The sequence below is a fragment of the Rhinatrema bivittatum genome, chromosome 3 (assembly GCF_901001135.1).
Source record: "Rhinatrema bivittatum chromosome 3, aRhiBiv1.1, whole genome shotgun sequence".
NCBI classification, from domain to species: domain Eukaryota; kingdom Metazoa; phylum Chordata; class Amphibia; order Gymnophiona; family Rhinatrematidae; genus Rhinatrema; species Rhinatrema bivittatum.
The window spans coordinates 147,491,863-147,780,220 of NC_042617.1; the positions used below are offsets into that span (position 1 = coordinate 147,491,863).

Here is a 288,358-nt window from a genome sequence, read left to right on the forward strand (position 1 = left end):
TATTTTGAGAAAAAATTTGATTGCACAATTATTAGAAAAAATTTATTTTATATATTTTTTCAACAATCACTCCAATTTTTAATATTAAAATTTCTCAAAATTAGCAAAAGGTGCATTTAACTGGCCATATGCCTATTATATTCCTTATGGCTCCCAATGCTGCTCTAGGAGGATCATTGGAATGCTCCTGCGCCACATTAACTACCCAACACTGTGTTATGATATCGAGGTGTTTGGTGGATTCTCAGGGGCAAAAGTGATGTTATCTTCTACGGGGAGGAGCCCTGTAGGGAGACTGATGCACTGGGCTAGACTCAATAGCACAGACACAGAGAGAGTTTCTTTTATTGTACAGCTAGGATGACAACCAGAGGTGGCAGTAGAGAGCAGGTTAGCTGGTAGCAGTCTGTAATCCTTGGCGAGGGAGACCCGTCCCACAATGGTGGTGTAAGGCCCTGATGCAGATGTCCAATAAGGCACTGTAGGAGAGACAGACTGGCAGATGTTAAACACACTCCCGTAGCTGAGTAGAGAGAATCCCAATGAGCAATAGAGAGGATAGGTGTTAGCAGTCCGTGGTCCTCGGCAGAGGAGACCCGTTCCACAATGGTGGTGTAGGGCCCAATGCAGAGAGGTAGCGAGGAACTGATGAAAGAGTGGTAGAAGTTGTACTCACTCTCTGTAGCTGATAGATGGATTTCCAGCAGGTTGAAGAATGGAGCAGGCACCAGGAAAGGCACACAGGCCCTCGAGGAGCGAGTACCTGTAAGAGGATAGGCACCTGTAAGAACAAAAGAACATAAGAAATCGCCATGCTGGGTCAGACCAAGGGTGCATCAAGCCCAGCATCCCGTTTCCAACAGAGGCCAAACCAGGACACAAGGACCTGGCAATTATCCAAACACTAAGAAGATCCCATGCTACTGATGCAATTAATAGCAGTGGCTATTCCCTAAGTAAACTTGATTAATAGCCATTAATGGACTTCTCCTCCAAGAACTTATCCAAACCTTTTTTGAACCCAGCTACAGTAACTGCACTAACCACATCCTCTGGCAACAAATTCCAGAGCTTTATTGTGCGTTGAGTGAAAAAGAATTTTCTCCGATTAGTCTTAAATGTGCTACTTGCTAACTTCATGGAATGCCCCCTAGTCCTTCTATTATTCGAAAGTGTAAATAACCGAGTCACATCTACTCATTCAAGACCTTTGTAAATAAGCAGAGGGCCCCCGAGGAGCGGGTACCCAGGTTAGAAAACCCCGAAGGGTGAAGATAGCTTCCAGTGGATAAAAGCGGCAGAGTAGCTTCAGACCGGGGCATACCGATCCTTGCTAACTTGGCGAGAGTCAGCAAATGGGTAACCTTAAATATGCGGCAGCAGTGACGTCACTCGAGGGGGATGCCCCCGAGGTTCACACTAACACTGCTACCTAGGTAGGGACGAGCACGCGTGCGCGCCCAGGGAGGCCGCGGGTCAAGATGGCCGAACGCCGCGCCAGAGCCGCTCCGGGGAAGCCGGAGGGTGCGGCAAGGAGTCGCCACAGGCACCATTCTCCTGAGGCTGGTGGAGAAAGCTGAGAGAAAGTTGAGGCATGTCGGGCGAAGTTGTCTGAGCCTGACGGACGCAACACACTGACAATGTTTTGGCACTAGAGTGTGCTTGCATCAGGGGTGCAATATGAATGCTAAAACAAAAGCACAAAAAGAAAATAATTTAGAAAGCAGCCATTACCAAATACATTAAATATATACAATATAATATACCACCAAACGGGACAATGCACATACCTAGCCGCTGGCGGTTCTGCTTAGCTCACTTAAAACTGGCGGTTAGAACCATATATGTCATGATCAAAATCTCCATGAGATAACAGAATCACAAGAATACTGACTAAGCCACTTCTTTATTAAGGCCAGAGGGTTGTACTGTCTGTTATGGAGTCTCAGTTTAGTGGACCCTTGGGCCGACCTGTCAGAGACTGGGAGAAAGTGTTCAGTGTCTCTGGCAATCCACAGGTCGGGAGGCAGATGTCAGGCAGGATGTGGATGGTGCTCTTCACCCTGGAAGCTGGTGCTCCCCTGGGAGGAGCCCGTAGGAGCCCAGCTGCTGGGACTTAGGTGAGGTTTCACTCCTGGAAGCTGAAGCCCCCCTGGGAGGAGCCCATAGGGGCCCAGCCGCTGGGACTTAGACGAGTAGACTGGAGAACTGGACGGGAACTGGAACCAGACAAGAACAGCGAGCAACGCTGTAGCAAGGGACGGAAACTGGAACCAGGCAGGAACTGTAGCAAAAACTCGGGTACTGGAACCAGGTAGGAACTGTAGCAAGCGAGCAGGATCCAGGCAGGTACTGTAGCAAGCAGGCAGGAACCAGACAGGTACTGTAGCAGGCAGGCCGGAACCAGGCAGGTACTGTAGCAAGCAAGCAGGAATCAAGCAGGTATTGTAGCAAGGAGGCAGGAACGGAGCAAGTTCCAAAGCGACCCACTCCGGCGCACGAAGCAACTGGGAACCGGATGGTAACCCCGTTGCAAGGCAAGGACTGAAGGTCCACGGCCGGCTTATCAAGGCCGTGGCGTCTGACGTCAGGAATTGGGCGGAGTCACCATTGGCGGGAAACGGCCTAGATAAGCGCCCAAGTAGCGCGCGCGAGCCTAGAGGCAGGGCATCTACGGGAGGTTTCCCGGCAGCACAGTCCCCGTGGGGACGCCGCCGAACAGGCCGCAAACCACGCCAGAGGAAGCGGGAACAGGTCCAGGAACACGGAGGTAAGGGTCTGGTCGCGCTGCTCGCGGCCAGAACCGTAACACTGTCTGCAGTTTAAAGATCGATTTTTGCTCATGTTGAAGAAGTAATAAATCATGGTCACCATCTGATATATTCACAGGTGGCTGTTTGAGTGCTGAAAAACACAAGTCATCAAAAAGGTGACCTGCATGCAGACAAATCTCTACTAGCGGGGCATCAATTCATTGACAGTTTATAGCATTCCAATGTTCAATCATCCGAGTCCATAAGACTCTCTTGGTCTTCCCAATGTATAATTAGTGAAATGGGCACCAAATAATATTAACAAAAGTTCAGGAAGGGAACCTTGAGCCAAAATAATTAATTGTCCTGGAAGACTGCATTTGTTTTGTGTATTTTAGGCAAATGATAAATAATTGGAGTAATGGAATGAACAACCAGTAAAAAATGGAATTCCCTCTGTGAAATCCACCCATTCTGTAAACCACGATCTAATAAAGAATCAACTCAGTGTTTCAATACTGGTGTTGGGTCTTCAATATGAGGTTAATAGAAAGTTGTATCCATCAGCTGGCATAATTTTATTTCTGAGACTAGATATTATTTTTTCTATGTTAGCCATGACTCTGGCTTTTTCTCCTCCCAGTTCAAGTGCCCCTGTTTTATTGTAACTTTATTCACTTTTCTCTCTTCGCCTATTGTTCACGTTGATGTTTATGTTATTGCACCGCTGTTTATTGTAAACCGATACGATATGATTGGTATCATGAGTGTCGGTATAAAAAAGCCCTACCAGAATCACAACAGCACCACCTTTGTCCATAGCCTTCACTTCAATAGATGAATCTCAGATAAGGTCTTGTAAAGCTGTCATTTCCTCAACACTCATATTAGATGTCATATCATTCTGATGTACTAACCAAATTAGTACAGCTACTTGGGGAAACTGCAAACTAGCAGATTATATCTTAACTATCACTAAAGTCAACTACTTTTTAAGAAAAAAAGACATCAACCAACCAGGAGTGGTATCAGAAATTTGTATAGTGCTTCCAATCTCATGGGCTCTTGCCCTTACAGGGCTGCAGCCCCTCTCCTGTATAAGCACTGTTGGATCACGTCACTTACCAACTCTCTAGTGGCTTGTCTATTAATAAATTTTTATGTTTTTTTAAATTTCTTTAAAGTGCAAAAAACGCATCCCTCAAATTACCCGTATTTTTGTTAAAAATTCACACTTCACCCTTCTATGAATCACAAATTGTACTTATCTCTTAAACTGCGAACAAATCGCATGAATAGTGGCTGATTCGCCTGTATGAATCGCCCGACATTGACAATGTTTCGGTGCGCTCCCCGCGCCTGCTTCAGGGGCTTTCAATCGTATTCAACTGCTTCCAAAAAGGAACATGAATATGATGGAAATGAATGGCCTTGTGATGGAGTGACCATATTTTTCCCCTTTAAACTTGTGCAGGACCAGTCATTTAGCCTGGGCCACCTTAAATCCTACAGAGGACGAGAGCTCTGTGGGTTGAACCCTGCTGGGAGGGGAATAAGTTGGTGAGCCCAGCTGGGATCAGGAGGCCCAACGTCTCCAGCAACAAGGTGCTCCTGACCCTCTCTGAAATTGTGTTGGAAGTATATTGCAAAGGTAGGCAGTTATTGCCAGTGATTTTCTGTTCATGATAATAAAGTTGAGATTGCATTAGAAAAGGCTGAAGTCAGTGTGGTTTTCTGCTCCAGCCCAAAAGTAGGATTTTTATCATATGGTGATAGACGTGGGATTTTTTCTAAGATTGGCATAGAAAAAAAACAGAGGTTGATATTTATTTATTTATTTATTTATTTATTTATTTATAGGTTTTTATATACTGATAGCCGTTTGCACATCGTATCGGTTTACAAATAACTAAAACTTTTTGACAGTGTCATTATACAGAACTTTTGGCACTGCCATTACATAGAACAGTAAACTTTGCATACAAGAGATAAACATCAACAAACAGTAACTGGGTAACTATTTACAGGGAACGAGGGTTCCTCAATTGGGAGCAGATGAGGGAAAATTAACAAGAGCACATAGTGACGGTAGTACATGGAAAGCATTGTAATCAAATCAAGAGGTCATAGGGGAGAAGGTAATTGAGAGAAAAAGTCAGCAGAAGCACATTGTAAAGGGTGATACAGGGAATGCATTATACACAGCTTAGGGGGTCATCAGGAGGATGATTGCTGAGGGAGGGGTAGGCCTGTAAGAATAGCCAGGTTTTTAGGTTTTTTTTGAATTTGGGTGTGGATGTTTCAGTGCACAAGTCTGGTTGATATTCAAAAGGTTGATATTCAAAAGGTTGATATTCAAAAGCCATTTAGACAGTTGAGATTTGTGCCTAAAATTTAGGCACATAAGTTGGAGGTATTCCGGGAGTGGGCAGGAGGCGTTTTGGGGCAGGTCGGAGTTAGCCACATAAGTTATGTGGCTAACTCTGATACCAATGTGGCCAACTCTGGTTGGCCCATAGGGCTGTCCTAAAGTTAACCTGTTTGACATAACCGTCTAACTTTAAGATAGCTAGAGATATTCAGCAGTGTGGCTGCACAGCTGAATATACCAATTAAGTTAGCCAGATAGCTATATCTAGATAACATAACTAGCTGCTCCACGGCTGAATATTGACTTCCCAAAGTCTCCAGGGAGAACTGAGAAAATTTGTTGTGATGCCTGCCATAGAAGAAGTTTGGAAGCAAAGCATTGCTCTTAGAAGTGTGCACAAGAGCACAGAAGTAAAGTATTTATTTTATTTATTTGGAAGTTTTTATATACCGACATACACTCTGAGCATCACATCGGTTTACATGTAACATGAACTTGGCATGGTAGCGCTTTACAGGGAACTGGTCATAAAAAACAGGTAACTCATATAAATAGGTAACTTATACAGATAATAATTGCGAATACATAAAACTTAGCATAAGGCGTTTAACGTGAGCTTGAATTACAATATTTATAGTATATACAGGGAGTATGTATAGAGAACGACTTGGAGGGGCGGGGAGAGGGGGTTAAGGAAGGTTAAGTATGAGGAGAGGGGAAGGAGAAGAGTTGGGGAGGAGTGGGCTAAGGGGGTTCAGAGAGGTATTTAACCGGAGTCAGTGTATGCCAGTTTAAACAGCCAGGCCTTAAGTTTCTGCTTGAATTTCTTTGGGCAAAACTCCTGGCATAGGGTGACTGGCAAAGAGTTCCATAGAGCGGGAGCAGCTAAAGAGAGGGAACGAGCTTTTGTTGAGGCAAGGTTGTAGAGTTTGGGCGAGGGTGTGCTTAGGGTGGCTAGGTATTGTTTTCTGGTCGGTCTTGTGGAGGAGTAGAAGGTTAGTGATTCTTTGAACCACTTCATTTTGGGGTTGTGGAGGGCTTTGTGAATGATGGAGAGGGTTTTGTATTGGATGCGGTATTCGACGGGGAGCCAGTGTAGGCTCTTGAGGATGGGAGATATGTGTTCGTTCTTGCAGGTGTTGGTGAGGATGCGGGCAGTGGCGTTTTGGAGGATTTGGAGTGGGTGGATGGTGTTCTTGGGGAGACCTAGTAGGAGGGAGTTGCAGTAGTCAATTTTTGAGAAGATGGTCACCTGTAGCACTGTACGGAAATCGGAGAGATGAAGGAGCGGTTTAAGTTTTTTCATGGTGTGTAATTTGAAGAAGCAGTCTTTGAGAGTGGAATTGATAAATTTTTTGAAATGGATATGGCTATCTAGGGTGACACCGAGGTCTCTGACATGTTGGTTGAAAGCAATGGTTGTGGGGGGAATGAGGAGGGGGGAGGAATCTGAATTGAGTGATGAGATTAGCATGAGTTCAGTTTTGGCTGTGTTGAGGGCAAGATGTATGTTGGATAGGAGGTTGTTGATTGCAGAGAGAGTAGAGTCCCAAGTGTTAAAAGCTTTGGGTAGGGAGTTGTCAACTGGTATGAGGATCTGCACATCATCTGTATAGATGAAGTGAGGGAGGCTAAGATCAGACAGTAAGCAACAGAGGGGCAGTAGATATGTATTGAAAAGAGTGGAGGAAAGGGAAGAGCCTTGCGGGACACCCTGGTTAAGAGGCATGGCCTTGGATTCATGGTTTCCGATTTTGATTTTGTATTGTCTGTTGCTGAGATATGATGGGATCCAGCTGAGGGCAGCACCGGTTATTCCAATTTCACCGAGTCTCTGGATGAGGATACCATGGTTGATAGTGTCAAAAGCCGAGGAGATGTCTAAAAGGGCCAAGATGTAAGATTTGCCTTTATCAAGGCCTTTAATGAGGTGATCTGCCATGGAGAGTAGTAAGGTTTCAGTGCTGTGAAACTTTCAGAATCCATATTGTGAGGCAGATAGTAGAAGGTGATTTTCGAGGTAGTCTGTGAGTTGGCGGTTAATAACGTTTTCAAGGATTTTTGATATGAAGGGTAAGTTAGAGATTGGACGGTAGTTAGCTGGGTCTGAGGGGTCAAGTTTGGGTTTCTTTAATATGGGCTTAACGATCGCTTGTTTGAGGGGGTTAGGTACTAGGCCAGTGGTGATTGAAATGTTTATGATGTTGGCTATGGGTTGGGTGATTATGTTAGGTATGGAGAGGAGATATTTGGTGGGGATCGAATCAGTGGGGTGAGATGATGGCCTTAGTTTCTTGAGGATGGCTTCAACTTCTGATGTGGCTATGGTTTCAAAAGAGTTTAGTTTCATGGTGTGGTTATTGGGGAGGGTTGTGCTAGGTGGAGTGGTGGAGGGGAAACGTAGTAACAGGGTATTGATTTTATCCTGGAAATAAAGTGCAAGGGCCTCGCATTTGGTACTAGCTTCATCGCCTGGGATGTGGGCATGAGGGGGTTTAGTGAGGGAGGTCACAGATTCAAAGAGGGCATGGGCATTGTACTAGATGTGGTGAATTATGTGGGCATAAAAATCTCTCTTAGTTTTATTTAGCATGTTATGGTAGTTGTGGAGGGAAGCTTTAAATTTAGCGAGAAGTGTAGGAGATGGATCTTTGCGCCAATTTTTTTCAAGCTTTCTAAGCTGGTGTTTCATATGTTTCAAGTTCTGTCTATACCAAGGTTTATGTTTATTAATTTGAGAGGAGCTTATTTCTTTGGATTGCAGTGGGCAAATTTTTTCTGCAACAATATTGGTGAGGTTGTGCCAGGAAGCTATTGCCGAATCAGCATTGGAGAGGTCTAAGCGGTCGAGGGTGCCTGACAGGGAGGTGATAAGGTTTTAGGGTTTGTGGGAGGGAGGGCGTTGTTAAGGGAGCAGGTGATTTTAATGAGAAAGTGGTCGGACCAGGGGATGGGATAGAATGAGGGGGGAGGGGTCCCATGCCAATGTGTGAATTTATGAAGATCAGATCTAGGGTATGTCCAGCTCAGTGGGTGGGGTTGTTGATAATCTGCCTGAAGCCAATAGCCTTTAGTGATTCTAGAATGGTGTCACAGGAATTGGTGCGAGGGGTGGAATCAACATGGAGGTTAAAGTCTCCAAGGATGATGGTGGGGGTGTCTATGTTAATATTCTTAGTGATGTATTCAATGAATGGGGATGGGTCTGAGTCAAGGGTGCCTGGGGGGGGAAGTAAATAAGGCAGATTTGGAGCGATTGGGACTTGAAGAGATCTAACTCCATCTTAGGTGGAGGGACAGTGGGTTGGTATATTAGTTTGAGGTTTTTTTTGTTTGCTAAGAGGATACCTCCACCTTTTCTTTTAGGTCTGGGGATGGATATGATATCATAAACGTCTGTGGGCAATTGATTTAGAAGGACAATATCTGGTTCTTTTATCCAAGTCTCTGTGATGGCACAGATGTCTGGGTTGATGTCTAGTAGGGTGTCATTTAGAATGGGAATTTTTTTGCATATTGATTGCGCATTGAGCAGTATGAGGGAGACGGCAGTCAGACCTAAGATTTGGGCCAAAGGAGGGGTGATCACGGAGGGGACGAGAGTTTTTAAGGTAAGATCTGTGTCTGAGGGGGTTGGGGGGGGGGGAGGGGTTTGTGATTGTGATATTTAAGTGTTGGTATCTTAAGGTTCAGCATGATAGTGAGGGGAGGGGTGTGACAGGGAAGTTAGATTACTAGGAGGTGGAGCTTTTAGTAGAACTTGGTGGGAGGGAATGGGCCAGGAGTGGGGGAGGGAGGGTGTGTTCAACGGGAAGATGTGCAATGGGGTGCTTTTCACAGTGAAGGGTTGTTTATAGTGCCACAGTGGGACTTGTGAGAGGATTTAAGGGTTTAAGTAGTGGAGGAGGAGGGTGTAATAAAAGGGGAGAGGAGGGAGAATTTAGTGCCGGTCAGGAAATATAAATAGAGATGTACTGAAAGGGGGAAGCTAGCAGATGTCTAGAGGGGCTGTGACGGTACAATTTACTTTAATGAATGCCACTTGCAAGGGGCCAGCAATAAGGGGCGCCTGCTGCAGAGCCTTTTAATGGCTTGATCCGGGTCTTGGCTGACGTCGGCAGTCAGTGGGCGGGCTTAGCAGCCGACTCAGGCTGTTCCAGAGAGATCGGGATCGGAGGGGCAGGTTCGGGGTGGCCCCTACATGCGCAGCGATCCGGAGGCCTTCGACCCCGGCGGGTCAGCGCGGGTTGCGCAGGCCGGAGAGGTGACGGCAGGAGGAGGTAAGAGGCAGAGTACCTGCTGCAGAGCCTTTCAATGGCTTGATCCAGGTCTTGGCTGACGTCGGCAGTCAGTGGGCGGGCTTAGCAGCCGACTCAGGCTGTTCCAGAGAGCCGGATCGGAGGGGCAGGTTCGGGGTGGCCCCCACGTGCGCAGCGATCCGGAGGCCTTCGACCTCGGCGGGTCAGCGCCAGTTGCGCAGGCCGGAGAGGCGACGGCAGGAGGAGGTAAGAGTAAAAGTAAAGTAGAAAAGAAAACAAAAGTTTATGTAACCCTGCCTAAGGAAGGGAGCTGGAACAGAAGAAAACTGTTGTTAGCACTGCAAGCACTGAAAGTTGTTGGCTCAAAGAGCACTAAAAACAAAACAAAACTGAAACTGCCTTTAAACAGTGGTCTATGGGACCTGGAAGGAAGTCAGGTTTAGGTTTACAGCAGACAAATGAAGCAAGCTCTTTCTGGAGATTGGGCTTGTACTCAGTGAAGTTAGTACCGGAAAGGCAGGGTTTGTTTGTTTTTTTAACTTTTCCTTATAAGAAAAAAAACCAACTAAAGAATGAGAGAAAAGTAGTGTGCACTGTGGCTGGAACAGGGCATGACCCTGGAAAAAAGTGAAACTGCTAGTGAGTGTGTAGGGTGTAGCTTGCAGATGTAAGCCCAGGTTCTGCACTAAGCACCAAAAGTCAATAAGTGGAAGCATGACTGATAGAAGTATGCAAGCTTTCATTCAGATCTTCTTGGAAGAGTAAAGGCAGTTACAGGAGAGCCTCATAAAGAGCTAGCTGTCCTGGACTAAGGAAGAGAAGAGACAGGAAGCACAGCTTGCTCTCATTGTCTCTTGGACATACCGGTAGTAGAGCTAGTGGTCTGGGAGAAGAGTGAAGCACTGGCAATTACCCAGAGAGAGGCACTGCAGGGAATGCAGAGAGAGACACCTTAAAATAGCCAAAGGAATCCTGCAATGGGGCCCGGTTGGCGCCATTTTGAAAAAGGCACTGACCTGACCTTATCCTAGTCACATGACTAGCTTTGAGATAGTTTAGTACTCCATCTTCTAAAATGAATGCAGAGCTGAAACTTTCCTAGTTTGATATTTATTTTGTGTGATGTAAAACTTTTGTTTTTTTGCTTTAAATTAGTGTTTTATTTTATTTTTATGTATTTTATTTTGAATATGTTTTAATATGCATGTACTTTTGTGAACCACCCCAAACAATTTCTTGTAGGGTGCAGTATATAAAACTTTTAAATAATAAAAAAAAAAAATCCAGAGAGATACCATGAGTAATTTAAGGAATTCAATAGTAAAGGATTGGGAATATGAGTCTGGGACTATCTTATTCTGCCCGGATGTGTACTGATCTCAGAAAAATGTATGCACAAGTAAAAGGAGACTGTTGGGGACAGATGGTATGAGAACTCAGAGAAGCAGAAGCATGTTAGTGTGATTGCTGCAGACAATTTTCACTTTTAGGTACCCTTTCAGAAAGAGGCAATGCCTTTCCTCTCCCTCTGCCATTCTTTTCACCAAGTCTTCCTCTTTCTCTTACTCCCTTTGAGCTGAAATAAAAGCAGCTACACTCCTTACTTATTGAAACAGGAATAAGATTGTCTCAATTAATCTCACAAATTCTGTTCAGGTGAGATTGATAAACATATAATTAGAAAAGGTGAATTTGATTCTCTGACAAACTTAGTTAAGGACACATTTATTTATTTATTTGTTTATTTATTTTTGTTACTAGCTAATTCACAAAACAGTTCAGTATTCCAGCAATTGAGGTATATGCATACCTAGAAATGCCAGAAGGTACTTTGCAAGAGTGGACAGTTTCTCTTCTTTATTTTACAAAGTTAGAATAGTAGGTGTTGTGCTGAGGGTAGACTAGGGACCATGGAAGAGGTTCAAGAAGAAGAAAGCATGCAAACACACTCCAGCATCACTAGCAAAGATTCTTCAGAATCATGAGTTGAATTTGCACACTTGCTGCAAAAACATTAAGGGGCAGATTTTCAAAGGGTTACGTGCGTAAATCCAGGAGGATTTACACGCGTAGGGAGGGTCACGTGCACCGGGCCCGGCAACGTGCGTAAAGCCCCAGGACGCGTATAAGTCCCAGAGCTTGCAAAAAGGGGCGGGGTGGGAGCATGGCCAGAGGCCTCCACACGGCAGCTGTGCCAGGGGATTGCGCACCGGCGTAACTTGTGAGATAAAGGTACGGGGTGGGGTTTTTTTGGGCTGGGAGGTGGGGAAGGTGGGGGGGGGGGGGGGGGAAGGAAAGTTCTCTCTGAGGCCGCTCCGATTTCGGAGCGGCCTCAGAGTGGCTGGTCTCCCCGAGGGCTCAGCATGCGCAAGGTGCACTCCCTTGCGTGCACTGACCCCTGATTTTATAACATGCACGTGGCTGCGCGCGCATGTTATAAAATCGGGCATACATTTGTGCGCCCCGGATAGTGCGCACAAATGTACGCCGCACGCGTACATTTTAAAATCTACCCCAAAGTTTTCTGGCCAGAAATTCACACAGAAAATGCAGCGAAGTATACACTTAAATACATACAGAAATTGGTTTAAGTAATTGTAGCAAGCTACTATAAAACAGGTTCCTTCCCCCATGAGCTTATCATGTGTTGGAACCTTACAATGTGGACCAAGCTACGTTTGGATCTAAGTGATGAGTTTTGGACCTGTTAAAAAGGAGTTTTCAACCCTGCAGAGACTACAAGCTGCCACAGTCAAGATGAAGAATATAAAAATACGTCAAAAACCCCTGTGTGATCTGTGAACGACAAAATGTTCTGCAAGAACCAGCATCCAGCACTCACAGTGTTAAGTTGGGAAAAGGGCTGTACTGTTTAGCCCACTAGAGAACAGCACTACATAGCCAGCAGAGAAGGAATGCTGGGAGAACTTTAAGGTAGAAAAGGCACAATTTGACTGGCTATATCTGTGTGTGCAGGTGGGGATTGCCAAGTGTTGGAGCCAGGACCCAGGAAGAGAGGAGTGCATCTGACAGCTCTGCAATCAATTCTTCTCCTGAAGACCTAATTATCAAGAGGAAAGACAGACGTTTGCGATATGAGGAAATAGAGAGAAAGACAGCTGTTCTTGCTTCATACCCTGTTACGGTTCTGCTTGCGGGCCTAGCCGCGAACAGCTTCTCACCTCCCTGCAGCCCGATGCCGTTCCCATCCTGCGTGGCTGGAGCCGCTATCGGGACCTTCCTTGCGGATGGGAGCCGCTGCCGGCATGGTCCTTCCTCCATGCATGGAACCGCCATCATGCTGCCTCTCCTTTGCGACCTGGAGGCTGCAATCGCCCCCTGCTCTCCCTGCAGCCCGGAGGCCACCATCGTCTCCGCTCTATTCACGGCCTGGGTGCCACCGACGCCATTGCCTTCTTTGCAGCAGGGGGCTGCTTTTGCCCTGCCTGCCACCAAACGCCATTCCTTCCTTTGTGGCAGGATGCCGCCGCTGCTGTTCCTGCAACGGGCTTCTCCCTAGGTACCCAGCCGCACCTCTCTACAATATTTAAAGGGCCTGCGGCAGGAAAAGCCCCGTGGCCCAGTTAGATGATGTCACTCCACATCTCCTCTTCAGCCCTATAAAAGGGCTCTTTGCCAGTCCCTCGTCGCCTTCGCAGGGAACTTGCCTGCTCCTGGATTCTTCATCCCATCTCTTCGTTCCAGGAGGCTCCAAGGTCCAACCTTACTTCTTCAAGGTCCTCTGTTCTTCTTGGGAGCCCCTTTGTCTTCATTCTGTGTTCCTGGTCTCTCGATGGATCCTGCGTCCTTGCCTGTCTCGTTGTCCAGATGTTCCAGTGTCTTCGGTTTCTATCTTTAGATATTCCAGTCTCTTCGGTCCCTGCGTCCAGTTGTTCCTGATTCCCCAGTTCCTGGCTCCGGGAGTTGCAGCCTTGTCTCTTCCTGCCAGATCCAGTCTCTAGATGACCATCCTGTGAGTTAAGCCTAAATCCATATTTGATCCGGTATCCTGTTCCCGGTCATTGGAGCCCTGTTCTGGTTGGATCCTTCTTCAAGCGCTGCCCAGATTCCTCTTTCTTCCTGAGCTTCAGTCCTGTGCTCACCCCGTTCTCCGCATAGTCCATGACCAGCCTCTTCAGGCTGTGTAGGGTGTGCAGTGGGACAGCGTGGTCCGTGACTAGCCCAAGGGGCGCTGTGTAAGGCGCGCTGAGGGGCAGTGCCTTGTCTGACTCTTCAGCCCTTCATCTCGTCCAAGTCTTCAAGAGCCTACGTCTCATCCTAGTTTCAGAGTCATCCTCTGTCCGTCCTGTCGCACCTGCCATTCTCAGGCGGCAGGTCCAAAAAGGCTTTAGAGTGGCCGTTGCTGGGTCTCTTCTGGTGCATTCAGGTTCGGCAGAGGTCAGAGTGCTCCAAGTCTTGTATCCAAGCACAAGCTTGTCCGCTCGTGCTTGGATACACCTCGCCTGTCACGGTGCATGCTCCGAGTTCTCCTCTGGGCTCATGCTGTGGTCCAAGGACACACACTCTGTCCCGAACAAGCGACTGCGCTCTCGCAACATAGCCGAGCTTCATATAAAATCCCAACAAGGGACAGAGGAGCCAGGAACTTAGAGACATAGACTTCCTTTCCAGGCCCAGGAGCATACGGCTGGATCACCCTCCTTAGAGACTGAATTAAATAATCTAAACTTTGCACAGAGAGTATATTAACAGAGGAGGGAGAAGGTTTATTTCTTTGCCTTTTGTAACAAATTCATCTTAATTGTTTCAGCCTTTCATCTGAAGTCAAGCATAAACCCTTGCTGGGAAAGAGAAACTGGTGGACAGTGGTCTTTCTGTAAGAGACAGAAACCAGGACAGCTTTCTGTTTAGTACCAAGTAAACCATTTGGGAATCTCCCCAGGAAAGAGAGACCTTTCACACACTGCAGTACTCATCTATTTGGTTTGTCATTTAGCCCACTATGAAGAGGGACTTCTTCATTTTCTTGATTGTAATGGGTGCACCCTGTCCCAAACACAAAATTGTGTGGGAAAAAAACCAAACTGGTGCCATTGGGGTGGATCTGTTTCCCTCCCCCCCCCCCCCCCACCACCTTTTTTGGGGTGGGGTTCTCAGGGGTAAAGATACTTTTTGAAAGCTGTGTACTTCACTGCTTTTCCCCCCAACCTTTCTCTATTAGCGTTTCTTATTTTTTCTAACTATCCATAGGAGTATGTTGGTTGCCCTGGCCTACAGGCCATACCCAGGGTTATTTTTGCACTGCATGATTTAAAATAATGAAACTGCAAGTTTATATTATACTTCACTACTGTACTTTTCCCATTTAATGTTCTGGTTGGATTTACTGCCTACTTACACAATACTAGTAAAAGGGTTGATTATTGTATTGTTCTGATGTGGTGATTTTATCTGGTTTGTGGTGCCAAAAGTGAGAGGTTGTTTGGGAAGAGCAGAGAATTGTTGGGGTGACTGAGACCTTGTCTCATCCCCCACTCAGGCTACAAACCCGAAGATAGATAAATCATGTTAGTAAATATGATTTCTCATGTGGTACTCCCCACTCCAAGCATAGGGGTAATTCATGGTCTGGACCAAGGAAGGGCCACATAGTGAATTACAGGAAAGTAAGACTGAGAGAAATGTATTGATAATCATAAAGCCAAATTAGATGGTGTCTCTTCTTTACGTTTCCTCCAGTGGAAGTCGCACAAAAAGAAAGTCTCTTTTCTGTATTGTAATTAGTAGTGATACAAATGGTTTCCTTTGAGGTAGGAGAGAAAATAGGTGCCGTATAATTGGTTGTAAATAATAAACAAGAATAAAGGTTTAATCAACTATAATTTACAGTAATAATTACCTTGACTCAATTATGAAATGAAACAGTTTATTTTTAGAAGAACAAAGATTGATGAAACTTCTTTCATTAACCAGTAGAATTTCTTTTTATACTTTCAAGGAATACCATTAACAACATTTTGGAAATAAATCTTCAACAATTAAATATACATTTTTTTCAATATTAACCAATTTCTTTTCCTTTTCCAAGGTTTTCAAAGAACTTCAAATATTAACCTTTTCTATTCCTTGTTCTGCAGTTACAAGGATTTACCAACACAAAATATCAGATTGGTCTCGGTTCAATAATTAAAATAAAACTTTTATCACAGTTTTCCTTAAACCAAAAAACATAGTTCTTTTCTCAAAAGTATTCTCACTTTCCAGATTTCACTCCTTTCCCAGGAAGTACATTTATTAAAATTTATGAATTGCCTAACACTAAAAACAGGTCTAGGTGATGGTCTAGGTTTAGGCGTTAGGTCTAAGTCTAGGTAACTTTAAATTAATACTCAATATGTGAGAAACTAAAGTTCCTCCTTTTCTTTTCTGCTCATGGGGGTTACAACTGTAATACTAAAAGCCCCTACCTCAGTTCTGTGCCTTGCGATGTTGATGCTATACCCCTCTCTCTGTGTCTTGGGAGTAATCATTCCTCTGTTTGTGTGGGTTTGCCCCTTTTTGGTGCTCAGGTTATCCATGTCACTATGATAGGGTCTCTCTGCTGCTGGGGGTATATCACCCCAGGAGCAGTACAGGACTGCAAGGCAGAATTCAGGGCAGGACTAGGGTCGGTCTTCAGCCTAACCAGCTTTCTTCCCTGCAGGTTGAACCCTTGGGTTCTGGGGGCCAATAGGTCTCTGCGGCAGCAGTACATTATGGTGTGTATGACAGGAGGAGCAAGACAGGAGGAAGCCTTTGAGAGACTGGTTAGGCTGGAGCAAGGCTTGGCTTGGCTTGGCTGGAAAGGCTGGAGGCTTTCTATACAGACTGTAGGCAAGGCAATATACCGGGCAGGACCTGGAACTAGACAGATACTGACAGAGACAAGGCAATGACAGGACACAGGTACAGACAATGGCTAGACAAGGCAAGAATACAAGAGATGGACTGGGCAGGGCATGACAAACCCAGACATGGACAGGACCCGGCAAGGACTAGACTAGCCTACACTGAACAAAGAATATAGAAGCCCGAAGGAAACAGTACAGTAGGTCGTAGGCTACTAAACAAGACGCCCGGAGGCTGGTAAACAAGGTATGGCCTGGCTAGGCCATAAGGTAAGGCCCAAGGTACAAGAGGGCTCAGAAGCCTATAGGTGAGGGAAGGTCTGAGTAGGCCACAAGGAGCAAGAAGGCCTGGAAGCCACAAGGCAAGAATCAAGGTAAGCGTGGCCAGGTCAGAGATCGAAGAGTAACTCAATGAAGAGGCAAAGGTGAATGGGAAGGATGATTTACATAGGGCTGGAACTTGGGTGTGGTGCAAGCATTGAGAAGGAACTTGGCAAGACTGAAGATTAAACTCACCGAGGTCCCCTAGTGGAGAGAAGGGTACACCACAAACTGAGTCAGGTGGTCACTGAGTAGCTGTCTCTGGTGGCTGGAAGTAGAGCTCATTAGAGGTCTCTGCTCATGAGGAGGCATCATTGCAGGAGGCAGCAGGGTAGGATGAGGCTGTGTAGCAGGTGGAATACTAACACTTTATTTATTTATTTTTGGGTTTTATATACCGATCTTCTTACATAGTATGCAAATCAAATCGGTTTACAGAGAACAATTAAACTTGCTTGGTAGCATTACATATAACGAAGAACTTTAAGTAACAAAATAAATATAGTAAATAATATACAAGAACAATGATATACATCAGTATATACAATGATGTACAACAATAAATATAGTAAATAACATATAAGAACACTGAGTAACATGGTATTAGAGAAATATTCCTTTTATACAGAAGCCTAGTGAGAGGCTGATGAAACCTTATAATAAATAACTTACATGTGGATGTATCGAACGAAAATTGTGCTAGGGTGCAGGGAGGATAAGCATAGGGAGGAACAAGGTGGTGGAGGGAGGAGAGGGAAAAACAGGGGGTCTAGAGGATGGAGGGTTTAATGGGGAGGGAAAGGGGGTGGAGTTTAAAGGGAAGATTAAAGCTTTAAGGTGGTGGAGTTATACAAATTAGTGCGAAGCAGAACATAATTGTAAGTTGGACGTAGCTTGTGAGTGATCAGGGAAAAGCTTGGCTGAAAAGCCAAGTTTTCAGTTTTTTCTTGAATGACAGATGGCAGGGGTCTTGTCTGAGGTTTGGTGGAAGTGAGTTCCAAAGAGAAGGACTTGCGGTGGAAAAAGCCCTGTCCCTTAGCGGAGTTTTGGCTTGGGGGATGAACAGGGTGCCTTGGTAGGCTTTTCTGATTGGTCTTGTTGATTTAATGGTACGTAGCTGATAGGTAAGATCGATTGGAGCTGAATTTGTGCCACTTTGCCCCTTTCACAATGTTTTGAGCTATTCATGCCACTGTAGATGTTCTTTGATTTTCTTCTGGTGCTGTGGGGTGTTCATGCTACTCTTGGTGTCTTGGGGTGCCATTGCTTCTGCTGCTGATCCCTAGAAGACTCAAAGTTAGAGTAAAAAATAGGATGCATTGACTTTAATGGACACGAATGAGCAGAATGAAACAGAAAGCCAATCAAAAAATCCAAACCAAACCTACATTTATTTCTGTGCACACCCCTATGCAGCTGGATCAAAGCCAGACAAGCACAATTTCTGAAGGTTGTATCCTAGGAGTCTGTTGACCAGCAAAGCTTGGTCTGTTATTCTTATATACCAAAGGTTCCAAAACCTGTCCTGAAGGACCCTTAACCAGTTGGGTATTCAGGATATTCACAATGAGATACATTTGCATGCACTGCTAGCATTCAAATTTATCTCATTGTGGATATTGTGAATACGTGACTGGCTGGGTCCTTCATTCTTGTATACTGTAACCAATCAGGGCTCACCCTTTGCTGGACTAACTGAGCAAGCCTACCTTCCTGACAACTGTAGGGCAAGTCGTTAAGTCAGATTTGATCATGTTGTGATCGCTGTTAGCAATGTACATAGTCATGTAGAAATGTATATACCGTATTTTTCGCTCCATAAGACGCACTTTTTTTCCCCCAAAAGTGGGGGGAAAATGTATGTGTGTCTTATGGAGCGAATATAAAAAAAAAACTAAAATCTAACAAAAACCCCCCCCCCCCCCCCCACCCTCCTGACTCCCTCAAGACCTGCCAAATGTCCCTGGTGGTCCAGCGGGGGTCTAGGAGCGGTCCGGGAGCGATCTCCTGGGCTTGGGCCGTCGGCTGCCAGTAATCAAAATGGCACCGATGGTATTTTGCCCTCTCTATGTCACTGGGACCGACCAATGGCAGCGGTAGTCCCTGTGACATAGTAAGGGCAAAGGGCCGTCGGCTGCCAGTAATCAAAATGGCGCCGACGGCCCTTTGCCCTCACTATGTCACTGGGACCGACCGCTGCTATTGGTCGGTCTCAGTGACATGGAGAGGGCAAAGGGCTGTCGGCGCCATTTTGTTTACACACAGCCGACGGCCGAAGCCGAGGAGACCGTTCCCGGACCGCTCCTGGACCACCAGGGACGTTTGGCAGGTCTTGGGGGGGGTCAGGAGGGTGGGGGTTGTTAATTTGAAAGGGTTGGGATGGGGTTTTTTTGGGGGGGAGGGGTTCCCAGAGAAAGAAAAGTTTTCTGATCTGGGGAGTGGACCGAAATGGCCCTCCCAAGACCCGAAAACAAAATGGGGAGAAAAAAAAAGCTATGCACTCCCCTAATTTGCTCCATAAGACGCCCAGACGCAGAGCCGGTTTAGCACAAATTTTTTTTTTTTTTTTAATTTTCCCCCTCTGAATCCTAGGTGCGTCTTATGGTCAGGTGCGTCTTATGGAGCGAAAAATACGGTACTTATATAGTCTAATATACCTTTAGATATTTGTATATACTGTCAGCCTTGTTCACAGTCCCATTTGTTTTTCTGGGGTGAAGGGAGGGAGATCCCACCCACTAACACCTTCTTCCCCAGGTGGAAGCACCAGGCACAAGAATGTGAGGACCGACAGAGTCTGCCCTAGGGGGGCTCCTGCCTGGTCGGTCCCGGACCCAGCAAGGTAAGCAGTCAAGGGGGCCACTGTGACCCCCAACACTGTTGCCTATCACACCAAATCCTGTCTTCAATTGGGGTTAGATCTGGAATGGCTCCCTCTCTTGCGGGTTCCTGAGCTGGTTGCTCTGTGAGGCAATCTTTTATTCCATCCAGAAATTTTGCCTTGAGTACTGTGTGAAGTTTTGGTCACCGTCTCTCAAAGATATAGCAGAATTAGGAAAGGTATAGAAAAGGGTAACCAAAATGATAAAGGGGATGAAACAATTCCCTTATGAGGAAAGGCTAAAAATGTTAGCACTCTTCAATTTGGAGAAGAGATGGCTGAGGGCCAATATGATAGAGGATTATAAAATGAGTGGAGTGGATCAGGTAAATGCATTTGGTTGTTTACCCTTTCAAAAAGTACAAAGACTAAGGGACATTCAATGAAGTTTCTAGGTGATAAATTTAAGACAAATAAGAGAAAATATTTTTCTACTCAATGCATAATTAAACTCTGGAATTCGATATTGGAGGATGTAGTGCAAACTTAGTGTGTGGCTGGTTTTAAAAAAAGACAAGTTCCTGGAAAAAATGTCTATAATCCATCATTTATTATCTGCCTTAAATCTTAGATCTTTAGTAAGTAATTTAATATGTATTGGAACATTTCATTTTAATTGAGATATGATAATCACTGCTTATGAATACCTACAACGAAAATCATCAAGACTTGTTGATTAATAATTATGAATGTTGTAGTACAGTTGTAATACAGTTCATAACTGCTAATCTTTGCCAATACCAGCTATTGCAATTCTATTTTACTTGGGCTGCCCACCTCTACACTGTCATTTACAGGTTCTACAGAACTCATCGGCAGGACTACTGACAGGGAAAAAGAAAATTGATCACATTACACCTATACCAATATCTCTACATTGGCTTCCAATAAAACAGCACATTGAATTTAAAGTACTTTGTTTACTACATAAGATCGTTAATGATGAGCAAACAGACTGGCTAAATGCAGCAATCGGGCTTCATGTCCCAGGTAGAAATCTTCCTTCTACCGGTCAAGGCCTTTTAACAATTCCCTCGATAAGAAAGGCTCATTTATCAGATGTACAAAACAGAGCTATCTCCATAGCAGGCCCCAAAATCTGGAACTCCTTACCGACTTCCTTAGGCACACAACGGAATCCCAAGTTATTCAGATCTAACTTGAAAACTTGGTTATTCTAAATCATTTGACGATTCTGTTATGGTGAAGCAGTGTTTGGGTGGATTCTTGGGTACTGTGGTAGATGACCACGCCCACGGGGAGGGGCCCCATGGGGAGACACAGTACTGGGCTAGACTCAGGACGCACAAACACAAAATTAGATCTTTTATTGTATAGCTTGATGTATACCACCAGTAGTGAGGTAGTCTGGATGTAGCAGTCTCGGGACCCTCGGCAGAGGGGACCAGTCTCACCCCGTTGGTATAGGGGAATTCCGGTTGTAGGTTTCCCAGCAAGGCAGCGCGGTGGATGAGACAGACTGAGAGTTAGATTACTCACTAGATGGTAGCTGCAAGTATGCAATTCCACCAGGCAGAAGTAGATGGTGCTGGCAGGGAGAGCAGGCCCTCGAGGAGCGAGTACCTGATCCCTGTAAGGCACCTGAAATAAAGCAGAGGGCCCCCGAGGAGCGGGTACCCAGGTTAGTCAATACCCCGAAGGGCAGAGAGAGCTTCCAGCGGCAGCATGGAAGCGGCAGAGTAGCTTAGACCGGACGAATCCAGTCCTTTGCTAGCTCACCGAGTTAGCAATCAAGTACAGGCTATATACCCGGATGGCATGACGTCACTTGAGGGGGATGCCCCCGAGGTTCGTGCCAATGCTGGAATAAAGACTTGGGTGGTGTGCGTGTGCGCGCATACCCTAGTAGGCCCTTGAGAGGAACATGGCGGGAGGCAGCACCATAGCTGTTCCGGGAACGCCGGAGAGGGCGGCTTGCAGATGCGGCAGTAGCCATTATCCCAAGGTAAGCGGGAGGAGCTGTGAACAAGGTGAGGCATATGGGGCGAAGCTGTCTAGGACCGATGGACGCAATAGATTCACAACGAGATATAAAATTTGAAACATACTCCGCCCCTTATGACCTCCCTGACCTTAATGTTTTTTAACACTCTTTTATTCTTAATTTTACTGAGTATTTATTGTATCTTTATTAATATAATAAGCTTTTTATTTATAGTTTATTTACTTGATTGTATTTTTTAATGCTGTGACATCTGTAAACTGTTGTGATGGCTCGACCGAATGACGGTATATAAAAATCAATCAATCAATGTTACTTCTGTAAACCATTGTGATCATTATATGGAACAACGGTATATAAAATGTTTAAATATTAAAGTGGACTGGGGGAAATCCGTTGCTTATACCTGGGATAAGCAGCATGCAGTCCATTAACCTTTTCGAATCCTGCCAGGTACTTGTGACCTGGATTGGCCACTGTTGGAAACAGGATACTAGTTTTGATGAACATTGATCTGACCCAGGATGGCAAATCTTATGTTATGTTAAATTCTTATGTTCTAAGTATCTACTAGCTTCTCCTTGGTTCTGCATCTTCTGTAGCTCCTTTATTGCTTCTTTGCCCCTGAGGGTTGCTAGTTCAAGCCCTGTCAAACCTGAGAGCGAGTCATTGAATGTTGTCCTTGTCTTTACATAGGCCAGGGCTTCCCAACCTTTTGGGGAGTGTGGACCTCTTTTCAACCTCCAAATTTTTCACAGACACCCACATGTATCTATTTAAGTTTTACAGTCAGTTAAATGTCATATGGAAAACTGATTGATTAATGTAATAGAAAATAATAATGGAAGAATTTGTAATGTATAAATTCAATATTAAACAAGGAATAGTTTCTGATATAAACTGTGATCTCCCTCCTGCCCACCCCTTATAGACCCTTCTCTCTCCCATGACCCATTCCCAAGCGTCTTCTCACCCCATGATCCTTTCCTGAATGTCTTACCTCTTGTCCTCTTCCCTGTTCCTCTCCCTCCTTCCCTCTCCTCATTACCCCATCCCATGTTTTTTTAATTTATTTGAATTTATTACTAATGTTTTGAATAAGAAGTTCACTTAAAGCAGGGTGCAACATATTTGAAAGTAATATACAGTGGAGGGAGACTTTATATTTCTAGTTTGAATTAGACTTCAGTAAAGACAAAACTTTATATCCATCAGTAACACTGGTCTACAGCCAAAATGCTTTCGAAATGAATGTAGTCAAATTGTTGTGTCTTCTGACTCCTCTCCTCCTGCTTACCCGGAGCAGATTCAGCTGCGGAGGTTGCTTGGAGTAACACTGGAGTCACGGGAAGCACCATTGTATGCAGAGAGTACAGCTGTGCAGTCCTCCTTGACTGATGGATCATTTGAAGTGAGTCCTAAGGTTTACGCTGTTTCTTCTTTAGCCTCCCTTGAGGGCTCAGGCGATTTTGCTTCTTCTATAAAACCTCCCGAAATAATGCTGGAAAGTTTGTGGACAGTACTGATGTCGGTTAATAAATCCGTTACATCTTTAGTATCTATGACCACTAACTTGCACAATCAATTTCAATCCGAAGAACTTACTTTTTTTCCAGAGACTTCAAATTATCTGAAGGAGAGTCTTCCTTGGCGAAAGTACAAGAAGTTCATATTAAAGATCTTCTACTTCACGTAGAATTGAAAATATCAAAAATTCTTTAAGGTCTTTAAATTTGAGGATTTTTAACTTTCCTCAGATTCCTTTGATGGCACCTGCTGATTTATTTACTATATTATTTAAAGGAAGTTTTATCAAAACCAGAAAATGCATTACTTTCAATGGAGAAAATCTATTTTTTGCCTATTTCTAAAGGTTATGGGGGCAATGCTGTAGTGGTGTTGTGTATGGTGGTTTAGTGTGCCCATAGGCCTCAGCCCGACCCAGACCTTCCGGACTGAGCCAAGGGTTGGCGGTGGCTCCGCGTGGCTGAACAATCGTGCCCTCGGCCAGACCGGCAAGCTCCCTTGGGCAACATCCAAGGATGTTGGAAGGTGAATGGTCCTCCGACCATTCCGGGCCCTTTCGGACCTGCTGCGAGCAGCATGGAGCAGCAGGCCTGGCATGAGGTTGAGGGCAAACAGGCCTTGACATGAAGACATGACTATGGAGTGATGCAATGGCATCCAGGGACGAAGACACATGGCTGATGCAACGGCAACACGAGGTATGGACATTGGCACTGTCTCTCAGGGCGCCCTACTCAGGCCACCCGCGGGACTGAGTCGCGGACCACCCTGTCCGTTACGCGCCCTACACAGCCCCAAGGCTGGTCACGGACCACGACGGGAGCGGGACAGCACAGGAACACACATCTGGGACACGACTGCTCAGGAGCACAGGACGACCGTCCACCAGCAGGCTAGTCCACTCAGGAGTACTGCATCTGAGGGACCCCTGGCCTACCGGACCAGAAGGCTCGAGAGCGTAGAAGGTGAGGCGAAGGAAGGAACATCACGGAAGGCAGGAACACCAGGACGTAGGAGAACGAAGACACCTGGACATGGACCTCAGGCACGAAGACTTGGACATGGAACAGCTGAACGAAACAAGGAGCTCCTAGAAGACTGGAAGACCTCTCATGGACTCTGGCAGGCCGGAGCTTCCAGAGCGAAGATTCGACGATGATGCAAGGCCCTGGAGAACTGACGGAGCAGCCCTATATAGGGCTGAGGCAGGAAATAGTCATCAAGGTGGGGCCCAGACACTTCCTGTATCTGGCCATTTAAATACAGAAGGAAGACGCGGCCGCGCGCCTAGAGGGAGTGCAGGACCGCGGACAGCGGCCTGCACAGACGTACTTGCGTAGGAAGCAGGGCAGGGCCTGAGGAGCAGGCCCTGACTTTGGCAGCGGCTCCAGCTGCTGCGGGGAGCCCCGGGGGCGGCTCTAGCCGCCGGATGGCGCCGGGGCTTGCGGCCTAGCGCCGCGAAGATGGCGATGACGTCGGGGGCACTCCCAGCCCCGAAGGAAGCTGGAAAGTCTGCGGCTCCGGCCGCGGTGAAGACTGGAAGAGACGGGGGCGGCCTCCGGGCCGCATGAAGAACTTTAGGCCGCGGCTCCGGCTGCGTCGGCAGAAGACACAGCAGCATGGGGTGAGTGGCCGGCTCGCGGGGAGACCCGCGGGCAGGTTTCATAACAAGTGGATGTTCCTACCAATTTAACAGATTTCCTGGAAAACTCTGAGGAAGGGAATGTGATCAGTCATTCTACTCTGATGACTCTTGCCTTTATGCAAGATAGGAATAACATTTTTCATCTGTATTTTCATAACAAGGATGCTCTTTTTTTAAAGGTCAAAAAATCTGGATGTTTCCAGACATCTCAAGAGCCACACAGGAACGCAGAAAGAAGTTTTTGGCAACGAGACCTGAAGTCCTAACTCTTGGGGCTATTTGCATAGTGCATTTTCCTTGGACTCCTCACGTTTTTTCCTTTTGACCCACTACAGTTAAGGAATTTTTTGGACTCTAAACGTAATATTGGGACCCCCTCCCCTTCTGCTAATGTGGATTTCTAATGATTAGGTAGTGCACTGCTTGATTGCCTCCATCCTTTCTCTTTAGGAAAAAATGTCTTTGTATTCTTTGCCATACCCCATGGTAGTTAGTTCCCCCCCCCCCCCTTCTTTAATTCGGGGTCTAAATTTGGTACTATACATTCTATTTATTTTTCTTATCTTTAATTTCCTCTTAAATTGAAAATTTGACATGTATACTATTTTTCTTTTCAAATATATTGTTTTGATTATTTGATTAAAACATAGTTAAAAAAAATGTTGATTGGGTTAGTATATACAACCTTTGACTTGGGAATTGTGGAGAATAAGTGAGTTAACAAAGGAATGGATCTCAAATTAATACAGAAATAATTGTAGAATCAAGGAAGATTTTGTTACCACCCTTTCACATCAAGCTGGATCTGATGAAGAACTTTGTGAAGGCCATGGACAAATCTAAAGCAGCCTTCAAGTTCCTCAGTAGTATATTTCCAAGGTTAAGTGAAGCTAAGATAAAGGAAGGTGTTTTTGTTGGTCCTCAGATTCATAAACTTCTTTAAGATGATGCATTTAACTGTGCACTGCTTGACAAGGAAAACACAGCGTAGAAAGCCTTCCAGTTAGCAATAACAAATTTTCTCAGAAACCATAAGGCAGACAACTACAAGTAATTGGTGGAAAACCTCCTCAAGGTATACAAAAGCCTTGGCTGCAACATGTCAATAAAGATACATTTTTTGCACACTCATCGAGATTTTTTTTTCCAACAAACTGCGGAGCTGTGAACGATAATATAATGAGTGATTTCAACAGGACATTGCAGCAAAGGAAAAACAATATCAGGGTAAATGAAGCACATCAGTGCTTGGAGACTACTGCTGGACAGTGACAAGATGTTTCATTTAATGAAAACAAGAGACAAATCAACAAGATCCAAGTAGCCACTGAATAAGGACTAAACTATGTATATATACATAATGGGGTAGATCTTATAAATGTACGCCCGCGCGTACTTTTGTTCGCGCACCAGGCAGCGCGCGCCAAGCCCTGCACGCGCTGCCCGTTCCCTCCGAGGCCGCTCCGAAATCGGAGCGGCCTCGGAGGGAACTTTTCTTCGGCCTCCCCCCCACCTCTATCCTGAAAGTAACGCCTGCTCCAGGCAGGCATAACTCACGCGTGCCGATCGGCTGCCGCCGCGCGATTCCCCGGCCTGGGAGCGATTTTGGAGGCCTCGGCCATGCCCTTGAAACCCCCCCGGGCCGGCACCACGCCCCTCTAGCAAAGCCCTGGAACTTGCGCGCGTCCCGGGGCGTGCGCAGGGGGATTTTGAAAGGGTTACGTGCATAACGTATGCGTGTAACCCTTTTAAAATCTACCCCAATAGTTTTTGGTCTTTTGCTTCATAGTAAATTTTAATTATTTAATCCTTTTCCTGATTTAATTTTTAAAATGTTACATAAACAGGATAGGTGAAATTATTATGCAACCATAAATACATGAAAAGATCTAAGTTTACAACTTGTGATTAAAACTCTACTATCTAGCTCTATCTCCGTAATAGACAAACATAAAATGTAAAAATTGAAATATGCAAACAGTAGCCAATCGGCTGGTTTAATTGCTATATTTGAATTTGGCACATCAACATCAATAATAAATGGTATTTTATTGCTGAAGCAGATGACTTCTAAAAATTTGTATACCAATCTTATAAAAGCTAGTGGTTGCTGAAGGTTCTATTGACTACTGATATCCGAACACAATGGTACAAGTTAGATCATTTTGTTGTCCTTTCCTGCTACAGGAATTCTTCCTCCACCTCCTGTCCACCTTTCCGTTGCTAATCCCTTCCTAGTGACAAAATAAAACAGCTATGGGTGTGGTGGTGGGAAAGGAGGTATTTCATGGTTGCAGCATGTATGTTAACTTTACATTTCTTATATGATAAAAATACAAAAAGGATAACCAATCATATTTTGCATATATAATAAAGGTAGAAAAAAAGAATGAGGGGGATATACTGTCAACAAAAAATAAACATCTGGATCTGGGAAAAAAAAAACATTATAAAAATGATTCAAACAAGCAATACAGCAAGATTTACTTTTAGTAAAGAATTTGCATAGCATTAGCACTGAATAGTCTAACAGACATAATAAAGAAATAACATGCCAAGAGAGAAAAAAGGAGGAAAGACATTGTTTTAGAGTGTTTTCATGTTGTTGGCTTTATTATCTCGGGACACAGGGCTCTGCGACATGGTGAAACAAGGCCACTGCTTCTTGGGCACACAGACTTTCAGCCAGGATTTTTCTGCTTAGCATTTCCCTTTTCATTCATATGTACAAACATTAAACTAGTTTATTAAGGTACGCAAATTATTTGACAGAGAACACTGCCTTTGCAGCATCCCCAGCCCCAGACAACTCTGAGTATGGAAAACGTTGGTGAGGGTGTAATCCGACCTCAAGGTGTGCAGGCCAGTGAGAGGGGCATGAAAACAAAACCAATATAAAATCCTACTGTCATACAGGCCGATTCACTAAAGTCTGCGGGAGAGCAGACTAACGCCCGCTCTCCCGGCGCGCGCACTGGCCTCTTGCCGGTGCGCGCGATGCAGTATTCAAATTAGGTGGTGCAGTCAAAACGGGGAAAAGGAGGCGCTAGGGACACTAGCGCGTCCCTAGCGCCTCCTTTTTGACAGGAGCGGCGGCTGTCAGTGAGTTTGACAGCTGACGCTCAATTTTGCCGGCGTCGGTTCTCAAACCTGCTGACAGCCACGGGCTCGGAAACCGGACACCGGCAAAATTGAGCGTCCGATTTTCGGCCCGAAAGACGCGGGCCAAATTCAAATTTTTTTTTTTTTTACCCTTCGGGACCTCCGACTTAATATCGCCATGATATTAAGTCGGAGGGTGCACAGAAAAGCAGTTTTTACTGCTTTTCTGTGCACTTTCCTGGTGCCGGAAGAAATTAGCGCCGACCTTTGGGCGCTAATTTCTGAAAGTAAAATGTGCGGCTTGGCTGCACATTTTACTTTCTGTATCCCGCACGCATACCTAATAGGGCCATCAACATGCATTTGCGCTATTAGGTGCTGCGGGTTGGACGCGCGTTTTCCTCCCCTTACTGAATAAAACGCGCGTCCAAGAGCAGGCTAACAGTGCGCTCCATCGGCCTGATAGTAAGGAGTAAACAGGGATTCTTGAGAAAGGAGATAAAATTCAGAATTTTCCAGGCCCTTAGTTCCAGTGTTACTCAGTAGCTCCAGCAGAGGCAAAAAGGCAAATTCAGTGCAAACCACCTTTACCAGCCACCTTCATCGCTTCTCCCTTCCAAGAGTGGAAAAACAGAATGTGCCAAAGTTTCAGGTTTAATAGCACAACTTCACTCAGCACCAATAAAATGAATGAACCAAATACAGGGAAGAAAATGGGGGGAGAAGAGCAGAAGAAAAATAAATCAACATTTATTGCAGAATGGCAGTTTTACCATAAATAGCATGGTGAGAATATGTATAAATCAAAATGCAGGCAGTAGTGTTATGTTCAGTAATGCAGTGAAATAACAGCCTTTCCATAGACAACACTTGAACCCCAGCCAGGAATCAAAGTAGAAGCTGGGATGTGAAAATGCTGAGTGGATTATGTAGAAAGGCTTTTCTTTCAGTCAGAGATGAAAAGAAACCAACGCCCAGTCACTGTGGAAATATGCTGAAGGCATAACAGCGTTTAAAAGAGGTCTGGATGAGTTCCAGGAAGAAAAGCCCATAACACATTATTAGTCAGGTAGACTAAGGAAAGCTATTACTATCACTGGAAGTGAGTAACAGGAAATAGATCTACTCTACGAGACCTGCTAGATACTTGCAACCTGAATTGATTACTGTTGGAACCAGGATGCTGGGCTTGATGGACCTTGGTCTGACCCAGCATGGCACTTCTTATGCTTTTAACTATTTTTTCACAGAAAAGGTGATGGATGATTGGAATGCCCACCCAGAAGTGCTGAAGATAAGAATGGTGTTGGAATTCAAAAGAACATGGGATAAAGTCTGCAGATCCCTAGAGGCTAGAGAATGGAAAAGAAGAAATGGAATAACCTATGATAACTTTAGGTGAAACATTTCTGCATGGGAGTAAACTACGCAGCATGGCAGTCACTATCCTTAACAGAAGACATGGCAGTCACTATCCTAAGCAATCTGCTGGGCCAACTGCATGGATCATTTGTGCCTTTCTTTGCTGTTATTTATTATGTTACTACATGACAGTCTTCCCTTGTTGCAAATGGTTTCTATGGCTGGAACAACCTTTAGTAGGAATCTTGGTAACTGCTGTCTGTGACAATCTGTTTATGACTAAAGTGGAGGTTCCTGGTTCTGGAGTTAATGTGGAAAGGTTTTCAACAGAATGGTAGTACGGTGAGCCTGTCCATATGAAGAGTGTGTACAGCAAAACACTACACGAGGGCAGTGTCCAACTCACCCACCCTGAATTTCAGAGGTGCATCTGTGACTTTCAGCTCTCTCAGCATCGAGGTAACTTCTGGGAAGGCGGACCTTCACCCTCTTGAGGGGAAAGGGGGGGACGGTGCTACACCCCAGCCTGCTGAGCTACTAAACCCAAGAGAATCCAGATGAGGTGATTCAGGAACTCTACTTCCTATTAACCCGCTAGAAAAATGCAGAGGCCTTATACTACTGTCACTTCAGTAATCCTCAAAACCGTAACATCATTCTTAGAAACGTATTCCGATTAATAATATAGAAATGTTACAAATACAGTGGAGACCCAGTGTTTGCAAATCTGGTTCATGCATATTCATTAAGGATATCCTGACAACCAGACTGGTTAGATGTGCCTCCAAGAGAGGGTTGGGAAGCACTACTCTGAAGAAATCTCTCTCCAACAGATGAGTATGAGTTTAACTCTCCTCTTCTTAGAGACCTCTTCTTTGGACAATCTCAGGAATCCATTCTTGGACCCCAAGACAAGTTCTCTCTGATCCTTACGGCCTGGGAACCCCAGCTTTGGGTCCATCAGCCACCCTCTCAGGACAGAAAATAACTCACGAAGAACCCAGAGCCAAGTAGGTTCATGAGTTTTGTTTAACCACTCACAGAAGATATCTCTCACTGGGGAGTGTCAAACACACATTTTGCTCCTACTCTCTCTTACTTCATTTTCCAGTGTGTGGAAAACTGAAGACAACAGTAAGGGACCACGTTGGTGATCCCCTTACATACAGATATAACAACACTCCAAATTTACACTTTCCGGGAGATAACTGCTGTATTTTGTCTTTTTAATTTTTTTTAATCATTTTTTTTATTATCAAAGCATACATGATGTAAAAATACAATAGTACCTGTTTAAACAGGGAAAATACAAGTGTAAAGTACAAGTTACAAATTGCAAAGAATCCCTGCAGTGTACATATTAAACATAAACATAGACAAGAGCATCCTGCTGCTTCAATAACTGTTTTACAAACATTGGATGAACAGTGAATGAATTATCCCTTCCCATCCTCCCAACCCCTGTTGACAACAAGGACAAAACTATATAAACGAGACATTCATCAAGGGTGCTAGTAGTGAGAAATAATTAAATAAGAAATAATTAGTGGATACAATAAGTACTGTGAAAATGAGTTTCCTATTTCGTACACAGTTTAATAGTAGAAAACTTAGCTCGTCCCCCCCTGTTCTGCTAGCCAAGCCATGTATGGTGACAAATCCTAATAAAGTTTTGAAGACTATCATGGTGAATTGCTGTAAGACTGGTCATCTGAAACAAGGAGTGGAATTAATGTTGCATCATGGCAAGATTAGGGACTGTACTGTTTTTCCAATGTTGAGCCAGAACTAACCTTGCTGCAATAAAAACTTGTTGGAGAAAATGTTGTGTGTCTTTGTTGAAATCGTCCAAAGGCAGATTCAGGAGTACATGCCAAGGTTCCGCTTTGATGTCAAGTTTAAGAATAGAAGAAATCCAGGTCAGGACTGACAACCAATAGGCCTGCACTTTCGCCCATTGCCACCACATGTGGTAATATGTGCCCACCACTCCACAGCCCTGCCAGCATTGTTCAGATATCTTTGGGGTGAACTTGTGAACCTGGATGGGTGCGTAGTGCCATCTATACAGTAGCTTGTAGCAGTTTTCTTGCAAGCCAGCAGAGATGGAACTACATTTTGTCTTTCAACACTTCCATCACAGCAGGCATCATCTGACTTTTAACACAATGCAAACACGACAACGATATAATCAGAGACCAGAATATGGCAAAAAACATGAATAGTTTGTTGTGCTAGGCACTGCTAGACTGATTGGGAGTTTTTTAATCTCCCCTTGATATATTGCCTGTACATATTACACCTTGGGAGCTTCAAAAGGAACCTCTCTTTGACCCAATGTAAATATTGTATGAAGAGCACCAGTAGTAAAGATGAGATTGTATCCAACACAGTTCTGGGACCAGCATTTTCTATGCCCAGGGAGATATTCAGAATTACACTCCTTCTGTCCTGTGCCCCCCCCCCCCCCCCCCCCCCGACTTACCACGGTTTGTTTTGACACAGCCCTTTCTGCTTTGGTGGGTAAAGGCACAGCGGTCCATCTGATAATGGCATCTCCAGCAGAGCATCTTTCTCTCTCCCCTCCTGCCCAGCATCCCCCTCTATCTTCACCTCCACTCCCTCCCTTGCATCTCTCTCTCTCCCCCAATCCACTTAGTGACCTGCTTCCCCCTCCTTCCCACTCCAATCCATGCTTTACATTCCCCCTCCATCTCTTTTCCCCAACTCCTTTCCCTGTATCCCTCCCCCTGCCCAACTGCTTGCCTGGGGCTCTTTTACTCCCACCTCCACAACTTGTCCTGTATCCTCCTTCCACCCTCACTACTCCTCAACCTGCATACCCTTTGCTTTCTCCCACCTAATGCTTACCTTACACTCTCCTTTTTCTTCCCCATCCACTCCTTGTCCTGCATTCTCCTTTCTCCCCTCCATTCCTTGTCCAGCAGCACCCCATTCTCTATCTCCCATCCCTTGCCTACAGCTTTTCCCTCTCTCCTCCTCACCCCCTGCCAAGTAGCAGACCCCTCCCTCTGCTTAGCAGCAGCCTTCTATTCCCTCTTCCTCCAGCCCTTCCCAGGAGCCTCTTTCTCCCAACAACCTGCTCAGTGGCAGAAGCCCCCTTTCCTCCAACCCTCTGCCCAGCAGCAGTCCCCTCTCCCACAAATCTCCTGCCCAGCAGCAGAAGCAGCCTCCTCTTTTCTACCAACAGCAAAAGCCTCCTCTCCCCCACCAACTCTCTGTCCTTGTTGAGGGAGTGCTAGGGAGCGGTCCCGATTCCGGGGAGATTGGTGTGCCCTTGGACCATGGCGTGACTGCAGAGAGCTCCGTAGAAGCGCCGAGGCAGGCAAGACATGTCCAAGCATGGGCAGACAGGCTGATCACCGGAGCCCTAACCGCTGCTGAACCTGCATGCACCGGGAGAAACCCAGCAACGCAATGCTGGTCTCTGAGGTAGCCCTCCGGCCATTCGATAGCCCTTTCAGACCTGCCACTTGGGAGTGGCAGATGCAACAGGACTGACAGAGGTCGAGGACAGGCAATGGTACTGGAACTCGGAGACTTGGACAAGGCTAGAAGACTTGAGCAAGATGAGGACGCTTGGAACTTGGAACTCAGACGAGACGAGGATGCTTGGAACTCAGTGTTGTGACCGTTGCTGCGCGACGTCTCTACTATGCCCTTCTTACCTCTTTGGCGACTCCCTCTTTGCCTGTTGGAAGTTTGGCTGCCGCGACGTCATCTTGCCGTTCTCCGGCATCCTCGGACCGGCTAGACGCTGCACTCCACCATGTTTCCCAGCAGCCTAAGGGTGCGCGCACAGCGCAGCCCCAACTCAAGTACCAGCAGTGGCGTCCCCCTGAGGTGACGTCATCTTCACCGGATATTTAAGGTCTATGAAATTGCTAACTATTCGAGTTAGCAAGGACTAGGTTTACCAGGCTTTCCTCCCGGTATCGGCGGATGGGATTCGCTCTCTGCATACCTTACTGCTCTGCCTCCTCGGACTTACCAGGGGTCCTCACTCCTCGGGGGCCTCACTTTCTCTTTGTTTTTCAGATCGCAGTCTGGAACTGGTACTCTCTCCTCGAGGGCCCTCGTTCCCAGACTTGGTACTGAATACCACTTCTGCCAGGAAGTTTTCGCTGCCTACAACACCAGTGAGTTAAAATCTTTCTCTCAGAGCGTTCCCTGGAACCAGGTACTCGCTCCTTGAGGGCCTACTTCATTCCAGCTCCTGGGCTGCTTCTAAGATACTATTGTGTGAGTGTTACCATCAAGGTTCTGTTCCTGAACTCTGCATACCCTGCCTAGTCACTATATTCAATTTCTCTACAGCTCAATTATCCAGGATCGCTGTTCCAGTATCTGAGGGACTACAGCCCAGCTGGGCACTTCCAGCTCACCACTGCCACCTCTGGTGGTTCAATATACTGTTTAATAAAAGAAGTAGTGTGTATCTGTCTCCATACTCTGACCCTGACCGGTGGTCCCTCTCGGGATCTTCCCCTGGGGGCATGGTCATCTGCTACCGGCCCAAGGATCCACCCACAACTATCACGAACACTAACACTCAGACGAGACAAAGATGCTTGGAACTTGGATGCAAGATGCTCAGACGTGGATGGAAATATAGGCTGCTCAAACGTGGACTCAGGGAAGTCAGACAAGGACGCCGGATACTCAGACAAGAACGAAGACTCAGGATACTCAGATGAAGACACAGGCTCAGGAAACTCAAATGAGGACAAGGACTCAGGATACTTGGAGACTTAGGCACTGCCCCTCAGGGTGCCCTACGCAGTTGACGAGGGCTGGTCACGGACCACCCTTCCCACTGCGCGCCCTACACAACCTGGAAAGGCTGGTCACGGACCACGTAGAGAGCGGGACATGCGCAGGACTGAGACTCAGGACAAAGGAGGAATCCGGGCAGTGCTAGAGAAGGATCTAACCGGAAGAGGACTCCTGCCACTGGAAATGGACACTGGATTGATATGGATTTACTCCCAGGAAGGTCAGCTGGAGACTAGGTCTGGGGCGAGGCAAAGCTGAACCCGGAGCTAAGAACTAGCAGTTACTTCAGGATCAGAACTGGACAAAGGACATCAGGAACAGGACTCAGCACTTGGAACATCAGGATGAGGACTCAGAACTTGGAAACATCAGGACTGGAATATAGGGCATTGGAAACAACAGGACACCGGTACCTCTGGACACCTAAGGCATTTTGACATCAGGGACCTCTGGAGATGAGGACATCTGGAACATGAAGCATGGAACATCAGGTACTTCTGGACTGGGGATATCAGGACTAGGAACATCCGGAGACTGGACATCAGAGGATGAAGACATCAGAAGACAGGAACATCAGAACATCTAAAGACAAGGACATCTGGAGACGGGATCCGACGAGAGACCAGAACATGGAACGAAGTTGAAGATGAAGGTTCAGGAACCACAGATGAAGACAAAAAATACCAACGAAGAATAGAGTGCCTTGAAGAAGCGAGGAAGGATCATGGAGGTCTCCTGGAATGAAGAGCTGGAATGGAGAATCCAGGAGCAGTCCAGCTCCAGGACTGGCTCCTTGCGAAGGCGAAAACAGACTGAAGGAAGGCGCTCTTTATAGGGCTGAAGAGGAAACGCCTTGGAAACAGCAGCAGGAGCCCAGGAGGACTGCCCCCCGCTGGCCCTTTAAAAGAGGAAGAGAGGCATGGCCACACACCTAGGAGGAGGGCAGGACCTTGGAGAGCAGCATCTATGCCACAAGGAAGAAGCAGGCCCTGCTGTCAGCGGCTCCCTGCAGTGAAGGAAGAAGAGTGGTGGTGGCTCCCTGCCGCAAGAAGAGAAACTTTTGGGTGGCCTCCTTGCCACGGAAGAGGATGTCAGTGGCAGCCTCATGGCTGCGGAAGGAAAGCCACTGGCGGCAGCCTCCAGGCAACACGAGGAGGAGCTTTGGTGGCGGCCCAGCCGCAACGATGGTAGGCAGTGACAGCGGCCTCCAGGCCGCACGAGGAGGAGCTTTGGCAGCGGTCTCTGGACCACTCGGAGCAGTAGACACGGCGCTGAGCTGCAATGGAGGCAGCGAGGATGGCGGCGGCTTCCAGGCTGTGAAATGGACATAGGTGGCGGCTGGCCCATCGCATAGAGGAAGATGGTTGGCGGTCTTCTGACTGCGGCGGATGGCAGGAGCCGGTGGCCTCCAGGCCACATGGAAACCCAGTCAGTGGTGGCAGCGGCTCCAGCTGCAGGAAAGATGAGAGGCTGCTTGTGGGCCTATCCCACAACCAGAATCATAACAGTCCTGCAGCAGCAGACCCTGCCATCCTACGCACATGCTAGCTGAGCGGTAAAGTTCATTTTTATCATGGTATATGCAAAATAAACCCATAGCAACCAGAGGTCCTTCTTACTGTAGGAAAAAAGGTCATTTGCTTGCCATCTTCCATCTCAGTTCTGGCCGCAGCGGTCCAACGTCCTTCTGAAGCTCAATGCCAAGTACAAAGAAGGAGGAGGGCAGAAGATGAAGGGGCATGATAAGGGAACAAGAGTAGAATGATTTAGGATCTATCCACCACTTCATATCGGTAAACTTTCGTTTATGAATCTGAATCGATCTCGATTTGAGCTACCAATGAAAAGGGTGAGAAGTATACAATAAATAAGAAAAATAATTTATCCTCTTCAGCTCAAAAGAATGTACATATATATTTATATATATTCCCATGACTATCCACTTCCAACCAATAAAACATGAGTGAAAAGTAAAAAAAACCCCCCAGTTAACAGCGCATTGCAACGGCCTTGAAGACTGCCGTAAAACTCGGTACCATGCGCTCTAAAGCAGCCGCCGGCTCATAAAGCGCAGTCCCTGTTTTTTGTGTGAGAGCCAAAACGAGGCTGGAAGCACACAGCCCCGCCTGTCCTTTAAAGAAGGCGAGAAAGGTTTTAGCCACGCCCAATCATTTTACTGCTCCGTGCGGAAGCGAGGTTGCTCGCTGACGGTGCGCGAGCTCAGTTTCCACAGCTGTGGGTGGGGAAGCGCGAGCCCGGGTTGGAGAGGGAAGTGAGCGCGCGGCACTCGAGCCACCGACGGAGAGCCGCGCGCCGCTCCGGTCTGCCTCCCCTACTGCTGCAGTCATGGCGGCGCCGTTGGCTCAGTTCGACGAGGACTGGCAGGACTTCTACGAGTTCAAGCCGTCGCCGGCAGCTAGGAGCTGCCTGGACAAAGTGAACTCCAACTCTGAAGGCTCTGTCACCATTCTGTCCCCCTCTCCCGTCGCCGTCGTTCCCTCTCCGGGGGTAGCGAAGGGGCCCTCCGCCGGCACCCTCCCTGGTGCTGGAGGATTTCTCCGAGTTGGATAACGGATTTTCGGGCGAAATGGGCAGCTTTAAGTCCATGGAGGACCTGGTGAACGATTTCGACGAGAAGCTAACCGTCTGCTTCCGCAATTACAACACAGCCACGGAGGGCATCGCGCCTGTGAAGCCCATCACCGAGGATACAGTCATGAAGGATGACGAGTGAGTATGGAGCATGGTGACGCTGCCGCCTCCTTGCAGCCTTTCCCCGTTGCTTGTTTACTCCTGGTGGACATGGCTTAGGGGCGAGCCTCGTACTGGTGACAAGGCGAGGTGACCTGGTCCTGCAGCTCAGCCGCTGTTCCCTGGTTTGCTGAGTGACCCCCCCCCTCCCCCCTCCCCCGGCTCTACGCTCCCTATCTGCGCCGCTGATGCTGGCATCCTCCCTCTGGTGTTGATCCTGCCGCGCTGGCGATGAGAGCTGTAGATCCCAGGCTGCGGTGGTGCTGATGCTGCATAGCTCGCACTGACAGGTGGAGCTGCCTCTGGCTCCGGTGCCCATATGGAAGTGCTTGTCTTGAGATGAATGCTAGTTGCGCCTACTACCGATTTATTAAAGGATTTTGCTCATTTTTATGTCTAGAGGGGGAAATGCTGCTTGGAGCCCTTCAGGTTCTTATTCAAATAGGACTATTTTCCCTATTGAGTACCTATGGAATATTTTTTAAAATTAGTTTTAAGAATAGAAGATCATGAATAGCTCTTTCACCTGCTTTCTGCAGGCAAGTCGACCTCTCTCCATCCCCTCTTCTCATTGTAGTGACAAAGCTGCTTCCAGTTTTTGATGTGATGAATATTTTTGTGCTCTGCTAAGGAATTGATGCAGCATTTGTATGCATTTAGGTTGGAAAGTGTCATCTTTTGATGGAATCATGATGTTGTCCTTCATATCAAGGGCAAGAAGTCTTGGAATGACAGTGTGCTGCTGGGGTGGATAGCATGGTGCTGAAAGCCAGAGAAATACAATAGTTTTCTCACATTTGGAGTGCAGGGGAAGAGGATCTGTGTTTATTAAGGAAATATGTTTACCACGCTCTGTTGTGATAATCAGAGGTTTGTGTGGGGGAGGGTCTAATGTTCCTTGTAAAGATGGAACCAGTTAGGTGCAGTGTATCTTGAGCTTCCATTGTTTAGTGTAAAGACAGTTTGTCCTTGTAGCTTGAAAAACAATTAAAACTGGACAAATACCATTTATTTGTGTTTGAGAGACTACCAGTGGTATCTTTTTCCTTTGACCTTTCCCTTATCATGAGAACCAAAACATTCATGCTTCTGTTTACCTTTAGCCTAGAAAATCTTCAACTTTTTAAATCAAGCAAATATGTCTTATGCATTCTGTTATTATACTGTAGATGTTAGTGTACTGAATTTCTGTGATCAGTATGGTTTGCTTTTGTAGGAAATATTTTAGATTTCTGCACTGTTTAGAGCTAAGGTCAAAGTATAGGCCAACCTGAATTATTTAAGATTCCATGTTGCTGTTATTTAACTTATTTCAGGATATGGATGCTGAATTATTAGTTCCAAAAATGCTAATTCACACTGGAGGTCTTAGATGCAAATTCATAGACAAAATCCTGGAAAAATATCAACTGTTCCACTCTTCTGTATAATGGACTATGATGTCTAATTATGAAAGATTCTTGCTAGATCTGCCTAGTGGAAGAGTGTCCTTAACTGAAAATGCCTGTAAAAGACGTGTATTATGTTTGTGTAAATTCATAGAGCTTTTTAAATAAATTTGTTTTTCATTCAGTGTGCAGTGTTTCAGAAGTTCACATGGCAAAAATAAATCTCCAATACCTGTTCAAAATTACTATTTGTTTTTGTTGGTTTTGAGATTCTTTAACCTACTATCTTGGCACAGTGATGTCTAATTTATGTAGCATGGAACATTTGGATCTATTTATTTTATGGCATTCTTTTAAACATGGCTGCTCTCAAGGGAAAATAGCCAAAGAGCAGCTATAAAGAGACGTGTTCTTTCTGTCCTATGCAGAATTTAAAATGATCCATAATAAGTAATAGTATTCATCTTGTATCATTTCAAAAACTAATTTTCCCCCACTCTCAAACCTTTGAAAGCATCTCTGTTAGAAAAAGATCAGTAAGTTGTATCTCACTGAATCAGACTGGTCTATATTGGCAGTCAGCCCACAAATGACATCAACTTCTCCACATGAACCAGTCCTGGGTCAATGTGAAGTAATTTTGTGACACTGTTCCAAGTATTTTTTTTCTAAAGCTCGAGGGAATTACATGGTAACAGCTTAAATAATTTAAAAACATACTTTAAATTAAGGGATTCCTGGAGACAACTACCTTCTTTTCATGTTTTTATTGCACCAGCAGACTTATTCAAAATTGCTGAATCATTTAAACTTTCAAGATCACACAGGACCTTTCTTCCCTTAAATTATATTTAATATAAGCATTGATTTAACAACTGTGTAGAAAGTATCTTAGACTTCTTTACTGGGCCTGATTTTCCTAAACATTTTGTGCATGCAAATGGGCTTTTGAAAATTGCCCAGGAGGGGTTGTGTGCATAAAAATATACATGTAACTCGCGTGCGTATTTTTACACGCACAAGAAAGAGGCGTTCTGGGGGCAGAGTTGGGGGTGGGAAAATCATTTGCATGCATACTTCTGATTTTTGGAAGTATATGTGTAAATGTACTCGTACATATTTACACCTGCTCTTGAGGAGGTGTAAATCAGTTTGCTTAGGTCTGGCAGGGTTTCCGAAGTCGGCCCTAATTTTCAAAGCGGACTTACGCATGTGAGTCTGCTTTGAAAATTCAAATTAAAGTCAGTGAATACTTTCTATTAGACTTGAGCCCTACACTCTGTTATGAAATTGGGCTAACTTTGTATATTTTGAAATATTGTATGAGGAATAAAACAATATTTTAAAAATACAAGTAAACATTTTCACCCTGCATAAAACTTAAAGGCACTATAACATCATAATAGGAAAACTGTTCCACATGCCAGCTTCTCAGATCACTGCTTTTTAGTGGATTATAAAAATACACAGCTTTTGTGAAATTTAAAATTTGAATAAAACTTCTAAAAATATTCTAGGGTTTTTATTCTTTGTTTTTTCTTAAGAGCAAAGTAAATTTAATTTCTTTTAAATTAAGCTGTTTCTTTCCCACCATATTTGTTTGATTAAATAAAGAAATAATGCATACTTTATATCACAATGCTTCATTGTCATTTGTTCAGTTTGTTTTTAGTTTTCTGCTATAAGCTTCCCAAATTACTACTTTGATATTTGCTATTGCTTTCCTTTAACTGGTTAAGGGGAATGACTGTTAAATCATTTAATGACCTTGTTGATTTTTGTTTTCTATGTGAATGGCTTAGGAGAAGTGTGGGTTTTTTTTTTTTGTTTGTTTAAAACATTTTTCATCGGTTATTAAGAATCCCCTTTTTTTTAATTTGGAACAGTCCGGTTTCTTTGCATGCTTCATATGTGCTCGATAAAAGATCCAAAGGTGAACAACAATTGTATCAAGTCACTAATTTAAGAAACTTTTCTGATCCTGTCTAAGAATGAATCATCTTTTCAAACTCATAATACTGTGCTGCTGCATAGTGTTAATGACTTCCTTGAGACAAAAAAGTCTTTATATCCATATATAATTCACTTCACCTCACCCAACTGTTCACTCTGAACTTTCCAAAGTAAGTAGCAATTGAAAACTGCTTTCACACAGAACACAAGATAGCACATATATTACAATACAAAGCATGCCTCCATTTTAGGAAGACCTAGCATTTTAAATCCTGGATAGATCATTTCAAATGTAATTTAGACTATATGGTTATACTTAGGCAAAGTAGGTGGAGAAGCAAATCACCTATATAGTCACATTCACAAATAATTTGGTAAATTTTTCAAGTCTATGAATTTTATAAGCTGTTCAGAATATATGCTTTATTGGATTAATAGAAACATGGGGAGCCTGAACACTGTTGTTTGAAATGTTTCTATTACACCAATAAAGCATACATTTTGAACAGCTTATAAAGTTTGTGGACTTGAACAATTTACCAAATCATTATTTATCGTACTTATTAACAAGACAGTATTTATTTTTTTTATTTTTTTTAAATGACAGTTGTGCTATTCCTGTTTCCAGTTTAATTAATGGCCTTGCTTTATTAGAACAGAGAGCAGAATATCTAGATACCTGATTCAGGTAGTGCTTTAGGTTTGCTTTCCTCTGCAAGTGGGTACATTTTGATGGGACACTGTTTGACCATAATCTTTTGGAAGAAGCAATAAAAACATTTCTAATCCATTTTTGTGAGTTTGTATTTAAATAGGTTTTAGCTAAATATCTGCTTGAAATATAACATACTTTTCTGTGCTTTTACACTTTGTCAATAATTGATGGTTTGAATGTGTAACAAAGCGGATCACTAACAACAAGCTTCTCTGATAGGTTTAGTGTCTGTTGTCTTAGAATCTATGGGGTAGATATTCAAAACCCATTTAAATGAATAACTTACAAGTTATCCATCTAAATGGGTTATACAGCATATTTAGCCTCTTTTCTGGCTAAATCATAGCCAGATATGTTAACCAGCTATAATTTAGCTGGTTATAAAAAGGGCATTCTGGGGAGGGATCCCGTTATCTAGTTAACTTAGCTGAATATCAGGTATATCTTGCTTCATGTGGCTGTATAACTTTACACCTAACCAGATATATTCAAAAAAGAATATATCTGGTTAATTTAGGTTCTATTTAAAAAAAAAACAAAAAAACCCCCTGTCTCCTGCCTCCCTTCCACCTAAGTTGCAAAGGCTCTACAGGGCCGAACTTGCCATCCCCCTCCAAAATGGCCCATTTAATGTAAATAAAATATTATTGGGGCCAGGAGTCCCTCCAACTTTTCACATCCTGCTCCTACTTCCCTTTATACTTAATTTTTTTTTTTTTTTTTTGTGGGCTCTAGATATGACCACCCCAATCCTTTCCCTTATGACCTGTCCCATTCCTTTATTTGAAGTTAGGCTACCGCAATCCCGGAGACCATCTGGGACTGACACTTCTGCTATTGCTAGGCTAATACTATCATAGTTGATTAACTTTATACATAACCGGCAATATTTAAAAGAATATCAGATTATGTTTAAAGTTACCCTGCTATGGTTAGTCGGATAACTTTAATCGGGGATATTCAGTGAAAACTTTATCCTACTGAATATCCAGGAGAAGTTATCCACCTATCTTTAGCTGGGTAACTTGTCTACTAAACGTCCTACAAAATATGTATCAATATAACTTTTTAAAATTCAGTGCCGAAGCTTAACTTTTGAAAGGTAGTCAAAAACATGTTTAGTTCAAAAAAACAAATGGTATTGTCCAAAATTTGTTGACCTTCTAGAAGGTGAAAGGAAAAGCAACTTTTTTTGGCAATTTTTAAAAATTCTTTGTTATAGAGACCTTCTGATAGTACTGCTTTAACTATATACAATCCTGCTACCTCAAGATTTGTGCATTCAAAGAGTTCTTTCTTGATTAAGATTATAAGCAGAGAAGAATGTATGCAGCCCTTGTTAAGACTTTATAAAACACCTTTGATGGGGAAATTGGGTTTTTCTGTGCAAGCAGCAGCCAGATGATGACATTGGCGTGGACCAATGGGGAACCCAAGCCCTGCCGGCAGGTCCGCTTATATCTGTGGGCAAAAGGGGCAGTAGCCCTGGGCTTTGCATAATAGGGAGTCCATAGGTAAAAATGTCTGGAGTGCAAGGATTACTGATCTTATCACCTATAGAAGGCAAGGTCTGTGCAGCACCAAATTTTGAAAGCACCTAGCCACCCAGAGCCTCAACACACCACACCACCAGCCTTGCCCCAGCTTAATGGAAAGGTCCTTATAATGGTGCACCCATTTCTATGGTGTTAGGCGCCAGTGCAGGCACAGGTAAAATACATCAATGCGCTCTCGCGTCCTGCTTGCCTTTATAAGCTGGGGAAGGATGACTGGAGAAGCGGAGAGCCTGTGGGTGCAGTGCATACATGCACTTACAGTCCGTGCTATTTAGGAGAAAGATGAATGCTGTAATGGTTCCCCCCCCCCTTGACCTGCTGCAGAATTCTGCTACACAACCCTCTCCTGCCCCGTCCTGCTGTGAGTGACTACATTGGAGCTGCACAATGAAGTGAGTTCATATCATCTCTCTCCACTCAGAAGAGTGGTATTAGTCCTTCATAAAAGCCTGAGATCTTCTTAGGCCAGTACTGGCTTTGGGTTATTGCTTAGCAGAGGTGGTTTAGATATGGGCATGTATGCCCTGGTGAGCCAGTCAGTTTGTTCACTTGATAGTCCAATCAGAGGCCATCTGTATCTTTGAATAGACACACCCTGCCATCCCTCCAGCCACATGCACAGTCACATTGCTGCCCCCTCCAGCCATGCACACACTGCACAACACAGCATGCAAACATTTTAAAATAAATCGATTTTTGCCTTATTAAAGTAGATCCATCTTAAATGAACCAAATTTTTAATTCTCACCACATAAATATCAGTAAACATCTATTTTTGTGCCTACTAATAACCTCCAATTACCTGAAAAATGAACCCCTAAATTTGCATTTTATGTACTCCTAGAATCAGAAGCCGTATTTATAACTTATTTAGTCTCTGCATGCTTCATTTTCATTAAGTCAGCAGACATGCCTCTAAGCATTAGTAAGCTTGTAAATTCTGTATGGGTTGTAGCTAAGGGTTTGATACCAATGTTGGTAAAAATACAAAACATCTTCTTGAAGCCTTTGCAAAAACCAGTTTTATTATTTTTAAGGACATCTGGCTTTGTGTAAACCCAGTCTGAATTGTGTGGGCACTAGCCATAGATTAATCCAAAGAAATGATCATAAAAGAAAAAGAACATATCAATTAGTAATAATAAACTAGTTAAAGGCCCAAACTTTAAAAAAAATCTATTTCTTTGCAGCGTTGGAGTATAAGTAAATAATGTAAGTGATAACCACTGTACACGCTCAGAAAATGTGTCCCTTTTGTATTACAGATACATGGTGCATGCATGCACAGATTAATGGTGGCATGCATTTTTAATGAGGATTTCTCAGATGATTGGTTGCAGACGTGTGCAGAATAGCAGATCTTGTGCCGATTCACTGTTAAACCTCCTGCTGATTTCTTAATCAGTTCAACATTCTTGCTGTCGCAAAAAAAGTATGCTGAGCTCAGTCAGAATGGTAATGTTACTGAAAGAATTCTAATCTTTTGCAGAATATTTGGTACAATATTTTAGAAATTCTTTGTTCACATATTTGTTTAATGAAAATATAAAACAATGGCGAGTACAATAAAGGATCCTGAAATGTCATGTTTTTCTTACCACTTTAGATTTGTTTGTGCACATGAAAAATATTATGAAAGAAAAATCTGGCTTGACAACTCAGGGGTTCCTGAATCTGGTCCTTTGGGGCTATAACCCTATCTGGTTTTTGGGATTTCCACAGTATGCATATGAGAGATTTGTATGCTGTGCTTACATTGTATGCAAATATATTTCATATGTATTTATTCTTCATTGCTTATTTATTACCTGCTCTTCCAGGAAATGAGCTCAAAGCAAGTTACAGAAAAACAGGGCTCTGAGGCCAATTTATCAGCTTACATAGAACCAAAGTAGGAATATAAAAGAAAAGGGGAATCAAATCTAAAAATGAAATAAACACATACCTATTAATATGGGACCAATTATCTGTGTTCAAGGGCTAAATACCTCCAGGAACAGCCAGGTTTTTAGTTTTTTCTGGAATGATAGGAGGTTTGGTGCTAGCCTGATGTCCGGTGGTAAGGAGTTCCAGAAGAAAAGGACAGAGTTAGAGAGAATCAGCCTCCTATCCTTGGGGGTGGGTACCTACCAGTTGTATATTGGGCAATGTGCGAAGAGGGCGAGCCAGAGAGTAACAGTTGTTTAAGTAGATAGGAGCCAGGTTCTTGATCACCTTATAGGCCAGGAACAGAAGTTTGAAAGAGATGCCAGAGGCGATAGGGAGTCAATGAAGAGATTTTAGGCGAGGGATAATTTGATCAAATTTGTTGGTGTTGAGCAAGGATCAAGCTGTAGTGTTTTGTACAAGCTGTAGCTGTTCAATCTTTTTTTTTTTTTTTTATGAACCCACATAAAGGGAATTATAGTAGTCCAGGCAGGAGATAACAAAGGCCTGAATGGCTGTCGATTAGGCTGAATTGTCCAAGAGGTGTCTATTTGGACCTTCCAGATTTCCGCACAGTTTTGCAGACTTTAATCATGCCAAGCCTGGATTATTGTAATTTTCTTTACTTAAGTCTTCCCCCAGTATACTATAAAGGCAATTCAAATAATTCAAAACTCGGCTGCTAGAATATTAACAGGCTCTATCACAAATACTCCAATATTATGTTCACTACACTGGCTTCTGTTGGATTATAGGATACAATATAAAATATTGATGATGATCCATAATGCACTAAGCAAAGATGCCACGTAGTGCATTAACTCTCTACTCAAAATTCACCGCCCAGCCAGAAGTCTATGCTCAGAGGTCCAATGCCTTCTTGACATTCCAAACTTCAAATTGGTCAGATTGTCAGAAGTTAGAGGATGTTTTCCATAGGGGGTGCAATGCTATGGAAATCTTCGCAAACAAGGCTGCGGGAAGACCTTTAAAAAAAACAAACCAAAACTAAACTAAAAATGCACCTATTTAAACAGGCATTCAATGTAACTTGACATGTTAACAGTGGCCTGTAAGCATTTTAATTATGCTAATTGTATTTCCAGTTTCTTTGTATTGTTTTGTGATTATGAAAGTTTTTTACTTTTGTAAACCGCTTAGAAAACAAAATTAGTGGAGGAATAGCCTAGTGGTTAGAGCAGCAGGCTACAACCCAGGGTTCAAATCCCGCTGTTGCTACTGTAGTGCGATGCCAAGACTCCGGATTTTGTAACTGAGGGTCAGTGCAGATCTGTTTAGTATTACTCTGGAGCACAGGTGAGAATGGTTTGATTTCCTACCCCCCCCCCCCAATCCACAAAACTTCTGTTTTTTTGGAGGTTGACTTTTAGTTTATTGCAATGAAGCCAATTAGCAATCTTCCTGAGGCACAGGTATAAGTTGGCAATATCTTGGTTGGGATTAATACTTAGGGGAACAGTTGTATGTCATCAGCATATGGGTGGAAAGGGATGTGGTGATTCCTCATAAGTTTGCCAAGTGGAGCCAAATAAATGTTGAACAAAGTAGGAGGTATAATAGAGCTTTGTGATACACTATAAGGGAAGGGTGTGAGGAGGCCTGTTCGAAGGAAATGGTTTGGCTATGGTCCTGTAGGAATGATTTAAATGAATGTAATGCAGTTCCTGACAGACCTAGATCCGCTAGTTGAGAGATAAGGATCTAGTGATCTACTGTGTTGAATGCTATAAACAAATCCAGGAGCACTAGAAGAGCCTATTGCCCCCTATCCCAATACAGACATAAGTCTTCCACCAGGCAGACTAAGGCTGTTTCAGTACTATGAGATGGTTTGAAGCCAGATTGGAAAGGGTCCAGAAAGTTAGTAGCTTGAAGGAGCTTTTTGAGTCTTCTCAGAAATACTGTTTCTATGATTTTATTAAGGAATAGAATGTTTGAGACTGGCTTGCAGTTAAGGTTATTGGGGTCTGATTTTGGTTTCTTTAATGTGGGTTTTACCTCAGCTTTCTTAAGGCAGAGAGGAAGATGCTCCTCTAAGAATCAGTTTATAGTATACTGAAGGCGAGTGAGGACATCAGATCTGGCCTGCTTGATGAACCATTTTGGTCATGGGTCTTTTGGACAAGTTGAGGCTTTGATACCAGACAGAAGGCTGTCTACTTGTTCCAGAGAGGGAGCGGAAGGAGGCAAGGGAATGTGAGGGAGTATTGTGTTTGTGGTAATGAGATTAAATTTTGATCTGATGGTGATCTTATTGGATAAGAATTCAGCAAGCTTATTGCAGTGAATGGCAGTGTCTGTCTAGAGGGGGAGGTAGAGATGCAGAAGCACCTGATAGCTTGGAGATAGTACAAAAGAGGACCTAGGTGAATTTTTAGCTTGAGAAATTGTGGTGGTGAAGTAGTTTTAGCCTACACGATTGATTTATGATAGAATGTCTGTCTTCTGCAGATATTTTATCCACGTAGGATTTAAAGTTTTGTCAGCAGCATTCAAGTCTTCTGGCTTGCTTCAGTACTCAATTCAGAGATATGCCAAGGTGTAGGGATGGAATTTCTTACAGTGGTAATCTTCTATGGAACCAGCTTGTCCAGGGCTTTCTTGAGATCAGAGTTCCACATGTTTAGTAGGATAGAGGAAGAACTAGCAAAATTCAAGTCTGGTTTTGAGGGGCTGAACAGCTCTCTTAGAGTTTCTAAGAAACTCTCAGGGTTTAGGTAGGTGGGAGGTGAGTCTGAACTGTTTAAGGGAGCTTCCTTCATGGATGGGATAATAGGGAATGCCCTGAGCTCCAGGTGGATCAGGAAGTGGTCTGACCAGGAGAATAAGGATGGGGGGTGGGTAATTTTTTTTATTGAAAGCTCTTGTGTGAGTTGGTGGGGCAAGGACTAAATTGAGAGTGTGGTGCACTTGAGTGGGTTCCTTGATTAGCTGAGTGAGACTAAGCGCTTCCAGAGAGGCTCCAGTGTTCGAGGTGCTGGTGGTCATTCAAATGATGTTGAAATTGCCCAGTATGAGCGTCCTGAGGTGTTAAGTGTCATATCAGATATAATCGACAGAAGTTCCTGGAGGCCCTCAGCACTGTGATTAGGTGGGCGGTACACCAAGAAGAGCCCCCATTTGGGATGGGTATTTGATTGGACTAGCAGGGTTTCAATACCATTCACAATCCTAGTGGGGGAGCAGGTTAAGTCAAGGAAGTTTCTGAAAAGTATGGCTGCTACTCTGCTGCATTTAAGTGGGGGGAGTGGATAAAGGCGTAACCATCTAGACAGATTTGGATGAACTGGGGCTTGTCAGTTGTGCATGCCCAAATTTCTTTTAGACACAGAATGTCAGCATTGAGGTCTGTTAGGTCATGTAAGGCAAGGGTGCTCAAACCTGTCCTATGGGAACCCCCAGCCAGTCAGGTTATCAAGATATCCCTAATGAATATGCATGAGAAATATTTGCATACATAGGAGATAGTGCATGCATATAAATCACATGCATATTCATTAGGGATACCCTGCAAACCCAACTGGCTGAGGTTTGAGCACCCCTGATGTAAGACATCTGTGTGTTTGTGGATGATCTGGCGTTAAGTAGGAGAAGACTGGGGTTGTCTGTATGGATCCTTTGTAGTTGAAGGTTCCCTTGGAGGGAGGGTAAGCCTGGAGAGAGGTTCCTTGTAAGTCTGTGGTGTGGGACACAGTTGTGGGGATAATAGAGGGAGGAGTATTTACCCTGATCAGTGGTAATAGGAGTGGGAGCTGGGAGTAAGCACATGGAGATCCTGAAAACCAGACAGGTTTGTGGCCCTCAATGCCTGAGTTTGGGACCTCTGAATTAGTTCGTTTACAGCATTGAGGAAGACCTAATAGATTTTTAAAGAAAATGCAATTCTTAGTATGCAGTAATGACTTGTTTGGCACATCTTGATGCTTTATTAGTATACATTTAGGCATCACTTGTTGCTAGAGTTTTTGGGCAGCTTGAGATCTGAACCTATAGGCCACTAAGCCCCTGGTCTGCAAATTATGGGAGTTGGAATTATTATGAATAATTACATGTGGCAGATGAGTTGCTGGGGATGGAATGCTTCAGGCAATAGAGGACTGAGTAGTCCTTCAGAGGAATGGAAACTGAAATGACTGGTTTAACTTGCAGACCTCAGCTTGGATACAGACTACTACTAGACAATGCATTGTTGGTTTACCTTAAGATATAGAAATTTATATAGAAAATAGAAATATGAAGGTACAAGAAGACCATATGGCCCATCTGGTCTGCCAATCCATCTAATTTATCTATTCCTTACAATTCTCATCACTCCCTTGGAGATTCTCTGCATTTATCCCATACTTTCTTTAATTCAGATACCGTTTTTGCCTCCAACACCTCCACTGGGAGGCCATTCCATGTATCTACTCCCTCTCTGTAAAAAAAAAAAAAAAAAAAAAAAGAAATTCCTAAGATTACTCCTGAGTCTATCCCCTTTCATCCTCATCTCATAACCCCTTGTTCTAGAGCCTCCTTTTCACTGAAAAAGGCTAGCCTCCTGTGCATGGAAACCTTTGAGATATTTGAATGTCTCTGTTATATCTCCTCTATCTTGCCTTTCCTCTAGTATGTCCATGTTTAGATCTTTGAATCTATTCCCATATGCTTTAGAACAAAGACCACTGATCATTTTAGTAACCCCACACAGGACTGATTCCATCCAGTTTTTATCCTTTTGAAGATGCAGACTCCAAAAATGTACACAGTGTTCCAAATGAGGTCTCACCAGGGACCTATATAGGGGCAATATTACTTCCCTTTTTCTGCTGACCATTCCTTTCCCTATGCAGCTAAGCATCTTTTGGGCTTTTGCTTTATCCACGTGTTTAGCCATCTTAAGATCATCAGATACGATCTCCTCCAGATCCCATTCCTCTTTTATGCTTAGAAGAATTTCATCTCCAATATTCTACCTCTCTTGGGTTTTTGCAGCCCAAATACATTTTAGCATTAAATATTAGCTACCAATATATAGACCATTTCTTGAGCTTCACTAGAACTCTCCTCATGTTTTCCATACCTTCTTGGCTGTCTACCCTGTTTCAGGTTTTGGTATCATCAGCAAAAAGACAAAACTTTCCCGACAATCCTTCTGCTTTGTCACACACACAAATGTTGAAAAGGACTGATCTCTGAGGCATGCCACTGGTAGCTGCCGCAGAATAAACTCCATTTATCACTACCCTTTGATGCCTCCCACTTACCAAGTTTCTAACCTAAGCAATCACTCTAGATTCCATAACAAGGGCGTTCAATTTATAAGTCTCTTGTGCAGAACTGTATCAAAGGCCTTGCTGAAGTCCAAGTACACTATGTCTAGCACTTTCTCTTGATCCAACTTCTCTGGTCACCCAATCAAAGAAATTGATCATATTCATCTGACAAGTTTTACCTCTTAGTAAAACCATGCTGCCTTGGATCTTGCAAGCCACTGGATTCCAGAAACTGCATTATCCTCAGTTTTAGAAGTGATTCTATTAATTTGCTCATCATAGAGGTCAGGCTAACCAGTCTATAGTTCCCAGCCTCCTCTTTACTTCCACTTTTATGAATAGAACCACTTCTGTCCCTCTCTAGTCCTCTAACTACTTCCAACTCTAAGGAAACATTGAAAAGATCAGCCAGTGGAGATGGCAGACTTCTCTAAGTTCCCTCAATATCCTCTGATGTATCCCACCTGGCCAAATCACCTTATCTGCGTTTAGTTGGCTCGTCATGAAACACTGTTCTGAAAATCGATTCAAGTTTTACCTCCATTCTAATCTTATTTGAGCCTGTTCCTGGGAAGAACAAGAGGGCTCTGTGCTGCCATTAAAATTGGCACTTGAGGGAAGGGGAAGCCGCAGTCACCAGGACTCAATGGCCCCTCTCCCTTCAACCTGCAACGAGGTGTGAGACCTGCCTCCCTCCTGCCCATGTCAACTGCAGGAGCATTTTATTCCTGGAGGGAGATCTTGGGGAGACTATTTGGGAGACATTTTGAGGATTGATGGGAGAATTTATTGATGTCGTTTGGGGGTGTGGTAGATATAACTTTAGTGAGGGTAATACCGGTAGGAAGAAAAGTAGGGGAGGATATAAAGCAAAGATGTTTAAATTATACTAAGTTTTAAGGACAGCTATTCTATGAGTGGAATTGTTTGGCACATTAAAAACTCTAGGTCAATTCAAAAGAATTGGTTTAATGTTCATGACCTGATATTAAAGACCAAATCTAAATTTAGATCTATTATTGAGACATGGTTATCAGGTAATGGTGGTATTGCTAGGTCCCTTGTTTGTTCTAAGGGATATAGGTTGAATACTTGTGTTAGGAAAACTAAGTGTGGAGGGGGCATAACTATATTATTTTTCTAAGTTCCCTTCCTCTTAGGCAATTGTTTGTGGACCCAGTGTTAAAATGTGAATGTTTGTTAGCAAAATTAGATTTTCCTATCCCTATTCTTTCCCTCCTGGTATTGTTCCAGGTCTTTTGGTACAACAAATAGAGGTATTGGAAATTCTTTTAATCTAGGCTTTAAATATTCCTCTTTTTTTTTTTGGTGACTTTATATACATTCTGCTCAAGAGTCTGGGAATGGATTACAAGATTTTCTGAATACCCTGGGCATAGGAGATTTAGTGCAAATGATTACTGATGTAACACATGAGAGAGGACATATTTTAAATCTGGTATTTGGGTCTCCTTTAACTTGTGAGGAGGGTGGGTTTACTTTTTGGAAGACAAAGTTGCATGGTTAGATCATTTTCTGGTAAAATTAAGTTTTAGATTCTTGAATGAAGTCTGATAACTCAAAGGTAGTCAGTTAAAGAGATGGGGTAAATTGATGCAGATAAAGTCAGAGATAGAGTGGAGTAGCTGTTAGGTCAATTCCAGGTAAAGATGGATAATGAGGATGTGAATGAGATGAGAAATAGTTTAATTTGTTGAACACTGCTATATTGGAAGGAATAGAAATAAATGGGATTATTGTTGGGAAAAGATGTTTCTCACAGGACAAGCAGGATGGTAGTCCTCACAAATGGGTGACATCGAGGATGGAGCCCTGTACGGAAAACTTTTCTGTCAAAGTTTCAACAAGCTTTGACTGACACTGGCACACTGGGTGCACTGAGCATGCCCAGCCTGCAATTATCCCTGTGAGCCACAGGTGTCTCCCTCAGTCTTCTTTTTTCCGCTCTGCAGTCAGCATAGCGGTTGGAGCTCTGTGAGGATTTTTTAACTAATTACCTCATGGAAACACTTAACTTTTCACTTCAAAAAACACTTTTCCCTGCACAGGTCTCCCTCCGCGTACGTTTTTACGACGCTCGGTGAGTACTAATTCTTATTTTTCGGTCGATTTCTGTCACTATCTTAAGGCTGTTAACTGACTGAAGCCTTCCCTTCCCCCATTTTTCAGTTAGCTTTAAACAGCTTGCGAGTATCTCTGTGACACTCTGCTTGCTTATGCTAGTGGGGTAGGGATTTTTTCCTTAACTTTAGGACCTCTGTAGCTTCAAGTCCTTCGTTCCCTGGTACCCTCACGCAGTCGATACCCTATCGCTACACCGGGACCCTCCTAAACCGCCCTGGGCTTTTATATGTCATCAGCGCCCCTCCCCCCACGGTGCCCTGATGCCTTTATCCATGTTTTTTTGCTTTTCAGTGCTACCAGGCTTTTTCCTCCTACGCACTGTTTTTTTCCTTGGGCTTCCTCGGTGCCGTCCCTACCCGGATGCATGCCATTGACGCACACGCTGTTAGTCACTGCCATGCATACTCGGGTCACCGCCACCGCTGCCCGAGACACTTTTTAACGATCCCAGGGTCACTTCATCGATGCCACCCCCCCTTTTGGGGATGCCATCGATGCCCCATCCTCCCCACCGATGTCCAGCCCTTTTCCATCGGTGGGCATCGGTGCCACATCGATTCGTCGGTGGGCATCGGTGCCGGATGGTCCCCATCGGTGGACATCGGTGCCGGATGGTCCCCATCGATGGACATCGGTGCCGGATGGCTTGTCCGTTGATGGCATTGGTGCCGGATGGCCGTCCGTCGATGGCATCGGTGCCAGGTCCTTTTGCATCGATGGACACCGATGCCCAGGTGTTTCATCCATGGGCATCTGTTAGAATGCATCCATCGAGGGCAGTCGATGCCAGGCTGCTCCCATCGGTGAAATTCGATGCCCAGGTGGGTCCCATCGGTGGGTATCCATGCCGGCTCGATTCCGTGGATGGGCGTTGATGCCAATGCCAGCCTTATGGCTGGCATCGATGCCCATGCTGATTCCAGGACTGGCGTTGATGCCGGGATGGAATTCATCGACTGGGAGATCCATGCCATCGATTCCATACGTGTCCATATCGATGCCACCGACACACGTGTCTGGGGCACCGATGCCATGTACACTTGGAAATCTGAGTCTGTCCAAATCGATACCGTCAACGTCTGTGGCCCTATAGTTGATGCCCGTGGCCATGCCACAAACGGCATAAATGCCCGCCTCCATGCATCGATGCCCTCGACACCTCCGTTTTCCTTCGGTGTCCTTGACGCCCTATTGATTCGACTTCGACTCAGTCGATGCCGGTATCTTTTTCAATAACGGCAATGTTTTTCGATTATTCGATTCCACATCGTTTCAAAGATACCTATGCCACTGCTGTCAGTGCCCGTCACTGTCATCATTCTCCTGGCCAGTCATCGACGATTTTTCATACCCATTTTGATGATATCCTCGAAGCCCCTTAGGTTGCCTTCAATATCGTCAATACCGACATAGCACCGCCACATAATACCCTCGCCTCCTCACATTGCTCCACGCTTTGGGTTCTTTTTTAAGCCCCGTATTAGCTTAAGACACTCCATTGTGTCAGGAGCAGAGCAGGCGTGCTGACAGTTCGTCATCGATCGCCTTCCAGGACGACGAGGGCTTCCATCTCGGCGCTGGGGAAAGACCGGGCCGAGCACCGTGGCACCCATCATCGCCGACATCGTGATCGTCCGCCGCTGACGCCATCCAGCACATCGGTGCCATCCTTCTCCAGGCTGGACAACGCTCGGGCAGAGCGACATCACCACTGCCATCAGCACTGTTCCTACAGTTTTGGCAGTCCTTGGTGATCCAGAACTTCCGGATCCAGGTCCGACAGCTTCTGCATTGGCGTCACGACACATCGAGCCGCTGTGACGAGGGAAGGGAACATGAGTTCCGTTAGGGCTCCTCTGTTCCTGGCGTGCCCCACCGTCAAGTGGTGTGGGACTATGGCCATCTGTTACACTTAGCAGTCTAAACGCCACTCACGCCTGGCCTGTCTCCTCTGTACCTGTGCCACCATACCGGGTTTCAGAGCGAGATGGACGGTTACGTCCCCGGCCTTACCCTCGAGGACTCCGGAGACCGTCGGAGTCAACAATCTTCACCGGCTCGTCTTGCGGCGATCCACGTCGGATGGTAAGTACCCGCTTCGGCGGCATTCCCATAGAGTTGTGTTCTCCCATTCGGACCGTGGTTCGAAAAGTTCTGGGTCATGTGCCTTTTAGAACTGTATTAGTGTCACATATCGCTATGTTAGCCACAAAATCAGGAGAACCCCTCTATCTTCTTGGGATTGCAGCAGGGCTTCTTCTCTTGTCAGTAACAAGTCCCTGTGCCGACCAATGCTCTGACTCTTGGTTCCCTCCCAACCAAGGTCCAGCTGCATTGGCTGATCTGCTAAACATGAGATTCAGCAACCATTGCCCCATGTACAAGTCCACCTTGAGGCCTGGCCACAGGTCTCAGTGTCTCCTTGTACAGCATACAGAAATGCGGGTACCACTTACCGCTCACACACCTGCAGGAGCCTACATGATATCCTCCATTGGGACACCTCCTGGTCTCCCATCTGGTCAGATATCAGAGCGGCCACCCCACCTTGTACCAAAGTCCCGGTACACTCCCCCAGGCGCTACGAAGTGCAGAGGGGAGAAGGGAGGGGGGTTGGGGAGTTTTAATTGCACTATTCTTTCTTTTAACAGAAAATAGTTACTCTCCGCACATCCTGGACCTAAGAAAATCCAACTTTCTTTAGACGTCACAGGTACAATGGTATCTTTGGTTACCATCACTCCATACTGCAGTAAGTACATTATTTTAATGTTTCTATGTGCTTTATGGTGAGTCAACATTACAACCCCAAGCTCTGCCGCTGGCACCAGCTTTGGTAAGTGAACTGTCTCTTGCATCACTGTTGGTGAATGCTGTTTTCTCTGCGGAGTGTAACATCATTCACTTTCCTTGCATAGACTACTGCTAACCACTTTCAGTACATGCAAGGAGCTCTCACTTTTTTCAGGACTCACTATACATTTACTAACTGGGATTACTGTCACTGCCATAAATCCCTTCTGTAACACTTCTGGACACCACAGTCTTAAGACCCTCTTGTCCAGCATGCGCACAGACATTCTGATACATTGTTATATGTCCCTGCGCATATTTTCCATAACCTCAGCCTTTCAACTTTTCATGGTTGGGCTATGGGGTTTCTTCCCACTATGCATTTTTCTCATAATTCAAAACTGCTATGGGTTATATTCAGTGACATTCTATACTCAATGGACCTAAGTGGTTTCATTGCTTTCGTCCCTGATTCTTATCCCAGTTCGAACTAGGACCTAGTCTCCTTCGACTCATGCTCGCAATTCCTTAGGGTTATAAAGTTTCTCCTGAAAGCTGTCAACCCATTATGCATCTATTGCACTCCAGCATAGTTTCTCATAAACTTCCTGGACGTTGCACCCATGAGTTATGCCCTTATGCCTTCCAATACTGCTTTTGCAACAATTCTTTGTGCATACAGACAGACAGCATAGGGACAATGTGCTTTCCAACTCATAAGCACGCATTACCTCTTAGCTGCTCTGCTAGACAGCTGCGCAGCTCTACCCTTGGCCCTTGTTCACTTCATGCGTCCTTGGGCCACATATCTAAGAGATTTAATGAACGCTCTATCAGACCTTCTCCACGTAGGTTCTATCCTCTCGAATGGTCTCAATTACATGTGTACAGGGCAAATCTTTTAACGCTGAGTTTAACTAAACTTTCCTCGGCGTCTGCATCATTCCATACGATGCACAGGTTCTGCTCCCTGCACATGTTTCCTATGCATTCCCTTAGATGCCTTTTCTTCCATCAAAGGCCTCTTCAATATATCTCTTCTGCTGCCTCTCGTAGCCAGCATTCTTCTAATGTTGAACTGGGATGGGGTTCAGTATTCTTTTCCCCACTCCCTGACTGAGATCAGTATGCTTTCCCATACTTCTCAATCCATCATATCAGTAACCTTTTATTCTCTCACCAGTCAGTCCCAAATCATAGACTTACTGATGTTCTTAGGTTCTGGTAGCGTCACAAAACCTTCTAAACATAAATCTTGCCGTTTAATATGGCAGGCTTTACCTCCTGACGCTAAAAAAAAAAAAAAAAAGAGGTATTACCCCTTTTACTTTTCCACCATTTTTTCTTACTCCCTCGGATTCTGTTCTCCAGACATCCTCCACATAGATACACCTTTCTCTTAGGAGGTGTATCGTTTTGGGAGTTGGGTTCCCGTTTTCGGTAATCCTCTCTGAGTCGGCTTACCATGGATTATCCACTGATCAAGCCGCCTCTATTTCTCTAATCAAGGAATGAACATATATATATTCTCCTTATAAGTCTCATACATTCTACGTTTGAGCCTTTCCATTCCTCTCTTCCACAGTTTGGCAAGGGAACTTCTTTCCCTCTTAATGTCATTCCTGCCAGCAGGGTCTGTGAGTTATGCACTCTTTCCATACTCACCTGACTCCGTTCCTCTGCCACTGAGTAGTTCTACGCATTCAACTTTCTATCCTTTTCAGGTAGATGTTGTATCTCCTTTCCTCAGGAAATACTCTATTAATTTTTCCTAACCTCTCTCTCTCGCCCTAGGGAGAGACTGGGTTTTCCACATTCCTGGACAGTAATGCTGCGCTTACATTCTATCTACATTGCACTGCATTCCATGTGAATTCCACTTGACTCTTTCCTTCATGCAAGGGTCAAGCTGCTACTTCCAGTGGCCACACAGACCTAATCCTTCTGATTAAGTGGTCTATATTTCCTTTCCTACCAACAAGCAGACATTTCACTACAACACTGTGGGTATCCACATACTGTTGTGTCCGTCTTAGCCTTAACAGCTTCCCTTTGGTTACTGCTGCTTGTACTTTTTTATCAGGTTGCAGCCTGGAGTCCTCTCCATACCTTCGCAGCCTATTATTGCTTACATTTGACTAGCCGGCATGCTCCATGTTTGGCCAGTCCGCCTACTCTTACTTTTTTCAATTCACTACCCAACATCCTTCCACGAACCCATTATGGTGTTGCGGATGCCCTCCGTTCCCATTTCCACCTCAGTCGTTACGCCTTTGCGCATCTGCGGTGTATCTGGTGCATTCCCGGGCATCCTCAGCTCGGTACTCACCCATTTGTGAGGACTACCATCCTGCTTGTCCTGTGAGAAAGCAAATGTTGCTTACCTGATGTAACAGGTGTTCTCACAGGACAGCAGGATGTTAGTCCTCACGAAACCCGCCCGCCACCCCGCGGAGTTGGGTCTGTATACTTTTATTTTAGTTTCGCTTGCGCTTTTTAGCTATAAGACGAGACTGAGGGAGACACCTGTGGCTCACAGGGATAATTGCAGGCTGGGCATGCTCAGTGCACCCAGTGTGCCAGTGTCAGTCAAAGCTTGTTGAAACTTTGACAGAAAAGTTTTCCGTACAGGGCTCCATCCTCGATGTCACCCATTTGTGAGGACTAACATCCTGCTGTCCTGTGAGAACACCTGTTACATCAGGTAAGCAACATTTGCTTTCCCAATGGTTCTCAGTGCAATTGGGAGAAATGAAATGTGAATGTCATAGATTAGAAAGATGTTGGCAACTTTCTGGGTGCAAATGCTATGGTGTGAAAAAAATTCTAAATCCTTTAGACAGTTTTGAAGAATAAACAATATTTTATGGGTTTGATTGAATCTACTTAGAACCCTAAAGTTATTTTTCGGGTTGTGAATTCTGTGTTGGGAGTCAAAGCTAGGAAGTCTCTGCTATATGAAGGTTTACCTGACTTGGAAACCTTGTCTTTATTTTTCTGATAAGATGGAGACATTAGTTAATAGTTTAGAACCTAACCAAGTGGGTACTGAAGAAGGGATAGAGAGATATAACTTCTGTAAATAAGAATTTAGGAGAAAACAGTGAGGGCTCTGTATTGTTTTGGGATAATAGACTGCAAGTTTTCATGAATGAGTTTGAACCTATCTCTTTGGTAGAATTGAAACAATGTTGGTCTCGGATTAAATCTTCTAATAATATGGGCAGCCAGCACTGATGGTCCCCTCCCCTCAGCTCCTTACAGTCTTATGATATAATAACACACAAACAACCGTCTGGAATTCAAACAAGGCCGCAGCTTTATTGATACAATAACCACCAGAGCCAACTTAACCCTCCAAATTCCCATCCCGGGGTCATCTACCGCATCTCGGCACAATGACCCCTCCGCAGGCCACCAAACCTGCACAAACCAGCAGCATCCCGCCGCTAATCGGGCCCCCCACCACAGCCCCCAGCAAGGGGTCCTCAGCATGAGACTGAACCCAGTCACATGCAGCTGAAGCCAGAGACAAAGCCCGACACCTAGCGGGTTCCTTGCTCTGAACCCCACCCCAACTGAGTCCTGGCTCTGGTCACTCCGCATAACCCCCCCCAAGCTGCGACAAACCAGCCCCATAACACATAAAAAACAGGGGAGGGAGGGAGGGGATCAGGCCGGCTGCTCGCATCAAAAAAGGGGCGGTCCCAATGGCTCCGCCCCTTTTATATTCCATTCAAAAAACCCAGTGACACAGCGAGGCCGACCAACCACAGCCCTCAGGTCGGCTGAGCCAGCCCCTCTGCATCACAGGCACATCATAGCAGGGGAGGGGGGGAGGAGAGCAAGGATGTGCATCCTAGCTCTCTCCCTCGCTCCCCGCCCCTCCCCCACCCCTCCCTCCAGCATCTGACCGGAGGAGCCCGGCTGGCGCCCATATTATCATGGGCCCAGCGAGACAGGCTCCCCCAGCCCTTCCATTATCCTTTGGATCCTTGCCCTTCCTGTCTTGTTAAAGGTTATTTTGGCAATGTGTTAACATTTTTGCAACCAGTTGTTAAATGTTCCTTTGAGAATAGAAGGGTACCAGAAATTTGTAAAATGGCTGTGTTGACCCCTTTTCTGAAGAAGATGGGCTTGGACCCTAGATTATGTAACAACTATTGTCTAGTTGCTAATTTACCTTTTCCTGCCAAGGTTTTGAAGAAGTTGGTGATGAGACAAATTTCCACATTTTTAGAAAAGGAGGAAATTCTGGATCCAGCATAGGCAGGTTTCAGAAGATGTAGCACAGAAATCCTGATGGTCTCATTAATGGATGAAATTCTTCCCAGGTTAGATAAAGGGGAAAATTAAGTCTTGATCCTTTTGAATCTTTCTAGCGCCTTTGATATGGTAAATCATTCTTTGTTGCTGCAATTTTGTAAATCTATAGAATTAAGAAGCCGAGTTTTGTCATGGCTAGAAGTTTTTTTTTCTTCATCAAATAGGATGCAGTTAGTGAGTTTCTAGGGTGAAACATTAAGGGTAAAAGATATAAATGGGGGATCCCTCAGGGATTGTCCCTCTCTCCGTTACTATTTAATATTTTTTTGGGACATTTAGGCCAAGCATTTGAGATGTGGGTTTTAAGTCCTTTCATTTATGCTGATGTGCAAATTTTGGCCCCATTCGGTAAGTCTATGGGTGAAGATTATCTGCATATAAATTGTTGCTAACTAACCTTGCCCAATGGTTGGAAAATAGCAATTTGATAGAAAATACCAGTAAGATAGAGGTGCTTTGGCTTGGTATTGGAGAGGTTAAAAAAGGGTTGATGATGAAGTGGAATGGGTGATGAAAAAAGAAGTAATATAGGGTGTTATTTTCTAAATCCTTATTGCGTGCGAAAAGGGTGTTTTCACATGTGATGTGATGCAAATTTGGGGGAGGGGAGGAGTCTGGGAGGGGCGTAGTCGGTGGTGTGTTCGCTGCCGGTGATAATGTTACTAACATTATCATCGGCAGTAGCGTGCCGAATAACTACACCTTTTATGGTGCCGCTATTTGGTGTGAAAGCCGGCGCACTGCAGTGGTGCGAAGGCTGCGGGCTTTCGCAGGCCCGCCCCCCATTTTCGCAGTATTCACCATTCTGCGAAAGAATGGTGAATCCAGGCCATAGTTAGGTTCAGATCTTTGCCTAGAAAAACATACAGCATGTAATCTGTAATGTGTATTTAAAAGTAAAAATAAGATAGCTCAGGCCATTTTTGGATAGGAACTCATTGAAAATTGTAGCTTATGCTCTCATTTTATCCCATTTGGACTACTGTAATGCATTGTTCATGGGATTACCAGTAAATTTGTTACATAGGTTATAGATAATTCAAAATATCACAGTACATATAATAACTGGAAGTACTAGAAGAACTCCTGTTAAACCACTTTTAAATCTTTAATGCTGGCTTTTAAAGCTTTGAAAGGTCTCTGTGCGCCACATCTGAAGGGAAATTAAAATGATATGAGGCTAATAGGAATTTGTGATCAAAAAAAGGTTATTCTCTCGAATTTCTGAGCATTAAAGTTTTCCTTAAGCAATTTCAAAATCATTAATTTGTAACAGGGATCCGAACCTTATGGCACTCCCTTCCATTGGGTTTAAAGGAAGAGAAGGACAGTTTAACATTTTCATAAAAATCTGAAAACCTGGCTCCTGACAGTGGCCTTCAGTGATTGTTATTCATGATGGCTATGATAAGAAGTAGATTGGTAACTGGCTCCCTTCATGAATTTTATGATGTGTATGTGTGTATTTAGTTCAGGATAATTAAGCTCTTCTGGATTATTTGTGTGTAACAAGGAATATGTTTAAATGTTTTATGATAATGTTTTAATTTTGTTTTATTTGTGATTATTTGTTTAAGATGTTGTAAATCACTTTCAGGTCAATACAGTAAAGTGCGGCCGCGGTTACCCTGTTTCTAACCTGCCTTTTACTCACAATTTGACCGCGTTAGCCCAACCTGCGATTCACTAACCCCTTTAACCCATTCTTACCGCCTCTTTAAATCAATGCGTAAACCCTTCCGCCCGCGGCATGTATATGAGATTAAACGATCGGATTAGCTATTCCCCCCCCCCCCCCCCCATTCAGTAACGCGTGCCCCGACTATCGCCTTTTTAACCTGGAGTTTAGCCACGCGTTTAACCTGCTAATTTACGCCTACCCCTACCCCTGCGTTAGAGGCAGGGGTAAGGGTAGACTGCAAACTTTCCCCCAAAAGGAAACCTAAAATCCCCTCCTCCCGAAGCGGCTCGACATGTACTAACTTACCTTTTGTTGTTTTTCAGCCCTTTCAGCCTTCTCTGCCGTCCTCTGGAGGGGGCAGCCAGCGGCGAAAGCAGCTTCCATTGGTCCCTGCGCAGGTCCCGGTTCTCCTGGCTCTCGATGATGTTCCAGCAGGTACTCTGTGGCGCGGTTCGGGCTCTCGGCTCCAATGGCTAGAGCCAGCGAAGCGCCTGACGTAACGGCGCGAGCGAAGCATACTTTCATTGGCTTGAGCGCCCAAATTGACGGGCGCTCAAGCCAATGAAGCACATGGACGGGCGGGTGACGTCACGCCCGCCTGTCCATGTGCTTTCATTGGCTTGAGCACCCAAATTGACGGGCGCTCAAGCCAATGAAAGCACAGGGACGGGCGGGCGTGACGTCACAACGTCTTTTGATTCGCCAGAGTGTCTCCTCCTTCAACCAGGTCCCTTGGGCCATCTGTCCCTGCTAGGGGGCTCCCCAACCATTCAAGCTGGTGTCTGTGGTCAGAAGGATCCAGTATGGACAGTCCGACTCTTCTCCTCTTGTAAAATTAGCTAGTCCAGACTCTCTGCAACTTCCGGGGAAAGCCATAGGTGGTCCCCATACTCAGGCCAGGGACCTTTTTGAAGAGGACACATATGTACTCTTGCACATGGTACAACATCTAAGTTGCTGTTGTAAGTCCTAGCAACTGTAGGTGATCCCATACTTTGGGAGGGTTTAGTGAGAGCAACAGTCTTACTTGCTCCATCAGCTTGGCTACACTTTTGGATGGGAAGGAAGAAAGAGAAAGTCACCCTACTCATGTCAAACAGCACAGGGGTGGCTTGAGGCAATCTGCCGCTTGAGGCCGCCCCACCCTCTGCCCCTCCTCCCTTCAGCTGCCATTGGCCTGACCTCTGGAAGCAGCATTGCATCCCTCCTCCACACCGCTGGTCTGGCCTCTGGAGGGGCATTTTTTGCTGCCTCAAAATTCTGCCGCCTGAAGCTGCCGCCTCACCCTGCCTCATTATAGAACCTCCCCTGAAACAGCACCCCTAAGAACTCTAGGTTCTGTGATGGCTCCAAATTGTTCTTTGCATACTTTACAATCCAAAACAGGTTTTCTCTAGAGCCTGAATACTGTAGCAGATGCCCGTCATGACGTCACGCACGCCCATCCGTCCATGTGCTTTCATTGGCTTGAGCGCCCGTCAATTTGGGCGCTCAAGCCAATGAAAGTATGCTTTGCTTCGCTCGCGCCATTACGTCATGCGCTTCGCTGGCTCTAGCCATACCGCGCCGCAGAGTACCTGCTGGAACATCATCGAGAGCCAGGAGAACCGGGACCTGCGCGGGGACCAATGGAAGCCGCTTTCGCCGCTGGCTGTCCCCTCCGGAGGACGGCAGGGAAGGCTGAAAGGGCTGAAAAACAACAAAAGGTAAGTTGGTACATGTCGAGCTGCTTCGGGAGGAGGGGATTTTAGGTTTTTAGGTTTTCATGGGTTTAAGTTGGGATCCACTTCCTGGTGCCTGTCAGGTACCAGCGCACCCAGGATACTGTATAGGCGCTGAATTAAGCGCCTATACAGTAAAATGGGTTGCGCGGGCCTAACGCTTCACAGACGCTTCTTGGACGCGGCTTGCATTTGCAATCTATTTAAATACAGTATCGAGCGGTAGGTGAGCAGGACTGTGCGTGCGGCAAACGCGGGTGCGCCCGGCACTAACGTAGCTCTTCCTACCGCTCCTTACTGTATCGGCCCGTTTGGAAGATTTGTCTGGAAAGCAATTAATAAATGATTTTAAATAAATATGTGGTCCTGCTGTAGGCCCTTTCACAGAAGTATTTGTTAAACAATTTTGCTTTTTTCTCATCAGCCTCTAGATATTTCTCCTCTTCACTTTTGAGTCTCAGTGCCACTTCTGCACTTCCTTCTATCATTAACATATTAAAAAAAAAAAAGTCGTCCCCCCCTCATTTTACTGTATTTTCCTTTTTAACTTACATTTTAATTTTTGCATTCCTGACTACCAGCTTCTCTTAGTCTGTCTAGATATTGTTGCCTGTCTTCCATTTTCTGTGATCTCTTGCTGTTTATGAATGCTAACCTTTTCTCTCTTAATGGACCACTGTTGTATCTAGGTAATTTAAAAATGCTCTAACACCGTGCCTAAAGAATAATATAATTCTGAAATGCCAGGCCAGTTGATATTTTTATGTTTAATTTGATTTTAAAGTAAAGCATTTGTTAAAAAGAAATGCCTATTGCAGAGAGCTTGGAACACACAATCATTTATCATACAGGATTCCAGTGCATAAAGCACTGTGGAACACTGGTTACTAAATGTGCAGCGCTGTTTAAACTTTGGTTTAAGTCCCTTTCTTGAGCCATGTAACTGTGCTGGATGAGTGGACTGTCCAAATTTCACAACATAGGTCTTGGTTAGTGTGAGCCTGCATCATGAAAAGAAGGTAGTGGAGATAGCCTTTTGTTTACATGGAGCTTTAAACTGAGTGGCACTTAGTACAGGGCACCCATTCTATCCTGTTATCTGCAAGATGAATGTCATCACATACATGGCTGAGATTCAGTAACGTGGCAGTATAAAGATAAAAGCTTTATGCATAGAGTAATTGTGCAGAAAGCAATTCATTTTGGTCTGCTAGACTAGTCCAAAACCAAAAGGAATTCCCCTCAGCCTCTGGAGACAGAGGGCATGCCCTCTTGATGACTTCATACTTGGTCTTAAAAAGGCGGGGGGGGGGGGGGGGGGATCATAGGCCATGCTAGTAGTTCTCTGTCTCCCACAACTGTGAATAAAGGTGACCAACAACTAAACAAACAAAAAAAAAAAGAGTACCTTCTAGAGCTAGGAAGCCCCTGGGGCAACTATCCTTGGGGATAGCACCCTCCTAGGCAATCTTCGCCACCCTCCCCTGGTTGAGGTGTGTAAACTGGAATTTCCCTAGGAAGGTCCCCTTCTCTTTAGGGAGCAGGGGAGGCTCAGAGCCCTAGGCTACTAATTAAGAAAAAAAAAAAAAGAGAAATACAGCCTTTGACGTCTTTCCCTACCTCATTCCTATCTTCCTCTCTCCTGGCTGGCATTCTTTCTTGACTGTGCTCAGTGCAATAAAGTTTAAAAAAAAAAAAGAAGGGCAGGAAAAGAGAGAGATGCTGGAATTCCATTGGGTGAGTATCAGGAACAAGACCCAGGAGGGGGGAGGAGCAGAAGAAAGGCTTTGCAGAGTGTTCATGCCAATCCGGGGAGACACTATGCAAAAAGAGGAGGGAGCAATGTTGTGGGGTTGGGTTCTGGGAGCAGGAAGGTCCCAACGGTAACTGACTCTGTCTGACCAGTAATCTGACCTGCTGGGCTTCCCCTGAAGATCCCCCAGAGGATCCCCAGATGATGGGGGTGGGTGGGGGAAGCACCGCGAGATGGGGCTAGAGTACAGGTTATGGTGCAGGTAGAGGAGGAGCAATTACCCTTGAGACAGCCAGGGCCTGGGCTCCCCCTAGGAAAGGAGGATTCTGGGAAGGGCCTGGCAAGCTGGCCCGGGGCCTGGGGTTGAACAGTCCAGGGATTCCCTAAGGGGTTCTCCCCAGACTTTGTGCTGATGATGCACCAGGCATTCTGTGCTATGCAGATGCCTGGGTCAGCAGCAGACCCCTCCCCCAGGGCTTGAGGAATCAAGGAAGAGGGGCATATATAGGGAGCCAGACACGTCAGGATGGGGACTGTCCTCTGCTTCCACCCCAAGGCTGGACTCTTGTGAGGAGGGATGGTCATGTCTGTGTTTGGAGCCAAGGATGCTCTGTCCTCTCAGGATGAGAAGTAAACCTCATCAAAGGAGGAAAGCTCTGATTATTCAGCTCTTCTGGAAGGACAAGCTTACAGCACTCATCACGGGGGATATAGGGGGCATTAAAGCTCTACCACCAAATTTAGCAAGCCTGTGGGAGGAGACCCCATTTTGAGGAAGCATTCAAAGGCCTTCCCCCCTACATGAAGCTCTAAACAAATTATGTTAACGGAATGGGACTCTGTTAGGGCATGTAAAAGGGAACAAACCTTTGGGAAAACTATATCCCGTCTCTGGAGGAAAAGGAAAAATTGAGGATTCCAAGGATGGATGTGACAGTCTTAGCAATAGCACGCAGAATGACCATCCTTGTGGAGGGGAGATGTGGCTTTAAAGGATCCACAGGATCGGAAAATGGAATCCATGTTTAAACAAGCCTTCAACATGGGAACGATGGCAATTTAGGCATCAATCTGGAGTGTTATGTTGCCCGGGCAGCTCTATGATGGGTCCAACGGGTTCCCCAAAGCCAGGAAACTACTTGCCTGGAATTGGCACTGGGCTTCCTGGCAGATACTCTGTATGATGTAGTTGGGCTATCCTAAAGATCAGTAACTTCAGGAGTAGTGAGTAGGATATTCCTGTGGCTGTGCAGCTGGGCAGTGGACTATATCCAAAGCCCACCTGTACAGACTTCCCTTTAAGGGGAGGCTGCTATTTAAGTCAGAGCTGGAAAAATTGGTGGAGAAGTCAAAACCCCAAAGGCTCCCAGAGGGGATAGGGTGTGATAATCCCCAAGGGCATCTAGGCGCCAGCTTTATAGGTATTGCTGCAAGGCCAAGATGTCTAGAGCATGGGCAGTTTGGAGGTTGAGAAGCAGGTCTCGAACTTTTCGAGGAGCAAAGAGGCCAAGAACAATGATGGTCAAGGGGCCTTGCATAGTAGTTCCAGGGGGCAGACAACTAGCAAGATTTTACATGGAGTGGGCCCAGATTTCAGCAGACTGAGTGCTGGAAATAATTTTAAGGAGCTATGCACCTGAGTGTGTCACTTCAGTCCTGAGCAGATTTATAGTGTCTCCCTGCGAACCGTGAGTCAAAAGGGAAGCAGACAAAGCAATCCACCTGAAGCTTCAAGTTTTAGAAGATATTGTTCTCATTCTGCTCAGGAAAAGGAACAGGGGGCATAGTCAGTTCATTTTGTAGTGCTGAAGAAGGATGGCACTTTTCTGTTGGATTCAAAAGGGGTCAACATATGTCTAACTGTACCCCCTTTCAAGATGGAGACCCTTCAATCGGTCATGACGGCTGATAGGAAGGGAGAATTTTTGACCCTCCTGGATTTAATAGAAGCATACCTCCGCATTCCCTTGAGGTTCAGTTTTCAAAGTTTTTTTTTTTTTTTCTTTTTTGCATTTTGGGTCAACACTTTGTTTCAGGCCCTCCCCTTTGGATTTGTGACAACGCCAAGAACCTATTCCAAGGTCATGGTAGTGGTGGCAACAGTCTTGCACAAGCAGGGAATTTTGAAACATCCCTAGCTAGATGATTGACTTATCAGAGAAATGACTGCATAGGAGAGTTGACGGGCATGTGCTGCAGTATTCAGGCTCTAGGGAAAACCTGTTTTGGATTGTAAAGTATGCAAAGAACAATTTGGAGCCATCACAGAACCTCGAGTTCTTAGGGGTGCTGTTTCAGGGGTGGTTCTATAATGAGGCAGGGTGAGGCAGCAGCTTCAGGCGGCAGAATTTTGAGGCAGCAAAAAATGCCCCTCCAGAGGCCAGACCAGCGGTGTGGAGGAGGGATGCAATGCTGCTTCCAGAGGTCAGGCCAGTGGCAGCTGAAGGGAGGAGGGGAAGGGGGTGGGGCGGCCTCAAGCGGCAGATTGCCTCAAGCCACCCCTGTGCTGTTTGACATGAGTAGGGTGACTTTCTCTTTCTTCCTTCCCATCCAAAAGAGTAGCCAAGCTGATGGAGCAAGTAAGACGGTTGCTCTCACTAAACCCTCCCAAAGTATGGGATCACCTACAGTTGCTAGGACTTACAACGGCAACTTAGATGTTGTACCATGTGCAAGAGCACAAAAAGGTCCCTGGCCTCTGAGTATGGGGACCACCTATGGCTTTCCCCGGAGGTTGCAGAGAGTCTGGACTAGCTAATTTTACAAGAGGAGAAGAGTCGGACTGTCCATACTGGATCCTTCTGACCACAGACACCAGCTTGAATGGTTGGGGAGCCCCCTATAAGGGACAGGTGGCCCAAGGGACCTGGTTGAAGGAGGAGACACTCTGGTGAATCAAAAGACTGGAGTTAAGCGATCAGCCTGGTCCTGCAGGCTTTCTACTGGCTGGTAGATGGAAAAGCAGTCACAATATTTTCAGATAGTGCCATGGCGGTGACTTATGTGAATGGGGGGCACACGCAGTCTGACTGCCAGAGGAAGCGAGTAGGACATGCAGGTGAGCAGAGAGAAACCTCTCCCATGTGGTAGTGGCGTACATTGCAGGGAGAAAATCTACAAGCAGATTTTTTTTCAGTAGCAACAGGCCTAATCTAGAAGAATGGGAGCTTAGCCAGGAAACATTTCACATGATAGTGGAGTGCTGGGATTATCTGGCACTGGATCTAAAGGCGAACAAGCCAATGCCAAGACGAGTTGGTTCTTCAGTCTGTGCAAGGAAAGAGGCTCCCAAGGAATAGATGCCCTGACTAAGGACAGACTATTCATGTTATCACCTTGGCTACTGATGGCAAGATGATAGAGGGTGGAGCAGTACCCCTCCAATGTGAATCTTGTAGCTCTGGATTGGCCAAGGTGGTCTTGGTATCCAGATCTTGGTGGTCTTGGTATCCAGATCTAATCAGGCTTCTAGTGGAAGCTGTCTTGCATTTTCCCAGAGATCTTTGGTTGCTTTGGCAGTGGCCCATACTGATGGAGGACCTGACTCCATTCTTTCTTGTGACCTGGACCTTGAGAGGACATGACTGTGAAGGAGAAGATACTCGCATGTAGCAGTGGCTGAAAACCCAGAAGATTTCAACCTTGGTGCCTTACATTAGGCTCTGGAGGCTGTTTGAGCCTTATTGCCAGGAGAAAGGGATCATCCTGTTGAAGGCTAATATTAGATTTTTTGCAGGTGGGCCTAGACAAAGATCTAGCCCTTAGTTCTCTAAAGGTACATGTGGAATCCATTTTATGGTACAGGGGGGCATATAAAAGGCATCTAGGTGTCTGCCCATTTGTATGTGTTGCATTTCCTTCAAAGGGCATATAATATCTGGCCACCTTTCAGGCTGATCTTCCCCCAATGGGACCTCAACTTGGTCCTGAGGTATTAATGGGCCCTCCATTTGAGCCCCTAAAAGAAGCATTGATTAAGGACCTTTTTGTAGAAAACTGCCTTTCTGGTAGTAATCTGCTCTGCAAGATGTCTTTGAGTTGTAGGTACTTTTGTCTCGTGAGCCCTTCTTAGAGACAATTACTTTTTAAATTAGTACCCTAATTTTTCCTGAAAGTGGTATACTCTTTCCACATGAACTAGGCAGTGAGCCTGCTAGCATTTTGAGAGAGGAATGTAAGGGAAGGACAAGAATTTTTACCTACTTGGACGTATGTTGGGTGATTATATGCTACCTGAAGGATACAAACACATTCAGAAAATCTGACAGGCTAGTTGTGTGCTCTATGGAGTACCCTGGAAAAGGGAAATGGCCTCTAAGGCCATGATAGCAAAGTGGGTTAAGGAAGCTATCCATTCAGCATATATTTCCAGTGGTAAGCAGGCACTAGTGGCACTCCATGAGAGCAGGTGTCATCCTGAGCTGAAATATCTTGGGTCTCCCCAGGGGAAATCTGCAGGGCTGTTACCCAGGTCACCCTGTACTCATTTGCCAAGCATTATAGGTTAGATGGCCAGGTGAAGGAGGAAGTGGCCTTCGGATCAGGAGTTCTCAAAGCAGTTCTGGCTTTCTCCTGCCCTGATTGAGGGATTGCTCTTGTATCTCTCTATCTTTATGGACTAGTCTAGCAGACAAAAAAGGTTAAATTATGCTTACTGGATAATTTTCTTCCTTGAGACTGCTAGACCAGTCCAAGTCCCACCCAGAAAGATGAGGACTAAAGGTGGGTGAGAAAATCCTTGCGTAGGCTCTCTGTGTCTTTCTCTATGGTCTCTGAACCCCCCCCCCAATTGCCTAAAAGGGAGAAGTGACCTTGAAAGACCAATAGTTGGGTAGATATTGCATTAAGACAATATACAAAGGGTACAAAATAGGATTTTTTTTTCTGGTTGCATTGACAGCAGGCTACTGGCATGGCCTATGACTGTCCCCTCTTTTATGAGCAAGAATGAAGTCATCAAGGGGGGTATGCCCTCTGTTTCTGGCAGCTGAGGAGAGGGCAATTCCCTATGGTTATGGATTGCTCTAGCAGTTTCAAGGAAAGAAAATTACCAGGTAAGTGGGGAGCACTGAGAGGAGAGGATTAGCTTGCTGGTAGCTGGTTAGAATCAGTAAGTACTGCTTGGAGACATTTTTAAAACTTAAAAGTATTGGGGAGAACTAAACTATTGGGGTATGTATATTTATTTATTTATTTTATTTTATTTTAACACTTTTCTATACCGTTGTTCAGTGGATACCATCACAACGGTTTACATTAAGGCACATAAAAATTATGCTATGGTATTTTAAGTTAAACAGGTGCCATTAAGGATCGGTAACATAGTTTGTAAATAATATTAATTGGTGAGTGTAATGAGTCATGTCCATTTCTCATTATATCAGATTAGGATATGAGATTAGCTTTCTCATTGTACTTTTAACCTTTATTGATGAACTACAAATGAAACTTGAACTGGTTCACAAATAAAATACACATATTGATTTTGGTTATGTGTTTGTTGTTCCATTGTTTTGTTTGTACCTGCATTCTCCTGGGTGATATTCTCCTTTCTCTTTTTGATAGGCTACTTTAAAGAGCCAGGTTTTTAAATTTTTTTTGAAGGTTGTGTTGTTACTTTGTAATCTTAACTCCAAGGGCATGGTGTCCCATAGTATGGGTCCTGCCAGGGATAGTGCACTTTCTCTCACTTGTGTTAGTCTTGCTGTTTTGATTGATGGGATAGTAAGAAGTGCTTTGTTGGCTGATCTCAGGTTTCTGTTTGGGATGTGTACACGAAGGGCTGTGTTCAGCCATTCTGCATTTTCATTATGTATTAATTTATGTATGGTGCAGAGTGTTTTGTACTGAATTCTTTGTTCAATGGGTTGCCAGTGTAATTCCTTCAGTGTTTCTGTTTGCCGGTCAAGATTCTGGCAGCTGTGTTCTGTAATATTTGAAGTGGTCTTAGTGAAGTGTATGGTAGCCCTAGTAGGAGTGTGTTACAGTAATCAGTGCTTGTAAAGATCAACGCTTGCAGTACTGATCGAAAGTTGGCAGTTGTTAGAAGTGGTTTAAGTCTTCTAAGCACCATGAGTTTAGCATAGCCTTCCTTTACTTTTAGAGAGATATGTTGTTTTAAGCTTAGTTCCGTGTCAATTATTACTCCAAGGTTCCTTACTTTGTCTGCTAACTCAATTTTTTTGTTGTTGTTGAGTATAATTGGGTTCTGAATGATCTCCGTCTTTTTAGTGTGTTCTTGTGTTTTATTTTAAACTAGCCGTTAAGCCTGTAACAATGGGCTACATTAAAACATTTTTTCGGTCCGTTTTCGGACACTGCACCCATCTACACTTCTTCTCCCTCACTCCCCCTTCCCCTTGCTCATTCACCTCAGTCACTCAGCCACCCTTCCCTCTCCTGCCCCCACTCAAACTCCCCTCCCCTCACTCTCACCTCCCCCTCATTCTCCCTCTCCTTCCCTCAGTCACTCCCCTCCCTCTCTCAATCCCATCCCCTCCCAGCTCATCCACACCCCTTTCCCTCTCCCTCTTCTGCTCTTCAGCACGGCCCGCTCACGGAGACGGGAGGTCTCAGGGGATCCCTCCCTGGCAAGCACCTCAACTGCTCCTTCCTGCCGCTGCATTTTCTCCTGATATCGCCACTGCCGCTCCTCCCAGCTATTGTAGCTCGGCCCACCCAACACTCCCATACCGGCGCTGCTACATCCGATATCGCCACCACTCCTGCTCCTCCCAGCGCCATCTTGGCTCCGCTCTGACTGACGTGCTCTCCCGCCCGCGCATGCGCAGTAGAGCTGCTCTCTACTGCGCATTTGCGGCACATCTGTCAAGCTTCATTTATCTAGTAGATAGGTAATCAGAAAGTCAGGCAACAAACAGAACTTTGTGTTTTGTATTTCCCACCCCTAGCTCATTCTTTAATTTATAGGCACGTGTCACTTTCACACTTTAAAATAAAAAAAAAAATCAGTCTTATAACTTAAACTCAGAAATTCCCTATACCTTATTCAAAGTTTGATCATTACCTTGTAGGTTGTTACTAGATTGATTGATTGATTGATTGATTTATTTATTTATTTAGAACTTTTCTATACCGACTTTCCAATAACAGAATTACTGATCAATTCGGTTTACATTTTGAACAATAACAGTGACAAGAAAATGTCTTACAAAAAACAGGTAGAAATAACTTGGAGATAAATATATGGGGTTAAATAACAAAGAAATACAATATACAAAGCCTAATATAGGCTGAGGCAGATAACATCGGTGTGGGGTTGTGTAAAGAGTTTAGGACTGACAATAGGTAGGGAATTACATGTTGGACTTTTGAACTGCCAAGGAGTTGGAGTTGGAAAATTTTTTTTTTATTGGGGAGTTCCTTGAGTTATTCTATGGGGTATTCAATGGGGATTCAAAGACTTTTTTTAAGTTGAACTTGTCTAGATCTTGTATAGTTCTCTTGTAGGTTGTTGAAATTAACTGAAGTTCTTATATAGTTCTCTTATAGTTTGATTGAAAGTGACCTAAAGGGGAGCTTGGCAGAGATTATTGTGCAGTCTGATGTTATGGAAAAGCTTGGTGGAAGAGCCAAGTTTTAAGTCTTTTTTTGAAGATAATGGGGCATTGCACTGATTTGAGTTCTGGCGGGAGCGTATTCCAGAGTTTGGGACCAGCTGTGGAGAATGCTCTTTTGCTTAACGCTGATTTCATTGGTGGTATCTGGAGATTGTTTCGGTAGGCTTGTCTCACTGGTCTAGTAGAGGTGTGGAGTTGGAGAGGGAATTTGAGCTTGAGTGGGGCCAGGTTGTGTAATGCTTTGTGTATTGATGAAAGCACTTTGAAGAGTATTCTGAAATGGACTGGTAGCCAGTGTAGGCTTTTTAAAATGGGTGAGATGTGGTCTCTTTTGTTGGTCTTGGTTAGGATCCTTGCCGAAGCGTTTTGCAACATCTGTAATGGTTTTAAGGCGTTTGCGGGTAGGCCTACTAGAAGAGAGTTGCAGTAATCTATTTTCGTGAGTATGATTGCTTGTAGAACCAATCGAAAGTCTTGAAAATGGAGGAGTGGTCTAAGTCTTTTTAAGACTTGTAATTTGAAGAATCCGTCCTTTACTATATTATTGATGAGAGCTCTGTAATTCATTTGGTTATCAAGTATAACTCCTAGATTTCTGACTTGTGGTGACAGTGTTATTTGGGTGGTGAGGTTGGTGCTGGGAAGTGAGTAGGTTCCATCTTGAGAGATGAGTAGGTATTCTGTTTTGTTTTGATTAAGGATAAGATTTAGGCTTGTGAGTAAGTTATTGATGGCTTGTTGGCATGTGTTCCAGAAATCCAGAGTTTTTTGGAGAGATTCGGTGATTGGGATTAGGATCTGTACATCGTCTGCGTATAAGTAGTGGATGAGATTGAGGTTGAGCAGGAGTTGGCAAAGTGGGAGTAGGTAAATATTGAATAAGGTTGGTGAGAGTGACGAACCCTGTGGGACTCCCCAGTCGCAGGTGATTGGTATATAGTATATAGTAAATGCACTAATACATTTAAGGACCCTAATTGTATGCAGTCCTACACCCATAGCAACCTAAAACTTAACTAGGAACTGAACAAATTTAAGATGAATTCAGCAGTCCAGCAGCAAGAGGGGGAACTCCCAGTCTTTTTCATAGAGTTTTACATGTATGATTTTTTTTTACCTGCCGGTGAAAAGTTGTACATGTGCATGTGATTCAAAGAGCTCCTGTCTTTCAGAGAACGAGTCTGATCTCTGGAGACTAGAGTGGCAGACATGGAGGAGCTGAGGCAGACAGAGACCTTCATGGACATACCTGAATGTAAACCGGTGTGATATCTCAATTGAGATGAATGTCGGTATATAAAAATAATAAATAAATAAATAAATAAATAGTAGCCAAGTCCCAACTCCAGTCTGGCATCCCTGGTGCTGCCTTGGAGGAGGAAGGTCTCATGATCGGAGAGCATCAACCTGGTGCAGCAGGAAATGATCCTGTAGCAAGGACCCTGCTCTCCAGGTTGTGCATCGTCCTCTCACACCGAGGATGTCTCCCAGGGCTTCTGCCAAGGAGGGAAGGGTCAGGTCGGCCGTCATAGTTGGTGATGCGATTATTAGGAATGTAGATAGCTAGATAGCTGGGTAGCTGGTGGGCGTGAGGAACACCTGGTAACTTGCCTACCTGGTGTGAAGGTGGCAGACCTCACGCGTCACCTAGATAGGATTTCAGACAGTGCTGGGGAGGAGCCAGCTGTCGTGGTACATGTGGGCACCAACATAGGAAAATTTGGGAGGGAGGTTCTGGAAGCCAAATTTAGGCTCTTAGGTAGAAAGCTTAAATCCAGAACCTCCAGGGTAGCATTCTCTGAAATGCTCCCTGTTCCACATGCAGGTCCCCAGAGGCTGGCAGAGCTTTGGAGTCTCAATGCGTGGATGAGATGATGGTGCAAGGAAGAGAGGGATTCAGTTTTGTGTGTGTACCTGTATATATGTATGTGAGAGAGGTTAAAGTTTGTGCACTCTCCTCTAATCTACAACAATGTCAGGAGGACTGGAAATCTAAAGTTCCCAGGTATAGAGAGTGGGAGATTTTTTTTTTTATCCTTGTTTTAATTATTTGGATGTGATGTGTGTGCTGTTTTGAAATATTAGCGTTTCATAATATTTTAAACATTTTTGTATTTTTAATTGGCTGAATTTATCACGGGATTTGACATTCATTTTATTGGTTTGTTCAAAGTTTTATATTTCTTGTATTTGCATTGTTTACAGAGTTTGGCTTCTTGTGATTTCCAGTTCAGTTTTTCTCTGCATGTTTCAGTTTATATTTTATAGTCTCTCTTTATTTTGTGTTTGAGAGTTTCTGTGTTGTGCATGTGTGACTGAAGCTTTAGTTATTCTCTTAGCATATAGTTTGTGTAGGGATTTACAACAACCTGGCTTTAATCTGTTTTCCTAATAGGAGGTGTATTGGTGTTGAGGGCCTGATGTAATATTTGTATTATGGCTTTTTCATAGGTTAAATGCTGGCAGTTATGATATGGAAGGTTTACTATATTGGAATTGTAGTTCAATTTATTCCTAGCTTTCTGTGGACCAAGTCCACATCCAGTGCAATTTACCATAGGCCTAATACCATATGGAATCCAGTTAACCCCCTTGATTACTATGAAAAAGATAGTTTATTAAGACTATTAATATTGAAAGTGTCTTTTTTTTTTGCAGTGTATGCAAATATAATATGTTATTGTAAGTGATAGTTTTACTTCAGAAGATTGTACTTTGCATATAGAAAATAGACATTCAATCTGCTTTTTTGGTTGGGGAAGTGTAATACATTTTTAAATGGAAAAGAATGCATAAGTTTTAACTATGTGGGGAGGGGTAGGGAAGGGGAAATGAAAGGCTGTAAAGTTTGTCTAGGGCATCTAATATCCTTACATCGGCCCTAAGAGAGAGTGTGTCTCACACACAGACTCCCACCATTCACCAACCTCTCACTCCCCCAGAGGGCAGATCCTAGAGAAGGGTGGGAGGTAGGGAATGAAGGAGTCCTGTTTCTAGGCCCAGGGGTTGGGGCGGCCAAAGGCCACTTACTCCTATTAAACATTTCTCCGGCGCCCCCTAGTGAGGACGCCAAAGACTGAGAACAAGAAAAAATAGCAGGCCCAAAAACTGAGGCCGTAGCCTAGTGGTTAGAGCAGTGGGCTGCAAACAAGGGAAGCTAATGTTCAAATCCTACTGCCACTCCTTGTGACCTTGGGCAAGTCACTACACCCTCCATTGCCTCCCTCCTGCCATGGCCCTCTTAGTGATTTCCCCTGCACTGCACCATGGGGGAGGGGGGACACCATTTCATCCCTCTCTTCAGGCAGCAGATTGCCTTGAGCTGCTCCTGATCATCGGTCATATTACATTGTGTATCCTTGTTAGTCTTTTTATTTTATTTTTTGTTAGATTTTTTGTTTTGCAGTAAAAAAAAAAAAAAAAGTTGGAACCACAATTGTGTGGCAAAAGCGTGAGCGTCCTAAAATATCGCTGTTTCATACTTTTTTCTTGCACCAGCCTGACACTGCAATGTTTCAGAACAGTATTTCCTTCTTCAGGGTTACATCCACTTACACACTTTGATCTGGATCAGACAGACATTCGAGTTTGGAAAGAAAGTTTATCTGCCTGGATAGCAATCAGTCCTCAAGACAAAGATTCTTTAAGTTGGAAATTATTTATTGTACAGGTAGATTCTACTTACAATTGTTGCATCTCAAACGTAAGTCCCAAGGCAAAGATCTTTGGTAACTGGAAACAGAGTAGCAGGAGGGAGAAGGAAGTATCTTGAGTTGCAGGAGTCCGTTTATGGTAGAGGTAGGGAGCTTGAGGGATATGAGGCTGATTTAGTCTTTAGAAGAAGGCAGTAAAAAAGAAGGCAAAAACTCTATAGTTTCAGGAGCTTTACAGAGCGCTGCTAGCTCTGATGCCCACATGGGCAAGACTGGGCTTTCGTTCGGAGCTGCTAAGGGAAACACCTGCACAAGCTGGGGGCAGGAGGGCAAGGTCCAATGGCAGCAAGCCTAAGAACCATGTGACACAGGGGGAACATGAAGGACAGTCCCTTGAGCCTATAAGGCACCTAGGAAGACTCAAGTTAGATTGAGGGGCATTTGAGAAAGTGGAGGGAGGAGGGAGCTTTTATTAAGGGCAAAGGCTCCTCTTAAAGGCAAGGCTCACAGACTTTTATCATGGGTTACAAAAATTGTTTCAGTATCAAGAATCCTCAGAAGGGAGGGACTGCACTAAACACAGTTAAACTACAGTATATACAGATTCAAACATGTACCCACTGCTGGGGACAGAACACACTTCTCATTTGTAAAAATCCCGGGTTCTAAAAAAATGCACAAAAAAAGTTAATCCAAAATAATACATTTGAGGAAAAAATGAATCGCCCCAAAAAAGAACGTTTCAAGGCACAATGGCTACAGATTTATAATTCAGTTCTTAATTACAATCTTTTTGTCTCATGTGGGGAAAAAAGCCTTAATCCATTCAACTTTCTCAAACCAGAGTTTATTACATAAATGTATGGAGCGCTTGTTATGGCTTCCCACTGCTTTGCACAGATAAATCAATTCTGACCAAGGTCCGTGGCAAACCGCCACCATATTTAAAGGGCAAAAGTGCGCAAATGGCTAATGTCAGTCAAAACATTTGCATATCCAAATTTGAAGAATCTAAGAGGGATGTCAGAGTATGCCATTCTATTCTGTCATTAAGAACCCATTGCTGCACTGTGTTCAATTTAAAAATCCAGAATTTTTCTTGTCTGTTAAGTTAAAGCTTAACATTGCCTCCCCATGGTGAGGGGAGAACCTGCTCCAATATTGTCCATGCAAAATCTTGAAAGGCATACCCGGTTTCAACACAGTGGGTAACCACAGGGGCTCGCACATCTTTAGTGTTAATATCGTTGCAATGTTCAATCAAGTGAACCTTGATCGAGTGTGTTGTCTTGCCTACATAAAGCTTCTGACATAGGGACTGTAGGGGTTAAAAAACATTACTAGATGAAGAATCTGTATTGCGATTTCGTTTTACCACAGTCAGAATTCACATCACGCCATATCACACCTGAGATGGTTATGTCGCAAAAGTCAGTTATAACAAGGGCCATGTCCTGTTATGATTGTCTGGAGAGCAGAATTTCTTGGCATAACAGCTCTTACCAAACATTGTTTAATATTTTGCCCTCCCGTGTATGAGAACGGGGTAAACATCGGAAAACTTGGTGGCAACTTAAAACATTCCAATGTCTTTTGATGATTTTCTTTATCTTGTCAGCCATATTAGTATATTTTAATATACAGATAATTCCATCGACGTATGGTCTAGCCTTGTAATGTAACAATTGATCCCAGACCAACCAATAGGGACAGTAACTTTGAAACAGCTGCGTGGGCCCACATGTACATGTGTATGCCAGCTCGTGCCAAAGGATGCAGCGATATTATATCAAATGCGTGTGTATGCGCGCATGATTTATAAAATAGGCTGTACATGTGCGCACAATTTTATATGGACATGTGGAAATGCTGCCTCTACCATGTAAGTGGGGGGGAGTTTAGTAGACACGCGTGCTGATACAATTACCAGTTTCCTGTGTGCATTCCCAGTTAGGCCAGGTGAAGGATAGGACTTCCAAACCCTGTTAGTTAATTAGTCTCCCTTTTACCCTGTTAGCCCCTACCCTTAAAACCCCACTGACTAGCCTAGTTTTTTGGTTTTTGTTTTTTTTTTGTTCCGGGACTTGCACACCATTCCTAGCAGAAGTAAAGTTATGTGGTAGGGGACTCTGTCACAAGCTTGTGCGCATAAATACTTGCATGTAGATTTCATTGAGAAATCTAGGAAAGCCCATGCTCCACCCAGACCATGCCCTGCCCCTATTTTTAGCAAAACAAAATTTTGTACATGTAACAGGCGATTCGTTCATACTTGCGTGCTTTTTAAAAACTGTGTGGCGTGTTCTGGCCTGATTTCTACGCATATCTTCTGGCTTTGGCGCGCATAGGGCTTTTAAAATACACCCCAAAATGCTCAATGCTAGAAAACCAGACATAGTGATAAAGGAGAAAGGAACACAAATAGTATTAATACTTCTATTAGTAATACTAAGTGACTTCTGTACTGTGTATGGAGAGAGAAGATCAAGTGCCAAGAAATGTAATTGGAGACCAACATAATGTGGTCTAAAGATAATTACAGAAACAGTCCTAATTGTTTGTTTGGGTAACAAAATCCTAATTAAAGAAATTCCAAGTTCACCTCAGTATGTTTGTATATATTATACTGTACAAGCTTCAGAAGGAAGCTGTTTGACACAAGTGTTATGAAGAGTATTAGCATATTTGAGAGATTGAGATCTTACCTAACATAATGTACCCTTGCTTATGAGTGAAATTCCTTCTTGTCATTGTGTATTTAAGAGAAAACTAATATAAATCCTGGACTTCCAATTCTGTAAATATATATTCTGTATACACAGACTCCTTCCCATACCTCCAACAAGGGTATTTCCCTAAACATCTCATCATACAAGAAAAAGAATATTCAAATTCTGGTGTCATCTAAGTAACTGCAACACCAATTCCCTCTACTACCAGCACATTGTGAAATAATAAAAATCCTACAAAAAAAACAAAACACACAGAGGTCTATTTTAATATGAGTGGGTGTGTGCCCATATATGTGTGAATTGGCCAACGAACAAGAATACGCTAGAATTTTTAATCGTGCATTCACTTTTAAAATGCACCAACTGCCCATAAGCATGCTCCTACTTTTAAAAGGTTACTCCAGCAAAGCTAGCGCATGTGTCTTCAATAGGACCATGTCGGCTTTTACGCGCATATGTCTGTGAATTTTAAAACATGCTCATGCGAGACACATTCCTAATTTTCCAATTAGTCCACCAGTTTGTCCAGTTAATAGTGAGGTCTTTTTTTCAAGTTACAAAGATATTGTGTGTATGTACACTGCACTTTCCATTTTTTAAAATTCAGACTTGCACCTGTAAGTCTTGGCCCTGCCCCGGAATGCCCATACTCTGCCCCCTTTCCACCCCCTTATTCCTCAAGCATGCATGAGTAAATATGAACTTATTCTGAAGATTTTTTAAAAATCTGCATTGTGCGTGGCCCACAAATGCACGTATATGGGAATTTTTGCGCGAGCAACACTTTTTTAAAAATCAACCTGTTAGGACATATGTAGCAAACCTGCCATACCATAGCATCACTAATTCACAGGATTCTAATAGCAACATTATGAAAAGGCAACACTACAAATATTACACTGAGATATACAACACCTATACACCTCCTGTTGGGAAAACACAATGAACAAGACTACTACAGATCTCTGAACACTAGCAGAATGCCTCTGTCGCACTTGCTGAACACAAAAAGATCTTCACCAAATGCAGAATAGTTGACCACAAATTATAAATATTACTCTCCCTTCCCTCCACCACCACAGCCAACCAGCTGTCACTTACCAGTCGCCAGCAAGCTAATCCCTTACCCACCTATACTCCTACTTGCTTTGTCTGTGCTTTTTCTCTTTCCTACTAGCAACATGTGTCTTGCATGTCTCATGAGGCAGCAGAACTTCTGGGATGGCCCAAAATTTGGTAGGACCAGCACCCGGGTGGCCCACCTTGTTCAGATGTCTATGCGGAAATCAAAAGCTCCCAGGTATGGAGAGCAGGGGATTTTTGAATACTTATTAGTTTTAATTAGTGGGTGTTTGTGTTTGAAATTTTGTTTTTTTTTTCATATATTTTTAAACATTTGAGTTTTTAATTATTGGATATTTTTATTAGTATGGTTTTATAATCCTTGATTTAAATGTTCTATGAGGAATGGCAACGTTTGTTTTTCCATTATTGCACCTTGTATAGAATCTGGCTTGTTGTGTTATAGTTTTTTTGTGTGCACATTGCTATTTATACTTTACAGTGGTAAAAGCCTGTCCAAGAACAGGGTGAAGTGTAGGAAGGGCCTAATTAAGATGTGTGGTGGGAGAATCACACCCCCATCTTTTTTCCCTTATTCCCCATTTCAAAGCTTCTTTGATCTCCTCACTCTTAACTTTTTTCACTTCCTCCTTCACCCAGATTTATTTCCCCTCCCATCCTGTCCCCTACGGATCCTGTCATGTACTCTGGTTCACTCCTACTGCCATCTCCAGTTCATTCACTCACTTTCCCTGGTTCTAGCACTCTTTCTTTCACTTCTTCCCCTCACTCATCCTAGTTGCCCCATGAACCCCTTGCTCACTATGGTTTACTCCCCGTCCCCTCTCCCCTCCAAACCCTTCACTCACCACGTGGTTCAAAGTGTGCTGTTCAGGCCTCTGCAAGAGAGGAGGGAGGATGTACTTGGAGGTACTGCAAAGCCTTCTTCCTCCTTCTCCTGTTTGATTGATAGGAGCTGATGAGTGAGGGGGTACGGGGGGGGGGGGGGGGAGTGTAGTTTGTGCTGTCCACTGCCAGCAATATGTCTCTTGTGGAGTGGCCTCAAGTTTCTTACACAGAGAGAGAGATGGAGAATACAGGGAGGAAGGGGGTGGAGCAAATTTGCATACTGGCGATGCAGGTGCAGAGCAACGTTTCTTTAATTAGATGGTCTCTGTGTTCTGAATGTGTGACTGAGGTAAGGTACTCTGCTAGTATGTAGCTTTTGTAGAGTTCTATAGCAACCTGGCTTGTTTTGTTTACCTAATATTTTAGATTTTTATATTCCACTTTTCACAGTGGATTACATTCAGGTACTGTAGGTATTTCCCTATCCCCAGAGGGTTTACAATCTAACCCCCTCATTTATCAAACTGCGGTAAGGTGTTTTCGCATGCGTTAAGGGCTTATCGCATGCGAAAAGCCCTGTTTACGCATGCGAAAACGTCTTTAATGCATGTGATCGCACCATATCGTATGGTGCGATGCAAATTCCCAAAAGAGGAGGAGTCAGGGGCGGGGAATGGGCCGAGCATGCCACTGCGCGAAATGCTATCGCACAGACTTAACGTCAATTTTAACTACACCTTTTTGAATAGCATTAAGCCATGCGATAGCCTGAGTTGCTGGGCGGTAAGGTTTCCTCACATGTAGTGATGTCTCCAGAACAGCCTATTTGAGTAGTTTGAGAGAGAGAGACTAGCCATAATGTCCTCTCTCAAGATAGGTATTTGTATCCCTATGACAGGCCCAGCTAGTAACTCTGGGCGAGGGTTAGGTGTTAGTGTAGGAGGTTAAGGGCCGCTTTGACAGTCAATGTGAGACGTACGAACAGAACAGTGGTCTCTTGTGAAGATTGGATGGCCTTCGGAGTGAGGAAACTCACTCCAAGATGAGATTTGGGCAATGTTCACGCCACCTAGCTTGATGGACTCTGTACTTAAGAACATAAGAAAATGCCATACTGGGTCAGACCAAGGGTCCATCAAGCCCAGCATCCTGTTTCCAACAGTGGCCAATCCAGGTCATAAGAACCTGGCAAGTACCCAAAAACTAAGTCTATTCCATGTTACCATTGCTATTGGCAGTGGCTATTCTCTAAGTGAACTTAATAGCAGGTAATAGACTTCTCCTCCAAGAACTTATCCAATCCTTTTTTAAACACAGCTATACTAACTGCACTAACCACATCTTTCCTAGCGTGTAGCCAGATGGACTCAGAACGAATGGGTATAGTATGCTCGTGCTAGCAGTTGGAGACGGATCTGACGTCAGCATGGGTATATATACCCCCACAGGAAGCGTAGCAACTCAGTAATTTCCGTCTCCAAAGCAGTTTGGAGAGCCTGCACGCTCGCTGAGCGTGATTTCCAATACTACTTTCTATTTTTCTACTTTCTTTATTCTACTTACTAAACTTTCTCCAGGAACATCAAGCCCGCACTCCTGCGGTGATACCCTAAGGTCCCTCCCCCAGTTGAGTTTCCCGGGGTGATTTCCGTGATCCCTCTGAGGTCTAGGCCTCGGTCCGGTGGCCGAATCGCGGCAGGGATCTAGCCCCCGAGTGTGAAAGGCTCGGGTCGGGCTGAGAGGCGCCTCGGTCCCGGTGTGGACTTAGCCCTGAGCGAGACGAGTTCGGCGGCTCAGAGGCAGCGGGTGAAAATCCTCAAGCGCGGCGGTGAAGGTACTTACCCTCTCCCCCCGCAGCCGGAGACCGCCCGGGTTACAGCCGGGAAGCACCGAGGATCAGGTAAGGCGTACATCTCTTACTTTTTGGTCTCCGAGGGACGAGGATCGGCGGCGTGGCCTGTAGGCGGCACGCCGTGGAGGGCGCCATTTTGTTGGCCTTGTTCAGGTATTGAGCGCCCATGATAGGCGCCTGTCTATGACTAAGCGCATATTGTATATCATTGTGCATATATTGCTGACCGCATATTAATGAGTGCATATTGGATATCATTGAACGTATATTGCTGCCGCATATTATTGAGCGCCTGTTGTATTAAGCGTATATTGCTGCCGCATATTATTGAGCGCCTGTTGTATTAAGCGTATATTGCTGCCGCATATTATTGAGTGCCTGTTGTATTAAGCGTATATTGCTGCCGCATTTTAAGCGCCTGTTCTCTTAAGCGCCATTTTGCTGCCGCATACTATGGAGCGCCTGTTCTATTAAGCGCAGATTGCTGCCGCATATTGTTGGGCGCATATTGCATTTTCAAGCCACGATGGAACAGAACGCCTCAGCGTCTTCAGCGGCGGCGCCTCCTGATTCCGGCATTAAAGCCCTCTGCCTCTGCTCAGCATGCCAGCTTAGAGCCACGCACAGTGAAGAGCCAGACTCCCTTTGTGCCCAATGTGAGGAGGCCATGGGAGCCTCGGGCCAGGACCAGTCTCAACCGAGGTTTGCTGACAGTTCCCCAGGGGCTACCCCGGATCTAGCGGGCAGTCTCGACCAACCTGGAATCCCGGGGGACCTGGTACCCCGGCGTTTAGAGACCACTTCCATTTCCTGGGTGGATCTCTTTAAGGGAATTCATGCCTTTATGCAGATGCAATCAGCTTCCCGTCCAGGCCCTGCTGCTGCTGCTGTGGCTGCTGCTGCTGTTGCGGCTCCTGTGGATCCTGTCCCTGGACCTTCGCGCCCTTATCGTGGGCAGGACCTTCCGCCTCCCGACAGTCCGGTTCAGACGGACCCTGATGTTTCACCGGACGAGTCCGAACCCCCGGACGAGGGGGAACTTGCCTCAGGGATTGAGCCATACCGAACCATGAGGCGGTTCTTCCCTAAAGAGGATCTCTCCGACCTGGTATCTCAGTGCCTGGCGGAGTTGGCTATTACGGGTCCCAGCGCCACGGTACCCTCTACGCAGAACCCTCTGCTGGAAGGCCTTCGTCCTACAGCCCGCCATTTTCCTTTCTTGCAAGCAGCACAGCAACTGATAGATTTAGAATGGGCTGCGCCTGCGGCCTCATTCAAAGGGGGTCTGGCCCTGATGGGCATGCACCCCCTGGCACCGGCCATCCAGGAGCTACTGGCGTGCCTTCAGGTGGACGCCTTGATCAGCGCTGTGGTCAAGCGCACTACCATTCCAGTTGAGGGGGGGGGGGGGGCGGCCCTCAAGGAGCCTCATGACCGGCGACTAGACGCCATTCTGAAACAGACCTTTGAGGTGGCAGCTCTATCTTTGCGGATCGCAACCTGCTGTACAGTGGTGATGCGCTCCTGTTTGTCGCAGGTCAGGAACAACGCTCCAGCAACAGACGTGGAGTCAGCTCTCTCGTTCCTCACGGATGCTGCTTCAGATCTAGTCCGTACAACAGCCAAGGGGGTCTCATCCTCCGTGGCCGCCAGGAGGCAGCTCTGGATCCGGAATTGGTCAGCCGATGCTCCTTTGAAGACACGCCTCACCAGAATACCCTTTAGGGGTTCTTTCCTGTTTGGCAGCGACCTTGATAAGCTGGCCAGCACATGGGGCACCTCTCCAGTACCTCGACTGCCGGAAGATCGGTTCAGAAGGAACCAGCGCGCCTTTCCAAGGCCTTCCAGAGGTAGAAGCTCCCAGTGCTTCACTCCCTATAGGAGTCGCTACCAGGCGCCTCGTCCTCAGGCCAGGAACCAGTCCTTTCGGTCCAAGCAGCGCAAGAGGGGAGCCGGCTCGGGTTCCGGTCCTGGCCGCGCCTCACAATGAGAATCAGCCGATCCATCCGGGGGACGGAGCCGTAGGGGGCAGGTTAACCCTCTTCTACCCCAGATGGGTCGAGATTATGTCGGACCAGTGGGTCCTCGCCATCATCCGAGAGGGGTATTATCTGGACTTTCATCATCTACCTCCGGACAAGTTTGTAGAATCTTCGTGTCCCATACACAAGAGGGCGGCATTGGAAGCTACCCTGGCGAGGCTCCTGTCCTTGAAAGCCATCATCCCAGTACCTGCCTGGGAATTGAATTCTGGACACTATTCCATTTATTTCATGGTACCCAAGAAAGAGGGCACTTTCTGGCCCGTATTGGACCTCAAGTCAGTCAATCGATACTTAAGGGTCCCGAGGTTTTGCATGGAAACTCTGCGCTCAGTCAAGACCGCAGTACAGCCAGGAGAATTCCTCACGGCCTTAGACTTGTCAGAAGCCTACCTGCATATCCCGATCCATCCGGATCATCAACGCTACCTACACTTCAAGGTTCTGGGATGCCACTTCCAATTCCGGGCTCTTCCCTTTGGGTTAGCCACGGCACCGCGGACCTTCACCAAGGTGGTCGTAGTGGTAGCAGCGGCACTCAGACGGGAAGGAATCCTTGTCCATCCCTACCTAGACGATTGGCTGATCAGGGCGAAATCACGAGAGGAGAGCCATCGGGCAACCGACAGAGTGATCGCTCTTCTGGAAAGCCTGGGATGGGTAGTCAACCTCAACAAGAGTTGCCTACAGCCTTCCCAATCATTGGAATACCTGGGAGTACAGTTCGACACCCAGGCAGACAGAGTCTGTCTCACTACCAAGCGAAGGTTAAAACTTCAGACGCGTCTCCGGTACTTGATGGGAGCCAGTTGGCCCATAGCTTGGGATTATCTGCAGGTTCTCGGCCTTATGGCCTCCACCCTGGAAGTGGTACCTTGGGCAAGGGCCCATATGAGACCTCTACAGCACTCCCTGCTCTCTCGCTGGAGCCCCCGCTTTCGGAACTATTCCACGCACCTACCTCTGCTAGCCAGGGTACGGACCCAGTTACAGTGGTGGTTGCAGTCCAACCACACGAGCAGGGGGTTGAAGATGTCCTCCCCCACGTGGACTCTGCTCACCACAGATGCCAGCCTGAGCGGCTGGGGAGCACACTGCGGAGAACTCACTGCACAAGGGCGGTGGAACAAAGAAGAGTCAGGGTGGAACATCAACCGTCTAGAGGCCCGGGCAGTCCGATTGGCATGCCTACGATTTGCTCACAGACTGAGGAACAGAGCAGTCAGAGTGATGTCTGACAACACCACCACGGTGGCATACATCAACCGTCAGGGCGGAGCCAGAAGCCGACAGGTATCTCTAGAGATAGCCCCGCTGATGGCTTGGGCAGAGGCGAATCTTCAGGACATCTCTGCCGTCCACATTGCCGGGAAGGACAACACCGCGGCAGACTTCCTCAGCAGAGAGAGCCTAAATCCGGGAGAGTGGCAGCTGTCACCCACAGCCTTCCAGATGATTGTGGATCACTGGGGGATTCCGGACATGGACTTACTAGCGGACAAGTCCAATGCTCAAGTACCCAGATACTTCAGCCGCAAGCGAGATCCGTTCTCATACGGAATCGATGCCCTGGTTCAGCCATGGTCTCCAGGGACTCTGCTATACGCTTTTCCTCCGTGGCCTCTGCTGGGCGCCATCATCCATAAGATTCAGAAACACCGGGGCCTAGTTCTTCTAGTGGCACCAGACTGGCCAAGAAGACCCTGGTACGCAGACATGAGAAGACTATTGGCAGGGGAGCCCCTTCCCCTGCCTCCTCTCCGGGATCTTCTACGTCAAGGTCCCATTCTCCCCAAGGATCCGGCTCAATTCTCTCTTACGGTCTGGCCATTGAGAGGGCTAGACTGAAGAGAAGAGGTTACTTGGAGCCCGTGATAGATACACTCCTCCGAGCTCGCAAGTTTTCCACATCCCTCACTTACGTAAGGATCTGGAGAGTATTTGAAGCATGGTGCGACACTCATGGCACCAACCCACATGCGACCACAATTCCGATTGTTTTAGATTTCCTGCAGGATGGGCTTCAGAAGGGTCTCTCCCTCAGCTCCATCAAGGTTCAGGTGGCTGCGCTGTCTTGCTACGGTCCCAGGAGGGACGGCAAGACCATTGCCAAGCACCCAGATGTTTCCTGCTTCCTGAAAGGAGTAAAGCATATTCGTCCGCCACTGAAGTGGCCAGTACCCCTATGGAACCTCAACCTTGTTTTGGATTTCCTCGCGGGATCCACCTTCAGACCCCTTCGGGGCTTGTCTCTCCGTTCTCTAACTTTGAAGATGGTGTTTTTACTGGTGGTGTGTTCAGCACGCCGCATCTCAGAGCTACAAGTGCTGTCCTGCCGTGATCCCTTTCTCAGAATCACTCCAGAGGCTATCCATCTTCGCACGGTTCCCTCCTTTCTACCTAAAGTGGTCTCACAATTTCACCTTAACCAAACCATATCCTTGCCTACCATGGTGGGTTTGAAGAAATCTGAAGAAGGGCGTTTACTACGCCATCTCGACATAGGCAGATTGCTGCCCAGATATCTGGAAATGATACAAGAAGTACGAAAGACGGGACCATCTGTTCGTCCTGCACGGCGGAAAGAAACAAGGTGAAGCGGCCTCTCGGCCCACCATCGCCCGCTGGATTAAAGAAGTTATCCGAGCAGCTTACGTAGAGGCCGGGAAGTCTCCGCCTCTAATTTGCGCTTAATTTGCGGTGAAATGGCGTCGGGTCTGAAAAACTGATGGACCCGCAGCATCGCACAAACTCGCATCGCTGAAGTACACCCCCGTTAAAAGAATCGGAAGGGGAGTGCTGGATCAGGAGAGTTTTGAATTGATGTCTCTAAAGCAGCAGTGTTTGCGAAACGCACACGTCGGACGATTAACCCCGACAGCTACAGAAGGGAAGTTCATTCATTGTTTTAAATATGTACGCTTAAAAAAAACCAAAAAAATTCTTTTGAACATTGAAAATTAATATACTGGATGCTAGCTGATTCGGACCAATGATTAAAAGTGACCAAAATGAAGTGCATGAAATACAAGTTCTAACTTGTGAGCGCATATGGGTGGTATGATGGTCCTTAAATTTATATTCTAAATATATACAAGCATTGTTATATACAGCCTTGTAAGTTAAAAAATCTCTCAGTATCACGTCTCTTATTTATAGTTTGTGCTAATCGTGGGATTATATAGCAAGGGAATTTTTGGATTTGGTAATTGAAATCTCCCATTATTACTGTACTACCAATTTGGTTAGGTTCCCTAATTTCTCTTAGCATTTCACTGTCCGTCTCACCATCTTGACCAGGTGGACGGTAGTATACCCCTATCACTATAGTCTTCCCCGACACACAAGGGATTTCTACCCATAAAGATTCAATTTTGTATTTAGTCTCATGCATGATGTTTATCATGTTGGACTCTATGCCATCCCGGACATAAAGCGCCACACCACCTCCCGAGTGCTCCTCTCTGTCATTGCGATATAATTTGTACCCCGGTATAGCACTGTCCCATTGGTTATCCTCTTTCCACCATGTCTCTGAGATGCCAATTAAGTCTATGTCATCATTCACTGCTATACATTCTAATTCTCCCATCTTACTTCTTAGACTTCTGGCATTAGCATACAAACATTTCAAAGTTTGGTTTTTGTTTGTATTTTCATTCTGCTTTTAGCTCAGGTGAGTTTTTAGTTACAGGCACTTGGACTATTTTTCTAATTATTGGAACCTCACTGTCGGGATGCCCTAATTCTAATGCATCATTAGTATCCTTTGAAGATACCTCTCTCCGAACCATGCGTCTGCTTTCCCAAGCTAGGTTGAGAGATCATTGCCCAAATCTCATCTTGGAGTGAGTTTCCTCACTCCAAAGGCCATCCAATCTTCACAAGAGACCACTGTTGTGTTCGTACGTCTCACATTTGACTGTCAAAGCGGCCCCTAACCCCCTATACTAACACCTAATCCTTGCCCCGAGTTACTAGGTGGGCCTCTCATAGGGATACAAATACCTATCTTGGGAGAGGACATTATGGCTAGTGTGTCTCTACATAGAAACATAGAAATGACGGCAGAAGAAGACCAAACGGCCCATCCAGTCTGCCCAGCAAGCTTCACATTTTTTTCTCATACTTATCTGTTTCTCTTAGCTCTTTGGTTCTATTTCCCTTCCACCCCCACCATTAATGTAGAGAGCAGTGATGGAGCTGCAACCAAGTGAAATATCAAGCTTGATTAGTTATGGGTAGTAGGGGAAGTAGGGGAAGTAACCGCCGCAATAAGCAAGCTACACCCATGCCCATCTGCTTTACCCAGACCGTGCCATTCAGCCCTTATTGGTTGTTTTTCTTCTCCCCTGCCGTTGAAGCAGGGAGCTATGCTGGATATGCTTGTAGTATCAGTTTTTCATCTCCCCTGCCGTTGAAGCAGAGAGCCATGCTGGATATGCGTGAAGTATCAGTTTTTCTTCTCCCCTGCCGTTGAAGCAGGATATGCATTGAAAGTGAAGTATCAGGCTTATTTGGTTTGGGGTAGTAACCGCCGTAACAAGCCAGCTACTCCCCGCTTTGTGAGTGCGAATCCTTTTTTCTTCTCCCCTGCTGTTGAAGCAGAGAGCTATGCTGGATATGCGTGAAGTATCAGTTTTTTCTTCTCCCCTGCCGTTGAAGCAGAGAGCTATGCTGGATATGCGTGAAGTATCAGTTTTTCTTCTCCCCTGCCGTTGAAGCAGAGAGCTATGCTGGATATGCGTGAAGTATCGGTTTTTCTTCTCCCCTGCCGTTGAAGCAGAGAGCTATGCTGGATATGCGTGAAGTATCGGTTTTTCTTCTCCCCTGCCGTTGAAGCAGAGAGCTATGCTGGATATGCGTGAAGTATCAGTTTTTCTTCTCCCCTGCCGTTGAAGCAGAGAGCTATGCTGGATATGCGTGAAGTATCTGTTTTTCTTTTCCCCTGCCGTTGAAGCAGAGAGCTATGCTGGATATGCATTGAAAGTGAAGTATCAGGCTTATTTGGTTTGGGGTAGTAACCGCCGTAACAAGCCAGCTACTCCCCATGCTGGATATGCGTGAAGTATCAGTTTTTCTTCTCCCCTGCTGTTGAAGCAGGGAGCTATGCTGGATATGCGTGAAGTATCAGTTTTTCTTCTCCCCTGCCGTTGAAGCAGAGAGCTATGCTGGATATGCGTGAAGTATCGGTTTTTCTTCTCCCCTGCCGTTGAAGCAGAGAGCTATGCTGGATATGCATTGAAAGTGAAGTATCAGGCTTATTTGGTTTGGGGTAGTAACCGCCGTAACAAGCCAGCTACTCCCCGCTTTGTGAGTGCGAATCCTTTTTTCCACATTTCCTCTTGCTGTTGTAGCTTAGAGTGATGTTGGAGTCACAGTAACCATGTGTATGTTTATTGAATAAGGGTATTGTCTCCAGGCAGTAGCCGTCATTCTGGCTAGCCACCCACTCTTTATTGACGGCCTCTTGATTTTATGGATCCACAGTGTTTATCCCACGCCCCTTTGAAGTCCTTCACAGTTCTGGTCTTCACCACTTCCTTCGGAAGGGCATTCCAGGCATCCACCACCCTCTCCGTGAAGAAATACTTCCTGACATTGGTTCTGAATCTTCCTCCCTGGAGCTTCAAATCGTGACCCCTGGTTCTGCTGATTTTTTCCTATGGAAAAGGTTTGTCGTTGTCTTTGGATCATTAAAACCTTTCAAGTATCTGAAAGTCTGTATCATATCACCTCTGCTCCTCCTTTCCTCCAGGGTGTACATATTTAGATTCTTCAATCTCTCCTCATAAGTCATTTGATGAAGACCTTCCACCTTTTTGGTCACCCTTCTCTGGACCGCCTCCATCTTGTCTCTGTCTCTTCGGAGATACGGTCTCCAGAACTGAACACAATACTCCAGGTGAGGTCTCACCAAGGACCTGTACAAGGGGATAATCACTTCCCTTTTCTTACTCGATATTCCTCTCTCTATGCAGCCCAGCATTCTTCTGGCTTTAGCTATCGCCTTGTCACATTGTTTCGCCGACTTCAGATCATTAGACACCATCACCCCAAGGTCTCTCTCCTGCTCCGTGCACATCAGCCTTTCTCCCCCCATCGAATACAGTTCATTCGGATTTCCACTCCCCATATGCATGACTTTGCACTTCTTGGCATTGAATGTCAGCTGCCATGTCTTTGACCACTCTTCCATCTTCCTTAAATCCAGTCTCATTCTCTCCACTCCTTCTGGCGTGTCCACTCTGTTGCAGATCTTAGTGTCATCCGCAAAAAGACATACCTTACCTTCTATCCCTTCTGCAATGTCGCTCACAAAGATATTGAAAAGGACCGGTCCCAACACCGATCCCTGCGGTACACCGCTTAAAACCGCTCTCTCTTCAGAGAGAGTTCCATTTACCAACACACATTGTCTTCTGTCCGTCAACCAGTTTGCAATCCAGGCCACCACCTCGGCACTCACTCCTAAGCTTCTCATTTTATTCACCAGTCTCCTGTGCGGGACAGTGTCAAAAGCTTTGCTGAAATCCAAGTAGATGACATCGAGTGCTCTTCCTCGATCCAATTCCTTGGTTACCCAGTCAAAAAAGTCAATCAGATTTGTCTGACAGGATCTTCCAATGGTGAATCCATGCTGCCTATGGTCCAGCAATTCTCCCGACTGTAGATAGTTCACTATTCTCTCTTTCAACAGTGACTCCATTACTTTTCCCACCACCGAAGTGAGGCTAACCGGTCTGTAGTTACCAGCCTCTTCTCTGTTCCCACTCTTGTGAAGCGGGACCACCACCGCTCTCCTCCAATCATTCGGCACCACTCCCGTTTCTAGGGATCTATTGAATAAGTCACACAGCGGACCCGCCAGCACATCTCTGAGCTCCCTCAGTATTCTGGGATGAACTTCATCAGGCCCCATGGCTTTGTCCACTTTCAGTTTCACCAGCTCTTCCCATACATTTTCTACTGTAAATGGAGTTACATCTACTCCATTCCCCTCCAGTTTCTTGTTAACTAGTGTCGGTCCTTCTCCAGGGTCCTCTTTAGTGAACACAGAACTGAAGTATTCATTTAATATTTCTGCCATTTCTTCATCTCTCTCCACACATTGATCCTTTCCACCTTTCAATTTCACTATACCACTTTGAACTTTTCTCTTTTCACTGATGTATCTGAAAAATGTTTTGTTACCACTCTTTACCTCTTTGGCAATCTTCTCTTCCGCTTGACTTTTTGCCATCTTGATTAATTTCTTCGTCTCCCTCAGTTCTACCAGATATTCTTCTTTGTGTTCCTGCTTTTGGGATCTTTTATATTTCTTGAACGCTGTTCTTTTAGCCTTTATTTTGTCAGCCACCTCCTTTGAGAACCAGATAGGTTTCATTTTTCTTTTGCTTTTCTTTACTTTTCTAACATATAGATTAGTTGCCTTGGTGATTGCTCCTTTTAGATTGGTCCACTGTTGATCCACGTCTCTCTCGTTTTCCCAGCCTTTTATTTCTTCCTCCAGGTACTTCCCCATTTCATCAAAGTCTGTGTTTTTGAACATCAAAACTTCGGTTTTTGTGCTTCTTTTCCGTGTCCTTTTTGTGATATTAAACCATACCGTTTGATGGTCACTGGTGCTGAGGTGGGCACCCACCTGGACGTCTGAGACATTATCTCCATTAGTGAGCACTAAGTCGAGTATAGCTCCTTCTCTCGTGGGTTCCATTACCATTTGTTTGAACAAAGCTAATTGCAGGGCATCTACTATTTCTCTACTATTATTAGATTCTGCAGATGGGATTCTCCAGTCTACATCTGGCATATTAAAGTCTCCAACGATCACCACTTCTCCTTTCTTTGCTATCCTGTGGATGTCTTCAATCAGATCTCTGTCCAGCTCTTCCTTTTGGTTTGGAGGCCTGTAAACCACTCCAATAAAATGGATGCCCCATCTTTTTTTAAGTCTGCCCATAGTGCTTCTTCTTTGCCCCATCTTCCTTGCAGCTCAGATGCTTGGATATTGTTTCTGACATATAGAGCCACTCCTCCCCCTTTCCTATCCTCTCTGTCCTTCCTTAACAAGTTATAGCCTGGTATTGCCGTATCCCAGTCATGATATTCCGTAAACCATGTTTCTGTGACAGCAACAACGTCCAAGTCTGCCTCCACCATTAGGGCTTGCAGCTCTGGGATTTTATTACCCAAACTACGAGCATTTGTGCTCATAGCTTTCCAGCTTTCTTTGCTCAGGTTACTGCTGTTCCTGGACTCCTTTTGTGACCTATTTAGTTGAGTTTTGTTATCCACTTTTTTCTTTGCATTTGTGCAAGGGAAGATATTAATGCCTCTGATGACAGAGTCATCCATCACTGTGAGCTTTTTCCTTTGGTTTCTGATTTGGAATTTCTGTATGCATTGGGTTTTTTCTCTCTTTTCCGATAACATTTCAATCTTTTTCTCAAGGACTTCTTCAGAATTTAATACAGAGAAGGCATTTTGTACTTGTTGCACTTGATACAGTGTGTGTCTACGGAACACAGGTCTTATTCTACCAGAGCCCACTGTAATACTTTTTAAGTTCCTTAATGGCCTGTGTGAGTGGTGGGATAGAGTTGTGGGTTGCACAGCTTTCAATAATGGGTGTCTGTGGGTTACAGGTCTTATCCTACCTGAGCCCACGGTAAATCTCTTTTTTCTTGAGTTTTGGTTATTCAGTGATAAGTGGAAATTATTTCCTGAATAATGTACCGTGGCTGAGACTCTCTTTATTGAAGCTAATTCAGCTTTAAAGTCATCCAGCTCCTTTTCCAAGGTAGAGAGTTTTGAACAAAAGGGGCAAGCCTTAAGTTTCCATATGATTACCCTCAATATAAAGGCTCCACAGCAGTTGCATTGAATAGTACTCATTTAGGTAAGTTATTTGATTGGTGCACCTAAGGAATAATCAATTTACCAATTTATCTGGTTGCCTATTATGAAGTTAGGATGACTACATTAGAAATACAAACCTAGGGGTGGGTGGGCAGAGGGGTAGGGTGGGAGGGAGTTAAACAGTTTATACCTAGGTCAAGCTGGGTAGGGCAAGACACTTTCTTGTCCTTTAGCTAGTAAAAGATCCCACAGCACTTATATCCCAATTTGGAACAGATTATATGACAGCTATACAATTAGAGGGATACTGGGAATCTTTTTCTTTTTTTTTGTGGCTTTTTTGAATCTTACAACAATCTAATATCAAGAAACCAAACAGATTAGTATACAATATAATCAAGAAACCAAACTGATTAGTATACAACAAATATCAAGGAACCACAGATTATAATACTAGAATAAAAAGGGATTATGAAACACAGAGCAGTATTTCCAAAAACTAGTATCTTATCTGCACTGGAACAGTTGGCTCCTCTCCTGGGCTGTGCACAGTCTGTATTGTTTCTGCTGGCTCACAAGTTAGCTACCTCTAGCCACTGAGAGAGCCACACCCAAACTGGCTATACCTGGACTCTTCTGGATCTGGTCCTCTAGCTAGTAAATGTAAAGATCCTGGAACTGGTCCTCTAGCTAGTAAATGTATAGGATCCCACAGCACTTATAATCCCAAAATGAAACAGTTTATACCTAGGTCAAGCTGGGTAGGGCAAGACACTTTCTTGTCCTTTAGCTAGTAAAAGATCCCACAGCACTTATATCCCAATCACTCTCTCTCCCTCCCCCCGTGGTTACATGCAGGAAATACAATAGTCTGGCACGTATTGCTATTTGCGCTCACTTAGCTCTTCGCATAGGTAGGTAGCGCAAAGTGCGATAAATTGTATATTAGCATAAAACACGCCCCTTTTGCTATCGCATGCGATATGTACCGCATTTTGCTAAATCCAGGCCTAAGTTTGTACCTGAGGTAATGGAGGGTAAAGTGACTTGCCCAACGTCACAAGGAGTGACAGTGGGACTCAAACCCTGGTCTTCTGGTTCTTAGTCTGCTGCTCTAACCAATAGGCAGCTACTCTACTCAATATAAGTTGTACTGGTGTTTTTAGGGCCTAGTATAATATATATAAGATTACCTTTTCATAGGTAGGTTTGTTAACATAGTAACGTAGTGAATGTTGGCAGATAAAGACCAAAATGATTCATCTAGTCTGCCTATCAAGAAGTTTTTTTTTTCAGGGTAGTAGTAACTACTGCTCCGGGCAAGCTGCCTTGCAGTTTGAATGCTGGCAGTTCATGCTGTTTTGGTATGCACGGTTTACTATATTGCAGAGGTTCCCAACCCTGTCCTGTCTCCAGCTAGTCAGGTTTATAGGCTATCCATAATAAATATGTATGAGATAAAGTTTGCATGCTGTGGAGGTAATGCATACAAATTTCTCATGCATATTCATTGTGGCTATCCTGAAAACCTGACTGGCTGGGGGTCCTCCAGGACATGGTTGGGAACCACTGCTATTTTGTAATTTATAATTCTGTTTTCTTGTGGCTCTCTGTGGTAATCTGATACTTTTGGGAGTCTAGTATAGTCCACTATTCTCACTGAGCCTAGTGATGGGCTCTGGAGTGACCAATCTATTAAAGTGATCATTATAGGCCAGTTCTTGGACTTGCAACTTGTTTTTCTGACTCCTGATATCTTAGCATTTGAGGGTAAAAATAAGTACAAATTTTTTTTTTTTTTTTTAAATAAAATGTAGTTAGTGATGTCCATTGGATGGAATGGTAAATATGTCCACTGACTGGGATTGCATTGTTTTTTTGTTCTTGTTTTTGTCTGCTTTATCCATTTACTTCTAAGGACAAATTCTGCCAGAAACACATTTCATATAAAAATATTCCATCTTTAAAAAATATACTAGATTGTTTGTACACAAGTTTATTATCATTATCATTAAAAAAAGCAAATTATAAGTTCTAAATGGATACCAGATGCAATGTTCCTGTAATAATAATGTTCAACATATTTAAACGGTCTGAATTAACATGATGATTTTACATTGCCAGAAAATTGTCAAAGCACTGAAAACATTGTTCACTGTGCTAACAATAATCTGCCCTCCTCCACAAGTTTCAGGGGATTTTTTTTAAATTGAATTGCTACACAGAGTGATACTCCAAATATTCTGCAAGTGGCGCAGATGATTCCAAACCAATGTCATCTCACACACAAAAAACTGACACACAGGAAGGAATCAAGAATGAATAAAATGGTTCTCTTAACGGGCCGATACAGAAAAATCTGCAGGAGAGCCGGCGAGCACCCACTCTCCTGGCGCGTGCCCAGACCACTCTCCTGGGCGCGCGATACAGAAAAAAAAAAATTTAAATAAGGGCCCGCTGTAAAAGGAGGCGCTAGGGACACTAGCGTGTCCCTAGCGTCTCCTTTTTAACAGAAGCGGCAGCTGTCAGCGGGTTTAACAGCCGATGCTCAATTTCACCGGCATCAGTTCTCAAACCTACTGACAGCCGCGGGTTCGGAAGACGGACGCCGGCATAATTGAGCGTCCATCTTCCAGGCCACGGGCACATTCCATTTCCTATTACTACCGGCAATTGGAAACCACTTACAAGGGCTTGTCCCTGGAGGCTGTGAGACTTAAATGGCAATTGGAGCTTGCGCAACCCATAATGATCGCAGAGTTCAAATCTGCCTTCAGCTTGACGACCAGGATTACTAGTAATATGCTCTTGCGAGAGACCCGCTACAAAGTAATCTACAGGGTGTTCATTTCCCAATGACAAGCAAATCTGGCGGGGATCGCAACGTCGGATGCCTATCTAAAATGTGGTGTGGGGGGAGCACATCTGGGACATTCTCTGTGGGGTTGCCAAGTAATACAATCTTTCTGGAAGAAAGTTTTTCGTTCCGCAAATGGAATTCTTGGTGTTAAGATACCCTATTCACCACTGGTGAATAGGGTATCTTCGGGATCTTTCCTTGATCCTTTATGGGGAAAAAAGGACACATCCTCTGGATCACAAAAATTTGTTTATTAGCCTGTAAAGCTATTCTCACAGTATGGCGGAAGCCAGAGGGGGCCATCTGACGCACTGGCGCTCCTCCATAATACAATTGTTAACAAAGGAAACCTTTTCCTGCCAGCACTTACCGATACGGACTAGGAGAGCTATTAACGCAGTCTGGTTACCATTCATCCTAACTCTACCACCTGATTCTAAAAGTCTATTCCTTAATCGTATAGATGTCTGATATGTTGCATTCATGGTGATCCAGAAGGACCTTACACTTTTGGTCTGTTATTGGGAGTTTTTATTGGCCCCTTTCAGTGCACGGGGGGGGGGAGGATGGATTGTTAAGGGGGGATTAGGGCTAGTTATGGGTTCTGGGGGTGAAACTTACATTCATAGAAGTTTACTGTTGTATGGTATGTAACAGACCACATTATGTATCATATGTCAAGTTTTGCTGTTGTGTTCGATGCTTTTTCAAAAATAAAAACAGATTTCACATAAAAAAAAAAGTTTGCCAAATCTATCACTGAAAACCATTTACATCGATCTTGAATCTTTTGTACCCATTCTATAATATTAGCTACTACTGGCGCCATTTGAAGAGTACCTTTATTTACTCTCCTGTAATCAACTGTCATTCTCCAATTAATTCCATCATCTTTTCTAACAGGCCAAATAGGTGAATTAAATGGTGAATTTTTTCTCCTAATTACCCCTTGTGCTAATAAGTCATCAATTTCTTTTAGACCTTTATGAGCTTCCGAGGGATAACCATATTGTTTTTGTGGTGGCAGAAAATCTCCTACAATTTTTAATACAAGCTTCAATTTTACCACAATTTATTTTGCCAATATTCCCTCTCTTCCTGACACATAATTCCACATACTTCAGTAATATCAATCCCTTCATCTACATCTTTAATTGGAAACCATGCATCTCTCTGACTATCCTGCCAGAGAACACGATTGGGAAGATCTACCATGCGTTGATGTTTCTTAAGCCAATCTATCCCTAGTATCATATCATATATCCTACATATCAGGGTTCTGAACCATAGGACCAACTAATTGTTTTCCTGCAATATTCACTGGTACTTTTCCCCATAAAATACCCTGTGAATATGGCACTGAAAACTCTGTAAATGTACTGATCTAACTCTAATTCCTTCCTCTGCCTTACTACGAATTAATGTAATAGCTGCACCAGTATCTAGTAAAGCATTTATTTCTTTAGTTCCATGCCTGAGAGTCACTCTTGGTCTACCTCCAGGATCCCACTGTAACTGGCACAACTGTATCCACTTACAACATCTTGTGCTATCATGACCCTCAGGCGCCTCATTTCAATCTTCTTTCAAAAATTTTCCATACTCCACAGAATTAGAAAAATCCACAGCAGCATTTGGAACTTGTTTACAATTAAGTTGGAGAGCTCGAGCAATGATACTGGAAGTGGGTTTCCTATTCCAATAATCACGATTCTCCCCATGCTGCATCAGAATTTTCCTGTGTAGCATTTTCATACACTTTATCCTGCCACTGACTGAGAGAAGGATATAAACCTCCTCTGCCTCTTCCCACCACACCTCTATTTCTAACTCGACTTCTGCCTCTTGACTGTGATCTCCATCCACCCTCATTACTATATGTAATATCTGTAGTCCCTACTGAGGCTACACCTTGTTTCTTACACCCTTGTGGTAAGCTATAGTACATCTGAATCTGATGTACCTTTTCTCTCACTTATTTCATTGTAGCTGGATGATTATCCTCCCTTACAGAAAATCTATTACTATAGTGGGGATGCAAACTAGCTACACAGTCTCTTAAGGCAGAAAAGCCATAAGCTACTTCATCTAAATTCTCTGCAGGAACATTTCCTCCACCATTCCTGACTGGACGAGTATTCCCTGCCATAACTTGTAAAAGACCCCACTTGGTGATAAAAGTATCTGGGTCTTCCTCTGATCCCTGAACTAGAGTAGCTTCTTTAACTTTAAAATCTTTCTGACCCATTGAACATCCCAATTGTCATTAGTTGTAACAGTGGTTGCCCAGGGACTGCAGCAATTCTCTCCACTATGCCCCTTATAGAATCATCCGCACATGCTAACATCAAATGTTGAACTTCCCTACTATCCAAATTCTCCCTAAAAACAGTTCCCATAAATTTGATTAACCAATCTGACCATGTGCGAATTGTAAGGGGTCCTAGTTCTTTCCCTAGGGCTTGCATATCTACAGGTGACAAACTCTGAGTGGTTGTTGTAATGGTGGTAGGGGCATCATTATCCCCATCTCCACCTGGAGTAGTGGCAATGGAAGTGCGGGTGACCACTGCAACAGGGTGGTATGCACCATATGGATCCCAGCTCCGGATATCACCATTCCATTTGTCTGAAAAATCACCATCACATTTGCCATCCTCACAAGAGATAGCAGCTATTTGGGCTCTATGCATATTCACTGCTTGAGTCAATTTCTTAAGATGAAACTCTCAGCGCTCATGATCTACAGGATTACGTCACTGTTCTAAAGATAACTTCTTTACAAGACGCTGCAATAGTTTTCCTGATCCCCTGTCTTTTGCTCTAAATTTAAAATCTGAGCTTATGCATCTCTGTATGCTATTTTTAAATGTTCTACTTTTGCTTGAGAAGAATGAGCAAGGAATTTCCAGTGTTCCTGCTTTTTTTTTTTTTTTTTTTAATTTTTTATTTATGCATTTTAGATATATTACATCATATATCAACAAGGAAATAAGAAATCCAAACATTTTAAATCAATAGAAAAAAAAAAGACTTATACATACACTATTCCAAATAGGATCTCTTACTATCAGGAAATGGTGGACCAAGATAGGAATTTATGGAGCTCTTCAATATATCATATAAACAAACAGGAATTTTACCAAACACATAGGAAATCCCCTAGTCATTACAGCAATTTTCAGATCTTACCATCTAGATAATTCCTTAATTGTTCTGGCTCTAGAAAAATATATTTAGCCTCTTGATATTTCAACAGGCATTTACAAGGGTATCTTAGTATCATACTAGCACCCCTATTAATCACTTCTTCTCTCATATGGATGAATTTCCTCCTTCGTTCTTGTGTACTACGGATCACATCCGGGTATATCCATGTTTTGTCCATAGAATTGTACAGTTCTATTTCAAAAAAAGAATTTTAAGACCATATTTCTATCCTGTTCAAAGGCAAATGATACCAGCAATGTCCCTCTTGACTTTACTTCGGTATGCATAGATAACTCTAACAATTCCGACAGATTCATAGAGGGTTGTTCAGGTACTTCTTCAGATTCAGAAGGCAATATTTTTTTGGAAACAAAGAATACTTTAGTAATTACTGGGGTGATATCTTTTGGAATTTTTAAACAAGCTTCCATATATTCTTTGAACATCTCCAATGGTAGAATTTTCTTTACTACAGGAAAATTAACAATTCCGAGGTTTAAATATCGTAATGAATTTTCAACATTTTCAAGTCTCCTTTCTGAAATAGTCGCCGATTTTATCAGGTTACCCTGGACCTTTTCAATTATTTCAATTTTTTCTTCTAATTTTCCTATTTTCTCATGATTTTCTTTTGCCACTTTTTCTACCTGCAACCCTCTTTTGTTAAGATCCAAAAAAGCTTGAGTCAATGTTGTTACTGCAGACTCGATTGAGGTCATTGCATTCCACAAAGACTCTAAAGTGACTACGGGTAGTTTCTGCAATGGTGTTCCTGCTTATCTTTTAAATCTTTTGTCTCATGTGCTAAAGCTGTTACCTGCTCCTTTAATGTTGCATTTTCTTTAAATTTACTAGCAGAATTCCATAATAACCACAAACTAGAAATCTGTTTCTGACTATTCTTCACTGAATAGAGATTGCAATATGCTTCAAGCTGTGATTCCAAATCAAATACTGAATTGATTACGTCTGTACAGGAATAATTCCAAAGGCAAGGACCTGAATTTTGTATTATCTGCCTCAGGAAGAAGGGGCTATCCACTCCTGGATATTTATTCTTTAACTTTTGCTCCTGTTTTGTCATATTCTTACGCTTAAACATGGTTAGTTAACAATTTTAACTCAAACAGAACACCAAACAGACACATGTCCTCCTTTATCCTTAAGGGAGCTCCTTATATTTAGAACATAGGTGGGGTTCTTATTTATTCTTTCTTACTTTCATATAAACTCCCCCTTCCTACTGTAACCTTTACAGAACTTATCCAGAGCCTTCCTTGAGTAATTAAAGAGCAACAAGCCCCAACCATTTCAAGGTGTTACTAGTATTATTTAGACAAATTCCTTTGTCTAAATAATTTCCAAAATATTTAATGGTGCACCACACAACACAAACATACAAATATACAACCTATCAGAGAGAATTATTTAAAACTCTGTTTTTATTCCTATCCCCCTTGCATTCTCCACCAATTTGTTACTATTTTAGTTTGATAAGGAATAATTCACAGACACCAATTTAATAACAATTTTTAATAAGCAGATTGGTAAAATTTAATTTGCTATATCTTTTTAATGTTTCTTTAAGAATACACTTAGAATATACAATAAAGTATATAATTTCTTATCCTATTATCTCTCCCTCTGGATCTTTTAAGAGAAATAAAGAATAAATGCAGAGTACATTTCCCAGATTCCTATACTTAATTAATATTGTATCAAGTACTTACAATGTAAGTTTTTTAGCTGGCCAGGCTATTGATACTCACAGTGGGGAGGGTAACACTGTGATGTCTTCTGGGTGTGTGTCTCTCTCTCTGCCTCCAAATTGACGATACTGTTGCACCCTGTTTTATAGTTTCCCAAGGGCAATCAAGGACAAATGTTCTTTTCTGATTGGTCATAGATTGAAGCTCTTTTCCTCAAATATGGTTTTGTCCCAGAATAAATAAATAACAAAAGGTATCACCAAAAATATCTCCAAAGAAAGCTCTTCACCATCAGCCGAACAATTTTTATAAGGAACGGGACCGCATCAGCAAGCCTTAGACGATGTGTTCAGTACCACAATCAAGCCGTCCGGTCTTCTTGATCATTTGCGGCCTGTGACCAAATTATTTTGCAAAGTCCATCATCCGGTGTTACCAAAATGTATTGTTTATATTGCCCTTTAAATGAAACTTATGATAGTTGTAAAAAATTCATTGTGAATGACTCTTGTGAATTCAAAACAAACGACTCGACAGTGGCCGTGTTTCGCAGCCACTAGGCTGCTTCATCAGGAGAGTCTATGGAAAAAGCAGAACAGAAAAAATATTTTATAATACGACATAATAAACTATGTAAAATGACCATACTTAGCTTCAGATGGTGTAGCGACCTGTTCAGACAGGACACCAAGTCTCCATAAGTCTTTTTGAAAACGCCAGGCTAGAGACCGCTTCAGACTAGTAACAGAGATTAAATAGCCCGCTCTTTTCGTGGGCGTCATGACGACATCAGACGTCTACTATCTCCTTGTAACTAGATGCTCTCTCAAAAAATCAGTGATACAGTCAGCTGCTCAGATAGAACCATTAGCGAAACAGTTAATGTGTTCCTGTAAAAATACTTGCACTTTAAGTTCCAACGTGGTATTTAAGTCTGCCGGTGTATAGTGTCCAGGGAGTGAATCCATCGTTCTTCTGCCTTCAGTAGAATTCTATCAAAATCGCCACCTCGCCATGATGGAGAAAATTGTTCTAAGACACACATAGTAATAAAATATTTCAAAACTACAAACATCAAATAGCATGCAATAAACAAAATAAATAAGGATAAAAAAAATCACCTGTTCCTCCATACCTGGGAATGTTTGATTTCCAGTCATCCTGAGATTGTTACAGATTAATGAAGGGAGTGGGAGGGAGGCATGCACACTTTCTCCTGACATACATTAACACACTCATCTACTCACACATGCTCACACACATTCTCTCGCCCATATTCTCTTTCACAGATACATACACACAAAAACAGTTCTTTCTCCTATATGTTCTCTCATACTCGCTCTCATATGCTGTTTTTCTCACACGTACAAACATGCTTTCTCTCTCTCCCTCTAACATAGAGGCAGCAGTAACTTCATCCTTGGGCCTGCGCAGCATCTCTCACACATGTATGCTGTCGCTCTGTCACACATGTATACATATATTCTCTCTTTCCCTCTCTGGAATATGCAGGCAGCAGCAGCCTCCTCTTTGGGCTCACCACGCACACATGCATGCTTTCGCTATCACACACAGGCTCTTCACCTGCTCTCTCCTTGGAACGTGTAGGCAGCAGCTGCAGCCTCCTTGGGCCCACACATCATCACTCACTTATACACTCAAGCTCTCATGCATGCTATTTCTCACACTCACACATAGACTAGCTCTCAAATGCTCACGCTCACACATGCTCTTGCTCACAGACAGACACACAAGCTGTTATACATGCTATTGTTCACACACATATACAAGCTTTCATACATGCTGTTGCTCACACTTACACTTTTGCTCACTTACATATAAGCTCTCATACACACAACGCATCATGCTCTCACACTCTCTCTATCTCTGGAATGTGCACAGTACAGGCAGCAGTAGTTGTCCTCTTCAGCCGTGCAGCCCAGCCCGATGCAGCAGCTTTCTTCCTTAGGCAGTGGGCCCAGACTGAAGTGGCAGCCTCCTCTCACACGCGGAGTCGAGCTGACACCAGTCTTTCTCATTCACCAGATAGCGTCCTCTGCTGGTGGCAGCCCAGTGGGGCCCCTTCTGGCTGCAGGAGAAATGTTGGCATCGCTGCTGAATCTTCCTATTGCTGGCGGAGAGTGGGAACCCCACCAGCACATCATTTTGCAGCACCGTGGATTTTCCTGCAAGCAGGGTATGGGAACCCTGCAGGCTTTAAAAATCAAAAGATTATGAGCTCACTGAAAGAAGACAGTATGAACCTGAATATTAAAAATTTTCAATAGATTCTTCACACAGTGTACACAGTATACAAAAATTTTGCTTTCTTGTATTCATAAGGAATTGCAAAAGTTGATTACAGATGTATTGATTGGTGGTTTGTGGAATAGGTGGTCTGAAGAGATCTGGGAACTTTACTTGCTTGTTTTAGAAATTTGAAAAAAATCTCCTCCAATATGTACCTTAGAGAGATGCAATTTAAATTTTTACACAAGGCATATGTTTCTCCTACTGCTGCTTTTAAGGCACATATTTCTCAATCAGAAACCTGTTTAAATTGTTTAAAGGAGAAAGGTACTCTAACTCGTGCTTTTTGGTTATGTCCTGTGATCTTGAGGTTTTGGAAGAAGATCTTGAATTATGTAGGAACCCTTTTGGACTGTTCCATCCCCCCTAGGCTGGAAGTGATACTTTTATAGAATAGAACTGTTCAATTATTTGGGAAAATGAGATGATAGACATTTGGTTAAAAAAACTGCTGATACAGGGGAAAAGGTTGATTTTTATTGGTGTGGAGAGAGGTCTGTTTACCCTCCTTTTGGCAGTGTATAACGCTATACATGATATGTTTATGGAATCATGGACAGCCCATACATCCTTCAAATTTAAGAAAAGTTTCCTAGACATTTGGGATAAATATCTTCAGAGCCTTTCAGGCAGGTTTTGAAGTTTGATATTGAATACTTTGTAACTCCTTGTAAACATATACCTTGAGACTGATAACATAGAGTTGCTGAATCCTTGAATATTTTGGCTAAACATTTGTAGGGAGGGTGGGTTAGGATCGGGGGGGGGGGGGGAGATAATAGAGGCAGATAACAATTGAGATCTGGATGCACCAGAACAAAGGCATCTAGGTCTGTTACTTATGTTTTTTTAAGAGAGATAGATTTGGAGTGTTTTAAAGGGGGAAAACTTGGGAAGCCATCTGATTATAAGTGAGGAACAGTGCTTGTTTAAAATCAGTGAAGCGTGTCTTTACAATGGCTATAATATATGATGATTTATATTGTTTTCATTTCTGACTTTTTTCGAAGCATTTTGTTCTTGTGTTTTCTTAATAAAGATATTGAATACTATAAATGAAATGCATAGAGAGACGGCCACTGCAACGGTTTTTTGTTTTGGGGGGAGATACTTGCTACTCCCAAAATTTAGCCTCCTGAGCAGTGGCGTAGCCACGGGTGGGCCTGGGTGGGCAGCTGCCCACCCAATTTAGACCCAGGCCCACCCAACTGACACCAGAACTGCAAGGCTGTCGCGGGATCCCATCCCCGCGACAGTGAAGAGGAGAACCCATGCTTGGCACGCCATCACGGCACACGTGGGGAAGCGGTCCTACAACCATATGGCCGACCGATCTTCCTGTTTGCGGGGGGAGGGGGGGAGCGGAAGCGCTGTGCACAGCTTCCACTTCCTCCCCCCAGAGCAGGAAGATCAGCTGGCCTCTCCTGCTGCCACTGGCCTCCTGCGTACAGCCAACCGATCTTCCTGCTGGGGGGGGGGAAGAAGAGCGGAAGCGCGCCGCTCTTCTTCCCCCCCCCCCCAGCAGGAAGATCGGTCGGCTGTACGCAGGAGGCCAGTGGCAGCAGGAGAGGCCAGCTGATCTTCCTGCTCTGGGGGGAGGAAGCGGAAACTGTGCGCGGCGCTTCCGCTCTCCTCCCCCCCCCCCCCAACAGGAAGATCGGTCGGCCATACGGCCCGAAGATAGCAGGAGGCCAGTGGCAGCAGGAGAGGCCAGCTGATCTTCCTGCTCTGGGGGGGAGGAAGCGGAAACTGTGCACAGGCTTGAATGTGTATGTGAGGATGAGAATGGGAGCCTTGTGTGTGTGTGGGTGAAAATCGGACCCTGGGTGTGTATGGGAGTGAGAATGGAGTCTTGAATGTGTGTGGGTGATAATGGAAGCTTGAATATGTGGGTGAGGTTGGAAGCTTGAATGTGTGTATATATGGGTGAGGATGGAAGCTTGAATGTGTGTATATATGGGTGAGAATGGGAGCCTGGGTTTGTGTGTGTGGGTGAGAATGGAAGCTTGAATATGTGGGTGAGAATGGGTGCTTGAAAGTGTATGTGTGGGTGAGAATGGGACCTTAAATGTGTGTATGTGTGGGTGAGAATGGGAGAATGGGTTTGTGTGTGTGGATGAGAATGGGTGCCTGGATGTGCGTCTGTGTGTGCATAAGAATATAAGCCTGGGGAGGGGTGAGAAAGTGAGAGCTTGTATGTGTGTCTGCAGAGAATGTGAGCTGGGGGGGGGGGAGCATATGAGAGTGAGAGCCTGAGTGTGTGAGGGAGTCTGTGAGAGAAAGCATTTATGTATATATGTGTGTGTGTGTGGAAGGGAAGAAGACAGTAGTAGAAAAGACACTGAAGAGGAATTAGGAAATGAGCGACAAGGGAAAAAATGGGAAAGAGAGACCAGGACTAACTGATTAGAAAAATACAAAGATCAGACAACAAAGGTAAAAAAAAAGAGAGAGAGAGATGTTAGCAATTTAAATATGTCATCTTTGGGAATGTGCATTCTTATATTTTTGTATTTTGCTCTTTCTTAAGTATTCCACTGTTCAGACATTTTAGTTTCTCAGGCTTTCTATTTTGGCTTTATCTACATGTTTCTGTTTCTAATTTATAGTCTCTTATTTCTATATTAGGTAAGGGTCGGTCTCAGTTTTGCCTGTTTGTGACAGAAATGCAGTATTTCTAGCATATAGTTTCTCTGTAGTAGTAGTCCAGCCTGTTCTGTTATTCCCGTAGGTGATGTATTAATGTTCTAGGGCCTGGTGTAGTATTTGCATTGCTGCTTTTTCATAAGGTTGCTGTTATTTGAATCCTGAGAGTCAGTGCTGTGATTGTTTGGCAAAGTTCCAGATGCCTCTTTCTTTGCAAGAGTTTGTTACTTCACAAAATAGCAGTGGAGGGTTATTTTTTGCTGAGATGACACCAGAATTTGAATTTTTTTTTTCATGTTACTTGTAATGTGAATTGCCCTAGCTCTGCGCTGCACCTGTTCTGATGATTAATTATATTTTATTGTATTTATGAAGATTTCTGGGTTTCTGCAAAGATGGTTCATGAAAGAATACATTAATTTTTGTTTTATTATATGATTGGATTTGATTGTTTTCTATACTTGAAATAATTGAAGTAAATTATTTTAAAGTTTCATACATGACACATAATGGCTGTTGCAAACTACTTAGAAAGCCATTCTAGGGTGCAGTATATATGGCATTATTTATCAGTAAGAAAACAACTAGTAGACCTGCATGCCTTGTGCCCACCTATGTTAACCTTGTGCCCACCCAAAAAATCAATTCTGGCTACGCCACTGCTCCTGAGGCAGCCACCTTACTCTGACTCATAGAACCAAGAAGCTGAAAAAAAACATGTGATGGGAGCGATGGGCCCACTGGGGGGAAACCCGATCCCCCAATAGGCCAATCCGCCCCTGGATGCCTAATACACTTGCACTGGCCCTGTGTGCTGACAACCTGCACAATCAAGATGTCTTTCTACATTTGTAACTATTATGCCCGTGTGTGCAACGTATGAACTCACTATTAACTTTCATTGGGGCCTTTTAGCAGATGATCCCCTTGTCCTCCAAAGACTGGTTGCGATCCTGATGAGATTAATGGGTCCCATAGTAAGGCTCTCTCAGTCCCTCTTGACCATGTCACTCAGGCTTCCCTTGGTTACTCATGTGCTCCCTATGCTTGAAGCTTTGATTGGTGCTACTTCTCACAAATTTCAAAGTTGTGCTAAGTCTACCTCTTTATCGGTTACCATGTGTCAAGTATATGTGCATGCACTTTTCTATGTCTGTATTAAGTCTTTTAGCTTACATTTCTGCTCCTAAAATTGAGGCAACATGTGATAATACTTTGGTACTGCTGTCATGGTGTTTGCATTTTTTCCCATTAATTTCTGTGGAGTTGGCAGTGAATAAATGTTTCAGGGCTTATGTAGATGTGGTGGCATGGAGACTGAAATATGGACAGTTACTTTTTTAGTTTCTTGCTGATATGTCTATGGCTTGTTGTGATTTCCCCAATTGTTTCTGTGGGGAGCCATCATCTAATCAACTTTGTATGTTAGAAATGGGGTATGAAGTTCTTGCATATTGTATTGAGACTGCTAATGCATTTCATGACTTGTGATCTTATGGGCTAAACTTCTTTATATGCTCATAATTGCCCAGTTTGCTTCTATTCAACCTCCTGAGCAGCCTCTACTTAACCTTTAAATAGTGCTTTTAAAAAGAGGTTACTAGGCTTCCCCTGTAGCTATTAGCCTTGGCCTCCTTTCTGGCTTCAGACTGGATCAGTTGAACTTCTGGAAAACAAGATTGGAAAGATGCTTGCTATTGAATAAACAATTTCCAAAGGTGTTTTTATATTAAACCTGTATGTTGAAAGAGAGAAAAAGATAAGAGATCTGTGCCAGTGAGAGTATGTGAAGGGATCTACACTGGGATAATTGTGTGTTGCTCAATTCCCAGTTCTTATTTTTTTTCTCTCATCCCCCCCCCCCCCCAGTCCTTTCTCCTTCCTCTACTCAATCCTTAGTCTTTTCTCTTCTCCCTACTTGCCCCAAGTAAACCCCACATCAAGCCTTGGTCATCCCCTGCAGTGCCACCACCCGACCAGTTAGCCTTCTTTAAGCCTTGAATTCCCTGCCTCAGCCATTTTTTTTTTTAAACTCACATGCATAACTTTGTTGATAAATTATAAAGCTGCTCTTGGTCATGCACATAAGCCATTCCACAGTAAAGAATGTCTAATAAAATAAAGACAGAAAATGTATATTTGTACAGCATTTAATAATATTTAATGCACATAAACTCCTCTTTATAAAACTTGTGTGGAAATCTGAGAATCTTAACCAATTATCTCATTGTTTAGTCTTTCTGATGTAGAGTCTATCAAAGGAGCAGATTGTTCATGCTAACTGTAATCATTTTTTTGAGTATAGCAAGCCAATTTGAATAAAAACAATAAAAAAAAATTGCATTTAGTAATTTGTTACTGATGGCAGAACCTGGAGACAGTTGTCTCACTGAAAATGAATTGATTGAGGCTTTTGGAAGAGGGTCGAATGACCAAGTATCTTTTATCCAAAGTTCTGTGTTGGTTTTGTTTAATTTTGTGTAGCATAGACATCAACAAATTGTTTCTAGGGATTAATCCCGAGGAAGACACACCAAGAGTCCAACAGTTTCTACTCTGAGCTCCTCAGTTTAAAGCACCATAAAACAAATATCAAATTTAATTTTCTTTTGAACGCTGAGCCACATATTGCTAATTTTCTTCTCTTTTAAATGCAAGGTTGGCAATTTTTGTTCTGCTGTTACTTAGTCTGTTTCTTAGCTTTTTGCTTTTTCTTTGCAGGATATGGAATGCCTTGACTGATAATTATGGTAATATTATGCCAGTTGACTGGAAATCATCCCACACCAGAGCCTTACACTTACCAACGCTGAACCTTTCAGAAAAAGGGGTATGTTCTGTGCTAGACTTCTTAAGAACAGCAATAACTTGATTAGCTAGTTTTATGCCTGAGTAATTAGTAACAAAAAAAAAAAGTTTTAAATCTATAAAAATACATACATGCTGAACCAGCAGCTTATATTTATCCTTTGTATCAGTCTCTCACTTCTAATGATGACTCACTGTGTGTTCTGATATGAACAAAATTTACCATAGATAGATAAATATATCTGTTATCAATTTCTTTCTCTACCAGCAGAGTCAGTGATATAGTGGTCATGATGAAAGAGGGAAATCAAAATCAGCAGATGTCAACTTGATCTATATCATGAATATTGGGCCTAATGGTTTTTCACAGTGAAAGTAACTCCCATAGGATATTTCCTTATGAAATAAGCTCATTGGACTGTAAAATCTTTATGGAGCCAAACCACTCAATATCTTATATATCTATCCATATCATGGAAGAGCTTAGAGCCTTGTCTTGATGGCTGTTCCATTCCAATTTGATTCTTCTTCTACCACAGATGCATCCAACCTGTGCCGTGGAGCTGACAAAGGCTTCACACTTGGTCATGGTCCCTACAGGAAAAATCACTACACACCTGGAGCTGAGGACTTATCTGAATGCTCTAAAAGCTTTTAGAGATCAGGTGGCCAACAAAATTATCCTAGTTTAGAGAGACAATCAGGTAGTTATATTTGGCATAAGCAGTTAGGGAGGTACAGGTTCTCTCCTGTTTTGGGAAGCAGTCAATGTGCTGAACTGGACCATTTTTTCATGGAGTGGACTTGAAAGTCACATACACTTGGTAAGGAAGTATAATGTTTTGGGAAACATTTTTTCTGATGGGGACACTCCCAAAGTGGATCTGTTTGCAATAGTCATGAATATAAAGGTACAGAGAAAAATGCAAGAAAACAATTGAAGATTAAAAGTTAAAATAATGGGGTAATTAACTTAACAAATTGTATAGTCTGAATATATAACTATGTATAATTAAAAACTACTAAACGATTGGAAAACCTTTACTATAACACAAAATATCAAAATGTTCTAGAGTAAATAATATATCAAATCATATATTGAATAATAAAAATATGCGAACCAGTTCTCAAAAACACAATAAAGTTCCCAAAACCTTCTCAAGGGCAAAGGTATCCTGTAATTTTGAAAGCTGATAATTCTAGAAGAGTATAAAATGCAATGGTATGACTTAAGTATAAAATCATATATTGATTTTCCTTTTTAGGAATGACTGTGGTTACCAGAACAATTTCAGCACAACATCTTTCAGTGTATATTTATGCCAATGTTGGTTCTGTCATAAGAATATAAGAAATTGCCATGCTGGGTCAGACCAAGGGTCCATCAAGCCCAGCATCCTGTTTCCAACAGAGGCCAAACCAGGCTGCAAGAACCTGCAAGTACCCAAACACCAAGAAGATCCCATGCTACTGATGCAATTAATAGCAGTGGCTATTCCCTCAGTAAACTTGATTAATAGCAGTTATTGGACTCCTCCTCCAAGAACTTATCCAAACCGTTTTTGAACCCAGCTACACTAACTGCACTAACCACATCCTCTGGCAACAAATTCCAGAGCTTAATTGTGTGTTGAGTGAAAAAGAATTTTCTCCAATTAGTCTTAAATGTGCTACTTACTTCATGGAGTGCCCCCTAGGCCTTCTATTATCCGAAAGTGTAAATAACTGATTCACAAGACCTCTCATGATTTTAAAGACCTCTATCATATCCCCCCTCTGCCATCTCTTCTCCAAGCTGTACAGCCCTAACCTCTTCAGCTTTTCCTCATAGGGGAGCTGTTCCATCCCCTTTATCATTTTTGTCGCCCTTCTCTGTACCTTCTCCATCGCAACTATATTGTTTTTGAGATGTGGCGACCAGAATTGTACACAGAATTCAAGGTCTCACCATGGAGCGATACAAAGGCATTATGACATTTTCCATTTTATTAATCATTCCCTTCCTTTAAACCATTCCCTTCCTTTAAAATCATGAGAAGTCTAGAATGGATAAATGTGAATTGGTTATTTTAAGGATAATAGAAGGACTACGGGGCACTCCATGAAGTTAGCATGTAGCACATTTAAAACTAATCAGAAAATTCTTTTTCACTCAACGCACAATTAAACTCTGGAATTTGTTTCCAGCGGATGTGGTTAGTGCAGTTAGTGTATGTAGCTGGGTTTAAAAAAAAGTGTTAGATATGTTCTTGGAGGAGAGTCCATTACCTGCTATTAATCAAGTTGACTTAGAAAAAAGCCTCTGCTATTACTAGCATCAGTAGTGTGAGATATTCTTAGTTTTTGGGTAGTTGCCAGGTACTTGTAGCCTGGATTGGCCACTGTTGGAAACAGGATGCTGGGCTTGATGGACCCTTGGTCTGACCCAGTATGGCAATTTCTTATGTTCTTATGTTGACATTTTTAAAAATGAAATAAAATTTATATTTTACAATAGAAAAGTCCAGTTGATCTGCATAGAAATGTGTTGTACAGATGATGCTTAAATTTACAATATGTAATTCCTAGTGTTCAGACAAATGTGTGCTTTGAAGACTGTTTTATTTATCTAAGTTTATACTTGTTTTATCAGTTTCTCTTGTTCCTTTTAGGTAAATGACAATTTGAACCTTGACCTCTCAGATGATGAAGAACTGAGGGAACAGCTGGATATGCATTCTATCATTGTCTCCTGCATTAATGATGAACCATTATTCACAGCTGAACAGGTAGAGAATGAGGCACAGAACTTAAGAAAGTGTGCAGTAATGTATGATATTTTTGTGTGAAAAAAATGCAATCATTGCTATATTCCAGGACGTTCTTAGGAGCCCATTGGTAAATTATTAAAAAAAATAAATAAATAATAGAGGCCAATATTCAGTAGCGACTTACCTGGTTAAGAAAGCTGGATAAGTGCAGATATCTGGATTTATCTGGTAAAGTTAGACCTGAAGGCAATACAATTACAGTAATGTGAGACGTACCTAACGGACCGATACAGTAAAATGGCGGGAGAGCGGGCGCACAGGCCACTCTCCTGTGCGCGCAATACAGTATTTTAATTCATTTAAATTAGGCCCAGCGGTAAAATGAGGCGCTAGGGACACTACCGTGTCCCTAGCGCCTCTTTTTTGATGGAAGTGGCGGCTGTCAGCGGGTTTGACAACCGATGCTCAATTTTGCCGGCGTTGGTTCTTGAGCCTGCTGACAGCCACGGGTTTGGAAACCGGACGCCGGTAAAATTGAGCATCCGGTTTTCGACCCGCCAGCTGCGGGCCCATTTTAATTTTTTTTTAGTTTTTTAAACTTTTAAATATCGCCATGATATTAAGTCGGAGGGTGCCCGGAGAAATTAGCGCCTACCTTTGGGTAGGCGCTAATTTCTGAAAGTAAAATGTGCGGCTTGGCAGCACATTTTGCTTTCTGAATTGCGCGGGGAATACCTAATAGGGCCATCAACATGCATTTGCATTTTGCGGGCGTTATTAGATTCGGGGTTGGTTAGATGCGCTTTTTGGAGGTGCTATTACCCCTTACTGTATAAGGGGTAAAGCTAGCGTGTCCAAAACGCGCGTCCAAATGCCGGCTAACAGTGCCCTCTGTCGGAGCGCACTGTACTGTATCGGCCCGTAAGTAAGAAGATGCTATAGACCAGGGGTGGCCAACTCTGGTCCTTAAGAGCCAAAAATAGGCCTGGTTTTCAGGATATCAACAGTGAATTATGCATGTGATACATTTGCATGCACTGCCTCTCTTGTATGCAAATATATCTCATGCATATTCCTTGAGGTTTCCTGAAAACCAGGCTTTTTTGTGGCTCTTTAGGACCAGAATTGCCCACCTCTGCTATAGACTGTGGCCATTGAGAGGACTCGTCTGAAGAAGAACGGATATTCTAAGGCAGCGATTGACACCTTGCTCCGAGCATGCAAGTTTTCAACGTCTCTTACTTACATACGAATATGGAGAATATTCGAAGCCTGGTGTGAGGTCTGTGACATCTTTCCGCGGACAGTCAAAATCCCCATGATCCTGGAATTTCTGCAGGACGGACTGAAGAAGGGATTGTCTCTCAACTCCCTCAAGGTTCAGGTGGCCGCACTGGCCTGCTTCAGAGCCAAAGTGGACGGCATCAGTCTATCATCCCATCCAGACGTCTCCCGCTTCCTGAGAGGGGTCAAGCAAATCCGACCATCTCTAAAGTGGCTGGTGCCCCTTTGGAATCTTAGTCTAGCACTAGATTTCCTAGCGGGAACTTCCTTCAGACCAACTCGCAGTCTGTCGCTACGGCTCCTGACTTTGAAGACTGTATTCCTAGTGGCAATATGTTCAGCCCGTCGCATCTCCGAGCTTCAAGCACTCTCCTGTTGGGAACCGTTCCTCAGATTCACACCAGAATCCATACAACTTCGCACTTTCCCCTCCTTCGTCCGAAGGTGGTTTCTCATTTCCATCTAAACCAAACCATCTCGCTGCCATCTCCAGACGAATATAAGGACTCTGAAGACTCACGCTTTCTTCGCCATCTTAACGTGAGCAGACTCCTAGTCTGATACCTGGAAAGATGGGAATCTGTACGAAAGACGGACCACCTATTCGTCCTTCACAGCGGGAAGAAACAAGGGGAAGCGGCCTCACGGGCAACCATAGCCCCACTGGATCAAAGAAGTAATCAAGGCGGCCTACGTAGAGACAGGGAAGCCTCCACCTCTACAAGTCAAGGCACATTCTCCAAGGGCCCAGGCAATGTCCTGGGCAGAAACTAAGATGCTGTCACCCGCCGAGATCTGTCGGGCAGCGACGTGGTCCTCCATACACACCTTCTCGAGGTTCTACCGCCTGGATGTCCAGGCCCGGGAGGACACATCATTTGCAAGGACAGTACTAAGTGGGCCATGGGCAGCCTCCCACCCGGTTCGGGAGTAACTTTTGTACATCCCATTGGTCCTGAGTCCATCTGCCACACGCTAGGAAATGGAGAAATTACTTACCTGATAATTTCGTTTTCCTTAGTGTAGACAAATAGACTCAGCATCCCGCCCACGGCTGCTCCAAAATCTGGAAACCTCGGGTGACAATCCCCGAGAGCAAAACAAGCACGGTAAGCCAAGTTTTACCCCTAGTTCAAGAAACCCATAGTTGCTGGGTGTTGGCGTTTTTCAGTTGAGTGCACTGGTGGTCTCAATTGGGAAATCATTTAACAGTCCAAGTTAATCAAGTTAACCAAGTTATTAAAACACACATATATCCACAATTGCTTTTCAAGGAGAATACTGAAGAGCTAAGCTTCCTGCACGGGTATATGTAGGCTGATGTCAGATTGAAATCTGACTCCGTGTCCCAACTGCTCTCAGGAGTACACTATACCCATTGGTCCTGAGTCCATCTGTCTACACTAAGGAAAACAAAATGATCAGGTAAGTAATTTCTCCAATGCATTTCTACCAGCAGATGGAGCAAACTGACGTCACAGTATTTATACCCCTGCAGTGACATCAGCCTGCAAGTATTCTCAGTCTCTAGCAGATGGTGGACATCTCCCTATTGGGGATTGCTTTGATTAAAAAAAAAAAGAAAAAAAAAAGGATAAATAAGGAAAATAAATTTGCCCCGCTTTCCATCTGTGATGCCAAAAGGTCCCTCCCCCAGTTGAGAATTCCTGAGGTGATTTCCGTAGGCCCTGAGATGAGTGCCTTGGTCTGGTAGCTGGTTTTTCAGCCGGTGTGGACTTAGCTGTTAAGCAGCTAAAAGGCAGTGGGTGCAGGAAGCAGAGTGCAGTGGTGACGGCAAATGCTTCTCTCCCTGCAGCCGGAGCCCATCTCTATACTCTGCCAGTTAAGGCTGAGCTCAGGTAAGCTTGAAAAAAAAAAAGATAGACAGAGGAGGAGGGGTGTTTTGCTGTAGGGCTTCCTCCTTCCCCTTGTCTCCTTGCTCGGCATGCCATTCCGATACTTCATGGTAGGTCGAGGGATGTAGGCAGCCTGGCGAGTTGAGCAACCTCTGTACGCTAGGTTCCACTCTTGAGCTTTTTTTTTTGCTGCGTGCCACGTGGTGGGCCTCAGCGGCGTTTCATATGCTGTCTACAGAATTGTCAGTTCAGTGTATGCATCTAGGTGTCCATCCAAGTTGTATGTCCAGTTTTTGATGCTTAGGCAGGTCTAGTAGTCTGTGCATCCAAGTTAAGTGGTGCCTTAAGTGGCCGTCCGCTTATCTATGTGCACAAGTTGAGCGTTTGTGTTCTTTTACTATATCTATCCTAGGGACGCCTAAGTCTTGGGTGCCTAGGCATTGGGATGCCTATGTGTGAGACAACTAAGTGTTGAACTTCTAAATTTTTGGATGCCTAGGTTGGATGCCTAGAATTTTTGGATGCCCCCCCCCCCCCCAAAAAAAAAAAGTTAGACTCGCACTTTCAGCTGTGATCAACACGTTGCCAGTTTAATGGCGTCTATATCTAAGAAACCTAAGTGCCTTTGCCTTTGTACTGCCTGTCATATTCTGGCATCTCAACCAGGAGTGGCCGCTGACTTGTTCCAGCTCTGTTTGGAGGCTCAGGGAGAATTATCTTCCTCTGATTTCACTAAGCCTGGTTCTTCCCAGCCAGATGTAGGTCTGGATAAAGACTTTTCAGGTGGGGCACTTGATTTTGGAACTCCCCTAACTGGCTCTTCAGCAGGGGAAAGCAGTTCAGTGAGTACGCCTCAGTTACCTCCTGGTCTGGATAGTTCTACGTTTTCATGGGTAGAATTTTTCCAGGGATTGCAATCCTTTCTTCATGCACAGTCCTCAGCCCCGTCCAGTGCTCCCAGGTCAGAGTCACAGGTGCAAACCTTGCCTGGACCTACTGGTAAGCGCCGGAGTACTCCTAGAACGGCAGCGGGACTACCCAGTAGAGATCCAGATGGCATCGATGATGACACCGATCTAGACTCTCTTGAGGATAGTAAAATTCCTCCAGGATTAGATCTGAATAGGATCATGCTACAGTTCTTCCATAGAGATGAATTGCCGGCCCTGATTTCCCAGACCTTGCAAATGCTGGAGGTCCCTGGGGCAGGTTCCATGTCTGAGCCATATAAAAAAAAATCCCATTTTGGTTTCTCTGCATAAATCCTCTTGTTTTTTTCCCTGTGATGGAGGCCATTCAAGAATTGATTGATCTTGAGTGAGGTGCCCCAGAAGCTAATTTCAAAGGAGGTTGGGTTTGGAAAGCCTGTACCCTTTGGATCTAGTGGTGAGAGAGCGTTTGTTTTCTGAAGGTGGATGCACTTGTATGTGCAGTCTCCAAGCAGATGACTATCCCCCGTGGAGGGAGGAGCGACCTTGAAGGATGTATATGATAGAAGGATTGAAACTATCCTTAAGCAGGCATTTGAAGCAGTGGCAATGACTTTGTAAATAGCTTCTTGTTGTTCCCTGGTGCCTCGCGCTTGTTTACTTCTCTGTCAACAGGTTGATGACTCTGGGGTGAATTCCAGGGCAGTTATGGAGCCAGCGGCCGCCACCTTGGCAGATGAAGGCTGCGATTTGATCCGCACTTTGACCAGAGGAGTAACTTTGGTAATAGCAGCCAGGCATCAGTTATGGCTGAGAAATTGGTTGGCCGATGCAACCTCCACGGCTAACCTCATGAAATTATCCTTTAAAGGCTCGCTTTTGTTTGGGAGTGAGTTGGAGAAACTGGCCAGTAAGTGGGGCGAATCACCGGTTCCTCGATTACCGGAGGATATGAAGCTATTGCCATGCTCCTTTAGCATGAGAAGTCATGCTAGGGGATCCAAGCGGTTTCCAACCCTTAGACGCCGATCTTTCAGAAGACTTGACCTTTTGATAGATCTCAGTCCTTTCATCCTAGACAGCCCAGAAGGGGCCTGGGTAGTGGATCCTCCTGAGCTTCCCAGTGAAGGTTTGCTGACCCAGCCTCAGGAGCAGGAGATAGGGGGACACCTCTCTCTCTCTCCTATCAAAGCTGGGTCGAGATCACAACAGATCAGTGGGTCCTGGAGGTGATACAAGAAGGATATGTGCTGGAGTTTCGCAGTATTCCTCGCGATGTGTTCATAGTCTCTCCCTGCTATTCCCCGCAAAAGAAGCAGGCAGTGAAGGATACATTGGCAAGGCTCCTCAGTCTGAGGGCTGTGATTCCGGTGCTCATGTCTCAAGAAAATAAGGGGTGATAGTCAATTTATTTCATTGTGCCCAAGAAAGAGGGATCATTTCGTCCCATCCTGGATCTCAGGGATATCAACAGTCACTTGCAGGTGATGCATTTTTGCATGGAGACCTTGCGCTCTGTTATAATGGCCGTACAGTCGGGGGAATTTCTGACCTCTCTGGACCTGTCTGAAACGTATCTTCACATTCCCATTTGATTAGAGCAGTGGTTCCCAACCCTGTTTTGGGGACCACCCAGCCAGTCAGGTTTTCAGGATATACATAATGAACATGCATGAGAAAATTTGCATGCACTGTCTCCATAACATGCAAATTTTCTTTCATGCATATTCATTGTGGATATCCTGAAAATCTGACTGGCTGGGGGTCCCCAGGAAAGGGTTGGGAACCACTGGATTAAAGCATCAACACGTTTTGCAGTTCACAGGTCTTGGACATTATAAGTTTTGGGCATTGCCTTTTAGTCTGGCCACCACTCCCGGGACCTTTTCCAAGGTAATGATAGTTGCGGAAGAATTGAGAGAGGATGGGATCCTAGTACACCCGTACTTGGACAGTTGGCTGATTCAAGCCAAGTCGTTGGAGGAGAGCTGCCTGGTTACCTGCAAGTGATCTCCCTGTTGCAGGAGCTTGGCTAGGTTGTGAACCTGATCTTTAGCCTGCTCAGTCATTGGAATACCTTGGGGTTTGGTTTGACACGAGGGCAAAGTTTTCTTGCCGGAAGCTCTTATTCAGAAGTTGATGGCACAGCTACATCTATTGATGAACACTCTGCACCCGACTGAATGTTCCTACTTGCAGGTACTTGGTTTAATGGTGGCAACCCTGGAAGTAGTACTGTGGGTGAGAGAGCATGTGTGTCCTCTTCAGTGCTCCCTGTTGTCTCAGTGGAACCCACAGTCCGGACTGGCTAGTACTGACAACGAATGCAAGCCTTCATTGAGGAGCTCACTGTTAGGAACTGACAGTGCAAGGGTGCTAGGATGCAGAAGAGTCTCTCTGGAAAATAGATCATTTGGAAGCCAGGGCTTCCAAATGATCGATTGCATGTTTGCAGTTCGGCAACAGACTGCAGGGTTGAGTGGTTTGGATAATGTCAGACAATGCAATGACTTATGTTTACATAAATTGGCAGGGTGGGACCAAGTGCTAACAAGTGTCGCAGGAGATAGATCAACTTATGTAATAAGCCAAACTACATCTCCAGATGACCTCAGCCTCCAAATGTAAAAGTTATACCAAGGACACAACAAACAGCAGAGACTGTGGATCCATAAAATCTAGAGGATGTGAATGAAGAGAAGAGGCATGGGGGTGGATTGCGGGAATGACAGCTAAACCGACATGATACGAACTCCGTGAATGCCGGTATAGAAAAAACTCAAATAAATAAATAAATAAATAATACCCTTATTCAATAAACATACACACGGTTAATGCGACTCCAACATTGCTCTGTGCTTCAACAGCAGGAGGAAATGTGGAAAAAAGGATTTGCATTCACAAAAAAGCAGGGGAGTAGCTTGCTTGTTGCGGCGGTTACTACCCCAAACCAAATAAGCCTGATACTTCACTTTCAATGCATATCCAGCATAGCTCTCTGCTTCAACGGCAGGGGGGAATGAAGAAAAGAGGATTTATATTCAGACAACAACCAACAAGGACTGAATTGCATAGTCTGGGTAAACAAATAAGTGTGGGAGTAGCTTGCTTATTGCGGCGGTTACTACCCCTAACCAATTAAGCTTGATACTTCACTTAGCAGTGCTGGAGCTGCATCTATCTACATCAATGGCAGGGGTGGAAGGTAACTAGAATCAAAAAGTTACTAATAAGGGCCAAGAGTAACAGATAAGTATGAGAAAAAATAAGTGTGAAAGCTTGCTGGGCAGACTGGATGGGCCGTTTGGTCGTATTCTGCTGTCATTTCTATGTTTCTATGACTATGTTCCTCACAAGTAACAGTCTTTATTCTTATGCTCATAAGGAAGTCTGCTCTTAAAGTTGCAGAGTCCGACTTGCTTAAGTATCCAATTAACTTCGCTTAAATACACTTTCTTCCAGGATGTTACTATAAACACGTCTCTGATTTAAGATTGCAAGGTGAAAATATTTGCAAACATTAGCATTCTTAACTGGCCTGGGAATTCTAACCTAACCTTGAAGACATACATTTTACAACCCTCCCAGTGATCTCTAGAGCTACAAAGAAATACATTTGTCTCTTGTTATCTAGTGTGAGACAGTTTCCAGTCTCAGCAATTTCTCCTGGGCCACATTGGTATTTTTCCATTGAAAAGATGCCTCTAATAAATTTTATTATCTCAGTCCCTCTTTGAGGTCTATGAGCACTGCCTAAAGCATTTCCAACATATACAATCACTCATAGCACATAACCTGTGGAATTCTTCATCTGAAGGGACATTCTGAGGTACCACAAGTGTAGCTGAAAACATGATCTTAGCTATGCTTCTCTTACATAACATTAAAATACATTGAACTGATACACAGAAAACAAGAAGAAATACTGTTACTGTTACATGTATCATTAGTAACCTTTGACCCCCAAATCCCTAGCATTTTCCCCAAACCCATGATGTCCCAAAACGGATTTTCTGTGTCAGAAAAGTGAGTGAGGGGTGATAATAGTGTCTATGGCCTGCATGTTCATTGTAAAGGCTATGCCTATTTTATACTTTTGTTATAAGTTATATGTAAACCGATGCGATGTGCAAACGGATGTCGGTATATAAAATCATTAAAATAAATAAATAAGTGTAATTTCTAATACTCCCATCATTATTAATATAAGAACAGCAAGAAGAATTATTGAATTGGCAAACCCCTCCTTTGTCAGCAAGCAACATATCCAATGCCATGCGATTATCTAAGACTATTTCTTTAAGAGATTTAATTTCTTGTTGCATCAGTCCCATAATTTTCATTGTCTTTCATCATGACTTCCACAATGGCAGAAAGATTCTTTAAAGTATTTTCAAGTTCAAAAACTCCTAAACCAGGAAAAACGGTCCTTAAGACACAATGGATGGGATCATTGTCCAACTGGAGATCAAATAGTGATCTATGTCTCCTCCTGGAGGTAAACCAGTTCTGGTGATGCTTATTTAGAGAAAATAATGGTACAATGTATCCAAAGGAAAACTGAGCAATAGTGTTAAAGGAAATAGTCTTTACTGCTCCCCACGGTAAAAGAACCATAGTAATGAAGTATTATAAATGGATAGTCTGCTGTCATTTACTCTTACCTCAGAGGTGGCAAAGTGGACCTTTGAAATGTTTCCTCCAGTGACAACAGGAAGGCTTAACACTGAGCAGCTTTGTGCCTCAATGTAAGCCTTGGCAAGCAGGAACATGGGGGAAGGGGGTATACTCACCATGAGTGTAATTTCCAGTACACTTGAGGTTGTGCCCATAACCGGTAGAAAAGGTCTCTTGGATGATATTCCCAGCTTCCATAGGGTACAATTGACGAACGACATGTACTGACCTACTTCTTCTGCTATAGTCACAACGAGGCAGAGTCCTGTTGAAGCATGGGGGACAGGTGGGACACTTATGTTTATAGTCCCCACAATACGAGGGATATGCTCCAGGGAGGGCTACCACTTTTGTTGTTAGCCTCGTACAGATGAACAGTCATACTTAGTTCATGGTCAAAACATTCATGTAGAAACTTCCATCATGAGGGCAAACGGTATTTTTAGGTTACGGTCATAGTATCAGTAGAGTTTGCCCAAGGCATGGCATTGTCAGGCTGGAAACACCATCCTGCCTGTTTGGTGCGCAGGGCTAGGGCATACGGATTAGTTGTGGGTAAGAGAGACAGCAGTGGGTCAGGATGGAGGATTCATTGAAAGGTACAGGAACAAATCCAGAGCCATCTGGCTTCAGGTGGTAACATAGCCAACAATCTGAAAGATTCAAAGATTTCTGTAACATTTTGGTATAGGCCAAAATGTCCCAAATTATGGCCATGCTGTTGTGGAATGTAGACAAACCAGAAGAGAAAGCAGGATCATGTTGCTGTAGCACAGAGTCAGTAAGCCCAGAGAGACAGTTCAATGTTCAGGTGCTTCCTGCTCTATCAGCACTGCAGGCTTTCTTACAGTGGGAAAGATGCACCCAGGTAGGGTGTCCTTCTATTCCCTGTACATACAGGATCATTCCAGACGGTGGGTTATGTCCCCCGTCCAGCAGATGGAGTCAGAACAAAAAACTCTCAGGGGAGGACCTATATAGCCACGCCTCCCCTACCTCAATCCTCAGTATAGTTCTGAATCCAGCAGATGTGAGCGGGGGACACGGTGGTCCCCAGCACTTCTTTAGGCCTATTTTTTTCTGAGGGATCAATTTAAAAAAAAAAAAAAAATTAAATTATTATTAATAGGGAGATTGAGTTCCTCAATTAGAGAGTTTAGTTAGAAGGGAGCCAAGTCCTGTGAGCTCCGCTGACAGAACAGGTCCATTCAGCGAGGGACACTGGCCCTTGACAGGAGCTTGCTGACAGGCTGTGCTTTTCCTGTCACTCTCTCTCTCTCTCTCTCTCTCTTCCTCTCCCTGCTGTGTTGCGGTAAGTTTTGTTATTTTTTCATTTTTCAGCCGCCGGTAGGGACAGGATTTTGTAAAGGGTGAAAGTCGGTGGGGCCGACCGCTCCCCCCTAGCCCCGGAGTTTTTCCCCCCCTCCCTCTCGGGGAGTGAACGGAGTCCCGACCTGCAGCCCTGCGAAGACCCATTCCCCGGGGCTGCCGACCGTCGGGAAGGTACATTCCCCGACGGTCTCTTCGGGTCGGTGAGGGGTCCGGAGGCCGTTTGCCTGTGCGCTCCTGTGCCGAAGGTTTCACCGCGCACCGCAGCCGCCCTTCCCCCTCTCCCCTGCCGCGATGCAGAGATCGCCACCCAGCTCAGGCGGCCGGCAAGGGGGTCAGCAGCCCGCGGAGGGGCATTCTTCGAGCTTCCCTGAGGGGGAGTACAGCTCACCTTGTGGGCAGGTCGGAGGGGAGTCGGACCGCGCCGGCAGAAAGCGGCAGGCCCTGTTCCCCCTCAGCGCGGGAAACGGCGGCCATTTTGTTTGCCGATTCGGAGGCAGGTCTCTCAGAGGAAGATATGGACGTGCTGGTCTCGATTTCTCCTCATGGATTGGGGCCTTTGAGCGCAGCGGAACCTGGCAGACAGGGGGAGGATCCCTCGGGGGCCCCCCCTTGGGAGCCCCAGCTTTTTCTCCCAAATTCGTCGTGTTGATGCATAGGGCCTTCTTGCAGAGCAGGGACTCGGGCTTGGAGACCCCCTCCCCCCAAACTGGCCTGCTCGGTCCACCGCCCGGGGGGAGACCCTCCTCTGGGGAGATCTCCATTACCCGCAGGGGGATCGGTTCCATCTCGTGCTCCCTCCGAGACCCCAGCGCCACTGCAGATCCAAACTGCGGGGGATCCGTCGCAGGATCCGGATGCGGACGATCCCACCCTGGCGGCCCAAGTGGAAGGTGACAACCCGAGAGTCCTCCGCATCTTCCAGGCGGCGGAGTTGGATGACCTCATCCCTCACATTCTGCAGGAAATGGACATCGACCCCCCTCCAGATCCGGTGGCACCTGACCCGAAGCTCAAAAGGGGGGATGCTCTTCTAGCGGGCCTACGACCCCTAGCTAAAGCTTTTCCCACTCATCATAACATCTTGCAATTGATCTCAAGGGAGTGGGATACTCCTGAGGCCAACCTTCGGGTCAGGAGAGCCATGGAAAAGTTGTACCCTCTTCCCGCTGACTTCCTGGAGATTCTCAAGGTTCCTGCGGTTGATTCGGCGGTATCCGCTGTTACGAAACATACCACCATCCCTGTTACCGGTGGGACGGCGTTGAAGGATGTTCAAGATCGCAAGCTGGAGGTGTACCTCAAGCGTATCTTCAAGGTCTCAGCGTTGGGGATGAGGGCTGCTATCTGTAGTTCACTGGCGCAGCGCGCGGCTCTTCGTTGGGTACAACAGCTCCTCACATCACAAGCCTTGCCAGATGTAGAGGCTCTACAGGCGGATAGACTGGAAGCTGTGGTCGCCTATGGGGCTGATGCTCTGTATGATCTGTTACGGGTTCTAGCCCGGTCCATGGTGGCGGCGGTGTCCGCTCGCCGACTATTGTGGCTGCGCAACTGGTCGGCCGATGCTTCGTCCAAGACACGCCTAGGTTCCCTTCCATTTAAAGGTAGGTATCTATTTGGAGAGGATTTGGACCAAATTATCAAGTCCCTTAATGAAAATGCCGTACATAAGCTACCAGAAGATCGGCCACGTTCTTTGAGATCTTTTTATTCCTCCAGGAACCGATACCGAAATCAACGGAGGACGCGTCCCGCGAGACAGCAGACACCCCGTGCGCCATCTGCACGATCACACACCTGGAACCGGTCCTTTCATGGGCGCCGCCACGGTAAGGAAGCACAGGGATCAGGTTCCTCCTCAAAAGCTTCACAATGATGCCAGATGGACCCGCGAGATTCCTCATCTGGGGGGTCGCCTTGCTCTCTTCTACGAAGAGTGGGTCCAAATCACGTCGGATCAATGGGTGCTGGATATCTTAAGACACGGCTACGCCTTGGATTTTGTACACGCGCCCCGAGACCGTTTTCTGTTTTCCCCTTGCGGTTCCCGACTCAAGCAAGGAGCCGTTCGGCAGACCCTCGATCGCCTACTGCAGCTGGGCGCAATAGTGGCGGTTGCGGCCTCCGAACTGGGTCGAGGTCATTATTCGGTCTACTTCGTGGTTCCCAAGAAGGAGGGCACTTTTCGGCCTATCCTGGATCTCAAGACGATCAACAAGTCACTCAGAGTTCCTCGGTTTCGCATGGAGACGCTCCGTTCGGTGTTGGCGGCTGTGCACCCGGGGGAATTCTTAGCCTCATTGGATCTTACAGAAGCGTACCTGCACATCCCGATCCATCGCAACCATCAGCGCTACCTACGTTTCAAGATCTTGGGCCAACACTTCCAGTTTCGCGCTCTCCCTTTTGGCCTGGCCACGGCTCCGCGGGTTTTCACCAAGATCATGGTGGTTGTGGCGGCGGCGTTGCGCAGGGAAGGTATTCTAGTACACCCCTACCTGGACGATTGGCTCATTCGGGCAAAATCGCGGGCGCAGGGCCACCGTGCAGTCGACAGAGTGGTTCAGCTCCTCCAATCCCTGGGATGGATCATCAACTTCACAAAGAGCAAGCTGGTGCCGTCCCAATCACTGGATTTCCTGGGGGCCCACTTCGACACGAGACGGGCCAAAGTGTTCCTGCACCCGGAGAGAGCACAGGCTCTGCGTGCTCAGGTCACAGGTTTCATGGCACTCAACGCTCCCACTGCGTGGGACTATCTACAGGTTCTAGGAACCATGGCTTCAACCATCGATCTGGTCCTGTGGGCCTTCTCTCATCTGAGACCTCTCCAGAGGTCCCTGCTTACGCGGTGGAACCCAGTGTCGAGAGATTTCCAGGCGGTTCTTCCCATTCTGAGAGTAGCCTTACTCAGCCTCCAATGGTGGCTGGACCCCCATCGCTTGGCTCAGGGAGTGTCTCTGGAGAACCCGGATTGGGTGGTCGTCACCACGGATGCCAGTCTCGCCGGCTGGGGAGCGGTCTGTCGGGACAGTTCACTACAAGGCCGGTGGACGGAGGAGCAGTCGAGGTGGCCCATCAACTGGTTGGAGACCAGGGCAGTCCGACTAGCTTTACAGGGGTTCTACCCAATGGTACACCGTCGAGCGGTCAGAATCCTCTCGGACAATTCGACCACGGTGGCGTACATCAATTGCCAGGGAGGCACGAGAAGCCATCTAGTTTCGTTGGAAACCAACAAGCTGCTGGAGTGGGCAGAGCTACACTTACAGCGACTAGCGGCTTCACACATAGCGGGTGTGGACTACGTGCAGGCGGACTTTCTCAGCCGAAATCTGGATCCTGGAGAGTGGGAACTCTCAGGTAGCAGTAGGTAGGCAGTGAATAAACAAGTTAGACTGTATTTTTAGTCAGTCAATAAGGTAGCAGTAGATAGTAGGGATGTGAATCGTTTTTCAACGATTAAAATTATCGTCCGATAATGTTAATATCGTCTTAAATCGTTATAGAACACGATACAATAGAAATTCTAACGATTTATCGTTAAAAATCGTTAAATCGTGTTAGTGCGCACTAAATCGAGTTAGTGCGCACTAACTCCCCGTTAGTGCGCACTAACTCGATTTAGTGCGCACTAACTGAAAATGATACAAATAAACACTTTCCAGGTCACTGAAGGTCAGTTAGGAATGAATATGTGTTCCTATTGGCTGGCTGCCCTCTTATCTATTGATGTTACCAAGGTTACCACTGAGGTGATGGTTGGGGGGATGGGAAATGGAACTGGAAACTAACGAACACCAACAGAAAATGAAACAAAGTGTTCACACTTCCCAGGTCAGTAAAGGTCACTTAGGAATGAATATGTATGTATGTATTCCTATTGGCTGGCTGTGCTCTTATCTATTGATGTTACCAAGGCTAACACTGAGGTAATGGTTGGGGGGATGTGAAATGGAAATAGTTGGAAGCTTGACAAAAAAAGTAATGTAATGATCAGCACTCACGTGACTAGAACTTGTTTGTTTATTATTTTTGTTAGCAGGCACCTGAAATGCTAGTGCATGTTGAATTTGCCAATCACTGTGCATTTTAGAAAGGTGGTCCTGGCTGGAACTGTACACAGTTCAAATATATGTAATTGATTGTTGGTAAGTGTATTTTTTAAGTAGCCACACTGGCACAAGTATGTTTACTTTTCCTCCTACTTAACTCACTAGCTCAGCTTTGTAAGAAGGGCTTCTCTGCTTGTGTGTTGTTTTTGTTTGGTGTGAGGAGAGCAGAAACATCAGATCTTTATTCAATCTACTACAGTCATCTCTTACAGTGCCCTATCCCTATTAATACCAGGAGTGTTGTGATCTTCCTGCACACAGTGCCCTAACCCTGATACCAGTCTGAGACAGCTCCCTCCCTGCATTACTAGTGAGAGGCTGGCTTCACAGACAGGGGGGAGCTGCCTGACCCTCACTCCTGACTTCCCCCATGTCCCAGCTAGTGAATGGTGTGTGGGTGAGGGGGGGTGGGGGGGAGGATGGTGAAGTCTGAGACAGCTCCCTCCCTGCATTACTAGTGAGAGGCTGGCTTCTCAGACAGGGGGGAGCTGCCTGACCCTCACTCCTGACTTCCCCCATGTCCCAGCTAGTGAATGGTGTGTGGGTGAGGGGGGGGGGGGGAGGAGGATGGTGAAGTCTGAGACAGCTCCCTCCCTGCATTACTAGTGAGAGGCTGGCTTCACAGACAGGGGGGAGCTGCCTGACCCTCACTCCTGACTTCCCCCATGTCCCAGCTAGTGAATGGTGTGTGGGTGAGGGGGGGGGGGGGGAGGAGGATGGTGAAGTCTGAGACAGCTCCCTCCCTGCATTACTAGTGAGAGGCTGGCTTCACAGACAGGGGGGAGCTGCCTGACCCTCACTCCTGACTTCCCCCATGTCCCAGCTAGTGAATGGTGTGTGGGTGAGGGGGGGGGGGGAGGATGGTGAAGTCTGAGACAGCTCCCTCCCTGCATTACTAGTGAGAGGCTGGCTTCACAGACAGGGGGGAGCTGCCTGACCCTAACTCCTGACTTCCCCCATGTCCCAGCTAGTGAATGGTGTGTGGGTGAGGGGGGGGGGAGGATGGTGAAGTCTGAGACAGCTCCCTCCCTGCATTACTAGTGAGAGGCTGACTTCACAGACAGGGGGGAGCTGGCTGACCCTCACTCCTGACTTCCCCCATGTCCCAGCTAGTGAATGGTGTGTGGGTGAGGGGGGGGCGGGGAGGAGGATGGTGAAGTCTGAGACAGCTCCCTCCCTGCATTACTAGTGAGAGGCTGGCTTCACAGACAGGGGGGAGCTGCCTGACCCTCACTCCTGACTTCCCCCATGTCCCAGCTAGTAAATGGTGTGTGGGTGAGGGGGGGGGGGGGGGGGGAGGATGGTGAAGTCTGAGACAGCTCCCTCCCTGCATTACTAGTGAGAGGCTGGCTTCACAGACAGGGGGGAGCTGCCTGACCCTCACTCCTGACTTCCCCCATGTCCCAGCTAGTGAATGGTGTGTGGGTGAGGGGGGGGGGAGGATGGTGAAGTCTGAGACAGCTCCCTCCCTGCATTACTAGTGAGAGGCTGGCTTCACAGACAGGGGGGAGCTGCCTGACCCTCACTCCTGACTTCCCCCATGTCCCAGCTAGTGAATGGTGTGTGGGTGAGGGGGGGGGGGAGGAGGATGGTGAAGTCTGAGACAGCTCCCTCCCTGCATTACTAGTGAGAGGCTGGCTTCACAGACAGGGGGGAGCTGCCTGACCCTCACTCCTGACTTCCCCCATGTCCCAGCCAGTGAATGGTGTGTGGGTGAGGGGGGGGGAGGATGGTGAAGGCTGAGACAGCTCCCTCCCTGCATTACTAGTGAGAGGCTGGCTTCACAGACAGGGGGGAGCTGCCTGACCCTCACTCCTGACTTCCCCCATGTCCCAGCTAGTGAATGGTGTGTGGGTGAAGGGGGGGGAAGGATGGTGAAGTCTGAGACAGCTCCCTCCCTGCATTACTAGTGAGAGGCTGGCTTCACAGACAGGGGGGAGCTGCCTGACCCTCACTCCTGACTTCCCCCATGTCCCAGCTAGTGAATGGCGTGTGGGTGAGGGGGGGGGGGGAGGAGGATGGTGAAGTCTGAGACAGCTCCCTCCCTGCATTACTAGTGAGAGGCTGGCTTCACAGACAGGGGGGAGCTGCCTGACCCTCACTCCTGACTTCCCCCATGTCCCAGCTAGTGAATGGTGTGTGGGTGAGGGGGGGGGGGGAGGATGGTGAAGTCTGAGACAGCTCCCTCCCTGCATTACTAGTGAGAGGCTGGCTTCACAGACAGGGGGGAGCTGCCTGACCCTCACTCCTGACTTCCCCCATGTCCCAGCTAGTGAATGGTGTGTGGGTGAGGGGGGGGGGGGAGGATGGTGAAGTCTGAGACAGCTCCCTCCCTGCATTACTAGTGAGAGGCTGGCTTCACAGACAGGGGGGAGCTGCCTGACCCTCACTCAAGCAGAGAAGCCCTTCTTACAAAGCTGAGCTAGTGAGTTAAGTAGGAGGAAAAGTAAACATACTTGTGCCAGTGTGGCTACTTAAAAAATACACTTACCAACAATCAATTACATATATTTGAACTGTGTACAGTTCCAGCCAGGACCACCTTTCTAAAATGCACAGTGATTGGCAAATTCAACATGCACGTGTCTGCTAACAAAAATAATAAACAAAGAAGTTCTAGTCACGTGAGTGCTGATCATCACATTACTTTTTTTGTCAAGCTTCCAACTGTTTCCATTTCACATCCCCCCAACCATTACCTCAGTGGTAACCTTGGTAACATCAATAGATAAGAGCACAGCCAGCCAATAGGAATACATATTCATTCCTAAGTGACCTTTACTGACCTGGGAAGTGTGAACACTTTGTTTCATTTTCTGTTGGTGTTCATGATTTTCCAGTTCCATTTCCCATCCCCCCAACCATCACCTCAGTGGTAACCTTGGTAACATCAATAGATAAGAGGGCTGCCAGCCAATAGGAACACATATTCATTCCTAACTGACCTTCAGTGACCTGGAAAGTGTCTATTTGTATCATTTTGAGTTAGTGCGCACTAACTCGAGTTAGTGCGCACCATAGCCTGTCTCGAGTTAGTGCGCACTAATCGGAAAAAACGATTTTTAACGATTTTTCAACGAAATAATCGTGCCAAACACGATTTTCTTCTCCTGCCACACGATTTCTATCGTTAAGACGATATGGAAAACGATTCACATCTCTAGTAGATAGTGTGTTTATTTTTAAAAGTCTGCAGAACTGAGTGTTCTCCAGACTTTTAAAGAGCTGACTTTGTTTTTAATACTAACTGAGTGCATTGTATTGAAAAAAAAAAAAAAAAAACCCCGCCACAAAAAAGTAGCCAGAAGCTAGAAATAAGCTAGGAGCAGTATATACCAAAGTAAAAAAGTTGAATAAGTTCAGCTCAGTTACTCACCTTGGAAAGGTGTTGAGGTAGTGTGATTGGGTTTGAATAGGGACCAACATTTGTTAATCAAGGGAGCAGTGAGTCACTCAGGCTGACTAACTGAAGTTAGACTGTCACGGAGCTCTTGAGAAGGGAAGAAATCCGCTACAGATGGTTGTTCCCCTTTGGGATGTCTTTTTCAGTGAAAGGAGAATCGCACCGCGTGAAAACTCCTGCGGAGGCCTCGCAGGTTTTAATGGAGACAGGCTATGGTGCGATTGCGGAGCTTCACGCGGCCCCTAAGCCTCCCACCTGTAAAGAAGACCCACCGAGGTGGCAAAGGGTTATTCGTGGGGACAAGAGGCTGAGGAGGAATCCGGATAAAGACCCTCAGGGCTGAGACTTTCCCGGCGGGCTGGCCTGTTGCCATTTTATGTTCTGCAGGGGCAGAAGAAAAATTTATTGGCGCTGCGTTTGAAAGGCGCTGTGTATCTCTGACCTAACCATATTTGCTGTGTTGCAGGTTCATCAGGACTGTTCTCCTTAATTTTTATTTAGTTATACACAGTTTAATATCTTTGAATCAATGATAATAGCCGGTCAGGATTGCATTTGTTTATATCTTACAAATAGGAGTGTTTGTATGTTTACTTTTGCGAAATATATTAGGTTACTTGCTGTTGGAGGGGGAAGGCTACTGCTGGAATGATTTTGTCCTCCCACATACATATGGTATGGGCCTTTGCGGAGGAACATACTATTAGGGGGGTGGGGGCGCGGGGAAGGGGAATAGAGGTGGGTTTACAATACTTTTTATTCTATGCAAGGGGGAATGCAAGATATTTTTCTCAATGGCAGGCTTGGAGTTTGTCATTGTTCTGCTACCAGTCAGTCACTGTTAGGCTTCTTACTACCTTACCATGACGACCATACATATACAGTCTCTAAATGTTAAGGGGCTAAATACTCCCTTAAAGCGACAGTCCTTTTTTTCTGATTTGGCCCAGCAACATACTATGATAGCGCTTCTACAAGAAACGCATTTAAAAAAAAGATATGAACGCTTGCTCCGAAATGGCAATTATCCGGGGCAATATTGGGCTGCACGGCCGCTAGCTCACAAATATTTAGGGGTGGGTATTCTCATCCATAAGGACTTGCATTATGAACTTCTCGCATGTTACCCGGACGCAGAGGGAAGGTATGTTTTAGTAATTGTGGCCATTGCTGGTGTAAAATACTCTTTCCTTAGCGTTTATGCTCCCAATGTTGCCCAGGATACTTTTTTGGCTCGCTTGTCTCAGTTTATTGATCAGAGTGCAGAGGGTCACCTCATAATTGGGGGGGACTTCAATTTAACCACAAATCCTAGGCTGGACAATTCTAATGGATGCACTCAAAATAAGCGGAGGGAGCGTCAGAGCTTCCATAGCTTCTTACGCCGTTATAGCTTAGTTGATACTTGGAGGGTATGGCACCCAAAACAGAGAAATTATACCTTTTATTCTAGAGCTCATAAGACATACTCCAGAATCGACTATCTTTTGGTCGATAAAGGTTGCTCTAACCAGGTCACCCAATTTGCCATTGGGGCTATTACATGGTCGGACCATGGTCCGGTGTCCTTACAACTGGCTGTTTCGGCATACGACACCGGACAGAGATACTGGAAGATAAACGATAGCCTGCTAGAAGATGATGGTTTTTGTGCTTTTTTGTATTCAGATATTCAGGAATATTTATTAATTAGTGATACTCCAGATATTGCTCCGACCACGCTATGGGACTCTCTCAAGGCAGTACTCTGGGGTAAACTCATAGCTAAAGGGGCCTTCCTTAAGAAACAAAAGCAGAAGGACAAAATGGAGACTATTCAGCAATTGCAAAGGCTGGAGCTTATACACTCCAGTACAGGGGATGCTCGCACCTTGTTGCAGATGGATCAACTACATATGCATTTGGTGGAAATAGAGGCGGCACAGGTAGCCTATCAATTAGAACGGGCAAAACAGCTTTTTATGAAGGTGGGAATAAGGCGGGGAGAAATTTGGCACGCAAGTTGAGGGCTAGGCAAGCCCAACTTAATATAGTTAAGGTGAAAGGGGGGAAATTCTTACTTCCAATACGGACATAAGGCAACGATTTACACGATTTTATTCAGAATTGTACGCCTCTAATTCTCATATTAGCCCGGAAGCAATAGATGAATATCTACAATCTATTCTGCTTCCACAGGTTTCGATGGATGACCAAAAATTCTTAACCCGTGATATTACGGCTGCAGAGGTTTTGTGGGCGATTCAATCACTAAAAGTGGGCAAGTCTCCAGGTCTGGACGGGTTTAATGCAGTTTTTTATAAAAAATTTGCTAATATATTAGTGGCCCCCTTGGTAAAATTATTTAACTCGCTGCAAGACCAATGTTCCCTGTCTAGAGAGGCCAATTTGGCTGGAGTGACCCTGATAGGCAAGCCAGGGCGTGATCCCACGGTATGTGGTTCTTACCGCCCCATCTCCTTGATAAATCTGGACATGAAACTCTTAGCGAAAATACTAGCTCATTGGCTTAACACCTTTCTCCCTGCTTTGGTCAATTCAGAACAGGCTGATTTTATACCAGGGCGGATGGCATCCGATAACGTACGCAAGGCCGTCGACGCTATCTGGTGGGCGAGATCCCAGAACATACCCATGACTATGTTAGCCATTGATGCCGAAAAGGCCTTTGATTATGTACACTGGCCTTTTCTATTCCACACTTTGCGAAAGTTCAATTTAGGGGATAAATTTCTACGGTGGATCCAAAAATTATATGAGGAGCCGACAGCCTGCTTAAAAATCAATGGAGGTTATTCCCCCCCATTTGCTGTTCAAAGGGGGACTCGGCAAGGTTGTCCCCTATCCCCCCTTCTATTTGCCCTTTTCTTGGAACCCTTTACGTTTAGAATCAGGAATAACAACAGCATCTCGGGGATACGGGTTGGTGAGTTCTCCTCCAAACTGTCCCTTTTTGCGGACGACTTACTGTTTACTCTTATAGACCCCTTGACATCTCTGCGGTCCATTACCAAGGAACTTCAGGCTTTTAGTGCTGTTTCAGGTTTTTCTATTAATTGGGAAAAATCTGAACTTTTAAATATATCATTAGACCCTGGGATGGTAACTCAGATTACACAACACTTTCCATTTCGATGGGCTAAGAAACAGTTAAAATACCTGGGGGTAAATTTAGGGTTGGGCACCGACCTGTTTCAATTAAATTACCTGCCCTTAATGGCTAAAATATATAAAGATCTTGAGGAATGGGACCGTTATCATATATCCTGGTTGGGGAGACTGGTGGTCCTAAAAATGAATATTTTACCTAGATTGTTGTATTTGTTTCAAACCTTACCTTAAGTAATCCCTACTAAACTATTGGATAAATGGCAAAAGTGGCTGAATAAATATCTATGGAGGGGTAAGAAGTCCAGGATCGCCAAGGAGACTTTATATCTCCCATGATTACAGGGCGGCTTGGGAATGCCCAATCTCGCTAGGTATCTAGGGGCTGCTCAGCTTAAAGCGGCAGTTGACTGGCATAGTGCCCAGCGCTGTAAGCCTTGGGTACAAATGGAGCAGGCGATGATTGGGTCTCTGCCTATAGGTGCCTTACTGTGGCAAAAGCGGGCCTCTTGGCTGCCTGTGGTACAATTGCCTGAGACTGTAGAGGCTACCCTTTCCATTTGGAATCAGTGGAAAAAAGCCTTGGTGGGAGCGCAAACTTTCTTTCACAGTACATATTTATTTCATAATAAAGAATTTCGGCCAGCGGGGCACCCAAGGGCCTTTTCACATTGGATTGCACAGGGTATAACCCAATTTGCACATATTTGGGCTCCAGGGGGGATGATCCCATTTTCTTCACTCAGAGATCGGTTCCAATTACCTATGGGGGATCAGTTTAAATACCTACAAGTCAGACATTACTTCCAAAGACATTAGGTAGAAGGTGAATTGACAAAGGGTATACCTTCCTTTGAAAATATGTGTCGCCATGCTGACAAAGTTGACAAACATATTTCCAACATATATGGTTTATTAAGTGGTAGATTTAACATGTCAGCACCCCATATCAAAGCCTGGCAATCCGATTTGCAATGTGACTGGACGGTGGAGGACTGGTTATGGGTGCTTCAGGGGTTGCGGAAAGGTTTAATATCAGCCACGCATATCAAGAATGGATATAAACTGTTCTTCAGGTGGTACATTACCCCTACTCATCTACAACATATTGTGCCAGGCTCTAATGGTTTATGCTGGAAGCGATGTGGGGAAAAGGGAACTTTTTTCCATCTTTGGTGGGCGTGCCCCGAAATACACCAGCTGTGGTCTTTGGTTTCTGCATGGATTACAACAATATTGAACATTAAATTTCAGTTGACCCCGTCGCAAGCGTTGCTGAATGAAGACAGGAAAGATGGCTACAAATTTCACGACTACTTTATTAAATATGTGGTTACAGCAGCGAGATGTCTCATAGCCCAATTTTGGAAGGACCCAAGAGTCCCAACATTGCAGATGGTACAAGTTTCAGTCCGGAATATGCACAGCTTGGGGCAAATAACAGCCTACAAGAACAAGTCGCTACATACCTTTTATAAGACTTGGGGATTATATGAATGATGGCAGCAAGTTTATTCTGGTTGAACGATGACTTGACAGGCTTGGACATTGTAAAACACATGGTATAGCAAACTTGTGGATCTCAGTGCACTCTGGGACTCTGGAGGTCTGATGGCCTTATTCTTTGAATGGCGTGTCGAGATCTGCATTTATACTGTCAATTGAGCATATTTCACCCATTATCTTTGCATTGCTCTTTGTATTTTGAAATTGGTTGTACACCTCTATGGGGGGAGGGAGGGGAATCTAGGGTCTTATTCTTATAATGGCATTTACTGATTCTGTGGTATGTACACAATACTTGAGCATGCTTTCTCACTGTTTTGATTTTAGAGGATTGTGTATAGGTTTTCCTATTATTGCCAATAAAAGATTTAAATATAAAAAAAAAGAAGTGCAGTGCCAGAGATGCCGATGTCAGTGAGGCGGGCAATGAGGAGGTCGTGGCTTATCATGTCGAAGGCGGCGGATATGTCGAGGAAGGCAATGAGAAAGTTTATATATATTTATAAATGATCTGGAAAGAAATACGACGAGTGAGATAATCAAATTTGCAGATGACACAAAATTGTTCAGAGTAGTTAAATCACAAGCAGGTTGTGATAAATTGCAGGAAGACCTTGTGAGACTGGAAAATTGGGCATCCAAATGGCAGATGAAATTTAATGTGGATAAGTGCAAGGTAATGCATATAGGGAAAAATAACCCATGCTATAATTACACAATGTTGGGTTCCATATTAGGTGCTACAACCCAAGAAAGAGATCTAGGTGTCATAGTGGATAACACATTGTTCTCACAGGACAAGCAGGATGGTTGTCCTCACAAATGGGTGACATCGAGGATGGAGCCCACCACGGAAAACTTCTGTCAAAGTTTAAACAGAACTTTGACTGGCCCCTACTGGGCATGCCCAGCAAGGCACTGACCCTGCAGCCAGCAGGGGTCTCCCTTCAGTCTTCTTTTTTCCGCGCAGCAGTTGCCACGCGGTGAAAGGAGCTCTCTAACCACGTTCCTGACAGGAATTTGGAAATTGATTTCCTAAGAAAATTTGCCCCTCAGGGGTCTCCCTTCGACAAATTTTTTAGTCATCTTTCGGAACCCGGTAAGTTTTTTGCCTTCTTCCATCGACTGCCGTCGATTTTGGCCCTTGAGGCCTGTTGGCACTTACCGATCCCCAGCCTAAATTTTGGCTTCCAGCCATGGCAACGGGGTTCCGCCGTTGTCCGGATTGTACCCGGACTATGTCCATCACAGACCCCCATAGGGTTTGTGTAATGTGTTTGGGTAGTGAGCATGATGTCCTGACTTGCACCAAATGTGCCTTAATGACACCCAAGGGTCGCAAAGCCAGGATGGAGAAGATGGGGCTCCTCTTCCATGCACCCACCCCAACACCATCGATAGCATCGACGTCATCGGAACCGGCACCGTCGAAGTTGTACCATCATCGCCAACCCTCCGGTGACCGTCCGCCATCGATCGCTTCTCGGCCATCGACTCCCGTTCCTTCCCCGGATGGGCGAGGGGACCGGACAGAAAAGCATCGCCATCGACGGCACAAGTCTCGGCCTGTCGAGGATCCACAGCCATCGACCTCTGTTCAAGCCGAGCCACCGACAAAGAAGCCGCGAACAGACCGGACATCCTCCACGTCTTGTTCGTTGGCATCGAGGAAACCCTCACCCTCCCGGGGTGCGGGGGCCGTGATCCCACCGGTTACGGTGGTACTTCCGGCCCTGCCTCAGCCTCCCTCTCCCGTCGAGCCGGGTATGGTTACCCCTGGTCTCCGGGCAGAACTGGACCGGCTGGTCCAGGAGGCCATCGAGAAAGCGATGAAGAAATTACAACCTCCATCGGCACCGTCTCCGGCACCGGTTCCAGTGCCGCCCCCAGCACCGACACCGGCACCGGCTTCGCCACCGAGGAGGGAACCGACCACCGAGCCGTTGATACAAGCGTTAGCACCGCTACTCAGCCGTATGGAGGCGCTCATGATGGCCCTTCCATCGGTGATTCCAGTGCCATCGACAACACCACCGTCTCCGACTGGATTCTCATCGGCAGGAGAAACACCGTTTCGGATTCCCCCTTCCGGGGTGGTTCCATCGGTACCTCCTGGCATATCTCCACCGATATATCCTTCGGCTCCATCGATTCCGCGCCAGACACCGATTCCATCGGCAGCACCGAAGCCATCGATGCCATTTCTGATTCCACCTACGGCACCGATTCCACCTCGGTTTCCATCGGTGCCCTCAGAACCTCAGCCAGGTCCATCAGGGCTACAAGCCCCACATGATCCCTACGATACCTGGGGTGATGATGATGATACGTCTTCTGACACAGATTTGCCGTCGCCGCCATCTCCTACAGAGAGTAGAAAAAGATCTCCTCCTGAGGATCTCTCTTTTATTAATTTTGTAAAAGAGATGTCAGAAGTTGTACCTTTTCAGTTACAATCTGAAGCCGATGATAGACACCAAATGATGGAACTCCTTCAATTTCTGGATGCGCCAAAAATCATCGCTTCCATTCCTATACACCAGGTGTTTTTGGATCTGCTCAAGAAAAACTGGGAATCTCCTTCATCGGTGTCTCCAGTTAATAAGAAAGCTGACTCCACATACCTTGTCCAGTCAGCACCAGGTTTCCAAAAGCCTCAACTGGATCATCGCTCTGTTGTAGTTGAGTCTGCACAGAAGAAGGCCAAGCGTCTTAAGCCGTACTCTTCTACCCCACCTACCAGGGACAACAAATTCCTGGATAGTGTGGGACGAAAAGTGTACCATGGAGCTATGTTGATTTCACGCATAGCTTCATATCAACTCTATATGACTCAATACAACAGAGCTATCCTTAAGCAGATGCAAGACTACGCTGACACGTTGCCGGACCAGTACCAACCGCAACTTCAAGCCCTTCTTCACAAGGGATTTGAGGCAGGGAAGCACGAGATTAGGACTGCCTACGATATATTCGATGCTTCCACGAAGGTTTCAGCCACAGCCATCTCAGCTAGACGTTGGGCTTGGTTAAAGTCATCCAACCTTCGCCCAGAGGTCCAAGATCGTCTTGCTGATTTACCCTGCTTAGGCGACAATTTGTTTGGAGAACAAATTCAACAGATTGTGGCAGAGTTAAAAGACCACCATGAGACGTTGAAACAACTCTCGTCTATCCCACCTGAGGTGATCTCCAAGCAACCGCAAAAGAAGGACTCTAAAAAGTCGTTCTTTCGACCACGCCGCTACTACCCTCCGTCAACTAGGGCTCGTCCTGCACGGTCCTCTAACAGGCCTCAGACTCGTCAGCCGAGAAAGCAAAGGCCTACTGTAGCCCCACCTCCTGGGCCTGCGGCGGGCCTTTGACTTCCCTGTATTGAGCACAAGCCAACTCCCTCTTCCACACATCCCTGTGGGAGGTCGTCTGTACCACTTCTTACACCATTGGAAACAGATCACCTCAGATCAGTGGGTGCTAGCAATTATCACACAGGGTTACCACCTCAACTTTATAACACTTCCGCCAGACTCCCCGCCCCTTCAGGCATGGAGTCTAACCAGCCATTTGACTCAATTACAACAAGAAGTATTCCTTCTTCTACAATCAAATGCTATAGAACCCGTCCCTCCTTGTCAACAAGGGAAAGGATTCTATTCCAGGTACTTCCTAATACCAAAGAAATCAGGGGGGCTTCGTCCAATTCTGGACCTTCGGGCCCTCAACAAGTATCTGCAAAAAGAAAAGTTCAAGATGGTAACCCTGGGCGCCTTGCTCCCTCTGTTGCAAAAGGGGGATTGGCTGTGCTCTCTCGACCTCAAGGACGCTTATACCCATATTCCGATAACACAATCTCATCGCAAGTATCTGCGTTTTCTGATAGGCCACGACCATTATCAATACCGGGTACTACCTTTCGGTCTGGCATCTGCTCCACGAGTCTTACCAAGTGTCTCATAGTAGTAGCAGCATTTCTCAGGAAGGAAGGTGTCCACGTCTACCCCTATCTGGACGATTGGCTCATCAGGGCCTCTACCCCTCAGTTTGCTCAATCCTCCCTAAAATTAACAATTCACACACTCCTTTCCTTAGGGTTTCTTGTCAATTACGAGAAATCCTGCTTGGTCCCATCTCAGACCTTATCCTTCATTGGGGCAGACTTGGACACCTTACAGGCAAAAGCCTACCTTCCAATTCAACGAGTCCACACTCTCATGTCCTTAGCTCGCCAGCTCCAGTCGCAACACACTGCCACGGCTCGCCAGTTCCTCATTCTCCTAGGACACATGGCATCCTCGGTTCAAGTCACTCCCATGACCCGACTAGCCATGAGAGTAACACAATGGACTCTACGACACCAATGGATTCAAGCTTTTCAGCCTCTGTCCTCCATTATCACAGTCACACAGGCGCTACGCCTATCCTTAACCTGGTGGACGACTCAGGTCAACCTCCTTCAGGGCTTACCCTTTCTTCCACCGGATCCGCAAGTAATCCTAACCACCGACGCTTCTCACATCGGTTGGGGAGCCCATGTGGACGACTTCCAAACCCAAGGCTTATGGTCCAAAGAGGAAGCCGAACACCAGATAAATTTCCTGGAACTTCGAGCAATCCGCTATGCGCTCCGAACTTTCAAAGATCATCTATTCCATCAGATAATCTTAATCCAGACGGACAACCAAGTGGCCATGTGGTACATAAACAAGCAGGGAGGCACAGGCTCCTTCCTTCTGTGTCAGGAAGCTGCGCAGATCTGGGCGGAAGCCCTCTCCCACTCCATGTACCTCAGGGCCACTTACCTGCCGGGAGTAGACAATGTATTGGCAGACCAGCTGAGCCGTGTCTTCCAACCACACGAGTGGTCACTCGATCCTCTGGTAGCGACCACTCTGTTTCACAAGTGGGGTTCTCCCCGCATAGACCTCTTTGCGTCCCCTCAGAACCACAAAGTGGACAATTACTGCTCTCTCATTCGGAGCCAACACTCTCGGCCGAGGGATGCATTCTCCCTCAAGTGGACAACCGGTCTGCTCTATGCATTCCCTCCACTTCCTCTTGTGTCAAAGACTCTCGTGAAGCTACGCCAGGACGGAGGAACCATGATCCTGATAGCACCTTACTGGCCACGCCAAGTATGGTTTCCAATACTCCAGGATCTCTCCATCCGCAGGCACATTCCTCTGGGAATGGACCCGCATCTTCTCACTCAAAACGACGGATGCCTCCTCCATCCCAACCTCCAAGCCTTGTCCCTGACGGCATGGATGTTGAAAGGTTAGTCCTTCAACCATTTAACCTTTCAGATTCAGTTTCTCGGGTCCTGATAGCTTCACGAAAGCCTTCCACAAGAAAGTCTTACTCATACAAATGGAAAAGGTACACATCATGGTGCACTTCTCAGTCCCTTGATCCCCTTTCCTGTCCAATCTCTAAGTTCTTGGACTATTTATGGCACCTATCAGAATCCGGTCTAAAGACCTCTTCCATTAGGATGCATGTCAGTGCGGTAGCCGCCTTCCATAAAGGTATAGAGGGTGTCCCTATTTCAGTACAACCCCTGGTGACACGCTTTCTTAAAGGCTTACTCCATCTGAAGCCACCCTTACGTCCTCCGGCCCCATCTTGGGACCTTAATCTGGTTCTTGGTCGTCTTATGAAACCTCCTTTCGAACCTCTGCACTCCTGTGAATTGAAGTATCTCACATGGAAAGTATTATTCCTGTTGGCTATTACTTCAGCTCGCAGGGTTAGTGAGTTACAGGCCTTAGTCACCTATCCGCCTTACACTAAACTCCTGCAGGACAGGGCGGTACTCCGCACTCACCCTAAATTTTTACCCAAGGTAGTTTCTGAATTTCATATCAATCAATCCATCATACTACCTATCTTTTTTCCCAGGCCCCATTCCAACTCTGGGGAACAGACTCTGCATACCCTAGACTGTAAACGAGCTCTAGCGTTTTATCTAGACCGTACAGTTGCTCACAGAAAGAGTACTCAATTGTTTGTCTCCTTCCATCCTAACAAGTTAGGACAACCTGTGGGTAAGCAGGCTCTTTCCTCCTGGTTGGCGGACTGCATTTCCTTCTGTTATCAGCAAGCTGGCATTCCTTTCCAAGACCGTGTCAAAGCACACTCTGTGAGGGCCATGGCGACTTCAGTAGCACACCTTCGATCGGTGCCGCTTCCTGACATCTGTAAGGCTGCAACCTGGAGTTCTCTCCATACCTTTGCAGCCCACTATTGTTTGGACAAGGCTGGAAGACAGGACTCCATCTTCGGCCAGTCCGTCTTGCGTAACCTTTTTCCAACCTGATGTACCAACACCCTTCCACCTACCCGGTTGGGTGCGGATGCCCTTTCCCAAATTTCTCCTCACTTATTGTGCCTGCTGCACACCGTTGGGTACATTTGGTGCAAGTCGGGACATCCTCAGCTCGGTACTCACCCATTTGTGAGGACAACCATCCTGCTTGTCCTGTGAGAAAGCAAATGTTGCTTACCTGATGTAACAGGTGTTCTCACAGGACAGCAGGATGTTAGTCCTCACGAAACCCGCCCGCCACCCCGCGGTGTTGGGTTCGTTTTATTTTTACTTTTTAGGCACTGCCTGTAGCTTTGAAAATCAGACTGAAGGGAGACCCCTGCTGGCTGCAGGGTCAGTGCCTTGCTGGGCATGCCCAGTAGGGGCCAGTCAAAGTTCTGTTTAAACTTTGACAGAAGTTTTCCGTGGTGGGCTCCATCCTCGATGTCACCCATTTGTGAGGACTAACATCCTGCTGTCCTGTGAGAACACCTGTTACATCAGGTAAGCAACATTTGCTAAATCGTTGGTTCAGTGTGCTGCAGCAGTCAAAAAATCAAACAGAATGTTGGGAATTATTAGAAAGGGAATGGTGAATAAAACGGAAAATGTCATAATGCCTCTGTATCGCTCCATGGTGAGACCGCACCTTGAATACTGTGTACAATTCTGGTCGCCGCATCTCAAAAAAGATATAATTGCGATGGAGAAGGTACAGAGAAGGACTACCAAAATAAGGGGAATGGAACAACTCCCCTATGAGGAAAGACTAAAGAGGTTAGGGCTTTTCAGCTTGGAGAAGAGACGACTGAGGGGGGATATGATAGAGGTGTTTAAAATCATGAGAGGTCTAGAACGGGTAGATGTGAATCGGTTATTTACTCTTTCGGATAGTAGAAAGACTAGGGGGCACTCCATGAAGTTAGCATGGGGCACATTTAAAACTAATCTGAGAGAGTTCTTTTTTACTCAACGCACAATTAAACTCTGGAATTTGTTGCCAGAGGATGTGGTTAGTGCAGTTAGTAAAGCTGTGTTTACAAAAGGATTGGATAAGTTCTTGGAGGAGAAGTCCATTACCTGCTATTAAGTTCACTTAGAGAATAGCCACTGCCATTAGCAATGGTAACATGGAATAGACTTAGTTTTTGGGTACTTGCCAGGTTCTTATGGCCTGGATTGGCCACTGTTGGAAACAGGATGCTGGGCTTGATGGACCCTTGGTCTCACCCAGTATGGCATTTTCTTATGTTCTTATTGTTTGGTTCTTTCGCTGGACTACTTTTGAATTACGACAAATCTGAAGCCTTGCCTCTTGATGCTTCTTTGCCTCATAGGTGGAGCGACCCCTTTCCACTAAGTTGGGCCCCTTCCTACCTACATTATTTTGGAATTCGGCTAGATACTAGAAATAATAAGTTGTATGATGCAAATATTACCCCTGTAGTTGAAAAATCAAGGCTTCAGCTTCATCAATGGAAAGACCTCCCTTTATCTTTTCTGGGGAGATTTGTTTCTGTTAAGATGGTAATCCTTCCAAGGTTTCTGTACTGCCTTCAAATGCTCCCTATCTGGCTAAAGAAGAAAGATATCAGAGCTTTTAGATCAATGATCAGATCATTCATATGGGGAAGGGGGGGAAGTGGGCCAGGGTCAAATTTGACGTGCTTCAGTTGGACAAGGGATTGGTTGGGGTAGCATCACCTGATTTATGCCTCTATAACATTGCTTGCCTTATGTGTCAAATACATGATTGGGCTGCGGGACATACTAAATTTGATGCTGACGGTTTGTTTCAAGACTAGGTTGCTCCTTTCTCCCCTCTTAACCTCCTACATTTTGCCTTCTACCGGTATGGCTTCTGTGCTTCCCATACCTTTCTGGTTATAAGCTTATGGCAAGGCATGGCGATGGTGGCGCCAGTCTATTGGGCGCAGTAGTCTCATATCCCCCTTCCTGTCTCTTGTAGGCAATAATGATTTTTTGCCCAGTTGGGAGAGTGGTGTCTTCAAAACATGGGCCAGCAAAGGTTTCTGCATTCTCTCCCAGTGGATAGATGAGTAGTGTTTTTACTCTTTTCAGTAGCTACAAACACTCTGGGAGATCCCTCAAAAGCAAATTTTTGCATATTTGCAAAGTCGCCATTATAGCTTCCAAATCTGCAAGGGTGAATTGAGTTCATTAGTTATGACTGACGTGGAAGACTCCTTCGATACTTCTCCAAAGTTTAATAAAATTGCAGTCTGGATCATGTAATAAAAGCTCTCCATGACCCACATCTCATTCACCTGGCTGACGGGTGGAAGACTGATCTGGAAGAACATGTTTCAGTCAAAATATTAGAGAGCTTTCTTGGGAATTTGGTGGCACATGCCATCAGCAACTATATGAGAGATCCAATTTAAATTATTACACAGTCTATTTGTCTAGCATGCAGGATGTTAAAATGCAACTTTGGGACTTTGATCACTGTCTTAAATGCAATGTTCATGCAGGGACCCTTTGCTATATGTTACTGGCTGCCCCAAGTTGAATAGTTACTGGACCCAAATCCAGGGACTTGTGGAAAAAGTACTACTTGGACCAGCTTCCTGGTCGGGGGCCCTATTTACACCTGCCCAGCAATCGATGGTGCTGCCCTCCCTAGAGGGGGTGGACAATTCCTTTCTATTGCATTTTTGGCTAAGAAACACGTTCTACTTCAGTGGAATTCAGATTCTTTGCCTTTGGTCTAGGACTGGCGAATGTAAGTACAACAACAAGCCCAGCTGGAATTGCTACGGCAAAAGTCAATATGACACTCTAAGTGCCTGCTACTGTTGAAGGACTACTTTCGCTTGTGGAAGAAATTTGCCATCTTATTCTAAGATGTTATATTATCTCAGCCCAGAGTGAATGAGTGTGTGAATGGTGTGCGCGGCAAGGGGGGGGGGGGGGGTGCAAACTAATTTCTCATTAGAAAATGAAACCCAAGAGACGATTGTCATTTGTATACTAAGGCATGTCTTTAATAGTGACTTCTATGCTTATCATGTTTATCACATGCCATTGTTTAATGTTCAGTATTCTCTCTTGTTTCAATAAAAGAGATTAAAAAAAAAAAAACCCCACAACCTCCTCCTGAGAAAATATGAGAGCAGTCGAGGGTTTTGGTATTGGGTCAATAGCCAATGGCCGACCAGTGACTATCTCAAATGTAGTAAGTCCTGTCTTGGAATGAGGAGATGCCCGCAAGGCCATTAGTTCTAAAGGGAGAGCCTGTATCAAGTTAATTTTGCTGTGGCCATTATAATATCCAGCTTAGTTTTCAATCTCCCATTGAAATTCTCTATAGGAGCAGAGGCTTGTGGCCTGTAGGGGGTATGGAACCTGAGAGAGATACCTAGTGCCTTACTTAATGACACTACTATGTCATTTACAAAATGTGTCCCTTCCTCACTATCAATTGACTCTGGAATTCCGTATCTTGGGATAAATTCTCTCAATAGAATCTTAGCTACAGAGATTGCATCTGCCGTTACCACTGGGAAAGCCTCTCCCCATCCTGAGAAACAGCATACCATCATTAATACATACTTATATTTTTGACAGAAAGGTAATTTGATAAAATAATTTTGGATTTGCAAAAAGGGGCCTAGGGGGTGCTTCAAATGTGCAGGTGTGATAACCAATCCTTTGGATGCCTTGTACAAATTGCACTGCATACAGTGAGAACATATGGTAATGGCCAGAGCCTTGACTATTGGGACCATCCCCCACCAGTGTTGAAAAAAACATGACAATTAATGCTACATGAAATGTCCAATGTATTGCGAGTAAGATGTGGGGCTGTATATGTTGGGGGGGCCACTACCTCACCATTCGGGCCAAACCACAATTTATCCTGTCCCTGAACTTTTACAGTAGCCCCTCCTTTAGCCCACAGCTTCCAATAATCCTTACCCTGTGCTTACCACTGAACCAAATTGTCAAAATTAAAGTCTTCATTTTTTCTGATTGGTGTTTGCATCATCAGGTGGCATCCAGCAACCCCCACAGTATAGCTGGTCAGAGCTGCATGCTTAGTTGCCTGATCTGCCAGGTTGTTTCTCCTGGCCACATTTGAATCTTCCTTGTTGTGCCTAGCACATTTAACTACCGTCAGTTCAGGAGAAGGCAGCTGAATTGCTTCCTGCAAATCTTTAACAAAGGATCCATTTTTAATCATTTCCCCATTAGCAGTTAAGAACCCCCTCATTCTCCATAGTGCCCCATAATCATGAACCACCCCAAAAGCATAATGAGAATATGTGTAAACAGTGAGGCGTAATCCTTTTCCCCTAAAACAAGCCCTGGTAAGGGCTACCAAATCTGCCGTTTGTGCTGATCGAGCATGGGTGAGAGGTCCAGCTTCCACCACTTCCCACTGGGTACACACAGCATATCCAACCTTCAGTGAACCTGATCATGGAGAGTGGAGCCATATACAAAATAAACTGCATCAGCTTTAGAAAGAGGGACATTCTTTAAGCCTTCCCTGGGATGCAATTCATATTCCATCACCACTGTGCATTCATGATCATGGGTTTCTAAGTTAATTATTTCTGGCAATAAAGTAGCAGGAGTGAGGGCAGAACAGTGGTGAAAGATAATATTCCCTGACTGTAAGAGAAGTTCATATTTTGTCATGAGTTCCAAGGTAATTACCTGGGTCCTTGCATTGTTTAAAACTGTGAATAAAGCATGTGGTAAACAGAGATGCAGAGGGTGATACAGAATTAATGATTGGGATTGTTCTACCATCGGGGCTGCCGCAGCAACAGCTCTTAGGCAGGCAGGAAAGGCAGATGCCACTGAATCTAACTGGGCTGAGTAACATCCAGTAGGTTTCTTTTTACCTCCATGATCTTGAGTGACCACTCCAGCTGCAACCTCGTGACATGTTAAATAGAAATCCTTCTTATAATCTGGGAGCCCTAATGCTGGGGCATTAGATAAGGTGGCTTACAGAGACTGGAATGACTGTTCTGCCTCACCAATCCACTCTGAAACATGTATATATCCCTGTGATCTATCTCTGCCTCTGAGTACTTGGGTACGGAGGTTTAGCCAGGGAGGTAAAATCAGGAATACACATTGTACAAAATTTCACCATTCCAAGGAATGCTTATAACTTTCTCAATGTCGTGGGGACCTGTATCTTTGACAGCTTCAATTCTCTCAGTAGTCATTTGTTTCTCTCCTCTGGATAGTAAAAAAAACCCAACTAAATATTTCACTTGTAATTGACACGGCTGAAGTTTTCTTTTTGATACCTTAAGACTTAATGGGCCAGATTTTCAAATGGATGTTAGAATAGGATGTTACTGAAGTATTTTAGTTCCTGGAGACGATTGTGGCATATTTTTCAAACATTCTTGGAATATCTGGGAAAAGATACTGGGTGAATGAATGAATGAACCCTTGGGGCAGTCTAGTCCAGGTGTACCGAGCATTGTCAAACGTGAATGAAAAAAGCATTTGACTTTCCTCTGAGAAGGGAATGGAAAAAAAGCACTGCACAGATCGATTACTGTGAAATAGCTAGCCTCAGAGGTATTTGGCCCAATATTGTTGAAGGATCAGAGACAGTGGAAACACTGGCACAAACTAATTTGTTAATGGCGCACAAATCCTACACTAGCCTGTACTTGCCTGACTCTTTCTTAATGGGCAGGATGGGAATGTTAGAGTGCGAGCTGGGCTGGAGCAACCTTCCTAAGGACCCTTGTTTTATTAGATCGTTAATGACTGGCCAAATTCCCTCCTTGGCATCAGTCTTTAAATCAAAGTGAGCCTTATCTATTTTCTCTGTCTTACTGCGGAGGGGAATGCGTATTGGTTCGACGTGCAATGTGCCCACATCATTGTTTTCCAGGGACCATAGTGACTCCGGTACCCTGATTAACATTTCCTGTATTTCCCCTGCCCATTCATAGTCTCCCTGATGAGAGTTAAAACTTTTTTCACTGCTTCCCTGTTTCCTTCCTCTAATTCCTGTATTAAGCACTGCAGTTTCGGATACCTATATATGCATGCCTTCTGGCATGCAGTAAAGAGTACAACCTAATTTACAAAGTAAATCCCATCCTAACAGGTTAACTGGGACTGTGGGGGATGCCAAGAAAGTGTGCCATAGTTCCTTGACCTGAGATTAACTCTTAAGGGTCTGGTACATGCCAAAACTTGGAGTGTTTCCTACTCTGACTACAGTCACTTCCTTGGCTGAGAGGGGTAGTTGGGGGATAGTTTGGGACCTTAGGGTAGAATAAGTGGCTCCAGTATCTACAAGAAAACAAAGAGGTAGGTGATCTATGATAGCTGTAAGGATAAACACAAACAATAGATGCCTGATCTTTTTCCAAATGTTTATTAAGCAGAGACGTGTTCAAAAATCGCCCGACTCAGGCCGAGTTTCGCGGTTCAAAAACCGCTGCCTCAGGGGCTACAAACAAACCAAACATAAATTAACAATAATATCTAAAAACAACACTCAAATTAGCAACATCTTTAAGATCTTATAAATATTAAAAAGTCATTATCACAAAATAAAAACTTTTTTAATCCTTAATTAAGATCTCAGATATTGATAAAAAATATTGATTATTTAAAATTAAATTAATAAATTCTTAAAATGATGACAAAAATCCAACAGTATATCAAACATACCCACAAGAATACTTTATCAATTCCTGTTTAAGAATTAAATATTTAACAATATATATACTTCTCAGCAGGTTTAAAGATAAATTTACCTTCAACACTCCACAGTTATGAAAAAATCTCAGTAGTGTATTTTCCATCCGATGTACAGTCAATTACTGTCAGCAATGCTTAAGATAACCAGAGAAAATGTGTGACAAACTTAAAAACTAAAATCTCATCATAGTACATATTAGTCATTCTGAATCATTTCCTGATGGTAAAATGGCAGAGAAACAAATAAAAACAATGCTACATAAAAATCCAGTATCTACAAGACAGGGTACTCTTGTAGCTCCTACTTGAATTTCTATCATGGGCTCAGCCTGAGGGTGGGAGGATACCAGCAGGAGGGCTAATTGCTATTTATCCTTTTGATCTGGTGGAAGGAAGGGAGCTGCCTTATGATTCCACTCTGTCCACTCTCCAGTGTCCCTGCCTCTTCCACTTTCTGGCAGTCCCCATGGACAGTCTCTTTTAAAATGTCCGGGCTGGTGACACTTAAAACACAGAATTTCATTTCTGTTATTCTTATTTCCCCGACTTATTTCCCCATCCCCTTTAGTGGCTGGTGCCCCGGCCCCTGTTTCTAAAGTTACCCCTTGTTGCGACCGTCGCTGCCAGACGTCTTCACTTCGCCCTCCTTACCTCTTTGGTGACTTCCTCCTGGGTTGATGGAAGTTTGGCTGCCGCGGCGTCATCTTGCCGACCTCCGACGACATTCCCGGACCGGCTAGATGCTGCCTTCCGCCATGCTACCTTTATTTTATTTTAATTTTAATTAATAATTTGTTTTTAGCTAGTTATCATCTAGCTATTTAGTCAAATTTATGTATTTAAGTTTATTTTAGTTATATTTTATTTTTATTTTTATTTTTAACATGTTGTAAACCGTTTTGATAAAATTTTATTTTAAAAAACGGTATATAAATACCTTTAAATAAATAAAATAAATAAATGTTCTCCTGAGGCCTAAGGGCGTGCGTGCGGTGCGGCCCCGACTCAAGTACCAGCAGTGGCGCAAACTTCAGGGGCATCCCCCTGAGATGACGTCATCATCTTTGGATATTTAAAGGTCTTTCATTTCGCTAACTAATCGAGTTAGCAAAGGGTTTCCTCCCTAGCTGCCTCCAGGTATCACTGCGGATGGAGCATATCTTGCTACTCTGCCTCCTCGGACTTTACCAGGGGTACCCCCTCCTCGGGGGCCTCGCTCTCTCTCTTACTTTTCAGGTCACAGTCTGGAACTGGTACTCGCTCCTCGAGGGCCCACGTTCCCGGACCTGCTACTGAATATAATTTCTGCCAGGAAGTCACCGCTGCCTGCAACACCCAGTGAGTTACCATCTCTCTCTCAGAGCTTTCCCTGGAACCAGGTACTCGCTCCTCGAGGGCCTACTTCATTCCAGCTCCTGGGCTATTCTAAGAGACTACAGTGTGAGTGTTACCATCAAGGTTCTGTTCCTGAACTCTGCATACTCTGCCTACTCACTATCTCAGTTTCTCTACAGCTCAGCCTTCCTGGGGTTGCTGTTCCAGTGCCTGAGGAACTACAGCCCAGCCAGGCTCTTCCAGCTCACTACTGCCACCTCTGGTGGTTCTCAAAAACTGTTTAATAAAAGAACTTGTGTGTCTGTCTCCCAACTCTGAGCCTAACCGGTGGTCCCTCTCGGGATCTTCCCCCAAGGGCGTGGTCAGCTGTCACCGGCCCAAGGATCCACCCACAACTATCATAAATAACACCCCTCATCTCCTGTAAACCTTGTAACTGTAAAGCTAAAAGCTTAGCTTGCTGGGATTTTATAATTCCTTGTTCATTTTCCTACAATTGCTGAACCATATCAGCTATTATAACTAACTAGGTCCTTAGATCTCCAATTGATGTCAACAATATTTTGTCCCTTAATTTGCTAGGTAATCCATCTACAAATATGGCTGTCAGCATTGGACCGCCATCTCATTCAGGGTTAGTCATTCCACTATGAGCATTAAAAACTGGGGTTAGTTTCCCTAGGTAACCTAAAGGAGAATCCTCTCTCTTTCGCACTCCCCTTATTTTGTTCCAGTCTGCCCTTGGGTACACTGTTTACATGCAGCTTTGTAGTCTGTCATAGATTCCCTCAGTGACCTGGTTACTGGGAAGCTGCTCTTCCTCTGTAATTACCCATGCAGGGAGTGCTATATACTCTAATGCCCTTCACTTTTGTTCAAAAGGAAGAAGTATATGCAAAAGGTGTTTGATGTCTGAGTAAGTGGATGTGTAAGCATCAAGGATAGCCCCATCTCAATATCCCACCTTTTTGGATAGAGGCAGGGATCAGGGAATTCTTTTACTATAGCTTCAAGCTATTTTTTGTCCATGGTACCAGGACTGCCTGGGTCCCTCCAGTGCCATATGGAACTATCCTCATGAGGTTTATTCCCTCTTTGACTGAACTGGGCTTTCCTTGACCTTCCCTTGACCAATTACTCCGGATCAGAGGACCATCTTTCCCTTTTCCCTTGAGGATTCTGAACTGGAGCTGCTAGCCCCCGCAAGATTACCCTTTTCACCCCCAGGGGGTTGGTTATGATGGGTAGAGTATAAGTTAGCTTGGTATGCGGTATCATCTAAGATTTCTTGAATCATTATAGGAGCCGAGATCTGAACACTACCATATTCAGGCAGACCCTGGTGCTCCAACTTTAATTCCTTAACTTGAGCAAGCTCCATACACTGCTGTGTCGTCTTTTCTAATTCCTCGTGAAGGGAAGTTTTAACAGATTGTAACTTTCTCTTATCTGCTTCATTGAACCAATCTACCATAGCGGAGATCATATGGGAACCTTTTTTGTTTAAAGCTAAAAATTCTTGTAACTACCGTAACTTTTCTAGATTAAAAGTACCTTTGGCTAGAAATATCCCCTTAGTAGCATTCAAACATATACAAGACCATTTCTGGTCCATAATTTTTCCACATGTAATGAGCAGGGGTTTTTAATTGAGGGTCTGGAATTTCCTAGCTAGGTAGATCTCCCATGCTTGACAACAGCCCCTTTCGGATCACAGACACTCTATGCATTCAAGCAAGGATGGGATCAGAAGTTCCCTTAATATTATTCATTTATTTTTCTCTTTCCTCTTTTTCTCTTTTTTTTTTTTTTTAATGACATAAGCAGGGGTGCACTTCCCATACTTATCCCAGTCTAATTACCTAGACTGTCCCAGCCTATTTACCTAGGCTATATTCCAAGGGATTTCACTTCCTTGTAATCCACCGTGCCCGGTATTTTCCCGGGAGTCCAACTCCCAAAATTCCTTTACTGGAGCCCTGCTCCCTGAATTCATCCGCCAGCTATATCAGGCCTTAATCTTTCAACTAAATTACTAGTCTCATATAATAGTGCAAACATAATAAATTAAGCAATACCTCCCTTGAAGGTCTCAATGTTAGTGCAATACAAATGGCATGGCACAAAAGAAGAAGGAGAAAAAGGATGAATACCTACAGGGATCCTGTGTCCTGTATTCCTTTTGAATTGAGAGAAGGGCTCTCTGCCAGTGGAGCTGTCAGTTGTGCTGTGCTGTTCTGTTTCAGGTCAGCTGGCATCCTCTGTTCTTCGTTTCCCGGCCAATGCACCATCTGAAATGTAAAAGTTAAACCAAGGACACAACAAACAGCAGAGACTGTATGTTCCTAACATAGAAATGATGGCAGAAAAAGACTATCCCATCTAGTCTGCCCAGCAAGCTCCCACACTTATTTCCCCATACTTATCTGTTTCATCAACCACCAAGTTCAGGGCCCTTGTTGGTAACTGTTTGATTCAAATTTCCTGCCATCCCCTGTCATTGATACAGAGAGTAATGCTGGAGTTGCATCAAAGATGAGCAAAAGGCTTAATGATTAAAGGCAGTAACCACCAGATCAAGCAAGTTACCCCGATGCTTGTTTACCCAGACTGCACAGATCAATGCCTTGTTGGATGTTGTATGAATGTAAATCCTGTTTTCCACATTTCCCCTTGCCATTGAAGCAGAGAAGCAACACTGTATATGCATTCAAAGTGATGTATCAGGCTTAATTGGTTTAAGGTAGTAACTGCCATAATAAGCAAGCTACCCCCACTCTTATTTGTTTACCCAGATTGTGAAGTTCAGTCCTTGTTGGTTGTTATCTGAATGCAAATCCTCCTTTCCACATTTCTCCTTGCCGTTGAAGCAGAGAGCAATATTGGAGTTGCATTAACTGTGCGAAGGCTTATTGAGTAAGGGTAGTAATCACCAGGTAGTAGCCTCCACTCCAGTAGTCCACCCTCATGGCTCTTCTCTTCATTCCCATCCTCTAGCCTTTATGGATCCACAGTGTTTATCCCATGCCCCTTTGAAATCCTTCACAGTTTTAGTCTTCACCACTTCCTCTGGAAGGGCATTCCAGGCATCCACCACGGTCTCCGTGAAGAAATACTTCCTGTCATTGGTTCTGAGTCTTCCTCCCTGGAGTTTCAAATCGTGACCCCTAGTTCTACTGATTTTTTTCAAACGTAAAAGGTTTGTTGTTGACCATGGATCATTAAAACCTTTTAAGTATCTGAAAGTCTGTATCATATCACCCCTGCTCCTCCTCTCCTCCAGGGTGTACATATTTAGGTTCTTCAATCTCTCCTCATAAGTCATTTTATGAAGACCATCCACCTTTTTGGTCGCCCTTCTCTGGACTGCCTCCATCCTGTCTCTGTCCCTTTGGAGATTCGGTCTCCAGAACTGAACACAGTACGCCAGGTGAGGCCTCAGCAAGGCCCTGTACAATGGGATCATCACTTCCTTTCTCTTTCTAGATATTCCTCTCTCTATGCAGCCCAGCATTCTTCTGGTTTTAACTATCGCCTTGTCACATTGTTTTGCCGACTTTAGATCGTTACACTATCACCCCAAGGTCTTTCCCCTGTTCCGTGCACATCAGCCCTTCACCCCCCATCAAATACAGTTCTTTCGGATTTCTACATCCCATATGCATGACTCTGCACTTCTTGGCATTGAATCTTTGACCACTCTTCCAGCTTCCTTAAATCCCATCTCATTCTCTCTACTCCTTCCGGCGTGTCCACTCTGTTGCAGATCTTAGTATCATCTGCAAAAAGACAAACCTTACCTTGTATCCTGTCCACAATGTTGCTCACAAAGATACTGAACAGGACCGGTCCTTACACCGATCCTTGCGGCACTCCGCTTAACACAGCTTTCTCTTCAGAGTAAGTTCCATTTATCCTCACACATTGTTTTCTATCCGTCAACCAGTTTGCAATCCAGGCCACCACCTTGGCATTCACTCCTAAGCTGCTCATTTTATTCACAAGCCTCCTGTGCAGGACCATATCAAAAGCTTTGCTGAAATCCAAGTAGATGACATTGAGCGCTCTTCCTTGATCTAATTCCCTAGTCACCCAATCAAAAAAGTCAATCAGATTTGTCTGACAGGACCTTTCCCTGGTGAATCCATGCTGCCTCTGGTCCAGCAATTCTTCTGACTGTAGATAGTTCACTATTCTTTCTTTCAGCAGCAGCTCCATTACTTTTCCCGCCACCGAGGTGAGGCTAACCAGCTCTTGTGAAGCGGGACCACCACCGCTCTTCTCCAATCACTCGGCACCACTCCCGTTTCTAGGGATCTATTGGAACAGGTCACACAGTGGACCCGCCAGCACATCTCTGAGCTCCCTCAGTATCTTGGGATGAACCTCATCAGGCCCCATGGCTTTGTCCACTTTTAGTTTTCCTAGCTCTTCCCATACATTCTCTTCTGTAAATGGATTTACATCTACTCCACACCCCTCCAGTTTCTTATTAACTAGCGACAGTCCTTCTCCAGGGTCCTCTTTAGTGAACACAGAACTGAAGTATTTAATATTTCTGCTATTTCTTCGTCTCTCTCCACACATTGATCCTTTTCTCCTTTCAATTTCACTATACCACTGAACTTTTCTCCTTTCTCTGATGTATCTGAAAAATATTTTGTCACCTTGCTTTACCTCTTTGGCAATCCTTTCTTCTGCTTGATTTTTTGCTGTCTTGATTACTTTTTTTCTCCCTCAGTTCCTCCAGATATTCTTCCTTGAGCTCCTCCCTGTTGTGTTTGAGGCATTGTGGACCCTTGGTCGCAATGGAGATGACTCTGCCCATGGGGAGGAGCCCCGTGGGGAACCACTGCGATAGGCTGACACAGATAGCAGACACAGAATGGATAGTGTCTTTATTGTACTGCTGTAATTAGATGGTGAAGCAGGAAGGTAAGGCACTGGTCCACAAAGTGCCAATACATTCAACAGGCTCAGAAGTGTAGTCTCACCCGGATGTTCACGATAGGCAGGAGCCCGCAGTGCGGGTAACGCCGCAGCTGGTGGATGGAGTTGGAGCGCCGGATCGTAGAGGTTCTCACAGGATGAAGGCATCTTCCTGATGGTAGAATGGTGGGACCGAAGGTCCGTGGTGCAGGATATGAAGTAGATAGGCCCTCGAGGAGTGAGTACCCAATGGTCCAATATCCTGAAAATGAATAAAGAGAAAAGACCCCCGAGGAGCGGTTGTCTAGAGCTTCTGCTGGAGCGAGGCCCTTAGCATAAAAGTGGTATCTAAGTGTGCAGCTTAGAGCAGGCACAGTAGCGAAGCAAAGTCTTTGCTAACTCAAAGTGTTAGCAGAAGTGGAGGCTAGATATACCCAGAGGTACTGACGTCATGCGGTGAGGCCGCCCCTGAGGTTCCCGCCATGATGTGTATTTGAGTGTCGGAGATGTGCGCGCTCGCACCCTAGAAGGCCACAGGAGTGAGCATGGCAGATGGGGACGCCCATGCTGGTCTGGAAACGCCGAGGCACTCTGCACTGGAGACAGCCATCTTGCCCAAAGAGAGAGAGAGAGAGGGGAGGAAAAGAGGTAAGGCAGAGCGATCGCAGCCGTCTACGACCGATGGACGCAACACTCCCTTTGGGATCCTTTATATTTCTTGAACACTATTCTTTTAGCTTTTATTTTGTCAGCCACCTCCTTTGAGAACCAGATAGGTTTCATTTTTCTTTTGCTTTTCTTTACTTTTCTAACATATAGATTAGTTGCTTTGGTAATTGCTCCTTTTAGTTTGGTCCATTGTTGTTCTACATCTCTCTTGTTCTCCCAGCCTTCTAGTTCTTCTTCCAGGTACTTCCCCTTTTCATCAAAGTCCGTGCTTTTGAACTGCAAAAAGCTGTTAGTCTACTGCTTGTGGTCCGAAAAAAGATACTGTTTCAATAGTCACTTTTCATATGTGTCTCATAAAAATCTCAATTTCTTATCCTTTTCCTCCACATCCATTAGTATTTTTTTTTTACCACAAGCAAGTAGACAGCAGTAGACATTGACATCTTTATGCAAATGTGAAAGATATATACATTTGTGTAATCTGGATGACCTAGCCCCTAATGCAGCCGAAAAGTTGAAACTCGGCCAAAGTCGGGCATGTTCACTTTTAGTTTGGATCAATTAGAATAAATATTGTACCTTCCAAGGCATCAGTCTAGTTTTGTTTCTTTTCACATAAGTAAAGCATGTCAAGCAGCCCTGACTGATACATGGGGGTAACCTGCATGGTGAGGCAGATACTACAATGGGAAGCTTGCTGGGCAGATTGGATGGACCATTGGTCCTTTTTTGCTGTCATTTCTGTTTCTATGACTACCTAGCTTAAGTTAAGCTCTACAATGGACTGAAGGGCTCACATGGCAGCATATGCACGGTAATGCCACATATGCTCAGTAATAAATCTTTACTGAGCTAGAGAGATGGTACTGTTGGATGACATCACCCTACATGTGATAGCTAAATGATCCTGCTATCCTCAGAGAACTGTGTTTACAGTAAGCAAACTTATATGCTCGCTCTCTTTCTCTTTGTTTTTTCTGTATTTCGCTCACTTTTTGTGGATAGCCTGTTTGTCATTAGAGAAAGCAAAGTTACCTGTAACAGGTCGTCTCTGAGAACAGTAAAATATTTATTCCATACATACCCATACACCACCCCTTGAAGTTGACATTTGTGTGATCTTAAATATTAAACTGGAGAGGGCCATGCCAAATGTTAAGCACACAAACAGCAATTTATATATGCTCTGCAAGTGTGTTGTGTGTAGCTGCAATTCTGCACTGCACATGAAACCAAGGCTTCATTTCTCTGATATAGAAGCAAGAGAGGAAGACTCAGGTTGTTGTTTGGTTAATATAAGAATATAAATATCTTTGATATCTGTGATCTCCTAGCTGTGATATGAGGAAGTCCATAAAAGTTTGAACACTGAAGGTGTGTTGGAAGTATGAGAGAATATTTTTGCATCTCTTCCTCCTGATGAAGCCAAGCATTGGCAAAACCAAGGTCCTTTGTTTTGACAACGGGACACTAGATGTAACAGCTAGAATGGATGGAAGGTCTAACACTACACATTTGCAGTGCACGTATACATTTCTTTTTGTGTGCTTAGCATTTGGCTCAGGGACAGTATCCTCCACAGAGTGCTGGAGACATCTATAAATTATATTTAACAATAGTTCAATTGATTTTAGGACATTTTTATATCTATTAAGTGGCTTGTGATGATATTTGAGCGCTTAATATACAATATGAACAAAATCAATGTTTTTTTTTTAATGTAAAAAAAATTGTTTAATAAAGAAGTGTAATTGTATAAAGTGGGGTATTCTGTTAAAAAGATACATATTAGTGTTCTCGATAATTGCATAGTTACTTGGTATAGTTATGTGTATGTATATATATATATTTGTGTGTATATATGTGTATTTGTGTTTTACTAAAACATTATATAAATAATCTTTTAGTGAAAAAAATAGGTTCACTTCAAAACAAATTCATAATTTGAACTAAAAGATTATTTATCTATATAATTTGTTTACTTTAAGGAGTCTGCCCCTTGAATGCCCCCTTGAACCTGAACATCTCAGATTGCTTGTGGAAAAACAGACCTCTTATTTGACCTTCTTATACTCTTGTTTCCAAAGATGGGGCTAGGTTCCGTAAAGCATCTTCCCCAAACAAGCCTGGGAATCTGAGTCTCTAGGCTGTGGACATTTCCTTGTTGCTCCCTTGTTTAAAGATAGGACCATATATATATAGAGCTGTCCTGTGGGACATGGGCAGACTTTGCTATGACTGATAAGAGCAAGTATTCCCAAAGATGGAATTGCTGTGGTGTTTAACTATTCTTCATAATTCCAAAGCTGAATCCTGAAATTAAATTCCATATATTTAACTTAACCATCTTTTAAAGGTTATTGAAGAAATAGAAGAAATGATGCAGGAATCTCCTGACCCAGATGATGAAACACCCACACAGTCAGACCGGCTTTCCATACTCTCCCAGGAAATTCAGACACTCAAGCGGTCTGCTGCAAACAGCAGTTATGAAGAACGTAAGGATCATTATATTTTTGTTTGGTTTCCAAATCATTACATGAAATTAATTTGTTTATAAATATGTAAATTTGTCACATAATTGCCACAGAATCTTAAAATATTTACCATAGAATTTTCAAACTTGTCAAAGAAAAATCTGCCATAGGAAACCAGGTGCTCTGCTCATAAGTAGACACACTATCATGCTCTTTTTAAAATGAAAATTAAATACTGACTACATCAAGCTGCATAATTAATCAAATTATAAGTAAACCATTACTTATACAGGAAAATCTTGAAACAAAAACATTTTCCCTGTACGTACCCGGATCAGTCCAGACACCTGGGTTGTGACTCCGCGCCAGCAGATGGAGACAGAGCAAGACCCGTCGGGCTCCCCTACATATAGTAAGGCGCCACCCACAGCCCCTCAGTCTTACTCTGTCTCCAGCAGATGGGGCAGGTTCACCCACAGTCTCTGGGATCCTGGGTAGCTTGGTAGTTAGTCAGGAATCTGGTTTTTTCTTTGGTTGGTTAAGAAGTTTAAAAAAAAATAAATAATAATAATAATTATACAAGACAGGAGAGGAAAAGAAGGTCAGAAGACTCCCTCGCCCTGGGAACCTCCCAGGGGGGTTGGAAGGTTCTGAGGGGACCATCCCCCCCTGGTTGAGGCCGCTGCTAAGGGTCGAGGACCCGGCCTTCCTCTGGTAGCAGCATCGGGGGTGACACCGGGGAGCCCGGTTCACTCACCCCCGCTGGAGCAGGAGGCTCAGGACCAGGGACAGCGGCGGCAAGTTTAAAAAAAAAAAAAAAAAAGAAGTGGTGTTTTTTCTTCTGCTTGGCCACGCTGACTCTCCGTACTTCGTTCGCCGTTCGAGGCATTTAATTAAATTTTAATTAATTTTGATTAGTTTTAATCCGGCTCTGTTGACGTTTCGCGGATGCCGAGGGGATCTTCTTGCCGCGCGCATCTGCTCCAGTTGTGTTTCGGGCGGCGAGGGGCCGTCCGAGACCGGTCGGGGGGGGGGGGGGCCGGTCTCGGCTGGCGATAGCGTTGCCGCACGCCGAGCAGAACGGGGAAGGCAGTGCTGAGCCGTTCCCGCTTAGCACGGGAACGGTGGCCATTTTGAGTGCAGTTCGGGAGGCCACGCGGAAGGCTGCCGATAATGGCGGCATGCCTCCCGCGCTTTCCCCACAGCAGCGGCCCCTCGTGGGGGGCTGCATCGCCCGTGGAAGTTAGTTTAGAGGAGGCTTCTTCGGGTTCGGAGGCTTCCTTTTCTTCCGATTTCGCGCTTCTTTTACGCAAGGTTCTGAAATATAAGCGATCCAAATGGAAGGCGAGTAGGGCGTTCGCCACGGGGGGGCTCGGATGGACAGTCGGGGTCCTTTTCAAGATCGTGTTAAAGCACACTCTGTGAGGGCCATGGCGACTTCAGTAGCACACCTTCGCTCGGTGCCGCTTCCTGATATCTGCAGGGCTGCCACCTGGAGTTCTCTCCATACATTTGCAGCCCACTACTGCCTGGACACAGCCGGAAGACAGCATTCCATCTTCGGCCAATCTGTCCTGCGTAACCTTTTTCCAACATGACGTACCAACACCTTTCTGCCTACCCGGTGGGGTGCGGATGTCCTTCCCAAATTCCACCCCAGTTGTTGTGCCTGTTGCACGCCATTGGGTACATTTGGTGCACGTTCAGACATCCTCAGCTCGGTACTCACCCATTTGTGAGGACTACCATCCTGCTTGTCCTGTGAGAAAGCAAATGTTGCTTACCTGATGTAACAGGTGTTCTCACAGGACAGCAGGATGTTAGTCCTCACGAAACCCGCCCACCACCCCGCGGTGTTGGGTTAGTTTTCTTATTTTATTTTTTGGCACTGCCTGTAGCTTTGAAACAAGACTGAAGGGGGACCCCTGCTGGCTGCAGGGTTGGTGCCATGCTGGGCATGCCCAGTAGGGGCCAGTCAAAGTTCTGGAAACTTTGACAGAAGTTTTCCGTGATTGGGCTCCATCCTGATGATGTCACCCATTTGTGAGGACTAACATCCTGCTGTCCTGTGAGAACACCTGTTACATCAGGTAAGCAACATTTGCTAACTCTCAGAGCACAAAAAGAAATCCAATTTGCTGTAGGAGTTATGCCTTGCAAGTGAAAAGTGAAAGTCCTGTTGTGTGGGTATCTAATAAGCCAAGCCTCAAGAAAACCACTCTCCTGGAAAATGTGGGACTTACAGTGTTCACTGCAATCAGCCTGTCTGGTGGATCTATCCCATGGCTCGTCTGGCCATGAGAGTCACACAATGGACTCTACGATCACAATGGACCCAAGCTATTCAGCCTCTATCCTCCATTGTTCGCGTCACGAACATGCTCCGTCTATCTCTTGCCTGGTGGGCGAATCAGTGCAACCTCCTACAGGGCTTGCCCTTTCTTCCACCAAATCCCCAATTAATCCTCACCACCGACGCTTCCAACATCGGTTGGGGAGCCTATGTAAACACTCTACAAACTCAAGGACTCTGGTCACTAGAGGAAGCCAAACACCAGATCAATTTCCTGGAGCTGCAAGCCATTCGCTATGCTCTCAGGACTTTTCAAACTTGCCTGTCAAACCATGCAATTTTAATTCAGACAGACAACCAGGTGGCCATGTGGCACATAAACAAGCAGGGAGGCACAGGCTCCTTCCTGTTGTGTCAGGAAGCTGCGCAAATTTGGGCAGAAGCCCTCTCCCACTCCATGTACCTCAGGGCCACCTACCTGCCGGGAGTAGACAATGTATTGGCAGACCAGCTAAGCCGTGTCTTCCACCCACACGAGTGGTCACTCGATCCTCTGGTAGCGACCTCTCTGTTCCACAAGTGGGGTTCTCCCCACATAGACCTCTTTGCGTCCCCTTAGAACCACAAAGTGGACAATTATTGCTCTCTCATTCGGAGCCAGCACTCTCGACCGAGAGATGCATTCTCCCTCAAGTGGACAACCGGTCTGCTCTATGCATTCCCTCCACTTCCTCTTGTGTCAAAGACTCTCGTGAAGCTGCGTCAGGACAAGAGAATTATGATCCTGATAGCACCGCACTGGCCCCGCCAAGTGTGGTTTCCCATACTCCAGGATCTCTCCATCCGCAGGCACATTCCTCTGGGAAAGGACCCGCATCTGCTCACTCAAAACGACGGATGCCTCCTCCGTCCCAACGTCCAAGCCTTGTCCCTGACGGCATGGATGTTGAAAGGTTAGTCCTTCAGCCATTTAACCTTTCAGATTCAGTTTCTCGTGTCCTGATAGCTTCACGAAAGCCTTCCACAAGAAGATCATACTCCTACAAATGGAAAAGGTACACATCATGGTGCGCTTCTCAGGCCCTTGATCCCCTTTCCTGTCCAATCTCTAGATTCTTGGACTATTTATGGCATCTATCGGAATCAGGCCTAAAGACCTCTTCCATAAGAATGCATGTCAGTGCGGTTGCCGCCTTCCATAAAGGTATAGGGGGTGTTCCTATATCGGTACAGCCCCTTGTAACACGCTTTCTTAAAGGCTTGCTCCATTTGAAGCCACCTTTACGTCCTCCAGCCCCATCTTGGGACCTTAATCTGGTTCTTGGTCGCCTTATGAAGCCACCTTTCGAACCTCTCCACTCCTGTGACCTAAAATATCTCACATGGAAAGTGTTATTCCTTTTGGCTATCACTTCAGCTTGCAGGGTTAGTGAATTACAGGCCCTAGTCACCTATCCGCCTTACACTAAACTCCTGCAGGACCGGGCGGTACTCCGCACTCACCCTAAATTTTTACCTAAGGTAGTCTCGGAGTTTCACATCAATCAATCCATCATACTACCTATCTTTTTTCCCAGGCCCCACTCCAACTCCGGGGAACAGACTCTGCATACCCTAGACTGTAAACGGGCTCTAGCCTTTTACCTAGACCGTACAGTTTCTCACAGGAAGAGCACTCAATTATTTGTCTCTTTCCATCCTATCAAGTTGGGACAACCTGTGGGTAAGCAGGCTCTTTCCTCCTGGTTGGCGGACTGCATTTCCTTTTGCTATGAGCAAGCTGGCATTCCTTTCCAAGACCGTGTCAAAGCACACTCTGTGAGGGCCATGGCGACTTCAGTAGCACACCTTCGATCGGTGCCGCTTCCTGACATCTGCAAGGCTGCCACCTGGAGTTCACTCCATACATTTGCAGCCCACTATTGTTTGGACAAAGCTGGAAGACAGGATTCCATCTTCGGCCAATCTGTCTTGCGTAACCTTTTTCCAACATGATGTACCAACACCCTTCCACCTTCCCGGTAGGGTGCGGATGCCCTTCCCCAAATTCCACCCCACTTGTTGTGCCTGTTGCACGCCGTTGGGTACATTTGGTGTAATTCAGGATATCCTCAGCTCGGCACTCACCCATTTGTGAGGACAACCATCCTGCTTGTCCTGTGAGAAAGCAAATGTTGCTTACCTGATGTAACAGGTGTTCTCACAGGACAGCAGGATGTTAGTCCTCACGAAACCTGCCCGCCGCCCCGCGGTGTTGGGTTCGTTTTTATTTTATTTTTCTGCACTGCCTGTAGCTTTGAAACAAGACTGAAGGGAGACCCCTGCTGGCTGCAGGGTTAGTGCCGTGCTGGGCATGCCCAGTAGGGGCCAGTCAAAGTTCCTGAAACTTTGACAGAAGTTTTCCGTGGTTGGGCTCCATCCTCGATGTCACCCATTTGTGATGACTAACATCCTGCTGTCCTGTGAGAACACCTGTTACATCAGGTAAGCAACATTTGCTATACCAAGAAACAGGGTTAAAAACCAAAATTGAGCAGTCATCGCTGACATCCTCAGAACACGTCCATTTTGTTTTTATTTTGCAACCAAACCCCACCCAAATACAGGTTCCTATTCCCTCCTAACCCCCCAAAATGTAAACAGCATAGAAAAGATGAACAGTGCAAAAAGCCCCATATACTACCCTTAATATTTTTTCCACAGGCATCATGAATAGAAAACAAAAGCGAACCCAGCATGCTACCTTTCCAGGACAACCCTTGGAGCATAGATTCTGCTACAGCAAACTCACATAACCATTTCAACCAATTTAATCAAATTTTCTCCCTCTTCAAGCTCCCCATCCCTCCCTTGCTTCACTCTCTGCATAAACAATAAAGAGAAAAATGAAGTAAAAGAGCTGTAAGCTGCCTGAAAAAGATTGTGCACAAGTCCATATACTCCATGTGAGATCGCACCCTCCTAAGCCAGAGATACAATAACAAAGGGACAAGAAATACCAGCTCAATGAGAAAATAAAGCAGCACAGTCAATAACAATTAAGACCTCGGATGGAAATGCTTGATACTGGCCAGGAAACAGCACAGCTCTAGTCTCACGGCAATGGCTAACTTAGGATACACATACTTCCCAGCTGCTGTGCAATGGTGCTGTAAATATCAGGGACTCTGCAAAGATCTTCGTGCATGGGAAGAAATATAGGTGGAACAAAAAATAGCTCAAACGCACAAACATGTTTCCACAAAAACCTCACTCAAACCAATTCCCACCCTTTCTCCTTCCATCCCGTGCCCCACTCCAGTCCACTCCCCAAACCCAAAACCAAAATAAGAAAAAAAACAAGATAAAGTCCAAATCCAGCTAAGAAAAAACCCATGTTTGGAATCATGTAGTAGTTGTGACTGAATGATATAGGCCGCATGAAGTGCTCCTTGGTCCCCGACGAGAAAGGAACAGACCCTGAAAAAGTGCTATTAAAACCACAGTCTTAATTCTTCTGGCAGGGCTTCATCTTAGAGTAGCAAGCCTCTTTTTCTTAGCAACTGATGCCTTTCCTGCTTGTTCAAGGAAACGCTGAACTTCTGCCAGCATTTAAAAAATGCAGTACTTGTCCAGGATCTTTAATCATGTTGGATAGAGTAGGGCATATGAGAAACCCCTTTTATGAGAAACTGCTTTGTTGTAAAGATTTCTTCACTTGCACATAGCTGCTTTTTTTTTTTGTAAAGCAATTGAAAAATCTTGGAAGAAAATTTTCTGTCTTTTGTATCTTATCTCTCCCTTGGTATAGGCCTTGTCAAGTACATGCATCACGTCCTAAAAAGTATACAGTTGCATAATATCAGTCCTGTGTCGGCCTCTGGGGCACGGGGAGTGTGGGGGGAAGTGCCAAAGCACGATGTGCCTTTTCTATTTTCAGGCGAGACAGATCCGTGGCTTCTGGTATTCATCATGCAAAGGGGTCTGCACCCTCCTCTCCCTCTGGAAAGCTAACCAGTCTCAAATTCTTCCTGCGCCTCCGGTTTTCAAAGTCATTCATCTTATCAGACCATCTCAGTTAGTCCTCTGTTCCATATAAGAACATAAGAAATTGCCATACTGGGTCAGACCAAGGGTCCATCAAGCCCAGCATCCTGTTTCGAACAGTGGCCAATCCAGGCTTACAGGTACCTGGCAAGTACTCAAAACCTAAGTATATCCCATGCTACTGATACTAGAAATAGCAATGCTATTGATACTAGAAATAGCAATAGCTATTTTCTAAGTCAATTTGATTAATAGCAAGTAATGGACTTCTCCTCCAAGAACTTATCCAAACCTATTTTTAAACCCAGCTACACTAACTGCACTAACCATATCCCATGGCAATAAATTCCACAGTTTAATTGTACGTTGAGTGAAAGAATTTTCTCCAATTAGTTTTAAATGTGCTACATGCTAACTTCATGGAGTGCCTCCTAGTCCTTCTATTATCCGAAAGAGTAAATAACAGATTCACATTTACCTGTTCTAGACCTCTCATGATTTTAAAGACCTCTATCGTATCCTCCCTCAGCCGTCTCGTCTCCAAGCTGAACAGCCCTAACCTCTTTAGTCTTTCCTCATAAGGGAGCAAAATGTCTTTTTGCACATGTGTACTTGGATCGTGATCAGATTGTAGTGCATCCATAAGCATATGAACATGTGAATCACAGTGGTGGCAATTAAACTCCATGGTAGTGTGCATTGAGTTGAACTCTGTTAGATGTAGTGTCTATCTCATGGACAGGCTGCATTGACTCAGCATCTGTTATTTCTCTTGGCTGCAGTCGTGAGAGTTAGTGACCTAAAGGCAAGCACTAGGACATAGGATCCTCTTCAGCATAATAGAAATTATGAGAGAACCTGATCAGTCTGGTTCTCCCCATTTTCCTGTTCCACATCGGCTTCAAGGCTCTTAGCTTGGGCTTCTGTAGTAGCTGCTTTTCTCTCTTGATGTAGCATTTCTAGCTCAACATCTAACAGCCTTACTGCATACAAGCTTTTGCTGTGGTAACCATAGTAACAGTTGCAGCTTTCAGTTCTTCAGTTCTAGCACTGGCTAACTTTTCAGCAGCTTCTTGTTTACTAAAGGAAGCATGTGCCTTGCAACTTCCACTTCTGCACGTGCCTTGGCAACAGCCACACTCACTGAGGACAGGTTTGAGCCCACTGATTTCAGGGACCTTGAAGTGCTTGTGGAGCATTTAGAAAGGTTGGAATACTGGAATGCAGTTTCCTTTGTTCTCAAATTTTTTTACCTTGCTTGTGCAGTAGTACCCTGCACCAAATTGTTCTAAATCAATGTCCCTGTATTATCTCAGGTATTGGTTCAGGTTAGAAATGCAATATATTTTACTGGAGTTGACTTATGGCTTGCTGAATTTCTTCTATAACAGTGGTGCTAGCAAGGTTATATCTGAGATTCTGTTTCTTCCCATAACTTTTTAACACCAGATAACCAGCCTTTTCAGATTTATGATTCTCTTTGGCTGTCAAAACATGTTTCCTGTGACTGTGAAAATGCAAATGAGACTGCACTCCCAGAGTACTGCGTTTACTAAAGGAGTATTTTCTGCCATTCTTTGAAACTATGATAACCACCCAGTGAGACTCCGGAACAAGTGTCGTGACTGCCAAACCCAGATGGGATCTCGGCCCGAGCCACCACAAAGCAAGCCCCCACCGGAACCCATCTGCCAGAGGGGATCTCGGCCTGGCTGCCACAAAGCAAGCCCTGCCGGAACCCCTCCCCATATATCCAGCCATCTGGATGTCTGAGCCCAGGCCCAACATTGATCATCCGTGGCAAGCAATTGATGGTCCTTAGACCTCTATCAAACATACTGGTACCTCCCAGCTTCCTTCTATTGCCTCTGCATTTACAAATGCTTTCCTGGTCTCTGTCCCCGCCGCCACAGGAGCCTGGCCTGTTTGAGCATGGAAGTACCCTTCCACCCACGTGTGACGGGCACCCCCAAACATCAGCTATAGCTCCTGCATCAGATCGATGAATAGCTCTACATAGCTTGCAGGAGAGATCATGTCCCAAGTTCAACAAGTGTACTCCTTCTAGGCATGTAATTGTGCACAATGTCCGTCAACCCATTCATCCACCCAGGTGTTGTATGGCTTTGTATTACCTGCTGACTGAACTTGGCACAGTACCTTCCTCCTCATCCAGTGCACATCATGCTATGTTGAGGTATGATTTTGGGCCAGCAGATTTTGAGGATGGCCACAATGAAGCAAGGACTGACCAGATGAGGCAAGGCAGCTCAAGTCTACAGTGATCATGTTCAGCAGAGCGATGCTGACGTCATTGCCTAAATCATTGCTACCAAGGTATATGATAAGGTCAGGCGGTGTTGGGCTCGCTCTTCCGGACTGCAGCATGGGCCAGAGCTGGTGCCAAGCCATTTTATTATCCATCCTTTTCTGACAACCCAAGTGCCCAGGGGTGGCTCCCCTATGATCGCCTTCACCAGAGGGGTCCTGGGCAGCCCTCCACGCAGCAGGAATCCCCACGGCCCCTCACAGATGTGTCCAGCTGTTTATCTGTCAAGACCTAATCCCCGGGCCTGACATTAGCACCCATGGCCCAAGCTCCAAGACGTGGCCCCAAGGCCATGTGCCCCTTGAACAGGGTCTCACTCCCCACAAGCCCCCCTTATGAGTGCCTTTACCAGAGGGGTCCTGGGCAGTCAGCCCACCAACCTTGTCAGATTGATGAGCATGATGAGTATACTGCATGCACAGTGATCAGTCCTGGACTGTTTGTGACACTGACATCCTCCGCCGCAAGCCTCACAGCTATAATGAGTTCTGCGGAGGCTCTGTAATTCGCTGACACGTGAAGCTCCAAGGACTACAAGTGCACAGGCAATCTGGAGGAACGTAAGCTCGCACTTGCCCGCTGCTGCCCCAGGCAGAACACTCTGAAGCAGCAACCAGAGGTCATGAGACATTGGTCTTAGCACGTCGGGCTGAGAGGAGGCGCCAAGGCGGTAATGGGAGGTCATGCGTCAGCGGTTTCTGGTTTCCACGTGTAATGCCGCGGCAAGAGGGTTCCATGGCAAGGCCCTGCAATACCCCCTTGACAGCAAAATACTGATCTGCGTGGGCTGTTCTCAGCTTCGAGTAGCAAGGTGTAAACGTACCATGTTATAAGATGGTCCCTAATGTTTAGCATGCACTATGCAGCTAATAAAGAGACCCCTTTGGAACCCGGTATCGCATTGAAGAACCTCCCATCTCATGCCCTCTGGTTCCAAAGGACCATAGCTGCCTGAGTATCTCTCTGATGCTCAGCTCCGCTCATGCAGCTAGAGAATCTGCATTCTCACCGCACATTCCAAGAACAAGTCTTGCTTGAGCCACAATGTTCATGCACATGCAACACCACACAACATGAAGTCCCACTGCAACTCTGATGCCAGGGCTCCTGGAAGCCTGCTCGTTCATGCTGACTGGACAGTCAATGCATTGCCATGCCAAAAAGACCCCCATCGACAACTAAGCACATTGTCCTAGATGTGCGTGCCAACTACAGTGGGAAGATGGCTGTGAAGTTCCTGGTTGGTCGACCCGCTGTCCAGTGTCTAGTGGTCTGGCTGGTGGGGTGCGCACCAAGCTTCTTTGACATAACATTAAACCACTGCCTCCTGACGCATCAGAGTATACTTGAATATTATCGATGCAACCGGTCTAGGGTAGGGACTTAGACCATAGGCCAGGTCTTCCCTAATTGGCCTGCTGTTGGACTCGCTCTTCATGACTGCATCAAGGGCCAGAGTTGGTGACATTGCGTGTCTCCTTAAATGAGGCATTTGATAATCCAGCTCAAATTTCCCATTGCTAGTCATTTTTCGGGCATGTGTGATTGATGAGTAGCCAACTATTCACCCCGAATGACATCTGACGACAGCAGTGAATGGAAAGAGAAGCTAATCTTCACTTGCGCCAGACACTCTCCACGCAGGGGAAATGTGCTGGAGTGTTAACCTTAGGTATAAGGTGTTCTCGCTTTAAGCCACTTAGCTGTGATGCATTACGCAATGGAGCTGTAAACTCGCTAATGCGCCAGGCTTCGAAAAATGCCAGTGTGCATGCAACCCAGAAGAGCGTAGCGTCACATTCGCCTGCTAACAAGGCAAGACGCACTAAAGCCATAAACGTAGGTCATGGGTGAGTGGTCTCTGTGTGACTCTCCGAGGTAGAGAGGGCTACCTAGCCCCACCTAGAATTTCACTTTTTTTTTTTTATAGAGAAGTACTGCCTCGCGCAGCCTGTTTCAGAGCAATCTGAAACGCAAACAAACTTACGACCTTACAAACATGTTTGCATGAGCATGTTCACATTGCAATTTGATGCAGGCAGTGTTAAATCTATTCTGAAGCGTTGTATCTTACGTAGATCACTGTCACACAAACAACCAAACATTGTATTCTTAGTTGCAATTAAGAAGGGTAGGGGGAAATACGATTTTCCTAAGTGAATAATTTTTTCTTCACCTGAAAATATCAATTACGTATCAGTAAAATTTCTGTAGCTATCGCAGCTCCCTCTTATCTCAGAGAAAGTTCTGAAACATTTCTCACTCATGGCCAAGTAATCTTAAGATGAATGAAACAGAAAACGTTCCACTGTAAGTTTTCTCTGCTTTGCCACAGATTTAGGAGGAATCTGATTTAACAGCATAAGATATGCCATACTGGGTCAGACCAAGGGTCCATCAAGCCCAGTATCCTGTTTCCAACAGTGGCCAATCCAAGTAACAAGTACCTGGCAAGTACCCAAGCATTAGATAAATCACAATCTACTATTGCTTATTAATTATCATAACAGCGGTTTATGGATTTTTCTTGTAGGAACTTATCCAAACCTTTTAAAACCCAGTTACACTAACTACTGTAACCACATCATCTGGCAGTGAATTCCAAAGCTAAAAAGAATTTTCTTCGATTTGTTTTAAATGGGCTTCTTGCTAACTTCATGGTCCTTCTATTATCTGAGAGAGTAAATAACAGATTTAAATTAACTTTCTCCTTTCATTATTTTGTGGACTTCTATCATATTCCCCCCCCCCCCCCCCAAGTCGTCTCTTCTCCAAACTGAACAGACCTAACTTCTTTAGCCTTTTCTCATAGGGCAGCCGTTCCATGCCCCTTATCATTTTGGTTGCCCTTCTCTGCACTTTCTCTAGTGCATCTATATCCTTTTTGAGATGTGCTGACCAGAATTGCATACAGTATTCAAGGTGTGATCTCACCATAGGGTGATAGAGGCATTATGACATCCTCTGTTTTGTCATTCCCTTCCTAATAATGCCTAACATTCTGTTTGCTTTTTTGATCTCCACAGCACACTGAGCAGACTATTTCAATGTATTATCCACTATGACGCCTAGATCTTTCTTGGGTGGTAACTCCTAGGATAAAATCTAACATTTGTGTAACTACAGCAAAGGTTATTTTTCCGTATATGCATCACTTTGCACGTGTCCACTTTAAATTTTATCCGCTATTTGGAAGCCCAGTCTTTGTCTTGCAAGGTCCTCCTGCAATTCATCACAATCTGCATGAGATTTAACCACTCTGCATAATTTTGTGTCATCCACAAATTTGATCACCTCACTCGTTGTACCCCTTTCCAGATCATTTATAAATATATTAAAAAGCACCGGTTTGTATACCTAGATGTATTGATTTCCACTGCCAATAATAATAACTTTCTGGGAGCAGAATGTCACTTTCCCCTTAACAAGTACTGATTTGTGCAGCCCATTTCTCGCTTCGAGAGAACTAGCAGATAGGTATGAACGAACCATGTTCCTGGGCAATCCCTGCTGTTTGGCATGCAATATGTAATTAATCAAGAGGTCCTCCAAAACCTGGTGACGGAGCAATGGTTAGCAATGAGAAATGCCTTCACTTTGTTGTAGTTGCGAATGCAGGCGCTCAATGTGGATGAGGCCAAGGATCAGCCCAGCTGCTGTCCTCTTCCCGCCCCTTGTCACACAATTACCAGATGGGAGTAAAGGAAAAGCCACCTAATAATGACCAGCAGTACCAGGCCATGTGGGACAGATATCGCGCTCCTCCTACTCTACCCAGGAAAAGAATGCCGAACTGTACCCTGTAACACCAGATGCATGTGAACAACAAACATGGTGAGAAATCCCGGTATGGGTATGGTGGATATCTACATGCAGTGGGGAATAGCAAGACTATTTTTTCTCGTCTGGGCTGGGGATCGACAACGAAAGGCCTGTATCCCAAATGATACATGAAAGTGTCCGAAGGTGGGCCACCGGTATGGCCTGTACCATGGACCAGGACTGGAATGGAAAAGCTCAGATGGTGAGCGGAAGACTGGCCAGGATGGGGATCTGTATTATATCTCATCACTTGAGCTACAGGAGTTCCTGACCCTAGGGTAGATTTTAAAAAATTGCGCACTTTTGTTTGCGCACCAGGCGCAAACAAAAGTACGCTGGATTTTATAAGATACGCGCATATCTTATAAAATCCGGGGTCGGCGCGCGCAAGGGGGTGCACATTTGTGCAACCTGCGCGCGCTGAGCCCAGCGCGCGCTGCCTGTTCCCTCCGAGGCTGCTCCGATTTCGGAGCGGCCTCGGAGGGAACTTTCCTTCGCCCTCCCCCCACCTTCCCCTCCCTTCCCCTACCTAACCCACCCCTCCGGCCCTATCTAAACCCCCCCTTACCTTTATTCCACGATTTACGCCTGCGAAAAGCTGACTTAAATCTGCGCGCGCCGGCCGGCTGCCCCGCTCCGTGTTCCGGTCCCGGGGGGCTGGTCCGGAGGCCTCGGCCACGCCCCCGGAACGCCCCCGGGCCGAAACCACGCCCGCACCGCCGCCCCCAAAATGCCACGTCACGCCCCTGAAATGCCGCGTCATTCTACCACGCCCCCTCGACACGCCCCCTCCCGCCCCTTTTAAAAAACCCTGGGACTTACGCGTATATCCGGAAGGATTTACGCGCGCAGGCCTTTTAAAATCCGCCCCCCTGTTTCCTGACCCTGGGATTTTGAAAAGATGCTGAGGCATGTTCTGCGCGGCCCACTGGACTTTGCGCACCTGCATCAGGTACCACATTAGGGGAGGATAGGCGGGATGGCTTGCGTCTGGATAACCACCTTATCCATAATTTCTTCGGGGGCGAACTGTCATTTCAGTGCTGAGAACAGACACCACTGCTGCTACCCTCAGACACTTTTCCTCCTTGGCCCCTTTGTATTGCTGAATTAGCCGAAATACGCTTTTGTTTTGAGTCTTTCTGACCTTTTCCCTGCGCTTCACAGTTCCCTTTTAACCACTTTTGCTCCTTGAGGTGGCCCAGGTGCCCTACCTCCTCCTCGTCAGCTTCTAGCCCCCTGCAGTCAGAAACACCAGTGGGCAGGAGGGGGCCATGGAGTCAGGACCAGAGGGTTCCAGACCTTTGGGCATTTCCCGGATGGGGGTGCCTAAAACCACCATAGTGCACTGCCCAGGGGCCTGGAAAGCTACAGCCGCCTTACAGTAAACACAACCCAGACCAATGTTCCCTCTAAGGTTTGGTGGCATGTGGTCAAAAATTGAAACTAATGTGCAAAACTTTCACATGTCAATTTTATTGTGCAAAATTTCTCAACATATGATCCTTGCAGAAAGCTGAAAGAGAAAACATTACATTACATCAACCATAGAAGTATTTCGTCGTCCTTTGCAGTTCTTCCAAAATGAATACACATCATCCAAATTAACTGCTTGTCCTGAAATTAAATATAGTTTTATCCTAATGAGGTTGTCCAGATGGTTGACTTCTAGCCGATTTCTGGTCTTTGTTTTAATCTGATTCATGAGACTGAAACCTCTCTCACAATCTGCGCTAGACGCCTGGAAAGTTCCACAAATGTCAAGCAATTGGCCTAAGTCAGAAAACCCATCCTGCTGCCTAATATAAACAATCATGTCGTCAAAATTCTTCAGTGCACCTTGTGCCAATTTTTCACTCATGATGAATTTAAAGTCCACATACTGAGCAACCAAATTCTTCTTAAGAACAACTTCTGGCTTGTTTAGCAAGGTGCAGTATCTAGCTGCCAGTATTTCAATTTTGTCAGAACCAAATAAAAAATTCTTAACATTTTCAACAGATGCAAAGGAATCTTTATCAAAGACTGACCATTCGCCAAGTTCATCTTCAGGAAATCTACTGCTAAAGTGATCATAGACACAATCTATGAAATGGATGACAGCAGTGGTGTTGACAGAAGAATACGTTGCTATAACATTACGAACTTCCCCTGAGAAATGAATGGTGTCACCAAGATACTGTGATCGAAGTTTCATTATTTTGGCTTTTGTCATCTGGAACGCCTCAACAGTTGTAGATTGCTCCTCTGAAGACGTCTACACAACTCTGCCAACTCTCCTAATACATCATGTAAAGTAAAGATGGTAACATGATACTCAGGTTTTGTCAACTTGTCTAAGCAGTATTTGTGTATTGGGTCATCGTCTTCTGTCCGTTCTCTGCAATATTGAATCAGCATATCGTAGTTCTTGACTAAGGCATTCACAGCAAAATGTCGAGACAACCACCTGACTTCATTAAGGGGCCTGAATGCAACTGCATCATGTTCTGATGCCTGACAAAGTTCCTCAAACCTGGATTTCTTCACAGACGACCGACTAAAAATCGTGTAAACTGTTCGAGTTAGAGTTTCTATATCTTTCAACACAGCGTCATGCTTCCAAGCATCATCAAGTCTTAAATCCTCTCTGTGTGCCACGCAATGTTGCTCAAGCAAATGTTTGTTAGATCGTCGAAGTATTGCAGCAACATCATTATATTTCCCGAGCATCACAGAAGCCCCGTGAGACGTGAACATTACCATTTTGCTCAAGTCAAGATTGTTCTGTTGGTAGAAATTGGTAATGGCTGTCACAATACCTGCACTGTTACATTCTGTCAGCTTCAGAATTCCAGCAAAATAAGTACAGTAAGCAGCTTCATCTTCTTTTCAAAATTTTACATAAAGAATTAACATTTTTGTCACGGTAATGTCTGTACTCTCATCAATTATGAGAGTGTGGAATGACGACTGGCGCCAATCATTTATCATATCTCTTTGTATTACTGAGTTTATGCACTCTAGAAATTCAAACGCATAATTTTTACTTCTCCAAGATTCCGGTATTTTTACATATTTTCCAATGTGATTGTGAATTTCCTGAACAGATAGCATCGAAGAATTCAATTTTATGGCAAGGAGGACATTATCAATTAGAATTTTTACCTCCTCTCTGGAAGCAGACTTTCTTTCAGAAATTTCAGTTTTTGTCTTCTTTTCTTCAGTAGTTTCTTTCAGCAATGCCCGAAGTGTTCCCCGACGCTGACTTCTTAGCAAATAGACAGACTGAACATGAGCTTTCTGGAGTAAATGTCACTTTAAATAATCCAGTTTCCATTCGTCCCACTGTTTTCCTTGGGCGAAAGCACAATGGGCATTCGCCAGTTTGCAGATGTCACAGACAACAGAGTTCTCAGAGTTGAAATTAAAAATATTTCCAAGAATCGTTCGCTGTTTGCCGACGCACTCCGGCATATTGGCTTCTACAAATTCTTTGAGCCATTCGACCTTAAAGTTCAATCTCGCTTTCTTAGTCAAACTTTTATCGTTTCTTCCGTCTTTGAAGTCACGTTTCGACATAATTTTCCGCTATCTTCTGTCTGCCAGTGCCTATACCCTTTCTCGTGAACGCCGTTCGCCACACCACACAATCAACAGGAAACGGAAAACAGGAAACGGAAATCAACGAAAGTATGACTAATGCGCTGTCGATAAGAAAATATAAATTTTTGTAGCACCATACTAACACGTCTATTATTACTGAAACTCGTTACAATTTTGCCATTGAAATCCGTAAATTTATACTTTTTTTTTTGCGCAGCAGATAAAAACATGTGCGCGGCAGGAATTTAACTTATGTGCGGCCGCGCAATTGCGCAGCTTAGAGGGAACATTGACCCAGACACGTATTGGCCGAATGAGAATAAAATAGAAAGCAGAATGTAAATTATTATTATTTTTTTTTTTAATGAGCGTGGCCACGGAACCTGAGCGAGTGCACAGCGGGATGAGCTGTGAAAGCAGCGGGCAGCTGTAATATTAGAGCCTGCTGAACCGATGAACCAAAAGTCCTGCAAAAAATCCTCCACAGAAAACTAAGAGCTTAATTTTCTTTTAATTAACACTTCTTTTAAGCCGCTTTTTTTTTTTTTTTAAACGGGAGTGCAGCAAGCACTACTCAACAGCAGTCATCAGCGCTGAAACAAAAACTGCAATATACTGGATGTGAACCTGATTGCTAGGGGTAAAGCTTCGCTGCTTTAAATTCACCCAAAGGAAAAGGAATTTTTATTTATTTATTTATTTTTTAATTCAAAAGAGTGGGAGTGCTGGTTCAGCACTACTCACCACTTCGGGCTGAGGTTTCAAGACCTGCTGATGGAGCCGGCGTGATCACGGCTTGTTTCTTTGAAACAATGATAAACACTGGCAATATCCAGATACAGCTCTCTGCAGCTGAACAAGTGGCAATATTGATTGCAAGCTTCTTCAGGTTGTTAAGCAATTGCAGTCTGGTGAGGGTAACGGCAGGATTTGAAAACTTCTCCCTGGCAGAGTTTAAACAGCAGAAAGATGCAAGCAGTAAACCACAGTCTATTTTAATTTGGCAGAGGGGAATTTTCTAAATTTACTCTAGACAAGTCTATACAGCTAGACCTCCAGTGCATACTTGATTATCTCCTTTAATTCTTCATATGCTCTTTCACTGTACTGTGCTCACAAATAATTTGTCTTTGCTTGGATAGCTAAACAGTCAGTTAAACCTTTTTTCCCAGCTTCCCAAGAACTCAGCTCTTGAATTCCAAACAATATTTATTAGAATTAAGAAACAGTTCCACACTCACTGACTTGAAAGGCGACAAGTATAGTCTTACGGGCTGCAGCCTGGATAGGCTGTTATGATTCTCTGGAAGTTCAGTAATCAGATGAAGCGAACTACAGTTGAAGTAGAAGTTGTAACCACTAGTGAATTGTAGAGAATAGTAACAGATGGGCAATAAGGTGAAAGATACTTCTAGGAGCTTGTATTATAGAAGATATAGAAGAACTGTTAACTTGCCAAGAGCTTTTTTTCCAACTGAAAATAACACAGGAAATGAGTCGGTCCTAGGCTGCTTTTGGTCAAGGGACCAATAGGAAGAGAGAGGGAACAAGAACATAAGAAAATGCCATACTGGGTCAGACCAAGGGTCCATCAAGCCCAGTATCCTGTTTCCAACAGTGGCCAATCCAGGCCATAAGAACCTGGCAAGGTTCTTATGGCCTGGATTGGCCTAAAAACTAAGGGGCAGATTTAAAAAAAAAATACGCGCGCGTGTACTTTTGTTCGCGCAACCGGCGCGAACAAAAGTATGCCAGATTTTAAAAGATACGCGCATAGCCGTGCATATCTTTTAATATCCGGGGTCGGCACGCGTAAGGCTGCGCAAATTCAGCAGCCTGCGTGCGCTGAGCCGTGCAGCCTGCCTCCATTCCCTCCGAGGCTGCTTTGAAATCGGAGCGGCCTCGGAGGGAACTTTTTTTTTTTTGGCGTCCCCCCCCCCCCTCCCCTGCGCGCCGGCTGGCCAGGCCCCAACACAGGCCACTGTGTCGGGGCACTCGGCCATGCCCCCGGACCGCAGACACGCCCCCCGGACCGCCCGTTTTAGCAAGCCCCGGGGCTTTGCGCGCGCTGGCAACCTATGCAAAATAGGTACGCCGGTGCACGAGTGCCCTGCACGCATAAATCCAGCAGGATTTACGCGCATAGGGCTTTTAAAATCTACCCCTAAGTCTATTCCATGTTACTGTTGCTAGTAATAGCAGTGGCTATTTTCTAAGTCAACTCAATATCAGGTAATGGACTTCTCCTCCAAGAACTTATCCAATTCTTTTTTAAACACAGCTATACTAACTGCACTAACCACATCCTCTGGCAACAAATTCCAGAGTTTAATTGTGTGTTGAGTGAAAAAGAACTTTCTCCGTTTAGTTTTAAATGTGCCACACGCTAACTTCATGGAGTGCCCCCTAGTCTTTCTATTATCCGAAAGAGTAAATAACCGATTCCCATCTACCCGTTCTAGACCTCTCTTGATTTTAAACACCTCTATCATATCCCCCCTCAGCCGTCTCTTCTCCAAGCTGAAAAGTACTAACCTCTTTAGTCTTTACTCATAGATCCAGTATAGAGCTCCTCATAGATCCAGTGTAGAGCTCAGAATCATTCAAATAACAGCCAGCCAGGAAAAAGAGCTCTTAAACCCTGCAGAGACTCTAAGCTAAGCAGTATTATAGGGTAACAAAGAAACATATACATACATTGCAGAGGCAGAACACTGAGCTGATTACAAAGGAAGCTTTGTGTATTTTTTTTTCATCCTAGTTTCCTAAAGAAATCTGGTCTATTAAAATCATGTGTTGATAATACTTGAAATAATTGAGTTAAAATATTTTGAAGTGTCACTCATGATGCATGATGGCTGCCATAGGCTACTTAAATTGTCAGGTGCACTCTAAAGCATTATTTATAAAACTTGTGGTGTTCAGACTTGTATATCTACTGCCCACCCATGTTAACCTTGGGGCCCCCCCCCCCAAAAAAAAAAAATTTGGTTCTGTCTAAGCCACTGCAGCAGAAACACATAAATTGCATCATATTCATTAGAGCTGATTGGTCTGTATTGCTGTGTTGTCATACATGCCATCATAATCCAAATGAACCAGTCAAATATTATTACACGAGTTAATTTGTGACAATGTTCCAAGCATGGATGTTCTCGGAGTTTCAGGAAAAGAGCTAAAGAATTTTACAAATGATGAGTACAGTATAATTTGTTAATGTATTGAGTCATAGTAATGTAGTAGACAGTTGAAGAAGATGAGCATGCAAGGTGTGCTCTTGGTTCCCTTTTGCACACACTTTTCTTGTGTCTAACCACAAAACTCTAATAATCTAAATAGCCAGCAATATTAGCATGGTCATTACTGAAACATCCAGCCCTCCTATGTCCCCTGCATAACCTGCCAGACAGACCCTGCTGCTAGTTTGATTCTATTACCACAGCCTGATCTAAACAACTACCATTATTAATGATCCTCTTAGGTTCCCTGCATAGCCTATCAGACAGACCCAGCTATGCGAGCACCTGTATTCTCACTAGAACTAATAATTATTACAGTTACTTGCAGTCTGCCAGACAGAGTTGCTAGTTGCTCTTCATAAACAAGCATGGCTGAATTAGCCATGATATGCGGGTGACTATCCAATGACACTGAAAAGACCCATCTCTCAAAACTTAAAAGTCTTGCTGAGCATGTGTGATGGTTCCTGCACATATGTTACCTCGGGAGCCCCTCAGTCTGACTATGGATGTGTGACCCTTTCTTTAGACATTTTGCACTGAATGTTTCTTTGCCTCGCTGAAAATCAGAACTTTTTCTCTGCTTCTTTGGCAGCACCTCATCCTAGCATGGAGTACCTAAGAGCCTAAACTTTCCATAGAATCAAGTATATCAGCTCACTGAGTTGGTGAAGAAGTTCTTTGCCTCCTTTACTCCTAAAGACAGGGGAGGAGCCTTGGAACATCTCCTGACTAAAATGGTATTCCTGAAGGCTGAAGCTCCACCTAGTTCCACACCAGTGCATAGCCCACTACAAGAGTTGCCGGCCATAGGAGTTAGTCCTCAACAATTGGGAAAGCCTTCTCCTGTGATTTGTGAGTTCTGTCATGAGTTGGTGGATGAGGGGGGAGCTTCTGTTAAAACAGCTTCTCTCCTAGAAGGTAGGTCTCTGCCTCAGTTGCCATCTTCATTATTGGGCTCATAGATCAGTATTCCCTCACTTTTGGAATCTGAGGAACGTCAATGGGAATTCCATCTGACCCCTTATCTGACTTACCACAGCACTCCTCTTCTCCTGAGGACCTCTGCTATTCCAGATTTCTGGATAAACTAGTAAATGTACTCGGCATCTTCTCTTTATATTTGGTGAAAGAACACTAATTTTCATTTATCCCTTGGTATCCACATTTATGAAGAGATTGTGGCATTCTAAATCTGTCACTAAATTTCAGGTGCCTTGGGATCATATTAGCTCAGCTTATGAAGCCTTCATTTGAACCTCTGGAGTCTGCTACTTTAATGTTCCTCACATGGAAAGTGCTGTTTTTGGTAGCAGTCATGTGTGCTTGACAAGTCAGTGAATTAAAAGTACTGATTTTTTATTCATCATACCTCTAGTTTTTCCACAACAAGGTGTCTTGCAAACTTGCCCCAAACTTCTTCCAAAGATGGTGTCAGGTACTGTTTGTCCAAGGCAGGTATTGTTCTTCCAAAATGAAAAGGTTCTTCATTCTTTGAACTATAAGAGAGCCCCGTCTGGTATTTGAGAAGGGCTCAGCCTTATCAAGCTTCTCAACTGTTGTATCTTTTGATCTCAGTAGACTTATAACATACCACTGACCATGGGGTGCTGTACTGCAGTGGGTATCCTGTACTGCATGGTCCCGGATGATCTGCTGGGGCCTCCAGGCATGGCTCCCAGTGTACTGTTCCTCTGCTGCATCGTGCTGTTCTGAGTAAGGGCCCATAGCAACTCGCCAACTTTATAGGATGTCCTGTGGCATGGACTGGGACCTGACCTTCCTTTCGTCAGCTTCTTGCCCTGCTCATGGTTGGTTTCCTGTTTCTAAATGGACTCCACTTCCCTCAACCTTGCTGCCTAACCTCTGTATTCAGTTTCTGTACAGTGCCTTGGTCATGTGTGTCAGTGCTTCCGGAGTCCACTCTTCCAAGCTCATGACAAGACTGGGAGTAGCAGTTGCCAAGAGAATGCTGTCAAACAGACTAGTGGATAGTATTGCACACTGTAATGTGCTTAATTTAGCTTACAGATTACAAACTTTCAAGGCTGCAAAACCGTGACTTTGGGTCATCTGCACACTTTCACATCCCACTACTTTCTGGACAGTAAGGTCAAGAGATGATAGTTTCAGACAGATTTTCATAGCCTGTTCACCCAGTCTACTCTCCACTGGTAGGGCCGAGTTGGTAATTCAATAAGTGCTTTGCTGTGCAACCCTCAGCTTGGCTTGACTCTCATGTCATGGCTAATTCAGCGCTGGTTGTCGACAGAGGAAGCAAGTTTGCTTACCTGTAAACAAGGTTCTCTGTGGACAACAGGATGAATTAGTCATGCTTATTATCCTGCCTCCCTGGAGAATTGACTACCTCGCTTAAAGCATAAGAGATCAATATTCAACGCAACTTAGCCAGATAAGTTTGGATTTATCCGTCTAAGTGGCACTATTTGAATATTCAGCCACATTCAGCACCTACCACTTAGGCAAATATCTATCCTGCTCAATAGTTGTTCAGCTAAGTGGTGGGTGGGACAAGGCGTTCCGGGGCAATGTTACTTATCTGGCTAAAATAGTCAGTTAAGTACCAATATTCAGTCTTCTCCAGCTAAGTTAGCCGGATAAGTTAGACCTGCCTAAGTTAACCAGAAAAACTTATCTGGCTAACTTTGATAAATGTGTGTGGTTTTGGTTTGCATTTAACTTTTAGATAACCAGGTATATTCAGCGGTACAGCTGTACCACTGAATATCCCAGCGAAATTAGCTATATATGTTTATTCAACTAACTTTCTCAGCCAGATAGTGGCTGACTATCTACTTCTAAGCTCGAAAATAGACTGAGGGACTTATGAGTCGGTGTGGGTATGGGAACCACCAAACATGCTCAATAAGTCTTTACTGAGCTTTGAGAGAAGGGTTCATTTAGCACCATCAGATGACATCACCCATGTTGTCAATGGCTCACGCAGCCTGTCTATGGGGAGCCCCGTTTTCAGGTAACTAAATCTGCTTTCCGCAACCCGTATAAGTTTGTCCACATTTGTAGTGGTGGTGTTCCAGACTGAGGTTAGGTTGGGAGAAAAAAACTACATGTGTAGTTTTGATCAGAAAAAGTATCTGTATAAAAGCAGGTTCAAATCTCTGTGGGCACTTTTTCTCTAAGCAATTTTCAAAGTAAAATTATGTATGTACACAATTAGGGGTAGATTTTAAAACCCTAATGCGCGTAAATCCCAGGCCTTACGCGCGCCGGGCCAGTTTTCAAACAGGCCCAGCCACGCGCAAAACCCCAGGATGCGTGTAAGTGCCAGGGCTTTAAAATGGGGTGGTCTGGGGTACAGGGCTAGAGGCGCCCGGTACAGCGGCCATTTGCTGTTGTGCCAGCGTGCGCAACTTGCTCCTGCTCCTTTGCAGGAGCAAAAGGTAAATCAAAAATATTGTGATAGTTAGGATAGGTAGGGGGTTGGGAAGTTCCTTCCCAGTCCACTCCTTAATTGGAGTGGACAGGGAGGGAAGTGGGGGAAGGCCCCAATGCGTCGCCACATGTATTTGCAAAATTATCCCCCCCTTTGCGTGTGCTGATCTTAAATTTTATAACATGCATGCACCAGCACTCTAAAATCGTGTGTCCATGTGTACGCGTGTAGATTTGAAAATCTACCCCTTTGTGCAAAGACTGGGCAAAATGTTCCCAAGGACTTTGCCACTGTACAGGTAGTTATGAAAGTTCTTATATAGTGATTTGGCTTTTGTAACTTTTCCTTATATATATTTTCTTTTTGTTTAAGGGGTGAAAAGGCTGTCAGTTGCTGAATTAAATGAATTGCTTGAAGAGATTGAGACTGCAATAAAGGATTACTCGGAGGAGTTGGTACAACAGTTGGCGCTGCGGGATGAGCTGGAATTTGAGAAAGAAGTGAAAAACAGCTTCATTTCTGTCCTCATTGAAGTGCAGAATAAACAAAAGGAACATAAGGAAACTGCAAAAAAGAAAAAGAAGTTGAAAAATGGAAGTCCACAGAATGGAAAACAAGAGAGAAGTCACATGCCTGGAACGGTAAGATATCTTCAGCTGTTTGTGCACAGATTCACAGAATATTACTTTGGTTTATACTTGTATCTTATTCATGTTTACTTAGAAGCTATTAATGATTCTGGCCTCTGGGGCTATAATAATCCAGTACTGCAGACTATGTCCAAACCCATAATATATGTTATATTTTGTGTTTCATATGTAGTTCTTTAATTTAAAAAAACAGTAAGTTCCAAAGTTTGTGAATACTCCCTATTCATGGTGATTTGTGTGCAGGATTTGGATTTTAGATTAACTTTCCGAATCTGAGCAGAAGGCAAGTTACAATAAGGTACAGTAAATAGTTCCCCGCCCAAGAAGGCTTCATTTCCTATCCCATTCTGCATGGGAAAACAGTATAGTAAATCTGGCCTTAAGTTTGTACCTGAGGCAATGGAGAGTTAAACAATTTGCTCAAGCTGTCGATGAGGAAAAGGATAGTCTTTGCTTGTTTTCTCCATAGACCTGCTGGATTAATCCTGCCATACAAGTGGGGTGATGTTATCAGACAATGTTGATGTGGAGCATTTCTTGAACAACCTAGAATGTTTGGGTGGTCACATGTGAAACTTCCTGTCACACTAGAACCCTTTAGCTCTGTTTGCAAATTTTATTGGACATACTTTTCTTTCATTGTTTATGGGAAAAAGATTTTCTGTTATGATTGGCCCCTCTTGGTTATCTCTTGCCTCATTTACTCATCAGTTTGTCAGTCTTTAAGTTTACTTTCTTTTTCAACAACAGGTGTTAAGCCTTGTAGTTTTTTCTTCCAAGCAATGCTTATTTATCTACCTCAGTCGACTTTCACAGTTTGACACTTTTATGTCTTTTGATTTCTCTGCATGTTTTCTTCACAATGGCAGAGAATAAAGCCAAATTGTGTTGAACCTGGAATAGGAAGAGGTCCAAAACTGACTACCACAGGGACTGCACTCACTGTCTGAGTTGAGAGTATAATATCCCTAAATGTGACATCTGCTGAAAGATGACCATGATTGGGAGTAGACAATCCAGACCTCTCAATCATTCATCCCAATAAAGTGTAGATGCTAACAATATGAATTTTTTCGTTTTTAACTTGGCATATAAAACAGGGAAAATTTGTAGGCTTGAAACTGTGTCCCTAATGCAGGCCAGGTATTAAATGAAAACACTGACATCCGCTGATATTTCGGTGAATTCCTGCATTGGGGGGAAAGGGTTAAAATATTAACTTATCTGAAAACTCTGCTTCTAGTCTGACGCACTTGTCTCATCCTGCTCTCAATAAAAGCCCAATGTTTTAAAAGCTGAAAGGATGTCATGCCACAACACCGTATCCGTAAAGAAACTTCTGATCACGTCATCCAGTATCTAAAATGAACTTTATTAATCAAAATGAAGCTAACATGTGGAAAGCCATAAATGTCATACAGCTCCTGATGAAAACATATAAAAAAAAAAAGACAGATCCAATTCAGTATTTAAATGACGGAACTGTTGCTGTTCTTTCTGTAATAAAAATTTAGTTAACGTTTCACTAACCAGAGGGGGAATGTTCAATGACACAAAAACATAAATCATTGAAACCTTTCCCCAATGATACAGGAGTTCACCAAAACATCAGCTGATGGAGTTTTCATTTAATACTTGGCATGTATTAGGTACATAGGTTAAAGCCTACAAATGTTTGGTATTTTATTTGCAAATTAAAAACTAAAAAATTCATATTTTTGACATTAGGCATGTCAGAGCTGCCTCGAGTGGTGGCCCTGGGGTGAGCAGGGAGTCAGCTTTAACCCCCTCCCCACACACATTTTTTTGTTTTTTGAGTTGCGTTTTTGTTTTCATTTTGCATTGCCCTTTAAATCTAATGTGGGAGCCTTGAGATTCGCATTAGGGTCCTGAGGCTTCTGTGGTAGATTACCATTTTCTTAGGACGGGTGTTTAACTTAATGCAATGGACAACTTTCTAAGTCAGCTGCGTTAAGTTATTAACATCAGATTGTATATTAATGAGCTGCTTTGCATGGATTTGCAAAATTCATGCATGCAAATTGCATGCAAAGCAGCTCATTGTAATTGGGAGGACATCTGGGCAGAGCTATGGAGAATCGAACAGGGTGGTTGCCAGGTTAGTTTATCGTGAGCAGGCAGGCTTCATTCCGGGTAGAATGGCCGCTGATAATGTGTGTAAAATTGTTAATCTCATCTGGTAGGTTAAAGAGGAGGAGATTCCTACTGTTTTGCGCTCCATGGATGACGAAAAGGCATTTGCTTATGGTTCACTGGCCTTTTTTGTTTCACATTATGGAGAGAATGAATTTTGGGTCTTTTTTTCTGTGATGGCTACATCAACTTTATAATAATCCTCAAGCCTGTGTAAGTCAATGGGGGTTATTCTGATCCGGTTTTGATATGGTGTGGAACGAGGCAGGGCTGCCTGCTTTCCCTACTGTGACTTGTTCTTTTTCTAGAACCTTTGGTGATTAAGATCTGCAATTCAGTTAATATACATTGTGTCATAGTGGGTAATAATAGTTATAAATTGTCATTGTTTGCAGATGTCATACTGTTTATCTTAGAGAATTCCTCTTCTTTGGCTGAAAGTTTGTGAAATAAATCAGTTTAGTAGAGTCTCTGGATTTAAACTAAATTTTGATAAGTTGGAGCTCCTAAATCTTGCTGTCCTGGAGGGTCGACTTATCCAACTGAAGAAAGATTTTCCCTTCAAGTGGACTAACAAGATCAAATATTTGGGTATTCATATTAGTAGTAGGTTAGAGCTCCATGAGTTGAATTATTCACCACTTATACAAACTATCTTTTGTGATATGGACAGTTGGATGGGATGTGATCTATCTTGGATGGGTAGGATAGCGACCACAAAAATGAACGAGCTTCCCAGGATAGATTGTTTTCCAGACACACTCGATACACATCCTTACCCCTATGCACAAGAAGTGGCAACTGTGACTCTTTGCTTTCATTTGGAAATATAGGCCTCCCAGAGTGGCCAAAAATATGTCCCATCCTAAACTTAGGAGTGGTTTAGGGGTTCCTTATCTTAGCTGGTGCTTTGTGGCTGCTCAGCTCCGTGCTATCTTAGAATGGAATAGGGTAGGTGAACAGAAGCAGTGGGTGAAGGTAGAACAAGCATTGGTTGGGGGATTTGCCATTACGGGCAATGACATGGCAACCTCGGTCAACTTGGAAACAGCTCAGATCATTACCCCCCAACAATGAGTTCCACTTTAAGGGTTTGGAAACAATGGCATAAGAATTTAGTTGGCAAGAGAAGGTATTTTTTCAGCTCCCACATAAATTATAATATTGATTTCCCAGCTGGATTAAATCTACATTTCTTTAGGGATTGGTTAGATAGGAGTATTGTTAAAGTGGGGAAACTCTGAGAAGAGGGAAGTTGCCACTCCTTTCAGGTATTAACTGAATGATACAATCTTGGGAATAATGACATTTTCCGATATATTTACAAGTCAGACATTTTATGAGGGCTGAGCGGATAGGTGAAGATCTACTTTTGGGTAAACACAATTTGAGCATCGGTGTGATCATGCTGATAAAATGAGAAGGGTGATAACCAACATCTATGGTTTTTCCAATAAAGACCCAATGGTTAAACCAGTTTTCATGAGAGCTTGGAAAAAGGATTTAGGTCATGAATTATCTGAGACGGAATGGGAATTGGTTTTTGTTAACACTAACAGGAGTTTGATTTCTGTGATGCTCTCTGAAAATAGCTATAAAATGCTATTGAGGTGGTACTTGACCTCTGATTATCTACATAAAGCTTATCCTCAAAGAGCAGACTCATGCTGGATGGGTTGTAGTGTTATGGGGCCTTTTCATATGTGGTGGGAATGCTCATGTATTGTTTTATTTTGGGGGGGGGGGGGGGGGCTTTATACTTAAGAAAACTTGCATATCAACGGAACCATTACCTGAAAGTGCGTTATTAAATTTGCCTTCAAATTTGGAGACTGACATTGAGTGGTTGTTAGCACAAGAAATCCTAATAGCGGCAAAGTGTGAGATAGCTTCTCAGTGGAAATTGGTAGAGGCACTAAGAGTATGTGCAGAGGCTGGAGAAGATTTGTGAATTGAATGAACTGACAGTACTGCAAACTCATACTTTACCAAGGTTGCACTGGATATAGTTGCACTGGAGAAAGTGCAGAGAAGGGTGATGAAAATAAGTGGCATGAACGGCTGTCCTGTGAGGAAAGGCTAAGGAAATTAGGGCTGTTCAGTTTGGAGAAGAGAAGACTGGGGGGAATATGATAGAGGTCTGCAAAATCATGGTTAATCTAGATCATTTTTTTACTCTCTCAGATAATAGAAGGACCAGGATGTTAGTAAGTAGCTCATTTAAAACAAATCGAAGAAAATTCTTTTTCACTCAGCACATAGTTAAGCTCTGGAATTTATTGCCAGAGGATGTGGTTACAGCAGTTAGTGTAACTGGATTTAAAAAAGGTTTGGTTAAGTTCCTAGAGGAAAAATCCATAAAATTATATTAATTAATAAGCAATAGTAGCTTGAGATTTATTTCATGTTTGGGTACTTGCCAGATACTTGTGACTTGGATTGGCCACTGTTGGAAACAGGATACTGGGTCTGACCCAGTATGGCATATCTTATGTTCTTATGTTAAGGTTTAAACGTATATGGGATCTTTTTATAAGTTGGATCTTCTTATGTGTAGATTCTTTATCTAGACTTGATATTGTGTAATTCTTTCTAATTTTGTTATAAGGAGATGGCCATGTATTTATTTATAGGTACTTTTATTTAATTATGATATTTGTTGGGTCTTTGAGTTTACAGTGACAACTTTTAAATGTACATCACAGCTTTGCTTTTATTATGACATGCTCTCTCGATATTTCAGTTCTTAATCTGACAAATGGGGGAGGGTCTGCGGGGATATTGGGGGTTTATAGGGGGTTTGAATGTGTTATGCTTTCTTATATATTTCATTTTACTTTTATGTAATGAAAAATGTTTGCTATAAATATGTAAGCTTGGTTTTGCATTCTTGCAATGTTTTTTTCTGGTCGATGTTGTGGCATTAAATAAAATTTGAAAAAAAAAAAGAAAATGGTTAGACCATTGGAAATTACATTTGCGGATTGTAGTGCAAGCAAAATGGATTACTGTAATTCTGTATACTCTGGCTTAACAAAGAAGTCACTGATAGCATTAGACTTGGTGCAAAATGTCCCTGCCAGGCTAATTACTAGAGCAGGATATAGGGACCATATTCGTCCACTTGCAACAGTTATATTTGCTCCTTATTCAAAAATGAATTATTTTTTGTTTTATTTTTAAGCTGGCTGTTTATAACTTCTTTTGGCATACAAAAAGAAACATACAGGTGATATTGCTTCCTTGATGTCGAGGTACATTACAATGCACAGACACATAATTTACTAAACATAGGCATTGCTTCATCAGCCACAAAAGGTGCACTTGAACATCTTCCACTCTAGCCGGTTTTGTAAAGGTCTTGAAACACACCCCATATGTTTTGAAAAATGAAGATTTCAAGTACAATAAGATATCTTAACCTTTCAGTGTCTGCAATGGCAAGAACCTGATCTCGCCAATGGTCCATCCCAGGGTTATATTTCCAAAAGATGTCTATCGTAAATCTAGCCGCCAGCAAAAGCTGTCTAACCAGAGGCCTGTACTTCCATGGAATTGACAAACCAACCCACCTTTTAAGGAGAGCAATAGTTGGTGTTATACCCATGGGGAAGCCTAAGATATCAGCAATCTCCTGAGTTACTTGTCCCCAGAATTGACTTACTCCTTGACAATTTCACACATATATGTAAGTTTGTGCCCAGTTTAACGCATCCCTTCCAATAAACTGGGTCAACAGTTAGATGTGTATTATGATTTAAAAAAACAGGTGTACAGTTCTGTGCTGTAATCAAATCATTATTTAAACCACTTAGTACAGATAGAGCTATGATGTTCATTAACCCATATACTTTTCCACACTTTATGATCATATGTAGTGCCTAAATCTAATTCAATATCTCTATCAGGTTTGATGATGTCTCAGGCCAGAATACCCTAATAGATAGCTGTAATTCTTTTAAAAGAGGCCACTTGATCACTAAGATTTCTCCATTCCATGCAGAGATCGCAATGGCGTCAAAATTTAACGCAATGGCATTAAAAAGTCCTGCTGACGCCTCTCGCAACTGGTTTAAAAAATTCTGGATAGACTCCACATTAGCTGGTGCTGAGTCTATATATAGATGAGAGAAGACGTGTACAGATGTCATCCCAATTTCCTCTGAGTCTACTGTATTATCACCATTTGACTTTTTAATGATCAAAATGTGAGATCTCCTAGCCGTCTTCTTAACTGCCTTTGCTAAAAAGACTCCCGCTTTGTCTCCATGTTGGTAGAACTAAAGAGTAATGTATTTGAGGGACCTTTCAACCTTCTCATTTCCAAAGACTGCAATTCTTTCCTACAAGCAAGAAGTTCTTATATGTTTTAGCCAAACGGTCTTTTATGCTGAGCCTCTAGCATTTTAATATGAGCTATAAGTTCTTATACTTTAAGTTGATATTCTTTTTTGAGAAAACTCATATAAGCTAATCATCTCACCCCGCAGGCATGCTTTAAAAGTCTATTAAGAATTTGCCCAACTCAAGGCCTGAGTTTCGCCCTTTTATAATAGGGCTGCCTCAGGGGCTATTAAAAAATAAAAATATACATTAGTATATAGAACCTAAAATGGGTAGATTTTAAGACATGTGCGCGCACTACCTGACGCACGCAATTGTGCACCTTGCGCGCGCCGAGCCGCACTACCTTCCCCCATTCCCTTTCCCCTAGCCTGACCTTCCCACCCCTTCCCCTATCTTTTCCCCCTAGCCCTACTCTAACTCCCCTGACTTTTATTTTACCTTTTGCGCACGCCGGCAGCCTGCCGGCACTTGATCCTCAGACACAGTGGTAATGGCCGCTGTCAGAGGCCTCTGGCCCCGCCCCCAGACCGCCCCTTTAGTAAAGCCTCGGCACTTACGCGCATCCCAGGGCTTTACGTGCATCGCCGGGCCTTTTGAAAATAGGCCTGGCATGAGTAACCTTTTGAAAATCCGACCCTGTGTTTTACAAATATAATACAATTATAAAACATAAATATTATGGTAGACAATAAAAAAAAATATAAAAATGTCTATTATTTACATTTTTATATTTTTTATTGTCTACCATAATATTTATGTTTTATAGTCGTACCTATAAGGGAGCTGGGACCAACGTGCCGCAAATGCGCAGTAGAGCCAACAGGCTGCACATGCTCGGAAGAGAGAGCTCTACCCGACTTGCAGATTTGACGCCCAGAACACCAGAGAAAGACGGCGCAGTTCTCGCGCACACTGTAGCACAGGCGCTCCCACTTCCCAACTCATAGCCTGAGCCCATCCCTTCGCCACCGGTGACGGGGGGAGGGAGTACAGGCCCTCCCACGATGTGCCGGTCTGACCGATGGAATCTCGCCTGTTTGAACGGGCCTAACGGCTAGTTGTATTATATTTGTAACACATATGTTTTAGGTTCTATATACTAATGTATATTTTTATTTTTTAATAGCCCCTGAAGCAGCCCTATTATAAAAGGGCGAAACTCAGGCCTTGAATCAGGCAAATTCTTAATAAATATTTTAAAGGACATTCGGTGTTATCCCTTTTTTTGTTTCCTCAACGGTTTCGATAAACTATCTTCCTTATTTTTTTTGGGACCATGCTTTAAAAGTCTCCCACCTCAGAATAGGTGTATAATCTATCTCAGTGTTGTATGCATTAAAATCAGAAGTTGCCTCCTTATGCAAATTTGGGAACTGTTTGAGGCCCAACAAGGATGTATTCATTAGCGGCGCTCAGATATAGAGAGATTTCCATGGGGGAATGATTGGCTATTGTATTAGCTAAAATTTGACTATCTTTGATTCTGGATACAAAATGTAGCATGCAGAGGAAATAATCCAATCTACTATACATGTTGTGCCTTGGAAAGTAGAAGGTATAATCTTTATCTTTAGGGTGTTGAATACGCCATATATCAATAAGTGCAAAGGTATCCATTAGATCTTTAGTGCTAGACACTACAGATGCCCCTGCTTTTGGTATGGACATTTTACCCATAGAAGAGTCAGGGCATACATTACAATCACCCCGAGACATAGTTGTTAAAATCCAAACACAGCTATTGTATCCATTAGGGCAGGGGTCAGGAACCTTTTTGGCTGAGAGAGCCATAAACGCCACATATTTTAAAATGTAATTCCATGAGAGCCATACAATATGTTTAAAACTAAATACAAGTAAATGTGTGCATTTTATGTAAGATCACACTTTTAAAGTACAATAAGTCTCTGAAAATATTACACCAGGCCTTAAGACACCAATACATCTCCTATTAGGAAAACGGACCAAGTCAGGCTGCTATAGAGTCCTACACAGAAACTACACGCCAGCAGAAAACCTCACCTGAATCACGTGCTGTCCCTCACCTAACATAGAATAAAGAGACCAAAACGCATAACAAGAAGCATGCAGAAAAAACTGAATTGGAAACTGCAACAAGCCAGAGTCTCTGTATGCAGTGTAACAAAGGAAAAAAGAAACATCACCCATCCTTATAAAACAAATCAAGAAATATAAAATCATCAGCAGTAAAACTGTACTAACAAAAAGAACATATTTTGAAACAGCTGATGAGTGGAATATCCAATAATTAAAAACTCATATAAAACATTTCCAGATACCAACAAAATATTTCAAAATAGCAGACACAAAGACCCAGTAATGAAAAATAATAAGGATACAAAAATTTTTTTGCTCTGCATACCTGGGAACGTTTGATATCCAGGTGTCCTGAGATTGTTCTGAATTTGCAGGAGGTGGGGTGGTTTGCTTGGAACTTTTTCCTCTCTGTCACATACCAGCGCTCTCTCTCACACTGGCTCTCAATGACACACCTATACACACATGCTCTCAGTACTCACATACACACATGTTTTTTCTCTCTCACTTATATAGGCTCTTAATTACACATTTACACACATGCTGTCTATCTTTTCACGCTTACACACACACACAGGCTTTCAATCACATAAATACATGCTGTCTTTTTCTCTCACATGCTTACAAACATGTCCTCTCTTTCTCTCATTTACACACAGGCTCTCAATCACATACTCACATGCTCCCTCACCTAAATCAGCCCTCAATCACACACAGACACACATGGTCTCTCTCTTACTTATACACACAGGCTCTTAATCATACATACACATGATTTCTCTCACACACAAAGGATCTCAATCATACACACATACTCTTTCACACAAACAGGTTTTCAATCACAAACTTACACATACAGGTTCCCAATGGTAAACTTACATTCATGCTCTCTCTCTCACAGGCAGGCTCTCAATCACAGACATACTCTCTTTCACATGTACAGGCTCTCAATCATTCACATACATGCAATCTCTCACTCTCTCACACACACACACACACGCCCCCCCCCCCCCCCCGCGGCCCGGAAGAGAAAGTGGAGAGTATCGGGTGCCTGCGCGGCAAGAAGAGGCCACGCTAGTGCGCTCGGCATCGGCCCGAAGAAAAGAAGACTGCAGCGCGGCTCAGAGGAAAATGAAGAGCTTCAACCGCGGCCGATGGGACTCCGCCTCCGCGAGGGCTGAAAATGAAGAGGTTAGCGTTGGGAGGAGGCTGCTGCCGCGAGTTCCCGGGGTGGGGGTGAGGGAGAGAGAGAGTGGCTCGCTCATTCACTCTCTCTCTCCCCCACCCCGGGAACTCGCGGCAGCAGCAGCCTCCTCCCAACGCTAACCTCTTCATTTTCAGCCCTCGCGGAGGCGGAGTCCCATCTGCCACGGTTGAAGCTCTTCATTTTCCTCCGAGCCGCGCTGCAGTCTTCTTTTCTTTGGGCCGATGCCGAGCGCACTAGCGTGGCCTCTTCTTGCCGCGCAGGCACCCGATACTCTCCACTTCCTCTTCCGGGCCGCGGGGGGGGGGGGGTGGGGCGGGAAGAAGAGAGCACGCCGGTGCCGCTGACTCCAGCTGTCCTGCTGCGTTCCGCCCGGGCTGACAGCATTTTAAGCCCGGGCGGAGGAGGACCGGGGAGCAGCTGGTCAGCGGGAAAGTGTGGCGACACTTGTCTGCGAGCCAGATGCAGCCCTCAAAAGAGCCATACCTGGCTCGCGAGCCATGGGTTCCCGACCCCTGCATTAGGGCCTTGTAAAACTGTTTGATCATAATTTGGACCATATATATTTACCAGAGTAAAATTAGTAGAAAAAAGCATACATTCCAATATTACATATCACCCCTTCATGTCAGCTTGATAAGTGTACAGTTAAGGAAATTGTTTTGTCCACCAAGACGCACACCCCTGTACTTCTTGAGTTATATGAAGAATAAAAAATGTCCCACCTATCCCTGTTTTGGTTTATCATGCTCCCAGTTCATCAGATGTGTTTCCTGAAGCATTAAAATCTGAATTTTATTTCTGTGCACAGGTTGCAAAATATACTTCTGTTTAATAGGAGAGGATATCCCCCTAACTTTAAAGAAACACCACATCTGTCATTACTTAGCATTTACTTCTGTAACCAGCAGAATAATTAGTACATAGACAAAGATAAAACAATACCAGAGGTTCTGACCCAACTCCATAGGACCTGTGAAACTCTTAATCTCAATGTACCACCATATACATGCCATGCGTTGTATAACCCTTGGAAGCAAGAAAGTCTGTAGTAATAAATTGTCTTTTAATCTCCCCTTTTCCTAATTCTCCTAACAAGCCCCATCTAACTCCCCAATCGCTTACCTAAAATAACCTCTTAACATAACTATGAGAGCATGATTGGCGGCTTTTGATATCGTTGACCATGCTATTTTACTTTCCCATCTAAAAGAAATCAGAATAAATTATATCATCCTAAATTGGTCCATATCCTTCCTTAACAACCGTTTTTTCCAAGTCAAGATAAAATAATTGAATATCTAACAAGATACCTCTTGAAACTGGAGTACCACAGGGATCCACACTTTTGGCCACACTTTTAACATACCGGTATATCTTCTGCCAGTTTGCCATTTTCTCTCTGGTTTAGGATTACATTTTTTACATTTATGCTGATGACTTAGTTTCTTGTACCCATTGATATTTCAATAGAGCAGTCTTTTAAAACTATAGTAGTTTACTTAAATGCTATTAAACAATTGTTAAAACACATGAAACTAGTCTTAAACACAGAGAAAACAGAGATACTGCTGTTAGAATGAAAGTGCATGAATAATGATATTCCCCCTCTATCTTTCGACAACAATATTAAGATAAAACCATCACTATTTGCAAGGGATTTGGGAGTTACACTTGACACCAAGCTAGGTTTAAAAAAACATATCACCTCAAAATTGAAGGACGGCTGCTTTAAACTCCTAACTCTGAGAAGACTGAAACCTTTATTGGAACCCAAAGACTAGTTCTACAGTTCCTGATATTCTCAAATATCGACTACTGTAATGCCCTGTTACTTGGTCTGCCACATAGTACAACAAGACCTCTTCAAGTACTACAGAATGCCACTGCAAGGGTCCTGACCGGGGTCAGAAAATGTGACCATATTTCCCCCCTCTTAGTCTCATTACACTGGCTCCCTATAAACTACTGCATACAATACAAAATTGCCTGCATTCTACATAATATAATTCATGGAACTAAGACTGAATAGCTTAACGCGGCAATTCGGTTGCATATCCCACAAAAAAATCTCAGGTCTGCCAACAAAGGTCTATTAACGATACCCACAATAAAGACAGCAAGGCTTAACAAAGTATGAGAGGGCAATCTCAATTGCAGGTCCAAAGTTTTGGAACACGCTGACCACACAAATACAGCTGCAAACAGACACACAGAATTTTAAATCCAACCTCAAAAAGTGGCTATTTACATGTGCTTATGTAGAGAATGGTTAACCAACACTATGCCTTTATTTTGAAACTATAATTTAGTCTATTTATTTATTGTATTTTAGCTGTGCTTCCACAATTTTTAGTATTATGAATATGCATCCTATCTTATTATATAGTACTTTTAGTCTTAATTTTTAACAGCTATTGACAATGTTTTATTTCCTTCTTTGATATTTTAGCTATTATTACTCTTTTATACTATTATTGTATTTCCTTGATTTTTAAACGATTGTACATCGTTGTGAAGGGTTTTACTGGTGTGACGGTATAAAAAACCAAATAAACCATAAACCACCCACCCACAACTCCCATCCAAACTCCTTCCCACCCCTCACACAGACCAGTGATCTCTCCGGTGGGATATCCATTGGTACCGGATGAGGCTTGCACATCCCCCCACACAATCCCCTTTGTCACTGGAACTGCAATTCACCACAACTCCCTCTCAGACTACCCCCACCAATTATGGAATATAAAAAATATATAGTCATTTGAAATATATATTCCTAAGAAGTCTGATTAGAGGATGATAAAAATAAATAAATCCTCAGATACCACACCCAAAGACCATGTCAGCACATTCCAAACACCAGTTTATGCATATATCCACACGCTCCTCCAGGCCGAGCAAGGCACCAATACTCTGCCCTTCATCATGCATAAACTCATACAAAAGTGAAGAATTCCATGCAGCCAAGTTGTAGGACAAAAAGCTAGAGTCTTAGTGAAGCCATAACTCCCTGCCAATCCCAAGGAGGGTACCCCCTGAGGAATCTTAATGCTGCCCCCCCCCACGACTGTAAAGATGGTTTTGGTGCCTTTTACTCATGTGCTGAAGAGGTCCTAATAGGTTCGTGGGACCTTCAAAATATGCCCCCTTTTAAGCAAAAATAAAAAAAATACACTGTATATACAATTACTTGTGGGTAGGTTTTCCGCCAGAGGCCATAGTAAACCAAGCAGTCAGCGATTTGAAATTAGAGAATTAGAGAGGCTTGCAAGTCCTCCTGTTTAATTCCAGAGCTAGACTTCCAGAACAACTAAAACATTGTCCATGCTTCAGGATCAGAGCAGATTTTGTACTCTTATGTTTCTCTGCTGCTGCAATCATGTTGAAAAGTAAAGGTTTCGTACCCGCAAACACCTTCAACTTAGTGGGGTACAATATTGCATATATGAGATTCAAATGCTGCAAATCTTTCTTCACTCCAAGAAACACTTGATGCTTCTTCTGCAACTCTGTAGAAAAATTGGGAAGATCATGATTTTACTTCCTTGGAAGTTGAGAGAATCTGCTTCTCTGGGAGGCCAATCACTCATATAGTGCAGCATCGGGACCGATTTTTCAAATCATTGATCTTAACTACCAGAGCTGTATTTAAAGGCTCCATTTGCTCTACCTAAGCAGTGACAGAGGTAAGTGACATCTCTAAGTCGATGATCCTGGATTCAGCCTCATCAATTTTATTTGTAGTCTCCTGTACCCTTTGTACTAAGCTAACTTTGTAAACTATTATGCTCAGCCAAGAATTCAGCTTTTTGGAGAGCCTATCAGCTAAACTCTCCATTAATTGCTTAATATAAGGAGTTCAGTCACTGACCTCATTTTCCTGCATTCCTTCTTTGACATCTGAAGCTGAGTCTTCCGCATCATGGCACAGATGCAACTTGGACTAAATGGCTCAATTTCTTTTCTCTTTTTAGATGCCTCTTCAGCCCATATGGAAGGTATTGACCAGCTGCCCTGATCTTTATATTGTGTCAAGTTGCATTAATATTTTCCAGTTATCTCAATGATCTTTGAAAAGTACGCTCATAGTTTCTCTTTGAGTACTGTGTACAGTTCTGGTCACCGCATCTCAAAAAAGATATAGTTGCACTGGAGAAGGTACAGAGAAGGGCGACCAAAATGATAAAGGGGATGGAACAGCTTCCCTATGAGGAAAGGCTAAAGAGGTTAGGGCTGTTCAGCTTGGAGAAGACACGGCTGAGGGGGAATATGACAGTGGTCTTTAAAATCATGAGAGGTCTAGAACGGGTAGATATAAATCGGTTATTTACACTTTCAGATAATAGGACTAAGGGGCAATCCATGAAGTTAGCAAGTAGCACATTTAAAACTAATAGGAGAAAATTATTTTTCACTCAATGCACAATTAAGCTCTAGAATTTGTTGCCAGAGGATGTGGTTAGTTCAGTTAATATAGCTGGGTTTAAAAAAGGTTTGGATAAGTTCTTGGAGGAGAAGTCCATTAACTGCTATTAATCAAGTTGACTTGGGTAATGGCCTCTGCTATTACTGGCATCAGTAGCATGGGATCTTCTTAGTGTTTGGGTACTTGTCAGGTTCTTATAGCCTGATTTGGCCACTGTTGGAAACAGATTGCTGGACTTGATGGACCTTTGGTCTGACGCAGTATGGTAATTTCTTATGTTCTGCGGTTCCACATTTTAATGATTATCAATTACAAATGACCAGAAATAAGTTGGGTTTTTTTGTTTTGTTTTGTTTTTTAATAGGTCAGCAGCTGTGAAACTCAGTCTGATATCTTAAAGGAAGAATGGGGTTATTTGACATTTAAAAAGAAATTGAAAACACTTCTTTTCAAACAAGGGTGTGGATAGGTATTAGTTATATTGTATTCTGTTTGATTTTTTTTTTTTTATGTAGTTTGTTTTAAAATGATGAAAGTGTATTTTATAATCCAGATTTGGACAAGGTATCTTTGGGAAGCACAGAATATAAGTTGTTTAAAAAATAAATGAGGGGGAAAGGAAGTTGGGAGAGAAGGGAGCCAAGTGGCAGGAGATTGACGGGGCAGTCCAGTGAGGGGGAGATGGAGGATGAGGGGAGAATTGGAGACATGAAGTGTTGGGATAGGGAGAACTAGAGGATAGATGAGAAGGAGAGATGAGATCCAGTTGTGAGAGTAGAGAAGGTGAAGTAATGGTGATGTGAGGGAGAGATATAAAGACAGAGAAAAGAGGAGTTAAGGAAAATTAGATGAAAGAGAATTATAGACATCATGGGAGGGGAGGAAGTGATGAAGACATGGAAAGGAGACCTTGGAAAAGGAGTTATGAGAAGACAGACAAGAGGAAATCAGGAAAAAAGAAAATAAGATTAATGCAAGAAAATCCCCACCCATATAACAAAAGTAAAAAAAACAAATTGTTTAGTGACTGGAATATGTAACACAGTGATCTAGTAGCTGTATGGCTCCTAGAGTAAACTGGAATTTTTTCTTGCTATGATGGCTTTTATTGGATCAATGCAAGTATCATCCAAAAATGTTGTACATGAATTATCAAGACCACATAGATCCCCTCTTCAGATGTGAATAATGCCTCTAATGTGACATCTAAAGAAGAACCTCTGTGGCTTCAAAAGCTCATGTACAATATTTTTAGATAATTTGTACTCTGCAGTAAAAGGTTTCAGCCACTCTATACTGGATGCTTGTGGCATGAAACATGCTGTGTAGTTTCTGCAGATTTTCCAAGACCTATATCTGTAAGGTGCATCCTATCTGCCCAAAAATGATCCTTGTATGCCCCCATCAGCTTGTTCTGCCTTATTTCCTCCTCATTCAGAATTCTAACATAGTTGCTCATTTCCCCATTCACTTTTTTCCTGCTCCTCTCGATTCCCTTTGTTTCTTATTCCCATCAAAACTAGCCTTGGAATGATGAGACTAGATTGAAATTGCCCTTGACCACTGCATTTTTTATCAGTCTTACATTTATTTTTATTTTAATGGTCAGAGTGATACCTTAAGGAACACCCATCATCTCTTAAAAGGATTGTGAGATGGGGAAGTGACGTCACCCTCTCGGGATAGTCGTTTGAGTGCTATGCTCCGTTTTAGACTTTGCAGCAATTTTTAGACCTGCATTATAACACTCAGATTGCCAGTCTGTGCTTGAAGAGAGGAACTATGGCTTTGAGAAAAAAATGGATGGACTTGAAACAGTTTTCTTTTGAAAAGAGCGGTACCCGTTTTGGGGCCTTGTGCGACTTGACAGAGTCTGCAAATGCAGAGAGCATGTCTGGCCTGAACACCGTCTTGAATATTGCAACCAGGAGTAAGGTAGAAGAGCCTTCTAAAGAGGATTTTCAAATATGGTTTAAGGAAAGACTGTCCAATATTAAACCTCTGAAAAGGATATTAGGGAGGCTGTATCTGAGATGAAATCAGATTTGGTGGAGTTTGGCAAGTGTGTGGAAAAGGTAGAAAATACTGTAGAAGATCAATTGGCTGTGGTGACGCAGTTAAAATGAGAAATGGTGGGTCTACAATCTAAAAAGCACATGGCAAGGAGTAAATGTATTCCATCTGTGTTTGCTGTAGATGCAGAAAAAGCATTTGACAGAGACAATGTAAGAACATAAGTTGCCATACTGTGTCAGACCAAGGGTCCATCAAGACTATCATCCTGTTTCCAACAGTGACCAATCCAGGTTGCAAGAACCCAAACATTAAGTAGATCCCATGCTATTAATGCCAATAATAGCAGTGGCTGTTCCCTAAGTCAGCTTGATTAGTAGTTTATCCAAACCTTTTTTAAAACCAGCTACACCAACTACACTAACCACCTCCCCTGGCAACAAATTCCAGAGCTTACTTGTGCATCGAGGGCCGGATTTTAAAAGGGTTATGAGCGTAACCCTCTTAAAAGGCCCCTGCGCGCGCCGAGTCTATTTTGCATAGGCTTGGCGGCGCGCGCAAGCCCCGGGGCTTCGCAAAGGGGGCGTGTTGGGGGCGTATTGGGTGGGCGGCGCGAATATCTGGGCAGGGCGGGAGGCATGTCGGGGTGTGAGGCTGGCCCAGGGGCGTGGTCGAGGCCTCTGGACCAGCCCCTGGGTCGGGTGATGGTGCGCCATAATATTTTTGGAGATGTGGCGACCAGAACGGCATACAGTACTCAAGGTGCGCTCTCACCATGGAGTGATAGAGGCACTATGACATTTTCCGTTTTATTGACCATTCCCTTCCTAATAATTCCTAATATTGGGGTAGATTTTCAAAAACGGCGCGTTCGTGTACTTTTGCTGGCGCATCAGGCGCAAGCAAAAGTACGCAGGATTTTAGTAGATACGCGCGTAGCTGCTAAAATCCTGGATCGGCGCACGCAAGGCTATCGATTACGTATAGCTGGCGCGCGCCGAGCCGCGCAGCCTACCCCCGTTCCCTCCGAGGCCGCTCCGATTTCGGAGCGGCCTCGGAGGAAACTTTCTTTTGCCCTCCCTTCCCCTACCTAACCCACCCGCCCGGCCCTGTCTAAACCCCATCCTTACCTTTGTCGGGGGATTTACGCCTCCCGGAGGGAGACGAAAATCCCCGCGTGCCAGCGGGCCACTAGCGCGCCGGGACGCAACCTGGGGGCGGGTACGGAGGGCGCGGCCACGCCCCCGGACCCGCCCCCAAAACGCTGCCGCCGCGCCGACCGGGCCCGCCCCCGACACGCCCCCCTCGCCAAACCCCGGGACTTACGCGAGTTCCGGGGCTCTGTGCGTGCCGGTGGGCCTATGTAAAATAGGCCCACCGGCGAGCAGGGCTCTTAAAATCCGCCCCATTCTGTTTGCTTTTTTGACTGCCGCAGCACAATGAGTCCACAATTTCAATGTATTATCCATTATGATGCCTAGATCTTTTTCCTGGGTGATAGCTTCTAATATGGAACCTAACATCGTGTAAATACAGCATGGGTTATTTTTCTCTATATGCATCACCTTGCACTTGTCCACATTAAATTTCATCTTCCATTTGAATGCCCAGTCTTCCAGTCTCGCAAGATCCTCCTGCAATTTATCTCAATCCACTTGTGATTTAATTAGTCTGAATAACTTTGTATTATGTGCAAATTTGATTACCTCTCTCTCTGGAAAGGAATAATATATTATTCCTTTCCAGATCATTTATAAATATATTGAAAAGCACCGGTGCAAGTACAGATTCCTGAGGCACACCACTGTTAACCCTTTTCCACTGAGAAAATTGATCATTTAAACCTACTCTCTGTTTCCTGTCCTTTAACCAGTTTGTAATCCACGAAAGGACATTGCCTCCTATCCCATGGCTTTTTAGTTTTCTTAGAATCCTCTCATGAGGGACTTTGTAAAACACCTTTTGAAAATCCAAATATACTACATCTACCAATGCACCTCTCTCCACATGTTTATTAACCCCTTTAAAAAAAAAAAAATGAAGCAAATTGTTGAGGCAAGACTTCCCTTGGATAAATCCATGCTGACTGAGTTCCATTAAGCTATGTCTTTTTATTTGATTTTGATCTTTGCAATAATTTCCACTATTTTTCCTGGCACTGCAGTCAGGCTCACCAATCTATAGTTTCCTGAATCATCACTGGAGCCCTTATTAAATATTGGGGTTACATTGGCCACCCTCCAGTCTTCAGGTACAATGGATGATTTTAATGATAGATTACAAATTTTAAATAGATCTGAAATTTCATTTTTTAGTTCCTTCAGAACACTGGGGTGCATACCATCCAATCCAGATGATTTAAGAACATAAGAAATTGCATGCTGGGTCAGACCAAGGGTCCATCAAGCCCAGTATCCTGTTTCCAACAGAGGCCAAACCAGGCCACAAGAACCTGGCAATCACCCAACCACTAAGAAGATCCCATGCTACTGATGCAATTAATAGCAGTGGCTACTGGCTATTCCCTAAGTAAACTTGATTAATAGCCGTTAATGGACTTCTCCTCCAAGAACTTATCCAAACCTTTTTTTTGAACCCAGCTATACTGACTGCACTAACTACATCCTCTGGCAACAAATTCCAGAGTTTCATTGTGCGTTGAGTGAAAAAGAATTTTCTCCGATTAGTCTTTGCTACTCTTTAGTTTATCATTCTGGCCTACTGCATCTTCTAGGTTCATAGTGATTTGGTTCAGTTATCTGACTCATCACCTTTGAAAACCATCTCCGGAACTGGTATCTCCCCAACCTCCTCATTAGTAAACACAGAAGCAAATAATTCATTTAGTCTTTCTTTAATGTCCTTATCTTTCCTAAGAGCCCCTTTAACCTCTCAGTCACCTAATGGTCCAACTAACTCTCTCACAGGTTTCTTGCTTCTGATATATTTTAAAAAGTTTAGGGGGGGGGGTTTTGGGGGTTTTTTTAGTTTTTGCCTCTATGGCCAACTTCAATTCAAATTCTTTCTTAGCCTGTCTTATCAATGTTTACATTTAACTTGACAATGCTTATGCTTTTTCCTATTTTCTTCAGATGGATCCTTCTTCCAATTTTTGAAGGATTTTTTTTGGCTAAAATAGCCTCTTTCACCTTACCTTTTAACCATGCTGGTTATAGTTTTGCCTTCTTTCCACCTTTTTTAATGCGTGGTGTACGTCTTGACTGCATCAAAGATGGCATTTTTAAACAATATCCATACCTGTTATACACTTTTAACCTTTGCAGCTTTAGCTTTCAGTTTTTGTCTGTTTTCCTCATTTTTATCAGTTTCCCTATTGAAATTTGTGTTAGAGCTCTAGATTTACATATTGTCCCACTTTCAGTCATTAGTGTGATGATGATCACTATTGCCAAGTGGCTCCACCAGCGTTACCTCACCAAATCCTGCTTTCCACTAAGAATTAAATCTAAAATAGTTCCCTCCCTCGTTTGTTCCTTAACAAATTGCTCTATGAAGTAGTCTTTTATTCCATCCAGGAGCTTTACATCTCTAGCATGTCCTGATGTTATATTTGCCCAGTCAATATTGGGGTAATTGAAATCTAACTCGAAAAAATAGTCAATAGTAGACCACAATGACCAAATATACACACAAAAATGTGGAACCCAAAGCAATATTGAAATATTATTAGCCTAAGAAGGTGTTAGCAAGCCTGACGTTGTGTGACTTCAAACAAGAGACCAACCAGTCTTCTAATCATTCACCTTCTTCATACTTTAATGCTTCAAAAAATATTTTTTTTTGTATAATTTTTAATTTTTTTAAAAATAGTCCTCCATCCTAAAAACGATGTTAATGGATAGACTCTTTAAATTCAAGTATAATATGGCCCAACACAGCCAGTGTTTCACTTAAAAAAGCTTCTTCAGGGGCATACGGAAATCGTGGACACAGTCTTTATCCATTTAAAGAAGACCGTACGTCTCAAATATCACAGCATGGAACCTGAGGAGGAACTGAAGCCGAGGCTCGTGTCTCTTTAAATTCTCAACTCCCACATGATGTCATCAAATACGTAACATAGCATGGAACTCGTCTTTCTAACTTTCTTTTACCAAATGAAACGTTGAAGACTCTTCTCCTCGTCCATCCTTTGCGTGGATGGGCGAGGATGCAAAGGATGGACGAGGAGAAGGATGCACGCAAAGGATGGACGAGGAGAAGAGTCTTCAATGTTTCATTTGGTAAACGAAAGTTAGAAAGACAAGTTCCATGCTATGTTACGTATTTGATGACATCATGTGGGAGTTGAGAATTTAAAGAGACACGAGCCTCGGCTTCAGTTCCTCCTCAGGTTCCATGCTGTGATATTTGAGACGTACAGTCCTCTTTAAATGGATAAAGACTGTGTCCACGATTTCCGTATGCCCCTGAAGAAGCTTTTTTAAGCAAAACACTGGCCATGTTGGGCCATATTATACTTGAATTTGAAGAGTCTATCCGTTAACATCGTTTTTAGGATGGAGGACTATTTTAAGAAAATATAAAAATTATATAAAAAAATATATTTTTTGAAGCATTAAAGTATGATGAAGGTGAATGATTAGAAGACCGGTTGGTGTCTTGTTTGAAGTCACACAACGGTAATTGAAATATCCCATTATTACTGCATTGCCAAATTGGTTAGCTTCCTGATTTCTCTTAGCATTTCATCATCTGATTATTTTGGCTGGGTGGACGGCAGTAAACTCCTATCACTATACTCTTACCCAACACATGGGATTTCAACCCATATAGATTCTACTGAGCATTTAATCTCTTGTATGATCTTTATCCTGTTGGACTCTATGCCCTCCTGGACATAAAGTGCCACACCCCCACCAAGTTGAGCCTCCCTATCATTGCGATATAATTTGTACCCTGATATAGCACTGTCCAATTGGTTATCCTCCTTTAAACCAGGTCTCTGAGATGCCAATTATTCTATCTCATCATTCACTGCTATACATTCCAATTCTCTCATCTTACTACTTAGACATCTGACATTGACATACAGACATTTCAAAAGTGTGTTTTTTGTTTGTATTGACAACCTACTTTTCAATTGATAGGGATAATTTGGAATCCTTTAGCTCAGGTGATTCTTTACTTATAGGCACATGGACTACTTTTGCTTTTATTGGAATCTCTCTGTTGGCACTTTTTAATTAAATTAATGGAAAAAGTAGGGGTGGGAGGATTCTTTTTTACCCAGTTTTCTTACCCGAGTTTATCGGCGTCCGTTTTCATTACTGGCAGATGGCCAGTTATGAAAACCGATGCCGAGTTTACCAGCGTCGGTCTTCATAACTCGGCGGTCTGCCGAGGGTTTTTTTTATTTGTTTTTTACTGAAGGAAGTACAGAAAAGCAGTATTTTCTGCTTTTCTGTACTTCTTTTACATGCGCTCAGCTATTAACGCCTGCTCCAGGCAGGTGAAAATATCTGAGTGATAAGACGCACATTTATTTTTTTTTAATGCGGAGTGAATGAGTAATAGCCTCATTCTCATGCATTTGCATGTGATGAGCGCTATCTCATTCACTCCGCAGACGCGCGTTAAATAGGCGATAATCCCCCTATTGCATTAGGGGGTGGATTAGCACCTATTTAACCCGTGTCTGACAGCAGGTTAAACAGTGCACTCGTGTGAGCGCACTGTATTGCATCCGGCCCCTTATGTTGGAGAAATTGTGGGTGCACTGGAGATTTTTTTCAACTTTGGCGGACTTGCTTGGTGATACAACTATTTTGAGAAAATGTAAGTTTTTGAATACTATGATGGACAAACAGATTCCCTTGGCTCCTTGATTGTTCCTACTTAATATGCCTGTTGATGTTATGCCTCCTTGCAAAACAAATTAGCATCTGTTGGCTACTGCAGCAAGCTTCTGGTGGACTCTTGGTGGAGGAAGAGTGGGCTACCACTTTTCCCTACTTATGACCAAGTTTAAACGGACACAATATCTGGAGAAGCTCACTGCTTTATGAAGGGATACATTTTCCAAGCATTTAGAGTTGTGAAGCCATTTTCAAAGAGTGCTATATGGGAGCCATTCCCTACCTTCTTTTTGAATGAGACCCTGTGTTTTGAATAGGATCCAGTGTTTTGAGCTTTTTTTTTTTTTCTTTTCCATTACATGGCTTATGACATGCATCATCTGGCTGGATGAGTTAGTTTAGAATGGGCATTACTTTTCTTTCAGTGTGTGGGGGGTATAGGGGGGTGGTTAATTTTGTTGAGGAGGATATATACACATGTAAGCAATATAATATACATTTGTAGTACATAATTTATGTATTCTTATGGGAAAAGATTTGGAAACACCAGTATGGATAACCATTGTATATGTTTGAGTTTGCATGTGGTTTCTGAATAAAATATAAATTTATATTAAAAAAAAAAAATTGTGAAAATATTCAGCATGGGTTGTTCCCTTGCCTTCTGCCAGTATGTGGCTATCAGCAGGTTCCACTTCATTCCCATTACTGCTTTCTCAAGTAATGAGTTCAGTTTCTTGTTTTTATTTGCTTTTGCCCTCTTTCAGGCCTAGAATAAAAACAAATGACCCATGATCCAAATATTTTATACTGGTGTACACAAGCATAAGGCTAGATAAAAAAAAAAATCATTAATGGAACCATCTTCTGGGTAGAACAGGTGGTTATATCGACCTGCCCTCGTATGCTTCTTTCTTGGGGACCTCTCCTAAATGGTGAAATCCTCTAAGTTTGTATAGTTCTTTTTAAGAAAGGGCCAACTCCTCTACCAAATTGTAACTTCTTATTTGATTTATTTTTAACTAATTCATGTTCTCTTGCAGACTTAAAGTTCCTTCAGGGTAAATGTAAAGTAATGTAAAACTGTTCAGCAACCAATGTGCAGACAGGTTTGTTAATACCTCAGTTTCTCCTGCAGTCTTACTTGGCTTGATTATAATCTTGTAAAAGCTTATTTCTGCTACCCATGCTGATATGCTACTGAGCCCCAGACTGTTTCATAAGCTGGTCCCTTATTTCCTCCTACCAATTTTTTGTAGGGACTTTCACCCCTTGTGTATGTGTATTGATGCCATACTCATATTCCCTACTTTGACTGCCAGTATCCTGTCTTTGTTCCGCCACCCTTGCAGCTATTGCAGGAGGTGTCTCGGTGTGTAGTCTGACAATGAGGCCCTGCAGCCTGCCATGAACTACTGCTGCCCTCACCTGGTTCGCTATAATCTTGTCTGCCCGCTTGATGTCTCTTTGTAGCCATGTTGCCCATTGTGCTCATTACATAATAAGCAGGTGATTAATTTTAAGACATTGGGAGGAGGAACAGTCATGTGCTCACAACTGGCCTAGACAGTGCTGCAAACAAGCCTAAGAATGGCAGTATGGGGTGGGGATAGAGGCAATGCCAATATGGGGGAAGGGGGATGAGAGGAGAAAAATCCTGTAAAAGAGAGGGAAGCAGGAGGAGAGAGCTGTGTAAAAATGGAGGGAGGGAATCAGGAGGCTTAAGACCTTTGAAGGGGAGAGATGATGTGAGGTGAGAGCTCTGAAAAGGTGGGGATGGAAGGAAGAACAATCTGAAGTGTTGGGAGAAAAGAAATCTGAAAGGAAAGTGGGGAGAAAGGAGAAGAAATTTGAAATGGTTTGTGGAGAAAGGTAGGAGAGCCAGGAAGGTAGAAGGCGAAGGAAGAGAATGGAACAGGATAGAAGAAAGAAGGAAACATTGAAGTATGTGCAAGGAGTCAAAAAGATTACACACAGATGTGATTCCCTGACACCTGCACCCTATTCCTATATTAGTATTACTGACGGGGCATAGAAAAAGGGATCAAAAGATTGTGGATGAGCAAAGGGAACAAGAAGATTGCAATGCAAGGATTGAAGAGAAAAAAGCAGCAAGAAAAGTCATGGAAGGGAGAGAGAGAAGAAAAGGGAATATTTATTTATTTATTTATTTATTTATTTATTGTTTTTGTTATACCGAGTTTCATGATAGGCATCACATCAACCCGGTTTACAAATAACAAGGAGTGTAAAGCATAACGTAACGTAAAAAACAATATTTTCAATAAGAACCTTGAACTTTAAATACAGTGAATCAGAAAATTCATAATATGGGTTATGAATAGAGGTATAAGATTATAGAAGAGCAAAAATGAATTGTAAGATTCCTTATGGGTGGCAAGAAGGCTCGGCTACACTTCTCAGTTAATGGCAAAAATGCTAAGATGCAACCTTTTCCAGGCTAACATCCAAGCAATCTTAGTATAGAGTGTAATTGTAATGGCAAGAAAGGATGATTAGAGCTAGAGTAATTGAAGCAGATGCAACTGGGCAGACTGAGAGCCAAATAGGCCTTATCTGCTGACACATACTATGGTATAATGTTTAGACATTTTAGTAGTTTTCAATCATATCCTGGAAAAAAATAAATACAAATTAAAAACTATGTATCAGAAGTAACTAAGAATTGTGTCTTGTTTCATCTAGTTTCAGATTCTATGAGTAGGAAATGTTTTCAGTTAGCGAGTTCGAATACATAGCTTTAGGACTTAGGATCAAACGCAGGCTGTGATGGAGCCAAGAGCAAAATGCTTGTATTATATTATTACTAACAAGATAGGTACAGAGTGAAGCAGACTTTGTGGACATATTTAAATTGGTGGTGGGCAGGAAATTGATACAAGTCTCTTTCAACACATACATGTTGAAGGAAAAGATATAAAACATTTCTTTCCTAGGCAATATAGGATTGTTTCTAATAGATACCCTGTGGGACCTAAACCAGAGATGATGAAAGTGTTTGTGTGGCAATAGAGGCTTCAGGCTGAATAAAAGATGAGCAAAAATTAATAAAATGTGACTTGACATATACAGCAGATGAGTCTGTACTATCAATCTTTAGATATTATGTACTTCTTCCTCAAACAGCCATAATATACTATGCCTCTTCCTGACTTTTTTTTTTTTAAACTACAAGCAGATTTGTTCAAAATTCAAATGTGAAAAGTTTAACATAATCTGTTCTGTATTCCTTTTACACATTACTAACACCGTTTTCTTGGTAAGTGCTTACTAATAGCCTTTGCATTTCTTTCTCTATTCCTTGTGATTTTATTGCTGCTTTTAGCGCTTCAGCATGGAAGGAATCTCAAATGTCATTCAGAATGGTTTCCGCCACACGTTTGGGAACTCAGGTGGAGAGAAACAGGTGCTTGGTTTTTCCTTTCTCCTTTTCCTTTTCTCTGTGTCTGTAGTTTCTGTGTCACTGTTTCCCAACTCCAGTCCTCAGGTATGATATTTCTAGATATTCCAGTTTGTGCTCAGTTTAGTTTGCCTGGTAATTGGATAGTGTAAGCTCATCTTCTTTGCCTCATCCAAACACTAGGATTGAAAAGTCTTCCTTTATCCTGTAAAATATATCTTTTCCAACCGGGAGCTTCTCCTAACCAGGCAGTTTACCTTTTGAATATTTTATATCCAAGATGGTCTATCTGATTTTTGTTTAATTTCATCAAATACACAGGATTAATTTTCAGAAAAATTTCAAGGGGTGCCGTGTTTAAAAAAAACAACAACCCAAAAACCTAAGTTAAAGCATGACATCTTCAGAAATGTAACATTAACACTGTACTGCAAACCAAAATGAAATATTTTCCTAACCTTTGTCCTGTTTTAAATGTTCAGTTTCTCACTATTTACCTGTTTCTTTGCTTTATCTAGTCTCTCCTTTCTCTTTCTTAAAATATTGAAGTTGTCATGTTAGTCCACTTGAATGCACAGAAATCAACAAACCAACAAAAAATATAAAGATAATAAGTTAGTTATTTGTTAACCTTTATTTCTGTGTTTTCTTGTTTATTAAAATCTTATATTATCCCAGGACAAGCAGGATGCTAGTCCTCACATATGGGTGACGTCATTCACGGAGCCCTTAAGCGGGAAAAACTTCTGGCAAGTTTCTAGAAGCTTTTAACTGGCTGCCTGAGGCTACTGAGCATGCCCAGCATGCCATGATATTCCCTGCCACAGGGGTCTCACTCCAGTCTTCTTTTTTTCCACGCTGCTGACTGCATCGCGGTTCATAGGAGCCCTGTGAGTTACCTCACTACTAAAAAAGTTTTATAACTAATTTCGCCCTTTACGGGTCTCACTCGATTTGTCACCGGCTGGTGACAAACACCATACGTTTTTTTGCCAAAAAGAAAGACCGGATTCATCGACGGATGTCGACTGAAAAAACTTCGGGCTTCAAAAAATGTCCGGCCTGCAACCGGACTATGTCGATTACGGACCCACATGTCGAGTGCGTTCGCTGTCTTGGTGGAGACCATGACATCGCGGCTTGCGCCCAATGCCAAGAAATGACGGTGAAAGGTAGGAAGCTTCGTCATGAGAAGATGGCTCAAATTTTTCAAATTCAGACAGCGCCATCGCCGACGACTTCCACGAAATCCTCACCGGTTGGCATAACAAAAAAGATATTAATAAAGAAAAGGATTCCAGAGGGTTCGGGGGATGCCTCCTCGCCAACACCCTCCGCGTCATCGACAAAGTCGGTATCTGATGTTCGTCCAAAACACAAACACCGACGGCACCATTCAATTCCTCTATTACCACCGCCTGAGGAACCGGTACCTAAAAGACAAAAAATATCATCGACCTCCGTAACATCCGGACAGGAATCGATGCCATCGACATCGGTTACAGACTTAACCGCATTGATTAAGCAGATAGTCACCGATGCCCTGAAGGAGAAGATACCGGCGTCATCGCCGATGCCGACCCCTGTGTCGATGCCGACCACCGGGTCGATGCCGACTGTCCAGTCGATGCCGACATCGATTTCGATGCCGATACCGACTACAGCGCCTATGGAAACAGCCCTGTCGATGCGGGCGGACTTGCCGAGCTTTTCAACAGCGATGCCGACTACTCAGCCGATACCATCGTCACAGATATACGCAGTGACTTCCTCGATGCCATACTCTACCTCTGCGATGCCAGTACCATTCACGATGCCGGAGCCATTGATGGCATCGATTATTTCACAAACCTCGATGTCCACAATGGCTTCTAGGCCCATTTCATCTATGGTTCCTATTTCCATGTTTTCATTCCTGACTTCATCGATTCCAACTACTTCCCAGTCGATGCCTCAATACACTCTAGCTCCAACTAGAGCCCCTGTACAAGGAAAAATTCCTTCATCAAAGAAGGCATCAGGAAAATATAAACATACTTCCATGCCAGCTCCAGAAGCCTCTTCTGAGAGAAGATTACATGCAATACTCACTAAAAGGTATCAAGACCTTTTAGCATCTTTACCTACAGAACCTGAAGAAGAAGAAATGGAAGGTGAAGGCAGTGATGGTTCACCAGATATTCAAGATCCCTTGCAAGGACCATCTGGAGTTTCCCCATCTAAAAGGCTGGAACCTCATCAGTACCAACCTACATCAGACACATGGTCAGACACACAATCCGAGCATTCCTCAGAAGATTTTTTATCTGAGAATACTCCGCCTCAGGCTAAGAAGCAGTCCCCTCCAGAGGACCTGTCATTTTCCTCTTTTATTCAGGAGTTGTCAGAATCCATCCCATTTCAGCTCCAAGCCGAAAAGGATGAACGACAACAGACGTTGGAGATACTACAATTTGTAGATCCTCCAAAACATAATTTGGCCATCCCAGTGCATGAAGTACTGTTACAACTTCAGCAAAGAATTTGGGAACACCCTTGCACAACCCCTGGAGTAAACAGGAGAATAGATTCTACGTATCTGGTGCAAGCAGCCCCAGGTTTTGAAAAACCTCAACTCCCGCACAACTCCCTAGTTGTAGAATCTGCTCAAAAGAAGTCACGCAGATCCAGAACACATGCCTCTATCCCTCCTGGGAAGGATAACAGATTTTTAGACCTCATGGGAAGGAAAATTTACCAGGGAGCTATGCTGAACTCTAAGATTGCTGCATATCAGCTTTATATTTCTCTGGAAACAAATAGAAGAATTTCTCCCATCCCTGCCTCAGCAACAACAAGAGGCAGCACAGCAAATTGTACAGAAAGGCCTAGATACTGGAAAGCACGAGGTAAGAGCAGCGTATGATGCTTTCGAAACCTCATCAAGAACTGCGGCATCTAGCAGCGTATGATGCTTTCGAAACCTCATCAAGAACTGCGGCATCTGGCATCAGTGCAAGAAGATGGGCCTGGCTGAAGGCTTCGGATTTACGTCCTGAAGTCCAGGACAAATTGGTGGACTTACCGTGCCAAGGTGATAATTTGTTTGGCACAAAGGTGCAAGATGCTGTGGCACAGCTTCGAGAACACTCAGAAACCTTGAAGCAGCTCTCCACTTTGTCACATGACACTACAACTCATCCAACCCGCAGGCCGCCACGTAGGGACACAAAGCGTCCTTTCTACAGACCAAGGAGATATTATCCTCAGGCCTCTAGATCACGGCCTCCAAGGACTCAACAACGTCCACAGCAAAGACAACAACGAGCTCCAAGGCCACAGCCTCCGCCTCAAACGGCTTCTACTTCGGGGTTTTGAAAGTCATCCCAGAGTACAGAGCCAACTACCCAATCCTTATCCCGAATTGCCAGTTGGAGGGAGAATTTCCCAATTTTACACAGAATGGGCAAACATTACAACAGATCACTGGGTCTTGTCCATCGTTCACTAAGGTTACCGCCTAGACTTCACATCTCTCCCTCAGGAGTTTCCACCAGAAAACTCCTATCTCCAACACATTCCTCAATTACAAACAGAATTATCTGCTCTTCTGAAAGCAAAAGCTGTGGAACACGTACCACACACTCAGAAGGGAAGAGGATTCTATTCCCGGTATTTCCTCATTCCAAAGAAAACCGGAGGCCTACGTCCCATTCTAGATCTCAGAAATCTCAACAAATTTCTAAGAAAAGAAAAGTTCAGGATGGTGTCCTTAGGCACCATGCTTCCACTCATACAAAAAGGGGATTGGCTTTGTTCTCTGGATCTTCAAGATGCATACACTCACATTCCAATATTCCCACCTCATCGCAAGTACCTCAGATTCAAGGTAGGACATCAGCATTTCCAATACAGAGTCTTGCCATTCGGCCTAGCCTCAGCTCCAAGAGTATTCACCAAATGCCTAGCAGTGATAGCAGGACATTTGCGCAAACAAGGTGTTCATGTGTTTCCTTATCTCGACGATTGGCTAATAAAAAGTCAGTCACAACAAGGAGCACTAACTTCTCTACATTACACAATACAGTTACTTCACAAACTGGGATTTCTCATAAATTATCAAAAATCCCACCTGCACCCGTCTCATGTACTCCAATATATAGGGGCAGAATTAAACACAAACCTTGCACAAGCTTTTCTTCCAGAAGACCGTGCACAAACGCTGTCCCAGTTGGCGTACTCCGTGTCCATACAACCACAAGTGACAGCTCATCAGTTTCTAATCTTACTAGGCCACATGGCTTCAACGGTTCATGTCACTCCTATGGCACGACTTGCCATGCGACTAACCCAATGGACTCTTCGATCACAGTGGATCCAAGCCATACAACCACTACATTATCAAATCCAAGTAACCCACCAACTACGCTCCTCGCTACAATGGTGGACAATCAAGAACAATTTGCGCAAGGGCCTACCCTTCCAGAAACCGATCCCTCAGATAACATTAACCACAGATGCATCCACCTTGGGATGGGGAGCTCATGTAAACGCTCTTCAAACCCAAGGAACTTGGACAAAACTCGAAGCCACATATCAAATCAATTTTCTGGAACTTCGAGCTATACGTTATGCGCTGCATGCGTTCAAAGACTGCCTTTCACACAAGACTGTGCTAATCCAGACAGACAGTACTGTAGCCATGTGGTACATCAACAAACAGGGAGGTACGGGCTCGTATCTCCTCTGTCAGGAAGCGGCACAAATTTGGGACTGGGCCTTGAACCACTCAATGTTCCTACAGGCCACTTATCTAGCAGGGATTCAAAATGAACTAGCAGACCGGCTCAGTCGCCAGTTCCAACCACACGAATGGTCTCTAAATCCTTCCATTGCGACCAAAATATTCCAACGTTGGGGACAACCAACAACAGACCTCTTTGCGTTGCATCAGAACCACAAGGTGGACACCTGTTCTCTGCACAAACAGAAGAACCAACCAGCCAAGGACGCCTTTGCTCGCCCTTGGAACTCAGGCCTACTATATGCATATCCTCCAATACCGCTTATCACCAAGATGTTGGTGAAGCTACAACAGGACAAGGGGTCCATCATACTCATAGCCCCATATTGGCCTCGACAAGTATGGTTTCCCACACTGCTAGACCTGTCATTCAAGGATCCAATACACCTGGGAGTAGCTCCCAATCTCATCACTCAGGATCAGGGTCGGTTGCGCCACCCCAACCTTCAATCCCTATCCCTGACTGCATGGATGTTGAAAGCTTAATCCTACAATCTCTTAATCTCTCAACTAATGTTTCTCAAGTGCTTATAGCTTCACGCAAACCTTCCACACGAAGGAATTACTCTTTCAAGTGGAAACGGTTTACTTTCTGGTGCAAGCAAAACAATATTGATCCTTTCACTTGCCCCACTACTTCTCTTCTAGACTATTTGTACCATCTTTCAGACTCTGGTCTTCAGACATCGTCAATCAGAGTGCATTTGAGCGCAATCTCCGCTTATCATCACAAGATAGGAGATGCACCTATATCCACACAACCTCTCATCAGTAGATTTATGAGAGGTCTAACTCACCTTAAACCACCAATTCGGCCTCCAGCTACACAATGGGACCTGAATCTGGTTTTAACGGGATTAATGCGTTCTCCTTTCAAACCCATAGATTCCTGTGAACTTAAATTTCTCACATGGAAAACTATTTTCCTCATAGCCATCACATCAGCTAGAAGGGTTAGTGAGTTACAAGCACTTGTCACATATGAACCTTATACAGTTTCTCCATGACAGAGTGGTTCTCCAAACACACCCAAAATTCCTTCCTAAGGTAGTTACGGAATTCCACTTAAACAATAGTTTTACCCACATTCTTTCCAAGGCCTCACTCTCACCAAGTTGAAAGAGCTCTACACACTTTGGACTGTAAACGTGCGTTGTCTTTTATTTAAATCGCACTACGTCCCTCAGAAAATCCAATCAGCTTTTTGTCTCTTATGACCCAAATAAGCCAGTTAAAGCAGTGGGAAAACATACTCTATCCAATTGGTTAGCAGATTGCATACAATTTTGCTATGAAAAAGCAGGCCTTCCTCTCCAAGGGCGAGTAAAGGCACATTTAGTAAGAGCAATGTCAACCTCAGTAGCACATTTTCGTTCAGTGCCAATCAGTGACATTTGTAAAGCAGCAACATGGAGTTCCCTTCACACCTTTGCAGCTCATTACTGTTTGGACAAGGAAGGACGACAGGATTCAGCCTACGGACAATCTGTCTTAAAGAACTTGTTTCCAGTTTAATCCCAACTCCTTCTACATCCAATCTGCTGTGATCTTCGGCTGACTCATTTCTTCAACAAGGCATTCCGGTTACCTGCATGGACAATGACTCAGCCTCTAGCTTGCTAATCACCCATATGTGAGGACTAGCATCCTGCTTGTCCTGGGATAAAGCAAAATTGCTTACCTTGTAATAGGTGTTATCCCAGGACAGCAGGATGTAGTCCTCACGGAACCCACCCGCCACCCCGCGGAGTTGGGCCTCGGACTTTATTATTTTACATTTGCTAACGCTTATTGCTACATACAAGTCTGGAGTGAGACCCCTGTGGCAGGGAATATCATGGCATGCCGGGCATGCTCAGTAGCCTCAGGCAGCCAGTTAAAAGCTTCTAGAAACTTGCCAGAAGTTTTTCCCGCTTAAGGGCTCCGTGAATGACGTCACCCATATGTGAGGACTACATCCTGCTGTCCTGGGATAACACCTATTACAAGGTAAGCAATTTTGCTTTCTGCATTTTCCTTGCACATAAGCATTCAGAGCGGATCACATAATAAAAACAAAGAACATGAATACAATAAAATCTCATATCTCAAAACACACATATTGCAGACATACAGAACTAACAAAGGGGGTCATTTATCAAAGTGCTATATGGCGTTTTCGCATGCGTTAAGGCGTTCTCGCATGCGAAAACACCATGACACATGGTGCAATGCAAATTAGGAAAAGGGGAGGAGATTGGGGCGGAATTTCTGGCCAAGTGGGCTGGCTTCGCAATTTGCGAAGTCATATCGCACGGTTTTAACGTGCGATATGACTTTTTCATTTGCATTAAGCCGTGCGATACGGCTTTATCGTACTTTGCGATGTCTTCGTAAATAGCGTTTTCAGTATTTTAAGCTGCTAGGGCATTTTCAGAGAGAGAGAGAGAATATGAACCTAGCTTTAATGCCCTCATACTAGGTGGTATTTATACCTCTATAGGAGGCCCACCTAGCTAGTCAAGGAGAGGTTTAGGTATTAGTGTAGGGTTTAGGGACCACTTTGACATGCAGCATGTGACGTACGAACAGAACAGTGCACTCTTGTGAAGATTTGATGACCTTCAGAGTGTGGAAACTCACCCAAAAATGAGATTTGTGCAGTGTTCTCTCAACCTAGCTTGATGTTACCCAGGTAGAGTGTCCACCAAGCTAGGTTGAGACAACATTGCACAAATCTCATCTTTGGGTGAGTTTCCTCACTCTGAAGGTCATCAAATCTTCACAAGAGTGTACTGTTCTGTTCGTATGTCGCACTCTGCATGTCAAAGTGGCCCCTAACCCCTACACTAATACCTAAACCTCACCTCGAGTAGCTAGGTGGGCCTCCTATAGAGGTATAAATACCTACCTAGTATGAGGCCCTTATAGCTAGTCCGTCCGTCTCTCTCTCTCTCTCTCTCCCTCTCTCTCTCAGGTAGGAGTTACACCAATTGTGGTACTTACAGCAAAGTGCAAAAAAGTTATCAGTCTGCGGTATTACCTATGTGAACCGCCAAGATAGTGCACTTTGCGATTAAAAGCCTATTACCATGAAACACACCCCTTTTCCTATCGCTTGCGATATTTAATGCATTTTGATAAATCCAGGCCAAAGTTGGTTAAACAATTAAATAGGTTCATCTCTTCATCCTAATGTTTCCTTGAACAAAATTGGCTTAACCCCCTTTCTGAATGCCTTAATATCCCTCTCCTCCCATAGCTGCAATGGAACTCATTCCATAATGGCGAAATAAAAGAAAATGGCCTTGCACGTGCAAACTGATGCTTAAAAACACAATTAGAGGGCACTTGTAACAACCTTTTTCCCTCAGAACGTAATAAATGTGCTGGTATATAGCACTGAATCTTTTCTTTAAGAACACGATTTGTATTTGTATTTGATCGGTAGCCAGTGCAGTTCACTTACTAATGGCCTTATGTGATCATATTTTGACAAATCCATGAGTATCTGTGCAAGCCGCATGTTAGACCAATGCATATTCTTACAGTGTCCAGTTTCTCAAATTTTTTTTTTTAGCTTTGTCTCTGTTCTCTCAATTTCATGCATTTCTTCCTCTTATCCCTTTCTCTGTATGATCCTGCCTCTCTGCCATCTTTTCCCCATATCTTTCTTCAACTTTCCTTAGCTTGCTGCCCTCAGGTACCTTGCATTCACACGATTTCACAGTATGCTCTGTATATCAGCATCACCATGAGAATGGCATAGTTATTGGGACTCTTCAAGCGGGGAAAGTAAGCTATATCATTATGTGGACCCCATGGTTGCCTTGGAGATACTAATCCTGTGACATGCAGGAGACTCACTGCCAAATTTCCACGGACTTGTGTGACACTCTGAATATGAATTAACTGCTTTAATTTGAGATGACTACATTTACTCTGAGAGGCTTGATGTTCATATAACATTGATATAATTTATTTGTTCTTGATTACCAGTTTTTCCCTTGAAATACCAGAGCGGACAGTCAAATGTCCGTAATGCATTACAAAATAAACATAGAACAAATCAATATATATATATGTAGCATACAAATACAATCTATAATAATGTTTTTGTTAGCATCCTTCTGATATCAATGCAATACATAAGCGAATCATAGATGTCACAAGTGTGGCAGAATAAAGATTAAAAAGAAAATAATTCTCACATTTTTATAGAAATATAGCCTATTCTTTTCCATGTAGCTATATTCTATTGATGAACCTGATACCTTGGTTATAGCAGGAAACTAGTGACCCAGAGGTTCCCCATCTAATTGATAGTGAGATCATAATGCCCAAAACTCACATAGCAAGTACCATTTCCCTTTGGTTGTTACTTTTAGAACCTAATGGGCCATGGAATATCAATATCAAAAAAATCCAGGCTTTAGCAGCAGTCTACAATATGCATACATTTCCTAAAAGCTTAGAATTATCTGTAGGTTTGCATAGTTTGTGTGTATGTATACACTATAGGGCAGATTTTCAAAAAGCCACACGCGCGCCGAGCCTGTTTTCAGAAAGGCCTGACCACCAGTGTAAAGGCCGGAATGTGCATAAACGCGGGGCAGGTTGAGGGGTCGTTTTTGGAGTGGGGAGGGGCTAGAGGTGCCCAGTACAGCGGCCATTTGCCGCTGTGCTAGGGGATCATGCGCCAGCAGGGTGCCGGTGCACGCAAATTGCTCCTGCTCCTTTGCAGGAGCAAAAGTTAAAATATAAAAAATTGGGGTAGCTAGGATAAGGGATAGGGGGGAGGGCAGGATAGGGGAAAGGGAAGGGAGGTTAGTTAGGGTAGGGGGTTGGGCAGTTCCCTCCCAGTCTGCTCCTTAATTGAAGTGGACTGGGAGGGAACTGGGGAAGGCCCCGATGCATCACCTTGCATATGTGCAAAATTATACCCCTCTTGCGTGCGCTGACCTGGAATTTTATAACATGCGCGCGCCAGCGCACCCGCATGTTATAAAATCGTACGTCCATGTATGCGCACATACTTTTTGAAAATCTACCCCTATGTGTATGTTGGTATCTGTGTTCATAATATGGAAAGAGAATATATATTCACTAATGCAGCTTCCAATTTTTGACTGCAGACTCCATAGCAGCTTCTCTCTGGTGGTGCATGAGGAGAGTGGTTGGGTTGGGGAGGCAGATGATTTGCAAACTTTTGACACCTTGTAACTTCAGCTAGGCCCTGTTAGGGACACAGATTACAGAATTTGTAAGTCCCTCCAAATTGCGCTCTACAAAGGCCTTCAGCTCTTTTCACCAGGACCTAGTGTGATTAGAAATCTCTGCCTCTTGCTAATTCAAGCAGTCAAATTTGTCCCATTGCAGAAAATAGGTTGATGGACTTTTATTTGCAGCCTGAGGTGGAGTATGCAGAAAATTGTTACTGTTTAAAACTGAGCCTTTGTTAGAGGTGCCATGCTTGTGGTGGTTTGTTATTGAGCAAACCTCTGATAGACTATTTTTGCAGTATAAACATGTTAATAGTTTTTATTAACTGTGAGGATTTATGGCAATTATGATATCTTCTGTCTTGGCCTGCTGCACGGTATACTTTTTGGATATTATAAATCGAGATGTGTTTAATGACACCGAGCTATTCTTTTTTATGATTGCTTTTTAACTTTAATGTTCTGGTGTTTGCAACAATATGGTATTGCTGCAATATCTACACTATACATAGGGTATATTTATGATGGTACTGTACCGCTGTGAACATTGGCACATTCTGCTTATGTTGCAACTTCGTGGACCATTTTCCATGAAAAATATTAATTTTTAATATTAAAATATGCTATGTACTTTTTATAGTACAATTAATTTTATAAATAAGAGTCCACAGTATTAAGTGCTGCAGTAAAATAGGGCATAGAAAATTTGTGTATACATATGAAATGAACAGTAGTGTGTGATTGGTCTACATAGCTTGTACTTTACAATGTGGTTGATTGGAGTGCTTGCTATTTTACAGTATTTAACAACAGTTATTCCTTATGAGAGAAAAAATGGGCCACCATCTGTTGAAGATCTTCAAATATTAACTAAAAGTGAGTAAAGAAATTATGAAATTAATATTACTGAAATATATATTGTTTTCTGTATTTCATAAGTTCATCTAGATGTTCATGTGATTGGTTTAATAGAACTGAAAGTTAAAGCAATACTTCATATTTAACTCAAAAGTTGACCATGTTGAAATACTTTTGTATGAGTCTATAGCAGTCCAGCAGTCATGATAATATGAAAAGTAACTTTATTTGGATTATATCTTTTCATATGAATTTGAAGCTAATATAAATCACAAATATAGTTATTTCCTTAACCTCTGGAGAGGTTCATGAAGGTAACAATATTAGTCTCTGTTCCTTGGTAAGGTCCAGCAGAGATTAGCTAGGAGTTTAGTACTTGTAAATAAACTCTAATTATTATGAAAAATAATTTATTGATTATGTGCTGCTTTCAAAGAAAAATAGAAAGAAGGAACAACTGCATTCATTCAATAGATAGGTCTTATTTTCTACTTTTGTTGATGTCGCAGGAGCGCAAAGATATAGCTGCTGAGTCATTTAGGACCTATGCAGTATTGTATAAACCATTTTTAGCTTGCACTCCCAATAAAATGCAATGGGCAGGTTAAAAAGCCACTTAACTATTCATGTAAAAATATTTAGCATGTTATCCCAGGACAAGCAGGATGCTAGTCCTCACATATGGGTGACGTCACTGACTGAGCCCTATTGCGGGAAAACTTTCTGTCAAAGTTTCTAGAAACTTTTGACTGGCCCTGTGAGGCCACTGAGCATGCCCAGCATGCCATGATATTCTCTGCCACAGGGGTCTCTCTTCAGTCTTCGTTTTTCCGCGCTGCTATAGGCATTGCGGATTAGGAGCCTTTGTGAGTTTACTCACAAGTTTCTCTGACTAAAAGTCATTATTTCTCTCAGTATTTTTTCTCCCACACGGGATCTCTCTGATTTTCCACCGGCTGGTGAGTAAATCTGTGTCTCGTTTACTCTCTGACTAAAACAAATTTTTCTCTCACGATTTCTCTTTTTGTCATTGATGGCTGTCGATACAAAATGGCTACGGGTTTTAAAAAATGTCCCGTTTGCAATCGCACAATGTCCATTACGGACCCACCCCTCGAGTGTGTGATGTGTTTGGGGGAGAAACACGTCAATACCTGCCCTAAATGTGCAGAGATGACTGTGAAGGGAAGAAAGGCCCGCCAAGAGAAGATGGAGCATTTATTCCATCTGCAGTTTCTGCCATCTCCCTCTACATCGACGAAATCGTCTCTGGCCAGAGTCTCCAAATGTGTACTTTTCAAAAAATGTTGTCTGGAAGGATCGGGAGACCATCCATCGCCTACGTCTTCGATAGAATCGGTACAGTCAGTGGTCGAACACCGCTCAAAACATCGTCATCGACACCGACATCCACAGACATCAGAATCGCCTTCTCCCCGGGGGAATCGAGCGCAAAGCGGCCAAGGACCCAGGAAACGCCGGTTCCTTCGACGCCGGGGCCTTCACCCCAAGAACACACACAGATCGTTGAACCTCCACAGGGCTCTGTGGGGGACAAATTAACACAGCCTCTGCCACCGCGTACAACTGCTCTGAATACACCAGTTGTTACGCAGGAATTGTCTGATTTTATAAGACAAGCGGTACTTCAGGCCCTTAAAGAACAGGTGTCGACTCCGGCACCTTCGCCGATGCCGGTGCCTTCAACACTGATGCCGGTGTCCGCACCGATGCCTACGATTCCGTCGATGCCAGTACAGACGCCAACGCCACTACCTGAACCGAGGCTGGGGCGACCATCGATGCAAACACCGATTCCATCACCGATGATAACCCCTATGCCATCGATGCCGATGCCACCTGGGGACCCAGGACATCCAGAAATGGCACTCTTCCAACTTCTTATGAAGAGACTTGATGAGGTAGTCGGTGCACTTCCACCTAAACCATCAGAGGACATTCCTACAAGAATTCCCTTCGATGATCCACAACCAGGTCCTTCGGGCCTCCATCATCCACCAAGATCCTCCCCGCTATCTCCATATCAGGATGATCCAGATGACACTTGGGACGATAAACACACAGATACTTCATCTGAAGAGTTTGTCAGAACCTTCTCCTCCAGATCAAAAGAAAAAATCTCCACCAGAGGATTTATCCTTTACAGATTTCATTCAGGACATGGCAGACACCATACCCTTCACACTGGTGATGGAGGAAGATACTAGACAGCAGACATTGGAGGTCCTCCAATTTGTGGACCCTCCAAAGCAGGTATTGGCCATACCTATTCATGAGGTTGTCCTAGATCTACAACATCGACTCTGGGAGCACCCATGCTCAGTGCCTGCTGTTAATAAACGAATGGACACTACTTAGTACGGTCTGTTCCTGGCTACCAAAAGTCACAGCTTTCTCATCAATAAGTGGTTGTGGAATCTGCGCAAAAGAAATCGAAAAGAATACGACCACATTCTTCAACTCCCCCAGGAAAAGATCATAGAATTTTAGATTCCCTGGGCAGAAAGGTATATCAAGGAGCCATGCTAAATTCCAGAATTTCCTCTTACCAACTATATATGACTCAGTATCAGAGGAATCTGTGGAAGCCGATGCAGGAATTCACTACATCTTTACCACAGCAAAATGAGGAAGCAGCCCAGGCGATCATAAAGGGCTTGAAGCTGGCAAGCATGAAGTCAGGGCTGCTTACAATGACTTCAGAACAGCTTCTAGAATAGCGGCCTCTGGGATTAGTGCTAGGCGTTGGGCATGGCTTAAGGCCTCAGACCTTAGGCCTGAGGTCCAAGACAAATTAGTGGATTTGCCATGTGTTGGTGACAACCTGTTCGGTTCAAAAGTCCAAGATGCTGTCGCACAATTCAAAGAACATACAGAAAACCTGCGCCAACTATCACTAGTTCCACAGGACTCTGCTGCACAACCATCTCGCCGTCCTCCACGATGTGAATCCAGACATCCATTCTACCGGCAAAGACGATACTACCCTCCAGCACAGAGAGAGGTAGATCCACTAGGCCGCAACACCGACCTCAGCCTAGACAGCCGAGAACTGCTCGACCTCAGGCCCCGCCACAAACGGGGCCTGCTGCAAGCTTTTGAGGCCAACACCAGGGAACAAAACCATCTCTTCAACCCTCGAGCAGATCTACCAGTAGGAGGCAGAGTAATCTACTTTTACAACCATTGGATTCCAATAACAGACCAATGGGTACTTTCCATAGTCTCTCGAGGTTACAAACTCAATTTCCTCACAATCCCAACAGATTCTCCACCGAGACATTATCCACTGGACGAATCTCACATAATTCCTCTACAAGTAGAATTATCCACCCTTCTGAGAGCCAGAGCTATACAACCGGTGCCCCGGACTCAGCAGGGAAGAGGATTCTACTCTGACTCCATCTCCAGCACCATCAACTTCTGGAACAATTGTCTACAGTCCATAAACTCACTCCTATCTAGCCTTAACCTAGTACTTAATACGTCAAAAACAGAACTTTTGCTTATCACTCCAGATGAGAACCTTCAGCCTACCAACAACCTAACCTCACCACCAATGATCAATTCCACTCAAGTAAGAGACCTTGGGGTCACCTTAGACAAAAGGCTGAACCTCAAAGAATTCGTCAAGAACACAACGAAAGAATGCTATTATAAACTACATATTCTGAAAAAGCTGAAACCTCTCCTGCATTTTCAGGACTTCAGAACAGTCCTCCAAACAATACTATTTTCCAAAATCGATTACTGCAACTCTCTGCTTATAGACCTTCCAACCATTACCACAAAACCTCTACAAATGTTGCAGAACTCCGCCGCAAGGATTCTTAATAACACCAGCAGAAGTGAACACATAACACCCATACTAAAACACTTACACTGGCTCCCCATCAGATCCAGAATCATTTTCAAAGTGCTAACTATAACACACAAGAACATCCATTCACAAACGTCGCTAGATCTAAGCCTTCCACTTCGCCTACACGAGTCTTCAAGACCAATCAGAAACAGATACTTAGGCACCTTACACGTACCTTCAGCCAAGTCCTCACTCAAGAAACGTGCATTCTCGACTGCCAGCCCCCTTCATTGGAATGCCCTCCCCACGGACATTCACCTTGAAACGTGTACTCGAACATTCAAAAAGAAACTCAAGACCTGGCTCTTTACAAAAGCCTACACTTAAAGGTCTAGCTCAGAACCACGTCCCAGAACTTGAATCATTCTCGCTTTTATAATCATATCAAACAACTCCTAATTTTTATCCTTGGTCTCACAATTCCAAATCATTAAATATTTGAGCATGCTACACCAATACCTCTTAATCCAGATGTAACCTCAGTTTTTGAAGTCTTCACTCCTATAGAAATAACCGCCAGTTCTTATTTATTTAACCCTATTCTGTAGACGTAAACTTTTCATGAAGACTGTAATCTGTAAGCACCTGTATTTATTATAAGAATTTGTATTTACTATTTATATTTATTATTTAGCTATTAACATTGTTCTGTTACCACTTGGTACTATTTCTCTCCTTTACCTCAAACTCTAAGTTCCTACTAAGTTAGCCATGTTATTTATACCCAATCGTTGGATGTAATTGTATATTTGTTTAATTGTTCAATCTGTTTGATGTAATTTTCTGTTCCTTGTTCTGTGTAAACCGAAGTGGTATGCACTAGTGCATGAACTCCGGTATATAAAAGCCTTTAAATAAATAAATAAATAAATAAATACTCCCGTTATTTCCTCATTCCAAAGAAAACAGGAGGCCTACGTCCCATCCTAGACCTCAGAAATCTCAACAAATTTCTGAAAAAAGAAAAGTTCAGTATGGTTTCTCTAGGCACCATGCTTCCACTTCTTCAAACAGGAGATTAGCTTTGTTCTCTGGATCTTCAAGACACTTATGCTCACATTCCAATATTCCCTCCTCATCGCAAGTATCTGAGCTTCAAGGTAGCTCATCAGCATTTCCAGTACAGAGTATTGCCATTCGGACTTGCCTCTGCTCCCAGAGTATTCACCAAATGTCTGGCAGTAATTGCAGCACACTTGCACAAGGAGAGTGTACATGTCTTCCCATATCTGGATGACTAGCTAATCAGAAGTCAGTCTCAACAAGGAGCTCTAGCTTCCCTCAGTCGAACAATTACTCTACTTCACTCCATGGGTTTTCTCATCAATTATCAAAAGTCCCATCTCATTCCATCTCACCTGATTTAATTAATCGGCGCAGAATTGAACATCATACTCTCAAAGGCGTTTCTACCCGAGGATCGAGCAGAAACACTTTCCCTACTGGCAAACTCGATTCACTCAAAGAAACAAGCAACAGCTCATCAGTTTCTAATCTTACTAGGCCACATGGCATCCACAGTTCATGTTACTCCCATGGCAAGGCTCGCCATGAGGGTAACCCAATGGACACTAAGATCTCAATGGATCCAATCCATTCAACCACTGTATTCTCCAATTCAAGTAACCCACCAGCTACGTTCATCTCTACTTTGGGCAAACAAGGACAATTTGCGCAAGGGCCTACCCTTCCAACAACCAGTCCCACAGATAACTTTAACTACAGATGCATCCACCTTGGGTTGGGGAGCTCACATAAACAATCTCCAAACCCAGGGTACTTGGACAACACTCGAAGCAACATTTCAAATCAATTTCCTGGAACTTCGAGCTATACGTTATGTGCTGCTTGCGTTCAAGGACTGCCTTTCACACAAGACTGTTCTGATCCAAATGGACTACACAGTAGCCATGTGGTACATCAGCAAGCAGGGAGGTACGGGCTTGTATCTCCTTTGCCAAGAAACTGCACAGATTTGGGACTGGGCCCTGACACACTCAATGTTTCTAGGGGCCACTTATCTGGCAGGCATTCACAACGTAGTGGCAGATCGACTCAGTCGCCAGTTCCAACCACAGGAGTGGTCCCTGGATCCCTTAGTAGCGACCAGGATATTTCAACGTTGGGGACAGCCAACAATAGACCTCTTTGCATCACACCTGAATCACAAAGTGGACAGCTTCTGTCCTCTACACAAACAGAAAAACCAGCCAGCCAAGGACGCCTTTGCTCACCCTTGGAACTCAGGCCTTCTATATGCGTATCCTCCGATACCGCTCATAACCAAAACTCTAGTGAAGCTACAACAGGACAAGGGGTCCATGATACTCATAGCCCCAAATTGGCCTCAACAAGTATGGTTTCCCACACTTCTAGACCTCTCAAGCAGGGATCCCATTCACCTGGGTGTAGCTCCCACTCTCATAACTCAGGATCAGGGTTGGTTGCGCCATCCCAACCTTCAATCCCTTACAGCATGGATGTTGAAAGCTTGATTTTACAACCACTCAATCTTTCAACCAATGTATTTCAAGTGCTTATAGCTTCAAGTAAACCTTCCACACGAAAGAATTATTCTTCAAAATGGAAAAGGTTCGCCTTGTGGTGCACACAAGAGTATTGATCCTTTCTCCTGCCCCACAACTTTTCTATTGGACTATTTATGCCATCTTTCAGATTCTGGTCTCCAGACTTCATCTGTAAGAGTACATTTAAGTGCAATCTCAGCTTACCATAACAAGATGGGAGATGCACCAATATCCATACAACCTCTTGTCAGCAGATTTATGAGAGGTTTAACTCAACTTAAACCACCAATTTGGCCACCAGTCAAAGAATGGGACCTGAATCTGGTTTTAACAAGACTCATGCGTTCTCCTTTTGAACCCATGAATTCCTGTGATCTTAAATTTCTCACATGGAAGACTATCTTCCTCATAGCCATTACATCAGCAAGAAGGGTTAGTGAGTTGCAAGCACTTGTCACGTACTCACCCTATACAAAATTCGTACATGACAGAGTGGTTCTCCGTACACATCAAAAATTCCTTCCCAAAGAAGTTATGGAATTCCACTTGAACCAATCCATAGTTTTACCCACATTCTTTCCAAGGCCTCACTCTTACCAAGGAGAACGAGCCTTACATACATACCTTGGACTGTAAGCATGCACTAGCATTTTACTTAGACCACACTGCAGTCCACAGAAAATCCACTCAACTCTTTGTATCTTATGATCCAAACAAACCGGGTAAAGCAGTAAGTAAACATACTCTATCCAATTGGGTAGCAGATTGCATACAGTTTTGCTATGAAAAAGCAGGCCTTCCTCTCCAAGGGCGAGTAAAGGCACATTCAGTAAGGGCAATGTCAACCTCAGTAGCACACTATCGTTCAGTGCCAGTTCTTGACATATGTAAAGCAGCAACATGGAGTTCACTTCACACCTTTGCAGCTCCTTACTGTTTGGACAAACAGGGACGACAAGATTCAGCCTATGAACAATCTGTCTTAAAAAAAACTTATTTCCAGTTTAATCCCAACTCCTTCTACATCCAACCTGCTGTGATCTTCGGCTGCTTCATTTCACCAACAATACTTCACTGTTGCCACTACGAAATGACTCAGCCTCTAGCTTGCTAATCACCCTTATGTGAGGATTAGCATCCTGCTTGTCCTGGGATAAAGCAAAATTGCTTACCTTGTAATAGGTGTTATCCCAGGACAGCAGGATGTAGTCCTCACGAAACCTACCCGCCACCCCGCGGAGTTGGGTCTGATATGTTTTATTATTTTATTTTTTGCTAAAGCTTATTGCTACATACGAGACTGAAGAGAGACCCCTGTGGCAGAGAATATCATGGCATGCTGGGCATGCTCAGTGGCCTCACAGGGCCAGTCAAAAGTTTCTAGAAACTTTGACAAAGTTTTCCCGTAGTAGGGCTCCGTCAGTGATGTCCACCCATATGTGAGGACTACATCCTGCTGTCCTGGGATAACACCTATTGCAAGGTAAGCAATTTTGCTTTCATGATAATAAATATTAGAAATAGCATGGTCACACTATTCTCATGCACAGAAACCTGAAAATGCATTGGGTAAATAGCATGAGCAAGCTACTTACCAAGAGAATGCTAAATAGTGTAAGTATGCTGAACTGAATAAGTTCAGTTCTTTTTTTGAACTCTTCATTTTGCTGGTTTCCAAGGCATAGGGGTTTGCTTGTCAATGCACAAGGAAATGTGGGAGAGCTATTACACTCCAAGTGAGGTGGTTAAACGAGAGTGGTGAGCTCAAGGAATGCAGAAAATGACATTGCATGTTTAGAACCATCTGTCATAGATATCAGTAAGGATCTTTAAAAAGCAGTGTAAAAGGATATGGTTACGGACAGAAGGGAGCATGAAATGGGGAGATCTAGGAAGGACTCTGGCTACCCTGACTCAGAAGGGCATTGGCATCTAACCATTCCACCTTCTATGACTACTCTATAGCGCATGCACCTCAGTGGCTATACTATACTGCCTCAGAGTTCACAGACGTGAGCTTTGTACGCAAACCAAAAAAACTGATTAGCTTAAAAAAATGTTGAGGCTCAGATTGCACTTCAGCTTGAAGTATCTGAATGTCTATTGTATTCTTTGGCTACACTTGATCTTTATCCTCTGGGAACCTATTATTTGGAAATATATTTGCATATAAATAAATATATTTGTGTGTAAAGAAAGGTGGATTTATTTTTGAAATGCTCAAATGTGTGTCAGTGTCTCTACTATCATCACCTCTCTGTCATTCTGTCCCTCTTCTCTGTCTCCTCTGTTCTTGTGCTCTGTGAAAGATTTCATTTTTCAAAGTGACTAGTTAACCATGTGAGAACTAGGGAGAGAGCCCACTGGCTAGTTACATGGCTAACTAGTCACCTTGGAAGATGGTTTGCTTTTGAGACTAGCTAGAGGGTGGGACAGACCTCTCCCCCAAAAGAAAAACTGTCATAGACAGCAGTTTTTAGTGGCCAGAATAACTACAGCAATGATCCTGATAATTATGCCAATATCTTGAAGCTAGTGTGAAACTACTGAGCCTTATACATTGTGAGGTGTGGAGTGGAGTGGTGCTTGGTGTCTCTGATTTGTCACTGCTTTGTTTAAGAAAGCCTAATTGTAGTATGAATATATCTGTGTGTAAGAATTTGTACTAGAAGTATGTTTGGCAAAGAGAAATATGATCAAATGTATTCACCCCTAAGGGGACTTATGAGTATGGTTGTATAAGATTATCTCCTATCCATAGCCTTTATTTTTCAGGTCTTTTGTTTCTCAAGAGCATACTCAGTTTAGCATGATCACTCTATTTAGCTTGCCTTTCATAAGTAGGATGCTTACATTAGTAAGTTAATACCATGTCCTAACTGGTATTAAATAGCATCCACTTAGTCATCTTTCACTAAATTGCATGGAGGATGCACATACCACACTATTTACTTGACCTTGGTGAGGTATGATGGTCTTTCATTTACATACATGGACATGTAAATTTTACCATGCTCAAACTAACAACCTTAGACTGCAGTCTTCAGCTCATTGTTTTTAATGTACTAAAGAGGGCCTTACACAGAAAAGTTTATTGAATAGGCCCCTTTAATTTGGTGCAAATAAATGTTTTAACTGGAACTAATGTAGTGATCTAAAATTGTCATTTGTCCTAAGTTTTTTTGCACAGTTCTAGCTGGCCCAAAAGTCTGTAATTTTAATTTTGTGGTTTGGAACGTATTATCTTGTAATGTATCATGCAAAGAATAATGATCTGATCTTTTTTTAATCTTTTCATTCTAGTCCTTCATGCTATGAAAGAAGACAGTGAGAAAGTGCCAACTTTGTTAACAGACTACATTTTAAAGGGTGAGTTGCAGTGTTATCCTATGTATATAAAGCAAGTGAGATCTTTACATTTTTAAACAGCGGTGCCACAGAGACATATCCAAGCAGTTTTCTTTTTTGGTCAATCCTGCTAGGGTCTGAGACTGCTAGGTTTGATCCCAGTGCAAATGCAATATCCACAGACCTTATTTCCTCATACTTTCTGATCAGCCAACAGGAGCTCAAATTTCATCATAGAATGACTTCAAACTGTAAAAATCTCAGATTTGTACTGGCAATCATATTTAAACTGGCTCCACAAAATATTTTTGAGACATTTTAGCATTAAAAAAGTGGCTGGATTCCTTAGTAAGAAGCATAGATTGTCAAATAAAACAGAATATTTATCTACTCTGATTAGTCTGTAATGTTTGCAGTCTATAAGATTAATGCAGAAAACTAAAATATTTTTGGATAATTAGAATAATTTATTTCTCTGAAGATAGTTCATCTTGGTCACACAAGTGGGTCATGTGACTGCACTCACCACGGAATGAGCAATTTTCTAGCATATGCATTCATTTGAAATGAAATAGGAAACATCAATGATGTTTCCTGTTTAGTTTCATTATGTTTTCAAATGGAATGAAAGAAAAACCAACAAAATTTTGTTTATTTTCAAAATGAAACTAAAAGAAAACTAACACTAAGAAGAAATATCTGCTGCGGTTTTGTGGCCTCCAACCCCCAATCCAAATCAAAATAAATGCTAGGGCCTCTTCAACCTCCCCTCTCAAAAAAAAATAAAAAATACTAGTTGTGGGAACCAGCTCTTCCCCCCACTTACCTTATCTGTGGAGTCTTGGTCAGTAAAAGGAGCAGGAGGGATGCCCACTCACTCCTGCTCTTCAGTTATCCCTTCCAAATGGTGCCAGCGGGGCCTGATACCAGTGTCATAGTGAATTCAAAATAGTGCTGATCTTAGGGCCAGCCAGCGCCACTTTGTTGTACGACTGTACAAGCATATGGCCATGCAACTAAATGGCATCTAACACCATTTTGAAGTCACTGTAGTGCCAGGGCCGGCTGATGCCATTTGAAGGAAGCAAGTGGGCATCCTTCATACCCCTTTAATTTATTTAAAAATTCTTATTGGCTGTTTTCCTGATTCTACAAAACATCCACAGTGGTGTAAAATTAAAACGATAACAAAAGAGCAAAGTAATCCCAAAAAAGAAAACCAACGAGCAAAAGGAAAACCAGTTGCTAGTTTAGAACAATTGCTCACTTTGTGTTTTTTTGGTTTTTTACAGTTTTTAAATTTTTAACTATTTTTCATAAAACATTTTTAGGAGAAAGTGAACTGCATCAGCAAGCCAGTCAGCGTCTCTCCTTAAACCTGGAGAGCGCTCGGTCTTCTCAATCACTTACAGTCACTTAGATATACAATTATTGTTATCAACACTTCTGAGTAGTATAACTCAAAAAAAGTCCTTATTGTACGCCAAGTAAGGCGGTTAAATTGCCTCAATGTGAAAACTACAAATTTCATGTAAATTGGACGGTATTGACAGCTTTTTATTTCAGGCTCAACTACGGCCGAAGTTTCGCTGACAGCAGCTTCATCAGGAGCCAGGATAGACTGTATTAACACGATGGAATTCAGTAGACAATTCCGTCTCTTATATGAAACAGTGTTACAGCCTGTTGACATTATCTTCTATTTACAGTGTTCACATCATTCCTTTTGCTTTCTGTCACTTCTAAAAATAGCATAGAAACAGACACTAATATTAGAAACAGTATGATTTACTTATCTTATCCGAAGGAGCAGAGTATAGAATCCTTACTTGGGACCAGGAGGTCTCCTACTTGAATTCAAAATGGACAGAAACCACATAACGTACAACAAACATTGTTTAAATCAAGCAGACCTGATTCTTGCGCAACCAATGAGAAACGAATGACATCATCACGTACTGATTTTGGAGTCAGTCACAGAAACACCTGTAGATCCAAACTTTGGTTCAACCCCTTAGGTTGCACTGTGTCAAGCCGGTGTATCCAACGCTGTTCAGCATTGGATACACCGGCTTGAGACAGCGTTGGATACACTGGCTTGACACAGTGCAACCTAAGGGGTTGAACCCAAGTTTGGATCTACAGGTGTTTCTGTGACTGATTAAAAAATCAGTACGTGATGTCATTCGTTTCTCATTGGTTGCGCAAGAATCAGGTCTGCTTGATTTAAACAATGTTTGTTGTAGTTATGTGGTTTCTGTCTATTTTGAATTCAAGTAGGAGACCTCCGGGTCCCAAGTAAGGATTCTATACTCTGCTCCTTCGGATAAGATAAGTAAATCATACTGTTTCTAATATTAGTGTCTGTTTCTATGCTATTTTTAGAAGTGACAGAAAGCAAAAGGAATGATGTGAACACTGTAAAAAGAAGATAATGTCAACAGGCTGTAAGACTTTGTTTCACATAAGAGACGGAATTGTCTACTGAATTCCATCGTGTTAATACTGTCTATCCTGGCTCCTGATGAAGCTGCTGTCAGCGAAACTTCGGCCGTAGTTGAGCCTGAAATAAAAAGCTGTCAATACCGTCCAATTTATATGAAATTTGTAGTTTTCACATTGAGGCAATTTAACCGCCTTACTTGGTGAACAATAAGGACTTTTTTTTGAGTTATACTACTCAGAAGTGTTGATAACAATAATTGTATATCTAAGTGACTGCAAGTGATTGAGAAGACCGAGCGCTCTCCAGGTTTAAGGAGAGACGCTGACTGGCTTGCTGATGCAGTTCACTTTCTCCTTAAAAATTTTTTATGAAAAATAGTTAATTTAAAAATTTAAAAACTGTAAAAAACAAAAAAACACAAAGTGAGCAATTGTTCTAAACTAGCAACTGGTTTTCCCTTTTGCTCGTTGGTAAAATTAAAACATGCATAAATAACCCCCCATGTATTAGGTACGTGGGGGCCAGTGTAGAGGGGAGCTGTATTGGGGGGCCCATGTAGGCCCCATTTTGTTATTTTTAATGTTTATTTTGGTTTGGCAAAAGAACCAAAACAAAATAAATATTAAATGACATGATACCTGGGGGAAAAACACAAAATATTTATGGGCTGCACATCTCTACAATTTTCTAGAGCTGTCTGGAAAAATAAGTCTTTCACTATTCATGCACAGTAGTTCCTGTGCTGCATTGGCCCTCACAGCTTCCCTCTGTTCTAGTTTGCTCATATCATTGGATATATTCTCTAGTGCTGTGGCCCACAGAACTTGCAAAGAGATTTTCTTTCTTTCTTTCAGCTCTACCCTTGGCCCTTGCTCACTCCATGCATCCTCGGGCCACTTATCTAAGAGACTTACTGAACACACTAGCAGACTTTCTCCATATAGGTTTCCATCCTCTCGAATGGTCTCGGACTACATATGTAGCAAGAAAAATCTTCTAGCGCTGAGGTCAACCAAACTTGCCCTCTGTGTCCGAATCTAACCATATGGTGCACAGATTCTACTCCCTACCCATGTTTCCAATGCGTTCCCATAGAGGCCTTTCTTCCATCAAGGGCCTCTTAAATGTGTCTCTTCTGCTGCCTCTCATAGCCAGCACTCTTGTAATGCTGAACCGGGACGGGGTTCACTGTTCCTCAGAGCCACGTCCTGGCCGAGACCAGTATGCTTCCCATACTTCTCAATCTATCACACCAGTAACCAATTCGCCTTCTCACAAGTCAGTCTCAAATCGTAGACTCACTGATGTTCTCAGATACTGGTAGCGTCACAAAACCTTCCACACACAAATCCTACCATTCAAAATGGCATGATTTACCACATGACGCATACAAAAGGGTATTACCCTTTTTCTTTTTTCTACATCACTCTTTTCTCTTGCTCCCTCGGATTCTGCTTCCCAGACATCCTCCACATAGGTACACCTCTGTTCCAATTGGTGTATTGTTTGGGAGTGGGGATACCCGATTAATGGTAAACCCCTTCTGAGTCAGCTTATCATGGATTATCCACTGATCAAGCCATCTCTATTTTCATTAGTCACGGAATGGAACCTATATTTCGTGCTTATAAGTCTCATACGTTCTCCATTTGAGCCTTTCCATTCCTCTCATTTCACAGTTTGGCATGGGAAATTCTTTCCCTCATAAAAGTCACTTCTGCCAACAGGGTCAGTGAGTTACACACCTTGTTTCATACTCATCCGACCCTGCGTTCCTCCATGACCAAGTGGTTTTATGTATTCAACTTCATATCCTCCTTAAGGTAGACGTTGCATCTCATCTTACTCAGAATATACTCTGCCCATTTTTCCACCCCTTGGACAGTAGTAGTGCACTTGCATTCTATCTAGATCGCACTACACTCCATAGGAATTCCACCTAACTCTTTCCTTCTGTGGCAAGAGTAAAGCTGCGAGTTCCAGTGGGCAAACAGACCTATTCCTCCTAATTGACGGTCTGTATCTCTTCTCCTACCAACAAGCAGGCATTTCACTGCAACACTGTGTGTAACCACACTCTGTTGCGTCCCTCCCAGTCTCAATAGCTTCCCTTTGGCCGGTGCTGCTTGTACATATTTATCAGGCTGCAACCTGGAGCTCTCTCCATACCTTCACAGCCATTATTGCTTAGATATGACTAGCCGGCATGCTCCATGTTTGGCCAGTCCGTCTACTATTCTTTTCGGTTTAACTACCCAACATCCTTCCACCAACCCGTTAAGGGTTTCAAGATGCCCTCCGTTCCAAATTCCAACCCCGTCATTGCGCCTTTTGCACGTCTTGGGTGCATTTGGGGCACTCTCTGGCATCCTCAGCTCGGTACTCACCCATATGTGAGGACTACCATCCTGCTTGTCCTGTGAGAAAGCAAATGTTGCTTACCTGTAACAGGTGTTCTCACAGGGCAGCAGGATGTTAGTCCTCATGAAACCCACCCGCCACCCCGCGGAGTTGGCTTTGTATACGTTTTCACTTTTATTTTAGTTTCGCTTGCGCTTTTTGCTGTAAGATGAGACTGAGGGAGACACCTGTGGTCACAGGGATAATTGCAGACTAAGCATGCTCGGTGCACTCAGTGTGCCAGTGTCAGTCAAAGCTTTGTAGAAACTTTGACAGAAAAGTTTTCTGTTCAGGGCTCCATCCTGTGATGTCACCCATATGTGAGGACTAACATCCTGCTGTCCTGTGAGAACACCTGTTATAGGTAAGCACCATTTGCTATCTCCCTCACTTGCTTAAAACTGAACTGGGAACAGGGGGGATTGGCCTTACCAGACCTTGTAGAATACAATTTAATAAGTTTACTGCAAATAATACGGGACTGGGTGTATAATAAGTCCGATTGTATCAATATAGAGGGCGACAAATTCTGGTAACACCTTTATTTTATTTATTTAACGCTTTTATATACCGACATTTGTTTGACATATCACATTGGTTTAAAGTAAACATGTGAAGGATGAAAGGGAAATTACATCATAACAAATTGAGTAACTGTTTCCTATCAATAATAATGACAACTATATAGTTCGAAGGGCAAAAAGGAAGTGACTTGCGGTTTGTCCTTCATGCCCAACCCAAGTCACTTCCCACTGGTGTAACTAACAATGTTTTAATATCCCTCTTGAGATGGGCATGGAGATGCTTATTGCAACGCTACAATCACTCCTCCACTTTTTCACAATTGCTACTTATACAAGGGAACTTGAACTTTATTCCAGGTAGCCAATTGAGGGACTTTAAGAACTGGTCCACTCGTGGAATCACTCAACTGCAACAGGTTTTGTCCGAGGTGGGGAAACTGCATACCTTTGCCACCTTGAAAGAGTCATATGTTCTTATGGACTCAAGCTATTTCTCCTATCTTCAGCTGAAAAGCTATGTGGCCTCCCTGCCCATTCAGGAACTAAACAATGTCTTAGACTCCCTGGATAACCTCTTTTGCCCAGATTTAGATAAATGCTCGGTGGCTATTCTGCGGCGGAAACTATGAAAAAAACTCTTCTCAGCCTGATCACACAGCAGCAGTTGCCCATTGGTCACAGGATGGAGATCTACAAATCACAGAAGCCATGGTTGCTTACAGTTTTCTTCACTTGAAAGACCTTTCAGGGAATATAGCTCTATGAGAACTCCATCAAAAATTCTTGCAAAGAGCCTACGTTTCACAAGTGCAAGCATTTCGGGCTGGCATTGCACAGTCACCACTCTGCCCGCAATGCCTGGGGTAACCAGGTACATTAACTTATGCCTTCTGGTCCTGCTCTAAATCTCAACAATTTTGGTCAGAAATCATGACATGTCTCTCCAAGATCTTATCTTATTCCATACCACTGAATTACGATGCTATTCTTTTTGATCATCTATCTCCAATATGCCTTAAATTTTGAGGAGAGGCCTTACTTTTTTGAAAAGCATCCTTACTGGGCATAAAAGCCATCCTGCTGAACTGGAAAGAAGCTGTAGGCCTCTCCTTTTGGACCTGGCGCAATCTGTTCCACAATAGACTTACATAGAAACATAGAAACATAGAAATGATGGCAGAAGAAGACCAAACGGCCCATCCAGTCTGCCCAGCAAGCTATGTACTTTTTTTTTTTTTTCACATACTTGTTACTCTTGGCTTTTAATACCTTTTAGTTCTATTTCCCTTCCACCCCACCATTAATGCAGAGAGCATTGCTGGAACTGCATCCAAGTGAATATCTAGCTTAATTAGGGGTAGTAACCGCCGCAATAAGCAAGCTACACCCATGCCTCTGTCCACCCAGACTATGCAATTCGGATCTTGTTCGTTGTTGTCCATATACAGATCCTCTTTCCCTGCCGTTGTATCAGAGAGCTATGCGTTGACAAAGAAGTGTTAGACTTTCTCCCCTGCCGTTGAAGCAGAGTGCTATACTGGATATGTATTGAAAGCAAAGTATCGACTTATTTGGTTTTGGGGAAGTAACCGCCGTAACAAGCAAGCTACATCTCGCTTTTTTGTGAATGCAAAACCTTTTTTTCTTTTTTTTTTTCTTCCACATTTCCTCTTGCTGTTGAAGCCCAGAGCAACATTGGAGTCTCACCAACCGTGTGCATGTACATCGAAAAGAAAATTATTCCTTACCTGCTAATTTTCGTTCCTGTAGTACCATGGATCAGTCCAGACAGTAGGTTATATCCCCCGACCAGCAGATGGACTATAAAGCTTCGCACCAGACCTTTAGGAAACAGACCTTTAAGAGGACTTAGTTCGGCTACTTATACGCTCTCTCTTTCCAAAAGCCAGAAGTTTAGTCTTGAACAGTGTTATGACTCTCTCTCTATGCATACAAGGTTTTTCTTTCCCTTCCTTTCTTTTTAAGTGCCAAAATTTTCTGTGTGTTTTTCTGACTATTCAGGGGATGAGGGTGAGGGGGAGTTGGGTTAATAATTCTATCACCGTTAGTATCAATGTTATTTTGATCTGTGTTTATGGGGTATGTATGTAACCAACATGCTCCATTTCATGCTATGTTTGTCAGTTATACTATTTTCAATAAAAAACAGATTAACCATAGACAGAGGATAGGATTGTGGCAGGGATTTCCAAACAATAAGAGGACAGGATAGATTATCATGAATACTCCCAAATTGACAACCGAAAATCATGTAAATTCGAGCAGAAAAATGAGATGGGACAATGCACCCGTTTCAAGCTTACAAGACCAACAAAAGGTATCCCCACCCAATTTATTTCCCCATTTGGATTGGGGTCCACAATGCCAGTGAGCAATAAAAAGTAAAGACCGGGAAATAGAGGCAGACTGAGAGATCCTTAAGGATTTATCCCAAAATAAAGACCACTAACTTTCATCAAAATCCAAGTAACATTCTAACTTCCATACTATTTCAATACCCAGGCATCTGCAGCTAGATTTTATCTTCAGCAACTTATAAAAAGATGCCGCCTGCTTCCCAGGCACCCAGATAGATCTACAGAACTGAGACATTTTTTATTCATTTTCCAGCCTGACAAAACCACACCACTAGACTGCATTCAGTGTGACAACTGCAACCTTCTGAAACACTGTTGAGTTGGACATGAAAAAAAAAACCATTGAAGGGGTTGGAAAGGTAAAAGCGTGCCCCCTCAATCACTTATCCCAAATACCAGAGCCCTGTTTCTTGCCACCAAATCCAATTAAGAACAGTCCCATTTAACTTAGAGAGATCATTAAACCACAAGGGCAGCCTTTGAGACACATTAGGAAGAAATCCTAATTTCCTGCCTTTGGTATGGAAGGCTGCCACAGTAGCATGCAACTCAAAGCCACCCTTCAGAGCTTTTGGCAAGGCTGTATCTGGACAAGATGATATAGGAATAGGAGCAACTAATGCTTCTTCAAAAGATAACCAGATCAGTAAAACATCTGTCCCACATCATACATCCAGCTAGTACCCTGTTATAAGAGAAAAGCCAAACAGTACAATTCTAGATCTGAGAAGTTTATACCAATCAAATCCTTTTGTCATGGGGTGCCAGGCTGGAGATGGGATACACCCCCATAGGTGCAGTGCAAGGCTGAGCAAAGGCCAGTATTCTGCCTAGCCAGCCCCCTCCCTGGCAGCTTGAACCTTTAGGGGCCGATAGGCTGCATTGGCAGTACATCATCCTGGAAGCTGGACTGATGCTGATCTTGGCAGGATCTGGATTAGCTGAATAAGACTGGCTAGGCTGGATGTGACTGAACCTAATGACTGGATGCTGGAGCAGGAGTTTAGTGAGATACTGAGCAAGGGCTGGGAAAGGATACTGAACAGGGAATTGGAATGGATACAGATAGGGGCAAGACAAGGCAAAGCAGGGAATGGATTCTAGGGACTGGACTGGGCAGGATAGAAAAAGCCCAGATGACAGGACCAGACAAGGACAACAGAGAACACAAAGGCCCCAAGGCAGCAGTACAGAAGGCCCGTAGACCGCTTAAGCATAAGACCTGGAGGCCACAAGGTAAAGCCTAGATAGGCCACAAGACAAGGTTCAAGATAACAGAAGGCCCAGAGGACCCAAGACCGGGAGAGGCCTAGATAGGCTGCAAGACAAAGTACAAGGTAAGAGAAGGCCAAGAGGCCACAAGACATGGAGGGGCCAGGTCAGAGAACCAAGGGTGACGCCATGAAGAGGCTCTAAGGTTCTGGCAAGGCAGGGGTTAAATGTGACTGGAGCTTGGCTGTAATGCGAGCAATGAGGAAAAGCTTGGCAAGGCAGAAGGTGAGATTCTCTGAGGACCCCTGGTGGAGGGAAGGATGTACAACAGGCTAAATCAGGGCACAGAGCCTGTGAAACTGGCAAAACCATGACACCTTTGGTAGTTTGTGTATGAAGCGCTCTTCCATAAAGAGGCAGTTAGAGCTCTTTAAATTCACTTATGCACTTGACCCTTCCAAGGGCATAGGGAGTCTGCTGAATACATAAATTAATTTAGGAACGATCATCATTTTGATGGCAAGGGAATTTGTTTGCCCATTCCTGGAAGACCTAATTAAGGACAGCACACAAGAATAAGCATTGCTTTCTCTACACAAGATGTCAGTCTTCTACAAAATGTGGGCTTTTCTGTTCAGATTCAAGAAGTCAAATTTAGTACCTACTCAAAGGGTAAAATCCATTGGAGCATGGATAGGCTTGATGCAGGAGAGAGCATTTCTGGTGTGGGATTGAATCTATACCATAATATCACTCATACACAAACTACTGACCTTCCAACACATGACAACCAGAGCAGTTCTCATTGTATCAGGTCATATGGTGCTGGCTATTGCACATGGTTCCACTGACCTGACTTCATACCTTTATCTACACTGAGGTCTACTCTGACAGTGGGATCAGCTAACCCAACCATTATCAACGCCAGTCCACATTTCTAAGTTGAGAGTTACACTGGTGGTAAAAACCCCCACCTGTTTTAGGATGGAGTGTGGCTTCGTGCTCTTCCTCATAAAATTTTGCTAGCGATGGACACTTCCTTGAAAGGAGGGGGTGCTCACATGGGATCATTCTGATCCCATGGCTTCTCTGCAAGGAAGCATTAAAGATTTGGGAGTGTGCAACCAGATATTGCCCTGACCTACATGCCTATCTTACAGCAATATCCATCATGCTGGCAGATTGCCTCAGCAAAGTATTCCTACTGCACGAATGGTTCTTGCGATACTCAACAGATAATGAATTATTTGACTTAGGGGTCAGCTATTGATTTGACCTGTTGGCATCAGAGCAGAATAGAAAACTAGATATAATTTTCCATACTTCTACCCACCAATCTCAGACTAGCTCAGGACACTTTCCTCTTCGATCAGGGGACAAGTTTTATATGCGCTTTTCTACCCATACCACTTATTGCTAGAACAGTGCAAAAGCTGCCGCAAAATGGTGCTTGCTTGAGTCTTATAGCTCCATTTTTGCCCTGAGACGCATGCTTTGCATATCTTGACTACTTTTCAGCAGTCTCCCCATATGACTGGGGACAATGGTGTTCTCTCAGGATAAACGAACATTCTATAATCCAAACCTTCCATGCCTCAATCTAAAGGCTTGGCTATTGAACACTCAGTAATTGCTCTTCTCACGTTGCCTTAAGTGGTTAAATACATTTAAGTTCCAGATAGAAAGCCATCCATCAGAAAAAGCTCTGCCTTCAAATGGATTGGATATTACAATTGTTGCCAACACAAAATCTTGGGCCTACTTTCTTGTGAGCCCAAACGCTTGATAATGTACTTGCTGCTACAATCTGTCCCAGACCTCACCACTTCATCAATAAATGTACATCTTAGTACCTTAGTAGCTTACTGCGTTCAACTACATGTTAAACCCATCTCTACTCATCCCTGATATGAAAACATCTGCTTTCATGGGCCTTGCATGTTATCCTTTCTCAGCTCATGAAGCAGTCTTTCAGTTCTCTACAGATGGTTTTTCTTAAGGAAAATAGCTTTCTTCATTGCAGTTACCTCACCTACAAGAGTCATCAAACTCCAAGATTGTGTCTGCTGTATATCATACTTGTGATTCATCCATGATTGTGTAGTACTTCCCGCTCACCCAAAATTTCTACTATATCAATTTCTACTATATCAATCACTCTGCTATATCAATCACTCCATCGTACTATCTACTTTCTTTCCGAGACCACATGTCCATAAAGGAGAAAGATAACCTTCATACCTTAGATCAGTGGTTCTCAACCTTTTTTCGGTTGGGACACATCTGACCGATAGTTTTCACATGCATGACACACTGAACGCATGACTGTCACAGGGCTAAAGGCAAACACATACTCTTCATCCATGGGAGCCCCCCTGACCCCCAACAATGGGTGCAGAGCAGAACTAGAACATTCCCTCTACAACTTGTTATACAAAAAAGATATTCTGGTATCATTTCAATAACAGCAACACAAACTCCCTCTACTACCAGGCACAATAGCCCTACTTACGAAAAGACAGCAGTTTATTACCAATACATATCCTAATGAGAAAACACAACAAATAAGACTGATACAAATGCCTACGTGCTAGTAAAATGCCTCACCTTGATCACACACTCAAAAAACAACCTTCACCAAATACAGAAAGACCACAATTACAAATAGGGGGACAGAAACTGGAATGGAAACCCAAAAAAGCTACTCTGCATGCAGTGCAAACCTGGAGAAAATGGAAGCAGAAATATAGCATTTAACACACTCCCAGGATCTGCAATAATGCACACAAACTAATCAAAAAAGTTACACCTGTATTTAGGAACACAATCAAACAGTAACAACCCAACCTATGAAATGTCAATACTACAAATATTAAACCAGGCCCTAAACACCAAAACACCTCCTATTAGAAAAACAGAACAAGCCAAACTGCTATAGATCCCTTCATAGAAACTACAAGCTTTCAGAACACCCTTACCTGGGTCACACATGCAGAACGCAGACAGGACCTGACCAAATACAGAATAAAGAGACCATAAAGCTAATGCTTTTTTGTTTTTCCATTATTTTACTGCATACAGTTTGGCTTCTTGCTGTTTCTGCATCACTTTTTCTCTGCACATTTCTATTTACACATTCCTTAATAAATATAAAATAATAATTGTAAAACTATACTAATAAAGAGAATGTTTCAAACATCTGATAGATTAACATCCAATAATTTAAAACTCATAAAAATTATTAAAAATTCTCCATATACCAATAAAATATTTCAAACAGCAGACATCACATAATACCCAATAATTAAAATGAGTCAATCAAGAAAAATGAACTTAAAAGCCACCTTAACTTACCCTCTCCAGCAACTCTCCTACTCCTTTTCCTTACAGGCCAGTAGCACACACCGGAAGCAGTAGTGGCTGCTGAACCTCTGTCCTCATGTACCTTTTCCTTAGGACTCACGACCAGTCTCTCTGTCTCTTACACAAACTCACACACACACACACACACACACACACACACACACACACCAGTTTCTATCTCTCACAAACCAGTCACCTCCCTGACCTGTCAGTCTCTCACTCATCAGTCACCTCCATAACCAGTCTTTGTCACATACATGTTCTCTCACTTACACACACACACTCAATCACACACATGATCTCTCACATGCAAGCTCTGTCACATACACTCTCTCTTTCACTCTCTTACTTACACACATGCCGGCTCACTCTCAATTTCACTTCCTGCCATCACCCCCCCTCCCCCTGAGCACAAATGGGAGCTGCAGCAGCTTCATCCTCCAGCCCCTGCAGTCTAAAAAAAAAAAAAAAAAAAATCCCAGCAGCCGCAGGGACTAAAGCTGCACTCTCCCATTGCGGATTGTCAGCTGATGCTCTTTTTTTCTCCAAACCCGCGCTGCCACTACTTTTGAATGCAGCATGGCCCTTTCTTCTTCCCACATCCCACTATACATCACTTCCTCTTCTGGGCAGTGGGGGCGGGGGGAAGAAGAATAAAAGGCCATGGTGCAGTTGCCAACTGCTACTGACACTGATGGTGCTGGTGGCTTGAGTGTGCTGACAGCCCGGGCAGCAATGTCAGCAATAGAAGGATGTCTGTCTCTCTTGCTGGAGTGAAAGGAGAATGAGAGAAGAGCAGCTGGGCCAGCGGGAGTGCACGACACACCTGCCGGTGCTTGGGGACACATTGGTGTGTCACGATTAAATAGCCATGGAATACCTGCCCACCTCCCTGAAGAGTCAACTACCTAGCTAGATTTAGCTATGATATAGACTGAGGATGCTCATGAAGCAACACCTGCATGGGAACTCTCACACATGCTCAGTAAAGCTCAAAGCTCTATTAGCTGGGAGAGAGGAGTCCATTTGCTCACAACTCACCAGTTGAGAATCTCTGCCTTAGATTGTAAAAGAGTCTTTCCTAGTATAAGAGAAAAACTCAACTACATTACCAGGCTTTGTATGTATTTGTTGCATAGGACCCTAACAGATTTGGCATCACAGTCATTAAACATACATGTCTTCCTGGATAGCAGAATATATTCAGTGCTGCTATACCTTAACAAGACTGCAGATTCCAGATTCCATTGAAGCTCATCAGATTAGAGCTATTGCTTCAACTGTTGCTCAGCTTAGAGAAGTACCCCTCAAGGACCATGTGCAAAACTGCAGCTTGCTAATCAGTTCACACCTTTCTTTCATTGCTGTCTGGACAACCTCTCAAAGACTGACAGTAAATTCGACAAGCAGTTCTGTGTAACCTTTTCTCGCAGTAGTCTATTGACCATGGTGTGATCCGGGTTGCTTGATCAGTAATTGCTCCACTGCAACCCTCAGTTTGGGACTCCACACATGTAATGGCTAATTCAGCCTGCTTATTGACAGAAAATGCAAGTTTTCTCACCCTATATGGTGTTTTCTGTAAATAACAGGATTAAATAGCCATGGAATACCTACCCACCTCCCTGAACAGTCAACTACCTAGCTAGATTTAGCTATGATATAGACTGAGGAGGCTCATGAAGCAACACCTGCATGGGAACTCACACATGCTCAGTAAAGCTCAAAGCTCTATTAGCTGGGAGAGAGGAGTCCATTTGGTGCTCCCAGATGTCACCCACATATTAATGGCTAATTCATCCTGCTATGTATGGAAAACACCGTTTACAATGAGCAAACTTGCGTTTTCAAAACTGTAAAAATCAAATGAAGGGGCACTTTATCTTTTTTTCACTTCTTCCAAGTTTTTTGTGTTTGTACTTTTGCATCTGATGTCTGTATTTGCTTTTATGTTGTGCCAGCATTGGTGTGAAAACTGGATTAATCAGGTTTGTGTTTTCTAGATGTGACATAGGAATGAGAACTCGTGAAGAACATGTCTTTGTTAATTCAGTTGGATCTTCCTCCCACTATATAGCAATAGAATAGTGTGTAGAGAGATGTCAAAAATTGAGCTTTTCCTGGAAACAGGAGAGAAATGCAGGCTCTTCAGTCAGTTGTAGAGGCTTTATTGTCAGGCTTAATTTGGCCATCCCCTGGCTGTTCTTTCTAACCTGAAAAACCCCATTGCATGGGTGATAAACAACAAATAAAAGTATAGAATCTGGGTTAGTAGTTTGAGCCAATGAGTACAACAATATAGAAACAGCCTACTTAAGATTATCCACCCATATATTTAGTTCTGCATAGTGCTTTACACATAAATAAACCACCTTTTGTGGCAACAGATTACTGTTCAGATGGGTTTGCACAAACAAATCATCATGCATCTGTGGTACTTAGATATAATAGTATAGATAAAATTTGAACAGAAGAATCCCATACACTACACTGAGAAATATAAAAATTCAGTTCTTCTATACAGCCAGCCAAAACAAATGTGTGTTTTTATAGTAAATAGCTAGTTTCAATTTAATTACTTTTACTGTTCAAAATGGAAAGAAAATTAAGACATGCCCTTCAGCCAAATTATGTCTGTGTAGTTTTAGTCAATGTAGTAAGTTTATCGTTAAGTCATTTCTTTCATTTTCTAATTTGTTTCTATTACTGATATGGTACAGTTTTGCTTTTGGGAGTTTTTAGTGTTGTCTGTATTAGGGGATTTAATACATTTATTTGTAGCAGTTTTTACTTTAATATATATTCTCTCAAAGTTCATTCTGATATTTGTGACCTTTACAGGGTTTTTTTTGTTTTCTTTTCTTGCAGTTCTCTGTCCTACTTAAAGCCGCTTTATTCCAAGAACTACATCATATCAAGCATTGAGATGACCTTGCATTGATCCTTTGACAAAAACTCAATTTCCATGGATAGTTTGAGTTCTCTTTCCATTGGCACTGTAACTCAAGCTCTTTCACTTTCCATCAGTATTCAGAGCCTAAAACCTAGGAATTTTCAGCATGGTGATAGAATTTATCCATTTTCCCCTAGTGGTATTCTGTGATAGCATATACTTCCGTTACTGTCATGTACTTGAGTGTAGAACAAATGGAAACATTGTACAGTTTTAACCACAAGTATTGTTTTAATTGTTAAAATCTATTTTTACAGTAAAAAGTTGGCATTTTCCTACCTCTTCATAGTGGGGGGAAAAAGTAACTTTAAATAATGTAAATACTAACCCTACAGTTTTAACTAGCGTATAGTTACTGCCTGAATTTATTCCTATCTTAAATATGTAAAAGGGATCAAACACTAAACTGCACTGAAGAATTCTTTTCATATTCAAGACAGTTCATATTAAGTGTCTTCAGAACAGAGGGTAATAGTCACTAACATTGATAGCCTAGAAAAGAACTCTGAATAGAACTACAGGAATAATGCAATGGACCTTGCACTGCTGACGGGGAAGAAGAATGGAAAGACATGAGCTTTTTGTTCAAAACAGTCAAAATTAGAAGATTAGGGCCTGATTTTCAAAAGTATTTACACACTTAAAACTGGGTTTTACATGTGTAAATGCACTTTACCCGAGTAAGTGGGCTTTTGAAAATTGCTATAGTATATGCCATTGAATTGTCAATAGGTTTTTCCTACATAGTGCACTTAATGTGGGCAATGGCTTTTGAAAATTACTTAAATAGTATGTTACATTTACATATGTAACTCCTTTGAAAACTCACCTGCAAGCCTGTTTAAAATGATTTGTTAAAGAGCTTATTGTACCTTTAAAATATGAGTGTGTAGAAGAGCATGGAAAAGCTTAAATGACAAAAGCCAAGCTTTGTTGAATTGTGCATAGTTGCTCATTATGCCCAGTGTAATAGACTTTCTGCATTCAGAGTCAGTAGAAAATAGCTTGTGAATACCTAAGCATAGTTGCAAAGCCATAGGTTTCTTTTTTCATGCTAGCTTTCCATTTCTGCCATGTTGATCTCCTGGAAAAACACAGGGGCTGGAATCAGGCACTTTTTTTGACAGCATAGCTGCCTTTCTGTACAAAGGATCAGTAACAAATTTAGGACTTGATTTACTAAGTTTTTTCTTCCCATAGACACAAAATGGGAAAAATTCTTAGTAAATCAAGCCCCAAATTTGAATGTGAGAGTGCCATTGGGTTACAGCCTCCTTTTCTCTCTATTATTTGATTTTCCACACTGTGTGACTATTTTACATAAAGGAGAAGGGTCACCTTTTAAAGAGTTTTTTATTTTATTTTATTTTTTTACAGTATTTGCTTTCATCAGGTAATTGGGCAAAATAACAGGCAAAGTTATTTTTCCACTACTCCATTGAAAGGGGGAGAAACTAAGGAACTGCAGAAAGATACTTTTAGGAGAAATTTATTAAATTTATATTTTGTTTGCTTTCTGCTTTGATCACTAACAAGTAATTAGCATTCATTGAAACACCCTATCACTTCTTCTGTCATAACATTTTATTATGCATGTTAAAACAGCTATAGCAGGTAGATTATTCAAAATATGGTTGCTTCATCTTTGGGTCTTACTCACAAATTTTAATTTTTTCATAATATATTTTATTTAACAAATAGATTTTCCATGCTTTGTTTCAAAGCTATGCATCTAGTGTTCATGCCCCCTTTTTGCATTAATCTCATACATTGATCCATTCTTCAAGTGCTTATGCCGTATTCATATGTATTTATGTGATACTGTGTAAGAACATAAGAAATTGCCATGCTGGGTCAGACCAAGGGTCCATCAAGCCCTGCATCCTGTTTCCAACAGTGGCCAATCCAAGCCACAAGAACCTGGCAACTACCCAAACACTAAGAAGATCCCATGCTACTGATGCAATTAATAGCAGTGGCTATTCCCTAAGTAAACTTGATTAATAGCAGTTAATGGACTTCGACAACATATCCAAACCTTTTTTGAACCCAGCTACACTAACTGCACTAACCACATCATCTGGCAACAAATTTCAGAGCTTTATTGCGCGTTGAGTGAAAAAGAATTTTCTCCGATTAGTCTTAAATGTGTACAGCTATGTGATACCTCATTAGGATTTGTAAAGGATAAACACACTAATTTATAAAAGCAGTAAAGTAATATTATTGTAAAATACTTGTTTTGAGTTGGCTAGCAAGAGTTCTAAAAGGCATAACATAATAATAAAGATGGGAACTGCTTGTATATAAACTTTAAACTTTTCACACTCACCCACAGCCGCCGCAAGCACAGACCACGAGGCAACCCTCCCTCGCCATCCGCCCATGACTTCACGGATTCGGGCCTCTTCCTCTTCTCACTGGCAGCCAATCCGGAAAGCCGACACTGAACAGCCAATCGGGGGACAGCCCCAGCTGGCCTTTAAATCAGCACAGCAGCTAGGCAGAGCCCCTTTCCTTCACGGCGAATGGATTGAACGGAGTGAAAGCAAGGCCTGCGTGTTCGGTGCCAGAGACCCACCGGGGTAAGACCTTTAAACTTTTCACACTCACCCACTGCCGCCGCCAGCGCCGACCACGAAGCAGCCCAGCCTCGCCATCCACCCGTGACTTCACGGTTCGGGCCTCTTCCTCATCTCACTGGCAGCCAATCCGGAAAGCCGACGCTGAACATCCAATCGGGGGACACCCCCTGCTGGCCTTTAAATGAGCGCTGCAGCTAGGCAGAGCCCCTTTCCTTCGCAGTGAACGGAGCGAACGGAGTGAAAGCAAGGCCTGCGCGTACGGCGCCGGAGACCCGCCGAGGTAAGACCTTTACATTTTTCACACTCACCCACAGCCACCGCCAGCACCGACCACGAGGCAGCCATCCCTCGCCATCCGCCCGTAACTTCATGGACTCGGGCCTCTTCTCATCGGCAGCCAATCCAGAAAGCCGACGCTGAACAGCCAATCGAGGGACACCCCCTGCTGGCCTTTAAATGAGCGCTGCAGCTAGGCAGAGCCCCTTTCCTTCGCGGCGAACGGAGCAAACTGAGTGAAAGCAAGGCCTGCGCATTAGGCGCCGGAGACCCACTGGGGTAAGACCTTTAAACTTTTCACCCTCACCCACAGCCGCCGCCAGCATCGACTACGAGGCAGCTCTCCCTCGCCATCCGCCCGTAACTTCATGGTTTCGGGCCTCGTCCTCTTCTCATCGGCAGCCAATCGGGGGACACCCCCTGCTGGCCTTTAAATCAGCGCTACAGCTAGGCAGAGCCCCTTTCCTTCAGGGCGAACGGACCGAACGGAGTGAAAGCAAGGCCTGTGCGTTCGGCGCCAGAGACCCGCCGGGGTAAGACCTTTAAACTTTTTACACTCACCCACAGCCGCCGCCAGCGCCGACCACGAGGCAGCCCTCCCTCGCCATCCACCCGTAACTTCACGGATTTGGGCCTCTTCCTCTTGTCACCGGCAGCCAATCCGGAAAGCGGACGCTGAACAGCCAATCGGGGGACACCCCCTGCTGGCCTTTAAATCAGCGCTGCAGCTAGGCAGAGCCCCTTTCCTTAACGGCGAACAGAGTGAAAGCAAGGCCTGCGTGTTCGGTGCCAGGGACCCACCGGGGTAAGACCTTTACATTTTTCACACTCACCCACAGCCGCCGCCAGCACCGACCACGAGGCAGCCCTCCCTCGCCATCCGCCTGTGACTTCACGGATTTGGGCCTCTTCCTCTTCTCACTGGCAGCCAATCCGGAAAGCCGACGCTGAACAGCCAATCGGGGGACAGCCTCGGCTGGCCTTTATATCAGTGCTGCAGCTAGGCAGAGCCCCTTTCCTTCGCAGCGAACGGAGTGAAAGCAAGGCCTGTGCGTTCGGCGCCGGAGACCCGCCAGGGTAAGACCTTTACATTTTTCACACTCACCCACAGCCGCCGCCAGCACCGACCATGAGGCAGCCCTCCCTCGCCATCCGCCCGTAACTTCATGGATTCGGGCCTCGTCCTCTTCTCATCGGCAGCCAATCGGGGGACCGCCCCGGCTGGCCTTTAAATCAGCGCTACAGCTAGGCAGAGCCCCTTTCCTTCGCACCGAACGGACCGAACGGAGTGAAAGCAAGGCCTGCGCGTTCGGTGCCAGACACCTGCCGGGGTAAGACCTTTACATTTTTCACACTCACCCACAGCCGCCGCCAGCGCCGACCACGAGGCAGCCCTCCCTCGCCATCCGCCCGTGACTTCACGGATTCGGGCCTCTTCTCACTGGCAGCCAATCCGGAAAGCCGACGCTGAACATCCAATCGGGGGACCGCCCCCGCTGGCCTTTATATCAGCGCGGCAGCTAGGCAGAGCCCCTTTCCTTCGCACCGAACGGACCGAACGGAGTGAAAGCAAGGCCTGCGCGTTCGGTGCCGGAGACCCGCCGGGGTAAGACCTTTACATTTTTCACACTCACCCACAGCCGCCGCCAGCACCGACCACGAGGCAGCCCTCCCTCGCCATCCGTCCGTAACTTCATGGATTCGGGCCTCGTCCTCTTCTCATCGGCAGCCAATCCGGAAAGCCGACGCTGAACAGCCAATCGGGGGACCGCCCCCGCTGGCCTTTATATCAGCGCGGCAGCTAGGCAGAGCCCCTTTCCTTCGCAGCGATCGGAGTGAAAGCAAGGCCTGCGCGTTCGGCGCCGGAGAACCGCCGGGGTAAGACCTTTACATTTTTCACACTCACCCACAGCCGCCGCCAGCGCCGACCTCGAGGCAGCCCTCCCTCGCCATCCGCCCGTGACTTCACGGATTCGGGCCTCTTCTCACTGGCAGCCAATCCGGAAAGCCGACGCTGAACATCCAATCGGGGGACCGCCCCCGCTGGCCTTTATATCAGCGCGGCAGCTAGGCAGAGCCCCTTTCCTTCGCACCGAACGGACCGAACGGAGTGAAAGCAAGGCCTGCGCGTTCGGCGCCGGAGACCCGCCGGGGTAAGACCTTTACATTTTTCACACTCACCCACAGCCGCCGCCAGCACCGACCACGAGGCAGCCCTCCCTTGCCATCCGCCCGTAACTTCATGGATTCGGGCCTCTTCCTCTTCTCACTAGCAGCCAATCCGGAAAGCTGACGCTGAACAGCCAATCGGGGGACAGCCTCGGCTGGCCTTTATATCAGCGCGGCAGCTAGGCAGAGCCCCTTTCCTTCATGGCGAACGGACCGAACGGAGTGAAAGCAAGGCCTGCGTGTTCGGTGCCAGAGACCCGCCGGGGTAAGACCTTTACATTTTTCACACTCACCCACAGCTGCCGCCAGCACCAACCACGAGGCAGCCCTCCCTCGCCATCCGCCCGTAACTTCATGGATTCGGGCCTCGTCCTCTTCTCATCGGCAGCCAATCCAGAAAGCCGATGCTGAACAGCCAATCGGGGGACCGCCCTGGCTGGCCTTTAAATCAGCCCTACAGCTAGGCAGAGCCCCTTTCCTTCGCAGCGAACGGAGTGAAAGCAAGGCCTGCGCGTTCGGCGCCGGAGACCCGCCGGGGTAAGACCTTTACATTTTTCACACTCACCCACAGCCGCCGCCAGCACCGACCACGAGGCAGCCCTCCCTCCCCATCCGTCCGTAACTTCATGGATTCGGGCCTCGTCCTCTTCTCATCGGCAGCCAATCTAGAAAGCCGACGCTGAACAGCCAATCGGGGGACCGCCCCGCTGGCCTTTAAATCAGCGCTGCAGCTAGGTAGAGCCCCTTTCCTTCGCGGCGAACAGAGTGAAAGCAAGGCCTGCGTGTTCGGTGCCAGGGACCCACCGGGGTAAGACCTTTAAACTTTTCACACTCACCCACAGCCGCCGCCAGCGCCGACCACGAGGCAGCCCTCCCTCGCCATCCACCCGTCACTTCACGGATTTGGGCCTCTTCCTCTTGTCACCGGCAGCCAATCCAGAAAGCCGACGCTGAACAGCCAATCGGGGGACCGCCCCGCTGGCCTTTATATCAGCGCGGCAGCTAGGCAGAGCCCCTTCGCAGCGAACGGAGTGAAAGCAAGGCCTGCGCGTTCGGCGCCGGAGACCCGCCGGGGTAAGACCTTTACATTTTTCACACTCACCCACAGCCGCCGCCAGCTCCGACCACGAGGCAGCACACCCTCGCCATCCACCCGTGACTTCACGGTTCGGGCCTCTTCCTCTTCTCACCGGCAGCGAATCCGGAAAGCCGAAGCTGAACAGCCAATCGGGGGACAGCCTCGGCTGGCGTTTATATCAGCGCTGCAGCTAGGTAGAGCCCCTTTCCTTCGCGGCGAACAGAGTGAAAGCAAGGCCTGCGTGTTCGGTGCCAGAGACCCACCGGGGTAAGACCTTTAAACTTTTCACACTCACCCACAGCCGCCGCCAGCGCTGACCTCGAGGCAGCCCTCCCTCGCCATCCGCCCGTGACTTCACGGATTCGGGCCTCTTCTCACTGGCAGCGAATCCGGAAAGCCGACGCTGAACAGCCAATCGGGGGACAGCCCCGGCTGGCCTTCAAATCAGTGCTGCAGCTAGGCAGAGCCCCTTTCCTTCGCACCGAACGGAGCGAACGGAGTGAAAGTAAGGCCTGCGTGTTCGGCGCCGGAGACCCGCCGGGGTAACACCTTTACATTTTTCACACTCACCCACAGCCGCCGCCAGCTCCGACAACGAGGCAGCCCACCCTCGCCATCCACCCGTGACTTCACGGTTCGGGCCTCTTCCTCTTCTCACCGGCAGCGAATCCGGAAAGCCGACGCCGAACAGCCAATCGGGGGACAGCCTCGGCTGGCCTTTATATCAGCGCTGCAGCTAGGTAGAGCCCCTTTCCTTCGCGGCGAACAGAGTGAAAGCAAGGCCTGCGTGTTCGGTGCCAGGGACCCGCCGGGGTAAGACCTTTACATTTTTCACACTCACCCACAGCCACCGCCAGCACCGACCACGAGGCAGCCCTCCCTCGCCATCTGCCCGTAACTTCATGGACTCGGGCCTCGTCCTCTTCTCATCGGCAGCCAATCCAGAAAGCCGACGCTGAACAGCCAATCGGGGGACCGCCCCGGCTGGCCTTTAAATCAGCCTTGCAACTAGGCAGAGCCCCTTTCCTTCGCACCGAACGGAGCGAACGGAGTGAAAGCAAGGCCTGTGCGTTCGGCGCCGGAGACCCGCCGGGGTAAAACCTTTACATTTTTCACACTCACCCACAGCCGCCGCCAGCTCCGACCACGAGGCAGCCCACCCTCGCCATCCACCCGTGACTTCACGGTTCGGGCCTCTTCCTCTTCTCACCGGCAGCGAATCCGGAAAGCCGAAGCTGAACAGCCAATCGGGGGACAGCCTCGGCTGGCGTTTATATCAGCGCTGCAGCTAGGTAGAGCCCCTTTCCTTCGCGGCGAACAGAGTGAAAGCAAGGCCTGCGTGTTAGGTGCCAGGGACCCACCGGGGTAAGACCTTTAAACTTTTCACACTCACCCACAGCCGCCGCCAGCGCCGACCACGGGGCAGCCCTCCCTCGCCATCCGCCTGTGACTTAACGGATTCAGGCCTCTTCCTCTTCTCATCGCCAGCCAATCCAGAAAGCCGACGCTGAACAGCCAATCGGGGGACCGCCCCGGCTGGCCTTTAAATCAGCACTACAGCTAGGCAGAGCCCCTTTGCTTCACGGCGAATGGACCGAACGGAGTGAAAGCAAGGCCTGTGCGTTCGGTGCCAGAGACCCACCGGGGTAAGACCTTTACATTTTTCACACTCACCCACAGACGCCGCCAGCGCCGACCACGAGGCAACCCTCCCTCGCCATCCGCCCGTGACTTCACGGTTCGGGCCTCTTCCTCTTCTCACTGGCAGCCAATCCGGAAAGCCGACAATGAACAGCCAATCGGGGGACAGCCCCGGCTGGCCTTTAAATCAGCGCTGCAGCTAGGCAGAGCCCCTTTCCTTCGCGGCGAATGGAGTGAAAGCAAGGCCTGCAGATTAGGCGCTGGAGACCTGCCGGGGTAAGACCTTTAAACTTTTCACACTCACCCACAGCCGCTGCCAGCGCCGACCACGAGGCAGCCCTCCCTCGCCATCCGCCCGTACTTCACGGATTCGGCCCTCTTTTTCTTCTCACCGGCAGCCAATCCGGAAAGCCGACGCTGAACATCCAATCGGGGGACACCCCCTGCTGGCCTTTTAAATGAGCGATGCAGCTAGGTAGAGCCCCTTTCCTTCGTGGCGAACAGAGTGAAAGCAAGGCCTGCGTGTTCGGTGCCAGGGACCCACCGGGGTAAGACCTTTAAACTTTTCACACTCACCCACAGCCGCCGCCAGTGCCGACCACGAGGCAGCCCTCCCTCTCCATCCGCCCGTCACTTCACGGATTCGGGCCTCTTCCTCTTCTCACTGGTAGCCTATCCGGAAAGCCGACAATGAACAGCGAATCTGGGAACAGCCCCGGCTGGCCTTTAAATCAGCGCTGCAGCTAGGCAGAGCCCCTTTCCTTCGCAGCGAACGGAGTGAAAGCAAGGCCTGTGCGTTCGGCGCCGGAGACCCGCCGGGGTAAGACCTTTACATTTTTCACACTCACCCACAGCCGCCGCCAGCACCGACCACGAGGCAGCCCTCCCTCGCCATCCGCCCGTAACTTCATGGATTCGGGCCTCTTCCTCTTCTCACTAGCAGCCAATCCGGAAAGCTGACGCTGAACAGCCAATCGGGGGACAGCCTCGGCTGGCCTTTATATCAGCGCGGCAGCTAGGCAGAGCCCCTTTCCTTCGCAGCGAACGGAGTGAAAGCAAGGCCTGCGCGTTCGGCGCCGGAGACCCGCCGGGGTAAGACCTTTAAACTTTTCACACTCACCCACAGCCGCCGCCAGCGCCGACCACGGGGCAGCCCTCCCTCGCCATCCGCCTGTGACTTAACGGATTCAGGCCTCTTCCTCTTCTCATCGCCAGCCAATCCGGAAAGCCGACGCTGAACAGGCAATCGGGGAATAGCCCCGGCTGGCTTTTATCAGCGCGGCAGCTAGGCAGAGCCCCTTTCCTTCGCAGCGAACGGAGTGAAAGCAAGGCCTGCGCGTTCGGTGCCGGAGACCCGCCAGGGTAAGACCTTTACATTTTTCACACTCACCCACAGCCGCCGCCAGCACCGACCACGAGGCAGCCCTCCCTCCCCATCCGTCCGTAACTTCATGGATTCGGGCCTCGTCCTCTTCTCATCGGCAGCCAATCTAGAAAGCCGACGCTGAACAGCCAATCGGGGGACCGCCCCGCTGGCCTTTAAATCAGCGCTACAGCTAGGCAGAACCCCTTTCCTTCACGGCGAACGGACCGAACGGAGTGAAAGAAAGGCCTGCGCGTTCGGCGCCGGAGACCCGCCGGGGTAAGACCTTTACATTTTTCACACTCACCCACAGCCACCGCCAGCACCAACCACGAGGCAGCCCTCCCTCGCCATCCACCCGTCACTTCACGGATTTGGGCCTCTTCCTCTTCTCACTGGCAGCCAATCCGGAAAGCCGACACTGAACAGCCAATCGTGGGACTGCCCCACTGGCCTTGAAATCAGCGCTGCAGCTAGGTAGAGCCCCTTTCCTTCGCGGCGAACAGAGTGAAAGCAAGGCCTGCGTGTTAGGTGCCAGGGACCCACCGGGGTAAGACCTTTACATTTTTCACACTCACCCACAGCCGCCGCCAGCGCCGACCACGAGGCAGCCCTCCCTTGCCATCCGCCCGTCACTTCATGGATTCGGGCCTCTTCCTCTTCTCACTGGCAGCCAATCCGGAAAGCTGACGCTGAACAGCCAATCGGGGGACAGCCTCGGCAGGCGTTTATATCAGCGCTGCAGCTAGGTAGAGCCCCTTTCCTTCGCGGCGAACAGAGTGAAAGCAAGGCCTGCGTGTTCGGTGCCAGAGACCCACCGGGGTAAGACCTTTAAACTTTTCACACTCACCCACAGCCGCCGCCAGCGCTGACCTCGAGGCAGCCCTCCCTCGCCATCCGCCCGTGACTTCACGGATTCGGGCCTCTTCTCACTGGCAGCGAATCCGGAAAGCCGACGCTGAACAGCCAATCGGGGGACAGCCCCGGCTGGCCTTCAGATCAGTGCTGCAGCTAGGCAGAGCCCCTTTCCTTCGCACCGAACGGAGCGAACGGAGTGAAAGCAAGGCCTGTGCGTTCGGTGCCAGAGACCCGCCGGGGTAAGACCTTTACATTTTTCACACTCACCCACAGACGCCGCCAGCGCCGACCACGAGGCAACCCTCCCTCGCCATCCGCCCGTGACTTCACGGTTCGGGCCTCTTCCTCTTCTCACTGGCAGCCAATCCGGAAAGCCGACAATGAACAGCCAATCGGGGGACAGCCCCGGCTGGCCTTTAAATCAGCGCTGCAGCTAGGCAGAGCCCCTTTCCTTCGCGGCGAATGGAGTGAAAGCAAGGCCTGCAGATTAGGCGCTGGATACCTGCCGGGGTAAGACCTTTAAACTTTTCACACTCACCCACAGCCGCTGCCAGCGCCGACCACGAGGCAGCCCTCCCTCGCCATCCGCCCGTACTTCACGGATTCGGCCCTCTTTTTCTTCTCACCGGCAGCCAATCCGGAAAGCCGACGCTGAACATCCAATCGGGGGACACCCCCTGCTGGCCTTTTAAATGAGCGATGCAGCTAGGTAGAGCCCCTTTCCTTCGTGGCGAACAGAGTGAAAGCAAGGCCTCCGTGTTCGGTGCCAGGGACCCACCGGGGTAAGACCTTTAAACTTTTCACACTCACCCACAGCCGCCGCCAGTGCCGACCACGAGGCAGCCCTCCCTCGCCATCCGCCCTGTCACTTCACGATTCGGGCCTCTTCCTCTTCTCACCGGCAGCCTATCCGGAAAGCCGACGCTGAACAGCTAATCGGGGGACAGCCCTCGACTGGCCTTATAATCAGCGCTGCAGCTAGGCAGAGCCCCTTTCCTTCGCAGGCGAACAGAGTGAAAGCAAGGCCTGCGTGTTCGGCTGCCAGGAGTACCCACCGGGGTAAGACCTTTACACTTTTCACACTCACCCACAGCCGCCGCCAGCAGCTGACCACGAGGCAGCCCTCCCTCGCCATCCGCTCGTGACTTCACGGATTCGGGCCTCTTCCTCTTCTCACTAGGCAGCCAATCCGGAAAGCCTGACGCTGAACAGCGAATCGGGGGACAGCCTCGGACTGGCCATTATATCAGCGCTGCAGCTAGGTAGAGCCCCTTTCCTTCGTCGGCAATCGGAGTGAAAGCAAGGCCTGCGCATTCGGTGCCAGAGACCCGCCGGGGTAAGACCTTTACATTTTTCACACTCACCCACAGCCGCCGCCAGCACCGACCACGAGGCAGCCCTCCCTCGCCATCCGCCCGTAACTTCATGGATTCGGGCCTCGTCCTCTTCTCATCGGCAGCCAATCCAGAAAGGCGGCACTGAACAGCCAATCGGGGGACCGCCCTGCTGGCCTTGAAATCAGCGCTGCAGCTAGGCAGAGCCCCTTTGCTTCAAGGCGAACGGACCGAACGGAGTGAAAGGAAGGCCTGTGTGTTCGGTGCCAGGGACCCTCCGGGGTAAGACCTTTACATTTTTCACACTCACCCACAGCCGCCGCCAGCACCGACCACGAGGCAGCCCTCCCTCGCCATCCGCCCGTAACTTCATGGATTCGGGCCTCGTCCTCTTCTCATCGGCAGCCAATCCAGAAAGGCGGCACTGAACAGCCAATCGGGGGACCGCCCTGCTGGCCTTGAAATCAGCGCTGCAGCTAGGTAGAGCCCCTTTCCTTCGCGGCGAACAGAGTGAAAGCAAGGCCTGCGTGTTCGGTGCCAGGGACCCTCCGGGGTAAGACCTTTACATTTTTCACACTCACCCACAGCCGCCGCCAGCACCGACCACGAGGCAGCCCTCCCTCGCCATCCGCCCGTAACTTCATCAATTCGGGCCTCGTCCTCTTCTCATCGGCAGCCAATCCAGAAAGCCGGCGCTGAACAGCCAATCGGGGGACAGCCTCGGCTGGCCTTTAAATCAGCGTTGCAACTAGGCAGAGCCCCTTCCCTTCTCGACAGAGTGAAAGCAAGGCCTGCGTGTTCGGTGCCAGAGACCCACCGGGGTAAGACCTTTACATTTTTCACACTCACCCACAGCCGCCGCCAGCACCGACCACGAGGCAGCCCTCCCTCGCCATCTGCCCGTAACTTCATGGATTCGGGCCTCGTCCTCTTCTCATCGGCAGCCAATCGGGGGACCGCCCCGGCTGGCCTTTAAATCAGCGCTACAGCTAGGCAGAGCCCCTTTCCTTCACGGCGAACGGACCGAACGGAGTGAAAGCAAGGCCTGCGCGTTCGGTGCCAGAGACCCACCGGGGTAAGTCCTTTACATTTTTCACACTCACCCACAGCCGCCGCCAGCACCAACCACGAGGCCGCCCTCCCTCGCCATCCGCCCGTCACTTCATGGATTCGGGCCTCTTCCTCTTCTCACTGGCAGCCAATCCGGAAAGCCGACACTGAACAGCCAATCGGGGGACCGCCCCGCTGGCCTTGAAATCAGCGCTGCAGCTAGGTAGAGCCCCTTTCCTTCGCGGCGAACGGAGTGAAACAAAGGCCTGTGCGTTAGGTGCCAGAGACCCGCCGGGGTAAGACCTTTAAACTTTTCACACTCACCCACAGCCGCCGCCAGCGCCGACCTCGAGGCAGCCCTCCCTCGCCATCCGCCCGTGACTTCACGGATTCGGGCCTCTTCTCACTGGCAGCGAATCCGGAAAGCTGACGCTGAACAGCCAATCGGGGGACAGCCCCGGCTGGCCTTTAAATCAGTGCTGCAGCTAGGTAGAGCCCCTTTCCTTCGCAGCGAACGGAGCGAACGGAGTGAAAGCAAGGCCTGCGCGTTCAGCGCTGGAGACCCGCCGGGGTAAGACCTTTACATTTTTCACACTCACCCACAGCCGCCACCAGCTCCGACAACGAGGCAGCCCACCCTCACCATCCACCCGTGACTTCACGGTTCGGGCCTCTTCCTCTTCTCACCGGCAGCAAATCCGGAAAGCCGACGCCGAACAGCCAATCGGGGGACAGCCTCGGCTGGCCTTTATATCAGCGCTGCAGCTAGGTAGAGCCCCTTTCCTTCGCGGCGAACAGAGTGAAAGCAAGGCCTGCGTGTTCGGTGCCAGGGACCCGCCGGGGTAAGACCTTTACATTTTTCACTGTCACCCACAGCCACCGCCAGCACCGACCACGAGGCAGCCCTCCCTCGCCATCTGCCCGTAACTTCATGGACTCGGGCCTCGTCCTCTTCTCATCGGCAGCCAATCCAGAAAGCCGACGCTGAACAGCCAATCGGGGGACCGCCCTTGCTGGCCTTTAAATCAGCGTTGCAACTAGGCAGAGCCCCTTCCCTTCGCGACAGAGTGAAAGCAAGGCCTGCGTGTTCGGTGCCAGAGACCCACCGGGGTAAGACCTTTACATTTTTCACACTCACCCACAGCCGCCGCCAGCACCGACCACGAGGCAGCCCTCCCTCGCCATCCGCCCGTAACTTCATGGATTCGGGCCTCGTCCTCTTCTCATCGGCAGCCAATCGGGGGACCGCCCTGGCTGGCCTTTAAATCAGCGCTACAACTAGGCAGAGCCCCTTTGCTTCATGGCAAACGGACCGAACGGAGTGAAATCAAGGCCTGCGCGTTCGGTGCCAGAGACCCACCGGGGTAAGACCTTTAAACTTTTCACACTCACCCACAGCCGCCGCCAGCGCCGAGCACGAGGCAGCCCTCCCTCGCCATCCGCCCGTAACTTCATGTATTCGGGGCTCGTCCTCTTCTCATCGGCAGCCAATCCAGAAAGCCGACACTGAACAGCCAATCAGGGGACAGCCCCGGCTGGCCTTTAAATCAGCGCTGCAGCTAGGCAGAGCCCCTTTCCTTCACGGCGAACAGAGTGAAAGCAAGGCCTGCGTGTTCGGTGCCAGGGACCCGCCGGGGTAAGACCTTTACATTTTTCACACTCACCCACAGCCGCCGCCAGCTCCGACCACGAGGCAGCCCACCCTCGCCATCCACCCGTGACTTCACGGTTCGGGCCTCTTCCTCTTCTCACCGGCAGCGAATCCGGAAACCCGACGCTGAACAGCCAATCGGGGGACAGCCTCGGCTGGCGTTTATATCAGCGCTGCAGCTAGGTAGAGCCCCTTTCCTTCGCGGCGAACAGAGTGAAAGCAAGGCCTGCGTGTTCGGTGCCAGGGACCCACCGGGGTAAGACCTTTAAACTTTTCACACTCACCCACGGCCGACGCCAGCGCCGACCACGGGGCAGCCCTCCCTCGCCATCCGTCCGTAACTTCATGGATTCGGGCCTCGTCCTCTTCTCATCGGCAGCCAATCCAGAAAGCCGACGCTGAACAGCCAATCTCCGGACCGCCCCGCTGGCCTTTAAATCAGCGCTGCAGCTAGATAGAGCCCCTTTCCTTCACGGCGAACAGAGTGAAAGCAAGGCCTGCGCGTTCGGCGCCGGAGACCCGCCGGGGTAAGACCTTTACATTTTTCACACTCACCCACAGCCGCCGCCAGCGCCGACCACGAGGCAGCCCTCCCTCGCCAACCGCCCGTCACTTCACGGATTCGAGCCTCTTCCTTATCTCACTGGCAGCCAATCCGGAAAGCCACGCTGAACATCCAATCGGGGGACACCCCCTGCTGGCCTTAAAATGAGCGCTACAGCTAGGTAGAGACCCTTTCCTTCGCGGCGAACAGAGTGAAAGCAAGGCCTGCGCGTTCGGCGCCGGAGACCCGCCGGGGTAAGACCTTTACATTTTTCACACTCACCCACAGCCGCCGCCAGCTCCGACCACGAGGCAGCCCACCCTCGCCATCCACCCGTGACTTCACGGTTCGGGCCTCTTCCTCTTCTCACCGGCAGCGAATCCGGAAAGCCGACGCTGAACAGCCAATCGGGGGACAGCCTCGGCTGGTGTTTATATCAGCGCTGCAGCTAGGCAGAGCCCCTTTCCTTCGCAGCGATCGGAGTGAAAGCAAGGCCTGCGTGTTCGGCGCCGGAGACCCGCCGGGGTAAGACCTTTACATTTTTCACACTCACCCACAGCCGCCGCCAGCACCGACCACGAGGCAGCCCTCCCTCGCCATCCGCCCGTAACTTCATGGATTCGGGCCTCGTCCTCTTCTCATCGGCACCCAATCGGGGGACCGCCCCGGCTGGCCTTTAAATCAGCGCTACAGCTAGGCAGAGCCCCTTTCCTTCACGGCGAACAGACCTAACGGAGTGAAAGCAAGGCCTGTGCGTTCGGCGCCGGAGACCCGCCGGGGTAAGACCTTTACATTTTTCACACTCACCCACAGCCGCCGCCAGCTCCGACAACGAGGCAGCCCACCCTCGCCACCCACCCGTGACTTCAGGCTTCGGGCCTCTTCCTCTTCTCACCGGCAGCGAATCCGGAAAGCCGACGCTGAACATCCAATCGGGGGACACCCCCTGCTGGCCTTTAAATGAGCGCTGCAGCTAGGTAGAGCCCCTTTCCTTCGCGGCGAACAGAGTGAAAGGAAGGCCCGCGTGTTCGGTGTCAGGGACCCGCCGGGGTAAGACCTTTACATTTTTCACACTCACCCACAGCCACCGCCAGCACCGACCACGAGGCAGCCCTCCCTCGCCATCTGCCCGTAACTTCATGGACTCGGGCCTCGTCCTCTTCTCATCGGCAGCCAATCCAGAAAGCCGACGCTGAACAGCCAATCGGGGGACCGCCCTGGCTGGCCTTTAAATCAGCATTGCAACTAGGCAGAGCCCCTTCCCTTCGCTACAGAGTGAAACAAGGCCTGCGTGTTCGGTGCCAGAGACCCACCTGGGTAAGACCTTCACATTTTTCACACTCACCCACAGCCGCCGTCACCGCCGACCACGAGGCAGCCCTCCCTCGCCATCCGCCCGTAACTTCATGGACTCGGGCCTCGTCCTCTTCTCATCGGCAGCCAATCCAGAAAGCTGACGCTGAACAGCCAATCGGGGGACCGCCCCGGCTTGCCTTTAAATCAGCGCTACAGCTAGGCAGAGCCCCTTTCCTTCACGGCGAACGGACCTAACGGAGTGAAAGGAAGGCCTATGTGTTCGGCGCCGGAGACCCGCCAGGGTAAGACCTTTACATTTTTAACGCTCAACCACAGCCGCCGCCAGCTCCGACCACGAGGCAGCCCACCCTCGCCATCCACCCGTGACTTCACGCTTCGGGCCTCTTCCTCTTCTCACCGGCAGCGAATCCGGAAAGCCGACGCTGAACAGCTAATCGGGGGACTGCCTTGGCTGGCCTTTATATCAGCGCTGCAGCTAGGTAGAGCCCCTTTCCTTCGCAGCGAATGGAGCGAACGGAGTGAAAGCAAGGCCTGCGTGTTCGGTGCCAGGGACCCACCCGGGTAAGACCTTTAAACTTTTCACACTCACCCACAGCCGCCGCCAGCGCCGACGACGGGGCAGCCCTCCCTCGCCATCCGCCTGTGACTTAACGGATTCAGGCCTCTTCCTCTTCTCATCGCCAGCCAATCCGGAAAGCCGACGCTGAACAGGCAATCGGGGAATAGCCCCGGCTGGCTTTTATCAGTGCGGCAGCTAGGCAGAGCCCCTTTCCTTCGCAGCGAACGGAGTGAAAGCAAGGCCTGCGCGTTCGGTGCCGGAGACCCGCCAGGGTAAGACCTTAAAATTTTTCACACTCACCCACAGCCGCCGCCAGCACCGACGACGAGGCAGCCCTCCCTCCCCATCCGTCCGTAACTTCATGGATTCGGGCCTCGTCCTCTTCTCACCGGCAGCCAATCTAGAAAGCCGACGCTGAACAGCCAATCGGGGGACCGCCCCGCTGGCCTTTAAATGAGCGCTGCAGCTAGGTAGAGCCCCTTTCCTTCGCGGCGAACAGAGTGAAAGCAAGGCCTGCGTGTTCGGTGCCAGGGACCCACCGGGGTAAGACCTTTAAACTTTTCACACTCACCCACAGCCGCCGCCAGCGCCGACCACGAGGCAGCCCTCCCTCGCCATCCACCCGTCACTTCACGGATTTGGGCCTCTTCCTCTTGTCACCGGCAGCCAATCCAGAAAGCCGACGCTGAACAGCCAATCGGGGGACCGCCCCGCTGGCCTTTATATCAGCGCGGCAGCTAGGCAGAGCCCCTTTCCTTCGCAGCGAACGGAGTGAAAGCAAGGCCTGCGCGTTCGGCACCGGAGACCCGCCGGGGTAAGACCTTTACATTTTTCACACTCACCCACAGCCGCCGCCAGCACCGACCACGAGGCAGCCCTCCCTCGCCATCCGCCCGTAACTTCATGGATTCGGGCCTCGTCCTCTTCTCATCGGCAGCCAATCCAGAAAGCCGACGCTGAACAGCCAATCGGGGGACCGCCCCGGCTGGCCTTTAAATCAGCGCTACAGCTAGGCAGAGCCCCTTTCCTTCACGGCGAACGGACCGAACGGAGTGAAAGCAAGGCCTGCGTGTTCGGTGCCAGAGACCCGCCGGGGTAAGACCTTTACATTTTTCACACTCACCCACAGCTGCCGCCAGCACCGACCACGAGGCAGCCCTCCCTCGCCATCCGCCCGTAACTTCATGGATTCGGGCCTCGTCCTCTTCTCATCGGCAGCCAATCCAGAAAGCCGACGCTGAACAGCCAATCGGGGGACCGCCCTGGCTGGCCTTTAAATCAGCACTACAGCTAGGCAGAGCCCCTTTGCCTTCACGGCGAACGGAACGAACGGAGTGAAAGCAAGGCCTGTGCGTGTTCGGTGCCAGGAGACCCGCCGGGGTAAGACCTTTACATTTTTCACACTCACCCACAGCCGCCGTCACAGCTCCGACAACGAGGCAGCCCACCCTCGCCATCCGCCCGTGACTTCAGGCTTCGGGCCTCTTCCTCTTCTCACTGGCAGCGAATCCGGAAAGCCGACGCTGAACATCCAATCGGGGGACACCCCCTGCTGGCCTTTAAATGAGCGCTGCAGCTAGGTAGAGCCCCTTTCCTTCGCGGCGAACAGAGTGAAAGGAAGGCCCGCGTGTTCGGTGTCAGGGACCCGCCGGGGTAAGACCTTTACATTTTTCACACTCACCCACAGCCACCGCCAGCACCGACCACGAGGCAGCCCTCCCTCGCCATCTGCCCGTAACTTCATGGACTCGGGCCTCGTCCTCTTCTCATCGGCAGCCAATCCAGAAAGCCGACGCTGAACAGCCAATCGGGGGACCGCCCTGGCTGGCCTTTAAATCAGCATTGCAACTAGGCAGAGCCCCTTCCCTTCGCTACAGAGTGAAACAAGGCCTGCGTGTTCGGTGCCAGAGACCCACCGGGGTAAGACCTTTACATTTTTCACACTCACCCACAGCTGCCGCCAGCGCCGACCACGAGGCAGCCCTCCCTCGCCATCCGCCCGTAACTTCATGGATTCGGGCCTCGTCCTCTTCTCACCGGCAGCCAATCCAGAAAGCCGACGCTGAACAGCCAATCGGGGACCGCCCCGCTGGCCTTTATATCAGCGCGGCAGCTAGGCAGAGCCCCTTTCCTTCGCAGCGAACGGAGTGAAAGCAAGGCCTGCGCTTCAGCGCCGGAGACCCGCCAAGGTAAGACCTTTACATTTTTCACACTCACCCACAGCCGCCGCCAGCACCAACCACGAGGCAGCCCTCCCTCGCCATCCGCCCGTAACTTCATGGATTCGGGCCTCGTCCTCTTCTCATCGGCAGCCAATCCAGAAAGCCGACGCTGAACAGCCAATCGGGGGACCGCCCCGGCTGGCCTTTAAATCAGCACTACAGCTAGGCAGAGCCCCTTTGCTTCACGGCGAACGGACCGAACGGAGTGAAAGCAAGGCCTGCGCGTTCGGTGCCAGAGACCCGCCGGGGTAAGACCTTTACATTTTTCACACTCACCCACAGCCGCCGCCAGCACCGACCACGAGGCAGCCCTCCCTCGCCATCCGCCCGTAACTTCATGGATTCGGGCCTCGTCCTCTTCTCATCGGCAGCCAATCCAGAAAGCCGACGCTGAACAGCCAATCGGGGGACCGCCCCGGCTGGCCTTTAAATCAGCGCTACAGCTAGGCAGAGCCCCTTTCCTTCACGGCGAACGGACCGAACGGAGTGAAAGCAAGGCCTGCGTGTTCGGTGCCAGAGACCCACCGGGGTAAGACCTTTAAAATTTTCACACTCACCCACAGCCGCCGCCAGTGCCGACCACGAGGCAGCCCTTCCTCGCCATCCGCCCGTAACTTCATGGACTCGGGCCTCGTCCTCTTCTCATCGGCAGCCAATCCAGAAAGCCGATGCTGAACAGCCAATCTGGGGACCGCCCCGGCTGGCCTTTAAGTCAGGGCTGCAGCTAGGCAGAGCCCCTTTCCTTCGGAGCGAACGGAGTGAAAGCAAGGCCTGCGCGTTCGGTGCCTGAGACCCGCCGGGGGAAAACCTTTAAACTTTTCACACTCGCCCACAGTCGCTGTGAGCGCCGACCACGAGGCAGCCCTCCCTCGCCATCCGCCCGTGACTTCACGGATTCGGGCCTCTTCCTCTTCTCACTGGCAGCCAATCCGGAAAGCCTACACTGAACAGCCAATCGGGGGACATCCCCGGCTGGCCTTTAAATCAGCACTGCAGCTAGGCGCCGTTCGCTGAAGGAGCACGACAAAGGGGCAGGCCCCTTTGTGCGCCCTTTCGTGCAGCACCGTAGTGCTGCCGCAGCCCCTATCTCGCTACAGTCACAATTTCTCACAAGGCATTTGCTTCAGACCTCCTCAGACCAACTACTATCTTTTCAGTCTGCACTGCCGGCAGTTCAACCAACCAACCCCAGCTTTAGCTCATTTTTGCTTTTATCTACCTTCTTCGAGCACTCATATACACCAAATAATTCAAACCGGTTCCAGTATTCATCCTGCAGTCTATCTGATCCAATATTCATCCTGCATTCAACTTGACCCAGCACTCATCCTGCACTCATCTTGCATTCATCCTGCATTCAACAGAACTTAAATTCTGGCATGGGTATTCCGTTTTAACTGAGCAATCACAGGTTCACTTACTTGCTGATCATGATGTTCTACTGCATTTATGCATCGTAGTGGGACAGTTTCTCATATATTGTCTTCGTGCAGCCCCTTAGTGCAACCTTGAACTCTGTTCTTCAATTTGGGGCTGATCATTCAGGCACAGTCCGGCTCGACACCTGCCCTCACTGGCCATCGCCTGCTCCGCCCCCTCTCCTTACCAGCTCCTCTTGCCCGATCTTCACCTCTCTCTTTTTCCAGGATGCACTCCTTCGCTATCCCCATAATCTGCAATCACTTGACTGGTCAGCCTAAATCCTTTGACCTTCCTTCCAGTCGACAACAGAGGCTTTTTCCCATCATCTCACCGGTCACACAAATACTCTGCCTCTCACTTTTCTTACTATCTCTATTCAACGCCCAATCCATCACCAAGAAAACTCACATACTTAACGACTACCAGTTAGAAACCAAACCAGACATCTGTGCAATCACAGAAACCTGGTTGAAACCCACAGACACAGTGTTAATAAATCAGCTCCCCACTCAAACATACGACCTTTTCTCAATTCCCAGACTCAAAAAAAGAGGAGGAGGGCTGCTCTTAGCTGCAAAAAAAGGGCTAGGCCTAACCCTGCATCTCTCAAATGCTACAACCAATCTGTAATTAGCCTTCTTTAAGTCAAAGTTTCTTCAAATTGGTTTAATTTACACACCTCCAGGAATACTAGAATCCGACCCTTCTCCTGTTATCGAATTCATCGCGAAACACTTCAGTGCGGACAAACCAGCCATCCTGATGGGAGACTTTAACTTGCACGTGGACACCCCGCCATATCCCTCGAACTGCGAAACTCTAGTTGCCGCACTCAGCTATATGGGATTCAGACAAATTAACAGTCCGACCCACAAAGCGGGCCACACTTAGACCTCATTTTTATAAACAAGGGCATCTCGCTATCTGCCAACCCAACATGCTCTCCATTCTTCTGATCGGACCACCAGATCATCTCCACTGTCCTAGAGATTAAGGAACACCCTCCCCATGCCTTCCCTAAAACCCTGTTCCATAGAACTCCTTAACACGCAGCTCTCCAGTGAAATAGTTCAACTCGACCTCTCTGACGCCAACACAGCAAACTCATCCTGGATCAACATCACCAGCAAAGTAGCCAAACGAACCTGTCCAACGATTACTAAAACACTACATCCTGCTCGGGACAACAGGAAATCATGGTTCATGCCTGAATTGAAGTCCCTCAAGCAAGACCTAAGAAGTAAAGAACATAGATGGCGTAAAAACCCCTCCACCACAACCCTAGCTGCCTACAAATCCCTCTTAAATGCCTACAGGAACACCATCCACAGAACAAAGAAAGATTTCTTCTCAAAAAAGATCCATCACTTCATTTTTTTACTCCAAAGCTCTGTTCTCCTACATATCAGCCCTCACCAAACCGTCCACACCTCTCATTCCAGATGACCAAGCCACCAGTAAAGCCATGGAATTGGCCGACTACTTTGAGAAAAAAATTGCCATCCTTATCGCGCCCCTCACAGTGCCCATTCCTCAGCCCCCTCCCACACTCACCACCTGTCCTCAACAAAATGCATCACTAGTGTCCTTTGAGTCTGTCTTCACTAGAAATAGAAAACATCCTCAAGAAACTTAAACCCTCTTCACATCCGTCAGACCACAAACCATCCAACCTACTCTTCACCATTCCGAATATCATTGCTAAGCCCATAGCAGACGTCATAAACTGCTCCCTTGCTCAAGGGCTTGTTCCAGACCAACTAAAGCTTGCAATGCTTAAACCTCTATTAAAAAAAACCCCAACCTATCACCATCGGACCCAGCCAACTTCCGCCCCATAGCGAATTTGCCGATTATCGCCAAACTCATGGAAAAAATTGTAAACAAACAACTTTCTGAATACCTGGAAGAAAATGATATTCTCGCCCCAACACAGTTTGGCTTCCGCAAGTCGCTAAACACGGAATCACTACTAACTTCTCTCTCAGACACCATCCTGCTAAATTTGGAAAAAGGAGAACCATATTTACTCGCTCTTCTCGATCTATCCGCGGCCTTCGACACCGTGAACCACACCATCTTATTACAGCGACTTGCAGACATTGGCATCAAGGGAACAGCACTCAATTGGTTTAAATCCTTACTTGAAAACAGGTTCTACAAGGTGAGGATCAACAATAAAGAATCGCACCCAGTCAGATCCCACATGGGAGTCCCCCAGGGATCATCTCTCTCACCCACTCTATTCAACATCTTACCTCCTCCCGCTCTGCCATTTACTCTCTAACCTAAAGTTAACTCACTACCTCTATGCGGACGACATCCAGATTCTCATCCCTATCACAGAGTCTCTTCACAAAACTTGGTCCCATTGGAATAGCTGCCTTCAATCAATTAACCTACTTCTTACCAGCCTCAACCTCGTCCTCAATACCAACAAGACAGAGATCCTTCTAATAACTCATGACAATATCAACGTTCTTCTCAACACCCCAAGTTCTTCCCAACTAGCCAAAACATCATTTAATCACTCACCACATGTGAGAGACCTAGGTGTTCTGCTTGACAGCCAGCTCAACCTAAAAAAATTCTTAACACCACCAAAGAATGCTTTTTCAAACTGCAGGTACTAAGAAAACTGAAACCACTCCTACACCTCCGAGACTTCCGCTTGGTGCTCCAATCCATCATCCTGTCTAAAATTGATTACTGCAACTCCCTTCTTCTGGGTCTACCTGCTAACACCACCAAACCTTTACAGATGGTCCAGAACGCGACCGCCAGGATTCTCACCAACGCCAATAAAAGAGAACACATCACCCCCATCCTTCAGAACCTTCACTGGTTACCAATCAAGTACAGGATTCTCTTTAAAGCTCTCATGATGATCCACAAGGCCTTGCATAATATCTCCCTCCTCAAGCTAACCTTCCAACTACGGCCGCACATCTCGAACAGAACTATCAGAAGAGCATACAGAGACACTCTGTATACCCCACCTGCCAAAACCTCACTAAGGAAGCGTGCCCTTTCCACAGCTGGTCCTCCCCTTTGGAACTCGCTCCCTCTGGACCTCCGCCAAGAACCCTGCCCTCTGGTTTTCAAAAAGAAACTGAAAACATGGCTCTTCAGCCAGGCCTTTTCTGAAAGATAATCTCTCACTGAGGCCCCCTGGCCATGTCCAACTACAGACTAGCTTATTGACTCTGTGAGCCCTCTTAACTAAACCTGCATTCCAGATATCCCCTAGCTCTTTAACCACCCAGTGAGCCAGAGACTACACTAATTCCGTAAGCTAGCTGCTGCTCAACACTCAGCTAGAAGTCACTTAGTCTCTTAATGAACTTGTAAGTTAGACGTTCTTCATGCACTATTTTTTCTTTCCCTTTAACTTGCCTGCTAGTTTGTGTTAGCTCTACCCATTATCCATCACATCGGTATATAAAAGTTAAAAATAAATAAATATAGTGTAAAAAATATACATCCTTTAAGTATTGTCATCGAAACAAATTCCACATTCATCAATTCAACTAATGAAAATGAGTTACATTTTTATAATTATTTTCTTATTTTCTCTCCCTGTTCAAGTTAAACTACTTAAAGTACAATGTGGCAGAATTAATTTGTCTACCAGTTTTCAGTAATCAAATGACCATTATTCTTCAGAGGGATCTGTTACAGCACTTAAAGAATGCTCACTATGTTGACAGTGATAGGAGCTAGAAGAATTTCAGTGAACTTGAACATATAGTTATGACATAAGTCAGGAATAGGTTAACTTTTTTCAACTGGAGCCACATCCCTAACTCTTGGCTGCGCTGAAAGGACGGGGGGGGGGGGGGAAGATCTCCATTGAGTTGTGGGGGGGGGGGAGAGGGGGGAGAAGGTCCACCCTTGGAGCTTCTATGTCAGAGTTCTCTCTCTCTCTCTCTCTCCTTTCCCACTCTACTCATCTCTGCTACTCTTTTCCCCTCTCCCTCATCTCCCACTTCTTTCTTGTTCCACTCCCACTCACTCCTTCTTTCCACTCCCTCTCTTTCCACTCCCACTCTTCCTCTCACTCCCTCCACTCCCACTCACTCTCCCTCTATTTCTTTCCCTCTTCTGTTAAGAACATAAGAAAATGCCATACTGGGTCAGACCAAGGGTCCATCAAGCCCAGCATCCTGTTTCCAACAGTGGCCAATCCAGGTCATAAGAACCTGGCAAGTACCCAAAAACTAAGTCTACTCCATGTTACCATTGCTAATGTCAGTGGCTATTCTCTAAGTGAACTTAATAGCAGGTAATGGACGTCTCCTCCAAGAACTTATCCAATCCTTTTTTAAACACAGCTATACTAACTGCACTGACCACATCCTCTGGTAACAAATTCCAGAGTTTAATTGTGCGTTGAGTAAAAAAGAACTTTCTCCGATTAGTTTTAAATGTGCCCCATGCTAACTTCATGGAGTGCCCCCTAGTCTTTCTACTATCTGAAAGAGTAAATAACCGATTCACATCTACCCATTCTAGACCTCTCATGATTTTAAACACCTCTATCATATCCCCCCTCAGTCGTCTCTTCTCCAAGCTGAAAAGTCCTAACCTCTTTAGTCTTTCCTCATAGGGAAGTTGTTCCATTCCCCTTATCATTTTGGTAGCCCTTCTCTGTACCTTCTCCATCGCAATTATATCTTTTTTGAGATGCAAATTCCAGGCTTAAAGTCCTGCCCGCCTCAAGGTTGACCTCTCTTACTTTCTACTGATTTTCTTCTATTTATTGGTCTGGAATGCATGCACTGACAGACCAGTCTTAGCTTAGTTTGGAGAGTAAGATGACACTTGTTCAAACACTCTTGTTTACAAATATATTCAGTAGGCCCACAAACCTTTCAACAACCAACACTAGGCGAAAAAAGTGAAGCCCAGCATCTAATACCAGACCAGAGTCTTCTGAGGAAAGAGTATGCACACCCTGGAGCCAGTCCCAATAGAAGTTCCACCCCCACAGCCTGACTAGTCTCTCGCCTGAAGGATTTCCCCAGTGCTCTTTGCATGGTGAAGGTGGAAGGCAAGGCAGTGTGTTGCTTGTTATGGATACTCTATGCAAGCCCCCCCCCCCCCACACTTATGCCTCAGCTGCAAGTGTCCCATTCCTGGTTGGGACTTCTCTGGCTCACATCTCGGACCAGGTTGTGCCCTGACTGAAAGTGCTGCCCACCAATCTAAGAGAGTGCAGGGAGGGAACTGTATAAGAGAACCAACAGGAACCCAAGGAACTTCCCTGTGAATGAGACTGGTCAAGTCAGGGGGAATGCCTAAAGCAGAAAACATCAAATGTGTGCCTATCATTGATTTACGTGGTGTTCTGGGGGAGGGATGGAGCACATGCTGCGAAACAGATTTTTTTTCAAACTGGGACAGCTGGCTGGATCGTATGGCGAAAGTGTGGGAGGAGGGCAGGCTGGAGGGATGGGGGTGATGAGCCTGTTCTGGTAGTTTGCCCACCTCTGGCATAAATGACTTATTCTGAGTGCTATGGTGGTTAACAGAAAATTTCCATGACATCAATTTTTGATAGAAATAGCCATTGTAGTTTAAAAAATATGCTTTGGCAAACAGTTTCTTCATTTTAGCTACTGAATGTAAAAATGCTGACATTTTTGTAGCAATTTTTAAAGCTTCAAATATGAATACATGTGTGAATTGCATCACAGTCAAAACAGCTACCATATAATTAATATATTCTGAGGAGCAGACTCCTGAATGACCTAATTCCTCATTCCTTTTCTTTCTGCTATACCAGTCCAGATTTATTGGGTTTAGTCCCTCATCCAGCTGATGGAGGCAGAGAACATTCTATTTTTTAAAAATCTGACATCACTACTACATTCACTGAGCACAGACTGGATTGAGCCAGTATTCTCTGCCTCCAGATGGAAGAACTACTGATGGAACAGTATTTCTCTTACTGGTCTGGCATATGATTTGGAATTAAGTAAAAAATAAAACAGAAATATAAAGGAAATGTTTGGGCCACGAATCCTTAAATTTTACAGAATTGTTATGCTCCTATTCTCATTAGAGGGTTCTTGATTGAGCCAATTTAGAGAGATGTCTAAGACATTCAATTTGTTTGGGGCCTGTAAGTTTTACAGAGTAGCAGGCCAACATTTGGTTATGATCCCATTTCCATTAGAGGGTTATTGGTGAATCTATTCCAGTGGCAAGCAGTGACATTTATAGCAGGGGATTCAGTCTCATTCCTTCAATCCCCTCTCCCCTCTCACATGTGCCACCTGCCCATCCGCCCCCGATCTACAGCAGTCTTGCTACCTAAACCCACTCTCCCTCGAGATAAGACACATGGAACCCATATGGCATTGGGCCTTTTGTAACATGTAATGGCTGTGGGCTTGGCCCCCAGAAAGCCATGAATAAACAATTACAATATAGTAAACTTCCCATACCAAAAACAGTACTAACTGCCAGCACTCAAACTACAACCCTACCTACGAAAAGGCAACCCTACAAATATTGTAACAAGCTCTAAAACACCAATATACCTCCTATTTAGAAAACAAAACAAGCCAAGCTGCCTAAAATACCAGTGAAATAAGAAAAAAAATACATGTACCTAAAATTATTGTACAAAAGTTTTAAAAACTATACAAATCCCTTCTTTAGAGACATTCACATCTAACGACAGGTCCTACATTGTCTCAATAACTCACATACAGTATTTTTGAATAATAGCTTTTATTGTTGCTATTAAGTATCACAGCCCACCAAGAATACAGATTACCCCAAGAAACAAGTCTACCATATCAAAATACTAACTCCCAAGTCTCAAAGAGCAACAGCAATCACACATACACACAAGCTCTCACCCACGCTCCCCACACACACACAGGCCCTCAACCACCTACCACACACACATGCACACACATATATAGTTTCTCACTCATACATACCCAGGCTCTCACCCGCCCAGGCAGTCAGACATAAAGCTTAACCACTCTCCCAGACCTCACAGTCCCAGCAGTCTATTTCCCAGCCTCCTCTCAGACGATGAGAATTCCTGCAGCTCAAACTAGTGTTTGCCTTATTGACCTGGCAGCCCCGGCCCCTACCCCCTCTGTTGTGCATGTAGGGAACGTGAGGCATGCAGTCTGCAAGCAGCCATAGGCTGCTGTTCCTATAGACCATATCCTCTCCTTCAGCCTCCACACAGACCAGCAGCTCCACAGATGAAGAAAAAATAGATTGAGGGCCAGAGATTCACCGAATCCCTTTAAGGCCCTGACTGCATACCACTGGCCTATTCAGAGCAGATATAAATATAAATAGATATAGATAAATATATAGATAAAAGGAGAAAGAGGATCTTCTAGGAGACTTTTAAATCTTCACTACCTTTCTTTTCTCACTGATTAAAAAAAAAAAAAGAAACAAAGAATCCTTGAATGTCCTCATGTCTAGCCTTCATCTCGGAAGCCCTGCTTAAGTCAAATCATTATTGCTGTAGTGCTCCCTGCAGAGGCAACAGAACAGATGCAGCAGACAGTTTGCACTGTATGAAATTGTGGCACATAAACGAGGAGGCTGTATTTAAAAAAAACAAACCCTAGGGCCTTGAATAAGCTCTAAAGTTAAAATAAAAGTTACTTGTTTACCTTGAGTCATTTGAATCAACAATTTCATCCATTGAATTTTGAGTGTCCGCCATGTTGCATATGGCTTAAGCAAAGCACTGCACATCCACAAATAAAAATCACAACCTACTGGTTTTGAATCCATAGAAATGATGGCAGAAAATAACCAAATGATACATCCAGTCTGGCCAGCAAGCCTATGCTAGTATCTGCTGCATCAGCAATTTATCCCCATGCTTATTTGTTCCTCTAGCCTTAAAAGTTAGGACCCTTGGTTGCTGTTTGAATCCAATTTCCCTTTACCCTTGCCGTGGAAGCAGAGAGCAATGTTAAAGTTTATTGGTTAAGGATAGTAAAAGCTGCATCAGCAAGTTACTCCCATGCTTATTTATTCCCGAAACCATTAAGTCGGAGCCCTCAGTTGCTGTCTGAATCCAATTCCCCTTTTCCCCACTGCCATTTAAGCAGAGAGCAATAATGGAGTTTCATCAACAGTATCAAGGCTTATTTGTTAAGGGTAGTAATCACCACACCAGAAAGTTACCCCTATGCACTCTTTTCATTTCCATCCTCTAGCCTTTATTTATTTTATTTTATTTTATTTATTTAAGGTTTTTATATACCGGCAATCATGAGCACATATCTTGCTGGTTTACATGAAACGGGAGTGCAAATTTAGAGATGGTTTACATGAAACGGGAGTGCAAATTTAGAGATCCAGAGTGTTTATCCCATGCCCCATTTAATTCTTTCACTGTTTTCATCTTCACCACCTCCTCCAGAAGAGCATTGCAGGCATTCACCACCCTCTCCTTGAAAAAGTATTTCTTGATTTTAGTTCTGAGTCGTCCTTCCTGGAGCTTCATTTCATGTCCCCTAGTTCTACTGATTTTTTTCTGGTGAAAAAGGCTTGACGATTGTGCATCATTAAAACCTTTCAGGTATCTGAAGATTTGTTTCATATCTCCCCTGCGCCTCCTCTTTTCTAGGGTATACATATTCAGATCCTTCAGCCACTCCTCATAAGTCTTCCAATACTAACTCCACACCATTTTGGTCAACGTTCTCTGGACTGCCTCCAGCCTATCTATCCTTTGAGATACGGTTTCCAGAACTGAACACAGTACTCCAGGTGAGACCTGTACAAGGGCATTATCACTTCCTTTTTCATACCGGTTATTCCTCTTCATGCAGGTCAGCATTCTTCTAGCTTTAGCCATCGCCTTGTCACACCAAGGCCCCTCTCCCAGTCTGTGCACATTTGAATCCCAGCTATGAAATCCTCAACCAGTCTTCAAGCTTTCTTAAAACACTTTTTGTTTTCTCTACTCCTTCAGGCATGTCCACTTTGTTGCAGATCTTAGTATCATCCACAAATAGACAAACTTTACCTTCTATCCCTTCCACAATGTCATGCACAAAGATATTGAACAGAATCTGTCCCAAAACTGATCCCTGTAGCACTGCACTTAACACCATTCTTTTTTCAAAGTAGGTTCCATTTACCATTACATGCTATCTCCTGTCAGTCAACCAGTTTGCAATCCACTCCACTACCTTGGCACCTACTCCCAAGCTTCTCATTTTGTTCATGAGTTTCCTATGTAGGACTGTATCAAAAGCTTTACTAAAATACAAGTAAATCACATCGAGTGCTCCTCCCTGATCCAATTTTCTAGTCACCGAATCAAAAAAATCAATTGTCTAACAGAACCTTCCCCTGGTGAATCCATGCTGCTGCAGGTCTAGCAACCCACCGGATTGTAGATAGTTCACTATCCTTTTCTTCAGCAGAGTCTCCATTAATTATCTCATCACCGAGGTGAGGCTAACTGGCCTGTAGTTTTCAGCCTCCTCTTTGCCCCCCACCCTTGTGAAGCGGGACCACCACCACTCTTCTTCAATCTTGTGGCACCATTCTTGTTTCCAGGGATCTATTGAACAGGTCTGTCATTGAACCTGCCAGCACATCTCTGAGCTCCCTCAGCATCCCAGGATGTATATCATCCGGCCCCATAGTCTTGTCCACTTTCAGTTTTCCTAGCTCTTCCCATACATTCTCTTCTGTAAAGAGTTTCATCTACTCCACCCCCATCCACAGTCTTGTCAACCAACAATAGTCCTCCTCCAGGTTCTTCTTTAGTGAACACTGAACTGAAGTATTTGTTTAATATTTCCACCATTTCTTTGGCTCTCTCCACACATTGATCTATGTCACCTTTCAATTTCACTACACCACTTTGGATCTTTCTCCTTGCTCTGATATATCTGAAAAATGTTTTGTCACCTCACTTTACCTCTTTGGCAATCCTTTCTTCTGTCTTTTTCCTTTCTTGATTTCTTTCCTAGTCTCCCTCACTTTCACCAGATATACTTCCCTGTGTTCTGCTTTTTGGGATCCTTTATATACCTTGATTGCTGTTCTTTTTACCTTTATTTTTTCAGCTACCTCTTGAGAACCAGATTTGTTTCTTATGCCTCTTACTTTTGTTTATTTTTCTAACATCTAGATTTCTTGCTTTGGTAATTGCTCCTTTTAGTTTGGCCCACTGTTGTTCCACCTCTCTCATTTTCTCCCAGCCTTCTAGTTCTACCTCCAGGTATGTCCCCATTTTGACAAAGTCTGTATTTTTGAAATTCAAAGCTTGGGTCTTCATGTGACCGCTCTTTATCCTTATCCCTTTTGAGCACTAGGTAGAGTATCACTCCCTCCCTTGTGGGTTCCATTACGATTTGTTTGAACAGAGCCCCTTGCAGGGCATCCATTATCTCTCTACTTCTGGTAGATTCTGTCGAAGAGATTCTCCAGCCTACACCCAGCAGATTAAAATCTTCAACAAGTAACACTTGTCCCTTCTTTCCCACCTTTTGGATGTCTTTGACCAGATCTCTGTCTAGTTCCTCTATTTGAGTTAGAGGCCTGTAGACCATTCCAGTACAAATGGATGCACCATCATTTTTTTTTTTTTTTAGGACAGCCCATTATGCTGCTTCTCTATCCCACTTTCCTCGCAGTTCAGTTGCTTGGATATTGCTTTTGACATAAAGAGCTACTCCTTCCTCTTTTCTGTCCTCTCTGTCCTTCCTTTAGTCTGGTATAGCTGTATCCCAGTCATGAGAATCTGTGAACTCTAACAGCAACAATGTCCAAGTATGCCTCCATCATTAGGGCCTGCAGGTCTAGGATTTTATTGCCAAAACTGTGAGATTTGTGGTCATAGCTTTCCAGTTTTTCTCCCTTGATTTGTTCCTCTTCCTAGTCATCTTTTCTGCTTTTTTGAGCTGATTGATTTTATTTTCTCCTCCCACTTCCTGTATTGCTTGGGGTTCACATGCCAATTTCATTGGCCATTTCCTGCCACCCCAGTCTTTAGTTTAAATGTCTGATAATATATGATCTGAATTTCTCACTGAGCATCCTCCTTCCTGCTACAGACAAATGTAAGCTATCCTTACCATATAGCCTTTTATTGCTCGACCCCAACCTCCAATGTATCCAAAACTACTTTCTGTACACCGGGTTTTGAGCTAGGAATTTAAATTATCTATATAGCATGGCCTTTCTTTTCCCTTTCCATGAACAGGTAATACTTTGAAAAAGGCAATAGTCTTCGCCATGTGTCTTATCTTCTTCCCTAGATTTCGGAAATCTTTCTTCATGGATACCATTTCTATTGAGTACAGAAAGATTTCCTGGTCCTTATATTAAAATGGGATCAGTCATGTTAGATACGAATGTTTATTTAAAAGTTTTCATATTAAATAATTAATATTCTGTGCTTTGAAACAGTATGAAGGTTAAGATGCTTTATCTTCGGCAATATAGATTTTTCAGGGGCATTTAGCATTATATCTATGTAAAATCTGAAAAGGAATTTATTTAAAAAAATACTCCTTAAGCAGTAGATCTTTCTATTGCAGGGATGGAAGTTAAATTTGGGGAGAACAGTTTAGATTCCCTGGTAGAAATGGGAAATTTTTCATAAGAGTAAAGAAGTTTTTACTTCTCTTCCATAGAGAAATAATTACAGCATTATTGGAATAGGATCATGCTTCCCCAAAGTTGGCTGCCACAGCCGCATGGGCCAATTTGTAGATACCCCAAGCAGGGGGCAGCTGAAGTTAGGAGCAGGCATCAGATGTGTGGTCTTCTACAGGGGTCAAGAGCAGGCACGATCAGAGTAGATCTTCTGCCTGGCCAGCCACCTTCCCTTTGGGTTGAGCCTTTCAGTGCTGGTAGCTGGTGGGTCTTCTGGAGGGCAGTGCACTGGGTCAGGAATAGGGTACTCAAGGAACAAGGAGTGCACCATCTAGCCAGGGTGGGCAAGGAAAAAAAGACAGGAAAAGAACAAAACAGGGTGCAGGGCAAGGATACATAGATGAGTTAGACCTCCAGAAGACCTAGAGAGGACACAGAAGGGGCCACAGGGAGACCTACAGAAGATGGGAGGGCTACTGAGGCCGACTGAGAACAGGAGGGCCACTGGAAGACCCACAGGAACAGGAGGGCCTCTAGCAGGGCCAGATAGAATAGGAGCACAACTAGGAAACACACAAACGCAAGGTTACAGGAAGGCCTAGACAACAGGACAAGTCACGGAATACACACAGGCAAGATAGTCTCAAAACAAGGCAAGGACAAGACAAGGAGCACAGGCAAAGAGATAAGAAAAAGGCAGGGCAGACAGGCCAGAAAGGTCTAAACAGAGTAGGACCTAGGCACAGAACAAGGGCAAGGATATATAGGCAAGAATACGCCAAAGGCAGAGAGGAGACTCCATACTGAGGCTTGGAGTATCCTGTGAGGATCTTATAGGGCTGGCCTTACTGCATCATGCAGCCTTGAAGGCAGAGGCTAGAGCAGGATTGAGTGTGACCCACTGAGGGCACCTGCGGGGGAAGGGGGGGACTGTCTATCAGCCAGATTCATTACATTAGCAAAATAGAAATGAGAAGATAACCCTATATTTTTAGCAGCATCGCAAACAGTTGGGTATATGTCTCTCTCCATTATGTCACTACAAAATACTTAAGGGTAGATTTTAAAATGCACGCACACATGGACATGCCGTTTTTATAACATGCATGCATGTTATAAAATATGTGGGTAGTGCGCACATACGTGTCGGATCTTATAATCCGCGTGTGTATGTGCTGGCAAAATTTAGCAAATTCGCGCGGCGACGAGATTGGGGTTTCCCCAGTTCCCTCCCAGTCTGCTCCAATTTAGGAGCGGACTGGAAGGGAACTTTCCTACTCCCTACCCTAACCTCCCTTTCCCTTCCCCTCTCCTTTCCACTCTCTCTAAAACCCTTTTTTTTTTTTTTACTTTTTCTTCAGCAAGTTACTTCAGGGCCCGACCTGAATGGTGTTGTCCCGGCCCACCCACTTGTCAGAGCCTGGCACTTTTGCATGTATAGCCACTTACGCAAGTGGCTGGGCCCTTTTTAAAATGTGTGCAGCGCGCGGCCACGCGAGTAAGTGGCCATTTCTATGCGTGTAGCTGATTTAAAATCCGGCTGTTAATTTTATAGTTTCTTTTTAAATTTAATAAATTCTAAGTAATTTAATTTGGTAAACAATTTAGTCCAGATTCAGGAAAAGAATAAGTACTGTATCACAGAAAGAGAATTTGTCTAAAAAAGCTAAAGCAATTTTATTCTGTAAAACCTGTAACCAAAACATCGTGTATTTGTGCCCAACTTGATCTGCAGAAAACTGATTGGATTAGTAAAAAAAAAAAAAAAAGACACTAAGTTGTACAACTGAAAGAGCCAAAGTGGCAATGGAGCTTAAAGTGAGACTTACGAATAGAACAGTGCTCTCTTGTGAAGATTTGATGACCCTCGGAGTGAGGAAACTCACTCAAAGATGATATTTGTGCAATGTTCTCTCAACCTAGCTTGATGTTACCCAGGTAAAGAGTCCATCAAGCTAGGTTGAGAGAACATTGCACAAATATCATTTTTGAGTGAGTTTCCTCACTCTGGGGGCCATCAAATCTTCACAAGAGAGCACTGTTCTGTTCGTACGTCTCACATTGAATGTCAAAGTGGCCCCTAACCCCTACACTAATACCTAAACCTCACCTTGAGTTACTAGGTGGACCTCCCATAGAGTATTATGGCTAGTCTGTCTCTCTCTCTCTCTCTCTCAATTGATAAATGACCCCAGGTGATGCAGATTTGGCATAGGCAACTGCATAATTCATCCTTTGGGATATCATTTCTATAATTAAAAATTATAAAAAAGAAATCAGGGGAACTATTCCCATGGATTCTAAATTTGTTTGTGAGGGCTTTATTAATGGCACATCTTTGATCCTATTTAAAACACAACAGTTAAAGATCTTTATCTTAAAAATGGTATTTCTAATGACAAATACTTTAGAAAGGTATATTATGATCATTCAGATATTATCATGTAGAGTTCAAATTTTAAATTAATCTGCCAATACAGATACAATTATTCAGTTCCTTATTAGACAGAAGTGATCTCTGCTTTTCATTCAGACAAAAGCTCTGTTTGCATTTTTAAAGTAGAGTGTATGGAGTTCTTAAGGTTGTGAATTTTACTGAGATATTTAGAAGTCACTTTCTTTTTCAAGAAAGTTGGATAAATTCATTTTATTTGGAGGTGCATAACAGATATAGGTGACATCCAAACCAACCATAGCAGGTTGGACAAAAGAGAAAATAAGAATAGCACATATATTGCAAGAAAATCAGGCTTTTAAAAAATCCCAGCTTATCCATCTAGATTGCAATAATTTTCTTGGGAGTAATATATGCATCATGCAAAAATTTGTAAAGTGGTCCACAATATATTCATTTTCAAATCATTACAGATTGAATGTTTTTATGAAAAAGAACACTGCTTATAAAGCAAGCATTCTGAAAGCAGGTTTAATATCCTCTCACCCAGAATACTGTGGTACTTCCCAATCTTTCTGAACTGATGTAGCAGAAAAATAAATGGAAGGAAAAATATATATTTACCTGATAATTTCCTTTCCTTTATTTCTGCTATACCAGTTCAGAAACCCACCTGGGAAGAGAAACTTTACAAAAAAAAAAAGTTTAGTCTTCAAAAATTTGAAAGCAGATCTACCTCTTCCATTTCTTAGAAAAGAAAAAGTTGTTTCTGTTTAGAATACATGGACTCTTGTGTAGTTTTCAGTGTGCTTTGACAGAGGGATACTGGCTTAATCTGGTCTGTGCTCAACATATGTAGTATTGATGTCACAGATTAAAAAAGAAAGAGAATGTTCTCTACTTCTCTCAGCTGAATGGGGGACTAAACCCAATTACTATGGACTGGTATAGCAGAAATAAAGGAAAGGAAATTATCAGATAAGAATAATTTCTCCTTATAAACTAGTGAATATCTGACAGAATCAATTGGTAAAGAATTTTACATAATTTTGCTGTGATATACTTTTCATAAAATGTTATTAAAAAGAAAGCAATTTATTTAAATAATGTAAAGTAAAGCATTTCTAGCAAAGGTGATATGGAATTCTTCATGATAAACTTTCCGCAGCTAATAATTTGCCACACATTCCATGTCAGTCTATTAGTTTTCCTAATTTGTTAAAAGATGAGTAAATAAAATCATTACCTTTCTTTTTACCATTCTAAAGTCAGCACTGATTCTAAAATATAACGATAAAGGCCTCTATAGTACACAAATATTAAGTAAATAGCTATTCTTCCAGTTAAAATCATTTGAATTGTAACGAGGGCCCCAGGTTTCTTGCATTTCTATGGCCACAGAATCTTGACTTTGTAAAGGAATCGCATAAAATGGTTCAAACACACCTGTCTGTCTGTCTTGTTAGCCTGATTCTTCCTCTTGGGATTTGGTCTCTGTACTGAGCTCAGCAAATAGTGGCAACAACTCTGTGTTTCCTGATCATGCTCAGCATTCTGGTAAACTATGAAACTTCTTGTTACTGCTGACACTGGGCTGATTGCATTGGAAATGCAAAGCAGAGCTGTGCAGGCACAAACGCTAGGTATGTGAGAGGAGCAAGTAGAGGATAATTGATGGAAGGGATATCAGAGTGAGGAGAACAAAGAGAATTGAGGGAAGGAGGAGGAGAATGTATGGGGGAGCAAAGAGGGGGAGAAAATGCACATTTGGGAGAGGAGGGACAGGTTGTATAGAAAAGAGAATGAAAAAGGAATTACATTTTAAAAGAGAAAAGCAGCATGGAGAAGGAAGGAAATTAACCAAACATACACAGAAAAATCATTTAATTAAAAATTTTGTAATAAGGAATTTGATTTTGTGCATAGCAAGTAATGCAAACCTTTATAAATTGTGCCACAAAATTTTGAAAACTGTGCTATAGAATTCACACATGTGCCTCCTTAGAGGCTTTGTTAAATGATGAATTTCAACCCAATATACTAAAATAAAAGGATTAATAAATGTGATGGGCCACAGACTTCCTGGTAGCACTAAGATTTGTTGACTGTAAAAGGTGAAAATTGTTAACCTTAATGCCAGTCCACTCAACAAATGTGTATTTTGCTGAACATTTTATCTAGAAAAGTTTTGTTTTAGCATGAATGTGGTCAGTTCCTGCTGGTGATCACGCCTGATAATTTTAGTAGTATTTATCTTGTTCTGTTGCAACGTAAACAGAAGCCCAGTTTCCTCAGTTACAGTAATCAATTACAGAAAAAGGTATGGATGAAAATACATTTGATTTTTGACATCTTATGAGTGCATATTTTTCTCAGTAATCAACTCTGAAATTTCACCTCATGCAAGGTCTTAGTAATCATGCAAAGAATGAATTTAAGTTCTCATGTCTTCTCTTCTACAAGTCAGTGTGAATGTGCTTAGAGGTCCATATGCAGTGTTTGAAATAAATGAATGTTCCACTGTGAAATGTGTGCGCTACGCTAGGACAACTAAGGGCAACCTGATGGAAAAAAGGGGAAAACATTATTTACAAAAATAAAGGTGTTACCCCAATTCCACTTTTCAGTCATGGATTATAAAAGAGGCTGAAAATGGGAGAACAGGTTTTATAGGTTTGGTATGCCCTGAATACACTTTCAGGGTACAAATTAAACAGGGCATTACAATTTACAAATTTGCTGTCCCCAAAGAAAAATATCTTGAACCCTTTTTAAAATGGCCAGCAGAAAGTTTATAAATGGTTAAAATTTTTATGGTTGCTCTAATTCCCTCTTCCATCTTTTTTACAAGATCTAAAAGCATAAATAGAATCATTCATTTTAACTCTGTCTAGTTTCATGGAAATGCATTCGCTTATTTCAAAAGATGAAATACCAGGTGAAATCTTTATAAACTATGCGACATTTGGATGGTAAATAAGATAAGGATCAATATCCAGCATGGCTTGTCATTTATGTATTAATATCAGAATAAACTGAGTAAATGAATGGGTACAGTCTGGAAGCACCATTTTTAGACCCTGCTTACAAATGGGGTATGTAAGAAATGAAATAAAAATGCACATTGTCAGCAAAGATGCATGTTTTTATACTAACACTATTATCAAGACTACATTTTTGAGTTATTGAAAGTTGTTGCTTAGCACAGAATAACAGATTCTTTAAAATACTATTGCAATCAAATCTAAATAAAAATCTATAAGATTAAATAGCAGAATAGCAAAATGTTTGCAATTTTCTGTCAAAAATTGTAACCAGGATAATAGACATCAACTTGGGAAAAACTGGAGAAAACTAAACTTAAAAGCATGACCTGCTTCCTTTTAGGCTTAATATTATACAACCAGCTATAAACAGCAGCTATAAAAGCTTCGTGTGTTATTAGGGAAGAAGCCACACTGTATGTTTAAATCATGTCATACATCTGTTTTTCTACAGAGGATCCTTGGCCTTTAGACATGTGTAGCCATTAGTTATCTATGAATGCAGACAAACTGTAGCTTCAGTGAAATGTTGGTAGAACATTAAGCCTTAGTAATTTAGCTCCTGTGGTGCTAAATTGTTTTTATCTTCTTTAACTTTTTTCATTCAGAAGCTTAGTAATTAAGTGTGCATGTTCTAATTAGCTCTTTTTTAATTGCATAGGCTCATTTGCCAATATTTGCATTTCTTTTCAAAACAAAATTCACTCTCTGGTCTATCAAAAATATATTCTTAACTTTTCCCCTCTTAGACCAGACATAAATACTCATGAGCTCATGGAGTTCAATAACATTTCTAAAGGAAAATTTGTCTGAGCTTAGCTTGCAGGTATTATGGGGGCTACTTCCAGAGCAATGCCTGAGCATGCATGTGTGTAAATATAGGAGGTATTTGTTTTAATGCTGAATTTTGTTATTGTTTAATCTGTGGCTTTTTAATTTATTCCTATTGTATGTGTTAATATTTTGTAACTTGTATCACACATGGCACTAGTTTTACTTTATACTGGAGCCCAGTGACAAAACCAAAATAAATCTTGATTTAACAGTGTTCTGTTTCAGAGCAATTATTGGTACTTAATAAATGTCCCCTTCTTTGACTGTAAGGATGGTAGCTCAATTACATATTGAAGACTTTGTCATCCTGGTAGTGAGGAATGCGGAGAATGCATCTTCTTCTAGCAGTGTTAGCCAAGGGCGAGTCAACCTTGGGTCTTAAGACCCTTTGCACAAGGATCCATAGACAAACCAAGGAGTTCGTTGTGTGAGCAAAGTAGTCATAACAGTAGATGTCATCAGATAAAGGCCAGATGGCCAAATAGCCTGCCCCTGTGTCCCTGCCTACATTGTTTTAGCTAAGGTTATGTTCTTGCTGTCATTCATGTAAGGCTTGCTGCAGCAGATCATCCCTTTGTTTTATGATCTCTTTTTTTGTTCCTCTACTGTTCTGATGAGCATACAGTGCTTTGCAAAAGTATTCATATCCATGTTCATTTTTCTCATTCTGCTGTCTAAAAATACAAATGAAACTGCATTAAGGTAGGAGTTTTTCACTGATCTATACAACATACTTTACACTTTCATTGTTAAAGGACAATTGTAGAAATATTACAAAAAAGGTCTTGATTGTATAAGTCTTCATACCCTTTGTCATAGAAAATCCAAATAAGCTCCAGTTCAAAAAAATTGCCTTAACAAGGTCCATAATAATTTATGTAGAACCCACCTGTGTAATTTCAGTAGTTGATTCGATTCAAATATTCTTGGATGAAAGGATCAAGCTGTTTCTGTTGTATGAAGTGAGTTTGAAGCAAAGTTCACAACATGCCAAGCAAGAAGCTGCCAAAAGAACTCTGGGATAATGTTGTTCAAATGTACAGATTGAGGAAAGGCTATAAGAAAATTTCAATGTATTTGACTATCCTTTGGGATACTGTCAGGTGCATCATTGTGAAATGAAAGTAGTCTGGCACCACCAAGACACTGCCATGATCAGTCCCACTGAAGTCAGCTGCTATGGGTTAAGGAAATTGCTGCAGAAGGACACTGAGATCTAAGTTTACTTTAAAAACGACAGAAGCCTGGCTGAAACTGGGGAAAATGTTGATTGTTCAACAATTTCAAGATTATTTCACAAACATCATCTGTATGAGAAGGTGATAAAAAGTAAGTCACTACTGAAGAAAAGCCATATAATGTGCCACATAGCATTTGCAAAAAATAAAATAAAATTAGGGGACACTACATGCATGTGGAAGAAGGTTTTTATGGTCTGATGAGAACAAAATGGAACTTTTTGATCTCAATGCTAAGTGATATGTGTGGTGTATAACCAATACAGCACATCATCTTGCTATCATCCCTGCAGTAAAATATGGTGGTGGTAACATTATGTTGAGGGGACTTCCATGACAAACCCAGGCTGATTATGATGTGAGTGTTGGACTTTACTGACAAACAAAAAATTCTAAAGACATAGCCATGGCAAAATTAAAATATGAAAGCACTAGAGTGCTGATTATTTAGTAATTACTCAGTGAGGGTGGCAGCAAAGTGACATTTTATTTATTTATTTGAGTTTTATATACCGTCATTCGGTAAAGCCATCATAATGGTTTACAAGGTTCAACTTGCAATACATTTAACAATTAAGCAAAAAGTATAACAGGATCCATATTAAACACACATGAGAGTCCTCCGATTAGAAAGATATTAACTAGAACTAGCACTACGGATTGCACAAAGGGGGGTGTACCAATGGGTATAGTGTGCTCCTGATAGCAGTTGGAGACGGAGTCAGATTTCAATCTGACATCAGCACTACATATACCCCTGCAGGAAGCTCTGCTCTTCAGTATTTCTCCGTCTCCATAGCAGTTTGGACTCTACACGCTTGCAGAGAGTTAGAAAATCCAAACCCAAAGAAGACAGAAAATTCCAAAATCTTACCTCAACAAGACAAGCCCCGCTCTCCTGCAGTGATACCTAAGGGTCCGTCCCCCAGTCGAGAATTCCTGAGGTGATTTCCAAGATCCCTCAGAGGTAAGTCTCTGTCCGGCAGCCGGTTCCCAGCGTGGACCTAGCCCCCAGGAGGGAGCAGCCGAGAGGCAGCGGGTGCAAGACTGAGCGCGGCGGTGAAGGTATTTTCCCTCTCCCCCCACAGCCGGAGACCGCCCGGCACGAGATCGGGAAGCGCCAAGACAAGGTAAGGTAGAAAACTTTCTCAAGTCTCCGGTCTCCAAGGCTCGGATAGGCGCACACATCACCCATCTGAGTCTGTCCCATCGGGTTGAGCAGCCCCTTCCAGGCTAGACCCCGATCTAGCTCGAGGATCCTCCCATGTGGAGACCCTCCGGGGAGGTCACCATCTTAATCGCGTGGTCACTGGCGCCATTTCTCCCCCTTGATTGCTGTACTGTCCGCCTAACTGAGCCGTGTGCACAGCGGCGAGCAGGGCGCATACCATAGTTGTGTGCGCGGCGAGCAGGGCGCATAACATAGTTGTGCGCACAGCGAGGCGCGCGCATAGGGGCCGTGCGCACAGCGAGGCGCGCGCATAGGGGCCGTGCGCACAGCGAGGCGCGCGCATAGGGGCCGTGCGCACAGCGCCATGCTCAACAGCACCAGGTGCACAAGTTCGGCTGCGCTCACAGCAGCGCGCGCATTCCAGTAAGCGCACAGACTGGCCTGCACGTATATCTTCGCAGCCTGCACACACACACCCTTGGCGCATCCGAAGCGCATATCTAAGCCTCCCGGCGCACGCATAGGTGGCGACGTAGTATGGCACCACCAGCCAAGAAAGCCAAAGAACAAGTCCTCTGCCCAGCCTGCCACATAAAAGATGCGCAGCATGAAGAGGCTACTGCCCTGTGCCTACAGTGCGAGACGGCTCTGGAGAACCAGGGCAAGGTCCCCCCCCAGCCAGTACAGGAATCCGGATCCACTGATAGTACCCCGGACCTCTCTATCCCCAGCTCGGCCCTCCAGACGGGACCCTCGGGGAACGCTGCTGGGTTCAATATAGACCCAGGAACCTTTTCCTGGGTAGAATTCTTTAAAGATCTGCAAACCTTCGTCCAGGCACAATCAGTGCCACTGATGCCACAGCCTCCACTAGAGGATTCAAACCTCCCAGGCCCTTCTCGGCCTCCCAGAGACGTGCCTCCCCCGGACAAAAGCCTAACCTTAGGCGACACGGGCACCTCGGAGGAAGACCAAGACTCCCTGGAGGGAAGGGGAAATCCCTCCAGGAACAGAACCATACCGAACCATGATGCGTTTCTTCTCCAAAGACGAACTACCAGACCTCCATGTCTGGGAATTTGAGGGAGCTGGCCATCCCAGACACAAGCACCTCAGCGGAGCCAAAGATGGAACCCTCTTCTGGTCGGGCTCCGTCAGACCTCATGCCATTTCCCATTGCTGCAAGCCATACAACAGCTGATCGACCTGGAATGGAATACCCCGGAGGCCAGTTTCAAGGAAGGACGGGCCCTAGAAGCCCTATACCCATTGGAACCTCAGCCAAAGATCTTCTGGGGTTCCCCAAAGTGGACGCCATGGTCTACGCAGTCACAAAGCGCACCACCATAACAGTCTAAGGAGGAACGGCACTCAAGGATGCCCAAGACAGACGTCAGAAGTCCATCCTTAAACAGTCATTTGAGGCAGCAGCTATGTCACTGCAGATCTCTGCCTATTGTGCCATGGTGACACGCGCATGCTTGTCACAGGCCAGGAACACAACCACACCCGTCGAACCATTAGAACCAGCAATATCCTTCCTCACGGATGCAACCTCCGATCTGGTGTGCACTTCAGCCAGGGGAATCTCATCCATTGTGGCAGCCAGAAGGCAACTCTGGCTCCGAAGTTGGTCAGCCGACGCGACATCCAAGATGAAACTCACAAGAATGCCGTTTAAAGGAACCCTCCTGATCGGCAGCAAACTAGAGAAGTTAGCCGACAAATGGGGCGAATCTCCAGTACCTCTGTTACCAGAGGACAAGATCAAGAGACACCAACGCCCCCTCTCCCCGGACATCCAGGGGCAGAGGATCACAGCGTTTCAGACCGTACAAGAATACATACCAAGCACCTCGTCCCGCAGGCAGGGGCCAGTCCTTTCTGAACAAACACATCAAGAGGGGAGCTGGCTCAGGTCCAGGCCCCAGCCGCACCCCACAATGAGAATCAACAGACCCCATCCACAGGAAGAAGCCATAGGGGGTAGGCTTGCCCGATTCTACCAAAGATGGGTCGAGAACGTCAGACAAGTGGGTCCTAACCTTCATTCGAGAGGGATACTTTCTGGACTTCCACAAGCATCCCTCCAGACAAATTTGTGAAATCTCCCTGCCATTCCCCTCCAAGAGGACAGCAGTGGAAACCACACTAACCAAATTGCTCACCTTAAAGGCTATAACACTGATGCCCATGCACCAGCGAAATACTGGGCACTATTCCATCTATTTTATCGTCCCCAAGAAAGAGGGAATGTACCGGCCCATACTGGACCTCAAGTCTGTCAACCGCTACCTGAGGGTACCACACTTCCGCATGGAAACCCTATGCTCTGTCATAAGGGCAGTACAGCCGGGAGAATTTGACTTCCCTGGACCTGTCAGAAGCCTATCTGCATATCCAGGCCCATCATGATCATCAGTGCGTCCTACGCTTCACGATCCTGGACCATCACTACCAGTTACGAGCGCTACCCTTCAGGCTAGCTACAGCTCCTTGGACGTTCACCAAAATCATGGTCGTAGTGGCGGCTACACTGAGGAAAGAAGGAATCCTCCTTCACCCATATCTGGACGATTGGCTGATCAGGGCAAAATCCCCAGAGGAAAGTCTTCAGACGACCAACAGAGTCAAGAACCTCCTGGAGAACCTCGGATGGGTCGCCAACGCAACCAAGAGCTGTCTGCAGCCCTCCCAATCTCTGGAATACCTGGGACTATGGTTCGACACCCAACAGGACAAGGTCATTCTTCCCCCCCCTACAAGGAGAAGGAAATTGGTGGACCAGTTGAGAAAACTGTTGAACGGTGCTCGCCCCACGGTATGGGACTGCCTACAAGTCCTCGGACTCATGACATCAACCCTAGAAGTCGTCCCATGGGCAAGGGCCCACATGCGACCGCTACAACGTTCCCTACTGTCACAACGGAACCTGATGTCCCAGGACTACACCATCTGCCTCTAGTTGACGGTGGAGGTACGGACCTAGCTCCTATGGTGGCTACAAGAAGACCATCTGAGCAAGGGAGTAAGACTGTCCCCACTGACCTGGCTCTTGCTCATCATGGATGCGAGCCTGTGAGGATGGGGGAGCCCACTGTCAGGAACTGACAGCCCAGGGGCAATGGGACAAAGAAGAATCGGGATGGAACATCAACTGACTGGAAGCCCAGGCAGTCAAACTAGCCTGCCTACGATTCAGTCACAGACTCCGAGGAGAAGCTGTCAGTCATGTTGGACAATGCCACAAAAGTGGCCTACATCAACCACCAGGGAGGAACCAGAAGCCAACAGGTGTCCATGGAGATAGACCCCCTAATGATGTGGGTGGAAGCAAACCTGCAAGAGATCTCTGCCGCCCACATCACGGGAAAAGACAACGTCACCGCGGATTACCTCAGCAGAGAGAGTCTAGACCCAGGGCAATATCGGCTGTTGACCACAGCCTTCCAGTTAATAATAGACCGCTGGGGAACACCAGCCATGGATCTTCTGGCAACCCGGTCCAATGCCCAAGTTCCCAAATTCTTCAGTCGCAGACGAGATCCTCAATCCCAGGGGATCGATGCCCTCATCCAAACCTGGCCACAGGAAGACCTGCTGTATGCCTTTCCTCCATGGCCACTACTGGGCGGGATCATCTGCAAGATAGAATACCACAGGGGGCTAGTACTTCTAGTGGCCCCGGACTGGCCAAGAAGGCCGTGGTACACAGACATGCGAAGACTTCTGGCGGGGAACCCCCTGTGTCTACCTCCACACAGGGGACCTGCTCCAGCAAGCTCCACGAAGACCCAACTTGAGTCTCTCTTACAGTCTGGCCATTGAGAGGACTCGCCTGAAGAAGAGCAGACACTTGAGGGCAGTAATTGACACCTTGCTCCGAGCACGCAAGTTTTCCACATCCTTAACTTATATATGAATATGGAGAATATTCGAAGCCTGGTGAGAAGACCACGAAATCCTTCCACGGACAGTCAAAATTCCCGTAATCCTGGAATTCCTGCAGGACGGCCGGATGAAGGGGTTGTCTTTCAACTCCATCAAGGTTCATCTGGCCGCACTGGCCTGCTTCAGAGGTAAAGTGGACGGCATCATCCTATCTTCCCATCCAGATGACTCCCGCTTCCTGAAAAGGGGTCAAGCAAATCCGACCACCACTAAAGTGGCAGGTACCCCTATGGAATCTCAATCTAGTACTCTACTTCCTAGCGGAGCTTCCTTCAAACCTACACGCGGTCTGTCCCTACGGCTCCTGACCTTGAAGACTGCATTCCTAGTGGCAATATGTTCAGCCCGTCGCATCTCCGAACTTCAAGCACTATCCTGCTGGGAATCGTTCCTCAGATTCACACCGGGATCCATACAGCTATGTACTGTCCCCTCCTTCCTTCCAAAGGTGGTTTCTCATTTCCATCTAAACCAAACCATCTCGCTGCCATCTCCAGATGAGAATAAGGACTCTGAAGACTCACGCCGCCTATGCCATCTTAACATCGGCAGACTCGTAGTCCACTACCTGGAAAGATCGGAGTACGTACGAAAGACGGACCACCTATTCGTCCTTCACTTGTTTCTTCCCGCTGTGAAGGACGAATAGGTGGTCCATAGCCCGCTGGATCAAAGAAGTAATCAAGGCAGCCTACGAGGAGGCAGGCAAGCCTCCACCTCTACAAGTCAAGGCCCATTCCACAAAGGCCCAGGCAGTGTCCTGGGCAGAAACCAAGATACTGTCACCCGCCGAGATCTGTTGGGCGGTGACGTGGTCCTCCATTCACACCTTCTTGAGATTCTACTGCCTGGATGTTCAGGCCAGGGAGGACACAGCATTCGCTAGGGCAGTACTAAGTGGGCCACGGGCAGCCTCCCTCCCAGTTCGGGAGTAGCTTTTGTACATCCCATTGGTCCTGAGTCCATCTGCTACACACTAGGAAATGGAGAAATTACCTACCTGATAATTTCATTTTCCTTAGTGTAGACAGATGGACTCAGTATCCCGCCCACAGCTGCCTCATAATACGGAAACCTCGGGTGACAATCCCCGAGAGCAAGACAAGTACAGGTAAGCCATGCTTTACCTCTAGTTAGGAACACCCATAATTACCGGGTGTCAGCATTTCTTGGTTGAGTACACTAGCGTTCTCCAGCTAAAATTCACATCCGCCAGTTCAAGTTAATAAAGTTGACCAAGTTATTCAAACACACATATATCCACAATTGCTTTTCGAGGAGAATACTGAAGAGCAGAGCTTCCTGCAGGGGTATATGTAGTGCTGACGTCAGATTGAAATCTGACTCCATCTCCAACTATCAGGAGCACACTATACCCATTGGTCCTGAGTCCATCTGTCTACACTAAGGAAAACGAAATTATCAGGTAAGTAATTTCTCCAATTCTGTTCATATCTGGCAAAGAAGAAAGTAAAGTTCATGCTATCCTTTCCCACCACTCTGTGATTCTACTGGGATGGCATTAAAAAAATTTGATGTGGGGCAAACCTTTTTTTGATGGCAGAGACCAGACATGGGTAGCAACTTGACTTCGATGCTGAGCCATTTGTGACTTTGGATGGCATAATGTATGCCAGATTGCTACATAAGAGCTGATACTCCAAGTTATATGAGCAGTTCAGTTTTGTTATCTTTGAGCTGTGTTAATTTACAAGTTATTAGATGGATCTGCATCTTTGCTGGTTCTTCACCTTCCTGATTGTGCAGAGACGCAAGAGGGTTGTTTTTTGCACAAACTCAATCTTCTGATTAATTGAGATTTGCATCTTTGGTTAAGCATATCTCTATTCCTGTTCTTCTCTGTTTTGAAATTTCTTGTTTTATCCTGCAAGTGGAGCAATTGAAAGCAAGGCGTGGTCCTCAGCTTTAAAAGAATACTCTGCCTTCTTCCTTTCTTCGTACAAGGACTTTAGGATTTCACTTCCATTTTGCAAATTGCTTCAAGAAATTAATCTCATTTGATTATTTATGGTCCCTATTTGTTCTACTGTGTCTTACAATTTATTTGAAAGATTGGAGGAAATTGTAAAAGAAGGTGAGAATCTGGTTGGGAGTTGGAGAATGTTTGTGGAGGGGTGGTGGCAACCAAATGTGTTTTATTGAGTGAATGAGTTGTGAGATGTGTGTGTACAAAGCATGGTTGTATGTCCCAGAAAGGGGATGAGAAATGTGGTAACTGATAGAGAAGAGGGGTGGGTGGGTGTTGGGAAATTGTTGGAATATAAAGAGATGTTGGGTGGGGTATTGTTGGGAGGTCGTGTGGATGGCTAAAGCGGAGTCTGCAACAGCGTGAAGAGGGGTACTTAAGCTGGGGAGCACCAACCCTTCTGTTCATTCAGTTTGTTGTGTGTGAGTACTACTGGTTTATTGGTTCTGGCTAATAAAATCACTTGGAGTGTCACTGGTATGGGATCTCCAGTTAAGCCGAGAAAGATTTTGCATGCACTATACAAACAAGGTTCTGTTGTAGCCTTATTACAAGAGAACCATCTATCAGACGAACACAAACAATTAAAGCAAGAACAGGTTGGAGAGTGCTATGCTGCTTCTGCTATGGTACCTAGGAAGGCAGAACTAGCTATTCTTTTGCATAAATCATTGGCAATTATTGAAGAACAAGTGGTAAAAGATGATGAAGACAGATATATAATTTGGGTGGGGCAAGTGTTTGGAGAGCGATTGGGGTTATGCTCCTAATATTTATAGTCACAGGTTTTTGTCGGACATAACGATACTGACTGGAGTGAGAGATATTTCCTTAATTTTAGGGAGTAACTTTCAACTGTGTGGTAGACCCCTCCTTAGAGAGAGCCTGAGCAAAGGAGTGGAGTTGGGGACTCATAAGAGGATATTTTTTTTTATGTAACACTTTGGGATTGGTGGATGCCTGGTGTGCATTACACCCAGGAGTGAAAGAGTTTACACATGTATCCAAGGTCCACCACTGTCAGAGGAGGCTAGATTATCTTTGAGCTCAAATTTTCTCAGGTGTGATCTGTGGATATTTGGGCTTATTACTATTTCCAATCATACTCCAGTAATATTGGAGAATTCCTTTGGGAGATGGGACAGAATGTACCTCTGGTACAGAACCACCCATCTTGTAGAAGACAATGACTTTAAACTTTTGTTGTGAAAAAAAAGTGGGAAGATTTTGCCCAGTATAATGCCCAGCATACCAATACACCACAATTATATTGGGAAACGACAAAAGCAGTCTTGAGGAGACGTCCTTTTTTATTCAATACACACAAAAAGCAGATGAATTAGGAATTGCTTAGATTGGAAAAATTGTTAGAGCAAGTGTGGAAACTGGCTAGAGAAATAACTGAAACTAATAGCTACTGTTTTTAAAAGGGTTAATAGGAGTACCTATAAAATAGTGACAGGGTACTAATGACAGTTTGTGAGAATGGTTCAAAAATACAGTGTTCAGAATTGTACACTTGGAAACATTTTAAGCAATCCTGAGTCAGAGTATGCCAGCATTGGTATGATGAAAGCACAGTTCATAGTACATATTTATTTATTTGGAGGCTTTTTTATACCGATATTAGTGGGTACATCATATTGGTTTACATCAAACTGAAGGTAGAAAGTACATATAACAAGGAAGGGGGGATGGGATTGCAGAGAACAAAAACTGGAGTAAAACATAAGAGGAGCGAGAAATATAACTACAGAGAAATAACATGTTAACATAACGTAAAAATTAGTAATTTAGAAGCATAGGTCTGTGGCAATGTATGTAGTGCATACATTTAAAAGCGTTTGTCAGCCAGAGAAGAAATTTCTGAATATGTGAAAATATCTTTAGCCAGACAACAAATTTTCACATTCCCTTTGTGAGAGAGTTTTAAGGTAAGATAACTTCTGTTTCCTCACTAATAGGCTGATGCTATACCATGCGCTGGCTGCAG

The 288,358-nt window shown here is 44.9% G+C and overlaps 1 protein-coding gene and 1 long non-coding RNA gene across 2 annotated transcripts; both read left to right on the forward strand.

Moving 5' to 3' along the window:
* Nucleotides 1-9,283: 9,283 nt before the first annotated feature.
* On the forward strand, nt 9,284-30,578 carry LOC115087099. Its single transcript, XR_003855433.1, has 3 exons — nt 9,284-9,404; nt 22,703-22,807; nt 28,921-30,578. It is a non-coding gene; the product is annotated as an uncharacterized LOC115087099 (long non-coding RNA).
* A 5,418-nt stretch (nt 30,579-35,996) lies between these two features.
* Nucleotides 35,997-240,404, forward strand: FEZ2 (fasciculation and elongation protein zeta 2). Its single transcript, XM_029593827.1, has 10 exons — nt 35,997-36,300; nt 36,347-36,559; nt 107,902-108,010; nt 110,640-110,756; nt 155,259-155,400; nt 178,461-178,729; nt 204,109-204,189; nt 214,968-215,043; nt 224,740-224,805; nt 239,976-240,404. Exons 1-10 carry the CDS (start codon nt 36,176-36,178, stop codon nt 239,990-239,992), a joined length of 1,215 nt encoding a protein of 404 aa, XP_029449687.1. The 5' UTR covers nt 35,997-36,175; the 3' UTR covers nt 239,993-240,404.
* Nucleotides 240,405-288,358: the final 47,954 nt, after the last annotated feature.

Excerpts from the sequence above, each read along its gene's own strand:
- FEZ2 (XM_029593827.1), top strand. The coding sequence starts at position 36,176 with ATGGCGGCGCCGTTGGCTCAGTTCGACGAGGACTGGCAGGACTTCTAC. Across the intron at positions 36,560-107,901 it reads ACAGTCATGAAGGATGACGA|GATATGGAATGCCTTGACTG; the intron begins GTGAGTATGGAG and ends TTTTCTTTGCAG. Across the intron at positions 178,730-204,108 it reads GAAGTCACATGCCTGGAACG|CGCTTCAGCATGGAAGGAAT; the intron begins GTAAGATATCTT and ends TGCTGCTTTTAG.